This window comes from Oenanthe melanoleuca, unplaced genomic scaffold, assembly GCF_029582105.1.
Source record: "Oenanthe melanoleuca isolate GR-GAL-2019-014 unplaced genomic scaffold, OMel1.0 S001, whole genome shotgun sequence".
NCBI lineage: Eukaryota > Metazoa > Chordata > Aves > Passeriformes > Muscicapidae > Oenanthe > Oenanthe melanoleuca.
The window spans coordinates 7,996,042-8,266,735 of record NW_026612650.1 but is presented as its reverse complement, the minus strand read 5'-3'; the positions used below and the strand labels follow the sequence as shown (position 1 = coordinate 8,266,735).

General features: G+C 50.7%; 13 protein-coding genes and 4 long non-coding RNA genes across 29 annotated transcripts; 11 read left to right on the top strand and 6 right to left on the bottom strand.

The window, feature by feature from the left end:
* Positions 1-82: 82 nt before the first annotated feature.
* On the top strand, positions 83-23,145 carry LOC130266115 (atypical kinase COQ8B, mitochondrial-like). 3 transcript variants are annotated; one of them, XR_008842742.1, is made up of 14 exons: positions 106-703; positions 3,308-3,374; positions 4,835-4,912; positions 5,806-5,910; positions 7,593-7,678; positions 8,939-9,079; positions 11,370-11,451; positions 14,082-14,175; positions 16,867-17,008; positions 17,800-17,907; positions 19,390-19,455; positions 20,704-20,790; positions 22,049-22,631; positions 22,849-23,145. XR_008842742.1 is itself a non-coding variant. In XM_056515443.1 (13 exons), the coding sequence occupies exons 1-13, from the start codon at positions 575-577 to the stop codon at positions 22,400-22,402; spliced, it is 1,539 nt and encodes a 512-aa protein (XP_056371418.1). In that variant the 5' UTR covers positions 83-574; the 3' UTR covers positions 22,403-23,145. The 3 variants fall into 3 exon arrangements, 2 of the variants coding, with proteins under 2 accessions (XP_056371418.1, XP_056371419.1); XM_056515443.1 differs by having other exon boundaries at positions 83-703; positions 22,049-23,145; XM_056515444.1 differs by lacking the exons at positions 7,593-7,678; positions 11,370-11,451 and having other exon boundaries at positions 22,049-23,145.
* A 3,010-nt stretch (positions 23,146-26,155) lies between these two features.
* LOC130266120 (zinc finger protein neuro-d4-like) lies at positions 26,156-52,526 on the top strand. Its single transcript, XM_056515450.1, has 12 exons — positions 26,156-26,442; positions 34,657-34,817; positions 36,139-36,231; positions 37,705-37,841; positions 38,607-38,696; positions 39,275-39,347; positions 42,697-42,822; positions 43,825-43,875; positions 46,168-46,284; positions 47,775-47,887; positions 49,277-49,358; positions 52,045-52,526. Exons 1-12 carry the CDS (start codon positions 26,171-26,173, stop codon positions 52,113-52,115), a joined length of 1,386 nt encoding a protein of 461 aa, XP_056371425.1. The 5' UTR covers positions 26,156-26,170; the 3' UTR covers positions 52,116-52,526.
* Positions 52,527-54,328: 1,802 nt separating this feature from the next.
* On the top strand, positions 54,329-58,038 carry B9D2 (B9 domain containing 2). Its single transcript, XM_056515556.1, has 3 exons — positions 54,329-54,544; positions 56,750-56,875; positions 57,258-58,038. Exons 1-3 carry the CDS (start codon positions 54,457-54,459, stop codon positions 57,566-57,568), a joined length of 525 nt encoding a protein of 174 aa, XP_056371531.1. The 5' UTR covers positions 54,329-54,456; the 3' UTR covers positions 57,569-58,038.
* Positions 58,039-58,400: 362 nt separating this feature from the next.
* TGFB1 (transforming growth factor beta 1) lies at positions 58,401-67,949 on the top strand. Of its 2 annotated transcripts, XM_056515433.1 has the most exons (9): positions 58,410-58,682; positions 59,996-60,017; positions 60,052-60,401; positions 62,018-62,238; positions 62,957-63,074; positions 63,364-63,450; positions 64,279-64,429; positions 65,649-65,810; positions 67,030-67,949. In XM_056515433.1, the coding sequence occupies exons 3-9, from the start codon at positions 60,071-60,073 to the stop codon at positions 67,673-67,675; spliced, it is 1,716 nt and encodes a 571-aa protein (XP_056371408.1). In that variant the 5' UTR covers positions 58,410-58,682; positions 59,996-60,017; positions 60,052-60,070; the 3' UTR covers positions 67,676-67,949. The 2 variants fall into 2 exon arrangements, with proteins under 2 accessions (XP_056371410.1, XP_056371408.1); XM_056515435.1 differs by having other exon boundaries at positions 58,401-58,682; positions 59,996-60,401; positions 65,657-65,810.
* Positions 67,950-72,148: 4,199 nt separating this feature from the next.
* Positions 72,149-76,622, bottom strand: CCDC97 (coiled-coil domain containing 97). 2 transcript variants are annotated; one of them, XM_056515543.1, is made up of 5 exons: positions 76,173-76,554; positions 74,610-74,688; positions 74,470-74,579; positions 73,517-73,682; positions 72,149-72,604 (listed from the first exon to the last, which is right to left on the bottom strand). In XM_056515543.1, the coding sequence occupies exons 1-5, from the start codon at positions 76,345-76,347 to the stop codon at positions 72,496-72,498; spliced, it is 639 nt and encodes a 212-aa protein (XP_056371518.1). In that variant the 5' UTR covers positions 76,348-76,554; the 3' UTR covers positions 72,149-72,495. The 2 variants fall into 2 exon arrangements, with proteins under 2 accessions (XP_056371518.1, XP_056371517.1); XM_056515542.1 differs by having other exon boundaries at positions 74,470-74,688; positions 76,173-76,622.
* Positions 76,623-78,704: 2,082 nt separating this feature from the next.
* Positions 78,705-101,533, bottom strand: HNRNPUL1 (heterogeneous nuclear ribonucleoprotein U like 1). The gene is given in 16 exon segments (XM_056515420.1): positions 78,705-78,842; positions 79,472-79,597; positions 81,673-81,881; positions 83,270-83,545; positions 85,757-85,925; positions 88,876-89,004; positions 90,945-91,067; positions 91,881-92,147; positions 93,267-93,379; positions 94,241-94,340; positions 95,124-95,263; positions 96,097-96,170; positions 97,465-97,801; positions 97,804-97,965; positions 98,745-98,954; positions 101,336-101,533. Coding segments are annotated over 16 exon segments (2,700 nt in total). The 5' UTR covers positions 101,496-101,533; the 3' UTR covers positions 78,705-78,737.
* LOC130266207 (uncharacterized) lies at positions 92,158-93,245 on the top strand. Of its 3 annotated transcripts, none has more exons than XR_008842760.1 (4): positions 92,158-92,438; positions 92,528-92,797; positions 93,089-93,182; positions 93,224-93,245. It is a non-coding gene; the product is annotated as an uncharacterized LOC130266207 (long non-coding RNA). The 3 variants fall into 3 exon arrangements; XR_008842759.1 differs by having other exon boundaries at positions 92,158-92,450; positions 92,519-92,797; positions 93,141-93,182; XR_008842758.1 differs by having other exon boundaries at positions 92,158-92,450; positions 92,519-92,797.
* Positions 101,534-102,465: 932 nt separating the features above from the next.
* AXL (AXL receptor tyrosine kinase) lies at positions 102,466-137,417 on the bottom strand. Its single transcript, XM_056515413.1, has 20 exons — positions 136,027-137,417; positions 130,653-130,881; positions 128,589-128,692; positions 125,389-125,571; positions 124,196-124,276; positions 121,467-121,615; positions 119,370-119,592; positions 118,752-118,894; positions 117,858-117,993; positions 117,361-117,390; positions 116,304-116,430; positions 115,882-115,952; positions 115,160-115,255; positions 114,050-114,127; positions 113,872-113,964; positions 112,517-112,647; positions 110,174-110,283; positions 107,012-107,171; positions 104,296-104,432; positions 102,466-103,529 (listed from the first exon to the last, which is right to left on the bottom strand). The coding sequence occupies exons 1-20, from the start codon at positions 136,127-136,129 to the stop codon at positions 103,196-103,198; spliced, it is 2,718 nt and encodes a 905-aa protein (XP_056371388.1). The 5' UTR covers positions 136,130-137,417; the 3' UTR covers positions 102,466-103,195.
* Positions 105,280-106,950, top strand: LOC130266211 (uncharacterized). Its single transcript, XR_008842765.1, has 3 exons — positions 105,280-105,362; positions 105,434-106,903; positions 106,936-106,950. It is a non-coding gene; the product is annotated as an uncharacterized LOC130266211 (long non-coding RNA).
* A 1,838-nt stretch (positions 137,418-139,255) lies between the features above and the next one.
* LOC130266103 (cytochrome P450 2G1-like) lies at positions 139,256-158,225 on the top strand. 2 transcript variants are annotated; one of them, XM_056515422.1, is made up of 9 exons: positions 139,256-139,947; positions 143,982-144,144; positions 146,607-146,756; positions 148,479-148,639; positions 150,807-150,983; positions 152,449-152,590; positions 153,488-153,675; positions 155,555-155,696; positions 156,738-158,225. In XM_056515422.1, the coding sequence occupies exons 1-9, from the start codon at positions 139,777-139,779 to the stop codon at positions 156,917-156,919; spliced, it is 1,476 nt and encodes a 491-aa protein (XP_056371397.1). In that variant the 5' UTR covers positions 139,256-139,776; the 3' UTR covers positions 156,920-158,225. The 2 variants fall into 2 exon arrangements, with proteins under 2 accessions (XP_056371397.1, XP_056371398.1); XM_056515423.1 differs by having other exon boundaries at positions 139,734-139,947; positions 156,574-158,225.
* Positions 158,053-173,146, bottom strand: RAB4B (RAB4B, member RAS oncogene family). 3 transcript variants are annotated; one of them, XM_056515548.1, is made up of 8 exons: positions 173,061-173,146; positions 170,629-170,709; positions 169,314-169,428; positions 167,674-167,736; positions 164,715-164,869; positions 162,485-162,580; positions 160,723-160,863; positions 158,053-158,812 (listed from the first exon to the last, which is right to left on the bottom strand). In XM_056515548.1, exons 1-7 carry the CDS (start codon positions 173,074-173,076, stop codon positions 160,748-160,750), a joined length of 642 nt encoding a protein of 213 aa, XP_056371523.1. In that variant the 5' UTR covers positions 173,077-173,146; the 3' UTR covers positions 158,053-158,812; positions 160,723-160,747. The 3 variants fall into 3 exon arrangements, with proteins under 3 accessions (XP_056371523.1, XP_056371525.1, XP_056371524.1); XM_056515550.1 differs by lacking the exon at positions 162,485-162,580; XM_056515549.1 differs by lacking the exon at positions 158,053-158,812 and having other exon boundaries at positions 160,781-161,426.
* Positions 173,147-173,794: 648 nt separating this feature from the next.
* On the top strand, positions 173,795-199,144 carry LOC130266100 (zinc finger protein 850-like). The gene is made up of 3 exons (XM_056515419.1): positions 173,795-173,862; positions 186,732-186,813; positions 187,000-199,144. Exons 2-3 carry the CDS (start codon positions 186,759-186,761, stop codon positions 189,684-189,686), a joined length of 2,742 nt encoding a protein of 913 aa, XP_056371394.1. The 5' UTR covers positions 173,795-173,862; positions 186,732-186,758; the 3' UTR covers positions 189,687-199,144.
* A 388-nt stretch (positions 199,145-199,532) lies between these two features.
* On the top strand, positions 199,533-204,810 carry LOC130266193 (U1 small nuclear ribonucleoprotein A-like). Its single transcript, XM_056515561.1, is given in 7 exon segments — positions 199,533-199,576; positions 200,213-200,297; positions 200,761-200,889; positions 203,487-203,575; positions 204,654-204,688; positions 204,691-204,733; positions 204,735-204,810. Coding segments are annotated over 5 exon segments (339 nt in total). The 5' UTR covers positions 199,533-199,576; positions 200,213-200,297; positions 200,761-200,793.
* A 2,204-nt stretch (positions 204,811-207,014) lies between these two features.
* Positions 207,015-209,847, top strand: LOC130266218 (uncharacterized). The gene is made up of 2 exons (XR_008842773.1): positions 207,015-208,622; positions 209,597-209,847. It is a non-coding gene; the product is annotated as an uncharacterized LOC130266218 (long non-coding RNA).
* On the bottom strand, positions 209,690-229,223 carry LOC130266106 (zinc finger protein 345-like). 4 transcript variants are annotated; one of them, XM_056515431.1, is made up of 4 exons: positions 227,761-228,506; positions 225,481-225,723; positions 222,461-222,542; positions 220,031-222,276 (listed from the first exon to the last, which is right to left on the bottom strand). In XM_056515431.1, exons 3-4 carry the CDS (start codon positions 222,513-222,515, stop codon positions 220,514-220,516), a joined length of 1,818 nt encoding a protein of 605 aa, XP_056371406.1. In that variant the 5' UTR covers positions 222,516-222,542; positions 225,481-225,723; positions 227,761-228,506; the 3' UTR covers positions 220,031-220,513. The 4 variants fall into 4 exon arrangements, 3 of the variants coding, with proteins under 3 accessions (XP_056371406.1, XP_056371407.1, XP_056371405.1); XR_008842741.1 differs by lacking the exons at positions 220,031-222,276; positions 227,761-228,506 and adding an exon at positions 209,690-209,766 and having other exon boundaries at positions 222,461-224,504; positions 225,481-226,020; XM_056515432.1 differs by lacking the exons at positions 225,481-225,723; positions 227,761-228,506 and adding an exon at positions 229,144-229,223.
* A 515-nt stretch (positions 229,224-229,738) lies between these two features.
* Positions 229,739-243,647, top strand: LOC130266201 (uncharacterized). The gene is made up of 6 exons (XR_008842752.1): positions 229,739-229,940; positions 232,078-232,143; positions 232,499-232,906; positions 233,759-235,291; positions 236,301-238,947; positions 243,182-243,647. It is a non-coding gene; the product is annotated as an uncharacterized LOC130266201 (long non-coding RNA).
* On the bottom strand, positions 238,909-256,454 carry LOC130266199 (zinc finger protein 501-like). The gene is given in 4 exon segments (XM_056515568.1): positions 238,909-239,552; positions 249,402-250,272; positions 250,457-250,529; positions 254,239-256,454. Coding segments are annotated over 3 exon segments (1,329 nt in total). The 5' UTR covers positions 250,479-250,529; positions 254,239-256,454; the 3' UTR covers positions 238,909-239,116.
* Between the last annotated feature and the right edge of the window lie 14,240 nt (positions 256,455-270,694).

Sequence of the window (270,694 nt, the reverse complement as noted above, 5' to 3'; positions counted from 1 at the left end):
GGGTCCAGCCCCCCCGTTTTGGGAAGGGGTCGCCGCGGTTTCCCCGGATCCGCCAGGGGGGCGCTGCCGGCTCTGGGTGGGCGTGGCCTGCGGCGGTGGGGCTTACAAACCCGGAAGCGGCGCAAGGGCACGCGGGGAGCGCGGGAACGGAGCGGCCAAGGGACCTCGGGACCCCCAAAACCCCTAAAACCCCTCAAGACCCTTCTCGTGACCCCTCCACCCGTCTCCGAGACGCCCTCCCAAAATCTCCTCCCAAATCCCCCTAAAATTCCCCCCAAAATCCCGGTAGCATTCCCCGACCCCCCCCCCCCCCCCCCCCAATTCCTGACCACCCCCAATCCCGACATCCCCAATTTTTCCCCCCTAGTTCCCAACTCCCCAAATTCCAGCCCCCCCCAAAATTCCCACCCCCAAATTCAAGCCCCCCAATTCCCGACCTACCCCTAATTTTAACCCCCAATTCCCGACCCCCACCCCATTCCAGACCCCCCAAATTAATTCCCGACCCCTTCAATCCCTCCCTAAATTCCAGCACCCTCAGATCCCCCCAAATCCCAGCCCCCCCAAATTCCTGATGCTGTTCGGCGCGCTCTCCCGCGGGTCCCTGCGGGGGTTCCACCCGGGGGGGCCCCTGAGGGGGCTCGGCCCTGACCCCACCCGGGACCCCCCCCAAAAAACCGACCGAGACCCCCCCTGGGACCAGGTCAGTGATTTGGGGGGTTCGGGTATGTTTTGGAGGGTCCCGGTGTTTGGGGGGGAGGAGGTCTCGGTATTTTTTTGGAGGGCTCCTGAAGTTTGGGGGGGTCCCGATATTTGGGGGGGTTCCTGGAGTTTGGGGGGTCCCGGGTTTGGGGGGGTTCCGGTATTGGGGGGTCCTGGTATTGGGGGAGGTCCCAGTATTGGGGGGGGGGGGGCCGATATTTGTGGGGGGTCCCGCTATTTTTTGGGCGGGGTCCCGGTATTTGGGGGATCCCGACTGTTTTTGGGGGTTCCGATATTTGAGGGACTCCCAATATTTAGGGGGTCCCGGTATATTTTTGGGGGTCCGGATTTTTGCGGGACTCACAATATTTGGGGTGTCCCGGCTCTTCTTGGGGGACCCTGGTGTTCGGGAGGGGGTCCCGGTATTTCTGGGGGAGGTCCCGGCATTTTTTTGGGGGGGGTCCCAGTATTTTTTCAGGGGTCCTTGTATTGAGGGGGGGAGTCCCAGCAGTTTTGGGGGGGCCGGAATTTGGGGCCTCTCGGCTGTTTTTGGGGGGTCCTGGCCGGTTTTTGGGGGGGGTCCCGGTATTAGGAGGGTTCTCAGATTTGGGGGGGTACCGGTATTTTTGGGGGGGTCCTGGCTGGTTTTGGGGGGTCTCGGTTGTTTTTGGGGGGTCCCGGTACCTTTTTTGGGGGGGTCCCGGCCGTTTTTGGAGGTCCCGGTATTTTGGGGGTCTCGGTATTTTTTTGGGGTTCCCGATATTTTTGGGGGTTCCCGGTGTTTATTTTTGGGGTCCCTGTGTTTTTGGGGTTCGGTATTTTTGGGGTTCCGGGTGTTTTTGGCGTTCCCTCTATTTTTGGTGTTCCGGTATTTTGAGGTTCAGTATTTTTGGACTTTGGTATTTTGGGGTTCCCGGTGTTTTTGGGGTTCCCATTATTTTTGGGGTTCCCAGTATCTTTGGCGTTCCCTCTGTTTTTTGGAGTTCTGGTATTTTGGGGTTCAGTATTTTTGGGGTTCATTATTTTGGAGTCCCAGTATTTATTTTTGGGGTTCGGTTTTTTGGGGGTTCATTATTTTGGGATCCCTGTGTTTTTGGGGTTCCTGTTATTTTTGGGGTTCCCGGTATTTATTTTTGGGGTCCCTGTGTTTTTGGGGCTCCTGGTATTTTGGGGTTCGGTATTTTTGGGGTTCTTGGTGGTTTTGGGGTTCCCATTATTTTTGGGTCTCCCGGTATCTTCGGCGTTCCCTCTGTTTTTGGAGTTCTGGTATTTTGGGGTTCAGTATTTCTGGGGTTCCCAGTATTTTTGGGGTTAATTATTTTGGGGTCCCAGTATTTGTTTTTGGGATCCCTGTGTTTTTGGGTTTCCCTCTATTTTTGGATTCCCGCTATTTTTGGGGTTCCCGTTATTTTTGGCGGGTTCCTGGTATTTTCTGGGCTTCCCGCTGTTTTCTGGGGTTCCCTGTATTTTTTCGGTTCCTGTGTTTTTGCGGTTCTGGTATTTTTGGGGTTCCCGGTGGTTTTTTGGAGTTCCTGATATTTTTGGGAGTTCCCAATATTTTTAGGGTTCCGGTACTTTATGAGGGTTCCCGGTATTTTTGGGGTCCCGGTATTTTTGGGGCTCGGTATTTTGGGTTCTGGTATTTTGGGGTTCCCAGTATTTTTGGGGAGTTCCCTCTATTTTTGGGGGGTTCCCGGTGTTTTTGGAGGTCCTGATATTTGAGGTTCCGGTATTTTTTTTTTTTTTTTTTTTTTTTGATTCCTGCTATTTTTGGGAGGGTTCCTGTATTTTTGGGGTTTTGGCATTTTTGGGGTTCCCAGTATTTTGGGGTTCGGTATTTTGGGGTTCCCAGTATTTATGGGCTTCATTATTTTGGGGTCCCAGTATTTATTTTTGGGGTTCGGTTTTTTGGGAGTTCATTATTTTGGGGTCCCTGTGTTTTTGGGGTTCCCTCTATTTTTGGATTCCCACTATTTTTGGGGTTCCTGCTATTTTCTGGGGTTCCTGCTATTTTCTGGGGTCCCCTGTATTTTTTGGGGGGGTTCCTACTATTTTTGGGGTTTCCGGTATTTTTGGGGGTTCCTGCTATTTTCTGGGGTCCCCTGTATTTTTTGGGTTCCCAGTATTTTTGCGGTTCCGCTATTTTTGGGGTTCCCGGTGGTTTTTGGAGTTCCTAAAATTTTTTGGGGTTCCAAATATTTTTGGGGTTCCGGTATTTTTTGAGGGTTCCCGCTATTTTGGGGTTCCCGGTGTTTTTGGGGAGGTTTGGTATTTTTGGGGTTCCTGGTGTTTTTTGGGTTCCCGGTATTTTTTTGGGGGGGGGGGATTTCCTGTATTTTTGGGGTTTCTGGTATTTCTGGGGTTCCCATTATTTCTGGGGTTCCCACAATTTTTGGGGGCGTTGTCTGTATTTTTGGGGTTCCAGTATTTTGGGGTTTGGTGTTTTTGGGGTGTCCCAGTTTTTGGGGTTGCCGGTGTTTATTTTTGGGTTCCTGGTGGTTTTTGGGGTTCTGGTATTTTGGGGTTTGGTGTTTTTGGGGTGTCCCAGTTTTTGGGGTTCTCAGTGTTTATTTTCGGGGTCCCTCACTCTGCCCCCCTCCCCCAGGCTGGTGGGCGGCGCCAGCAGCGCCCGGTGCCCGTGAGCCGGATCAGCCGGGCTGCGGCCATGGGAGGTACTGGGGGGACTGAGAGGGACTGGGAGAGACTGGGAATGGGAAATGGGGGAACTGGGAGGGACTGGGGGAACTGGAAATGGGAAATGGGGGACTGGGAATGGGAAATGGGGAACTGGGAGGGACTGGGGGAACTGGAAATGGAAAATGGGGGACTGGGAATGGGAAATGGGGGACTGGGAAATGGGGAAACTGGGAGAGACTGGGAATGGGAAATGAGGGAACTGGAAGGGACTGGAATGAACTAGGAATGGGAAATGGGGGAACTGGGAGGGACTAGAAGGGGATTGGGGGGGACTGGGATGGATTGGGAATGGAAAAGGGAAAACTGGGAGTGACTGAGAGGAACTGGGACGGACTGGGAGGGACTGGGAGTGGGGAACTGGGAGGAGCTGGGATTGGGGGGGACTGGGAAAACTGGGAGCAACTGGGAATGGGAAATGGGGGAACTGGAGGGACTGGGAGGGGACAGGAATGAACTGGGTTGACTGGGATTGACTGGGATGGGAAACGGGGGCACTGGGATTTTGGGACCCCCATTGGTGTCTCCCACCTCCCCAGTTTGGAATTGGGGCTGGGGGCTCTGAGGTGTCTCAGGTTGGAATTGGGGCTGGGGGCTCTGGGGTTCCCAGTTTGTAATTGGGTCTGGGGGCTCTGGGGTGTCTCAGTTTGGAATTGGGTCTGGGGGCTCTGGGGTGTCTCCGGTTGGAATTGGGGCTGGGGGCTCTGGAGGTTCCCAGTTTGGAATTGGGGCTGGGGGCTCTGAGGTGTCTGAGTTTGGAATGTGGGCTGGGGGCTCTGGGGTGTCTCCGGATGGAATTGGGGCTGGGGGCTCTGGAGGTTCCCAGTTTGGAATTGGGGCTGGGGGCTCTGAGGTATCTGAGTTTGGAATGTGGGCTGGGGGCTCTGGGGTGTGTCCGGTTGGAATTGGGGCTTGGGGCTCTGGAGGTTCCCAGTTTGGAATTGGGGCTGGGGGCTCTGAGGTGTCTCAGTTTGGAATTGGGGCTGGGGGCTCTGAGGTGTCTCAGTTTGGAATGTGGGCTGAGGGCTTTGGGGTGTCTCAGGTTGGAATTGGGGCTTGGGGCTCTGGAGGTTCCCAGTTTAGAATTGGCGCTGGGGGTTCTGGGGTATCAGTTTGGAATTGGGTCTGGGGGCTCTGGGATCAGTTTTTGGGGTTCCCCCCAGGGCTGGCGCTGGAATTGGGGCTGGGGGCTCTGGGGTGTCTCTGGTTGGAATTGGGGCTGGGGGCTCTGGAGGTTCCCAGTTTGGAATTGGGGCTGGGGGCTCTGAGGTGTCTGAGTTTGGAATGTGGGCTGAGGGCTCTGGGGTGTCTCAGGTTGGAATTGGGGCTGGGGGCTCTGGGGTGTCTCAGTTTGGAATTGGGGCTGGGGGCTCTGGGGTGTCTCAGGTTGGAATTGTGTCTGGGGGCTCTGGGATCAGTTTTTGGGGTTCCCCCCCAGGGCTGGCGCTGGAATTGGGGCTGGGGGCTTTGGCCGGCGCTGCCCAGAAGCGGCTGCAGGGGCAGGAGCAGCGTACGGGTGAGTGTGAGACCCCAGACCCAATTGGGGACCCCCAAATCCCCCCCATATCCCCCTGAGACCCCAGACCCAATTGGAGACCCCCCCAAATCCTCCCCATATCCCCCTGAGACCCCAGACCCAATTTGGGGCCCCCCAAATCCCACCCACTAATCCCCCTGAGAGCCCAGACCCAATCGGGGAAGCCCCCCCAAATCCCCCAAATTCCCTCAAATCTCCCCGAGACCCCTGACCCATTTGGGGACCCCCCCCCCAAATCCCCCAGACCAAATTTGGGGTCTCCCAACCCCATTTTTGGGGTCTTGATCCCCCATTTTCCTCCCCCAGACCCATTTTTGGGATCTCATTTCACCCCCATCCCAAATTCCAGCATCCCCATACCCAAATTTGGGTCCCCATCCCTAATTTCGGGCTCCCCATTCCCATTTTTGGGGTCCCCATCCCCGTTTTTTGGGTCCCCAGCCCCAATTTCAGGATCCCCATCCCCATTTTTTGGTTCCCCAGCCCCAATTTCGGGATCCCCATCCCAAATTCTGGGGTCACCCTCCTATATTTTGGGTCCCCATCCCCAATTTGGGGTGTCTCCCCCCCAGTTTGGGGTCTCTCCCCAATTTTGGGTCCCCATCTGCAATGTTGGGGTCTCTCCCCCCAATTTGGGGTATCTCCCCAGTTCGGGGTCCCCATCCCCAATTTGGGGTCTCTACCCCATTTTTTGAGTCTCTCCCCCTATTTCTGGGGTCTCACTCCGCAATTTTGGGGTCTCTCTCCCCAAATTTGGGGTCTCTCCCCCCAATTTGGGGTCCCTATCCCCAGTGTTGGGGTCTCTCCCCCCAGTGTTGGGGTCCCCATCCTCAATTTGGGGTTCCCCTCCCCAATTCGGGGTCTCTCCCCAGGCTCCCCTCCCCTGCTGTCGGAAGCCACCGCCGAGCGTTTGGTGGCCACGCTGAGCCGGGCGCGGGGGGCGGCGCTGAAACTGGGCCAGCTCCTCAGCATGGCAGGTGGGACCCAAAATATCCCAAAATCACCCCAAAAACCACCCCGAAATATCCCAAACTGGGACAGCTCATCAGCATGGCAGGTGGGACCCAAAATATCCCCAAAAACCACCCCAAAATATCCCAAAATCACCCCAAAACCACCACAAAACCATCCCAAACTGGGCCAGCTCCTCAACATGGCAGGTGGGACCCCAAAAAATACTCAAAATCACCCCAAAAACCACCTCAAAATATCCCAAACTGGGCCAGCTCCTCAGCATGGCAAGTGGGACCCAAAATATCCCAAAATCACCCCAAAATATCCCAAAATATCCCCAAAACCACCCCAAAATATCCCAAAATATCCCAAACTGGGCCAGCTCCTGAGTATGTCAGGTGGGACCCAAAATATCCCAAAATATCCCAAAAACCATCCCAAAATATCTTAAAATAACCCCAAAATATCCCAAAAACACCCCATAAACCCTAAATCCCATAAATCCCAAATCCCATAAATCTCATAATCCCATAAATAAATCCCCCAAACCCCATCAACCCCATAAATAAATCCCATAAACCTCATAAATAAATCCCATAAACCCCAAACCCCATAAACCCCATAAATCCCAAATCCCATCAATCCCATAAATGCTGTGGGATCAACAGCGCTGAATCTTGGGGCTTTGTGGGATTTATGGAGTTTATGGGATTTATTTATGGGGATTGATGGGATTTATGGGATTTATGGATTTTTAGGGTTTATGCAGTTCATGAGATTTAGGGGATTGATGGGATTTATTTATAGGATTATGGAGGATTTGGGGGATTTATGGGATTTCTTTATGGGATTTCTTTGCGGGATTTGTGGGGTTTATGGGATTTGGGGGATGGATGGGGTTTGGGGAATGGATGGGATTTGGGGGATTTGATTATGGGATTATGAGATTTATGGGAACTATTTATGGGATTTGGGGGACTGATGGGATTTCTTTATGGGATTAGTGGGGTTTATTTATGGGATTTGGGGGATGGATGCAATTTGGGGGATTTGATTATGGGATTTATTTATGGGATTTGGGGGATTGATTTATGGGATTTACAGGTTTATGGAATTTGGGGGATTGATGGGGTTTATGGGATTTGGGACATTGATGGGATTTGTGAGATTTACGTGATTTATTTATGGAATTTGGGGAATTTGAGGGATTTATGGGGTTTATGGGGTTCATGGATTTGGGAGATTTATGGGGTTTATGGATTTTATTTATGGGATTTGGGGATTGATGGGATTTCTTTATGGGATTTATTTATGGGATTTGGAGGATTGATGGGACTTGGGGGGATTATGGGATTTATGGATTTTGGGGATTGATGGGATTTAGGGCATTGATGGGGTTTATGACATTTATGTGATTTATTTATGGGATTTATGGGATTTTGGGCATTTATGGGATTTGGGGATGAGAGACCCCCAAACCCCATAACCCCCGAGCCGATTCGTCGGTGCTGACCCCGCAGCTGCAGGGTGGGGTTTGGGCTCTGCCACCCCATAAACCCCACAAACCCCACAAACACCATAACCCTATAACCCCATACCAGACTCATCGGTGCTGACCCCGCAGCTGCAGGGTGGGGTTTGGGCTCTGCCACCCCATAAACCCCACAAACCCCACAAACACCATAACCCCATAACCCCATACCAGACTCGTCGGTGCTGACCCCGCAGCTGCAGCAGATCCTGGCGCAGCTCCGGCAGAGCGCAGAGCCCATGCCCGGCTGGCAGAGCAGGGTGAGACCTCAAAGACTGGGGGTTTTATTGGGGTTTGTTTGGGGTTTTATTGGGGTTTGTTTGGGGTTCCTTGGGGTTTATTGGGTTTTATTTGGGTTCATTGGGGTTTGGCTCCAGCAGAGCACAGAGGCCATGCCCCGCTGGCAGAGCAGGGTGAGACCCCAAGGATTGGGGGTTTTATTGGGGTTTGTTTGGGGTTCCTTGGGGTTTATTGGGTTTTATTTGGGTTCATTGGGGTTTACTGGGGTTTATTAGGATTTTATTTGGTTTATTGGGGTTTATTGAGGTGTATTTGATTTGTTGGGGTTTTATTGGGGTTTATTGAGGTTTATTTGGGTTTATTGGGGTTTATTTGGGTTTATTGGGGTTTTATTGGGGTTTATTGAGGTTTATTGGGGTTTATTGGGATTTTATTGGGGTTTATTGAGGTTTATTGGGTTTTTATAGGGTTTTATTTGGAATTTTTATTGAGTTTTATTGGGATTTAATTGGGGTTTATTGGGATTTATTGGACTTTGGTTTTATTGCGATTTATGGGGTTTATTTGATTTATTTGGGTTTATTTGATTTATTGAAATTTATTTGGGTTTATTGGGACTTGTTGGAGTTTATTTGGGCTTATTTTTAATTTATTTATAATTCCAGCATTTTTTTTGAGTTTTAGGGGATTTAATGTGATTTTATGATATTTTATAGGATATTCACAGGGATTTTTTCGGGATTTCGGGTTATTTTGGTAATTTGGGATATTTTGGGATCCCAGGCGGTGCTGGAGCCGGAGCTGGGCCCGGGCTGGCAGGAACAGCTTCAGGAGTTCCAGGATTTTATGCGATTTTTATAGGATTTAATGTGATTTTATGATATTTTATGGGATTTTCGCTGGGATTTTTTGGGATTTCAGGATATTTTGGTAATTTGGGATATTTTGGGAATCCCCAGGCGGTGCTGGAGCAGGAGCTGGAGAACAGTTGCAGGAATTCCAGGATTTTATGGGATTTTGATGGGATTTTGTGATATTTTCTGTTATTTTATGGGATTTTCACTGGGATTTTTTGGTAATTTTGGGATACTTTTGGGATCCCAGGCGGTGCTGGAGCAGGAGCTGGGCCTGGGCTGGTGGGAGCAGCTCCAGGAATTCCAGGATTTTATGAGATTTTTATAGGATTTAATGTGATTCTATGATATTTTGTGGGATTTTCGCTGGGATTTTTTGGGATTTCGGGATACTTTGGTAATTTTGGATATTTTTGGGATCCCCAGGCGGTGCTGGAGCAGGAGCTGGGCCCAGGCTGGCAGCAGCAACTCCAGGAGTTCCAGGAGGTTCCCGTGGCTGCCGCCTCCCTGGGGCAGGTGCACCGGGCACGGCTGCGCGACGGCCGCGAGGTGGCGCTCAAAGTGCAGGTGGGGAATCATTAATAATGATAATAATAATAATAGTAATGATAATAACGACGGCCGCGAGGTGGCGCTCAAAGTGCAGGTGGAGAATCATTAATAATTATAATAATAGTAATAATAACGACGGCCGCGAGGTGGTGCTCAAAGTGCAGGTGGAGAATCATTAATAATGATACTGATAATAATAATAATAGTAATGATAATAACGACGGCCACAAGGTGGCGCTCAAAGTGCAGGTGGGGAATCATTAATAATGATAATGATAATGATAATGATAATGATAATGATAATGATAATGATAGTAATGATAATAACGACGGCCGCGAGGTGGCAGTCAAAGTGCAGGTGGGGAATCATTAATAATGATAATGATAATAGTAATTATAATAACGACGGCCACGAGGTGGCGCACAAAGTGCAGGTGGAGAATCATTAATAATTATAATGATAATAATAATAATAATAGTAATGATAATAACGGTGGCCACGAGGTGGCGCTCAAAGTGCAGGTGGGGAATCATTAATGGTGATAATAATAAAAATAATTATAATGGTAATAATAGTAGTAATAGTAATAATAGTAATATTAGTAATAGTAATAACGACAGCCCCGAGGTGGCGCTGAAAGTACAGGTGGGAAATAATCTATGATAATGATAATAATAATAATAATAATAATAATAATAATAATAGTATAATGGCGGCACCGAGGTGGTGAAATTCTTAATAATAGTAATAATACTAATAATAATGATGATAATGATTATAACAATAATAGTAATAATACTATTAATAATAGTAATAATAGTAGAAATTATAATAGTAATAATAATGATAATGATAGTAATAATAGTAATAATACTAAAAATAATGATAATGATAATGATAATAATTGTAATAATTGTAATAATTATAGTAATATTAATAATAACAATAATAATCATTATCATCATAACAACAACGTGGATTTGGGGATAATGATATTAATAATTAATAGTTAATAAATAATGATAACATTAAATAATGATTATAACTGTTTAATTATAAATCAGAATTAATAACTAATAGTGATTAATAATTGTGAATCATTTGGGAATTTGGGGGAAAATTTGGGAATTTGGGGGGAAAATGGGAATTTTGGAAAAAAAACCCCAGGAATTTGGGAAATTGGGGGAAATTGGGGGGAAAATGGGAATTTGGGGGAAAGTGGGGATTTGGGGAAGAAAATATGGGAATGAGGGGGGGGAAAATGGGAATTTGTGGGAAGATTGGGAATTTGGGGGAAAAGAAACAGGAATTTGGGGAGGAAGAATGGGAACTTGGTGGGGGGAATGGGAATTTTGGAAAAAAACCCCCGAAATTTGGGAAATTGGGTGAATTGGGGGAGGGAGGGGAATTTGGGGAATGTGGGGGAAAAACCAGGAATTTGAGGGGGAAAATGAGAATTTGGGGGAAAAACAGGAATTTGGGAAATTGGGGAATTTGGGCTGAAATTTCGGAATTTGGGTCAGAATTTTGGGAATTTCAGTGGGAATTTTGGAATTTGGGTGGGAATTTTCGGAATTTTGGGCAAAGATTTTGGGAGTTTGGGATGGGAATTTTAGGAATGTGGGTGGAATTTTTCAAAATTTGGGCTGGAATTGTGGGAATGTGGGTGGGAATTGTGGGAATTTGAGAGGGAATTTTGGAATTTGGGCTGCAATTTTGGGGATTTGGGTGGCATTTTTCAGAATTGGGGCAGAAATTTTGGAATTTGGGTGGGAATTTGGGCGGGAATGTTGGGAATTTGGGCTGGAACTTTAGGAATTTCATCTGCAATTTTGGGAATTTGGGAGGGAATTTTGGGACTTTGGGTGGGAATTTTGGGAATTTGGGCTGGAATTTGGGGTTCAGGTGGGGATTTGGGTGGGAATTTTGGGGATTTGGTTGGAAATTTTGGAATTTGGGTACGATTTTGGGGATTTGGGTGGGAATTCGGGGTTCAGGGGGGACTTTGGGTGGTAATTTTGGGGATTTGGGTGGGAATTTTGGGAATTTGGGCAGAATTTGGGAATTTGTGCTGGAATTTTTGGAATTTGGGCAGGAATTTTGGGGATTTGGTTGGGGATTTGGATGGGAATTTGGGCAGGAATTTTGGAGATTCGGGGATGGAATATTGGGAATCGGGGCAGAATTTTGGGAATTTGTGCTGGAATTTTGGGAATTGGGGCAGAATTTTGGGGATTTGGATGGGAATTGGGGTGGATTTTGGGGATTTGTGTGGTGATTTTGGTTCCATTTGGGTCCCTGCAGTACCCGGGCGTCGCCCGCAGCATCGGCAGCGACATTGAGAATCTCCTGACGCTGCTGAGCCTCAGCCCCGGGCTGCCCAAAGGTCACCCAAAAACACCCAAAATCACCCCAAAAACAACTGAAAATACCCCCAAAACAGCCCAAAATAACCCAAAAACAACCCAAAACAACCCAAAATCCACCAAAAACAACCCAAAATACCCCAAAATCACGCAAAAACTACTCCATAAACGCCCAAAATGACCCTGCTGAGCCTCAGCCCCGGGCTGCCCAAAGGTCACCCAAAACCACCCAAAATCACCCCAAAAACAACTGAAAATACCCCCAAAACACCCAAATTAACCCAAAAACACCCCAAAACAACCCAAAATCCACCAAAAACAACCCAAAATACCCCAAAATCACGCAAAAACTACTCCATAAACGCCCAAAATGACCCTGCTGAGCCTCAGCCCCGGGCTGCCCAAAGGTCACCCAAAAACACCCAAAAAACACCCGAAATCATCTCAAAACAACCCAAAATCACCCAAAATACCCCAAAACCACAAAAAAATTAACCTAAAATCACCCCAAAATTGCCCAAAGCAACTAAAAATCAACACAAAATCACCCCCAAAATACCCCAAAACATCCCAAAATACGCCAAAATCAACCCAAAATACCCCAAAATCACCCAAAAAACACTCCATAAATGCCCAAAATCACTCCAAAATGACCCCGCTGAACCTCAGCCCCGGGCTGCCCAAAGGTCACTGGACACCCAAAAACACCCAAAATCACCTCAAAACCACCCCAAAATCATCCCTAAATACCCCAAAACCCCCTGAAATCACCCCAAGTCACCTCAAAATACCCCAAAATCACCCCAAAACACCAGAAAATGAACCCAAAATGAGTCAAAACCACCCGAAATTATCCAAAATCATCCCAAAACAAAAATCACCTGAAATCACCCCAAAGTGAACTCAAAACAACCCAAAATACCCCAAAACACCCTTAAAAGTCCAAAATAACGCAAAATCATCCAAAATGAACCCAAAACACCCGGAAATCACTCAAAATCTGCCCTAAATCACCTAAAAACAATTGAAATCAGCCCAAAATAGCCCAAAACAACCAAAATCCCCAAATCCCCATTTTTCCCCCAATCCCATTTTCCCCAAAATCCCAGTTTTTCCCCAAGATCTGTTTGTTCCCCGTTTTCCCCAAAATCCCGTTTTCTCCCCCCAAATCTCATTTTTCTTCCCCAGGTTCTGGTTATTTTTCCCAAATTCCCGTTTCTTTTACCCAAAATTCCATTTTTTCCCCCCAAAATCCTAGTTCCCTCCCCCCCGCCTCCCCCCAGTCCCGATGGTTTTCCCAAATCCTGGTTATTAATTTTTCCAAAATTCCCGGTTTTTGTTTTTCCCAAAATCCTATGTTTTCTCCCCATTCCTGATGTTTAATTTTCCTAAAATCCCGGGTTTTTTCCCCAAAATCCCAGTTATTCTTTTCCCAAAATCCTGTTTTTTCCCCCCAGTCCCCTCAGTTTTATTTTTATTTTTCCCAAAATCCCCGTAAGTTCCCCCAAATTCCTGGTTTTTAATTTTTCCCCAAATCCTGTTTTTTTCCCCCCAAATCCGAGTTATTGATTTTCCCAAAATCCCGGTAAATATTATTTCCCCCAATCCTCCCCAGTTATTTTTATTAATTTTCCCGAATTTCCGATTATTAATTTCCCCAACTCCCAGTTTTTCCCCCAAATCCCCTCAGTTATTAATTTTCTTATTTTTTATTAATTTTAATTAATTTTAATTACTTTAATTATTTTATTATTAATTTTCCCAAATTCTGGTTATTATTTCTTTTTCCCAAAATCCTATTTTTCACCCAAACTCCAGATTATTTTTTTCCCAAATTCCTGGTTTTTCTCCTCAATTGCCACAGTTATTTTTATTATTTTCCCCAAAAATCCCGGGTTTTCCCCCCAAATTCCCGGTTTTTAATTTTTCCCAAATTCCCCCTTTCCCCCCAAAATCCTGGTTATTATTTAATTTCCCAAATTCCCGGTAATTATAATTTTTTATCCTTTCCCCAATTCCCGGTAATTATAATTTTTTATAATTTTCCCAGTTCCTGGTTTATAATTATAATTTTTTACCATTTTCCCAAATTCCTGGGTTATAATTATAATTTTTCCCCAATTCCCGGTTTGTAATTTTTTACCATTTTCCCAATTCCCGGTAATTATAATTTTTTATATAATTTCCCCAATTCCCGGTTTATATTTTTTTACCATTTTTCCCCAATTCCCTGTTCATAATTATAATTTTTCCCCATTTTCCCCAATTCCCGGTTCCCGCCCATCCAGGGCTGTTCGCGGTTCGGTTATTTTTGTATTTTTCCCCAGTTCCCGGTTTATAGTTTTTTACCATTTTCCCCGAATTCCCGGTTTATAATTATAATTTTTTACCATTTTCCCCAATTCCCGGGTTATAATTATAATTTTTCCCCAATTCCCGGTTTATAATTTTTTACCATTTTCCCCAATTCCCGGGAATTATAATTTTTCCCGAATTCCCGGTTTATAGTTACAATTTCCCCCCAATTCCTCAATTTCCGGTTTCCCGCCCGTTCCGGCTGTTCGCGGTTCGGTTATTTTTATAGTTTTCCCCGAATTTATTTATTTATAATTAAAATTGTCCCGAATTCCCGGTTTCCCGCCCGTTCCAGGGCTGTTCGCGGTCCCGTCGCTGCGCGCGCTGCAGCGCGAGCTCGAGCTCGAGTGTGACTACGGGCGGGAGGCGGCGAGCGCGCGGCGCTTCCGGTGCGGGAATGCGGGATTTGGGGGGATTTTGGGGGAATTTTTGGGGTGGTTTTGGGGCGGTTTTGGGGTGGGTTTAGGGCATTTTTGGGATGGTCTGAAGGGGTTTTTTGAGGGGTTTTCAGGGTTTTGGGGGAGATTTGGTGTTCTGGGGGTGGATTTTGGGGTGGGATTTAGGGTTTCAGAGATGCAATTTGGGATTGAGGTTTGGGATTAGGGGTGGAATTTGGGGTATCAGGTGTGGATTTTGGGGTTTCAGGGGTGGATTTTAGGGTGGGATTTGGGGTTTCAGAGATGGAATTTGGGGTTTTGGGGTGGGATTTGGGGGTTCATGGGTGGATTTTGGGGTTTCAGGTGGATTTCGGAGTTTGGAGAATTAAATTTGGGGGTTTGGGGAAAAGTTGGGGTATCAGGGATGGATTTTGGGGTTCTTTGGGATTTTGTGGGCAGTTTTAGGGGTTTTTTGGGGTTTTAGGGCATTTTGGGGATGTTTTTAGGGGGTTTTGGGGGAGATTTTGGGTTTGGGGGGTAAATTTTGGGGTGGGTTTTGGGGTTTCAGAGATGGAATTTGGGGTTTAGGTTTGAGATTTGGGGGTTCATGGGTGGATTTTGGGGTTTCAGGGCTGGATTTTGGAGTTTGGGGGATGAAATTTGGGATTTTGGGGATGGATTTGGGGGGTTCAGGGATGAAATTTGGGTTTTCAGGGACGGATTTTGGTGTTTTTAGGGGATTTGGGGGATTTTAGGGGATTGGGGCAGTTTTGGGGTTTTAGGGCATTTTTGGGGATGTTTTAAGGGAGGATTTTAGAAGTTTTCACGGGATTTTGAGGCTTTTGGGGGATTTGGGGGAATTTAAGGGGATTTGGGGATTTTGGGTGTTTTTGTGGGGTTTTAGGGCATTTTTGGGGATGTTTTAAGAGAGGATTTTAGAAGTTTTCACGGGATTTTGAGCCTTTTGGGGGATTTGGGGGAATTTAAGGGGATTTGGGGATTTTTGGGGGGTTTGGGGGATTTTTGGGGCTGTTTTGGGGGAGGTTTGGGGGATTTTGGGGCATGTTTGGATGGTTTTAGGGGTTCTCGGAGGGTATTTGGGGTTTTGGGGATGGGTTTTGGGGTTCTGGGGAAATATTGGGGTTTCAGGGTTGGAATTTGGGGTTTCAGGAGTGGATTTTGGGTTATTAGGTAGTTTTTGGGGGTTTTGGGGGAGTTCTGGGGTGTTTTGGGGTGCTTTTGGGGGTGGTTTGGGGGGTTTTAGGGAGGTTTGACAGCATTTTTGGGATAGTTTTAGGGGGGATTTTAGGCGTTTTTAGGGGATTTGGGGGGATTTTGGGTTTTTTTCAGGGATTTTTGGGGTTTTGGGGGTTTTTTTGCAGCCATTTTGGGGGGTTTGACGGGAGTTTTAGGGCATTTTTGGAATGGTTTTAAGAGTTTGGGGATGGAAATCTGGGGGTTTGGGGATGGATTTTGGGGTTTAAGTTTGGGATTTGGGGTGGAATTTGGGGGTTCAGGGGTGAAATTTGGGGTTCATGGGGGATTTGGGGTTTTCTTCGGATTTTAGGGTTTTTTTTTGAGTCCTTGGGGGTTTCTTTGGGGCGGTTTTGGGGGAGGTTTGGAGATTTTAGGGGGATTTTTTGGGGATGGTTTTAGGGGTTTTCAGAGGGTTTTGGGGGTGGATTTTGGGGTTTCAGGGATGGATTTGGGGTATTTAGGGGATTTTCAGGATTTTTTGGGAGATTTTGGGGCGGTTTTGGGGTTTTAGGGGGGTTTAGGGCATTTTTGGGGATGTTTTTAGGGAGGATTTTACAAGTTTTTAGGGGATTTTGGGCTTTTGGGGGATTTGGGGATTTTGGGGATTTTTTTAAGGGTTTTTGGGATAGGATTGGAGGTTTTGGGGAATGATTTTGGGGTGGGATTTGGGGTTTTGAGGGGATTTTGGGGTTTTTTTTAGGGGTTTTTAGGGCCCTTTCAGGGCAGGTTTGGGGGGCTTTAGGGCATTTTTGGGATGGTTTTAGGGGCTGTTTTAGAGTTTTTCAGACGGATTTGGGGTTTTTGGGATGGAATTTGGGGTTCAGGGATGGATTTTGGGGTTTTTAGGGAGTTTTTGGGGGTTTTAGGGGGATTTTTGGGGATTTTGGGGATGGTTTTAGGGGGTGTTTTGGGGGAGTTTTTGGGGTTTTAGGGGTATTTTTGGGGATTTTGGGGATGGTTTTAGGGGGTGTTTTGGGGGGATTTTAGGGGGTTTTGAGGAGGTTTTGGGGTTTCAGGGGTGCATTTTGAGGTGGATTTTTGGGGATTTTTTGTGATGTGTGTTTTTGGGGTGCCCCCAGGTCGCTGCTGGGGGGTGACCCCTTTTTCCAGGTGCTATTTTTGGGGTCATTTTTGCCATTTTTGGTTGGATTTTTTGCCATTTTTGACGTTTTTGGGTCATTCCTGGGTGGATTTTCCCGGGGATTTCGATGATTTTGGGGTGGATTTTTGGGGATTTTTTTGTGAGTTTGGTTTTTTTGGGGTGCCCAGGTCGCTGCTGAGGGGTGACCCCTTTTTCTGGGTGCGTTTTTTGAGGTCATTTTTGCCGATTTTGGGGTAATTTTTGCCATGTTTGGGGTTTTCTGGTTGATTTTTTAGGGGAGTTCGATGATTTTGCGGTGGATTTTTGGGGATTTTTTTGTGATCTGTTGTTTTTGGGGTGCCCAGGTCGCTGCTGGGGGGTGACCCCTTTTTCCGGGTGCCGCGGGTGCTGCCCCAGCTCAGCTCGCGCCGCGTGCTGTGCACGGAGTGGGGGCGGGGCGCGGCGCTGGAGCGCTGCCGCCGGCTTGGACAGGAGCGGCGCGACCAGGTGGGGGCGGGGGGACCCCGAATGTGGGGGAGGGACCCCGGAATGAAGGGGGGGGACACAAAATATGGGGGGGGAACCCCAAAATTGGGGGGGGAACACAAAATGTGGGGGGGACCCCAAAATTGGGGGGGGGAACCCAAAAATATGGGAGGCGGACACAAAATAGAGGGGGGGACACCCAAAATATGGGGAAGGGGACACAAAATATGGGGGGGGACACAAAGTGTTGGGGGGGATCCCGGAATGTGGGGGGGAACCAAAATATGGGGGGGATCCTGAAATCGTAGGGGACCCCAAAATATGAGAGGGCAAAATATGGGGGGGCAACCTAAAATTGGGGGGGATGGGCGCCGAAATTGGGGGAGGTGCGGAATCTCAAAACTGGGGGGGGTAACTGAAATTTGGTTGAGTTTTGGGCATGGAATTTGGGGTTTGGGGGGAATTTGGGGTTTTGGGGATGGAAATTTGGGGGTTAGGAGTGGATTTTTGGGGTTTGGGGCAGGAATTTGGGGATGAATTTTTGGGGTTTCAGGGATGGATGTTTGGGGTTCCAGGTGTGGCTTTTGGGGTTCCAGGTGTGGACTTTTGGGGTTCCAGGTGTGGCTTTTGGGATTCCAGATGTGGATTTTTGGGGTTCCAGGTGTGGATTTTTTGGATTCCAGTTGTGGATTTTTTGGGTTTCAGGTGTGGATGTTTGGGGTTCCAGGTGAGGGTTTTGTGCTTTGGGGCTGTTTCTGTGCTCTGGGTGTTTTTGGGGTCCCAGCCCCCCCAATTTCCCCCTCTCTCCCCAGATCTGCTCGGAGCTGCTGCGGCTCTGCCTGCTGGAGCTGTTCCAGTTCCGCTTCATGCAGACAGATCCCAACTGGGCCAACTTCCTGTACGAGCCGGAGAGCAACACGGTCAGAACCCCAAAAACATCCCAGAAACATCATCACAAAAACACCCAAAAATATCCCCAAAAATATCCCAAAAACATCCTAAAATATCCCAAAAACATCCCAAATATATCACAAAAATATCCCTGAACTATCAAAAAAACATCGCAGAAATGTCCCATAAACATCCCAAAAATCTCCCAAAAAATCCCAAAATATCCCAAAAATATCACAAAATATCCCCAAAAAAATCCCAGAAATATCCCAAAATTATCACAAAATATCCCAAAATATCCCAAAAATATCCCAAAAATCACAAAATCTCAAATTTGGGGAAATCCAGGGAAAATCTGGGGGGATTTTAGTGGGATTTAAGGGGATTTACTAGGATTTTTATGGGATGTTAATGGGATTTTTATAGGATGTTATTGGTATTTTAAAGGGATTTTAATGAAATTTTAATAGGATTTTTATTGGGGTTTTTTAATGGGATTTTTAAATAGGATTTTAATGGGATTTTTATGGGATTTTAATGGAATTTGGATGGGATTTTAATGGGATTGTTGTGGGATTTTTATGGAATTTTAATTGGATTTTTCTGGGATTTTAATGGGGGTTTAATGGGATTTGAGGCAGATTTTGGGGAGATTTTGGGCTCCCTGCACTGACTCCAACTGGGCCAAGTTCCTGAATGAGCCCAAAACAAACACAGGGAGAGCCAAAAAACATCCCAAAAATATCCCCAAAATCATAACCATCCCAAGAAATTCAGAATTTGGAGAATTCCAGGAATCCCCAAAAATCCCCAAAAATTTCCCCCCCCCACCCCCAAATCCCCCAAAATCTCCAAAAATCCCAAACAAAAATCCCCAAAATTTCCCCCAGAAATCCCAAAAATTTTGGGGGGATTTTTGAGGATTTTTATGTAGATTTTTGGGGATTTTGGGGATTTTTGTTTGGGATTTTTGGGGAGATTTTGGGGATTTGGGGGGGGGGGGGGATATTTTGGGGGATTTTTGGGGGGATTTTGGGGGAATTTTTGAGTATTTTAATGTAGATTTTGGGGGGTATTTTTGTAGATTTTGGGGATTTTTGTTTGGGATTTTGGGGAAATTTTGAGCATTTCTGGGGGATTTTTGGGGGATTTTTTGGGAGATTTTGGGATTTTTGGGGAGATTTTTATGTAGATTTTGGGGGATTTTTTGGGGGATTTTTGGTGATTCCTGGAATTCTCCAAATTCTGGATTTTGGGAATTTTTGTTTGGGATTTTTATTTGAGGGATTTTTGGGGATTTGTGGGGGATCTTTGAGGGGATTTATTCTATATTTTTGATAGAATTTTGTTCTTTTTCTGTTGGGATTTTGAGAGGATTTTGTGGAATTTGGGGCAAATTTTTGTGGGATTTGATGGGAGACCCCAACCCCCCTCCCCACCCCACCCCCCAATTCGGGGATTTGTTTGGATTTTTGGGGATATTGGGGATTTGGGGTTTTTGGCTCCCCCAGGTGACGCTGTTGGATTTCGGGGCGTGCCGGGAATTCGAGCGGGAATTCACCGACCTGTACATCGAGGTGAGAGAGGGAAAATGGGGAAAAATGGGAATTTGGGGAATTTGGGGGGATTTTTTGTGGGGATTTGGGGGCAATTTTTGTGGAGTTTTTGGGATTTTAGGTGAGTTTTTAGTGTTTTGGGGAAAACAAAATTTATTTTGTTGGATTTTTGTGGATTTTGGGGGTATTTTGTGGGATTTGAGGGATAATGGGGGATTTGGGGATTTTTTTTTTTTAATTTGGGGAAGATTTCAAGGGATTTTAGGTGGATTTTTGGGGCTTTGGGGGAATTTTTGGATTTCAGGGATTTGAAGGGGATTTTTGGGGATATCTTGGGATTTCTTGGGACTTTTGGGAGATTTTGAAGGATTTTGGGAGATTTGCGGGTTTTTGGTAATTTTTGGGGGGATTTGAGGAATTTTGAGAAAATTTGAGGAGATTTGAGATTTGAGGATTTTGGATTTTTCTGAAATTTTGCGGAATTTTTGTTGAATTCTGAGAGAACATTTTGGGCGATTCTTGAGCAGATTTTGCTGGAAAAGAAACAGGAAAAAAGAAATTTGTATAAAAAATGCAGAAATTGGGAGGCAGGAATGCGGATTTTGAGGTTTTTTGGGATGAATTTTTTGTGATTGGGGAATTTTTTTAGAAATTTGTTTTTTTGGGGATTTCCCAGGTCCCTGCTGGGCTCTGACCCCTTTTTCTGGGTGGAATTTTTGGAATGATTTTTGCAATTTTTGGGGTATTCCTGGGTGGATTTTTGGGGAGATTTCGGGTTGGATTTTTGGGATTTTTTTGGAATTTGGGATTTTTTTGTGAATTTTGGTTTTTCTGGGGTTCCCAGGTCCCTGTTGGGCTCCGACCCCTTTTTCCAGATGGGGCTTTTGGGCTGATTTTAGCCAATTTTGGGTAAATTTTTGCAGTTTTTGGGGCATTTCTGGGTGGATTTTTTTGGAATGTTGGGGGTTTTGGAGTGGATTTTTTGGGGGATTTCGAGGATTTTGGGGTGGATTTGTTGGGATTTTTTGTGAATTTGGAGTTTTTGGGATTTTCCAGGTCCATGCTGGGCTCTGACCTCTTTATCTGAGTGAGGTTTTTGGGGTGATTTTTGCCATTTTTGGGGCATTTCTGGGTGGATTTTTCCAGGGATTTTGAGGTTTTTGGGGTGGTTTTTTTTGGGGATTTCGAGGATTTTGGGCTGGGTGGAATTTTGGGAATAAGAGCAGGAATTTTTTGGGGTAAGAACTGAGGATTTTGGGGCCGTTGCAGGTGATCAGGGCGGCGGCCGAGCGGGACAAGGAGAAAATCCTGCGGAGATCGGAGGAGCTGAAATTCCTGACGGGCTTCGAGTCCCCGGTGAGGGCAGAGCCCAAATTGTGCCCCTGAACCCCAAAATTGGTATCACAAACTCCAAATTCTGCCCCTGAACCCCAAAATTAGGTCCCAAACCCCAAATTCGGCCCTGCACCCCAAAATTGGGGTACCAAATCCCAAATTCTGCCCTGCACCCCAAAATTTGGTCCCAAACCCCAAATTCTGCCCCTGCACCCCAAATTTTGGGGTCCCAAACCCCAATTTTTGTGGTTCTCATCCTAATTTCTCACCCCAGTTTTTCCCCCGGCCCTCAGTTTTGGGTCCCCCCAGTTCCTGTTCCCCAATTTCAGGTTCCAAACCCCAATTTTGGGGTTTCTCACCCCAATTCCAGCCCCCCAATTTTGAGTCCCCCCCCAGTTCCTTCCCCCCAAATTACTGCCCCCCCAATTTTGGGTCCACCCCAATTCCTTCCCCCCCAATTTTGGGGTCCCCCAATTTCCCTTTTCCCCTCACCTAAATTTTGGGGTTTCTCACCCCAATTTTGGGTCCCCCCCAGTTTCAAGGTCCCAAATCCCAATTCCTGCCCCCCCCAATTTCAGGTTCCCCCAATTCCTGCCCTCCCAATTTCGAGATTTCGAGTCACCCCCCAGTTCCTGCTCCCCCAATTTCTGGGTCCCAAACCCCAATTTCAGGGTCTCACCCCAGTTTCAGTTTTCCCCTCACCCCAATTCCTGCCCCCCAATTTTGGCTTCCCCACAATTCCTGCCCCCCCAATTTCAGGGTCCCAAACCCCAATTCCGGGGTTCCCCCCCAATTTTGGGTTCTGTCCAATTTCAGGTTCCTCCCCAATTCCTCCCTTGAATTTCAGGGTGCTAAACCCCAACTTTGGGGTCTCCCACCCTGGTTTCGGGACGCCCCCAGTTCCTATTCCCCCAATTTCAGGGTCCCAAACCCGAATTTGAGGGTTCCTCCAATTCCTCCCGGACAATTCCTCCCCCAATTCCTTCTCCCCCAATTTCAGTGTCCGAAACCCCAACTTTGGGGTCTCTCACCGCAGTTTTGGGGTCTCTCACCCCAATTTTGGGGTCTCTCACCCCAACTTTGGGGTCCCTCACCTCAGTCTTAGGGTCTCTCACCCCAGTCTCATGGTCTCTCCCCTCAATTTTGGGGGCTCTCACCCCAACTTCGGGGTCTCTCTCCCCAACTTTGGGTCTCTCACCCCAAGTTTGGGTCTCTCACCCCAATTTTGGGTCTCTCACCCCAGTTCCCCCCTAGCTCACCCCCAGTTCTCTCCCCCCAGGCTCTGCGCTCGCTGCACGTCCAGGCCGTGCTGCTGCTGGGGGAGCCCTTCTGGGGTCCCCAGCCCTTCGATTTCGGGGCGCAGGGCACGGCGCAGGGGGTGGGGCGGCTGCTCCCCCAGATGCTGCGGGGGCGCCTGGGGCCCCCCCCCGAGCCCAGCTATGCCCTGCACCGCAAACTGGGGGGGCTGTTCCTGGCCTGCGCCCGCCTGGGGGGCCGCGTGCGCTGCAGGGAGCTCTTCCAGCAGGTCTACGAGGGCTACTGGGACCCCAAAAACAGGGAGGAGACCCCAAAAACCACGGGGAGCACCCCAGAAATGGAACCAGATTCAGGGGTGGAGCCCCCGCCCCAATAAAGGAGATTTCACCCCAAAATTGTGCTGGGTTTGGGTTTGGGTCTGGGGCCTCTTCCAGCAGCTCTATGAGGGGTATTGGGACCCCAAAACTAGGGAGGGGACCCCAAAAACCACGGGGAGCACCCCAAAAATGGAACCAGATTTGGGGGAGGAGCCCCCGCCCCAATAAAAGGGGTTTTACCCCAAAATTTGGCTGGATTTGATTTGGGTCTGGGGGCTCTTCCAGCAGGTCTACGAGGGCTACTGCGACCCCAGGAAAAGGGAGGGGACCCCAGAGCACCCCAAAAACAGAAAGGGGACCCCAAAATCCTCAGAGCACCTCTAGAATACCCAGGGCCCCCCAAAAATGGAATCGGGACTGGGGATGGAGACACCACCCCAATAAAGGAGATTTCACCCCAGAATCGGCCTGGGTTTGGGTTTGGGTCTTGGGGCTCTTCCAGCAGCTCTACGAGGGGCACTGGGACCCCAGGAACAGGGGGAGGGGGAGGACCCCAAAACCAGAACTGGATTCGGGTGTGGAGACCCCTCCCCAATAAAATGGGTTTGAACCCCAAAATGGAGCTGGGTTTGGGTCTGGGGGCTCTTCCAGCAGGTCTATGAGGGGCACTGGGACCCCAGAAACAAAGAGGGGACCCCAAAAACCACGGGGAGCCCCTCAAAAACCCAGGGGAGCGCCCCAAAAATGGAACCAGATTTGGGGGTGGTGCCCCCTCCTCAATAAAGGAGATTTCACCCCGAAATCCGGCTGGGTTTGGTCTGGGTTTGGGGGTTCTGGGATTTTTGGGGGTGTCTGGAGGGAATTTGGGCTCCGGGACACCCCCAAAATTACCGGGATCATTTTTCCCATTTTCCAATATTTTTCCCATATTTTTTCCCATATTTTTCCCATTTTCTCTCATTTTTTCCCCATTTCCTTCATTTTTCCTCCATTTTCGCAGTTTTTTCCAAAATTTTGCCCCATTTTTTCCCGAATTCCCATTTTTCTCCATTTCCCCCCATTTCCCCACCATTTTTTCCCCAAATTCACTGATTTCCCCCTATTTTTCCCGAATTCCCGTTTTCTGATTTTTCCTAAAAATCCCATTTTCCCCATTTTTCCCAAAATCCCAATTTCCCCCCATTTTTTCCCAAATTCCCTTTTTCCCCCCAACATTTTTCCCAAATTCTCGGTTTTTCTCCAAACTTTCCCCCCCATTTTTTCCCAAAATCCCATTTTCCCTCCAATATTGCCCTAATTCATGTTTTCCCCCCAACATTTTTCCCAAATTCCCATTTTCCCCCAAATTCTCGGTTTTTTTCCAAACTTTCCCCCCCATTTTTTCCCAAAATCCCATTTTCCCCCCAATAGTGCCCTAATTCATGTTTTCCCCCCATTTTTCCAAATTCCCAGTTTTTCCCCGGTTTTTTTTCCCCCCAAATTCCCGGTTTCCCCCATTTTCCCCCCATTTTATTCCAAAATTCCCGGGTTTTTCCATCTTTCTCCAAATTCCCATTTTTTTCCCATTTTCCCTCAATTTTTTCCCCCAAATTCCTGGTTTTGCCCCCATTTTCCCCATTTTTTTCCAAAACTTCCTGTTTTCCCTCATTTTCCCAAAATCCCATTTTCCCCATTTATCCCCAAATTCCCGTTTCCTCCCATTTTTTCCCCAATTCCCGGTTTTCTCCCCATTTTTCTCCCCATTTTTCCACATATTCCCATTTTTCCCCCGTTTTCCCCAAATTCCCGATTTTTTCCCCAAATCCCCGCTTTACTCTCCATTTTTAATCCCCATTTCCCCTCATTTTCTTCCAATTCTCCACTTTCCCCTATTTTTCCTCCGTTTTCCCCCAAATTCCTTATTTTTCCCCCGTTTTCCCCAAATTCCCGATTTTTTCCCCAAATTCCCGCTTTACTCTCCATTTTTAATCCCCATTTCCCCTCATTTTCTTCCAATTCCCCACTTTCCCCTATTTTTCCTCCGTTTTCCCCCAAATTCCTTATTTTTCCCCATTTTTTCCCGAATTCCCGCTTTTTTCCCATTTCCTCCATTTTTCCCAAAATCCCATTTTTTCCTATTTTGTCCCAAATTCCCGGTTTTCGCTATTTTCCCAAATTCCTGGCTTTTCCCCCCATTTCCCCCCTCCCCAAATTCCCGATTTTTTTCCCCAAATTCCCGATTTTTTTACAAATTCCCGATTTTTTCCCAAATTCCCGATTTTTTTTGCCCAATTTTCCCCCAAGTTCCCGGTTTTCCCCGAATTCCCGGTTGTTTTCCCCCAAATTCCCGTTTTTTCCCAAATTCTCGGTTTTTCCCGGGCCGGGCGGGGCCGTTCCCCTCCCCCATCGCAGCCCAGCCGTTACCATGGAAACCGCGCCCCTCCCCCCCCCCTTAAAGGGGCCGCGACCGCCGGGGAGGGGCGGCGGAATTTGGGGGATTTGGGAGAATCTGGGGGGGATTTTGTGAAGATTTGGGAGGTTTTTTGGGCGGTTATGGGGGGTGGGGGGTTTGGGGAATTTGGGGAGAATTTTGGGGGGATTTTCAGCAGATTTGGGGGATTTTTGGGGATGTTTCGGGGTATTCTGGGGAAGTTAGAATTTTGAGCAGAATTTGGGGGAATTTTTGGGTTTTGGGGAATTTTGGGGGATTTTGAGCAGCTCTGGAGGGATTTTAGGGGGAAACTGGGGGTTTTGGGGGGACATTTTGAGCAGATTTGGGGGGATTTGGGGAGATTTAGGAGGGATTTGGGGGATTTTGGGGGGAATTTTTGGGGCTTAGGAGGGGTTTTGGGGGAATTTGCAGCAGATTTAGGGGGTTTGGGGGAGTACAGGTGGGATGTTGGGGGATTTTGGGGTTTTGGGGAGTTCTGAGGCATCTGTAAGGGGATTTTGGGGAAAATTTGGGGGGTGGAGGGGGATATGAATGGATTTTGGGGGTCTGGGGGGATCCATGAGGGGATTTTGGGGGTATTTTGGGGATCTAGGAGGGTCTGTGAGTGAATTTGGGGGCTCTGGGGTTGTCTACGGGGAGATTTTGGGGGAAATTTGGGGAGTCAGCGGGGTACATGAGGGGATTTTGGGGGGTCCAAGACGAGAATTTTGGGGATCTGGGAGGGTCTGGGGTGGGGGGTGGGAGGGAATTTTGGGGGTTTGGGGGGGTCTGGGAGGGAATTTTTCGGGGAATTTGGAGGGTCTGGGGGGTCCATGAGGGGATTTTGGGGGGATTTAAAGGATTTGGGGGAGTTTTGGGAGAATTTTTGGAGTCTGGGTGGGTCTATGGGGAGATTTTTGGGGTCTGGGTGGGTCTATGGGGAGATTTTTGGGGTCTGGGGGGGTCTGTGAGGGAATTTAGGGGGAATTTTGGGGGTCTGGGAGAATCTGGTATGGATCTGGGAGAGAATTTTGGGGATTTGGGGGGGATCCATGACGGGATTTTGGGGGAAATTTTGGGGATCTGAGGGGTCCAATAGGAGAATTTTGGGGATCTGGGAGGGTCTAGGGGGGTCTGGGAGGAAATTTTGGGGATTTTGGGGTTCCGGGGTGTTCTGGGGGCCTTTGGGGGGGGTTTTGGGGGGTTTCAGAGGAATTTGGGGCTCTCAGGGGGCTCGGGGCGCGCATCGATGTCCCTCTGGGATCCTGGGAGGATTTGGGGGAATTTTGGGGAATTCTTTGGGATTTTGGGGGGTCCCCATCCCCCCCCAATAGCAATGACAGGAGGGGGCCACGCCCTTTAGCTCCGCCCCGTGAACGATTGACAGCCGCGCGGGCCAATCAGTGGCACGCGGTGCATGCCGGGAGTTGTAGTCCCGCCCCCGTCCCCCGTTTCCCCCCTCCCCTCCCCTCCCCGGTACCGGCGGGGCCCGGGGGGCACCGGGAGTGGGGGGGGAGGGGCGGGCGGGGGTCCCGCGGGGTTCGGGAGCGACCCCCGGGGGGGGGCGGGGGAGGGGAGCGGGGGAGGGGAGCAGGGGAAGGGGGGGCCGAACCCCGCCGCCCCCTCCCCGAGCGCGGAGCGGCCCCGGCGGCGCAAAATGGCCACGGCTCTGCACAAACCCCTCAAATGGTGAGTGGGGGGCTCGGGGCACCGGAACCGGCACCGGCACTGCCGGGGGAGCGGCTCGGTACCGGCACCGGCACGGGCACGGGCACGGGCGGGAGGGCACGGAGACCCCCGGTACCGGCGGGTATGGGGGTCCCGGTACCGGCGGGCATGGACCCGCTGGGGATGGAGGTGCCGGTACTGGCAGGGAGGGACCTATCGGGTACCGGCGGGGATGGAGCCGGTGGGGATGGAGCCCCGGGTATCGGCGGGGCTGGAAGTGCCGGGATGAAACCCCCGGTACTAACGGGATGGAGGTGTCGGTACCGACGTGGAGGGACCGACCGGGAACCGGGCACCCAGTACTGGCGGGGATAGAAGTGCCGGTCCCGGAGGGGATGGAGCCCCTGGTACCGGCGGGGATGGAGCTACCGGGAATCTGGCTCTCGGTACCGGCGGGGATTGGGATCCATTACTGTCGGGGATGGAGCTGTCGGGGATGGGGGTGCCAGTACCGGAGTGGAGGGACCCGGTGAGGGTGGGGACCCGGTACCGAAGAGGAGAGGGGTCCGGTAGCGGTGGGGGTGGACCCGGTACCGGTGGGGATGGACCCGGTGGGGATGGAGGTGCTGGTACCGGTGGGGATGGAGGTGCCGGTTCTGGTACTGGCGGGAATGGGGTCCCGGTGCAGGTACTGGTGGGGATGGAGGTGCCAGTACCGGCGGGGATGAGGCTCCGGTTCGGGTGGGGATGGAGGTGCCGGTACCGGTGAGGATGGAGGTGCAGGTTCCGGTACCGGAGGGGATGGAGGTGTCGGTACCGGTACCAATGGGGATGGAGGTGCCGGTTCGGGCGGGGATGGAGGTGACGGTACCGGTAGCAGTGGGGATGGAGGTGCTGGTGCCGGTACCAATGGGGATGGAGGTGCCGGTACCGGTGGGGATGAGGCTCCGGTTCGGGCGGGGATGGAGGTGTTGGTACCGGCAGAACCGGTACCGTGGCTCTGCTAGGGAGGAACCCACCGGGAGCCAAGCCCCTGGTACTGGTGGGAATGGGGTCCTGGTACTGGCGGGGATGGGGTCCCTGTACCGGCGGGGATGGAGTCCTGACACCAGTGGGGATGGATTCCGGTACCGACGGGGATGGGGTCCCGGTACCAGCGAGGATGGGGTCCCTGTACCGGCGGGGATGGTGTCCTGGTACCGGCAGGGATGGAGTCCCGGTACCGGCGGGGATGGGGTCCCGGTGCAGGTACTGGTGGGGATGGAGGTGCCAGTACCGGCGGGGATGAGGCTCGTGTTCGGGTGGGGATGGAGGTGTTGGTACCGGTACCAATGGGGATGGAGGTGCCGGTACCGGCGGGGATGAGGCTCCGGTTCAGGCGGGGATGGAGGTGTCGGTACCGGCAGAACCGGTACCGTGGCTCTGCTAGGGAGGAACCCACCGGGAGCCAAGCCCCTGGTACCAGCGGGGATGGAGTCCTGGTACTGGCGGGGATGGAGTCCCGGTACCAGCAGGTATGGGGTCCCAGTACCAGTGGGGACGGGGTCCTGGTACCAGTGGGGAAGGAGTCCTGGTACCAGCAGGGATGGAGTCCTGGTACCAGTGGGGATGGAGTCCTGGTACCGGCAGGGATGGGGTCCTGGTACCTGCAGGGATGGGGTCCCGGTACTAGCGGGGATGGAGTCCTGGTACCGTTGGGGATGGGGTCCCGGTACCGGCAGGGATGGGGTCCCTGTACCAGCGGGGACGGGGTCCCGGTACTAGTGGGGACGGGGTCCTGGTACCAGTGGGGATGGAGTCCCGGTACCGGTGAGGATGGAGTCCCTGTACCAGCGGGGATGGAGTCCAGGTACCGGCAGGGATGGGTTCCCGGTATCGGCGGGGATGGAGTCCCCATACCAACGGGGTTGGACCTGGTGGGGTTGGAGGTTCCGGTACCAGTGTGGGTGGGGTCTTACCTTGGGGGACATGCGGTACTGGTGGGGATCAGGCTGAGTCTCGGTCCTGGTCCCAGTCCTGGTTCTGATCCCGGTGCCAATCCTGGTCCTGCTTCTGATCCCAGTCCCAATCCCAGTTCCAGGCCTGCTTCTGATCCCAGTCCCAATTCTGGTCCTGGTTCTGATCCTGGTCCCAATCCCAGTCCCAGTCTTACTTCTGATCTTGGTCCTGATCCAGATCCCAATCCTGGTCCCAATGCTGGTTCTGATCCCGATTCCAGTCCTCATCCTGGTTCTGATCCCAACCCTATCCCAGGCTTGGTTCTAATCCCAGACCCAGTCCTGGTTCTGATCCCAGTCCTAATCCCAGCCCCAGTCCTGGTTCTGATCCCAGTCCTAGTCCTGGTCCCAGTTCTGGTCCTGGTCCCAGTTTTGGTCCCGTTCCCAGTTCTGGTCCTGGTCCTGGTCCTGGTCCTGGTCCTGATTCTGATCCCAGTCCCAATCCCAGTCCTGATCCCGAACCCATCCCGGTCCCAGTCCTGGTTCTGGTCCCCATCCCAATCCCAGTTCCCATCCCAACTGGGTCCATCCCCTCTGGTACTGGAACCTCCATCCCCTCCTGTCCCAGTCCCAGTCCTGGTCCTGATCCCGATCCCAGTGCTGGTCCTCATCCCCATCCTGGTCCCAATCCCAGTCCCTGTTCCAACTGGGTCCCTCCTCTCCAGCACCAGAACCTCCATCCCCTCCTGTCCCAGTCTTCGTTCCAATCCCAATTCCGGTCCCGGTCCCAGTCCCAGTCCTGCTACCGTCCCTAAACCCATCACGGTCCTGATGCCAGTCCCAACCTGACCCCGGTTCTGATCCTGGCCCCAGTCCCGATCCCAATCTCGATCCTGGTACCAGCCCCAAACCCATCCTGGTTCCAGTCCTGGCCCCAACCCAACCACGGTTCTGATCCTGGCCCCCATCCTGGTCCCGGTCCCAATCCCGGTTCTGATCCTGATCCCTGTTCTGATCCCCTTCCCAATCCCAGTTCTGATCCCTGTCCCAATCCCAGTTCTGTTCGCAATCCCATCCCAGTTCTGACCCCGGCACCGGCTCCATCCTGGTCCAATTCCCGGTTCTGATCCAAATCCCAGTCCTGGTACCAGCCCAGAACCCCTACCATCCCAATCCCAGTTCTGATCCCTGCCCCAATCCTGGTTCTGATCCCAGTCCTAGTCCTGGCCCATCCTGTTCCTGTTGCTGGTCCCAGTCCCAATGCCAGTTCTGATCCTGGTCCTGGTTCTAATGCCAGTCCCGTTCCCGGTTCCAATCCCAGTCCCAATACTGTTACAATCCCAGTCCCAGGTCTGATCTTGGTCTCAGTCCCAATCCCGGTTCTGATCATGGTTCCAATCCCAATTCTGGTTCTGATTCTGGTCCTAGTCCCGATCTTGCTTCCAGTCCTGGTCCTGATCCCAATCGTGGTCCCATCCCTTGTTCTGATCCTGGTCCAATCCCAGTCCGGGTCCTGGTTCCAATCTCGGTTCCGGTTCCAATCCCAGTTCTAGTCCTGGTTCCAATCCTGATCCTGGTCCCAATCCCGGTTCTGATCCCAATTCCGGTCCCCATCCCAATTAGGTCCCTCCCCTTCAGCACCTCCATCCCATCCCAATCCTGGTTCTGATCTGGATCCCAGTATTGGCCCATCCTGTTCCTGGTCACGGTCCCAGTCCCAATGCCAGTTCTGATCCTGGTCCTGCTTCTGATGCTGGTCCCATTCCCGGTTCCAGTCCCAGTCCCAATACTGTTACAATCCCAGTCCCAGGTCTGATCGTGGTCCCGGTCCTAATCCCAGTTCTGATCATGGTTCCAATCCCAATTCTGGTTCTGATTCTGGTCCCAGTCCTGATCCTCCTTCCGTTCCCGGTTCTGATCCCAGTCTTGGTCACATTCCCTGTTCTGATCCCAGTCCCATCCCAGTCCTGGTACCAGCCCCAAATCCATCCTGGTTCCAGTCCTGGTCCCAACCCCGCCCTAGTTCTGATCCTGGCCCTAGTCCCAGTCCTGGCACCAGTCGTGGTCCCGGTTCTGATCCCAGTCCCTGTCCCAGTCCTGGCCCATCCTGTTCCTGGTCCCAGTCCCAATCCTGGTTCTGATCCTGGTCCCAGTTCTGATCCCAGTCCCGGTTCTGATGCTGTTTCCACTCCCGGTTCCAATCCCAGGTCCAATACCGGTTACGATCCCAGTCCTAGGTTTGATCCTGGTCCTGATCCCAGTCCCGGTTCTGATCATGGTTCCAATCCCAATCCCAGTTCTGATTCTGGTCCTAGTCCTGACCCTGCTTCCAGTCCCAGTTCTGATCCCAATCCCAGTCCCATCCCAGTCCTCATTCCGATCCTGATCTTAGTTCCAATCCCAGTTCTGATTCTGGTTCCAATCCTGGTTCTGATCCTGATCCCAGTCCCATCCCTAGTTCTGATCCCGGTCCTATCCCAGTCCTGGCTCCGATCCTGGTCCTGGTTCCACCTAGGTCCTGGTCCCAGTACCATTCCCGGTACCAATCCTGGTTCCGGTTCCATTCCTGGTTCTAGTCCTGGTTCTGATCCCGATCCTGATCCCAATCCCGGTTCTGATCCCAATCCCAGTCCCCATCCCAATTGGGTCCCTCCCCTTCAGCACCAGAACCTCCATCCCAATCCCAGTTCTGATCCTGATCCCAGTTCTGATCCCAGTCCTGGTTCTGATCCCAGTCCCGGTTCTGATCCCAGTCCCAATCCCAGTTTTGTTCTCAATCCCATCCCAGTTCTGACCCTGGCACTGGCCCCATCCTGGTCCAATTCCCGGTTCTGATCCAAATCCCAGTCCTGGTACCAGCCCTGAACCCATCCCGGTCCCAATCCCGGTTCTGATCCCGATACTGGTCCCCATCCCAGTTGGGTCCCTCCCCTTCAGCACCACTGCCTCCATCCCCTCCCATCCCAATCCCGGTTCTGATCCCAATCCCTGTCCCATTCCTGTTTCTGATCCCGGTCCCATCCCAGTCCTGGTTCCGATTCTGGTCTTGGTCCCAATCCCGGTCCCCATCCCAATTAGGTCCCTCCCCTTCAGCATCTCCATCCCATCCCAATCCTGGTTCTCATCCCGATCCCGGTTCTGATCCCGGTTCTGGTCCTGGTCCGAATCCCAGTTCCATTCCCAATCCCGTCCCAGTTCTGACCCTGGCACCGGCCCCATCCTGGTCCCAGTCTCAGTTCTGATCCCAATTCCGGTCCCAGTCCCAGTCCTGGTACCAGCCCTGAATCCATCCTGGTTCCAGTCCTGATCCCAACCCCAGCCTGGTTCTGATCCCGATCCCAGTCCTGGCCCATCCTGTTCCTGGTCACGGTCCCAGTCCCAATGCCAGTTCTGATCCCGGTCCCGGTTCTGATGCTGGTCCCATTCCCGGTTCCAGTCCCAGTCCCAATACTGTTACAATCCCAGTCCCAGGTCTGATCGTGGTCCCGGTCCTAATCCCAGTTCTGATCATGGTTCCAATCCCAGTTCTGGTTCAGATTCTGGTCCCTATCCCGATCCTCCTTTTGTTCCCAGTTCTGATCCCAATCCTGGTCCCATTCCCTGTTCTGATCCCAGTCCCATCCCAGTCCTGGTACCAGCCCCAAATCCATCCTGGTTCCAGTCCTGATCCCAACCCCGCCCTGGTTCTGATCCTGGCCCTAGTCCCAGTCCTGGCACCAGTCGTGGTCCCGGTTCTGATCCCAGTCCCCGTCCCAGTCCTGACCCATCCTGTTCCTGGTCCCAGTCCCAATCCTGGTTCTGATCCTGGTCCCAGTTCTGGTCCCAATCTCGGCCCCAGCCCCACTCTTGGTTCTGGTTCCAGTTCCAATCCCAGTCCCGGTTCTGATCCCGGTACTAGTCCGAGTCCCATTCCCGCTTCAATCCCTGTTCCTGTTCTGGTCCCGGTCCAATCCCAGTCCTGGTTCCAATCTCAGTCCTGGTTCCAATCCCAGTCCCAGTTCTGATCTCAGTCCCGGTTCTGATCCCGGTTCCAATTCCTATCCCATTCCCAGTCCTGGTTCTGATCCCAGTTCCAGTCCTGGTCCCATTCCCATTTCAATCCCGCTTCCAGGTCCCATCCCAGTCCTGTTCCGGTCCTGATCCCGGTTCTGATCCTGGTTCCAGTTCTAATTCCAGTTCCATTCCCAGTCCGGGTTCTGGCCCCGGTTCTGATCCCGGTTCCAATCCCGGTCTCAATCCCATGTCAATCCCCGTCCCAGTTCTGATCCCAGTCCCATCCCAGTTCTGGTCTGGTCCCTATCCCGGTTCCGATCTCAATCCCATTCCCGGTCCCAATCCTGGTCCCATTCCCGGTCCCGGCCCGGGCCGGGGGCGGGGCGGACCCGGCAGCGTGGCCCCGCCCCCCCGGCCCCCTCCCTCAGGCCCCTCCCCCGCGGGAATCTGGGGGTGCTTGGGGTCCTGGGGAGGCGATTTTGGGTGATTTTGAGGTGTCCTGGGGGGTTTTGGGGGATCCGGAGGTGATTTTGGGGTGATTTCAGGGTGTCCGGGGGTGTTTGGGGGGATTTTGGGGATTTTGGAAGGTGTTTGGAGGGTCCGAGGGTGATTTGGGGTCCTGCGGAGGGGGCTGGGGGAGATTTGGGGGGGATTTTGGGGTTCCCCGAGGGAGTTTTGGGGGACTGGGGAGGTTTGAAGTTATTTTGGAGGATCTCCAGGGGCATTTTGGGGTGTCCTGGGGGGGGGTTGAGGGTCCCGGGTATTTTTTGGGGGGATTTTTTAGGGGGTCCAGGTGGATTTTTGGGATTTGAGGGGGTCGGACCAGCCACTATCCCACCTCCCCACCATTTTGGGGAGTCCTGCAGTTTTGGGGTTTGGGGTCACCCCAAAAGGGGGCCGTGATATTTTTTGGGGGTGTCTCAAAAGTTTTGGGGGGGTCCCTAAATTGTGGTAGGTCCCACCCTGAACCCCCCAAAGGTACCGTGCTCTCTGAGGGGATTTGGGGGCGAAATTTGGGGTCTGGGGTCCCCAGATTCGGGATGCCCGAATTTGGGAGGGTCGTGCTGCTCTTGGTGGGGGGGGGGGGTGTGGGGATTTTGGGGGTCCTGGGGGAGTTTTAGGGGGCCCCAAAATTTGGGATCAATCCCCGGTGATGTTTTGGACTTTGGAGATGGATTTTGGGGTTCGGGGGGGGGCGGGTTCCAGGATGATTTGGGGGGGGATTTGGGGGTTTGGGGGGTCCTGGGTTTTGGGGGGGGATTTTGGGGTTCGGGGGAGGTTCAGGATGATTTTGGAAGGATTCTGGGGATAGATTTTGGGGTTCAGTGGGGTCCAGGATGGTTTGGGGGGATGGGCTGGGGGATATTGGGATTTGAGGAGGCCCAGGTTTTGGAGAGGATATGGAGACTGGATTTTGGGTCAGATTTGAGTCAGATTTGGGTCAGATTTTGGGTTAGATTTTGGGTCAGATTTGAGTCAGCTTTTGGGTCAGATTTGGATCAGATTTTGGGTCAGATTTGGGTCAGATTTAGTCAGATTTGGGTCAGATTTGGTCAGATTTGGATCACATTTTGGGTCCGATTTGGCCAGATTTGGGGTCAGATTTTGGATCGGATTTTGGTCAGATTTTGCATCGGATTTGGTCAGATTTGGGGTCAGATTTGGTCAGATTTGGGTCGGATTTGGGTCGGATTTGGGTCAGATTTGGGTCAGATTTTGGGTCAGATTTTGGGTCAGATTTGGTCAGATTTTGGGTCAGATTTTGGGTCAGATTTGGATCAGATTTTGGGTCAGATTTGGATCAGATTTTGGGTCAGATTTGGTCAGATTTGGGTCAGATTTTGGGTCAGATTTTGGGATGGATTTTGGTCAGATTTGAGTCAGATCTGGGGCAGATTTTGAGATGGATTTTGGGATGGATTTTGGCCAGTTTTGGATCAGATTTTGGGTCTCTCAGCCTGGGTGAGGAGTTCTACCGCGAGGCGCTGGAGCACCAAACTCGGAGCTGTGTGATGGTGCCGGGGTGGGTTTTGGGTCAGATTTTGGGGCGGATTTTGGGATGGATTTGGGTCAGATTTGGGGCAGATTTTGGGATGGATTTTGGGATGGATTTTGGCAAGTTTTGGATCAGATTTTCACTCCCCCCAGTCTGGGTGCAGAGTTCTACTGCGAGGCGCTGGAGCACTGAGCTTGGGGCTGGGTGATGGTGGAGGGGTGGATTTTGGGGCAGAATTTGGGGCGGATTTTGGGATGGATTTTGGGATGGATTTTGGCCAGTTTTGGATCAGATTTTTGCTTCCCCCAGTCTGGGTGAGGAGTTCTACCGCGAGGCACTGGAGCACTGCCGCAGCTACAACGCACGGCTCTGCGCCGAGCGCAGCCTCCGCCTGCCCTTCTTGGACGCGCAGACCGGCGTGGCGCAGGGCAACTCCTACATCTGGATGGAGCGGGCGCACCGCCGGCCTGGTGAGACCCCCGGGACCCCCGAAATGGGGACAGACCCCTGGGACCCCCCTGGGATAAGGGAGGGACCCCCAAAATGGAGAGGAACCCCCGGGATGGGGAGGGACCCCCAGGACACTCCCAGGACGCTCAGAATGGGGACAAACCAAATGTCCCCCAAAATGGGGAGAGACCCCTGGAACTCCCGGGATGGGGAGGCACCCCCGGAGTGGGGAGAGAGCCCTGGGACCCCTCCAGGACAGGGAGAGACCCCTGAAATGGGGAGAGTCGCTCAGGACTGACCCATGACAGGGCGGCACCCCCAGGATAGGGGAGGGACCCCCGAAATGGTGAGAGATCCCTGGGGTAGGGGAGGGACCCCCCCGGGCTGGGGGCAGAGCCAGTGTGAGGTGAGAGAGCCCCCCCAGTTGTCCCTGCCAGGACCCAAAACCGCCCCAAAATCAGTCCAAAACTGCCCCAAAACTGCTCCAAAATCATCCCAAAACCACCCCAAAGTTACCCCAAAACTGCCCCAAAGTCACCCCAAAACTGCCCCAAAATTGCCACTGGGCAGGCTCAGTCTGGGGTCAGGGTCAGTTTGGGGTCGGGGTCACTCTGGGGGGTCAGGGTCCGTTTGGGGTCAGGGTCAGTCTCAAGGGTGCAGTGGTCACTCCAGGGGTGCAGTGGTCAGTCCCCAGTGGTCACTCAGTCCATCCCTGTCCCCAGGCCTGTCCCCGGGTCAGATCTACTCATACCCTGTGGGGTCAGTTGGGGTCAGGGTCACTCTGGGGGTGCAGTGGTCACTCTGGGGGTGCAGTGGTCAGTCTGTGGGTGCTATAGTCACTCTGGGGTGGTCACTCTGGGGGTGCAGTGGTCACTCTTTGGTGCAGTGGTCAGTGTCCATCCCTGTCCCCAGGCCTGTCCCCAGGTCAGATCTACTCATACCTTGTGGGGTCAGTTGGGGTCAGGGTCACTCTGGGAGTGCAGTGGTCACTCTGTGGGTGCTGTGGTCAGTCCCCAGTGGTCACTCAGTCCATCCAGGCCTGTCCCTGGGTCAGATCTACTCGTACCCTGTGGGGTCAGTTGGGGTCAGGATCACTCTATGGGTGCAGTGGTCAGTCTGTGGATGCTGTGGTCACTCTGTGGGTGCAGTGGTCACTCTATGGGTGCTGTGGTCAGTCTGTGGGTGCTATAGTCACTCTGTGGGTGCAGTGGTCACTGTGGGGGTGCAGTGGTCACTGTGGGGTGCAGTGGTCACTCTGAGGGTGCTGTGGTCAGTCTGTGGGTGCAGTGGTCACTCTGTGGGTGCTGTGGTCAGTCCCCAGTGGTCACTCTCTGTCCCCAGGCCTGTCCCCGGGTCAGATCTACTCATACCCTGCCCGCTGCTGGCGCAAGAAGCGGCGCCTGAACATCCTGGAGGCCCCGAGGCTGCGGCCATGTGAGAGACGGTGGGGACGGAGGGACGGGGGGACAGGGGACAGAGGGACAGAGGGACGGGGGGAAAGGGGGATGGAGGGACAGAGGGACGGAGGGACAGGGGAACAGAGGGGTGGCTGGAAGCGTGATCATAGGGATGTCCAGAGTGGCTGGAGGAGTGACCACAGTGGCCAGAGGGGTGGCAGGAGCGGCTGGAGGGGCGGCTTAAGCAGTGGCCGGAGGGGCCAGAATGTCTGGAGGGATGGCCAGAGCAGTGGCTGGAGTGGTGGCCAGCGGATTGGCTGGAGGGGCGGCTGGAGCAGTGGCCGGAGTGGTCAGAGTGTCCAGAGAGGTGGCCAGAGGAGTGTCCAGAGTAGCCAGAGTGCTGGCCAGGCTGGTGTCTGGAGGGATAGCCAGAAGGGTGGCCGGAGAGGTGACCAGAGTGGCTGGAGGGGTGTCTGGAGGGGTGGCCAGAGCAGTGTCCAAAGGAATGGCTGGAAGGGTGGCTGGAGAGGTGACCAGAGTGGCCAGAGGGATGGTTGGAACGGTCACAGCAGCATCTGGGGCTGTGTCTGGCGTGTCCGGAGCCACACTGACCAGCACTGCCCCGCAGACATGGACACCCCCGCGTCAGTGCGGAAGGAGGGGTCCCTGCCCAAGGGGCAGGTGCAGGAGGCGCCGCTCAGTGCTGCCCGGAGCAGGGTCTGGGGGGATGGCCGGAGCAGTCAGTGCAGTGTCCGGAGCGGTCAGAGCCGTGTCCAGAGTGGTCAGAGCCCTGTCCGTAGCTGCACTGACCGCTCGGTTGCCCCGCAGACATGGACACCCCCGGGTCGGTGCGGAAGGAGGAGTCCCTACCCGAGGGGCTGGTGCTGGAGGCACTGCTCAGTGCTGTCCGGAGCGAGGTGTGGGGGGATGGCCGGAGTGGTCAGTGCAGTGTCCGGAGCGGTCAGTGCAGTGTCCAGGGTGGTCAGTGCAGTGTCCGGAGTGGTCAGAGCCATATCCAGAGCTGTCAGTGCAGTGGCCGGAGCTGTCACTGCCGTGTCTGGGGTGGTCAGTGCAGTGGCTGGAGCGGTCAGAGCCGTGTCCGGAGCGGTCAGTGCAGTGTCCGGAGCGGTTAGAGCCGTGTCCGGAGCGGCCAGTGCAGTGGCTGGAGCGGTCAGAGCCGTGTCCGGAGCGGTCAGTGCAGTGTCCGGAGCGGTTAGAGCCGTGTCCGGAGCGGCCAGTGCAGTGGCTGGAGCAGTCAGAGCCGTGTCCGGAGCGGTCAGTGCAGTGGCTGGAGCGGTTAGAGCCGTGTCCGGAGCGGTCAGTGCAGTGGCTGGAGCAGTCAGTGCAGTGGCTGGAGCGGTCAGAGCCGTGTCCGGAGCGGTCAGTGCAGTGGCTGGAGCGGTCAGTGCAGTGGCCGGAGCGGTCAGTGCCATGTCTGGAGCGGTCAGAGCCGTGTCCGGAGCGGTCAGAGCCGTGTCCGGAGCCGCACTGACCGCTCGGTGTCCCGCAGACATGGACACCCCCGGGTCAGTGCGGAAGGAGGGGTCCCTGCCCGAGGGGCCGGTGCTGGAGGCGCTGCTCAGCGCGGAGCCGCCCGAGCGCAAGGGCGGCGACACCAAGGACGAGGAGGCAGCGCTGGACGGAGCGGTCAGTGCGGAGAGGAGAGGCTGTCCGTGTGTCTGTGTCTGTCCGTGTGTCTGTGCGTCTGTCTGTCCATGTGTTTGTGTGTCTGTCCATGTGTGTGTCCGTGTGTTCATGTGTCTGTCTGTCTGCCCGTTTGTCTGTCCATGTGTCTGTCTGTGTGTCCGCCCGTGTGTCCATCTGTGTGTGTGTCCATGTGTCTGTCTGTCCATGTGTACAGCTGTCCGTGTGTCTGTCCACATGTCTTTGTGTCCGTCTATCTGTGTGTCCATGTGTCCATCTGTCCGTGCACCTGTCCCTGTGTCCAGCTGTCTGTGTGTCTGTCCGTGTGTCCAGCTGTCTGTGTGACTGTCCGTGTGTCCGTGTGTCTCTGTGTGTCCGTCCGTCTGAGTGTCCAGTTGTGTGTCCATCTGTCCATCCATCCACTGTCCATCCCTTGTCCATTTGTCCATTGTCCATCTGTCCATCCATCCCTCCCTCCCCCAAATCCCCGAATTCCCCAAAAATCCTCACATTTCCGCAAAATGCCAGAATTTCACCAAAATCCTCAAATCCCCCAAATCCCCAAATTCCCCAAAATACCCAAATTTCCCAAATTCCCCAAAATACCCAAATCCCCCAAAATTCCCAAATTCCATCAAATCCCCACATTTTCCCCAAATCCCTAAATTCCCCCAAATTCCCCAAATTCCTGAATTCCCTCAAATCCCCAATTTCTCCCCAAAATCCCAAATTTTCCCCCAAATCCCAACTCCCCCCCGCCCTCCCCAGAAGCCGCCCCCCCCCGATTTCCCGCACGATCCTGATGGGGATGAGCTGGACGAGGAAACGCCGCGGAGGAAGAACCGCAACAAGGGCAAGGTGAGACGGACAGACGGACACGGAACAGGGACAGGGGAATACAGGGACAGACAGGGGGACGGAACCACAGCAAGGGCAAGGTGGGACGGACAGACGGGCAGGGGGATGGACAGAGAGAGAGAGGGACAGGGGGACACAGGGACAGGGGGATGGACAGAGGGACAGAGGGAAGGATGGACAGACAGATGGAGAGAGGGAGAAGGGGACAGATGGACACATGGACAGATGGATGGACACACGGATGGACAGATGGACACACAGACAGAAGGACAGATGGACAGAGGGACAGACAGACACATGGACAAATGGACAGATGGACACACGGATGGATGGACAGATGGACATGTGGGCAGAGGGATAGACAGAGGGACACACAGGCAGAGGGACACGCGGACAGACGAACAGATGGACAGAGGAAATGATGGATACACAGAGGGACAGACGGGCACATGGACATGTGAACAGACACATGGACACAGGGACAGACAGCCTCACAGACAGATGGACACAGGGACAGACGGACACAGGGACAGATGGACAGTGCCCGGCTGACCCCTGACAGCTCCCCTCCCCCACAGGCGTACGGGCTGGTGGTGCGGCGCAGGGTGGACGCCGCGCTGGAGGAGAGAGACAAGCCCTACGTGTGCGACAGTGAGCGGGGGAGGGGCGCCGGGGGGGAGGGGGACTGACTGCTCGGACACCGAGGGAACACTCAGACTGAGTGACCACTGAGCCCCCAAGAGGCCACTCAGACACTGAGTGCCCACTCAGACTCTGAACGCCTGCTTGGTCTCTGAGTGACCACTCAGATGCTGAGTGCCCACTCAGCCCTGAGTGTCTACTCAGACATTGAGTGACCACTTGGCCACTGAGTGACCACTCAGATTTTGGGTGACCACTTGGCCCCTGAGTGCCCACTTGGCCCTGCGTGACCGGACACCGAGTGGCTGCTGAGTGCCTGCTCGATCCCTGAGTGACCACTCAGCCACTGAAAGCCTGCTTGCCCCCTGAGTGCCCTCTTGGCCCCTAAGTGACCACTCGGACTTTGCATGCCCACTCGGACACTGAGTGCCCCCTGACTGCCCCTGAGAGACCCTAGAGTGCCCACTCAGTGACCACTCAGACACTCACTGTTGCTGTCCCCAGTGTGGGAAGTGCTACAAGAACTGCCCCAGGCTCAGCTATCACTGAGTGACTCTGAGTGGCCCCTGAGTGACATTGAGTGACCCCTAAGTGACATTGAGTGACCCCTGAGTGACCCTGAGTAACCCGTATGTGACACTGAGTGACCCCTGAGTGACCCTGAGTGACCCTGAGTGGTTTTTTGAGCAGTGTTTGGTTTTTGGGCAGTCTGTGGGAAGTGCTACAAGAACTGCCCCAGGCCCACCTATCACTGAGTGACCCCTGAGTGATCCCTGAGTGACCCCTTAGTGCCCCCCGAGTGACCCTGACACTGAGTGCCCCCTGAGTGACCCCTGAGTGACCCTGTGTGACCCTGGGTGTTTTTGCAGTCTGTGGAAAGCGCTACAAGAACGGCCCCAGGCTCAGCCATCACTGAGTGACCCTGAGTGACACTGACACTGAGTGCCCCCTGAGTGCCCCCCGAGTCACCCTGAGTGACCCCTAACTGACCCTGAGTGATCCTGAGTGACCCTGGGTGTTTTTGCACTCTGTGGGAAGCGCTACAAGAACTGCCACAGGTTCAGCTATCACTGAGTGACCCCTGAGTGCCCCCCGAGTGACCCTGAGTGACCCTGAGTGACCCCTATGTGACACTGAGTGACCCTGAGGGGTTTTTTGAGCAGTGTTTGGTTTTTGGGCAGTCTGTGGGAAGCACTACAAGAACTGCCCCAGGCTCACCTATCACTGAGTGACCCCTGAGTGATCCCTGAGTGACCCCTTAGTGCCCCCCGATTGACCCTGACACTGAGTGACCCCTGAGTGACCTTGAGTGACCCCTGAGTGACCCTGTGTGACCCTGGGTGTTTTTGCAGTCTGTGGGAAGCGCTACAAGAACTACCCCAGGCTCAGCTATCACTGAGTGACCCTGAGTGACCCTGAGTGGACCCTGAGTGAGCCCTGAGTGACGCTGACACTGAGTGCCCCCTGAGTGCCCCCCGAGTGACCCTGAGTGACTCCTAACTGACCCTGAGTGACCCTGGGTGTTTTTGCAGTCTGTGGGAAGCGCTACAAGAACTACCCCAGGCTCAGCTATCACTGAGAGACCCTGAGTGCCCCCTGAGTGACCCTGAGTGACGCTGACACTGAGTGCCCCCTGAGTGCCCCCCGAGTGACCCTGAGTGACTCCTAACTGACCCTGAGTGACCCTGAGTGACCCTGGGTGTTTTTGCAGTCTGTGGGAAGCGCTACAAGAACTGCCACAGGCTCAGCTATCACTGAGTGACCCCTGAGTGACCCCTGAGTGACCCTAAGTGACCCTGAGTGACTCCTAACTGACCCTGAGTGACCCTGGGTGTTTTTGCAGTCTGTGGGAAGCGCTACAAGAACTACCCCAGGCTCAGCTATCACTGAGAGACCCTGAGTGACCCTGAGTGCCCCCTGAGTGACCCTGAGTGACTCCTAACTGACCCTGAGTGACCCTGAGTGACCCTGGGTGTTTTTGCACTCTGTGGGAAGCGCTACAAGAACTGCCACAGGCTCAGCTATCACTGAGTGACCCCTGAGTGACCCTGAGTGATCCTAACTGACCCTGAGTGACCCTGAGTGATCCCTAAGTGACCCTGAGTAACCCCTATGTGACACTAAGTGACCCCTGAGTGACCCTGAGTGACCCTGAGTGGTTTTTTGAGCAGTGTTTGGTTTTTGGGCAGTCTGTGGGAAGCGCTACAAGGACTGCCCAAGGCCCACCTATCACTGAGTGACCCCTGAGTGACCCTGGGTGACACTGGGTGACTCTGAGTGGCTCTGAGTGGCACTGAGTGACCCCTGAGTGACCCTGACTGACCCTGAGTGACCCTGGGTGTTTTTGCAGTCTGTGGGAAGCGCTACAAGAACCGCCCCAGGCTCAGCTATCACTGAGTGACCCTGAGTGACCCTGAGTGGACCCTGAGTGAGCCCTGAGTGACGCTGACACTGAGTGCCCCCTGAGTGCCCCCCGAGTGACCCTGAGTGACTCCTAACTGACCCTGAGTGACCCTGGGTGTTTTTGCAGTCTGTGGGAAGCGCTACAAGAACTACCCCAGGCTCAGCTATCACTGAGAGACCCTGAGTGCCCCCTGAGTGACCCTGAGTGACGCTGACACTGAGTGCCCCCTGAGTGCCCCCCGAGTGACCCTGAGTGACTCCTAACTGACCCTGAGTGACCCTGAGTGACCCTGGGTGTTTTTGCAGTCTGTGGGAAGCGCTACAAGAACTGCCACAGGCTCAGCTATCACTGAGTGACCCCTGAGTGACCCCTGAGTGACCCTAAGTGACCCTGAGTGACTCCTAACTGACCCTGAGTGACCCTGAGTGACCCTGGGTGTTTTTGCAGTCTGTGGGAAGCGCTACAAGAACTACCCCAGGCTCAGCTATCACTGAGAGACCCTGAGTGACCCTGAGTGCCCCCTGAGTGACCCTGAGTGACTCCTAACTGACCCTGAGTGACCCTGAGTGACCCTGGGTGTTTTTGCACTCTGTGGGAAGCGCTACAAGAACTGCCACAGGCTCAGCTATCACTGAGTGACCCCTGAGTGACCCTGAGTGATCCTAACTGACCCTGAGTGACCCTGAGTGATCCCTAAGTGACCCTGAGTAACCCCTATGTGACACTAAGTGACCCCTGAGTGACCCTGAGTGACCCTGAGTGGTTTTTTGAGCAGTGTTTGGTTTTTGGGCAGTCTGTGGGAAGCGCTACAAGGACTGCCCCAGGCCCACCTATCACTGAGTGACCCCTGAGTGACCCTGGGTGACACTGGGTGACTCTGAGTGGCTCTGAGTGGCACTGAGTGACCCCTGAGTGACCCTGACTGACCCTGAGTGACCCTGGGTGTTTTTGCAGTCTGTGGGAAGCGCTACAAGAACCGCCCCGGGCTCAGCTATCACTACACCCACACCCACCTGGCCGAGGAGGAGGGCGAGGAGCCGGGGGGGGGCGCGGGGCCCCCCCGCAGGAATCACCACCGGCGTGAGGGGGAGGAGCACGGGGGGGATGGGTTCTGAGTGGGTCTGGGGGGTCCCCGTTCTGGGTTTGGGAGGTTTGGGTGAGTCCCTGTCCTGGTTTTGGGGTGTTTGGGGGTCCCTGTCCCGGTTTTGGGAGGTTTGAAGGTTCCTGTCCTGGTTTTGGGGGTCCCTGTTCTGGTTTTAGGGGCATCTGGGAGTGTTTGTGGGTCCCTGTCCTGGTTTTGGGGGGGGTTGGGGTGTTTGGGGGGCTTTGTGGGGGGTCCCTGAGCTGGTTTTGGGGTCTCTGTCCCGGTTTTGGGAGGTTTGGGAGGGTCCCTGTCCTGGTTTGGGGGGAACTTGGGTCCCTGTCCCATTTTCTTTGGGTTTTGGGGGTCCCTGTCCCACTTTTAGAGGGGTCTGGGAGTGTTTGAGGTTCCCTGTCCTGTTTTGGGGGTGTTGAGGGATCCCTGTCCCGGTTTTGTGGGGTTCCTGTCCTGGTTTGGGGGTCCCTGTCCCATTTTTGGGGTAGTTTTAGGGGGCTTTGGTCCCTTTTTGGGGGGATTAGGGGTGTCTCTCCTGGTTTTGGGGGGATTTGGGGTTCTCTGTCCCATTGGGGGGTTTGGGGGTCCCTTATCCATTTTTGGGGGGGTTTTGGGGGGCTTTGCCCCGATTTTGGGGGGTCTCTGGGGAGTCCTTGTGCTATTTCTGGGGGGTTTGGGGTCCCTGGGTGATTTCTGGGGGGTCCTGGGGTGATTTTGTGGGGCTCAGAGGGGGTGGGAAGGGGTCTGGGGTCGTTTTTGGGGGTCCTGGGGGGGGCTCAGTCCCATTTTTGGGGGTCCCAGGGCTGGTGGGGAGGGACCCTGGCCCATTTTGAGGGTCCCTGACCCATTTTTTTGGGGGGTTCTAGGGTGTCCCTGCCCCATTTTTGGGGGTTTTGAGGGGGTTTCCTGAAGGCCTGGGACCTCACCCGCAATTTTGGGGGGATTTTGGGGGGCTTCACCCCCTTTTTATGCCTTTGCCCCCCCAGAGTTTTACAAAGAGTTAAACTGGGTCCCCGAAAACCAGCGCAGGAACACAGGTACCCCAAAATATCCCAAAATATCAAAATATCACTCCAAAATATCCCAAAATCATCCCAAAATATCCCAAAAATCACCTCAAAATATCCCAAAATACCCCAAAATATCCCAAAGTATCCCAAAATATCCCAAAATCAACCCAAAACACCCCCAAATACCCCAAAATACCCTAAATACCCCAAAATATCCCAAATCACCCCAAAATAACCCCAAACCCCCCTAAAATGACCCCAAAAATCTCCCAGTCACGTGAAAACTGCTCAAAATTCCCCAAAATCACCCAAAAATCATCCCAGAACCCCAAAACCAGCCCTAAATATCCCAAAATCACCCAAAGTATCCCAAGGCACCCCAATATCAGCCCCAAACCCCCAAAAAAATCACCAAACCACCTCAAGCATCCCCAAAATCCCCCCAAAATCCACCACAGTCGCCCCAAAACTGCACTGAAATTCCTCGAAACGCCCCAAAACCCCCAAAAATCCCAAACCCCAAAAACCCCCTAAATCACCCCAAAACCAACCCCAGATCCCCTGAAAGAACCCCAAAAAATCCCAAACCAGCCCCAAACCACCCCAAGCATCCCCAAAATCCCCAAAATCCACCACAGTCACCCCAAAACTGCCCTGAAATTCCTCAAAACACCCCAAAAACCCCCCAAATCCCAAACCCACCCCTAAATCACCCCAAAACCAGCCCCAAAAATCCACATTTTGGGGGGGAGGTCTCTGGGAGGAGACAGGAGATTTTGGGGTTTTTTGGGAGCTTTTTTTGGCGTGATTTTTTGTGGGTTTTTTTTTTTTTTTTTTTTTTTTTTTTTTTTTTTTTTTTTTTTTTTTTTTTTTTGGGTGAGGGTTTTTTTTAATCCCTCCCCCACATTTAGGGCTTCCCCCACCCCCACATTTTCGGGGTGTCTGGGGGGAGCTCAGGAGATTTTGGGGTTATTTTGGGAGGTTTTTGGGGTGGTTTTCTGTGGTGCTTTTCGGGATTTTTTGTAGGTTTCTTTGTTTTCTTTTGTTATTTTTGGGTGGGGTTTTTTTGGGGTGAGGTTTTTTTTGGGGTGTCCCACCCCAAGATTTTGGGGTTCCCCCCTCCCACATTTTGGGGTCTCTGGGGGTTGTTTCTTTGGGGGAGCTCAGGAGATTTTGGGGTTTTTTTTGGGAAGTTTTTGGGGCAGTTTGGGGCTGGTTTTTGGGGATTTTTTAAATTTTTTTTTTTTTTTCGTTTTTGGATGAGGGTTTTTTGGGGTCCCACATTTTGGGATTCCCCCACCCCCAAATTTTGAGGGTCTCTGGGAGGAGCTCAGGAGATTTTGGGTTTATTTTGGGAGGTTTTTGGGATGGTTTTCTGTTGTACTTTTGGGGATTTGGGGGGGTTTTTTGTTATTTTTGGGTGGAGTTTTTTTGGGTTGGGTTTTTTTGGGGTGAGGTTTTTTTTGGGGTGCCCCTCCCCCAGATTTTGGGGGACTCTGCGGGGAGCTCAGGAGATTTTGGGAGGTTTTTGGTTTGGTTTGGGGTTGTTTTTTGTGGGGTTTTTTTTGTTATTTTGGGTTTTTTTGGGGTGAGGTTTTTTTGGGGTCCCAACCCTACATTTTGGGGTTCCCTCACCCCCAAATTTTGGGGGTCTCTGGGGGAACTCAGGAGATTTTGGGGTTATTTTGGAAGGTTTTTGGAGTGTTTTTGTGGTGTTTTTTCAGGGTTATTTTTTGGGGTTTTGTTTTGGTTTTTGGGTCGGGTTTTTTTGGTAGGGGCTGGTTTTGGGGTGACCCACCCCCACATTTTGGGATTCCCCCCACCTCCAAATTTTGAGAGTCACGGGCGGGGGGGCTCAGGAGATTTTGGATTTTTTTGGGAGGTTTTTGGGTGGTTATGGGGCTGGCTTTTTGTGGAGGTTTTTTTTGTTGTTATTTTTGGATGGGGTTTTTTCGGGGGCAAGGTGGTTTTTTTGGGGTCCAACCCCAAATTCCAGGGGGAGGGGGGGCTCAGGAGAGCTTAGGGCTTTTTTCAGAGGTTTTTTAGGTATTTTTCTGTGGTGTTTTTGGGATTTTTTTGGGGGTGTTTTTGTTATTTTTGGCTGGTAATATTTGGGGTGGAGCTTTTTGGGGGTGAGGCTTTTTTGGGGTGCTCCTCCCCCTCATTTTGGGGGGGTTTCTTTGGGGGAGCTCAGGAGATTTTGGGGTTTTTTTGAGGTGGTTTTTTGCGAATTTTTTGGGGTTTTTTTGGGTGGGGTTTTTCTGGGCTGGGTTTTTTTGGAGGTTCTCCCTCCCCCACATTTCGGGGTGTCCCCCCCAGGCCGCCCCGCCCCCCCCGGGCCCCCCCCCGAGGGTCCCTGTGATTTCTGCGCCGGAGGAGCGAGAGCGAGAGGGAGCGAGGAGCAGCTGATCGCCTGCGCCGACTGCGGGAGGGCAGGTGGGCACAGAGAGGGGACACTGGGGACATCAGTGGGGACATTGGGGACATCAGTGGGGACATTGGGGGCAGAGGAGCAGCTAATCGCCTGTGCCGACTGCGGGAGGGCACAGAGAGGGGACACTGGGGACACTGGGGACATCGGGGACATCAGTGGGGACACTGGGGGCATCAGTGGGGACATCAGTGGGGACACTGGGGGCAGAGGAGCAGCTGATCGCCTGCGCCGACTGCGGGAGGGCAGGTGGGCACAGAGAGGGGACACTGGGGACACTGGGGACATCAGTGGGGACATCAGTGGGGACACGGGGGCAGAGGAGCAGCTGATCGCCTGCGCCGACTGCGGGAGGGCAGGTGGGCACAGAGAGGGGACACTGGGGACATCAGTGGGGACACTGGGGACATCAGTGGGGACATTGGGGGCAGAGGAGCAGCTGATCGCCTGCACGGATTGTGGCAGGGCAGGTGGGGACATGGGGACATCAATGGGGACGTTGGGGACACCCCTGGGGTGGCACTGTGACACTGGGGGCATGGGGACATCAGTGGGGACATTGGGGGGATTGGGGGGATTGGGGGGATTGAGGACTGAGGAGCAGCTGATTGCCTGTGCCGACTGCGGGAGGGCAGGTGGGGACATTGGGGACACCCCTGGGGTGGCACTGTGACACTGGAGACATGGGGACATCAATGGGGATATTGGGGACACCCCTGGGATGGCACTGTGACATTGGGGACACCAGGGGCCATTGGGGGGATTTGGGACATTTGGGGACACTGAGGACATTGGGACATTTGGGGTCCATCCAGGTTTGGTGTTCAGGGATTGGGGTTTTGGGGTTGCTTTGGGGATTTTTGAGATTAGTGTGGGGTTTTCAGGATGGAGTTTTTGGGGTAACTTTGGGGTTTTGTGGGATTTTTTGGGGTAACTTTGGGGGTTTTAGGGGGATTTATTTGAGGGATTTTTGGGTTTTGTGGAATTTTAGGATTTTTGGGGGTAATTTTGGGGCATGGAATTTCTGGGGGTTTTTGGGGGTGGTTTTAGGGTGATTTTGGGGTAATTTTTGCCGTTTTTTGGGATTTATTTTGGCCTTGTGGTGTTTATTTGGGGGATTTGGGGGATTTTGGGGTGTAGGATTTCTGGGGTTTTTTGGGGTTATTTTGGGGTGTTTTTGGGGTGATTTTGTGTGGTTTTGGTGTGATTTTGGTGTGATTTGGGGTTTTTTGGGGGATTTTGTGGTGTGAGATTTCTGGGGTTTTTTGGAGTGGTTTTGGGTTTATTTGGGGAATTTTGGGGGTTTTGGGGTGTGGGATTTCTGGGAGTTTTTGGGGTGATTTTTGGGTGTTTTGGGGTGATTTTGGGTGATTTCAGGTGATTTTGGGGTGATTTTTGGGGTGGCTTTGGGGTGATTTTGGGGTGTGAGATTTCTGGGTTTTTGGGGGTGGCTTTGGGGTGGTTTTGGGGTGATTTGGGGTGTTTTGTTCCCCAGGACACCCCTCGTGCCTGCAGTTCTCCCTGGCCATGGCGGCGGCGGCGCGCTCGTACCGCTGGCAGTGCATCGAGTGCAAATCCTGCAGCCTGTGCGGGACAGCTGAGAACGACGTGAGACCCAAAATACCCCAAAATCACCCCAAAACCATCCCAAAATCATCCTAAAATCACCTCAAAATCCTCCTAAAATCCACCCCAAAAACACAGCCTCAAATCCTGCAGCCCGTGCGGGACGGCCGAGAATGACGTGAGATCCAAAATATCCCAAAATCACCACAAAATCATCCCAAAATCACCCCAAAAATTACCCCAAAATCATCCTAAAATCATCCCAAAAATCATCCTCAAATCCAGCCCAAATCCTGCCTAAAATCCACCCGAAACCACAGCCCCAAATCCACCCCAAATCGCCCTGATTCTGCAGCCTGTGTGGGACGGCTGAGAACAATGTGAGGGACCCAAAATATCCCAAAAATCATCCCAAAATCATCCCCAAAATCAACCCAAAATCATCCTAAAATCATCCTAAAATCATCCCAAAAATCAAAAAATCAAAAACCTCCCAAAAATCATCCTAAAATCCACCCCAAAAAACACAGCCCCAAATCCACCCAAAATCCATTTTATTTTTCCCCAAAATCTATTTTGTCCCCCTCTAAAAATCGGGGTTTTTTCTCCCTAAAATTCAAGTTTTTTCCCCCTAAAATCTGGGGATTTTTTTTCCCAGAATTCCATTTCCTCCCCCAAACTCCATTTTTTCCCAAAAAAAATCTAATTTTCCCCCCAAAATCCGTTTTTTCCCCCCAAAAATCCATTTTTACCCCAAACTTCATTTTCTTCGCCCTAAACTCATCTTTTTCAAAAAAATCCATTTTCTGTCCCAAACCTTTTTTCCCCAGAAAAATCCATTTTTTGGTGCCAAAAATCCATTTTTATCCCAAAACCCAAATTTCCCCCCAAAACCCCAAACTCATCCCAAAATCCATTTTTCCTGCCCAAACCAAATTTCCCCTCCCCCCGCAAAATCCATTTTATTTCTCCCAAAAATCCATTTTGTGCCCCGCTAAAAATTATTTTTTCCCCTAAAATTCAGGTTTTTCCCCCCAAACTCCATTTTTTCCCAAAAAAATCCCAATTTTTCAAAAAAAAATTCAATTTTTTGTCACTACTCTTCTTTTTTTTTTCTCAGAAAAATCATTTTTTTGTCCCAAAACCCCATTTTTCCTCCAAAAATCCCCAAATCCATCCCAAAATCCAGTTTTCTTCCCCAAATCCATTTTCCTCCCCAAAAACCATTTTTTTGCCCCACAATCCATTTTTCCCCCCCCAAGCTCCATATTTTCCTCCCAAGAAAATCCATTTTTTTTCCTCAAAATTCCACTTTTTCCCCTCCAAACCCCATTTTCCCCCCAAAATTCCATTTCTCCCAAAAAATCTCCATTTTTCTCCAAAATATCAATTTTATTTTTTGTCCCAAAATTGTTTTTTTTGTCCCCCCAGGAGCAGCTGCTGTTCTGTGACGACTGCGACCGAGGGTACCACATGTACTGCCTGAGCCCCCCCATGGCCGAGCCCCCTGAGGGTAAACTGGGACTTTTGGGCATTTTGGGGGAATTTGGGGATTTTGAGGGGTTTTTGGGAGAATTTTGGGAGGATTCTGGGGGGATTTTTGGGGTGTTTGGGCGGGATTTTGGGGGGGTTTTGGGGATGATTTTGGGGGATTTTTTAGGATTTTTAGTAGGATTTGGGGGGTTGCGGGGATTTGGAGGGATTTGGGGGGATTTTTGGGGTGTTTGGGGGAATTTTAGGGGGGTTTGGGGGAATTTGGGGGGATTTTTGGCGGGTTTGGGGGGGATTTGGGGGGATTTTTGGGGTATTTTGGAGGGTGTGGGAAGGATTTTGGGGGAATTTTTGGGGGATTTCTGTGGGCTGTGGGAAGGGGTTTGGGGGATTTTAGGGGGATTTTGAAGGATTTTGGGAGGTTTGGGGGATTTAGGGGATTTTGGGGGGAATTGTGGGGGATTTTTGGGCGGTGAGGGAAGGAGTTTTGGGGTATTTTTGGGGTATTTTTGAGAGATATTGGGAGATTTTGGGGGCATTTGGGGTGATTTTGAGGATTTCTGGGGGGTGTGGGAAGAATTTTCGGGGGGAATTTGGGGGAATTTTAGGGATTTTGGAGGGATTTGGGGAATGATTTTAGGGGATTTTGGGGGGATTTGGGGGCATTTTGGGGGATTTTTGGGGGGTGAGGGAAGGGGTTTTGGGGAGACATTTGGGTGCTTCAGCAGGATTTTTGGGGGTTCTGCGGGGATTTTGAGGAGCTTTTGGGAAAGGGAAGGGATTTAGATTTTTGGGGCAATTTGTGGATTTTTGGGGGGAGATTTGGGGAGGATTTGGGACATTTTGGGGCGTTTTGGGGGATTCTGGGGGGGTTTTGTGGGCTATGGGAAGGAATTTGGGGAGAAATTTGGGGAGATTTGGGAGTTCTGGAGGGAAATTTGGGGGATTTTGGGGTGACTTAGGGGGGGATTTGGGGGAATTCGGGCATGTTGGGAGATTTTTTGGGGCATTTTGAGGGACTTTTGGGGGATTTTGAGCGTTTTTGTGGGGTGGGGAAAGGTATTTATGGGGAAATTTGGGAGGATTTTGGAGCATTTTAGAAGGAATTTGGGGGATTTTCAGGGATTTTGGGCATTTTGGGGGGATTTTAGGGGCCTTTTGTGGGATTTCTGAGGGGGGTTTGGGGGATTTTGGGGCATTTTAGGGGGGGTTTAGAAGGATTTTGGGGTGGATTATGGAAGGATTTGTGGGATTTTGGGGCATTTTGGGGGAATTTTGGGGCATTTTGGGGGATTTTGGGGATGTATGGGAAGGGGTTTGGGGGGTTTTGGAGGGATTTTTTGGGGGATTGGGAGTGGATTTGGGGGAATTTTGGGGCAATTTGGGGAGTTTGGGGGGATTTTTGGGGGGTGTGGGAAGGAGTTTGGGGGAAAATTTGAGGCATTTTGCAGGGTTTTTTGGGGCATTTCGGAGAATTTTGGGGGGGATTTTGGGGATTTGGGGGTTTTAGGGATTTTTGGGGTTTTGGAGATTTTGGAGATTTTTGGGGATTTTGGGGATTTTTGGGTTTTGGGGATTTTGGGGATTTTGGGATTTTGGGCGGTGTGGGAAGGGGTTTGTGGAATATTGGGGAGTTTTAGGGGGATGTTGATGGGTTTTAGAGGGATTTTGGGGTTAATTTCGGGGGATTATGTGGGAGGATTTGGGGGATTTGGGACATTTTGGGGATTTTACGGGGATTTTTGGGGAAGATTTTGGGGCATTTTGGGGAATGTTTTTGGGGCTGTGGGAAGGAGTTTGAGGGATTTTGGAGGGAGTTTTGAGGGGATTTCAGGGGAATTTTTGGGCATTTTGGGAATTTTTGGGGGGTGTGGGAAGGAATTTTGGGGGATTTTTGGTGCATTTTGGGCATTTTTGTGGGGTATGGGAAGGGGTTTTGGGGGAAATTTGGGGGGATTTGGTTTTTTTTTCCAGTTAACTCCGCAATTTTTTGGGATAAAAGCCACGATTTTAGGGGGATAAAATCAGCCTTTTTGGGGATTAAATCTACTATTTTTGGGGATAAAGTGAGCTATTTTTGGGGGGTAAAATTTGGATTTTTTGGCATAAAATCCACAATTTTTGGGGATTATTCTGCAATTTTTGGTGATAAAATCTGCGAGTTTTTTGGGATAAAATCCTGGAATTTTTTGGGGTAAAATTTGTGATTTTTTGGGTCACCATCTGCCATTTTTTTGGATAAAATTCTGGATTTTTTGGGTAAAATCAGCAAATTTTGGGGGATAAATTCCACAATATTTTGGGATAAAAGCTGTGATTTTTTGGGGTAAAATCCTGGATTTTTTGGGATAAAAGCTTTGATTTTTGGGGACATAATCCTGGATTTTTTGGGATAAAAGCCACCATTTTTTAGGGTAAAATCTTGATTTTTTTGGCATAAAATCTGCGATTTTTTGAGGATAAAATCCACGATGTTTAGTGATAAAATCTTCTAGTTTTGAGGGATAAAATCTGCCTTTTTTTGCCATAAAATCAGCAATTTTGGGAGGGATAAATCTGCGATGTTTTGGGGATAAAAGCCGTGCTTTTGGGGGATAAAATCCTGGATTTTTTTGGAATAAAATCCTGGGTTTTTTTGGGGCAAAATCCTGGATTTTTTGGTGTAAAATCCTGGATTTTTGGGGTAAAACCCACTCTTTTTGGTGCAGGGAGCTGGAGCTGCCACCTGTGCCTGCGGCAGCTGAAGGAAAAGGCCTCGGCCTTCATCACCCTCACCTAGGGAGGGCTAAACCCCTAAAAAACCCAAACCCCCCCCCAAGACCTCCCCAAAAAACCCCAAACCCCCCAAAAATCCTTCAAAAGCCATAACAGAGCTGGGGGGGGGAGGGGAAATTTGGGGAGGGGGCTGCAAATTTGGGAGGGGGGGCACAAAGTGTTGCATGATGGGAAAAGGGGGGGCTCCTCAGCGCCCCTCCCCCCCCCCCCCCGGGTGAATTTGGGGGGGGGGGGATTTTTTTGGGGGGGTTGGTGTTGTTAAGGGGGGGTTTTTGGGGGAGTCGTTGCCTATCCCCCCCATCCCAGGGGGTTTTTGGGGTCCCCCCAGCCCGATTTTGGGCCCCCCCCGTGGTGTCGTGGTCGGTTCTGTGCTGTGGTGTCCGTGCAGTAAATTTGGGGGTGTCCCCCCCCCCGGATCCCTGTGAGACCCCGAATTTGGGATGGGGGACTGGGGAATTGGGGAGGGGGAGATGAGATTTTGGGGGGAAAAGCTGAAATCTGGGGGAGGAACGTGAAATTTGGGGGGTAGACCTGAAATTTGGGGGAAAATTCAAAATTTTGGGGGAAACTTGAAATTTGAGTGGGGAAGGAAGCCAAAATTTGGGTGGGGGACTCCAAAACTCAACAACTCAACATTTTGGGGGGAAAACGCAAAATTTGAGGAGGAAAACCTGAAATTTGGGGAGGAAAACCTGAAATTATGGGAGGAAACTCAATATATTGGGGGATAAACCTGAAATTTTGCTGGGAAAGTTGAAATTTGGGGGGAGAATTAAAATTTGGGGGGTAAATCTGAAATTTTGGGGTGAAACTTGAAATTTGGGTGGGGGAGGAAGCCAAAATTTGGTTTGAAGACTCCAAAATTTGTGGGTAAACTCAAAATTTTGGGGGAGAACTCAAAATTTGAGGAGGAAAGCTGAAATTTGGGGGGGAACCCAAAATTTGTAGGAAAGAAATGGAAACTGGATGGGAGGGAACCCGAAATTTTTGAGAAATAAAATTTGGGGGGAGGAACCCAAAATTTGGGTGGAGGGGGTCCCGAAATTTTGGTGGGGAACCCCAAAATTTATGGGTAAACTCAAAATTTTGGAGTAGAACTGAAAAATTGGGGGGCAGGAACCTAAAATTTGGGGGCAAAACTCAAAATTTTGGGGGGAATCTCAAAATTTGGGGAGAGAACTAAAAATGTGAGGAAGAACTCAAAATTTGGTGGAAGGAACTCAAAATTTGGGTGGGGAACCCAAAATTTTTGGGGGCAACTCAAAATTTTGGAGGGGAAACTGGAATTGGAGGGGAGGGAACCTGAAATTTTGGAGAACAAAAATTTTGTGGGGGGGGGAACCCAAAATTTGGAGGGGGTAGAACTCAAAATTTTGGAAGAAAACTGAAATTTGGGGGGGAATGCGAAATTTGGGAGGAGGGAACTTGAAATTTGTGGGTAAACTCAAAATTTTGGGGGAGAACTCAGGTTTTTGGGGGAGGAATCCAAAATTTGGGAGAAGAATTAAAATTTGGGGGGGGGGAATCAAAATTTGGGGGAGAATTAAAATTTGGGGTGGGGGGGAACTGGAATTTGGGGGGGAACCTGGAATTTGGGAGGGAAACCCAAAATGGGGAAGGATCCTGAAATTTGGAGAGAGGGGAACTTGAAATTGAGGGGAGCAAAAATTTGGGGAGGAAATGGGAAACAGGGAGGAACCCCAAAATTTCAGGGGGAAATTGGGAATGGGGAAGGGGGGAGCCTGAAATCTGGGAGGGGGAAAAAACTCAAAATTTTGGGGAGGAACTAGAATTTGGGGGAGCTAAAGCAAAAACTTGGGGGGGAAACCTGGAATTGTGGGTGGGGTACCTGGAATTATTGGAGGAACCCAAAATGGAGGAAGGAATCCTGAAATTTGGTTGGTGAGGAGCAAAAATTTGGGGAGAAAATGGGAAATGGGGAGAGCCCCGAAATTTGGGGGGGAAATTTGGGAATGGCGGGGGGGGGAACAACCAAGATGGCGGCAGAGCGCCCAAAAATGGCGACGCACATGAGGCGGAGCACTCAAGATGGCGGCACCCATGTAGAAAAACCAAGAAAGCGGCGCCCACGGACACGAGCTGAGCTAATGCGCATGCGCAGCGGTAACTCACCGGTTTTGGGCGTGGCCTGAGCGCCTCAGCCAATCAGCGGCCGCGTTGGGCGGGAACCGAGCGTTGGCATAGCAACGAGAATGCGGAAGAGGGGGTGCGCATGCGCAGTGGCGGCGCGGGCTGGCGCGGGGTGAGCGCTCCCGGAGATTTTGGGGAATTTTTGGGTGGGGATTTTTGGGGTGATTCCGGTGGATTTGGGGTTCCCCAGCCCCATGGCGGAACTGCACCTCTTCGGGCAGATCGAGGGCGGCTCCGGCTTCTCCCAGCGCCGCCTCTTCTGCAAGTGGGGGCTGCATGCGGGTGAGGATTGGGGGGATTTGGGGGGTCCTGGGGGGAATTGAGAGTCCTGGGAGGGAAATTTGGGGGATCTGGGGGGAATTGAGAGTCCTGGGGAGAAATTGACGAATCCTGGGGGGGATTTTGGGGGGATTAGGGGGTCCTGGGAGGAATTGGGGGATGCTGGGGGGGATTTGGGGGGGATTTAGGATGTCCTGGGAGGGATTTGGGGGTTTCAAGGATCAGGATTTGGAGGTTCCAAGGGAATATGAGGGTATTGGAGGATTTGGGGGGGTCCTGGGGGGGATTTGGGGGTCCTGGAGGGAATTTGGGTGGTCTTGGTGGGGGGAGACTGGGGGAAATTGAGGAAGTCGTGCGGGGATTTTGGGGGATTCTGGGGGAAGGTTGGGGGGTTCTGGAGGGCATTTGGGAGATATTTGGGGGGAATTGAGGGGTCATGAGGGAGATTTGAGGGGTCCTGGGGGGCATCTGGGGGGACCCAAAGGAATTTGTGGGGTCCTGGGGGGATGTGAGGGATCCTGGGGAGGATTTAGGGTTCTGAGGAGAATCGGGGGGTCCAGAGGGGGTTTGAGGGGCCCTGGGAAGGATTTGGGTGGTCTTGAGGGGGGAGATTGGGGGTTCTGGAGGGAGATTTGGGGGCCCTGGGGGGGATTTGGGGGAGCCTGAGGGGATTTGAGGGAGATTTGGGGGGTTCTGGAGGGGATTTGGGGAATGACTGGAGGGAATTTTGGAGATCCTGGGGGGTTGGGGGGTACTGGGGGAGAATTTGGGGCGTGCTAAGGGGGATTTGAGGGGGTTCTGGCAGGATTTGGGGGGTCCGGGGGGATTTGGGGAGCCCTGGAGGGAATTTGGTGGTCCTGGGGATTTCTGGGGGGTCCTAAAGGGAGTCTGGGAGCTCCTGGGGGGGATTTTTGGGGAATTTTACAGGACTTTGGGGGGTCGTGGGGGTCCCAGGTAGTTTTTAGGGTCCCTAGGTGATTTTGAGGGGGATTTTTGGGGTTCCTGGGTGATCTTGGGGGGGGTCTCAAGTGGTTTTTGCAGAGTTTTGGGCAGGGTCCCAGGTGAGATTTGGGGTGTCCCAGATGGTTTTAGGATGATTTTGGGTTCCCTGGGTGTTTTGGGGGAGGATCTTGGGGTCCCAGGTGATTTTTGGGGGGATATTTGGGGTCCCATGTGGTTTTTGGGGTCCCAGGTGATTTTGGGGTCCCTGGGCAGTTTTGGGGAGGATCCCAGGGTGGTTTTGGGGTGATTTGGGGTGATTTTTGGGATGTTTTTGGAATTATTTCGGGGTGGGTTTTGGAATGAGTTTGGGGTCATTTTCGGGGTGATTTCAGGGTGATTTAGGGATGATTTAGGGTGATTCTGGGATGATTTTTGGGGTGATTTTGGGTCCCAGGTGCCGCCTGGACACTGCTGGCCAGGGTGGGGGTTTTAGGGTGTCCCAGGTGATTTGGGGATGATTTTGGGGTGATTTTTTTGGGTGATATTGGGGTGGTTTTTGGGGTGTTTTCAGGGTGATTTTTGGGGTGATTCTTGGGTGATTTTGGGTCCCAGGTGCAGCCTGGACGCTGCTGGCTGGGGTGAGGATTTTGGGGTGTCCCAGGTGATTTTAGGGTGATTTTTGGATTGATGCTGGGATTATTCTGGGATGATTTTAGAGTGATTTTGGGAGGACTTTTGAGTGATTTCGGGAGGATTTTTGGGTGATTTTTGGTCCCAGGTGCGGCCTCAACGCTCCTGGCCGGGACTGGGGTTTTAGGGTGATTTTGGGATGATATTGGGGTGATTTTGGGGTGATTTTGGGGTGGTTTTTGGATTATTTTAGGGGTGTCCCAGGTTATTTTGGGTGATTTTTGGGAGATTTTAGTTGATTTGTGTTCATTTCAGGTCCCAGGGGTGGCCTGGATGCTGCTGGCTGGGGCGCGGGTTTTGGGGTGTCCCGGGTGATTTTGGGGTGATTTGGGCTGATTTTGGGATGATTTTGGGGTATTTCAGGGTGATTTTGGGGTGATTTGGGGTGATTTTGGGGTGATTTGGGGAGATTTTGGGATGATTTTGGGGTGATTTTGGGATTATTTTGGGGTGATTTTGGGATGATTTTGGGGTGATTTTGGTGCTATTTTGGGATTATTTTGTGGTGATTTTGGGATGATTTTTGAGGTGATTTTGGGATTATTTTGGGTGATTTTGGGTGATTTCGGGTGCCAGGTGCCGCCTGGACGCTGCTGGCCGGGGTGGGGGCGGGGCAGACACAGCTGGATGACCCCCAGGTGGATGATGTGGCTCATTGGGGACACCCGCTGGACATGCACCTGGCCACCAGGGGGCTGCAAGGTACGGGGACATTGGGGACACTGGGGACACACCTGGGGACATTTGGGGACACTGTGGACACCCCGACACTCCCAGTGTCCTCCCTGTCCCTGACCCCCCATGACCCCCAACAATATCCCCAAATGTCCCCAGTGTACCCAATGATGTCCCCATGTCCTCACTGTCCCCTGACTGTCCCCTGTGTCCCCATGTCCCCAGTGATGTCCCCTGATTGTCCCCAATGTCCCCAGGGTGGCCCAAGCTCCATCTGGAGCTGTGTCCCCCATGTCCCCTGACTGTCCCCAATGTCCCCTGACTGTCCCCTGTCCCCAGGGTGGCCCAAGCTGCTGCTCGAGGTGTGGCCCCGTGTCCCCAGTGTCCCCTGACTGTCCCCTGTCCCCAGGCTGGCCCAAGCTGCTGCTCGAGGTGTGGCACGTGGACCCGTGGGGCCGCGCGGGGCTGGCCGGGTACGGCGTGTGCCACGTGCCCAGCGCGCCCGGCTGTCACCGCGTCACCTGCGTCACCTGGCGACCGCGGGGCACGCGGGGACAGCGGCTGCTGGGGACAGGGGCGCCCCAGCTGAGGGACCCCCAGGGCGCTGTCACCGGGGCGGGGGACAGGTACCGGCTGCGCACAGAGAGCGCGGGGACAGTGTGGCTGCAGCTGGGCGTGGTGACACGGAACATGGCGCGGTACGGGGTGGCACTGCGGTGACACTGGGGACATTGGGGACTCTGTGACACTTGGGACACTGGGGACATGGGGGACATTGGGGACACTGTGACACTCGGGACACTGGGGACATTTTGGGGACACTGGGGACATTTGGGGGATTGGGGACACTGGAAACATTGGGATGGCATTGTGACACTGGGGACTCTGGGGTGTCACTGTCACACTCGGAGTGGCACTGTCATATTGGGGACACCAAAATGGGGACCTTGGGGACAGTGAAGGACCCCCAGCACAGGGAGGTGACACTTGGGGACATTTGTGGTCACCCTGGGGACATTGAAAGTCCCCCAGGACAGGAGGTGACACTTGGGGACACTGGGGGGGACAGGAGGTGACACTGGGGGGGTTTCCCGAGATTTGGGGGGAGGGGGGTTGGGTGGGGGAGGTGACAACCCTGGTGCCATCGGTGCCACCTCCCCTGTGTCCCCAATAAAACGTTTGTCACCGTGTGCCACTCGTGGGGGGTGGTGACATTGGGGGGGGGGGTGGACGAGGGGACAGTTTTGGGGGGAGGGGACAGTTTGGGGGGGCCCTGAGACCCCTCCCCCATTTTTGGGGTTTTTGAGACCCCTCCCCCATTTTTGCGGTGTCCCTACCCCCCTCCTCGACTTTGGGGTGTCCCTGTTCCTCTCCTCCACTCTGGGGGATCCTGAGCCCCCTCCCTAATTTGGGGGGGATTTTGAGCTCCTCCTCCCCCATTTTTGGGGTGCCCCTGCACCCGCCTGTCCCCCTCCCCTCCCCCCCGGAAATATCCCAGACTCTCCGGGGGGGGTCCCGTCCCTCCCCTCCCCCCCGGCCCGTGACTCAGTTTCCCTTCCCCCTCCCCTCCCCCTCCCCCCCCGCGGCGTTTCCTGGGTGGGGCCAAAAGGGCCAAAATCGGGCAAAAAGCGGCAAAAAGGGACAAAATCGGGCAAAAAAGGACAAAAAAGGGACGAAAAGGATAAACCGGGACCACCCGGACCGGGAAGAGACAAGCGGGACCACCCGGGACGAACCGGGACAAGCAGGAAGGCCCGGGACTACCCAGAGACCACCTAGGACAAACCGGGACAAAGCGGGAAGGATCGGAACCACCCGGGACAAAAGGGAACCGGTAGGGGCCAACCGGGCCCGGGACCACCCGGGACAAACCGGGAAGAATTGGGACAACCACGAGCGGAACTGAGACCGGGAGGGGAAATCCGGGGGGGTTCCCGGCCCCGCGGGGCTATCCCGGGTTAAGTCCCGGTTCCGGGGGGGATAGCGCGGTCTGGAGGAGTTTATCCCGGTTTTGGAGGAGTTTAGCTCGGTTCGGGGGGAGTTTAGCTCGGTTTGGGGGGAGTTTAGCCCGGTTCTGGGGGACGTGTCCCGGTTCTAGGGGAGTTTTTCCCGGTTCTGCGGGAGTTAATCCCGGTTCTAGGAGTTTTATCCCGGTTCTCGGGGGGTTATCCCGTTTCCGGGGGGGGGCGTGTCCCGATCCCGAGGAGTTTATCCCGCTTCTGGGGGGCGTGTCCCGGTTTTAGGGGGGTTATCCCGGTTTTAGGGGCGTGTCCCGGTTTTAGGGGGAGGTTATCGCGGTTCCAGGGAGGTTATCGCGGTTCCGGAGGGTTTATCCCGGTCCGGGGCAGTTTAACCCTTCCCAGTCAGTTTGTCCCGGTCCCGGGGCAGTTTAACCTTTTCCAGTCAGTTTGTCCCGGTCCGGGATGGGTCTGTCCCGGTGGGTTTAACCCATCCCGGGAATTTGTCCTTCTCCCTCCCAGTCTCTCACTGTCCCGGGGGGTTTAACCCATCCCGAGGGGTTTATCCCGGTTTATCTAGGTCTGGCCCTGTCTATTTATCCCGATCTATCCTGGTCCATCCCGAGAGATTTATCCCGGTTTGTCCCACTTCAGCCCGGTTGATCCCAGTCCATCCCACGGGGTTTATCCCAGTCCATTCCAGTCTATTTTCCCCGGTCCATCCCAGTTGATCCTGGTCCATCCCGAGGGATTTCTCCCAGTCTATCCCGGTCCATTCCAGTCTATCTTAGTCCATCCCAGTCTATTTCTCCTGGTCCATCCCGAGGGGTTTATCCCAGTTCCTCCTGGTTTATCCCAGTTCATCCCGGTCTAATTCTTCCTGTCCATCCCGGTTGATCCGAGTCCATCTTGAGGATTTTATCCCAGTTCCTCCTGGTTTATCCTGGTCCATCCCAGTCTGTTTATCCCAGTCCATCCCAGCCCATCCTGAGGATTTCTCCCGATCCATCCCCATTTCTCCCGGTCTTTCCCGAGGGATTTCTCCCGGTGTATCCCAGTTTCTCCTGTTTCATTCCGATGGATTTATCCTGATCCATCCCGGTTTATCCTGGTCTATCCCATTCCATCCCGGTCTCTCCTGGCCCATTGCAGTTTGTTTACCCCGTTTCATCCCGGTCTATTTCTCCAGTTTATCCCGGTTTGTCCCGCTCTGTCCCACTCCCTTCCGGTCCGTTTGTCCCGCTCCGTCCCGCTCCGTCCCGGGATGCCGCTCCCCGCGCCGCTCCCCGCGCTGCTGCTGGCCGCGCTCTGTCCCGCGCTCGCCCTCAACACGTGCCGCACGCTGGACCTGGAGGCGGCGCGGCTGAAGCGCATCGAGGCCGTGCGGGGGCAGATCCTGAGCAAGCTGCGGCTGCCGGCGCCGCCGCCGGACCCCGAGCCCGAGCCGGCCCCGGCGCTGCCCGAGGACGTGCGGGCGCTCTACAACAGCACCCGCGAGCTGCTGCGGCAGCGGGCGATGCACCGGGAGCTGCCCGACCCGCAGGAGTACTGGGCCAAGGAGCTGTTCCGGTTCCCGATGGAGACACCGGGGGACGGTGAGAGACAGGGGACACGGGGACATTGGGGACATGATGGGGACATCAGGGGACATTGTGGAGACACAGGCATATGGGGTGACATGGGGATGTGGGGACATCAGGAGACATCGTGGTGACATCATGGAGACATTGGGGCATGGGACGGACAGGGGGACACGGGGCGGGGACAGATGGACACAGGGACATGGAGACAGTCTGTGGTCATCTGTCCACTCCAAGTGAACTTTTGGGGTCACACTCAGAATTTTGGCCACTGTCCCCCCTGCAATGACCATGACCCCCCCGCCCTTGGTGGCCCTAGCTGCTCTGGTGGCCCTGGAGTGGCCCTGATGACCCCAAGGTGACCCCGATGACCCTGAGGTGACCCCAATGTCTCCAAGGAGACCCTAATGACCCTGAGGTGACCCCGATGACCCCAAGGTGACCTCAGTGTCCCCCAGGTGACCCTGATGACCTTGATGTGACCTCAGTGGCCCCAGTGACCCTGAGGTGACCCCGATGACCCCAAGGTGACCCTGATGTCCCCAAAGGGATGCTGGTGACCCTGAGGTGACCTCAGTGCCCCCCAGGTGACCCTGATGACCTCAAGGTGACCCCAAAATGACCCTGATGACCTTGAGGTGACTCCAATGAGCCCAAGGTGACCCCAGTGTCCTTGAGATGACCATGATGTCCCTGAAGTGGCTGTGGTGGCCCCGATGTGACAGTGGTGGCCCCGAGGTGGTCGCAGTGGCCCTGAGGTGACAGTGGTGGCTATGGTGACCCTGAGGTGACGGAAGTGTCCATGGTGGCCCCGAGGTTACAGCAGTGACCCCGAGGTGATGGCATTGTCCCTGATGGGACAGCAGAGTCTCTGAGGTGGCCGTGGTGACCCTGCAGTGTCCCTGAGATGGCCATAGTGGCCATGGTGTCCCCCAGGTGACAGCAGTGTCCCCAAGGTTACAGCGGTGTCCTTGAGGTGACAGTGGTGGCCATGGTGACCCCGAGGTGACCCCCAGGTGACAGTGGTGTCCTCGAGGTGACAGTGGTGTCCCCGCAGTGTCCCCAGGTGACAGCGGTGTCCCTGCAGGTGACAGTGGTGACACTGCACTGACCCCCAGGTGACAGCAGTGTCCTTGAGGTGACAGCAGTGTCCCCGAGGTGGCCATGGTGACCCTGCAGTGTTCCTGAGGTGACAGTGGTGGCTGTGGTGGCCATGGTGACCCCCAGGTGACAGCGGTGTCCCTGCAGGTGACAGTAGTGACACTGCGCTGACCCCCAGGTGGCAGCAGTGTCCCCCAGGTGACCGTGGTGTCCCCGCAGTGTCCCTGGTGAGAACAGTGTCCCTGAGGGTGTGGCCATGGTTGCACTGCACTGACCCCCAGGTGACAGCAGTGTCCCCAAGGGTCCATGGTGTCCCTGCAGTGACCCCCAGGTGACAGCGGTGTCCCTGAGGTGACAGCAGTGACTCTGAGGTGACAGATGGTGACAGCAGTGTCCCCAGGTGACCGTGGTGTCCCCGCAGTGTACCCAGTGACAGCGGTGTCCCCCAGGTGGCAGCAGTGTCCCCGAGGTGACAGTGGTGACACTGCACTGACCCCCAGGTGACAGCAGTGTACCCGGTGTCCCCGCAGGTGACGCAGAGAGCTGGCGCCCCACCGCCCACAGCCTGTTCTTCGTGTTCAACGCAACGCGGCTGCGGGCGGGGCTGGGCCGGGCCGAGCTGAGCAGGGCCGAGCTGCGCATGCTGCGGCAGGGGACGCAGGGGACAGCACAGGGGACACAAGGGACAGCGACAGCCACGGGGACAGCCACCGGGACACTGGGGACTGAGCAGAGAGTCGAGCTCTACCAGGTGAGGGCAGGGACAGCATCGGGGACAGTGGGGACAGCCCAGGGGACAGTGGGAACAGCCCAGGGGACAGCAGGGACACTAGAGACAGAGCAGAGTTGAGCTCTACCAGGTGAGCACGGGTATAGCAGGGACAGCGGGGACAGCGCAGGGGACAGCAACGGGGACAGCAGGGAGAGCCACTGGGACAGTGGGGACAGCCATGGGGACAGCCATGGGGACAGCCCAGGGGACATTGGGGACAGAGCAGAGAGTCGAGTTGTACTAGGTGAGCACGGGGACAGCAACGGGGACATTGGGGACAGTGGGGACAGCACAGGGGACAGTGGGAACAGCCATAGGGACATTGGGGACATTGGGGACAGCAGGGACAACCCAGGGGCAGCAAACGGGGACAGAAGGGACAACATCGGGGACACTGGGGACAGAGCAGAGTCAAGCTCTACCAGGTGAGCACGGGGACAGCCATGGGGACATTTGAGGACATTGAGGCACTTTGGGGACATTGAGGGACACTGGGGATATTTGGGGGCATTGAAGGGGTGACACCAAATCTGGGAACAGGACTGGGGTGGGTCCCCCTTCCTCCCTGGGGGTGGCTCTGGAGCTGTCCCCAGATATCCCCCAATGTCCCCAATGTCCCCACTGTCCCCAATGTCCCAAATCCCCCCAGTGTCCCAAATCCCCCCAGTGTCCCCAGTGTCCCGTGTGCTGTCCCCAGGGTTTCGGGAACTCCTCCTGGCGCTATCTCCAGGGTCGCTCTGTTCGTGTCACCGCTGAGGACGAGTGGCTCTGGTTCGATGTCACCGACAGTGTCCAGCAGTGGCTGCGCAGCTCTGGTGAGGGACATGGCCCCAAAACCTCCAAAATACCCAAAACTCCCAAAATCACCAAAATACCCAAAATCTACAAAATCCCCCAAAACGCCCCAAAATCCCACAGAATCACCAAAATTACACAAAACTCCCCAAAATGCTTCCAAACCATCACAATTCTCTCAAACCTCAAACCTCCTGAAAACTCCTCGAAAACTCAACCAAATCCCAAAAATTGCCCCCAAATCCCTCAAAACGATCCAAATTCCCTCCCCCAACCCCTCAAAATCCCCCCAAAATCCAATCCCCGCAGAGTCGGTGGCCGTGTTCCGGCTGAGCGCGCACTGCCCCTGCGAGCCCGAGGGGGGCGCTGCGCCCGCACTGCGCATCAGCATCGAAGGTACCAGGAACGAGGGGGATGGGGGAACTGGGAGGCATTTGGGTGGATTGGGGGGGATTTTGGGGACAACTTGTGGCATTTTGGGGGGATTTGAGGGGGAATTTTTGTGGGGATTTGGGAGGTTTAGGGGGATTTTGGGGGATTTTGAAGGCAATTTTGGGGGAATTTTTGGGGGGAATATTTCTGGATTTTTGGGCGGGTTTTGGGGAAAATTTTGGGGGTTTTGAGGGAAGTTTTTGGGTATTTGGGGGATATTTGGGGAATTTTGGGGGTTTGGGGGTGATTTAGGGGAATTTGGGAGAAGTTTGAGATTTTCGGGGAATTTTGTGGTTCTGGGATTTTGAGTTTTGGGGGACACTGGGGTGTGGTCACAGCTGTGACCCAGAGGGGACATTCTGTTGTCACCTGTCCACTCTGGAGTGACCACGGTGGAAGTGACCCCAGGACATGGAGACCCCAAATGTCCCAAATGTCCTGAATTGTCCCCAATGTCCCCAGTGTCCCCAATGTCCTGAATTGTCCGCAATGTCCCCAATGTCCTGAATTGTCCCCAATGTCCCCAATGTTCCCAATGTCCCCACTGCCCCAATCCCCTCAATGTCTCCACTGTCCCCAATCCCCCCAATGTCCCCAATGTCCCCACTTTCCCAATCCCCCCAATGTCCCCAATGTCCCCACTTTCCCAATCCCCTCAATGTCGCCAATGTCCCCTCTGATGTCCCACTGTCCCCAGTGTCCTCAATGTCCCCATGTTGCTCTGGTGTCCCCGTGTCTCTCTGATGTCCCCAATGTCCCTAGTGTCCGTGTGTCGCTCTGGTGTCCCCGCAGGGTTCGAGCAGCAGCGGGGGGACATGCAGAGCATCGCGCGCCGGCACCGCCGCGTGCCACACGTGCTGGCGATGGCGCTGCCGGCGGAGAGAGCGCAGGCCCTGCACGGACAGCGGGCACGGAGAGACCTGGGCACACAGAGCTGCGGGGGGTAGGGACAGCATTGGGGACATTGGGGACATGGGGACATCAACAGGGACCTGGGCACAGAGAGCTGCAGGGGGTAGGGACATGGGGACACTGGGGACATGGGGTCATTGGGGACATGGGGACATTGGGGACAGTGGGGACATTGGGGACACTGGGGACATGGGGACACTGGGGGGGATTGGGGGACATTGGGGACATTGGGACAGTGGGGACATTGGGGACACTGGGGACACTGGGGACATTGGGGGGGATTGGGGGACATTGGGGACATTGGGGACATCAACAGGGACATGAGAACAGAGCACTGTGGGGAAGTGAGGGACAGCACTGGGGACATTGGGGACAGCAGTACGGGTGGTGAGGGGACATTTGGGAATCTGGCTCAAAATTGGGACCCCCAGGGACCCCAAAAATCCACCCAAAATCCCCCAAACACCCCAAAATCCCCCCAACCCCCCCCCCCAAAGACCCCTCAAATCCCCCATTATCTCACTCGGAGACCCACAGGGACCCCCCCAAATCCCCTCTCAGCCCCCAAATTTCTCACTCCTGAGGAGCAGAGCTGCTGCGTGCGCCCCCCTATATCGATTTATGCACAGGGACCCCAAAAATCCCCCAAAACCCCCCAATGCCCCCCCAAAACCCCCCAAAATTCCCAATTATCTCACTCTGGGACACCCAGGGACCCTCCAGATCCCCCGAAAATCCCTTGTTTGTCTTCCAGAGACCCCCAAAATCCCCCATTTCTCAGCCAGGGATCCCCAGAATCCCTCATTACCTCACTCTGGGAAGGCTGTGCATCCCCCAATTCCCCCCAGGGACCCCCCCAAATCCCCCCAAAATCCCACATTTGCCACCCAGGGGCACCCAAAATACCCACAAAAGCCCCCGAATCCCCCATCATCTCGCTCTGGGACCGCCGAAATCTTCTCAATCCTCCAAATTCCCCCAAAACCCTCACTTGTCTCTCAGGGACCCCCAAAATCCCCCATTATCTCACTCTGGAAGGGTTGCACACCCCCCAAATCCCCCCAGGGACCCACCCAAATCCCCCCTAAACCCCCCAAAATCCCAGTCCCAAGGAGCAGAGCTGCTGCGTGCGCCCCCAGTACATCGATTTTTGCACAGAGACCCCAAAATTCCCCCAAAACCCCAAAACCCCCCCGTTATCTCACTCTGGGACCCCCAGGGACCCCCCCAAATCCCCCCTGACCCCCCAGTCTCTCAGTCCCGAGGAGCAGAGCTGCTGCGTGCGCCCCCTGTACATCGATTTCCGCCGGGACCTGCAGTGGAAGTGGATCCACGAGCCCCGGGGCTACATGGCCAATTTCTGCGGTGGGCCCTGCCCCTACATCTGGAGCGCCGACACCCACTACACCAAGGTGGGGGCCGGGGGGGTCCTGGGGGGCGTCTGGGGGATGTTTAGGGGGTCCTCGGGGGCATTTGAGGGTTTTCTGGGAGGTCCTGGGGGGCGTTTTGTGCGTTTTTGGGGTGCTGGGGAGGCTTTAGGGGGTGTTTGAGGGGTCCTGGGGGTGTTTTGGGGGTTTTTGGAGGGTCTTGGGGGGCATTTGGGGGCTTTTGGTGGCTCCTGCGAGGTCCTGGGGGGTGTTTGTGGGGGTGCTGGGGGGCATTTAGGGGATGTTTGAGGGGTCCTGGGGGATGTTTGGGGGGATCCTGAGGGGCCTTGGTGGGCATTTAGGGGCTTTTGAGGGGTCATGGGGGACCTTTGGGGGGTCCTGCGGGGATTCTGAGGGTTTTTGGGAGGATCTGAGGAATCCTGGGGGATATTTAGGGGATGCTGGGGGGGTCTTTGGGGGTCCTGGGGGGGCTTTATGGGGTGTTTGGGGGTGCTGAGCGTCATCTGTGGAGTTTTTAGGGGTCCTGGGGGGCCTTTGGGGGGTGCCTAGGGGGTCCTGGGGGGCATTTAGGGGGTGCTGGGGGGTCCTGGAGGGTCCTGGGGAGTCCTGGGAGACCTTTGGGGGATACTGGAGGGGTCTTGGGGGGTATTTGGGGGAGTTTTGTGGGGTGCTGGGGGGCATTTAGGGGGTGTTTGAGGGGTCCTGTGGGATGTTTGGGGGTGTTTGGGTAATCCTGGGGGGATCCTGGGGGGCGTTTTGAGGACTTTTGGGGGGTCCTGGGGGACCTTGGGGGGTCCTAGGGGGTGTTTGGGGGCTGTTTGAGGGGTCCTTAGTGGCCTTTGGGGGGTCCTTAGGAGGTTCTGGGGGTCTTCTGGGGTGTGTTTTGGGAGTCCTGGGGGGTTTGGGGGGTTAATTTGGGTCCATTTTGGGTTATTTTTTTTCCAGGTGCTGGCCCTGTACAACCTGCACAACCCCAGGGGATTTGGGATTATTTTGAGATTTTTCTGGGTGCCTTTTGGGATATATTTGGGATTTTTTGGGGATTATTCTGGGATATATTTGGGATTATTTTGGGATTATTCTTGGTACATTTAGGGACATATTTTGGGATTATTTTAGGCTATTTTGGGCTATTTTGTTGCAGGTGCTGGCCCTGTACAACCTGCACAACCCTGGGGGAATTTGGGATGAATTTGGGATGGATTTGGGATTGTTTCAGTCCATTTTGGGTTATTTTTTCCAGGTTCTGGCCCTGTACAACCTGCACAACCCTGGGGGCTCAGCGGCGCCATGCTGCGTGCCGCAGAGCCTGGAGCCGCTGCCCATCGTTTACTACGTGGGGCGCAAGGCGCGTGTGGAGCAGCTCTCGGGGATGGTGGTCAGCGCCTGCAAGTGCAGCTGACCCCAAACCGCCCCAAAACATCCCCAAAACATCTCAAAACCTCCCCAAAAACCACCTCAAAACCGCACTGAAACCGCCCCAAAAATACCCCAAAAGCACCTCAAAGTCAGCACCAAAAACACCCCAAAAAACCAGCAAAACCGCACTGAAACTGCCCCAAAAATACCCCAAAACACCCCAAAAACAGCCCAAAAACACACCTCAAAACCGCACTGAAACCGCCCCAAAAAACAGCCCCAAAACACCCCCTGGACTGGCTGGAAAGTGTCCCAGAAACAGCCCAAAACCACCCCCAAAAACACCCCAAAACCGCTTCAAAAAACACCCCAAAACTGCTACAAAATACATCCCAAAACTGCTCCAAAAAACACCCCAAAACTACTCCGAAATACACCCCAAAAACACCCAAAAACCACCCCAAAACCACCTCAAAACTGCACTGGAACAGCCCCAAAAACACCCCAGAAACACCCCAGAGCCGCACTGAAACTGCCCCAAAAATCACCCTAAAACCGCCCCAAAAAACAGCCAAAACCACCCCAAATCTGCTCCCAAAACACCCCAAAATCTCCCCAAAAACAGCCCGAAACTGGTCCAAAAGCACTCCAAAACCACCCCAAAATCATCCCCAGAAACACCCCAAAAACACCCCCAAAAAAACTCCAAAATTACCCCAAAACCCCCAGAAGTCTCCAGATTTGCCCCGGAAAATCCCCAGCTCCATCCTGCAGCTTTGTATAATAAATTTATTTAATTTCTAATTTTTTTCAGTTTTTTTTTAATTTGGCAGATCCAAAGGAAAATTTTGGTGGGGAAATCCTGGAAATTTTGGGAATTCCAAGAATTTCTGCTTCCCCAAAACCCAAAGGCTCTGATTTTCCCCCAGAACTGTCACCACTTTCTGTCACAATCTGCTTAATGCAAGCGGGGTCGTGATGGTTCCTTTGACCTGGGGATGCAAAAGACACAAAGCGAGGAAGTTTTTATTCAACGGCAACAAAAACGCAATTTATTGAGTGCCAACAGCTGAGATTGTGATAGAGGGGAGAGATAAAGGGAACAAAGAAAAAAGAGAGAGAAGGAGGGGATGGGGAATAGCTGCCAACAGACGGGATGAGTCCTCGTGGTCCGGCCAATAGACGTGTCTCCCTTCTGTGGGGAGATCTCAAAAGTCTCTTCATCAAATCATCTTTTATAGTCCTTTTCTAAAGTGACACGAAACACCCAAAAAACTGCCCAAAAACACCCCAAAACCACACTGAAACCGCCTCAAAAATCACCCCAAAACCACAGTGAAACAGTCCTGAAACTGCCCCAAAACCTGCCCCATAGCTGCCCCAAAACCACCCAAAAACTGCCCCAAAACACCCCAAAAACATCCAAAAAATCCCCCAAGCACCCAAAAACCACACTGAAACAGCCCTGAAAATGCCCCAAAAACCACCCCCAAACCACCACAAAAAGCAGCCCAAAAACTGCCCCCAAACCCCCCACAAAGCCACCCCCAAACTGCTCCGGAAACACCACCAAAACTGCTCCAAAAAACAGTCCAAAAGCTGTCCCAAAACCTGCTCCAAAACTGCCCCAAAACCGCTCCAAAACTGCCCCCAAACCAACCCAAAACCAGTCCAAAAACACCCAAAAAACATCCCTCAAACACCCCAAAACCACACTGAAACAGCCCTGAAACCACCCCAAAAACACCTCCAAAACCGCTCCAAAACTGCCCCAAATCTGCCAAAAAAACACCCTGAAAACACTCACAAACTGCCCCAAAACCGCCATGAAACTTCCCCAAATACAGCTCCAAAACAGCCCAAAACCAGCCCGAAACCACTCCAGAAACACCCCAAAATCCCCCCCAAAACTGCCCCAAAACCACCCCAAAATTGCCCCAAAAACACCCCAAAACCACCCCAAAACTGCCCCAAAACCACCCCAAAAACTCTCCCAAACCTCTGCTGCTCTGGCGCCAGCTGTGTTATCTTCTGAAAAGCACATCAGTCAAAAGGCACAGTCACAGACACCAATCCATGCTGAGTTTTGGCTTCCAGGAATTCATCCAGGACTTCCAGAGCATCACCACTGTAATCCTGGAGCAGAAATTCCTGGAATTCAGCCCAAGAATTTCCCCAAATGTACTCATTTTAGCACCAATTTTCTGCAAAATCCCCACTGATTTTAATGGATAGACCTGATGTCCATAAATCCGAATTGATCTCAATGGGATAGACCTAGTGTCCCTAAATCCCAATTGACATCAATAGGGTAGACCTGGTGTCCCTAAATCCCAATTGATCTCAATGGGATAGACCTGGTGTCCCTAAATCCCAACTGATCTCAATGGGGTAGACCTGGTGTCCCTAAATCCCAATTGATCTCAATTGGGTAGATCTGGTGTTCCTCAATCTCCATTGGTTTCAATGGGTTGGCTGGATGTTCAAAAAATCCCCACCAGAAGTTTGTGAGATTAAACCTCCGGTGCTCTCAGCACTAACTTTGTCGGGTTATCTTAAATGAGCAATGCAGCTGATAGCTGCTAAAAGGTTATTTATTGCAGAAGAACATCAGTCTCAAAGGCACGGTCACAGACATCGCAGTCCATGCTATTTTGGCAGAATCCCAAATAAAAGCAGAAGCTGCTCCTGTCAAAGGTCCCTGGAAGCTGATGTTGCTGTGGCAGCTCCTGTTTTCTTCTTGGGTGTTGATGGTGAGAAAGCAAAGCAAAAGCAGAAAGCAAAAGCAGAAAGCAAAGGCAAAAAGCACCAACCCTTCCTAATGCATGCTCTTATATAGAATCTTCCCAAGCCAAGACACAAACTCGGAGCACCACTCCTTAACCCATTAGAATTCCAGTTTCTTAACCCACTGGGTTATGTATAGACTACACATACAACCTATCTTGTTCTAGCTGAAAAATGTCAGCAATATTCTTACTGTAGTTCTATTATGTCTAAGCACTGTCTGCAGCTGTGGGCCTGGAGCCTCCACTGAAAACATCGTGGTGTTTTTAACCTTCACTAGAACTCACACTGTTACTTTGGTATCTAAAGCTTTTATTGACTAAAAGCATTTGAGCTCACGCTAAAACTTACTGACTCACTTACTTATCCTAAAGCTTAAACTTACACCTCTGCCTTATGTGTAAGTGGCTCAATATACTTCAACCTATCCACAGGCTTTAATTCAATCCCTGCACTCTGATTCCTCCCTGAAGGATTCAGAGACCCCCGACTCACACTCCAGCACCATCCCTCCTCAATGCCCTTTGCCACAGCCTGTGCTGCTATGTTTTTGCTTGAGGTCTGTCCTGCGCAGGTTCCATCATCTGCTCAGTGCTGGGATCAGTCCAGGGCTGGAGCCCTTCAGATCGTTTGTGCTCTTGGTCGGTGTTTGCCACAGCAATTTCATTTAATGTCTCTCTGTCCTTTCGAACTTTCAGTTTTCTTTTCAAGTGGAAGCTTTAACCAATTAACAAACTTTATGGAAGACTTGTCTACCCTCTGGTTAATGTTAGCAAAACTTGGAGTCGGGATGGAATCCTCAGGGGTGAGGAGTGGGGCTGTGTCATCGCAGCGCAGCTTCGGGCAATTCCTGGGCTTGGGCTGAAACACTGATCTTAGAAAACTAGGGTTTTAGTTACCTTGCTGAAAATAATTAAAAGTTAGAAGCCAGAAGGGAGTAGTAATGTGAAACTTAAATAATTGATTGTCTGTCATTCCATGTTTGCTCAGCTGTACTTACAATGGGAAAAGACGAAACTAGTAAGCAGATCCAAAGAAACATAGACAATGCAACCTGAAACCCATTCTTTGGGAAATTCGACTATCCCCAGAAATAATTTGTATTGTCAGTGATAGAAAAGGTCAAGAGTATAGGGTGAGGAAGACTCACCTTACTTCCTCCTTTTAAGACCCCTCTCCACAAAAATGACCCCAGACTTAATTTAAGAAGCCAATCAATGCTTAATGGCTATTCAAGCTAATTACCATAGGAAGCAGGGGATGGGAGGAGCTGTTATTATGAATATGTATTTGTTTGAATTCTTTGCTAATAAATAGACTTTGTGATCACCTGTGATTTAGTAGTGTGTATCAGAGGATTACCTGACAATAAACCACACTTTCTAACTTTAAATTGTTAGAAAGTCTTTTGTCCATCACAGCTGAGTATGAGTATTAAACCAATACTCATGTTTTGGTAATTCAGTCTGTGGGCTTTTGGAAGTCTACTCCTCCTGCCATTTGCTCAACTGATACATTTGGTCTGTTGGCACCGTTTGGGTAAACACCAGATTGGGTTTTCAGTTTTTCCATTGCCTGTCCCACAGCTGGGAAGAGCAGGCAGTTGATGACATTTTTGATGCTCAAACCAGAGAAGGTGCCTCTAATAGATTTCTGAAATAATGTGAACCCCACCATGTGAACTGCCTCGCACGGTTCTCTCAGCTCCCCACAGGGGAAAGGCTTTTGAATAATTAAGGTGTTTGAATAATTAATAATTATATCTAATAATGTTTGAATAATTAAGGCTCCATTAATGGAGGTGTTGTTGGCCTCTGCTCCCGGTTATGAATAACCAGGAAAGCTGTGATTTCGTTTGCCAAGATGGCCTCCTTCCTGTCTGTGCCAAGATGGCCTCCTTCAGGTGCAGGCCAAGATGGCCCCCTTCCTGTCCAGGTCAAGATGGCCTCCTTCTGATCTGGGCAAAGATGGCCTCCTTCCTGTCCAGGCCAAGATGGCCTCCTTCAGGTGCAGGCCAAGATGGCCTCCTTCCTGTCCAGGCCAAGATGGTGGCCATTTTGGGGCAGTAGGGCAGGAAGGCAGCCATTTTGGGATGGTAAAGAAAGAAGGCGGCCATTTTGGGGCGGTAGGGAGGGAAGGAAAAAATTTGCAAAGGAAAGATCCTGACTTTTGTGAATGTGAATTTTCTCCCCACATCATCCCAAATCAAACTTAAAGAACAGAATCACGGCTTTTATTAGGAAAATATTTGAAAACCCAACGACGGAGCAACAGGCGAATGAACTGAGCACTGAGGAAAGGAGCAAAGGGGGAAGGACCAATGGGGAGCCAATAATTTGCATAGAGCACTGAGGTATGCTGGGAGGAATTCTTCCTCACCACGATAAAGGAGGTCAATACCCATATCCAAACCCTCCATGGATGGATGCACCAAAATCCCATTTTTTACCCCAAAAACCACAAACCAGGAGTGCATTTTTTGGGATTTTTTTCCCATTTATTTTGGGGATTTTTTGGGGGAATTTTTTGTGTGGAATTTTTGTTTGGAATTTTGGGGTTTTCTCTACTGGAGCACAGGGGCCTGGCTGGGCTCCTCCTCGTCGAAATATCGATCCTCCAGATCTCGGGAGAGCAGCTCCAGGTCGTCCAGATCTGGGTTCTCGTCCACCTGGCTGCGGAATTCCGGGAATTTCAGGAGTTTCAGGAATATTTGAGGAAATTTTAGGGGTTTTATTTTAAGGGTTTTGGGCATTTTTGGTTAATTTTTTGGTTTTTCTTCTTTTTTTTCCTTTTTTTGGAGTGGTTTTGAGAATTTTTGGGAAGATTTTGGACATTTTGGGGAACTTTTTGTGAATTTTTTTTGAACTTTTTTTGAATTTTGGGATTTTTTTGGGTAATCTTTTGGGATTTTTTTGGTGTTGTTAAAAATTTTTGGGGGAATTTTTTTGTATTTTGGATATTTCCGTTGTTTTTTGAGGAATAATTTCCATAAATTTTTGAGGAATCTGGGATTTTTTTTATTTTCCCCTATTTTGGGGTGGGTTTTTTCCGATTTTGGGTATTTTGGGGTATTTTTGTTCTCCCCTGTAATCAAAATCCCCGTACTGCCTGGATTTTGGGTACTTTAGTCGATTTTTTAAGGATTTTTAAATTTTTTTTTTAACTTTGAAAATTTTGGGCTGGGGATTTTTAAGATTTTTAAGATTTTAAGACTTTTGGCTATTTTTGGTCTCACTTGCAGTCAAAGTCCCCGTCCTGCCCCTCCAGGAAGCGCTGGGACATCCTGGAGGGATTTTGGGGAGGAATTTGTATATTCTGATTGTTTTTTGAGGGATTTTTTGGGGTTTTTTTTTAAATTTTCAGTATTTTGGGATGGTTTGTTTTCCTGATTTGGGTTATTTTTGTTCTCACCTGTAATCAAAATCCCGTCCTGCCCCTGCAGGAAGCGCTAGTACATCCAGGGGGATTTTGGGAAGAATTTTGGATATTTTGGTTGTTTTTTGAGGGATTTTTTTTGGTTTTTTCTTTAATTTTGGGTATTTCGGGGTGGGGATTTTTCTGATTTTGGGTATTTTCCGTCTCACCTGTAATCAAAGTCCCCGTCCTGCCCCTCCAGGAAGCTCTGGTACATCCTGGAGGTGAATTCCAGGCGCAACAATTCCTGCTCGGCCGCGTCCGGGATCCGCTCCTCATCCTCACCTTCATCATCCTCATCATCCTCCTCCTCCTCCTCCTCCTGCTCTGCCTCAGCTGGGGGCAGCAATACCAAAACATAAAAATATACCCAAAAACTCAATAAAATACAAAAATACATTTTTAACAATTAAAATATACCAAATAAAATTTTTAAAAATCCCCCAAAAAAATAAAATACAAAAAACCCCCAAAAATAATTTAAAAAATTTAAAAACCCAATAAAACACAAAAGATTTCCTCCAAAGACAATAAAATGCAAAAAAATTTAAAAATTAAAAAAAAAAAAAAAATTAAAAACGAATAAAATAAAAAAAAATAAAAACAAACCAATAAAAAACAAAAAACTCCCCCCAAAATGATAAGAAATCCCAATAAAATCCTCCCAAAATACAATAAAACCCAATAAAATACAAAAAATTTAAAAACCCTCCAATAAAATACAAAAAAATTCCAATAAAATAATAAATACAAAAAAATAAAATACAAAAAATCCCAATAAAAAATTTAAAAAATCACAATAAAAACCAACCACTAACAAAAAAAAAAAAACAAAAAAAAAAAAAACCAAATAAAATACAAAAAAAATCCTAATGAAATAAAAGAATAAAAAAACTGCCAAAAAATAAAAAAAAATTCTTTTTTTTTTTAATTCAAAAAACCAAAAAAATTGCTAATAAGATCCACCCCCCAAATTCCCAATTAAAACACCCAATTAAATTTCCCCAAACTCCTCCCAAAACCCCAAACCTCCCATTCTCAAAATCCCCTAAAAGATCCCAAACCTACCCAGACCGTCCCAAAATCCCCAAAAACCCCCAAACTTCCCGAGCCAGTCTCTCACCCGGGCTCTCCTCCAGCGCCCTCAGCAGCAGCTCCCGCAGGTTCTGGGGCGGCCCCGTGGCTTTTTGGGGCTCCCCTGGGAGGGTTTTGGGGTTCCCGGGGGTTTTGGGGCCTTTCTGGGGGGTCTGGGGGGTTTTGGGGTCGCGGAATCTTCCAATGTAGTGGTGGAAGAGCGCAGGGGCACGGAGCCGCATCTGCTCCTCGCTGAAATATTCACCCCCTGAAACAGGGAAAAAATGGGAAATTTGGGAATTTAGGGTTGGGGGAAGGGGTGGGGGAGGACAAAATTACAATTTAAAAAAATCCCAAATCTGAAAAAAATACCCATTTAAAAATCTCAAAATCTGAGATATCCCCAAATCTGATAAAAATCCCAGAAAAGTCCCATAAAATTCCCCCAAATGCCAGAAAATTCCACTAAAATCCCACAATGAAAATCCCATAAAATCTCAGTAAAACTCAACTAAAATCCTACAAAATCCCCTAAAATTCACAGAATCTGAGCAAAATCCCATAAAATTCCACAAAATCAGATAAAAATTTCATTAAATCCTCTAAAACCCCAGTAAAACCCCAGTAAAACTCCACTAAAAACCAGCCCAAATCCCACAAAATCCCAGTAAAATCCCATTAAAAACACAGTAATATCCCCCATAATCCCATTAAAAACACAGTAAAATCCCCCATAATCCCATTAAAATCCCAGAAAATACCCTAAAATCCAATGAAAATCCCATAAAATCCACAAAACCCACACAGAAATCCAGTAAAATCCCACAAAATAATCCCACAAAATCCCAGTAAAATCCAATTTAAAATCCCCATAAAATCCCCCATAAACCCATTAAAATCCCCTAAAATCCAATAAAATCCCTTAAAATCCAATCCAAATCCCAGAAAATCCCGTAAAATCCCCCTAGAATCAGATCAAAATTCCAGAAAATCAAATCAAAATCCCATAAAATCAGATCAAAATCTCCCCAAATCCCAGGAAAATCCCATAAAACCCCCATTAATTCTGATCAAAATCCCATAAAATCCCCGTAAAATCCGCCGGAATCCAATCCAAATAATATAAAATCACATTTTTAAAAATACTGTAAAATCTGATCAAAACCCCACAAAATTCCATAAATTTCTAATAAAATCCAATAAAATCCCAGTAAAATACCACTAAAATCCCACAAAATCCCAGAAAACCCCACTAAACATTTCATAAATCCCCAGTAAAATCCCACAAAATCCCCTAAAATCTCATAAAATCCAATCTAAATCCCAAAAAATCCCCTAAAATCCGTTCAAAATCCCCTAAAATTCCACTAAAATCCCATGACCCCTTAAAATACCTATAAAATCCTACAAAACCCTATAGTATCCCAATAAAATCCCAATAAAATCCCACAAAGCCAATAAAACCCCAACGAAATCCTAATAAAACCCCAGTAAAACCCCACGAATCCCCAAGAAAACCCCAATAAAATCCCCGTAGTACTCCATAAAACCCCACAAAATCCCCAAAAATCCCACTAAAATCCAAAAGAAACCCCAGTAAAATCCCCTAAAATCCCCCCAATTCCCATAAAATCCCATAAAATCCCATAAAATCCCACAAAACCCCAATAAAACCCCAATAAAACCCCAATAAAAACCCAATAAAACCCCCCAAACCCCCCGGTGTCCCCCCGATCTCCGTCCCCCCGGTACCGCGCAGCAGCTCCTGCAGGGCCGCGAAGCGCCGGTTCCGGAGGCGTGTGCGCGCGCGGCCCCGCGGCCGAATTTGGGGTGAAATCCCGCGATTTTGGGGGTTTTGGGGGAATTCTGGGGGGTTCCCGAGAGGGGGGAGGGGCGGGGAGGGGATTTTGGGGGGGGTGTCGCACATGGTGGGGAGGGGAGACCCCAAAAATGGGGTCTTAAAAAGAGGGGAGGGGACCCTAAAGCCCTAAAAGGGGGGATGGGACCCTTCAGGATTCCTCGAACCCCTCAGGGGACCCCAAAATCCCCTCCGGGACCCCAAAATCCCCCCGGGACCCCAAAAATCCCCGCGAGCCGAAAATCGCCACCCTCGGCCCAAAAAACCCGGCGCTTCCGCCCGGCCTCGTTTCAGTGCGACATCGCCGGCGCCTCAGGAAGCGCGTCCGGTTCGCTTTGACGTCACTTCCGGGAAGGGAAACAAGGGCGTCGCAAGAAGGTTCCGGGAAGCGCCAGAAATCCCCGAATTTGCCCCGAAATTGATTCCAAAATCCGCGGGAAGGGGCGGGAACGGGGCGGGGGGCGCGGCTTGGGGGTTACGTTTGTTTTTCTCCTTTTTCTCCCCTCCCTGTAAAAATCAGAGGCCAAAAAAGCTGAGAAATCCCAAAAAAATTCCTCCCAAAAATTCCCCCCAAAAATTCCCCAAAGTGGGAAAAACAGGGGAAAAATTGAAAAAAGGGATGAAAAAAGTGAAATTCCTGCAAAATGTGGAGGGAGGATGTCAAAGGAAGAAGGAAAATGGGGGAAAGGGAAAAAATGAGGAAAATGGGAATAAAAAGGAAAAAAATGGGGAAAATATTGGGGGAAAAAATTGGGGAAAATGCGGGGAAACTGGGAAAAAATGGGAAAAGAGAAATGGAAATCCAAAGGGGGAACGGGACACAAGAAAGGGGGCGAAGGGAAAGCAAAATGGGGGGAAATTGGGAAAAAATGGGATAAAACTGGGAAAAAAAAAAAAAAAAAAAAAAAAAAAAAAAAAAAAGAAAATGGGGAAAATCTGAATAAAATGGGAAAATTTGAATGAAATGAGAAAAAAATCAGAATAAAACGGGGAAAATCTGAACAAAATGGGAAAAATCTGAATAAAATAGAGAGATTTGGGAAAAAATAGGAAAATAATAGAAAAAATGAGAGGAAGATCAGGGAAAAGGGGAAATGGGGAAAGGAACTGAAAAGGGGAATCAAATATGGGAAAAAGTGGGGAAAATCAGAAGAAAATTGGGAAAAAATTGAAAAGGAAAAAATTGAAAATAATGGGGAACAATCAGAAGAAAATGGGGGAAAAATTAAAATGGGGGAAAATTTGAAAATAATGAGAAGATCAGAAAAAATGGGGAAAAATGAGAGGAAAATTAAGGAGAAAAAAGGAGGGGGAATCAGGAATAAAAGGGGAAAATCTAAAATAATGGGGCAAAAACCAGAAGAAAATGGGGAAAAAAATTTCAAATGAGGACTTTTTTTTTAATGGGGAAAAAAAATCAAAAATAATGGGAAAAATTGAAAAAAATTGGGGAAAAATTGAAAAAAATTGGGGAAAAATTGAAAATAATGGGGGGAAATCAGGAATAAAGGGGGAAAATCGAAAATAATGGGAAAAAGTCAGTAAAAAATGGGGAAAAATTGAATAATGAGAAATTTGGAAAGAATGGGGGGAAAAAAAAATGGGTGAAATCAGAAAGAAATTGAAAAAAATGGGGAAAAATCGAAAATAATGGAGATAAAACCAGAAGAAAATGGGGAGAAATGGGGGGAAAATTTAAAATGGGGATTTTTTTTTAATGGTGGAAAAAAATGAAAATAATGGGGAAAAAAATTGGAAAAATGCAGGGAAAATTGAAACTTACTGGAGAAAAATTCGATAAAAATAGGGAGAAATTGAAAACAATGGGAAAAAATTTAAAAATGGGAGAAAATCGAAAATAATGGGGAAAAATCAGAAGGAAATGGGGAAAATCAAATATAATGGGGGATAAAGCAGAAGAAAATGGGGGAAAATGGGGGAAAATTTAGGGTTTTTTTAAATGGAGAAAAAATTGAAAATAATGGGGAAAATTGAAAAAAATGGGGGGAAAATCAGAAAAAAGATGGGAAAGATGGGGAAAAATCAGAAGGAAATTTGGAAAAAATGGGGGGAAAATTAAAAACGGATTTTTTTAAATGGGGAAAAATCAAAAATAATGGGGGTGAAAATTGAAAAAATTGAGGGGAAAATAAAAAAATGGGGAGAAAAATCAGAAAGAAAATGCGGGGAAAATGGGGAGAAAATGGGAAAAACTTTAAATGGGGATTTTTTTTCTTTTTAGTGGGGGAAAAACTGAAAATACTGAGGAAAAAATAGATAAAAATGGGGGAAAAAAAAAAAAAAAAGAGGAAAGTCAGGGAAAGCAGGAGGAGGGAAGATAAATCCACAGACAACGGAGCCACTGCTGAGGTTAAAAATAGTTCTTTCTTTTTTATCCAAGCCTGGAAGCTCCAGGGAGTTTTGGGGGCTTTTTTGGGGTATTTTTGGGGGGTTTGGGGTCACTGGGCGCTGGTGCCGCCCTGGGAGGCGCCGGAGTCGAAGGAGCCCAGGAAGGGGGGCCAGGGGGGGCCCTGGGGGTAGAACTGCTGCCAGCTCGGGGGGAACTGGGGAGAGAGCCCAAAAACCCGGGTTACATCCCAGAATAATCCAGGGTTACATCCCAAAAACCCCAGAATTCCACACCAAATTCCAGCTTTTTTTCCCACCCAAATTCTGCCTTTTTTTGCCCCAAAATTCCCGTTTTCCCCCCAAAATTCCCATTTTTCTCCCTAAAATCTGGTCCAAAATTTAATTATTAAAAGGGTTCCCCCCCAAATTACTTAGTTACCCCAAAATTCCCATTTTACGCCCCCATTTCCCCCCCAAAATCCCGTTTTTCCCCCAAAATCCCCCCAAATTATTTCCCCCCCTAAAATCCCATTTTCCCCCCAAAATTCCATTTTTTCTCTCATTTTCCCCCCAATCCCATTTCCCTCCCCAAAATCCCATTTCCCCCCAAAATCTTTTTCCCCCTCCAAAACCTCCCCAAAATCCCACTTTTCTCCCCAAATCCCCCAAAATCCCTTTTTCCCCCCCCCAAAATCCCATCTCCCCCCATTTTCCCCCAAATCCTATTTTTCCCCAAAAATCCTATTTTTCCCATTTTCCCCCCCAAATTCCATTTCCCTCCCGGAAAAAATCCCATTTATTCCCCACAAATCCCCCCCCCTCCCCCGTTTTTCCCCTCCCCCACCTGGTACTGCTGGTATCCGAGCCCCTGCCCGGGGTGGGGGAGGGGCTGGGGAGGGGGGAAGCCCCCGGCCCCTCCCCCCGCTCCGAACCACGCGGGGGGGGGAGGGGCGAAGCTCTGCCCGTAGCTCTGGGGGGAGGGGTGAGAGGTCAGCCCGGAACATCCCCAAAAAAAAAAAAAAAAAATTGGGGGGTTGGGGAGGGCTTGGGGGCTTAATCCCGCCCAGAATTCCCCGGTTTTACCCTAAAATTCACTTTTTTACACCCAAAATCCCCGTTTTTCCCTCCCCAAAATTCCTTTTTTTACCCCCAAGAAATTCCCTTTGCTCCCCCACAATCCCTCATTCCTCCCCCCAAAATTCCTTTCTAACACCCAAAATTCCCCATTTTCCCCCCCAAAAATTCCATTTCCCCAAAATCCCTTCCTCCCCCAAAAATCCCTTTTTTATCCCCCAAGTCGTTTTTATCCCCCCAAAAGATTCCCTTTATTCCACCAAAACCCCCCTTTTCACCCCCAAAAATTCCTTTTATTCCCCAAAATCCTCCCATTTTTCCGCCCAAATTCCTTCCCCCAAATTTCTTTTTTCCCCTCAAATTTCCTCCAAAATTCCCCTTTTCACCCCCCAAAATCCTCAATTTTCACTCCAAAATTCCCTCATTCCCCCAAAATCCCTTCCTCCCCAAAAAATCCTTTTTTCATCCCCCAAAATCCTTTCCCCCACAATAAAATCCCCTTTATTTCCCCACTATCCCCCATTTCTGCCCCAAAAAAATCCCCCATGGAGACCTCCCCAAATTCCCCCAACCCCCCCACAAAAATCCCCCCCAACCCCCCCCACACACATCCCAAAAATCCCCCAAAAATTACCCCAATTCCCCCCAAAACTCACCCCCAATACCCAAAACAATCCCCCCCAAATCCGTCAGATATGCCAAAAATCTCCCCAATAATCAACCCAACCCCCGTCAAAATCACCCCAAAAATTGCCCCAAAATCCCCTCAGACACCCCAAAAATCCCCCCCAAATCTCCCCGGCACCCCAAAAATCGCCCCAAAATCCCCCCAGACAGCCCAAAAATCCCCCTCACATCCCCCCAAAATCCACCCTGAACCCGCCAAAAACCCTCCCAAACCCCTCCAGACTCCCCCAAAAATTTGGGGCTTTGGGGACCCTCAAATGTGGGAAGGGGTTTGGGGATTTTGGGGGGGATTTGAGGGGGGTAACTTGGGGAGGTTTTTGGGAATTCTGGGGTGAATTTGTAGGATTTGGGGGATTTTGTTGAATTTGGGTGATTTGGGGGGATTCTGCAGTGAATTGGGGTGATTTGTCAGATTTGGGAGATTTTGGGGTGATTTTTAAGGATTTGGGGTTGCAGTGATTTCGTAGGATTTTGTCAGATTTGGGACTGATTTGAGGGGATTTGGGGTGATTTTGGGCTGACTGGGGGATGATTTTGTAGGATTTTGGGGTGATGTGGGGTCATTCAAAGGTATTTGGGGTCCATTTGAGAAGATTTTGGGGCATTTGGGGATGATTTTGGTTGATTTTGGATGACTTTGGGTTGATTTTTGCGTGATTTTGGATTGATTTGGGACAATTTGGAGTGGTTTGGGGTAATTTGGGATGATTTGGGGGTGATTTGGTGCAGATTTTGGGTGATTTCGGGGCTGATTTGAGCCAATCTGGGTTGATTTTAGGGCGATTTGGGGAGATTTTGGGCAATCTTGGACTGATTTGGGGTGATTTTGGTTTGATTTGGGATGATTTTGCAGTGATTTTGGGGTATATTTGAGTGATTTTGGGCTGATTTTGGTGATTTTGAGTTGATTTGTGTTGATTTTCGGCTGACTTGGCATGATTTTGGGGTGATTCGGGGATAATTTTGGGAGATCTGGACTGATTTCAGGGATGATTTGGGTGATTTTGTGGTGATTTTGGGCTGATTTCAGGGAAGATCTGGGCTGGGTGAATCTGGGGTGATTTGAGGCGATTTAAGGTGATTTTGGGCTGATTTTTGATGATTCAGGCTGATTTCAAGCTGATTTGGGCTGATTTCAGGGCTGGTTTTTTTGGTATTTTGGAGTAGTTTCAGTGATTTTGGGTGCTTTTGGGCTGATTTTGGGTTATTTTGGGGTATTTTAGGCGATTTCAGGGTATATTGGGCTGCTTTCAGGGATGATTTCGGGTGATTTTGGCTCCTCACCTGCTGTCCCTGTCCGTAGGCAGCTGCGGGCGGAGGAGGGGCGGCGCTGGGGGGGCTCCCCCCGGGGGGCTGCGGGGGAGGGGGGGGAAGGGGCAGGGCAGGGGGAGGGGCGGGGGGGCGGCCCCGCCCCGAGGGAGGGGGAGGGGCGTCACGGGGTGGGGGAGGAGCGCCGCCCCAGCGAGGAGGGGGAAAACCCCCCCGGGGGAACCCTGTGGGGAGGGGACACGGGGTCATACGGGGGGCACTGGGGGAGCACCGGAGTGTCCCCTCCCCCCCTTTGTCACCTCCTCATTGTCACCTCCACCTGTGTCCCCTCCCCCACATTGTCACCTTTCCCCCATGTGCCCTCTCCCACATTGTCACCTCCTGTCTCCCCTCCCCCCTTGCCACCCCATTGTCACTCCCCATTGTCACTCCCACTGTCACCCTCATTGTCACCCCATATTTGGGGTGGAACCAGCCCCAGTAAATCCTATGGGATTTCCATGGCATGTCTATGGTATCCTCTGGGAATCCTACAATTGAATCCTGTGGGAATCCTACAGGAATGTTATGGGAGTCCTATGGGAATCCTACACCTGAATCCTATGGAAATCCTATAGGAACCCCACGGGAATCCCACAGCTAAATCACATGAAATCCTATGGGAATCCTACAGTGCAAGCCCGCAGCTGAATTCTGTGGGAATCCCACACCTGAATGCTACAGGAATCCTACAGGAATTCTCTGGGAATTGTATGGGAACCCTATAGGAACCCTTTGGGAATCCCACAGCTGAATCTCATGGGAATCCTTTGGGAATTCTATGGGAATCCCAGAACTGAATCCCATGGGAAACCCATGGGAATCCTATGGGAATCCACAGGAACCTATGGGAATCCCACACCTGAATCCTATGGGAATCTATAGGAATCCTACGGAAAACCTTTGGGAATCCTATGGGAATTCCACACCTGAACCCAATGAAATCCTATGGGAATCCTACAAGAATCCTATGGGAATCCTACACCTGAATCCTATGAAATCCTACAGGCATCCTATGGGAACCCTACAGGAATCCCACCGGAATCTCACCCCTGAATCCTGTGGGAATCCCATGGGAATCCCACAGCTGAAACCTATGGGAATGGTACAGGAATCCTCTGGGAATCCTACACCTGAATCCTATGGGAATCCACAGGAATCCTATGAGAATCCCATGAAATCCTATGGGAATCCCACATCTGAATCCTATGTGAATCCTTTGTGAATTCTATGGGAATCCTATAGGAATCCTATGGGAACCCCAGAACTGAATCCTATGGGAATCCTATGGGTGAATCCGATACGTGAATCCCATGAGAATCCTATTGGAAACCTATGGGAATCAGACAGCTGAATCCTATGGGAATCTACAGGAATCCCATACCCGAATCATATGGGAATTGAACAGGAGAATCCTACAGGAATCCTACCGGAATTCTTTGGGAATCCCACACCTGAATCTTGCTGGAATCCTATGGCAATCCCACCCCTGAATCCTACGGGAATCTTTTGGGAACCTACAGGAATCCTATGGCAATCGTACCCCCTGTCCCCCCGTCGCGCCGTTGCTCACCGGAGCCGCTGCCGGCCCCGCGGAAGGCGCGCTGCCCCTGGAAGCCGCGTCCGGCGCCGCGCCCGGGGAAGGCTCCGGCGGGGCGGCCGCGGAAGGGCTGGGGCCGCGCTCCGGCCGCGTCCGGCCGCCGCTCCGGGGCGCTCAGCGCGGTCACCGCGGCCGCGCTCCGGCCCTCCTCGTTATAGCGGCGCACCAGCGCCGCCGCCTCGTCCCGCTGCAGCTCCACAAACTGCACCGCGTCCAGGAACTCGCCCGCCTCCGGCAGCGTGAAGTTGGCTGTGGGATTTCATGGGATGTGGGGTCACTGGAGGCATCCCAAATATCCCAAAGACCCCAACAATGCCAAAAAATCCCCAAAACAGGGAGAGGCTGCAGCTCCACGAACTGCACGGCGTCCGGGAACTCGCCCAACTCTGGCAGTGTGCAGCTGGCCACAGGGTGTCATAAGGGGATTGAGGGTCACTGCAGGGATCCCCAAAATCCCAACGATCCCCAAATCCTTGGGAGTTGTTGGTCACAAAATGGAGGAACTTCCAACTGGGATGGTCCCAAAATCCTTTGGGGTCCCTGTTCCCAGCCCTGGATGAACGGGGATAACGGGATTTGGGGTCATTGGAGAGATCCTGAAAATCCCAAAGATCCCAAAAATCCCAAAAAATCCCAAAAATGGGGAGAGGCTACAGCTCCACGAACTGCATGGCACCCAGGAACTCACCCAACTCTGGCAGCATGGAGTTGACTGCGGGATTTGATGGGATTTGGGGTTGTTGGAAGGATCCCAAATATCCCAAAAATCCCCAAATCTTTGGGCGCTGTTGGTGCTGAAATGGAGGAACTCCCAACTGGGACAGTCCCAGAATCTTTTTGGATCCCTGTTCCCAATCCTGGACCAATGGGGATAATGGGATCTGGGATTTGGGGTCATTGGAGGGATCCCCAAAATCCCAAAGATCCCAGAAATCCCAAAAATCCCCAAATCCTTGGGAGTTGTTGGTCCTAAAACAGAGGAACTCCCAACTGGGACAGTCCCAAAATCCTTTGGGGTCCCTGTTCCAAATCCGAGAGGAACGGGGAAAACGGGATTTGGGGTCACTGGAGAAATCCCAAAAACCTTGGGAATCAGCAATCCCAAAAATCTCAAAAATCCCAAAAACTTCAAATCCTTCGATAAAACCCTAAAAATCCCCAGTTTCCTCCAATTTTTCACTGTTTTTCCCTGTTTTTTAAATTTTCCCAAAATTCCCATATTTTCTACCAAAACTCCCATTTTTTCTTCCATAATCCCCAAAATTCCTGATTTTCCTCCATCCCAACCCTTCAAACCCCTCCAAGAACCCCTAAAAATCACCATTTTTTTCCCCATTTTTTCACCTACAATCCAAAATTTTTTTTTCTTTTTTCTCAAAATCCCAATTTTTCCCTCCAAACCCCACCCTCCCATCTAGAGCACAGTGTGGTCGGGCACATCCTTGCCCCCCCAAACCCCTAAAAATCCACATTTCCCCCCCATTTTTTTACCATTTTCTCCCATTTTTCCACCGTTTTTCCCGGTTTTTTTTTTTTTCCATTTTTCCCAAAATCCTGTTTTTTTCACCCCAAACCCCACCCTTCATATCAAGCACACCGTGGTCAGGCACGTCCTTGCTCCCCTAAACCCCTAAAAATCCATATTTTTCCCCCATTTTTTCACTGTTTTTCCCCATTTTTCCCCGTTTTTTTTCGTTTTTCCCAAAATCCCAGCCTTTCCATCAAAATTCCCATTTTTTTCTACCAGAATCCCCAAAATTCTTGGTTCTTCTCACAAAATTCCCATTTTTTTCCACCAAAAATCCAGTTTTTCTACAAGAAAAGCAGAATTCCCAAAATTCCACCTTTCCCTCCATCCCTCCTTCAAACACTCACTAAAAATCGCTACAAAAATCCCTTTTTTTCACTTTTGTTCCCATTCTTTCACCCAATATCCCATTTTTTTCCCCCAAAATTCCAATTTTTTCCCTGTTCCCACCTCTCACCTCCTTAAAGGTGTGGTCAGGGACTCCACATCCTCCCAAAATTCCTGACTTTCCCCTTCAACCCCAATGAAAAATCACTAAAAAATCCCATTTCATCCCCATTTTTTCACCTAAAATCCCTTTTTCCCTTTTTTCCCCCAAACCCCGTGTTTCCTTGAAGCCCACCCTTCATCTCGAGCACGGCGTGGTCAGGCACGTCCTTGGCCCCCCTAAACCCTGAAAAATCCACATTTTTCCCCCTTTTTTCCCCCCATTTTTCCCCTGTTTTTTCCCATTTTTTCACCTAAAATCCCCATTTTTTCCACCGTTTTCCTCCCCCATTTTTCCCTGTTTTTTCCCCCCATTTCTTCACCTAAAATCCCCATTTCTTCACCTAAAATCCCCATTTTTTCACCTAAAATCCCGATTTTTTCACAGTTTTCCCCCGTTTTTTCCCCATTTTCCCCCAAACCCAGTGTTTCCCCCCGAAGCCCACCCTTCATCTCGAGCACGGCGTGGTCGGGCACGTCCTTGCCCTCCTCGTCGGTGCGCTTCACCGTGCGCTCGCGCAGCTCCTGGTCCGTGGGGCAGATGACGATGGCTTTGCGCTGGAAGCCCTCGAAGGGCCGCATCTTCCTGCGCTGCGCAGAGCCATACACGTTGGTCTGGGGGGAAAACAAAAATTGGGAAAATCCCAGACAAAAATGGGAAAAAAACAGGAGAAAATTGGATTTTTTAGTGATATTTTACCGAATTTTAGCGATTTTTTAGCGATTTTTGAGCAATTTTTGGGAATTTTTGAGCCCATTTCCATTAAAATGGAGGATCTGGGGAAGAATCTTCCTGCACTGAATGAGCGACAAATGTTGGTCTGGGGGAAAAGACCCAGAAATTGGGAAATTTTGGGACAAAAATGGGAAAAAAGAGGAAAATGTTGTATTTTTTAGTGATTTTTAAGCAATTTTTTTGGAGTTTTTTTAGCCGGATTCCCTGAAATAAGAGGATTTGGGGAGGAATCTTCCTGCACTGGGCTGAACCACAAATATTGGTCTGGGGAGGAAAGCCCAGGAACTGGGAAAATTCGGGGCTAAAATTGGAAAAAATGGGAAAAAAGTGGGGAAAAAATTGGATTTTTTTAGTGATTTTTTTAAGCGATTTTTGGGCATTTTTGAGCCAGTTTCCATTAAAATGGAGAATTTGGGGAAGAATCTTCCTGCACTGAATGAGCCACAAAAGTTGGTCTGGGGGGAAGATCCAGAAATTGGGAAATTTTGGGACAAAAATGGGAAAAAAATGGGAAAAAAATTAGGAAAAAATTGGATTTTTTAGTGATTTTCTGGGGAATATTAAGCCCGTGTCCTTGAAAATGGAGGTTTTGAGGAGGAATGTTCCTGTGCTGGGCTGAGCCATAAATCCTAGTTTGGGGAGAAAAACCCAAAAATTGGCAAAATACAGGAAAATTAGGGAAAAAAACACAGAAAAAATTGGGGTTTTTAGTGATTTTTGGGGGATTTTTGAGCGATTTGTTTAAGTTTTTTTTAGGTTAATTTCCTTGAAAAAGGAAAATTTGAGGAGGAATCTTCCTGCACTGGGCTGAGCCACAGATGTTGGTCTGGGGAGAAAAACCCAAAAATTTGGAAAATTTGGGGAAAAAATGGGAAAAAATTGAATTTTTGAGCGATTTCTGGGGATTTTTGAGCGATTTTTTTAAGTTCGTTTCCTTGAATAGGAAGATCTGGGGAGGAATCTTCCTTCCTGTGCTGGGTTGAGCCACAGATGTTGGTCTGGGGAGAAAAACCCAAAAATTAAGAAAATTTGGGACGAAAATGGGAAAAAATGGGAAAAAACAGGGAAAAAATTGATTTCTTAGTGAGTTTTGGGGTTTTTTGGTCCATTTCCCTGGAAAATGAGGATTTGGGGAGGAATCCTCCTGCACTGCACTGAGCCACAAACGGTCTGGGGAAAAAAACCCAAAAATTGGGAAAATTTGGGGAAAAAAATAGGAAAAAATGGGGAAAAATTGGATTCTTTAGTGATTTTTTAGCTATTTTTGAGCAATTTTGGGGGTTTTTTTGGTTCGTTTCTCTGAAAAAGGAGGATTTGGGGAGGAATCTTCATATGCTGGGCCAAGCCAGAAACGTTGGTCTGGGGGGAAAAACCCAAAAATTGGGAAAATTCAGAGCAAAAATGGGAAAATATGGGAAAAAAAGGGGAGAAAATTGGATTTTTGAGTGATTTTTGATGGATTTATGAGTGATTTTCTTGGGATTTTTCAGGTTTGTTTCCAGGAAAAAGGAGTATTTGGGGAGGAGTCTTCCTGCGCTGGACTGAGCCACCAATGTTGATCTGGGGAGAAAAACCCAAAAATTGAGAAAATTTGGGGAAAAAATGGGAATTATTCAATTTTTTAGTGATTTTTTAGAGACTGGGTGGGGGGGGGATTGAGCAATTTTTTGGGGGGGTTTTGAGCCCTTTTCCCTGAAAAAGGAGAATCTGGGGAGGAGTTTTCCAATGCTGGGCCAAGCAATAGATGGTGGTCTGGGGAGAAAAAGCCAAAAATCTGGGACAAAAACAGCAAAAAAGGGAAAAAATGGGGGAAATTGGATTTTTGAGTTATTTTTTCAGGGTTTTTCAGGTTACTTTCCCTGAAAAAGGAGGATTTGGGAAGGAATCTTTCTGCACTTGGCTGAGCCACAAATGTTGGTCTGGGGAGAAAAACCCAAAAACTGGGAAAATTTGGGGAAAAAATGGGAAAAAAGCAGGAAAAATTGGAGTTTTTTTCAGCCCGTTTCCCTGGAAAAGGAGGATTTGGGGAGAAATCTTCCAGTGCTGGGCTGAGCCACAAATGTTGGCCTGGGGAGAAAAACCCAAAAATTGAGAAAATAATGGGGAAAACCTGGATTTTCAAGCAAATTTTTGGGGAATTTTGCATGGATTTTTTAGATAGTTTTTGGGGGATCTTTTAGCGATTTTTGGGGATTTTGGAGCGATTTTGGGGGGATTTTTTTACTGATTTTTGGGGCATTTTTGAGTGATTTGGGGGGATTTTTGAGCTCATTTCTCTTAAAAAGGAGATCAATGGTCAATGATGTCCCCGTGTCACCTGGTCCAGGGAGGTGACAGTGATACCAGGGAGGTCACAGGGATGTGACAATGTCCCCAGTGTCCCCAATATCTCTGTGTCACCTGGTCCAGGATGGGCACAGTGACACCAGGATGGTGACACTGTCCTCAGTGTCCCCTGTTTCCATGTCACCCGGTCCAGGATGGGCACAGTGTCCCCAGAATGGTGACAGGGAGGTGACAATGTCACAATGTTCCCTGTCCCCTGGTCCAGGATGGTGACACTGTCTCTGCTGTCCCTAGTGTCCCCATGTCCCCAGGATGGTGATACTGTCCCCATGTCCCCAATGTCCCCAGTGTCCTGTGTCACCTGGTCCAGAATGGTAACACCGTCCCCAATGTCCCCATGTCCCTAATGTCCCCAGGATGGTGACAGTGTCCCCAATGCCCACAATGTCCCAGTGTCCCATGTCACCTGGTCCAGGATGGTGACACTGTCCCCAGTATCCCCATGTCCCCAGGATGGTGACAGTGTCCCCTGTCCCGTGTCACCTGGTCCAGGATGTAGTTGCGGCGTTTCCTGGCTGCGATCTGGATCAGGCGGTTCAGGCACTGTGTGGCCTGTTGGATCAGCACGTCCCAGCGCCCAGCATAGTTCCGCTGCCTCCTGAGCCCCATCACCTGGCACAGGTGACACAGGGGCTGTGACGTCCCGAGATACACCTGTGACACCCCCTGAGCCATCCCTGTGTCACCCAGTGTCACTCTGTGTCACCCCTGTTGGATCAGCACATCCCACCTGCTGGCGTAGTTCCGCTGCCTCCTGAGCCCCATCACCTGGGGACAGGTGACATTGGTGTCACCTGGGGGCTGGGACACCCCTGTGACACACCTGTGTCACCCCTGTCACCCCCTGCTGGATCAGCACATCCCACCTGCCAGCATAGTTCTGCTGTCCCCTGAGTCCCATCACCTAGGGACAGCATTGTCACACATCTGCCACACCCCTGTGTCACCCCTGTCCCCACGCCGCTGGATCAGCACATCCCTGCTGCCTCCTGAGCCCCATCACCTGGGCACAGGTGACACTGGCATTGTCACACCCCTGTGTCAGCCCCTGAACCTGTCCCGTGTCACCCAGAGCCAACAGTGTCACCTCACTGTCCTGTGTCACTAGAGCCACCAGTGTCACCTCAGTGTCCCCAGAGTCCCCCAGAGCCACCAGTGTCCCCTGTGTCACTCAGAGCCAGCAGTGTCACCTTAGTATCCTGTGTCACCCAGGGCCATCCCAGTGTCACCTCAGTGTCATCCAGAGCCATCAGTGTCACCTCGGTGTCCCCAGAGTCACCCAGAGCCACCAGTGTCCCCTCACCCTCATCTTGTCCATGATGGCGTTGGTCCCCAGGATGTCCCCAGGATGTCCCTATGTCCCCAGTGTCCCCAGGATGTCCCATACCCTCATCTTGTCCATGATGGCATTGGTCCCCAGGATGTCCCCAGGATGGTCCCATACCCTCATCTTGTCCATGATGGCGTTGGTACCCAGGATGTCCCATACCCTCATCTTGTCCATGATGGTGTTGGTACCCAGGATGTCCCCAGAATGTCCCCATGTCCCCAGTGTGCCCCATACCTTCATCTTGTCCATGATGGCGTTGGTCCCCAGGATGTCCCCAGTGTCCCCATGTCCCCAGGATGTCCCATACCCTCATCTTGTCCATGATGGCGTTGGTCCCCAGGATGTCCCCAGTGTCCCCATATCCCCAGCGTCCCCAGGATGTCCCATACCCTCATCTTGTCCATGATGGCGTTGGTCCCCAGGATGTCCCCAGTGTCCCCATGTCCCCAGTGTCCCCAGGATGTCCCATACCCTCATCTTGTCCATGATGGCGTTGGTCCCCAGGATGTCCCCAGTGTCCCCATGTCCCCAGCGTCCCCAGGATGTCCCATACCCTCATCTTGTCCATGATGGTGTTGGTCCCCACGATGTCCCCAGTGTCCCCATGTCCCCAGCGTCCCCAGGATGTCCCATACCCTCATCTTGTCCATGATGGCATTGGTCCCCAGGATGTCCCCAGGATGGTCCCATACCCTCATCTTGTCCATGATGGCGTTGGTACCCAGGATGTCCCATACCCTCATCTTGTCCATGATGGTGTTGGTACCCAGGATGTCCCCAGAATGTCCCCATGTCCCCAGTGTCCCCAGTATGCCCCATACCTTCATCTTGTCCATGATGGCGTTGGTCCCCAGGATGTCCCCAGTGTCCCCATGTCCCCAGGATGTCCCATACCCTCATCTTGTCCATGATGGCGTTGGTCCCCAGGATGTCCCCAGTGTCCCCATATCCCCAGCGTCCCCAGGATGTCCCATACCCTCATCTTGTCCATGATGGCGTTGGTCCCCAGGATGTCCCCAGTGTCCCCATGTCCCCAGTGTCCCCAGGATGTCCCATACCCTCATCTTGTCCATGATGGCGTTGGTCCCCAGGATGTCCCCAGTGTCCCCATGTCCCCAGCGTCCCCAGGATGTCCCATACCCTCATCTTGTCCATGATGGTGTTGGTCCCCACGATGTCCCCAGTGTCCCCATGTCCCCAGCGTCCCCAGGATGTCCCATACCCTCATCTTGTCCATGATGGCGTTGGTCCCCAGGATGTTGTATCTCTTGCCGGGGTTGGCAGCCGCGTGTTTCACTGCCCACGTCGTCTTTCCTGCCGCCGGCAGCCCCACCATCATCAGGATCTGGGGACATGGGGGTGACAGGGACATCTGGTGTCACCTCAGTGATGGCGACACTGCAGAGCCACCCCTGTGTCCCTGTGACCCAGCCCAGCAGCCCCACCATCATCAGGATCTGGGGACATGAGGGTCACAGGGACATCCTGGTGTCACCTCAGTGATGGGGACACTGCCAGTGCCACCCCAATGTCCCTGTGAACCAGCCCAGCAGCCCCACTATCATCAGGATCTGGGGACAGGGACATGGGGACACTGCCAGGGCCACCCCTGTGACCCAACCTGGCAGCCCCACCATCATCAGGATCTGTGGGATAGTGGTGACATGGACATCCCTTGGTGTCACCGTGGGGTTGGGACACCCCCAAAGCCACCAAGGGACACTCCAGAGCCACCCCAATGTCCCAGTGTTCCTGTGATCTGCCCTGGCAGTGCCACCATCATCAGGATGTAGGTGACAATGGTGACAGGGACACAACAGGGTCACCTTGGGGTTGGGGCACCCCCAGGGCCATGTCCCCATGATGTCCCCATGTCCCACCTCACACTCAGCCTTGCTCTTGGGCCCCAGCATTCACCAGAGATGCTGTCCCCATGTCCCCAAGGTGTCCCCAGTGTCCCCAAGGAGTCCCTGCCTCACACTCAAGCCTCGCTCTTGGGTCCCAGGGTGCACCTGAGGTGCTGTCCCCATGTCCCCATGACGTCCCCAATGTCCCTAAGGTGTCCCCAGCTCGCACTCAGCCTTGCTGTTTGGCCCGTGTCCCAGAGCTGCTGTCCCCATGCTGACCCCAATGCCCCCAAGGTGTCCCCATGTCCCACCTCGCACTCAGCCTTGCTCTTTGGCCCCTGTGTGCCCCTCAGTCTCTGTCCCAGGGGCAGGTGCTGGATGAACGTGAAGCCGGCGGGCAGTGGCCAGAAGGGCTCGGGCCGTTGGCCGAAGTTGAACTCCACGGCGCAGTTCTTGACCAGCACGTGCGGGAAGAGCGGCCGGCCAGCCAGCGCCGCGCGCGGCACGCGGAACGCCACGCCCAGCCAGCGGCCGTTCTTCTGGAACGACAGCTCCACCTCGGCGCCCGCCTCGAAATCCTGCGGGAGCGGGACACGTCAGCAGCGGGGACGGGAGAGACAGAACGGGTGTGCCAGGTGTGTCTGTGGGTGTAACAGCTGTGCCAGGTGTGTCTGTGGGTATAACAGCAGTGTCTGTGGGTGTAACAGCTGTGCCACGTGTGTCTGTGGGTGTAACAGCTGTGCCAGGTGTGTCTGTGGGTATAACAGGTGTGTCTGTGGGTATAACAGCTGTGTCTGTGGGTGTAACAGCTGTGCCAGGTGTGTCTGTGGGTGTAACAGCTGTGCCAGGTGTGTCTGTGGGTATAACAGGTGTGTCTGTGGGTGTAACAGCTGCGCCAGCTGTGTCTGTGGGTATAACAGCAGTGTCTGTGGGTGTAACGGTGTAACAGCTGTGCCAGCTGTGTCTGTGGGTATAACAGCAGTGTCTGTGGGTGTAACAGCTGTGTCTGTGGATATAACAGCTGTGCCCAGGTGTGTCAGTGGGTATAACAGGTGTGTCTGTGGGTATAACAGCAGTGTCTGTGGGTGTAACAGCTGTGCCAGCTGTGTCTGTGGGTATAACAGCAGTGTCTGTGGGTGTAACAGCTGTGTCTGTGGATATAACAGCTGTGCCCAGGTGTGTTTGTGGGTATAACAGGTATCCCCAGGTCTATCCCAGGTATCCCCAGGTATCCTCAGGTGCATCCCAGGTATTCCCAGGTGCGCTCTCACCGCCAGGCAGGCGATGACGTCACTCTGGGTGTATCCCAGGTGTCCCCAGGTGTATTCCAGGTATCCCCAGGTCTATCTCAGGTCTATCCCAGGTGCGCTCTCACCGCCAGGCAGGCGATGACGTCACTCTGGGTGTATCCCAGGTGTCCCCAGGTGTATTCCAGGTATCCCCAGGTCTATCTCAGGTGCGCTCTCACCGCCAGGCAGGTGATGACGTCACTCTGTGTGTGTCCCCAGGTATATCCCAGGTGCATCCCAGGTATCCCCAGGTCTATCCCAGGTATCCCCAGGCATCCCCAGGTGCATCCCAGGTATCCCCAGGTCTATCCCAGGTATCCCCAGGTATCCCCAGGTCTATCCCAGGTATCCCCAGGCATCCCCAGGTGCATCCCAGGTATCCCCAGGTGCCCCCAGGTGCGCTCTCACCGCCAGGCAGGCGATGACGTCGCTCTCCCCGAAGGTCTCTCCGTAGCTCTGGAATTTGGCGTCGGTGGATTTGCGCCCGGTGCCGCCGTAGCCATAGGAGAAGGGCTCCTCCCCTGGGGGAAAATGGGAATTTGGGAAAAGAGGGAATTCCAAACAATTCTCCAAAACATTCCCTCTGGGGGGAAAAAACGAGAATTTGGGAAAAGTATGGGAATTCCAAGAAAACTCCCCAAGAATTCCATTCAAGGATATGCAAATCCCCATGGCTGAGCCAAAGATTTTCAAAAAAATTAAAAAAAAATTCCCCAAAAATTCCCTTTGGTGAAAAAAATGGGAATTCCGGAAAAAGATGGAAATTCCAACAAAATTCCCAAAAATTCCATTCAAGGATCCCCAAATACCCATGGCTGAGCCAAAAATTCCGCAAAAAATTAAAAAAAAACAACTCCCTTTGGGAGCAAAAACTGGAATTTGGGAAAAAGAGGGAAATAAAAAAAAATTCCCAAAAACTTCTCTTTGGGGAAAAACCTGGGAATTCAGGAAAAAGATGGAAATGCCAAAAAAATTCCCAAAAAATTGTATTCAGGGAGAAAGAACAGGATTTCAGGAAGAAGATAGAAAATTCTCCCCAGGGAGAACGAAATTCCGAAAAAATTCCCTTTGGGGGGAAAACCTGGGATTTGGGAAAAAGATGGAAAATGCCAAAAAATTCCCCAAAAATTCTATTCGAGGATCCCCAAGTCCCCACAATTGGGCCAAAAATTCCCCCAAAAAATTTAAAAAAATTATCCTGAAATTCCCTTTACAGACCCGAAATTCCCTTCAGGGATTCCAAAATTCCTGGGGGGAGGAGAGTTGGGGACACTGGGTACACTGGGGAAAGCACTGGGGACACTGGGGACATTGGGGATAGTGGGGACATTGGGACATTGGGGACATTTGGGGACACAGGACAGTGTGGCAGTGTCACTCACCCAGCTGGGTGCTGCACGAATCCAAGGACCAGCCCACCCGCACCACGTGGGGGTCGGGCTCTGAGGACGGCAGGTGTGTCACCGAGATCTCCTCCAGCACCTGGGGACAGGGGACAGTGGGGACAGTGGGGACAGCAGGGTGGCACTGCCACAGGGAGCTGGCAGTGTCACCAGGAGCTGGCACCAGTGCTGCTCCGAGAGCTCCTCCAGCACCTGGGGGACACTGGGGACACTGGGGACAGTGGGGACATGGGAGACGTCAGGGTAGAAATGCTACATGGAGCTGCCATGGTCAACAGAGGCTGGGACTGCCACCAAATTGTGGCATGGTCACCAGGCCCTGTCACTGTCACCTGTCACTGTCACAGCCCTGTCACTGTCACCTGTCTCTGTCACTGTCACCAATCCCTGTCACTGTCACATCCCTGTCACTGTCACAGCTCTGTCACTGTTACCAGCACTATCACTGTCACCAATCTCTGTCACTGTCACTGCCCCTGTCACTGTCATCACCCCCTGTCACTGTCACCAGCACACCCGTGCCTGCTAGAGGTTGTAGGTGATCCTGGCCCCTGACCACAGAATGTGTCCTATGTCCCTGTCCCCATATCCCCATATCCCCAGTCCTGTTCCCAATCCATGTCCCCTCATCTTCATCTCGAAGCACACCTGTCCCTGCCACATGCTGTAGGTGGCTCTGGCCCCTGTCCCCATGTCCCCTGCTGTCCCCTCACCTTCATCTTGAGGCAGACCTGGCCATGCTGTGCCCCGTAGGTGGTCCTGTCCCCTTATGCCCCCATGTCCCTATCCCTATGTCCCCTGATGTCCCCATGTCCCTGTCCCCACATCCCCTGTGTCCCCTGATGTCTCCATGTCCCCTCACCTTCATCTCGAAGCAGACCCGGCCGTGCCGTGCCCCGTAGGTGGCCCTGGCCCCTGACCACAGGTAGGCGAACCCCTCGATGGTCAGGGGGTACCCGCTGTACCTGTCCCGTGCCACCTTGAAGTGCAGGTCACAGTTATCTGTGGGGACAGGGACACGGTGGCACCGGGGACACGGCACCACGGTGACACCACAGAGGTGGCACCAATGACAGGTTACCAGGGTCACACCATAGCGGGGACACTGGGGAGGTGACACTGGGGTTGGTGGCACCAGGCTTGGCGGCACCAGCATGACACCAGAGAGGTGGCACTCAGATGACACGGGGTTGATGACACCAGGGTTGGTGACAGTTGAGTTGGTGGCACTGGGGTTGGTGACACTGGGGAGCTGGCACTGGGGGTGGTGACATTGGGGATGGGGACACTGGGGATGGTGACACTGGGGATGGTGACATTGGGGATGGTGGCACTGGGGAGGTGACACTGGGGTTGGTGTCACTGGGGTTGGTGGCACTCAGGTAACACACAGGTGACACTGGGGTTGGTGAGACTTAGGTGACACTGGCATTGGTGACAAACAGGTGACACCAGGGCTGTTGACACTGGGGTTGGTGTCACACAGGTGACACTGGGGATGCTGACACCAGGGTTGGTGACACACAGGTGACACTGGGGTTGGTGACACTCAGATGACACTGGGGCAGGTGACACTCAAGTGACATCGTGGTTGCTGACACTCAGTGACACTGGTGCTTGTGACACTGGGGTTGGTGACACACAGCTGACACCGGGGATGGTGACGCCAGGGATGGTGACACTCAGCTGACACCGTGGTTGCTGGCACTCAGGTGACACCAGGGCTGTTGTCACTGGGGTTGGTGACACTCAGGTGACACCGTGGATGGAGACACTGGGGATGGTGGCAGTGGGGCTGGTGACACTCAGGTGACACCGGGGCAGGGTACACTCACAGGTGTCCACGGCCACCAGGGAGTCGTCGAAATCCTCCTCCTCCTCCTCGGCTGGTGGCTGCGGGGAGCGAGCCCTGCGAGGGACAGGGGCGGGGTCAGGGACCCAGCAGGGACTGGGGACAGGGACAGGGTTTGGGGACAGGGATTGGGGACAGGGACAGGGACTGGGGACAGGAAACCTAGAAGGGATTGGGGACAGGGACAGGAATTGGGGTCAGGGGACCAAGCAGGGATTGGGGACAGGGATTGGGGACAGGGGACCTAGCAGGGATTGGGGACAGGGGACCAAGAAGGGACTGGGGACAGGGACAGGGGACAGGGGACCTAGCAGGGATTGGGGACAGGGACAGGGATTGGGGACAGGGGACCAAGCAGGGACTGGGGACAGGGACCCACCAGGATTTGGGGTCAGGGACAAGGTTTGGGGTCAGGGACCAGGATTGGGGTCAGGGACAGGGGCAGTGTCAGGGACACAAATTTGGGGTCAGGGACAGGGATTGGGGACAGGGACACGAATTTGGGTCAGGGACAGGGATTGGGGACAGGGACACGAATTTGGGGTCAGGGATGGGAATTTGGGGTCAGGGATGGGAATTTGGGGTCAGGGACAGGGATTGGGGACCAGGATGGGGATTTGGGGACCGGGACAGGGATTGGGGTCAGGGATGCGGATTTCAGGTCAGGGATGGGGATTTGGGGTTAGGGACAGGGATTTGGGGTCAGGGACGGGGATTTGGGGTCAGAGATTAGGATTTGGGGTCAGGGACAGGGATTTGGGGTCAGGGACAGGGACTTGGGATCAGGGATGGGGATTTGGGGTCCCAACCCCAAACTGGGGGTCTCAGATCACCAAATCAGGAGGGTCCTGACCCCAAATCGGGGGGGCTCAGATTCCCAAATCCAGGGGCTTAGAGCTCCTCATCTGGGGGTCCCAACCCCAAATTCTTGGGGTTCCAATCCCAAATCAGACAGGTCCAACCCCAAACTGAGGGGGGGGGGGGGGGGGGGGGGGGGGGGGGGGGGGGGGCAGAGTCCTAAATCTGGGGGGTCCCAGTTCCAAACCTGGTGATTCCAACCCTGAACTGGTGTTTAGGGGGGATTAATTTTGGGGGGGGGGTGTCCAGTCCCCCATTGGTGTCAGGGGGGGTTAATTTGGGGGATGTGTCCAGTCCCCCATTGGTGTCTGGGGGGGTTAATTTGGGGCGATTAATTTGGGGGGGTTAATTAGGCATAGTTAATTTGGGGGGGTTCATTTGGGGTGGTTCATTTAGGGGGGTTAACTGGGGGGGTTAATTTGGGGTGGTTCATTTGGGGGAGTTAAGTGGGAGGAAAATTAGGCGTCATTAATTTGGGGGGGGGTCTCCTCACCTCTTCTCCTGGCGGTGCTCATAGTAGCCCCTCCCCCGCTGCTCCTCGAACGGCCGCTTCCGGCTCGGGGGGGGCGGGGCGGGGTCGGGACCCCCCCCAAACCCGCCCCCACCCCCGGCGGGGGGAGGGGCGGCGTAAGGAGGGGGGGTGGGGAAGGCGGGGGGGGGCGCCGAGTAATTGGGGGGGGCGCTGTAATTAGGTGGGGGAGGGGCGCTGTAATTAGGGGGAGGGGTGTTATAATTGGGGGGAGGGGCGTTGTAATTGGGTGGAGGAGCGCTGTAATTTGGGGGGGGGGCGCTGTAGTTGGGGGCAGGGGGGTAGCCCGAGGGGGGGGGGGAGGGGGCGCCCCGTAGCCCCCCGGAGGGGGGGGGAAGGCGGGGGGAGGGGGCGGCAGGCCGTAGGGGGGGGTGGGGAAGGTGGGGGGAGGGGGCACGGGGTAATTTGGGGGGGGGGCGGGGGGTGGGGGCTGCGAGTCAGGCTGCGAGTCCGGCGGCTTCAGCTCTGCGGGGGAGGGGGAGGGGACACGGCATGGAGACCCCTCACCAAATACTGGCTGGGACCCCAGAGACCCCCCAAATACACACAGAGACCCCTCCCCAAATACACCCAGAGACCCTTACCCAAATACAGGCCCCACAAATATACCCAGAGACCCCCAGATAAAATCTGGGATCCCCAAACATAACCAGAGACCCCCCAATACAACCAGGAATCCCCCCAAATACACCCAGAGACCCCCCCCAGACCTCCCCAAACACACCCAGACACCCCCAATTGCAACCCCAGACCCCCCAAATACACTGAGACCCCCAAAAATGTCGCCACAGAGATCCGCAGCACAACCAGAACCCCCCCAAAAACACCCACCCCCCCCCAAACACATCCAGAAACCCCAAAAATTCCCCTCAGATCCCCCAAATACACCCAGAGACCATAAAAATGCCACCCCAGACCCCCCAAACAGAACCAGAGCCCCCCAAACACACCCAGAGACCCCAAAAATGCCCCCAGACCCCCACAAATACACCCAGAGATGCCAAAAATGCCCCCCAAGCCCCCCCCAAACATACACAGAGACCCCAAAAATTCCCCCCAGACCCTCCCCAAGCACACCTAGAGATGCCAAATGCAACCTCAGACCCCTCAAATGCAACCCTAAATCCCCGCTAACATACCCAGACACCCCCAAATACACCCAGACACCCAAAATGCAACCTCAGACCCCCCAAATGCACACCCAGAGACCCCTTAGACCCCCCCAAACACCCCCCAGCCCCCACCTGGGGGCAGCCCTGGAGGCTCCTGCTCCAGGGCTCTCCTCTCGTAGCCCGGCTCAGCCTCGGGCTCCTGACCCTCATAGGGCTGGTAGCCCTGGGGCTCGTGGCCTTGCTGACCCTGCTGGTTCTGGTAGCCACCCTGGGGCTCCTGGTAGCCACCCTGCGGGTCCTGGTAGCCCCCCTGGGACTCGTGGCTGTGGTTGTCGAGGCCATCTGGAAAATGGGGTGAAAAAAAGGGGGGATTGAGTCAGAGGAAAGCAGCAGAATTCGGGGATGGAACCCCAAAAAAATCAGAGATGGGAGACACTGAGGGGGAATGGGGGTCCCAGGACCCTCAGGGATGGAGGGATGGGGGAATCAGGACCCTCAAGGATGGGGGGATGGGGGGGATCAGGACCCTCAGGGATGGGGGGATGGGGGGATCAGGACCCTCAGGGATGGGGGGATGGGCAGGAATGGGGGTGCCATTCCCTCAGGGATGGGGGGGGTCACAGGGGTGTTCGATTCCCTCAGGGCCGGGGGACTTGGGGGTCCCCGATGCCCTCAGAACTGGGGGGTCCCATTCCCTCAGAGCCAGGGGTTTGGGGGTCCCATTTCCTCAGAACCAGGGGGTCTCAGTCCCCCAGAACCAGGGGTCTTGGGGGTTCCATTCCCCTCAGGGCCAGGGGTTCCAGAGCCCCTCAGAACTGGAGGTTTTTGGAGTCTCATCCCCTCAGAACTGAAGGTTTTGGGGGTCCCACTCTCTCAGAATTGAAGGTTTTGGGGGTCTCACTTCCTCAGATCTGGAGGGATTTCAGTCCCCTCAGGGCCGGAGGTTTCAGGAGTCCCATTCCCTCAGAACCAGGGGGTCTCAGTCCCCTCAGAACTGGGAGGTCCCAGAGCCCCTCAGGGCCAGGGGTCTTGGGGGTACCATTCCCCTCAGGCCCGTGGGGTCCCAGAGCCCCCTCAGAACTGGGGGTTTTGGGGGTCTCCGATCCCCTCAGGCCCAGGGGGTCCCAGAGCCCCCTCATGCCCGGGGTCTTGGAGGTCCCAGTCCCTCAGAACTGGGGGTCTTGGGTGTTCCATTCCCTCAGGGCCAGGGCATGCAGAGCCCCTCAGAACCAGGGGGTCCCACTCCCTCAGAACCGGGGGTTTTGGGGGCCCCACTCCCTCAGAACTGGAGGCATTTCAGTCCCCTCAGAGGTTTGGCCAGAGGTTTGGCCAGAGGTTTGGGAGGTCCCATTCCCCTCAGAATCGGGGGATCCAAGATCCCCTCAGAACTCGGGGGTCCCATTCCCCCAGAAGTGAGGGTTTTCGGGGTCCCATTCCCCCCAGAACTGGGCAGTCCCATTCTCTCAGAGCCGGGGGTCTCAGTCTCCTCAGAACTGGGAGTCCCAATCCCTCATTAACCAGGGGTCCCAGAGTTCTCAGAACCGGGGGTCTTGGAGGTCCCATTCCCTCAAAACTGGTGGATCTCAGTCCCCTCAGGGCCAGGGCTCTTGGAGGTTGCAGTCCCTCAGAACCAGGGGACCAAGATCCCCTCAGAACCGAAAGGACTCAATCCCCTCAGAACTGGAAGTTTTTGGGGTCACATTTTCTCAGAACTGGGGGTTTTGAGGGTCCCAATCCCTCATGAACCTGGGGTCTTGGGGCTACCATTCCCCTCAGTGCCAGGGGGTCCAGAGCCCCTCAGAACTGGGGGTCTCAGTCCCCTCAGAACCAGGGGTTCCCATTCCCTCAAAGCTGGGGGGTCCCATTCCCCTCAGGCCGGGGGTTGTGGGGGGTCCCATTCCCTCAGAACTGAGGATTTTGGGGGTCCCATTCCCTCAGAACTGGGGGATCCCAGAGCCAAATTCCCTCAGAACCGTGGGCCCCACTCTCTCAGAGCCGGGGGTTTGGGGGTCCCACTCCCTCAGAACCGGGGGTTTGGGGGTCCCACTCCCTCAGAGCCGGAGGTTTGGGGGTCCCACTCCCTCAGAGCCGGGGGTTTGGGGGTCTCATTCCCCTCAGAACTGGGGGGTCCCATTCCCTCAGAGCCGGGGGTTTGGGAGTCCCATTCCCTCAGAACTGGGGGTTTGGGAGTCCCATTCCCTCAGAACTGGGGGTTTGGAGTCCCATTCCCTCAGAACTGGGGGTTTGGGGGTCTCATTCCCCTCAGAACTGGGGGGTCCCATTCCCTCAGAGCCGGTGGTTTGGGAGTCCCATTCCCTCAGAACTGGGTGTTTGGGGTCCCATTCCCTCAGAGCCGGGGGTTTCCGGGTCTCATTCCCCTCAGAACCGGGGGGTCCCATTCCCTCAGAGCCGGGGGTTTGGGGATCTCTTTTCCCTCAGAGCCGGGGGTTTGGAGGTCCCATTCCCTCAGAACCGGGGGTTTGGAGGTCCCATTCCCTCAGAACTGAGGGGTTCCATTCCCTCAGAACTGGGGGTTTTGGGGCCTCATTCCTTCAGACCCTGGGGGTCCCAGAGCCTCCCAGCCAGAGGGTTCAGCTCCAGCCGCCCCCCAGAGCCAGCCCCTGCTTCTGAGTGAAGGCTCGCTAAGAGCCGCTCACGGAGAGCGCAGCAAACCTGCCACCCGCCCATGGCACCCCTCACCCCGCGCCCCCTCTCCCGCTTACACCGGCCCTCAGCGCCCGCCGCGTCCCCCAGCCGAGTCCCTTCGCTGTCCAGCACCGCTTGCAGCCGATCGGCCAGCTCGGCCTTGAGCCCGCGCGTGTCCAGCCCGCGGCGGCCCAGCTCGTCCCGCAGCTCCTGCACCCGCAGCCGCCTCGCCTCCATGGCCGCCCCTCACGGCCCCCAACGGGGCCCGATCAAAATGGCCGCCACCTCTCCCCCTTCCCCGGCCCGGCCCGCGCCGCGCCGTAACGCGCGCTGCCATTGGCCAGCCATCGCACTCCACGACGTAACGGCGCTTCTCATTGGTCTGCGCTCTCCCGCCTCCCGCCCGGGCCCCCGCTCTTATGGAGGATTTTTTTAACGCTCGCGCTGATTGGTTGGAAAGGCGGGAGGAGGTTGTAACGCCGCTTGTCATTGGTCAGCGCTGCCTCAGTGGGAAGGAGGCGGGAAAGGGTGGTACGCGCTGCTATTGGTTAAAAGCGATGTCAATCAACTCGTGAGCGGGTCCCCGGGCATATCACACTTCTGATTGGTTGATTTTGCAATGTGGGCGTGGCTGGGTTTGCGCGTGGGGCCGCCCATGTTGCCTGGCAACGGGAGCCGCGCGGTGATTGGCTGCGGTGGGAGAGCGCCGCGCTGCCATTGGCTGCAATCGGCTAGGCGTGGTCTGAGGCCACGCCCATCCCGCTCTGACCACGCCCCCAATACCCCCTCAAAAAGACCACACATAAAAAAAACCCCAAACATCCCCCAACCCTCCCAAAACCCCCCAAAAACGCTAAAGCCCCCAAACCCCCAAAAAACCAAAACCCCCAACCCCCAAAAAACCCCAAATCCCCAAAACCTCCCAATAGCCCCAAACCCCAAAAAATCCCAAAAAACCCCAAATAATCCCAAAACCCCATCCCCCTCCCAAAACCGAGGCCACTGCAGGACAAGAAATTTTATTGGTGGAGGGGGAGGGGCCTTGTGGGGTCCCTGATTTGGGAGGGGGGGGTCCCTCATTTTGGGGGGGGTCCCACGGGGTCCCTGATTTTGGGGGTCCCACGATGCCCCAGTACATCTGAGGGGCTCCCTGATTTTGGGGGGGGGGGTCGTCCCTTTATTTTGGGGCGTCCCTTTATTTTAGTCGGGGGGGGGGGGTCCCACAATGCCCGAGTACCTTTGTGGGGTTTCCTTCATTTTGGAGGGCTCCCTTTATTTTAGGGAGGGGGTCCCACAATGCCCGAGTTCCTTTGGGGGGAAAGGTTCCTGGGGTGCCTCAGTACCTTTAGGGGGGGTCCCTCCTATTGGGGGGGGTCCCTTTATTTTGGGGGGTCCCGTTATTCTGGGGGGGGGTCCCACAACGCCCGTGTACCTTTTGGGGGTTCCCTTAATTTTGGGGGGTCCCTTTATTTCAGGGGGGGTCCCTGGGGTACCCCAGTACCTTTGGGTACCTATCCCCCCCTTTATTTTGGGGATAGTCCCTTTTTTTTTAGGGGGGGGGTCCCTGATTTTGGGGCATCCCACAATGCCCGAGAACCTTTTGCGGGGGTTCCTTCATTTTGGGGGGGTCCCAAGGGGGTCCTTCCCTTTTGCGGGTTCCTTTCATTTTGGGGGGTCCCTTTTTTTTGGGGGGGGTCCCCCAATGCCCGAGTTCCTTTGGGGGGGTCCCTCCTATCCCCCCCATTTAGTCTGGGGGCAGTCCTTTTTTGGGGGGGTTCCTTTATTCTGGGGGGGTCCCAAGGGGGTCCCGTTATTTTGGAGGGGGTCCCACAATGCCCGAGTACCTTTTGAGGGAGGGTCCCTCCTATTTTGGGGGAGGGGATCCCTGGCAGTACCACAGCTTTTTTTTTTTTCTTGGGGGGAGGGCGACCTTCCCATCACGCCCCCTCCTCAGAAGCCCCAAAATCGGGGGGAACACCCCCAAAATCGGGATCGGGGGGTGTCCCAAAATCGGGGGGGGCGGGGCAGAGCACGTAGCGGCCGGGCCCCGCCCCCTCGCTGCCAGGGGGCTCCGGGGAGGTTTTGGAGGGCTCGGGGGGGGTCGCGGCCGCCGCCCCACCCCCTCCCTGGCCCATGTTGACGTAGAGGGGGTCGGGGGTCCCCGGGGTGGGAGGCAGCCCCCGCAGGAGCCCTCCCAGAGCCCCTCCCAGCTCCTCGAAGGTCGGGCGGGCCCGGGGGTCGGCGGCCCAGCAGCGGCGCATGAGGGCGTACCTGGGGGGAAATGGGGCTGGGGGCTTGGGTGGGGCTGGGAATGGGGCTGGGGGGGGAAATGGGGCTGGGGATGTGGGAAATGGGGCTGGAAATGGGGCTGGGGGCTTGGGATGGGGCTGGGAATGGGGCTGGGGGGGAAATGGGGCTGGGGATGTAGGAAATGGGGCTGGGGGTGTGGGAAATGGGGCTGGGGGGGAAATGGGGCTGGGGGCTTGGGATGGGGCTGGGAATGGGGCTGGGGGGGGAAATGGGGCTGGGGCTGGGGGGGGGAAATGGGGCTGGGGGCTTGGGATGGGGCTGGGAATGGGGATGGGGCTGGGAATGGGGCTGGGGGGGGAAATGGGGCTGGAAATGGGGCTGGGGGCTTGGGATGGGGCTGGGAATGGGGCTGGGGGGGAAATGGGGCTGGGGGCTTGGGATGGGGCTGGGAATGGGGCTGGGGGCTTGGGATGGGGCTGGGAATGGGGCTGGGGGGGGAAATGGGGCTGGGGGCTTGGGATGGGGCTGAGAATGGGGCTGGGGGTCACTTTGGGGTCAGTGTGGGGTCAGTGAAAGGTCAGTGAAGGGTCAATGGTCAGTGCGGGGTCAGCGGTCAGTCAGGGTCACTCAGGGTCACTCACAGCCAGGGCAGGCACTGCGGCGGGGTTTGGGCAGTCAGTGAGGGTCAGTGAAGGGTCAGTGGTCAGTGAGGGTCAGTGAAGGGTCAGTGGTCATTGCGGGGTCAGTGGTCACTCAGTGTCAGTCAGGGTCACTCAGGGTCACTCACAGCCGGGGTGGACACTGCGGGGGCGCCCCCAGACGCCGCCCCCCCCGCAGGAACTCGAACACCTCGCTGTTCTCCAGCCCCGGGTACGGCGTCAGCCCGCGGGCAGCGATCTCCCACATGGTCACTCCGAATGACCACTGCAACAGAGAGTGACCACTGAGTGACCAATGGGTGACCACTGACACTGAGTGACCACTGAGTGACCAATGGGTGACCACTGACACTGAGTGACCACTGAGTGACCACTGAGTGACCACTGAGTGACCAATGGGTGACCACTGACACTGAGTGACCACTGAGTGACCACTGACACAGCCTGGGTACGGGGTCAGCCCACGGGCAGCGATCTCCCACATGGTCACTCCGAATGACCACTGCAACAGAGAGTGACCACTGAGTGACCACTGACACTGAGTGACCACTGAGTGACCAATGGGTGACCACTGACACTGAGTGACCACTGAGTGACCTCTGAGTGACCACTTGAGTGACCACTGACACTGAGTGACCACTGCAACAGAGTGATCAATGAGTGACCTCTGAGTGACCACTGCAACAGAAAGAGTGACCACTGAGTGACCACTGAGTGATCACCGACACTGAGTGACCACCGAGTGACCACTGACAGTGACCCCTGAGTGACCACTGGCACAGAGTGACTGCTGAGTGACCACTGACACATGCAAGGTCAGTCAGGGGTCACTCAGGGTCACTCAAAGGTCACTCAGGGTTACTCAGTCACTCAGGGTCACTCATTGGTCACTCATTGGTCACTCATTGGTCACTCAAGGGTCACTCAGGGGTTTCTCAGGGTCACTCAGAGATCACCATTGGTCACTCAGGAGTCACTAAGAGTCACTTAGTGGTCACACAGGATCACTCAGGGATCACTCGGGGTCACTCTGGGGTCACTCTGGGGTCACTCAGTGGTCACTCAAGCGTCACTCAGTGTCACTCAGGGGTCACTCAGTGGTCACTCAAGCGTCACTCAGGGGTCACTCAGGGTCACTCAATGGCCACTAAAGGGTCACTCAGGGTCACTCAGGGTCACTCAGGGGTCACTCAAGGTCACTAAGGGTCACTCAGGGGTCGCTCAGGGGTCACTCAAGGTCACTCGGATCACTCAGGGGTCACTCAGGGTCACTCAGGGTCACTCAGTGTCAGGGGACACTCGGGTCACTCAGGGTCACTCAGGGGTCATTTAGGGGTCACCCAGGGTCACTCAAGGATCACTCAGGGTCACTCAGGGGTCACTCAGGATCAGATTGGGGGTCCTGCGTTTGGTTTTTTTGGGGATTTTTGGGGAAATTTTTGGAATTTTGGGGGAATTTTTTGGAATTTTTTGGGTTTGTTTTTTTTTTTAGTTTTAAATGGAATTTTATGGGAATTGTTTTTTATTTTTGGGGGATTTTAAATGGGATTTTTTGGGGATTTTTTTTGAGATTTGGGGGGGGTTGGGGCTTTGTTTTGGGGTTTTATGGGATTATTAAATGGAATTTTGGTGGGATTTTAAAGTGATTTTTGAGGGATTTTGGGGAGATTTTAAAAGGATTTTCCTGGGATTTTTGTGGAATTTTTTTGGCTATTTTATGGGATTTTTCAGTGGGATTTTTAATGGGATTTTGGGGGAATTTTTATAAGATTTTTTTTTTTTTTTAAATTTTTGGGGGATTTTTAAAGGATTTTTTGGGGATTTTTGGTGTTATTTCATGGGATATTTCAATGGGAATTTTATTGGGATTTCGGGGGGATTTTTAGAAGAGTTTTGTGGAATTTTCTGGAGGGTTTTTCAGGATTTTTAGGAGATTTGGGGGGAGATTTTTTGGGAATTTTTGTGGGACATCTACAAGGATTTTGGGGGAATTTTAATGGGATTTTAATGGGATTTTTGCACTTTTATGGGAATTTGGTGGGACTTTTGAGGGATTTGGGGGGGATTTTTTAAGGATTTTTGGGAGCATTTTGGGGGATTTTTTTGTGGAATTTGGGGGGGATTTTTGGGAATTTTTAATCTGGTTTTTATGGGATTTTAATGGGATTTTTAATGAGATTTTGGAAGGATTTTTAAAGATTTTCAGTAAAATTTGGGAGGAATTTTTCTGGGATTTTTGTGAAAACTCAGGGAGATTTTGGGGGATTTTGGTGAGACTTCTATAAGGATATGGGGGGATTTTAATGGGATTTCTACACTTTTATGGGATTTTATGAGGATTTTAAATTATTTTATGGGATTTTAATGAAATTTTTATGGGATTTTTATGGGATTTTTGGGGGATTCTTTGGGGATTTTTTGGGAATTCTTTGGGATTTGGGGGTTTTGAGTCCCTGACACTGTTTCTGGGGCTGTTTGGGCTTTTGTGGAATTTTCTTGTCGTTCTTTTGAGGGTTTTTAATGGGATTTTTTTGGTGATTTTGGCGTTTTTAATTGGATTTTAATGGGGTATTACAGATGTTTTTTGGGATTTTTTTGTGACTTGGGGTTTTTGGGCTCCCTAAGCCCGTTTTTGGGGTGGATTTTTGGGGATTTTGGGGTCTCACCACGTCACTCTCGGTGGTGTAGACCCGCTCAGCCAGGCTCACAGTGGGGATTTTATGGGGTTTTTATGGGGTTTTTATGGGGTTTTCATGGGGTTTTTATAGGATTTTTTGGGGATTTTTGGTGTTTGGGTTTTTTGGGCTCCCTGAGCCCATTTTTGGGGTGATTTTGGGGTCTCACCACATCGCTCTTGGTGGTGTAGACCCGCTCAGCCAGGCTCTCCAGCGCCACCCACTTGACGGGGACAGGGGCGCCGCGGCCCTGCCGGTAATAGAGCGACCCCCCGACCTGCTTGGAAAGCCCGAAATCCGCCACGCGCACACGGAGCCGCTCGTCCAGCCTGGGGGAAAAGGGAGACCCTGAAATCCTGAGCTCCTGAAATCCCAAACTCCCCAAATCCCAAAATCCTGAAATCCCCAAATTCCAATATACCGAAATTCCAAAATCCCAATATCACAGTGATCCCAAAAACCCAACAATCCCAAATCAGCCGCGGGCACCCAGAGCCGCTCATCCAGCCTGGGGACACAGGAACGGCAAATCCTGAAATCCTGAACTCCTGAAATCTCAAAATCCTGAAATTCCGAAGTTCCTGTGTCCCGAAATGCCAATAGTGCAATAATCCCAATAACCAATAATCCCAAAAATCCCAAATCCCCAAATCGGCCACAGGGACACAGAGCCGCTCGTCCAGCCTGGGGGACAGGGACAGTAAATCCTGAAATCCTGAACTCCTGAAATCCCAAAATCCTGAAATTCTGAAATTCCAGTGTCCTGAAATCCTGAAATTCCCATGTCACAGTGATCCCAAACACCCAAAAACCCAAAATCCCAAATCAGCCACGTGGACATGGAGCTGCTCTTCCAGCCTGGGGGAAAAGGGACACACTGAAATCCCAAAATCCTTAAATCCCAAAATCCTCAAATCCCAATGTCACAGTGATCCCAAAAACCCAAAATCAGAATAACCCAACAATCCCAAATCAGCCACGAACACACGGAGCCGCTCGTCCAGCCTGGGGGAACAGGGACACCTTGAAATCCTGAACTCCTGAATTCCCAAAACCCCTAAATCCTGAAATCCCAAAATTCCTGTGTCCCGAAATCCTAATAGTGCAATAATCCCAATAACCAATAATCCCAAAAATCCCAAATCCCCAGATTTGCCACAGGGACACAGAGCCGCTCGTCCAGCCTGGGGGACAGGGACAGCAAAATCCTGAAATGCTGAAAACCCCAAATCCCAAAATCCCGAAATCCTGAAGTTTCCGTGTCTCGAAATCCCAATAGTGCAATAATCCCAATATGAAATAATCCCAAAAATCACAAATCCCAAATCACAGAGCCGCTCATCCAGCCTGGGGACACAGGGACAGCAAAATCCTGAAATCCTGAAATCCTGAAATCCCAAAATCCTGAACTCCTGAAATCCCAAAATTCCTGTGTCCTGAAATGCCAATAGTGCAATAATCCCAAAAACCAATAACCCCAAAAATCCTGAAATCCCCAAATCGGCCACAGGGACACGGACCCGCTCATCTAGCCTGGGGATACAGGGACAGCAAATCCTGAAATCCTGAAATCCCGAAATCCTGAAATCACTGTGCCCCAAAATCCCAAAATTCCTATGTCACAGTGATCCCAAAAACTCAAAAATCACAAATCGGCCATGGCACCCAGAGCCGCTAGTCCAGCCTGGGGGGACAGGGACACCCTGAAATCCTGAACTCCTGAACTCTTGAAATCCCAAAATCCTGAACTCCTGAAATCCCAGTGTCACAGTGATCCAAAAACCCGAAATCAAAATAACCCCAAATCCCCAAATTGGCCACACGGACACGGAGCCGCTTGTCCAGCCTGGGGGAACAGGGACACCCTGAAATCCTGAACTCCTGAAATTCCAAAATCCTGAAATCCCAAAATTCCAATATCCCAATGTCACAGCGATCCCAAAAACCCAACAATCCCAAATTCCAAAATCCGCCACGCGCACCCAGAGCCGCTTGTCCAGCCTGGGGGCACAGGGACAGCAAAATCCTGAACTCCTGAAATCCCAAAATCCCGAAATCCTGAAACCATGGAATTCCAATGTCACAGTGATCCAAAAAACCCAAATCAAAATAACCCCAAATCCCAAATGGGCCACGAGCACACGGAGCCACTCGTCCAGCCTGGGGGCACAGGGACGCCCTGAAATCCAGAACTCCTGAAATCCCAAAGTCCTGAAATCCTCAAATTCCTGTGTCCCGAAATCCCAATAGTGCAATAATCCCAATAACCAATAATCCCAAATCCCCAAATCGGCCAGAGGGACACGGAGCCGCTCGTCCAGTCTGGGGGACAGGGACAGCAAAATCCTGAAATGCTGAAAACCCCAAATCCTGAAATCCCGAAATCCTGAAGTTCCCATGTCTCGAAATCCCAATAGTGCAATAATCCCAATATGAAATAATCCCAAAAATCACAAATCCCAAATCACCGAGCCGCTCATCCAGCCTGGGGACACAGGGACAGCAAAATCCTGAAATCCCAAAATCCCGAAATCCCAGTGTCACAGTGATCTCAGAAACCCCAAATCAAAATAACCCCAAATCCCAAATCGGCCACGAGCACACGGAGCCACTCGTCCAGCCTGGGGGCACAGGGACCCCCTGAAATCCTGAACTCCTGAAATCCCAAAATCCTGAAATCCCCAAATTCCTGTGTCCCAAAATCCCGAAATTCCCATGTCACAGTGATCCCATAAACCCAAAAATCCCAGGGACAGCGACAGCAAAATCCTGAACTCCTGAAATCCTGAATTCCCAAATCCCGAAATTCCTGTGTCCCAAAATCCCAATAGTGCAATAATCCAAATAACCAACAATCCCAAAAATCCCAAATCCCAAATCACAGAGCCAGCCTGGGGGAAAAGGGACAGCCTGAAAATCCCAAAATCCCCAAATCTCAAAACCCCGAAATCCCAAAATTCCCATAATCCAAATAGTACCGAGAATTCCAAAAGCTACTCCTGCCTCAAATGTCCCCCCTGCTCCAATGTCCTCATTGATGTCCCCGTGTCACCTTTGCTGTCCCCGTGCACCAATGCTGTCCCCATGTCCCCAATATCCCCAATGTCCCCACAGTCCCACAATGTCCTCAATGTCTCCAGTGTCCCCAATGTCCCCACTGTCCCCAGTGTCCCCAATGCCCCCAAATCCCCCCAGTGACCCCACTGATGTCCCCATGTCCCCACTGATGTCCCCAGTGTCCCCAGTGACCCCACTGATGTCCCCATGTCCCCAGTGTCCCCAGTGATGTCCCCAGTGTCCCCAGTGATGTCCCCATGTCTCCATGTCCCACATGCAGTTCCTCGCCGCCAGGTCTCGGTGCACGAAGTTCCTCTGGCTCAGGTAACTCATCCCGGCCGCGATGTCGGCCATGAACCCCAGCAGGGTGCGGGGGGACAGCGCCTGGGGACAGCCACAGCCACAGGGACACTCAGGGGACACTCAGGGAACTGTCCCCAAATCCTAAAAAAAATCCCCACAAAAATCCCCACAAAAATCCTCCAAAATTCCCTCAAATATCCCAAAAAAAATCCCCCCAAAATTCCCATAAAACCCCCAAAAATCCCCCCCCAAAACATCCCCCCAAAAGTCCCCAAAAAAATCCCCCTTAAAAGTCGCCCAAAATTCTCTAAAAATCAAAAAAAAATCCCTCAAAATTCCCCCAAAAATCCCAAAAAAATCCCCAAAAAACCCTAAAAAATAATAAAAAAAAAAATCCTATAAAAATCCCCCCTAAAAAAAAACCAAAAAAAAACCCTAAAAAAATTCCCCAAAACCCCCAAAAAATCCCCGAAAAATCCCCCAAAAATCTCTGAAAAAATCCCCTAAAAATCTCCCTCAAAAAAAAACCCAAAAAATACCCCATTAAAAATTCCCCAAAAATCCCCTAAAAAAATCCCCCAAAAATCTCCAAAACCACCCCACAAAAAATCCCCTAAAAAATCCCTCCAAAATCCCCTAAAAATCCACCCCCTCAAAAAACCCCCAAAAATACCTAAAAAAATTCGTGAAAAATCCCAAAAAAATCCCCCAAAAATCCCCAAAATTTCCCCAAAAATCCTTCCGAAAATCCCAAAAAAATCCTTCCAAAAATCGCCCAAACATCCCCAAAAATCTTCAAAAAATCTCCCCCAAAAAAACCCGACCAAAAAACCTAAAATCCCCCAAAAAAATCCCCTAAAAAATTCCCCAAAAAATCCCCCAATAAGTCCCAAAAAAAAAATCCCCAAAAAATACCCTAAAAATCCCCCAAAAATCCCTAAAAAGCCCCTCAACAATTCCCATGAAACCCCCAAAAACACCCAAAAAATCTCCCCAAAAATCCCCCCCAAAATTCCCCTAAAAATCCCAAAAAATCCCCCCAAAAAGCCAAAAAAATCTCCCAAAAATTGCCCCTAAAAACCCCCCCAAAAATCCCAAAAAAATCTCTCCCAAAAAGAAAAAAAAAAAAAATACCCCAAAAAATCCCCCCAAAAAGTCCCCAAATTTTTGGGAGATTTTTCTGGGATTTTTGAGGGGTCTTGTGGTTTTTATTGGATTTTGGTGGAAATTTTGTGGAATTTTTGGTGCGATTTATGGGATTTAGTAGGAGTTTTTCTCAGATTTTTATGGAATTTTTTGGGCAGATTTTTGTAGGATTTTTGGGGGGATTTTGGGGAATTTTAAAGGGGACTTTTCAGGGATTTTTTAAATTTATTTTTTGGAAATTATTGGGGGGATTTTTTATTGGATTTTATGAGGATTATTGTTGGATTTTGGGGGATTTTTATGAAATTTTGATGAGGATTTTTTAATGGGGACTTTTATGAGGATTTTTTGTGGGATTTCTTTGGAAATTTTTGGCAAATTTTTGTAGGATTTTTTTGGGCAGATTTTTGTGGGATTTTCTGGGATTTTTACAGGATTTTCATGGGGATTTTTTGGTCGGATTTTCTGAGATTTTAGTGGGATTTTTGGGTGGATTTTTGGGGATTTTTATGGAATTTTTGGGCAAGTTTTTGTGGGATTTTTGGCGGATTTTTGTGGGATTTATGGGATTTTCTGCGATTTTTATGGGGAATTTTGGAGGCGATTTTTATGGGATTTGGGGGGATTTTTTGGGGGATTTTTTGGGGGATTTTGGGGAGGGGGTTTCTCACCTTCGGGGCTCCCCAAGGTGGGCACAGAGCAGGAAGCTCCACAGGGCCCAAATTTGGGGTTTTTATGGGATTTTTATGGGGATTTTTGGGATTTCTGATGACAGATTTTCAGAGATTTTTATGGGTTTTTAATCAGATTTCAATGAGGATTTTAATGGGGATTTTACAGGGTTCTTTGTGGAATTTTTTTGGGATTTTCTGAGGATTTTTGTGGGATTTTTAGGGAATTTTTAATGGGGATTTTTTATTGGGGATTTTTATTGGGATTTTTTGTGGGATTTTTGTGAGATTTTCCGAGTTTTTTATTGAATTATTTGGCAGAGCTTTGTGGGATTTTCTGGGAGTTTAATGGGATTTTGGGGGATTTTTTTTGGGTTTTTTTGGGACTTTGATGGGAAATTTTGGGGGATTTTGGGTGGTTTTTTGGGTGTTTTTTTTTCTGGGATTTTTTTGGGGGATCTTTTTGGGGTTTTTTGGGGGGATTTTGGGCTTCTCACCTTAGGGGGGTCCCCGAGGCGGGCGCAGAGCAGGAAGCTGTGCAGGTCCCCGTGGGCCATGAAGGGCAGCAGGACGATGGGGGGAGGGGGCGGCCCCTCCTCGCCACCCCCCCACGGCTGCAGGCAGACCCCTGGGGGGAGGGGCGGGGTCAGCCCCGCCCCCAACTCGGGGGTTGGGACCCAAAGTGGGGGCACAGAAACCCCCAAACTGAGCTCAGATCACCCCAACATTGGGCCACAAACACCCAAAATTGGTACACAGATCCCCCGAAACTGTGGCTCAGATCACCCCAAAATTGGGGTTCAGGACCCCAAAATGGGGAACAGAACCCCCCAAAACTGAGCTCAGATCAGCCTAAAATTGGCACCTAGACCCCCAAAACTGGGGTGTGGAACTCCCAAAATGGGGGAACACAAATCCCCAAAATTTGGGCTCAGATCACCCCAAAATTGGGGCACAGACTCATCCCAAAACTGGGGTGCAGAACCACAAAATTGGGGTTCAGGACTCCCAAAACTGGGGCACAGAACCCCCCAAATTTGAGGCTCAATCACCCCAAATTTGGGGCTCAGATCACCCCAGAATTCAGACAGAGAGCCCCCCAAAATTAGGGCGCAGTTATCCCCAAAATTGGGACCCAGATCCCCCCAGACTTGAGGCTCAGATCACCCCAAATTTGGGGTTCAGGACCCCCAAAGTTGGGCCACAGAGCCCCCAACAATTGGGCTCAGATCACCCCAAAATTAAGACACAGAGCCCCTAAATTGGGGAACACAAATCCCCAAAATTTGGGCTCAGATCACCCCAAGATTGAGACAGAGACTCATCCCAAAACTGGGGTTCAGAGCCACAAAAATGGGGTTCAGGACCCCCAAAACTGGGGAACTGGGGAACCCCAAATGTGAGCTCAGATCACCCCAAAATTGGGGCACAGACATCTGAAATTGGGACCCAGATCCCCCCGAAGTTGTGGCTCAGATCACCCCAAATTTGGGATTTAGGACCCCCAAAACTGGGGTGGGGATCCCCTGGGACCCCCTCAAATTTAGGCATGGACCCCTCCAAAACTGGGGCTCGGATCACCCCAAAATTGGGGCGGATTTGGGAGAAATTGGGGAGATTTGGGGGCATTTTTGGGGTGACTTTGGAGCAATTTTGGGGTATTTTTGGGCCATTTTAGGGTGACTTTTGGGTAATTTTTGGGTGATTTTGGGATGATTTTGCGATGATTTTGGGATGATTTTTGGGTGAATTTGCAGTATTTTTGGGATGATTTTGGGGTGATTTTGGGATGATTTTGGGGCGATTTTGGGATGATTTTGGGGCAATTTTGGGGTATTCTGGGGCTCCTCACCGATCAGCTTCATGACGTTGGGGTGGTCGAACTCCTTCATGCACACGGCCTCGCTCAGGAAATCCTCGAGCTCCCCCCGCGAGCAGATGGCGACTGTGGGGCGAAATTCAGGAAACTGGGGAGATTCGGAGGGTTTCAGGGGGTTTTGGGGGGTTATGGGATGGATTTTGGGGCTCACGTTTCATGGTCTTGACGGCCACGCGCAGCACCCCCGAGTCCTGGTGCAGCGTCCCCTCCACCACCGAGCCGAACTCACCTGCATGGCCACAGGGATTTTGGGGGGTCCAGAGGGATTTTGGGGGGTCCCAGAGGGTTCAGAGGGATTTTGGGGGGTCCTGAAGGGGTTTTGGGGGGTCCCAAAGGGATTTTGGGGGGGTTTCAGGGGGTTCCAAAGAGGTTTTGGGAGGTCCCGAGGAGGTTTGGGGGGGTTCCAAAGGGATTTTGGGGGGGCCCACAGGGATTTTAGGGGATCCAAAGGGGTTTGGGGGGGTTTCAGGGGGTACTGAGGAATTTTTGGGCATTCCGAGGAGGTTTGGGGGGGGTCCCAAAGGAATTTTGGGGGGTCTCAGAGGGATTTTGGGGTGGCTCACAGGGATTTTGAGGGGTCCCAAAGCGATTTTGGGGGTCCCCATGGGATTTGGGGGGGCTGCAAGAAGGTTTGGGTGTGTCCCAAAGTGATTTAGGGGGGTGTCCCACAGAGATTTCGGGGGATCCTGAAGAGGTTTAGGGGGGTCCCAAGGGAATTTCGGGGTGTCCTGAGAGGATTTTCCAAGGTTTGGGGGGGGTCCCAAAGGGATTTTGGGGGCTCCCAAATGGATTTTGGGGGGCCCCATGGGGATTTTGGTGGGTCCTATAGAGATTTTGGGGGTTCCCGAGAAACTCTGAGGATCCCAAGGGATTTTTTGGGGTTCCACAGGGATTTTGGGGGTCCCAAGGGATTTTGGGGGTCCCAAAGGATTTCGGGGGTTCCCAAAAGGATTTGGGGGTTCCCAGTAAGTCCTGAGGAATTCTGGGGGACTTGGGGTGATTTAGGTTTGATTTTGGGAGGATTTCAGGAAGATTTGAGACCTGCAGGGGATTTGGGGGATTTGGGGGGATTTGGGAGAATTTGGGGTGATTTTGGGGGCGGTTGGGGCTGATTCTGGGGGACTTGGGGTGATTTTCGGGCTGATTTCGGGGCATTTTGGGGAGGATTTTGAGATTATTTAAAAAAGATTTTGGGGTGACTCTGGGGGGATTTTTTTGGGGTGATTTTGGTGAGGATTTTGGGGTGATTTTGGGCACCCACCCTCGCCTAGTGTCTTGCCCAGCGCCACCCGGTGCCGCTCGACGAGAACGTCCCGGAGCTTCTCCTTGAGCTCAGGGCTGATCCCCAAACGGTTCACTGGGACAGGGGACAGCAAAGGGGACATGGGGACATCACTGGGGACACTGGGGACACTGGGGACACTGGGGACATTGGGGATACTGGGGACATTGGGGACAGTGGGGGGAGTTTGGGGACATTGGAGATATTGGGGACATTGGGGACAGTTTGGGGACATTTGGGACAGTTGGGGGACATTGGGGGACACTGAGGACATTGGGGACATTGTGGGGACATGGGGACAGTGGGGACATTGGTGATATTGGGGACATGGGGACATTGGGGACATTTGGGGACATTGGGGGACATTGGGGGACACTGAGGACTGTGGGGACATGGGGACAGTGGGGACATTGGAGATATTGGGGACATTGGGGACATTGGGGACATTTGGGACATTGGGGGACATTGGGGACACTGTGACACTGGGGACATTGGGACATCGGGGACATTTGGGGACATTGGGGACACTGGGGACACTGAGGACATTGAGGACATGGGGACATTGGGGACATGGGGACATTGGGGACACTGTGACACTGGGGACATTGGGAACACTGGGGACATCGGGGACATTTGGGGACATTGGGGACATTGGGACATTGGGGACATTGGGGACATGGGGACATGGTGACGTCACTCACGCGTGGCCTGCGCTGAGCGGCGCCCGTATGAGCTGCGCACACGGAAACGAACGGCGGGAGAGAACGCGGCGCTGGGGACAGGGGACACAGGTGCGACATTAGTGACACAGGTGACATAAGTGACACACAGGTGACACAGGTGACATTAATGACAGAGGTGACATTAATCACACAGGTGACACAGGTGACAGTAATTTCACACAGGTGACACATAAGTGACCTTGATCACACAGGTGACACTAATCACACAGGTGACACACAGGTGATGCACAAGTGACACCCACAGGTGACACAGGTGACATTAATCACAGGTGACATTATTCACACAGGTGACACACAGGTGACAATAATTTCACACAGTGACACACACAGGTGACTCAGGTGACTCAGGTGACATTCATTTCGCACATGTGTCCCCTCACCCGTATCTTGTCTCCTTGTGCCGTCTCCGCGCCGCCAGCGCCACCACTGCCACCAGAGCCAGCGTCCCCAAGGCCACCAGGGCCATCAGCGCCGGCCACCAGGCACCGGGGAGCTGCGGGGGCCGCACTGCAGGGGGCGGGAGCATCGTCATCTTCATCGGCATCATCGTCATCGTCATTGTCATTGTCATCATCATCGTCATCTTCATTGGCATTGCCATCATTGTCATCGGCATTGTCATTGTCATCGACATCACTGTCATTGTCATCCACATCATTGTCATTGCCACTATCATTGTCATTGTCATCATCACCGTCATCATCATTGTCATCTTCATCGTCATTGTCATCATTTTCATTGTCACTGTTATCTTCATCGTCATTGTCATCTTCATCGGCATTGACATCATTATTGTCTTCGTCATTGCCATCATCATCGTCATTGTCATCATTGTCATTGTCATCTCCATCATCATTGTCGTCTTCATCTTCATCGGCATTGTCATTGTCCTCGTCATTGTCACTGTCATCATCGTCATTGTCATTGGCATCATCATTGTCACTGTCATTGTCACCTTCATCGTCATCATCATCGTCATCACTGTCATTGTCATCATCATCATCTTCATCCCATCATTGTCATCATCACCTTCCCAGCATCTTCATCATCGTCACTGTTACTGTCATCCCATCCCATCGTCATCATTGTCATTGTCATCATCGTCATCATCTTCATCATCATTGTCAGCCCATCACTATCGTCTTCATCCCACCATCATCATCATCATCCCATCCCATCCCATCATCATTGTCATCATTATTATCATCCCATCCCATCCCATTCCTTCATCATCTTCATCCCATCCCATCCCATCCCATCCCATCCCATCATCATCATCTTCATCCCATTATCCATTACCCACTACCCATTACCCACTACCCATTATCCATTATCCCATTATCCATTATTGATTATCCCATTATCCATTATGTTATTATCCCATCATCATCATCGTCATCCCCTCCCGCTCCATATTCATCCCCTCCCCCTCCTCACCCAGCTGCGTCTCCAGTGGGGCCTCGGCAGCTGTGGGGACATTGGGGACATTGGTGACATAGGGACATTGGGGACATTGGTGACATGGGGGCATTGGGGACATTGGGATGTTGGGGGACATTGGGGACATTTGGGGACACTTGGGGACATTTGGAGACATTGGGGACAGTGGGGACATTTGGAGGACACTGGGGACATTGGGGACATTGGAGAAATTAGGGACACTGGGGACACGGGGCCACTGGGGACACTGGGGACATTGGGGACATTTGGGGCGGATTTGGGGTTTCAGGGTTGGGGACATTCTGGGGATTTTGGGGTTCTTGGGGTCAGGGTGATTTTGGGGTGAATTTGGTTGTTTTGGGGTCACTCACAGGGTGGTGGCAGCAGCAGGGGGGGATTTTGGGGTGCAGATTTGTGGGAATTTCAGGATTTTTGGGGGTTTTGGGGGTCGGGGTGATTTTGGGGTAAATCCAGGGGGTTTTGGGGTCACTCACGGGACGGCAGCAGCAGGGGGGGGCTCCAGGGCCCCTCCCCCCCTCCGGTGTAGGGTGCCACCCTCAGGGTGACGTTGGGGCCCAGGGACCCCAAATCCAGCAGGGCCTCGTGAACCAACCCCACGTCCAGAACCACCTGGGAATTGGGGCAAATTCGGGATTTGGGGGGGATTTGGGGTGAAACGGGGGAAATTTGGGGGCATTTGGGAAAGGAATGGGGGATTTGGGGGGAAGTTGGGGAAAACGAAGGGGATTTGGGGGAGATTTGGGGTGAAATTAGAGGGAATTTTGGGGAATTTTGGGGAAATTGGGGGGAATTTGGGGACGTTTGGTGGGATTTGGGGATTTTGGGAAGAATTTGGGGAAATTGGGGGGATTTGGGGGGATTTGGGGGTATTTGAGGGGGATTTGGGGGAAATTGGGGGAAATTCAGGGGATTTTGGGGGTTTGAAGGGATGTTGGAGGATTTTTTGGGGACTTTTTCGGTGAAAATTCAGGGGATTTTGGGGGGTTGGGGAGGATTTGGGGCGATTTTGGGGGATTTGGGGCAGAGAATGGGTGATGGGGGAGAAACTGGGGGGAAACTGAGGCGAATTTGGGGGAATTTGGGGAAATTTGGTGGTTTTGGGGGAGAATTTTGGGGGGTTTGGGGTGAATTTCGCGTGTTTTGAGGTGAATTTTGGGGTTTTTGGGGTGAATTTGGGTTTTTTTTGGGGGTGAATTTTGGGGATTTTGGGGTGAATTTTGATGCTTTTGAGGTGAATTTTGGGGCTTTTGGGGCGAATTTCGGGGTTTTTGAGGTGAATTTTGGGGCTTTTGGAGCGAATTTCGTGGTTTTTGGGGCGAATTTCGGGTTTTTTTGGGTGAATTTTGCTTTTTTGGGAGGGGTCGCACCTCGGGCTGGGCGGGGGTCCCGTAGCCCACCCGGAAGCCGCCCAGGATCCCGTTCAGGGGGGGGAGGGGCGGCCCCCAGCGCAGCCGGGCGCGCCCCTCCCCCACCCAGTGGGCGCTGACGTTCTGGGGGGGCCCCGCGGGAACTGGGGGGGGAACCCAAAAACGGGGCATGAGACCCCCAAATTGGGAGGGAGAGGGAGGGGAGGGGGGGGGAACCCCCCAGCCCCCTCCCCAGTTTTTTTGGGGTCTCTCCCCACCCCATCCCCCAATTTTTTTGGGGGGGTTTCCCTTTTCCCCCCTCCCCCTCTCCCCTTCCCCCTCCCCAATTTTTGGGGCTTCCCCTCCCCCACCAGAATTTTGGGGTTCCCCCCCTCCCCAATTTTTTGGGGTCCTCCCTCTCCCTTCCCCATAAATTTTGGGCTCTCCCGTCCCCCCTCTCCCCTCCCCCTCCCCAATTTTGGGGTCCCCCTCTCCCATTCCCGCTCCCCAATTTTTGGGTCCCCCTGCCCAGTTGTTGGAGTCCCCTCACCCTCCTCCCCAACTTTTTTGGGCCCCCCTCTCCCCTCCCCCTCCCCTATTTTTGGGGTACTCCTCCCCAATTTTGGGGTGCCCCCTCACCGCCCTCCGCCGTGCTCGCTGTCACCCACTGGCTCCAGGCCGTGGGGCCGCGCCTGTCGCGACAGGCCACGCGCGCGCGGTATCGCGACAGGGGGCGGAGCCCCGGCAGGCGGAGCGCGAAGGGCGGCACCGACACCGAGTGCGATATCGCGACAGGGGCGGCGACAGCGGCGACGTCATCGGCGACAGCGGTGACGTCATCGGCGACATCGGCCGGGAACACCTTGGGAACAGCGGGGGGACAGCCGGGAGTGGCCCAGGACCCACCCAAATTTATCCAAATTCCCCCAAATTCCCCCAAATTTATCCAAATTCACACAAATTACCCCCAAATTCACCCAAATGTCCCCAAATCCATCCAAATCCACCCAATTTCACTGAAAAATCACCCAAATGGCCCAAAATGGCCCAAAATGTCCCCAAATTCACTGAAAACCACTCAAAATATCACAAAATGTCCCCAAATGTCCCCAAAATGTCACCAAATGATCCCAAATTCACCCAAGATCTCCCCAAAATGTCCCCAAATGTCCCCAAAATATCCCCAAATGTCCCCAAATCCACCCAAATTCACACAAAAAGAAAAATCACCCAAAATGTCCCCAGAAATCCCCAAATACACGAGAATTCACACAAATGTCCCAAATGTTCCCAAAATGTCCCCAAAGTCACCCAATTTGACAAAAAAAAAATCACCCAAATCCACCCAAATCCACCCAAATTCACCCAAATTCGTGCAGTGTCCCCAAAATGTCCCAAACCCACCGAAATGTCCCAAAATGTCCCCAAAGGATCAATTTGGGATCGATTTTGGGGTGATTTGGGGTCAGTTTGGGGTCAATTTTGGGATTGATTTGGGGTTGATTTCGGGTCAATTCTGGGTCAGTTTTGGGGTGATTTTGGGATCAACTTGGGATCGATTTTGGGACTGATTTGGGCAAATTTAGAGTCAATTTTGAGGTGATTTTGGGGCTATTTTGGGATTAAGTTTGAGTTGATTTTTGGGATCAATTTTGGGTCAATTTGGGGCTGATTTTAGTATTGATTTTGGGGCCAATTTTGGGTCATTTTTGGGCTGATTCAGGGGCAATTTTGGATCAATTTGGGGCCAATTTTGGACTGATTTTGGGATCAATTTTGGGTCGATTTTGGATCTATTTTGGGTCAATTTTGGGACTGATTTGGGTCAATTTGTGGCCAATTTGGAGGTGATTCTGGGATCAGTTCTGGGGAAATTTGGGGCAAATTTAGGGTGATTTGGGGTCAGTTCTGGAACTTTTTTGGGTCGACTTTGGGACTGATTTGGGTGAATTGGGGCTGATTTTGGGATGATTTTCAAATCAATTTTCGGCTGATTTTAGGATGATTTGGGTCAAGTTTGGGCTGATTCTGGTGTCGATTTTGAATCAATTTTGGATCTATTTTGGGTCAAATTTGGGACTGATTTGGGTCAATTTGGGGCCAATTTTGGGGTGACCTTGGGGTGATTTTGGTGTCAATTTTGGATCAATTTTGAGACTGATTTGGGTCAATTTGATATGAATTTTGGGGTCAATTTGGGGGTGATTTTGGTGTCAATTTGGGGTCCATTTTGGGTCATTTCTGGATCCATTTGGGTTCGATTTTGGGATCGATTTTGGGGCAATTTGGAGCAAATTTTGGGATCAATTTTGTGGCGATTTTAGGATTGATTTAGGCTTGATTAGGGGACTGATTTTGGGACTGATTTGGGTCAATTTCCGACTAATTTTGGGGTGACCTTGGGGTGATTTTGGGGCAATTTTGGGACTGATTTGGGGGTGATTTTGGGATAAGTCTTGAGTAGATTTTTGGGGCAATTTTGGGATCAATTTTCAGGCAATTTGGGCTGATCTTGGTGTTGATTTTAGATTAATTTTGTGTCAATTTTGGGACTAACTTGAGTCAATTTGGGGCCAATTTTGGGGTGATTTTGGATCAATTTTGGGTCAATTTGTGGCCAATTTTGGGGTCATTTTGGGATCAGTTCTGGGGTGATTTTGGGGTGGTTTTGGGATTAATTTTGTGGTGATTTTGGGGAGATTTTTGATGTCCCCAATCCCCCCAGTGTCCCCTCACCTGCACCGTGCACTCCTGGGACCCTCTGTCCCTGGTGTCTCCAGCGCTGTCCCCGATGTCCCCAGTGCTGTCCCCAGGCTCCCAGGCCACCTCCAGCCACCGCGGCCCCGCCCGGACCAACCCCAGATTTTTGGGGGCCGGGCCCAGAACTGGGGGGGACACGGAGGGGACACAGTCAGAGCCACCCCCAGTGTCCCCAAATGCCTCCAAATGCCCCTTTTGACCTTTTTTGGGGTGAATTATTGCAATTTTAGGGAATTTGGATGGATTTTTGGTCGATTTTGGAGCAATTTGGAGCTCATTTGGGGCCAGTTTTAGGATCAATTTTGGACCCATTTTGTGTCAATTCCTGACCAAGTTTGGCCAATTTTATGTCAATTTGATGTAAAAATTTGAGACAATTATGGCTCAATTTTACCCCAAACCAGGCCAATTTTCAGCCACTTTTGTGCTGATTTTTTGAAAAATTTTGACCAATTTTTAACCAATTTTTGACCAATTTCCTGCCAATTCCAGACCGATGTTGGCTCATTTTTACCCCAATTTTTGACCAATTTTGGTAAATTTTGTGTCAATTCCAGACTGATTTTCACTCATTTTTACCCCGATTTGGTGTCAATTTTTGACCAATTCTTGACCAATTTTCAGCCAATTCCAGATCGATTTTCATTCATTTTTACCGCAATTTTCTGCCAATTTTCAGCCAAGTCCAAACCGATTTTTACTCATTTTTTACCCCAATCTAGTGACAATTTTTGTTAATTTTGTGTCAATTTTGTGCCGATTTTGTGTCAATTTTTGACAATTTGGTGCAAATTTTATGTCAGTTTTCTGCCAATTCCAGACCAATTTTTGCTCATTTTAACTCAAATTTTGTGCCAATTTTTGACCAATTCTCAGCCAATTCCAGACCGATTTTCACTCATTTTCCCCCAATTTTGGTCAATTTCGTGTTGATTTTGTGCCAGATTTGAATCAGTTTCTGGCGAATTTTGTGCCAATTCCAGACCAATCTTTGCTCAATTTTACCCCAATTTTGTGCCAATTTTTGACCAAGTTTGGTTGATTTTATGTCAATTTTATATCAATTTTATATCAATTTTATATCAATTTAATGTCAGTTTTATGTCAATTTTATGTCAATTTTGCACCAATTTTGTGTCAAAATTTGTGCCGATTTTTTGCCAATTTCATGTCAGTTTCTGGCCAATTTATGTGAATTTTCTGCCAATTTTCAGCCAATTCCAAAACAATTTTTGCCCCTTTTTACCCCAATTTCGGTCAATTTTGTGTCTATTTTGTGCTGAGTTTGTGTCAATTTCTGGCCAATTTTATATCAAATTTGGACTGATTTTCTGCCAATTCCAGACCAATCTTTCTCTTTTTTACTCCAATTTTGTGCCAGATTTTGACCAATTTTCTGCAAATTTTATGTCAATTTTGTGACAATTTTCTGCTAATTTTCTGCCAATTCCAGACCAATTTTCGTTCATTTTCCCCCCAGTTTGTGACCAATTTTTGCCCGAGTTTTGTCCCCTCCCTGTCCCTGACTGGTGCAGGTGGCGCTGTGGCACAGAGGGGACAATTTTGGGTCCATTTATGTCAAATTTGGCCAATTTATTACCAATTTTATGTGATTTTTCAGCCAATTTCGTGTCAATTTTTATTTCAATTTCAGTCAATTTTGAGCTGTTTTTGCACCAGTTTTATGTCAATTTCTGACAAATTTTTTTGTCAATTTTGGACCAATTTTCTGACAATTTCCTGCCAATTCCAGACCACTTTTTGCTCATTTTACCCCAATTTTGGTCAATTTTGTGTAGATATTTTGCCGATTTTCTGTCAATTTTTTACCAAATCCAGACCATTTTTTCCTCATTTTAACCCAAATTTTGTGCCAATTTTTTCCCAATTTTCAGCCAATTCCAGACCAATTTTTGCTCATTTTTACCTCAATTTGATGCCAATTTTCAGCCAATTTCTCACCAATTTTCTGCCACTTCCAGACCGATTTTCTCTCATTTTTGCACTAATTTTCTGCCAAATTTGTGTGATTTTGTGTCAATTTTATGTCAACTTTGTGACAATTTTCTGCCAATTTTTGGCCAATTTTCTGCCAATTCCAGACCCATTTTTGCTCATTTTCCCCCCAATTTGTGACCAATTTTCACCCCGATTTTTGTCCCCTCCCTGGCCCTGTCCCTGACCGGTGCCGGTGGCGCTGTGGCACAGAGGGGACAAATTTGGGTCCATTTATGTCAATTTTGGGCCAATTTTAACCCAATTTTGTGTCAATTTCTGCCAATTTTGGGTCAATCTTCAGCCAATTTAATGTCGATTTTTGTTTAAATTTCTGTCCAGTTTTATGTCAATTTTATGACAATTTTGTGTCAATTTTGTGCCAATTTTGAACCAATTTTCCTCCAATTTTCTTCTACTTCCAGACCAATTTTTTTTCTCATTTTTACCCCAATTTTGGTCAATTTTGTGTTGATTTTTTTGTCAATTTCTGGCCGATTTTCTGCCAACTTCTGGCCAATTTTGTGCCAATTCAAGACCCATTTTCACCACAATTTTTACCAATTTTGTGCCAATTCCAGACCGATTTCCGCTCATTTTTTCCTCAATTTGTGGCCGATTTTTACCCTGATTTTTGCCCGCTGTCCCTGTCCCCTGTCCCCTGTCCCTGTCCCTGTCCCCTGTCCCTGTCCCTGTCCCCTGTCCCTCACCGGTGACGGTGGCGCTCCGGGACGTGCTGACCCCGCGCTCATTGTGCGCCTCGCACGAGAAGGAGCTGCTGCGGTTCAGACCTGACAAAATTTTGGGGGGGACAAAATTTCGAGGGGTTGGGGACAAGTTTTGTCCCCCACACCCCGCCTTAGTGAGAGCCCAGGGCCCCCCCGATGTCCCCAAATGTCCCCAAAATTCACCCAAATTCACCCAAAATCCCCGATTTTCCCACCCTCCCAAATGTCCCCAAATTCCCCCCAAACCCCGAAGTTCTCTCCAAAACCCCCAAACCCCAGAATCCCCAAATGTCCCAGATGTCTCCAATTGTCCCCAAATGTCCCCACATGTCCCCAAATCCCTCACCAGACACACTGTGGATCGAGGGGCTCTGCCCCAGGGGGTCCCCGAGTCCCCAAATCCCTCCCAAATCCCCCCAAACCCCCCAAAATCCCCGATTTTCCCACCCCCAAAATGCCCCCAGCTGTCCTCAAACCCCTCACCCAACACCCCGAGCGTTGAGGGGCTCTGTCCCACAGGGTCCCAAACTCCCCAAAATCCTCCCCAAAATCACCAAAATCCTCCCCCAAATCAACAAAATCCTCCCAAAACCCCCCAAATCCCCCAAATTCCCCCCATTTCCCAAACCTCCCAAATGTCCCCAACGTCCTCAGATGCCCCCAAATTCCCTAAAACCCTCACTGAAGCGTGGAGGGGCTCCTGCCCAGGAAGTCCTCGAGTCTCCAAAGCCCCCCAAAAATCCCCAAAATCCCCCAAAACCCCCAAATCCCCCCCCATTTCGCACCCTGCAAATGTCCCTAAATGTCCCCGAATGTCCCTGAATGTCCCCAAAATCCCTCACCCGACACCCAGAGCACGGACGGGCTCTGTCCCAGGGGGTCCCCGAATCCCCAAACCCCCCCAAAATCCCCCCAAAACCCCAAAATCCTCCTCAAAACCGCCAAATTCCTCCACTTACCAACCCCCCAAATGTCCCAAGATGTCCCCAATCCCCTCACCTGGACACCCAGAGCGTCGAGGGGCTCTGTCCCCGGGGGTCCCCAAGTCCCCAAAACTCCCCCAAACCCTCCCCAAAACCCAAATTCCCTCCATTTCCCACCCTGCAAATGTCCCCAAATGTCCCCAGCTGTCCCCGAGTGTCACCAAATGTCCCCAAATATCCCCACCCCCTCACCCGACACCCAGAGCACGGAGGGGCTCTGTCCCAGGGGGTCCCCGGGCCGGTTCTGGGGGGTCCCGTCCCGCAGCCAGCGCAGCCGCACGGGCTCGGGGGGGCCGCGGGCGGAGCAGCGCAGCGAGAACGGGGCGAGAGCGGGAACAGCGCGGTCCTGGGGCTCCTCCAGGAACACCGGGAGACCTGCGGGGATTCGGAGAATTTGGGTGAAATTTGGCGAATTTTGGGTGAAATTTAAATGAAATTTGAGTGAAATTTGGGTGAAATTTGGGGGGAATTTGAATGAAATTCGGGTGAAATTTGGGTGAAATCTGGGGAATTTTGGTTAAATTTGGGGGATTTCGGGCGGAGCAGCGCAGCAAGAATGGGGCGAGAGCAGGCACAGAGCTGTCCTTGGGGCTCCTCCAGGAACACCGGGAGACCTGCGGGGATTGGGGGGAATTTGGTTGAAATTTGGGGAAATTTCAGTGAAATTTGGGTGAATTTTGGGTGAAATTTGGGGAAATTTGAGTGAAATTTGGGGAATTTTGTGTGAAATTTGTGGAAATTTAAATTAAATTTGGGTGAAATATGAGCAAAATTTGGGAGAAATTTGGGTGAAATTTGAGTGAAATTTGGGTGAAATTTGAGCGTAATTTGGGTTAAATTTGGGTGAAACTTGGGAACTTTTCGGTGACATTTCGGTGAAATTTGGGTGAAATTTGAGTGAAATTTGAGTGAAATTTGGGGAATTTTGGGTGAAATTTGGAGAAATTTAGGTGAAATTTGGATGAAATTTGAGCGAAATTTAGTTGAAATTTGGATGAAATTTGAGCGAAATTTGTGCGAAATTTGGGTGAAATTTGGGAAATTTGGGAGGAATTTGGGTGAAATTTGGGGGAAATTTGAGTGAAATTTGGGAATTTTTCGGTGAAATTTTGGTGAAATTTGGGGGGAATTTTGATGAAATTTGGGTGGAATTTGAGTGAAATTTGGGGGATTTTGGGTGGAGCAGCACAGCGAGAATGGGGTGAGTGCGGGCACGGAGCGGTCCTGGGGCTCCTCCAGGAACACCGGGAGACCTGCGGGGATTGGGGAAAATTTGAGTGAAATTTGGGGAAATTTCAGTGAAATTTGGGGATTTTTGGGTGAAATTTGAATGAAATTTGGGTGAAATCTGAGTGAAATTTGGGTGACATTTGGGTGACATTTAAGTGAAATTTGAATGAAATTTGGGTGAAATTTGAGAGAAATTTGAGTAAAATTTGGGGAATTTGGGGGGGAATTTGGGAATTTTTGGGTGACATTTTGGCAAAATTTGGGTGAAATCTGAGTGAAATTTGGGTGGAATTTGGGTAAAATTTGAGTGAAATTTGAGTGAAATTTAAGTGAAATGTGAATGAAATTTGGGTAAAATTTGTGTGAAATTTGGGTGAAATTTGGGGGATTTTGGGTGCTGCAGCACAGAATGGGGAGAGCACAGGGACAGCGCGGTCCTGGTGTTGCTCCAGGAAAACTGGGAGACCTGGGAGAGTTTGGGAGCTTTTGGGGGAAATTTGGATGAAATTTGGGAAAAATTGGGTGAAATTCGGGTGAAATTTGGGGGTGGGAACCCCGAAAAACCTGCACAAAATGGCCAGAAAAGAGCGGTTTTAGAGGTTTTCAATGGGGTGAAAAATCCAAATTTCAGATTTTAGGGTCGTCCAGGAAAACCAGGAGTCCTGGGGGTGGTGGAGGAAAACTGGGGAATTTTGGGTGAAATCTGGGGGTAGGAACCCTAAAACCTCCAAAAAATGGGGAGAAATGGGAGATTTTAGGGGTCTTTAATGGGGTGAAAATTCTCGAATCCTGGTCCTAGGGCTGATCTAGGAACATCGGGAGACCTGCAGGAATTTGGATGAAATTTGGGAATTTTTGGGTGAAATTTGGGTGAAATTTGGGTGAAATTTGGATGAAATTTGATGAAATTTTGGGAATTTTTGGGTGAAATTTGGGTGAAATTTGGGTGAAATTTGGGAATTATTGGGTGAAATTTGGGTGAAATTTGTGTGAAATTTGGGGAAATTTGAGTGAAATTTGGGGAATTTTGGGTGAAATTTGGGTGACATTTCGGTGAAATTTGAGTGAAATTTGGGTGAAATTTAGGGAATTTTGGGGAAAATTTGAAATTTGGGGAATTTGAGTGAAATTTGGGAAAAAATTGAGTGAAATTTGGGTGAAATTTGGGTGAAATTTGGATAAAATTTGGGAATTTTTGGGGGAAATTTGGAGGAAATTTGGGGGAAATTTGGGAGAAATTTGGGTGAAATTTGGGAATTTTTGGGGGAAATTTGGAGGAAATTTGGCGGAATTTTGGGTATTGTGGGGGGTCCTGGGTTGGATTTTGGGGGGAATTTGGGGGATCCCAGGTCGGTTTTAGGAAGGAATTTTGGGGTTACAGTGGGGAATTTTGGGAACTCCATGGGGAGGATTTTGGGAATTCTAGGAATTCTGGGAGAATTTTGGGAATTTCAGGTGAATTTTGGAAATTGTGGGAAGTCTCGAGTGGGATTTGGGGAGGCATTTGGGAAATTTTGGGAGGATCTTGGGAATTCCAGGAGGGATTTTGGGAATTTTGGGGGGTCCCGGGTCAGTTTTAGGGAGGGAATTTGGGGTTCCCGTGGGGAAATTTGGGAATTCTGGGGGGCATTTTGGGAATTCCAGGAAGATTTTGGAAATTCTGGACGGATTTGGGAATTTTGTGAGAAATTTTGTGAATTCTGGGGGAACTTCAGGAATTTTGGGGAGTTCAAAGTGGGATTTGGGGGGGATTTTTGATAGGAATTTTGGAGAAAATTTGGGGAATTTGGGGAATTTTGGGGAGTCCCAGTTGGGATTTGGGGTGGATTTTGGAAATTTTGGGGGAAATGCTGGGAATTTTCGGAGGATTTTTGGAGGAATTCTGGGGGGATTTGGGGGGGGGGTCTCAGGTCGGTTTTAGGGAGGGATTTTGGGGTTGCCTTTGAAAATTTTGGGAATTCCCAAATGAATTTTGGGAATTCCCAGAATTCTGAGAGAATTTTGGGAATTTTGGGTGAATTTTGGGGGTTGTGAGGAGTCCCGAGTGTGATTTGGGGGGGAATTTTGAGGGGGTTTTGAGAATTCCAGGAATTCCGGGCGGGTTTTGGGAGTTCCGGGGGGGATTTTTGGGAATAATTTTTTTGGGAATGGCGTTCTCTCACCTGCCAGCTCCAGGTGAGCCTCGCGGGAGAGCAGCCGCGCCCCGCCCCCCGCGCGCGCCCAGCAGCGATAGCGGCCGGAGTCGGAGCCAGAGACGGGAGAGAGGCTGGGGAAAAACGGGAAAACAACGGGAAAAATAACGGGAATAACGGGAATGATTCGGGAATTTGGGGCCAGAGTCGGAAACGCAGAAGGGAGACAGGCTGGGTGGAAAAACCGGGGAAAATAACGGGAATAATGGGAATGATTCGGGAATTTGGGGCTGGAGTAGGAGCCGGAGACAGGAGAGAGGCTGCGAAAAAAACGGGAATTTGGGAATGATTTGGGAATTGGGAATGATTCGGGATATGGGGCTGGAGTTGGAGCCGGAGTCAGGAGAGAGGCTGCGAAAAAAACGGGAATTTGGGAATTTGGGAATGATTTGGGAATTTGGGGCCGGAGTCGGAAACGGAGACGGGAGAGAGGCTGGGGAAAAAACGGGAAAAATAACGGGAATAACGGGAATTGGGGAATGATTTGGGAATTTGGGAATGATTCGGGATTTGGAGCCAGAGTCGGAGATGGAGACAGGAGAGAGGCTGGGGGGAAAATAACAGGAATGATTCGGGAATGATCCAGGAATAATTCGGGATTTGGGGATAATTCGGGAATTTGGGGCCGGAGTCGGACACGGACACGGGTGAGAGGCTGGGGAAAATGGGAATAACGGGAATAATTCGGGAATAATTCGGAAATGATTCGGAATTTGGGGATTTGGGGATTTGGGGATTTGGGGAAAGGAATTCGGGAATTTGGGGCCGGAGTGGGAAACGGAGACGGGAGAGAGGCTGGGGGGAAAATAATGGGAATTTGGGGATTTGGGGATTTTGGAATTTGGGAATTTGGGAATTGATTTGGGACTTTGGATTTTGGGGATTTGGATTTTGGGGATTTGGGATTTTGGGGCCAGAGTCGGACACGGACACAGGGGAAAGACTGAGGGAAAATAACGTGAATTTGGGAATTTGGGAATAATTTGGGATTTGGGGCTGGAGTCGGATACAGACATGGGAGAGAGACTGGAAGGAAATACGGGGAGGATTCGGGAATGATTTGGGAATAATTCTGGATTTTGGGATTTGGGGATTTGGGGCCGGAGTCAGACACGGACACTGGGGAGAGACTGTGGGAATTAACGGGAATGATTCGGGAATAACTCGAGAATAATTTGGGAATGATTCTGGAACGATTCTGGAAAGATTCTGGAAAGATTCGGGAATAATTGGGGATTTGGGGATTTGGGACTGGGAATTGTGTGGACATGGGGACACAGGTGACACTCAGGTGACATCAGTGACACACACAGGTGACACTGAAGTGACACAGGTGACACAATAACACACACAAGTGACACTGAGGTGACACAGGTGATGCCAATGACACACAGGTGACACTGAGGTGACACAGGTGACATTAATGACACTCAGGTGACACAGGTGACAGGTGACACAATAACACACACAGGTGACACTGAGGTGACACAGGTGACATTAATGACACTCAGGTGACACTGGTGACACACAGATGACACAATGACACACACAGGTGACACAGGTGACGCCAATGAGACACAGGTGACACTCAGGTGGCACAATACACAGGTGACACAGGTGACACAATAACACACACAAGTGACACTGAGGTGACACAGGTGACATCATGACACACAGGTGACACTCAGGTGACACAATAACACACACAGGTGACACTGAAGTGACACAGGTGACATTAATGACACTCAAGTGACACAGGTGACACACAGATGACACAATAACACACACAGGTGACATTAATGACACACAGGTGACACAGGTGACACAATAACACACACAGGTGACATTAATGACACACAGGTGACACTGGTGACACACAGATGACACAATAACACACACAGGTGACACAGGTGACGCCAATGAGACACAGGTGACACTCAGGTGGCGCAATACACAGGTGACACAGGTGACACAATAACACACACAGGTGACACTGAGGTGACACAGGTGACACAGGTGACGTCAGTGTCCCACCTGAGCTGGCTGGTGGCCACCCATCCCCCATCCGGCAGCGCCACCTGCGCCAGGTCCGTGTCCCCATCGAGGGCGGCGCCGTCGCGCTCCCAGCCCAGCTCGGGGGGCCCCGCCCCCAGCTCGGGCCCCGCCCCCAGCCCTGGCCCCGCCCCCCGCACGCGGCAGCGCAGGCGCACGGAGCCGCCGGGGGCAGCGACGGTGTCCGAGGGCTCCTCCAGGAACCGCACACCTGGAACGGAGCACAGGTGGGACATCAGGGATCCCGGAATTCCCAGAAAAATCCCAAAATCACAGAGAAATCGCGGGAAAATCCCAAAAAAATCCCGGGAAAATGGATTAAAATAGACAAAATAATGGACAAAAATGGACAAAAATGGAAAAAAACCAAAATTCTACCCCCAAAATGGGACCAGGGCTGCTCCAGGAAGCGCAAATCTGGAACGGGACAGGTGGGACATCAGGGATCCTGGAATTCCCGGAATTCCCCCCGCAAAATAATAATAATAAAAAAAAAAAATCCCGGAAGGTCTTGGGAAAATCCAAGAAAAAAATTGAAAAAATTGGACAAAAATGGACAAAAATGGACAAAAATGGACAAAAATGGACAAAAATGGGAAAAAGCCCAAAACTGGACCCTCAGATCTCACCCAGGAACTCAAACCTTGAACTGGGGACAGGTGGGGACATCAGGAATCCTGGAATTCCCAAAATTCCCGAAATTCCTGAAAAATGCCGGGAAAAATTGGATAAAAATAGGGGGGAAATTGGACTAAAATGGAGTAAAATGACAAAAAAAGCCCAAAATTCGATCCGGAAATTTCGACCAGGAATTGAAACCTGGAACTGGGGACAGGTGGGGACATCGGGAATCCCGAAATTCCCGGAATTCCAAAAAAATCCCGGAAAAAAATTGGGGAAACAATGGAAAAAAAGCTCCAAAAATTGAGAAAATTTTCAATATATGGGGCAAAAAAAAATTCCAAAAAACGGGGAAAAAAAACAAAATTCCGGTTTTTTGGAGTGGTTTTAAGGCAATTTTGGGGAGATTTGGGGGTACCCCAAAATCCTGGGAATCCCCAAAAATTCCCCAAAATCCCAAAAATCTCCAGAATCTTCTTCAAGGATCCCCAAAAATCACCCGGGGACTCCCAAAAATCCCCCCAAAATCTCCCAAAAATCTCCAGAACCCGCAAAAATCTTTCAGGACCCCCCCCCAAGGAGCCCCAAAATCCCCTCTGGACCCCCCAAAATTTTTCAAAGAACCCCAACATTTCTCAAGAGACACCCGGGACCCCCCAAAATCCCCCAAAACTACTCGGGGACCCCCAAAATTTCCCCCAAATTTCTCCAGAACCCCCCAAATATTTCAAGACACCCCCCAAAAAATCACCCGGGACCCCCCAAAAATCCCCCCAAATCTCTTCCAGGGCCCCCCAAATCCATTCCGGACCCCCCAAAATCTTTCAAATCCCCCAAAATCCGCCCCCCCCCTAAAAAAATCGCCCAAAATCCCCCAGGACCCCAAGAAATCCTCCAGGACTTCCCCAAATTCATTAAAATAAAATAAAATAAAATAAAATAAAATAAAATAAAATAAAATAAAATAAAATAAAATAAAATAAAATAAAATAAAATAAAATAAAATAAAATAATAAAATAAAGCAAAATAAAATAATGAAATAAATACATAGTATTTTAGGAGTCGCTGCGGGGGTTTTTTCTGGGGGGGTCCTGGGGAATTTTGGGGGTCCCTGGAAAAAGGGGAGGGGTCAAATTTTGGGGACAATTCCCGGAATTTCGGGGTTTCTTTGCATTTTGGGTTTTTTTCTGCGGGGGTTTCCCAAATTCCCCCAAATGTTCCTCGAGCCCTGCGAGGGTTTCCGGTTGTGGGGCTTTTTGTTTTTTTTGTTTTTTATTGGGGGGGAGGGGGTGGTTGGGGAAGTGTCCTGGTTTTTTTTGTTTTTTTCTTTTTTGGGGGATTTTTTTTTTTTTTTGAGGGGCGTGGGATGGGGAGATTTGGGGTTTTTTTCAGGTTTTGGGGATTTTTTTGGGGTTTTTTGGGGGGTTTAGGGCGTTGGGGATTTGGGTGTTTTTTGTTTTTTTGGGCCATTTGGGGGATGTTTTTTGAGGAAATTTGGAGTTTGGGGGTATTTTGGGGGGGCCTGTTTTTTGGAGGGGGTTGGGGATTTTTTGGGGTTTTTTATATTTTTTATATTTGGGGAGGTTTCTGGAGAGATTTCGGGGGTTTGGGGCATTTTGGGGATTTTTTGGGGGGTTTTGTGGGGGTTTCTTTGGGGCGTCTTGGGATTTGGGGTTTTTTGGGATATTTGAGTTTTTTGGGGGGATTTTGGGGTTTTGGTTTTTGGTTTTTTTTGTTTTTTGTTTTTTGTTTTGTTTTGTTTTTTTGTTTTTTTTGTTTTGTTTGTTTTTTTGTTTTTTTTTGTTTTTTTGTTTTTTTGTTTTTTTGTTTTTTGTTTTTTTTTTTTTGGATATTCGGGGTTTTGAGGGGATATTTTGGGGTTTGGGGGTTTTTGGGGGATTTTTGTATAATTTGGGGGTCCTGGGGAGCGTTTTGGGGTTTTTTGGGGAGGGTTGGGGGTTTTTTGGGGTTTTTGAGAGTCTTTTGGTGGTTTTCGGGGAGGTTCGAGGTTTTTTGTGGGGGTTGGTTTTATTGTTGTTTTTTTAAATTTATTTTGGGGAGATTTTTGGTATCCAGAACTCCCCAAATCCCCCCAAAATCGACACCAACGAGCCCCAAAATCGGCCCTGAAACGGAGCCCGAATTTGGCCCCAAATCGCCCCAAAATCGGCCCCAAAATCGCCCAAAATTTGCGTTTCCTGTTTCCCTTCCCACGCTCCTCCCCTCTCCCACGGGACTCTCCGGAATCCCGGGAATTTCGCAAAATTCCCAAAAATACCCAAAATCGGGTGGGGGAGGGGCCCCAGCTGTGGGGTGGGGGAGGGAGCCCCGCCCATCCCCCCGGGGGGACCGCACCCCGAATTTTGGGTGGGGGAGGGGCACGGGGGGACGCCTCCCAAAAAAAGGGGGGGGAGTGGAAGAGGAGGGGGTCAGATCCTAAAATTTGGGGAGCCCCGAAATTTGGGACACCTCAAAATCGGGAAACTAAAAAATTGGGATTCCCTAAAATTGGGAAACCCCAAAATCCGGGGGACCCCAAAATTTGGAGACCCCTAAAATTATGAAAAAAATTTGGTAAATTTGAGATCCCCCGGAAATTTGGATTCCCTAAAATTGGGGAACCCCAAAATCGGGATCCCCAAAATTTGGGGGACACAAAATTTGGGAACCTCAAAATTTGGGATCCATTAAAATCAAGAAGTCGGGGGAACCCCAAAATTTGGAAACCCCTAATATTAGGAACCCTAAAATTTGGGATCCCCGGAAATTGGGATGCACTAAAATTGGGGAACCCCAAAATCGGGATCCCCAAAATTTGGGATTCCCCAAAATTTAGATTCACTAAAATTGGGAAATCCCAAAATCGGGGGACCCTAAAATTTGGGGGACTCCAAAATTTGGGTTCCTTAAAATTGGAATCCCCCCAAAATTTGGACACCCCAAAAGCTTTAAACCCCTAAAATTAGGAATCCCAAAATTTGGGAACCCCCGAAATTTGGATTCACTAAAATTGGGGAATTCCAAAAGTGGGACAACCCAAAATGAGGATCCCCCAAAAATGGGATTGCTTGAAATTGGGATCCACCCAAAATTTGGAACCCCAAAATCGGGACAACCCAAAATAGGGACACCCCCAAAAATGGGATTCCAAACCCAGGACCCCCCCCCCAAAACAAGAATCCCCCAAATTAGGATCCCCAAAACCCCTCAAAACCCCCCAAAACCCCCCAAAACCGGAACCAGCAAAATCGGCATCCCCAAAACCAGGAAACCCCAAAATCGGGACCCCCCCAAAATCGGGACCCCCCAAAAACGGGATCCCCCAAATTTGGGATCCTCCAAACCGGGATCCCCCCAAAAGCAGGAAACCCCAAAATCGAGATCCCCCAAAATCGAGACCCCCAAAATCTGGACACCCCAAAATCTGGACACCCCCAAATCGGGATCTGCCCAAAACCGAGACATGCCCAAAACCCAGATCCCCAAAATCGGGATCCCCCTAAAACCAGGAAATCCCAAAACCAGGAAACTCCCAAAATCGGGACCCCCCCAAATCAGGACCCTCCTAAGACCCCCCAAAACCGGGATCCCCAACATCGGGACACCTCAAAACCAGGAAACCCCAAAATCTGGACACCCCCACACCGGGAACCTCCTATCCCAGGACATCCCCAGGCTAAAGCCCCTCCCAAAACCGGGACACCCAAAATCGGAACCCCCAAAACCGAGACACCCCAAAACCGGGATCCCCAAAATCTGGACACCCCAAAACCGGGACTCCCCAAATTCGGGACCCGCCTAAAACCGGGACACCCCAAAACCGAGACCCCCAAATATCCCCCAAAAGCAGGACCCCCCAAAACCGGGACCCGCCTAAAAGTGGGATCCGCCTGTCCCGGGACATCCTCCCGCTAAAACCCTCCCAAAACCGGGATCCCCAAAACCGAGACCCCCAAAACCGGGACCTCCCAAATTCGGAGACCCCCAAAACCTGGATTCCCCAAAACCAGGACCTCCCAAATTCGGAGACTCCAAATCCGGGATTCCCCAAAATCGGGACCCGCCCAAAACCGGGACCCCCAAAACCGTGACACCCTCCCCAAACCCCCTCCGAAAACCTTAAGACCTCCCAAATTCGAGACCCGTCTAAAAGCAGGACCAGCCTAAAACCGGGACATCCCCTCCCCGAAAAACCCTTCAAAACCCGGGACATCCCAAACCGGGACATCTCAAAATCGGGACACCCCAAAACCGGGACACCCCAAAACCGGGACACTCCAAAACCGGGACCCCCCCAAAATCGGGACACCCCAAAACCGGAATCCCCAAACCGGGACCCTTAAAACCAAATTCGGGGTCCCCAAAACCGGGATTCCCCAAATCCGGGACCCTCCTAAAATCGGGACCCCTCCTGTTCGGGACATCTCCCCCTCTAAAAACCCCCTCAAAACCGAGACCCCCCAAAATCAAGGCACCCCAAATTCGGCATCCCCAAAACCGGACCCCCAAATCCCCCCCAAAACCAGGACACCACAAGTTCGGAAACCCCAAATTCTAGACCCGCCTAAAAAGGCGACCCTCCTGTCCTGGGACACACCCCCTAAAACCCCCCAAAAACCGCGACACCCCAAAAACGGAACCCCCCAAATTCCGAGTCCCCGAAACCGGACCCCCCACCAAACACCCCAAAAACCGGGGACCCCCCCAAATTCGGGTCCCCCCCCCCGCACTCACCGGGCGGGGCCGGGGTCGCTCCCGGGGCTGCGGCCGCCACCAGCAGCGACAGCGACAGCGACAGCGACAGGAGAGGGGGGGCCCCGCCGAGACCCCCCCCCATGGCCCCGACGAGGAGGAGGAGGAGGAGGAGGGAGGAAGGCCCCGGGTAACGGAAAAGAGGAGGAGGAGCAGGGCGGGGAGGGGATGAAGATCCCGGGATGACGGAGGAGGAAAAGATTCCCCCGGGATGACGAGGAGGAGGAGGAGGAGGAGGAGGAGGAGGAGGAGGAGGGAGCGGGGGAGGGAGGAAGGTCTCGGGATAGCGGGGAGGAGGAGGAGGAGGGAGGGAGGAAGGTCTCGGGAATAACGGAGAAGTTTTTGCCCGGATAGCGGAGGAGGAGGATGAGGGGGGGGGGATGAAGGCTCCGGGATGACGGAGGAGGAAAAGTTTTTCCTGGGATGACGGAGGAGGAGGAGGAGGAGGAGGAGGAGGAGGAGGGGAGGGAGGGGGAGGGAGATCCCGGGATGACGAGGAGGAGGAGGAGGAAGGTCCCGGGGGTGGGATGAAGGTCCCGGGATAACGGAGAAGGAGGAGGAAGCGGGAGGGAGGAAGATCCCGCGAATAATGGAGAAGTTTTTCCTGGGATGACGGAGGAGGAGGAGGGCGGGCGGGGGAGGGATGAAGGCCCTGGGGTGACGAAGAGGAGGAGAATTTTTTCTTGGGATGACGAAGAAGAGGACGAGGAAAGTCCCGGGATAACCGAAAGGAGGAGGAGGAGGAGAAGGAGGAGGAGGGAGGGTGGAAGATCTCAGGAATAACGGTGAAGTTTTTCCCTGGATAACGGAGGAAGGAGGAGGAGGGGGAGGGAGGGAGGGAGGGAGGGAGGGAGATCCCGGGACAGCGGAGGGAGGGCGGGGATGGGATGAAGGCCCCGGGATGACGAAGAGGAGGAGGAGGAGGAGGAAGGTCCAGGGATGACGGAACCGGCAAAACTTTTCCCGGGAGAGCGGAGGAGGAGGAGGAGGAGGAGGGCGGGGGAGGGAGGAAGGCCCCGGGGTGACGAAGAGGAGAAGAATTTTTTCTTGGGATGACGAAGAGGAGAGGAGGAAAGTCCCGGGATAACTCAAAGGAGGAGGAGGAGGAGGAGGAGGAGGGAGGGAGGAAGATTTCAGGAATAACGGAGAAGGTTTTGCCGGGATAACGGAGGAAGGACGAGGAGGAGGAGGAGGAGGAGGAGGATGAAGGTCTCCGGTTAACGGAAAGGAGGAGGAGGAGGGAGCGGGAGGAAGATCCCGGGATGACGAGGAGGAGGAGGAGGAGGAAGGTCCTGGGATAACTGAAAGGAGGAGGAGGAGGGTGGCGGGGAGGGGGATGAAGGCTCCGGGGTGGCGGAGTCTGGAGTTTTTCCTGGGATCACAGAGCAGAAGGAGGAGGAGGAGGAGGGGGGCGGTGGGATAAAGGCTCCGGGATGATGAAGAGGAGGAGGAGGATGGCAGGGATGGGGTGAAGGCTCCAGGATGATGGAGGAGAAGGAGGGAAGAAGACCCCGGGAGAGCGGACGAGGAGGAGGGATGAAGATTCCGGGATGAGGAAGAGGAGGAGGATGATGACAGGGATGGGATGAGGGCTTCGGGATCACGGAGATTTTCCCGCGAAAGTGCAGAGGAGGGTGGGGGTGGGATGAAGATCCCTCGATGAAGAAAAGGAGGAGGAGGATGACGGGGATGGGATGAAGGCTCCGGGCTCAGGAAGGAGGAGAGGTTTTTCCCGGGATAACAGAGGAAGAGGAGGAGGAGGGAATGAAGATCCCGGGAAGAAGAAGGAGAAGGAGGGAGGAAGATCCCGGGATGATGAAGAGGAGGAGGAGGGTGCCGGGGATGGGATGAAGGCTCCGGAGATTTTCCCGGGATTTTCTGAGCAAGCTCGAAGGGGGGAGCGGAGGGACCCGAACTGGGGACTTGGGGACATGAAATGGGGACTTGGGGATACTCCCGAGGTGACACCGAGCCCTTGGGGACACTCCCGGACCTTGGGGACACTCCTGAGCCTTGGGGACAATACCAGACCTTGGGGACACTCCCGAGATTCCGGACACTCCTGAGGTGGCACTGAGCCCTTGGGGACACTCCCGGGCCTTGGGGACATTCCTGAAGTGACACCAAATCCTTGGGGACACTCCTGGACCTTGGGGACACTGCTGAGGTGGCACTGAGGTCTTGGGGACACTCCCGAGCCCTGGGGACACTGCTGAGCCTTGGGGACAATTCCGAGGTGGCACCAAAGCTTTGGGGACAATCCCAAACTTTGGGGACAATTCCTGACTTTGGGAACTCTCCTGAAGTGACACCGAGCCCTTGGGGACACTCCTGTGTTTTGGGAACACTGCTGAGGTGGCACCAAAGCCCTGGGGACACTTCCGGACCCTAGGGACACTGGTGGCCCTTGGGGACACTGCTGAGGTGGCACCAAAGCCCTGGGGACACTTCCTGACCCTGGGGACACTGCTGAGTTGGCACTGACGCCTTGGCGACACTGGTGGCCCTTGGGGACAGCAAGGGCCAATCGCGTGTCCCTTTTGTCCCCGCGGTGTCACCTGCGCGTCCCCGTGCCTGCCCTGCCCCCCGCGTTGTGTAAGCGCTGCCACCTTTGTCCCCTCGCTGTCCCCTCCGTCACCTTTGTCACCTTTGTTCCCTCCCTCCTCCTGCCGGCCTGGGGCACCCGCAGGGGACACGGGACAGCGACGGGACAGAGGGGACAGGGAGGGTACACCTTGGGGACATCGTGGGGACATGGGGACAGGGTGGGGGACGGTTCCCACCGTGTCCCCTCGGTGCCCCCAAGGCTGTGCCACCCTCGGGCTGTCCCTGTCACTGTCCCCACCCCTGTCCCCGTGGTGTCTGTGCCACCCCCGCCCTGTCCCCAGGCTGTCCCCAACCTGTCCCCACGGTGCCTGTGCCACCCCCGGAGTGTCCCCGCCCTGTCCCCAGGCTGTCCCAAACCTATCCCCACGGTGCCTGTGCCAGCCCCGGAGGGCCCCCCCCCCGTCCCCAGGCTGTCACCACGGTGTCCCCAATCCTGTCCCCGTGCTGCCTGCGCCACCCTCGGACTGTCCCTATCAGTGTCCCCAGGCTGTCACCACCTGTCCCCACCTGTCCTCGTGCCCGTGCTATCCTGGGACTGTCCCCGCCCTGTCCCCAGCCTTGTCACCATGGTGTCCCCATGTTGTCCCCAAACCTGTGCCGTTCTGGGACTGTCCCTGTCACTGTCCGCACGCTGTCCCCAGGCTGTTCCCCACGTTGTCCTTGGGCTTATGCTATGCTGGGACTGTCCCAGTCAGCGTCCCCAGCTTTGTCACCACGGTGTCCCCTCGCTGTCCCCGTGCCATCCCCAGCATTGTCCCCTCGTGTCTCCTCCCTGTCCCCTCTCCATCCCCTCTGTCCCCTCATTGTCCCCTCATTGTCCCCTCTCTGTCCCCTCATTGTCCCCTCAGTGTCCCCTCTCTGTCCCCTCCCTGTCCCCTCTCTGTCCCCTCCCTGTCCCCTCATTGTCCCCTCATTGTCCCCTCATTGTCCCCTCCCTGTCCCCTCAGTGTCCCCTCCCTGTCCCCTCCCTGTCCCCTCATTGTCCCCTCAGTGTCCCCTCCCTGTCCCCTCCCTGTCCCCAGACCGGTCCGGTCACAGATTTGGGTTCCACCTCCGCCCTTTGCGCCACCTCCGCCCTGCTTTAAATGTCCCCAGATTGTCCCCAGATTGTCCCCGAGTGCCACCATGGCGGCGGTGCTGCTGGCGCTGCTGGCGCTGCTGGCGCTGGCGCTGCTGTCGCTGATGTCGCGACATCGCTCACTGGCCTCGCGCCTCCCGCCGGGTCCCCCCGCGCTGCCGCTGCTCGGGAACCTGCTGCAGGTGTCCCCGTTCCGCACGCTCCAGTCCCTGCTCAAGGTGGGATTTGGGGCAAATTTGGGAAAATTTGGGGTTTGGGAACCTTTAAGATTTTTTTTTAGATTTTAAAATAAAATTTCTTTGTTTTTTTTTTTTTTTTTTTTTCCATTTTCCCCGATTTTTAGGGGGGATTTGGGGGGTTTGTGATCCTCCGCATATTCCAGTCCTTGTTCAAGGTGGGAATTTGCGGAAATTTGGGAAATTTGGTAAATTTGGCGTTTTGGAAATTTTTGGGATTTTTTTTTGGATTTTTTGGGAATTTTGGGGGGAATATTCCCGAATTTTTAAAGGGATTTTTAGGAGGGATTTAAAGGGGTTTAGGAGGATTTAGGGGGATTTGGGACCCCCCTGCACCTTCCAGTCCCTGTTCAAAGTGGAAATTTGGGGGAAATTTCGGGAATTTGGGGAAATATGGGGTTTTGGGAATTTTTTGAGAATTTTTTGAGAATGTTTTGGAATTTTTTGAGATTTTTTTCCCCCGAGTTTTTAAATAGAGTTTTAGAAGGTTTTAGGGGTTTTGGGGCGATTTTGGGGGATTTGGGACCCCTCTGCACCCTCTAGTCCCTGCTCAAGGTGGGAATTTTGGTGAAAATTTGGGGAATTTTGGCAAATTTGGGGGGTATTGAATTTTTGGGGGATTTTTTTGGGAATATTTTGGGATTTTTTTCCATTTCATTTTTCGGTTTTTAGGCATTTTTAGGGGGGATTTAGGGGGGTTTGGGACCCCCCCCGCACATTCCATTCCCTGCTAGAGGTGGGAATTTGGGGTAAATTTGGGGTTTTGAGGATTTTTCGTTTTGTTTTGTTTTGTTTTTTTTTTGGCATATTTCCAGCGGTTTTTTTTCTTTGTTTGTATATTTGTGGGTTTTTTTTTTTTTTTTGTTTTGTTTTTTGTGGGTTTTTTTTTGTTTTTGTTTTTGTTTTTTTTTTTTTTTGTTTTTTTGTTTTTTTGTTTTTTTTTTGTTTGTTTTTGTTTTTGTTTTTGTTTTTTTTTTGTTGGTTTTTTTTTTTTTTTCCTGTCTCTGGGCTGATTCTTGGGGGTTTTGGGGCGGTTTTAGGGGGATTTGGGATCCCTCCCGCACCTTCCTGTCCCTGCCCAAGGTGGGAATTTGGGGCAAATTTGGGAAAATCTGGGAAATTTGGGCTTTGGGGATTTTTTGAGATTTTTTTGGGAATTTCCCCGGGTTTTTTAGGTTTTATTTTGGTTTTTTTCGGGGGTTTCAAGGGGGTTGGGAGGCTCCAGGTGTCCCCGTTCTGCACCCTCCAGTTCCTGCACAAGGTGGAAATTTGGGGGAAATTTGGGGAATTTTGGGAAATTGGGGGTTTAGGGGGTATTGAATTTTTTTATGATTTTTTGGGAATATTTTGGGATTTTTTTTCCATTTAACTTTTCAGTTTTGAGGCGTTTTTAGGGGGGATTTATGGGGGATTGGACCCTGCTGGACATTCCAGTCCCTTTGCAGGATGGGAATTTGGGGGAAATTTGGGAAATTTTGGGAAATTTGGAGTTTGTGAATTTTTTTGGGTTTTTTTTGGAAATTTTTCCATTTTTCCCCCTTTTTTAGGCGACTTTAGGAGGGATTTAGGGAGGGTTGGGACCCCCCTGCACCTTCCAGTCCCTGCTGAGGGTTGGAATTCGGGGGAAATTTGGGGAAATTTGGGAAATGTGGGTTTGGGGATTTTTGATGAATATTTTGGAAATCTTTTGGAATTTTTGGGTAAATATTTTTGGGGAATTTCCCCGAGTTTTTAAAGGGATTTTTAGGAGGGATTTAAAGGGGTTTAGGAGGATTTAGGGGGATTTGGGACCCCCCTGCACCTTCCAGTCCCTGCTCAAAGTGGAAATTTGGGGGAAATTTGGGGAAATTTGGGAAATTTGGGCTTTGGAGATTTTTTGAGATTTTTTTGGGAATTTCCCCGGGTTTTTTAGGTTTTATTTTGGTTTTTTTCGGGGTTTCAGGGAGGTTGGGAGGCTCCAGGTGTCCCCGTTCTGCACCCTCCAGTTCCTGCAGAAGGTGGGATTTGGGACAAAATCGGGAAAATTTGGGAAATTTGGGATTTGGGGATTTTTAGGAATTATTTTTAGATTTTTTTTTAATTTTGGGGGGATTTTTTTCCCCATTTCTCCCGTTTTGAGGCGTTTTTAGGGGGGATTTATGGGGGATTGGACGCTGCTGGACATTCCAGTCCCTTTGCAGGATGGGAATTTGGGGGAAATTTGGGGAGTTTTGGGAAATTTGGAGTTTGTGAATTTTTTGGGATTTTTTGGGATTTTTTTGGATTTTTTTTCCATTTCCCCCCCTTTTTTAGGTGTTTTTAGGGGGATTTTAGGGGGTTTTGGGACCTCCCTGCACCCTCCAGTCCCTGATGAGGCTGGGAATTCGGGGGAAATTTGGGGAAATTTGGGAAATGTGGGTTTGGGGATTTTGAGGAATTTTTGGAAATTCTTTTGGAATTTTTAGGGCGAATTTTTTGGGGATTTTTCCCGAGTGTTTTAGGGATTTTTAGGGGCGGTTTAAGGGGGTTTAGGGGGATTTGGGGGTTTTTGGATCCCCCTGCAATTTCCAGTCCCTTTACAACATCGCAATATTGGGGAAATTTGGGGGTTGGGGCATTTTGGGGAATTTTTTTGGAATTTTTTTTTTTTAATTTTTCATGTTTTTTAAACGGATTTTGAGGGGCTTTTGGGGTGGCTTTAGGGGTATTTGGGACCCCTCTGCACCTTCCAGTCCTTGCTCAAGGTACAAATTTTGGGGAAATTTGGGGAAATTTGGGAAATTTGGGGGTTTGGGAATTTTTTTGATTTTTTTTTTTTTTTAATTTTAGGGATATTTTTTCCTTTTTTTTTCCAGTTTTTAAACGTTTTTAGCGGGGATTTAGGGGGATTTGGGACCCCCCTGCACCTTCCAGTCCCTGCTTAAGGTGGGAATTTGGGGAAAATTTGGGAATTTTTGGGAATTTGGGGAATTTTGTGGATTTTTGGGGTTTTTTGGAGGAATTTTGGGAGGTTTTGGGTGCGATTTTGGTGGAATTTGGGACCATTTAGGGCTGATTTTGTGGGATTTTGAATGAATTTTTATGGATTTGGGGCGATTTTGGGGGGATTTTAATCGATTTTTGGGTATTTTTATGGATTTGTTTTGTATTTTTATGAGATTTTTTTATTTTTGTGGAATTTTTGGTTTTGGGGGGATTTTCATGGGATTTTCATGGGATTTTTTAATGGGATTTTAATGGGATTTTCATGGGATTTTTTAATGGGATTTTCATGGGATTTTAATGGGATTTTTATGGGATTTATGTGGGATTTTTATGGGATTTTTATGGGAATTTTATGGGAACTTTATGGGAATTTTATGGATTTGGAAGGATCCTAATGGGATTTTTATTGCGATTTTGATGGGATTTTTGTAAGATTTTAATGGGATTTTAATGGGATTTTAATGGAATTCTTTACAGGACTTTACAGGGATTTTAATGGGATTTTAATGTGATTTTTATGGATTTGGGGGGATTTTAATGGGATTTTAATGGGATTTTGAATGGGATTTTAATGGGATTTTGAATGGGATTTTCATGGAATTTTTATGAGATTATTAATGAGATCTTTATGAGATTGTTGTGGGATTTTAATGGGATTTCAATGAGATTTTTAAATGGCACTTTAATGGGGTTTTTATGGGATTTTTGTGGGATTTTAATGAGATTTTCATGAGAATTTTAAGCAATTCGATAGGATTTTTTATGGGATTTTCGTGTGATTTTATGGGATTTTTATGAATTTTCCCATATTTCCATGGATTTTTTTGTTTACTTTCCCAGGATTTTCATTAATTTCATTTGGATATTTGTGTTTCTCTCTGCCCCCAGCTGAGCGAGCGCTCCGGGCCAGTGTTCACGGTGTGGCTGGGCTGGGTTTGGATGGGATTTGCTGTATTCCCATGGGATTTTTGTTGATTTTCACGGGTTTTTTTTTGACTTTCCCAGGATTTTCACTAAGTTCATTTGGATATTTGTGTTTCCTGCCTCCCCAGCTGAGCGAGCGCTACGGGCCGGTGTTCACGGTGTGGCTGGGCCCGCGGCCGGTGCTGGTGCTGCGCGGCTCCAGCGCCGTGCGCGAGGCGCTGGTTGGGAACCCCGAGGTGTTCGCGGGGCGCGGGCGGATGCCGACCGTGGAGAGCACCTTCAGGGGCTACGGTGAGAGCCGGGAACAGCCCCAGTCAGCCCCAAAACCGGGCTGGGACAGCCCCAAAACCACCCAGAAATACCCCTGGGACAGCCCTGAATCACCCCGAAAACAGCCTGGAAATACAGCTGGGACAGCCCCAAAAACATCCTGAATATACACCTGGAACAGCCCCGAATCACCCCAAAAACATCCTGAAAATTCATCTGGGACAGCCTCAAATCACCCTGAAAACACTCAGAAATACACCTGGGACAGCCCCAAAAACACCCGAAAAATACACCAGGAACTGCCCCAAAAACACCCAGAAATACACCTGGTACAGGCCCAAAACCACCCCAAAAACATCCTGAAAATAGAGCTGAGACAGCCCCTAATCACCCCAAAAACACCCCTGGGACTACCCCAAAAACACCCAGAAAATACACCTGGAACAGCCCCAGAAACACCCCAAAAATACACCTGGAACTGCTCCAAAGACACCCAGAAAACACAGCTGGGACAGCCCCAAATCACCCCAAAAATAAATCTAGAACAGCCTCAAATCAACCCCCAAAACATCCCGAAAATATCCCTGAGACAGTCCAAAAAACACCCCAAAAACATTCTAAAAATACATCTGGAACAGCCCCAAATCACCCCGAAAACACCCCAAAAATACCTGGAAGCTATCTCCAAAAATCATCCTGACAAAGCACCCCCAAATACCCCCGAATATCCCACAATAATCCCCCAAGAATCATTTAAAAAACCGCCAAGCCACCCCAAAAACAGCCTGAAAATACACCCAGAACAGCCCCAAATCACCCCAAATCACCCCAAAACTACACCTGGGGCAGCCCCAGATCACCCCAAAAACATCCTGAAAATTCACCTGCAACAGCCCCAAATTCCCCATTTCCCAGGGATTTTTTCCCAGTTTTTTTCCATTTCCAATGGATTTTTCTCCATCTCCCAAATGATTTCCCCCATTTCCCAACACATTTTTCCCATGGATTTTTTCCCATTTCCCATGGATTTCTTTCCCCATTTTCCCCCATTTCCAATGGATTTATCCCCATTTCCCATGGATTTAACCCAAATTTTCCCATTTCCCATGGATTTAATCCAACGTTTCCCATTTCCCATGGATTTTTTTCCCATTTCCCATGGATTTCCCCATTTCCCAATGGATTTTCCCCCAGTTTTTCCCCCCATTTCCCATCGATTTCCAGCCAAATTTCTCATTTCCCACAGATTTCCCCATTTTCCAATGGATTTTCCCCCCATTTTTTTACCATTTCCAATGGATTTTTCTCCATTTTCCATGGATTTTCCCCCATTTCCCATGATTTTTTTTCCCATTTCCCAATGTATTTTCCCCATATTTTCCCAATTTCCCACGGATTTAATCCCAATTTTCCCATTTCCCATGGATTTTCCCCCAGTTTTTCCCATTTCCCATTGAATTTTCCCCAATTTCTGCCCCTCTTCAAAGCAGTTTTTCCACCTTCCCAACTGATTTTTCCCATTTCCAAAGGGATTTTCCCCCATTTTTTCCCCATTTCCCAACAATTTAACCCAGCTTTTCCCATTTCCCATGGATTTTCCCCCCAGTTTCCCCATTTTTCATGGATTTCTCCCCAATTTTCCCATTTCTCATGGAATTTTCCCCCATTTCTCCGAACTCCAGGTGTTGTTTCTTCGCACAGGCAGCGCTGGCAGCAGCTCCGCCTCTTCTCCCTGATGGATTTTCCCATTTCCCATGGATTTAATCCCCAATTTCCCCATTTCCCAATGTATTTCCCCCATTTCCCATGGATTTTTTTTCTCATTTCCCAATGGATTTTTCCGCATTTCCCATGGATTCTCCCATTTCCCATGCATTTAATCCCCATTTTTCCCCATTTCCGATGGATTTTTTCCCCATTTCCCATGGATTTAATCTCCATTTCCCATTGATTTTTTCCCATTTCCCACGGGCTTCCCCATTTCTCACCGATCTCTCCCTGCTCCAGGTGTAGTTTTCGTGGACGGGGAGCGCTGGCGGCAGCTCCGCCACTTCTTGGTGACGGATTCTCCCATTTCCCATTAATTTAATTCTCAATTTCCCCATTTTCCATGGATTTTTCCCCATTTCCCATGGATTTTTTCCCATTTCTCACCGATCTCTCCCTGCTCCAGGTGTAGTTTTCGCGGACGGGGAGCGCTGGCGGCAGCTCCACCGCTTCTCGTTGACGTATTTTCCCATTTTCCATGGATTTAATCTCCATTTTCCCCATTTCCCATGGATTTCTGTCCGATTTTCCCATTTCCCACGGATTTTTCTCCATTTCCCAAGGATTTTCCCATATTCCAATGGATTCTCCCATTTCCCATGGATTTAATCTACATTTTTCCCCATTTCCCAATAGATTTCCCCATTTCCCATGGATTTTTCCCCATTTCCCATGGATTTTTTTCCCCATTCCTCACCGATCTCTCCCCACTCCAGGTGTAGTTTTCGCGGACGGGGAGCGCTGGCGGCAGCTCCGCCGCTTCTCCCTCACGGTGCTCCGGGATTTCGGGATGGGGCGCCGCAGCATTGAGAGCCGGATCCAGGAGGAGGCCCAGGAGCTGCTCAAGGAGTTCCAGAAAACCCAAGGTACCAAATTTTGGGAGGTTTTGGGCTGGAAAAATCATGGAAATCATCCCCAAAAAAAAATCAGCTGGATAAAACAAATCACCGAAATAACCCAAAATGGTCCAAAATTATCCCAAAAAACCCGCAATGAAATCAGCCTAAAACGGCCCCAAAAAACCCAAAACCACACCAGAAATTCCCCTAAATTATCCCAAAATTAATTTTGAGAGACCACACTGAAATGTGCCCGAAATACCCCAAAATCAACACAAAAAGTGCGCTGAAATCAGCCCAAAATACCTCAAAATGATCCCAAAATTCCCCCAAAACTGCCTCAAAACCACCCCAAAACTCCCCAAAATTATCCCTGAAACCCCCCAAAAACCCCTTCAAAAAGAGCAAAGACTTCCAAAAAAATCATCCCAAAAACCCCCAAATCACTCCAAGATTACCCCCAAATTATCCCAAATAAATCCCAAAATACGCAAAAATCATCCCCAAATTAATCCCAAAACAGCCCAAAGCCACCCCACAATATCCAAAAAAATCCCAAAAATATCCCAAAATATCACAAAAATATCACCAAATCATCCCAAAAGATCATCCCAAAACCCAAAATCTACCCCAAAACCTCTTCAGAATTATCCCTAAATCGTTTTATTCGGAAAATCCCAGAAAAATCCCATAAAAATCCCAAAAAATATCCCAGATAATTCCCAGAAAAATCCTGGAAAAATCCTGGGAAAATTCTGGAAAAATCCCAGTAAAATCCCAGAAAAATCTTGGGAAAATCAAAAAAAAACCACAGAAATATCACAGGAAAATCACAGAAAAATCCTAGCAAAATCCCAAAAAATCCAGAAAAAATCCCCAAAAACCCCCAGAAAAGTCCTACAAAAACTCCAAAAAAATCCCTAAAAAATCACGGCAGAATCCTGGGAAAAGCCCAGATAAATCCCAGAAAAATCCTCAAAAAATCCCAGAAAAATCCGGGGAAAATCTGGGGAAAATACAAAAAAAAAATCCAGGAAATATTGCAGAAAAAATCCCATTAAAAAATCTGGGGAAAATCCCAGAAAAATCCTGGAAAAAAAAACCAGAAAAATCCTGTAAAAATCCCCTTAAAATCCTGTGAAAATCCCAGAAAAATCCCCAAAAATCCCAGAAAAATCCTAAAAAATCCTAGAAAAGATCCCAAAACATCCCAAAAAATCCTGGAAAAATCCCAAATTTGTGGAATTTCCCCAAATTCCCAGGAAGCCGTTTGACCCCATGTTCCTGCTAAGCCGTGCCGTGTCCAACATCATCTGCCCCATCCCACAAAATCATCCCAAAACCTCAAACCCAGCCCAAAACCACCTGGAATGACCCCAAAAACTGATTTGTAGGGAAAAATCCCAGAAAAATCCCAGCAAAATGCAAGAAAAGATCCCCAAAAATTCCCCAAAAATTCTAAAAAATCCCGGAAAAATCCCTCCAAAGTCCCAGAAAAATCCCAAGAAACCCGTAAAAATCCTGTAAAAATGCAAGAAAAAAATCCCCAAAATTCCTGAAAAATCCCAGAAAAATCCCCAAAAAACCCCAGGAAAATCCTTAAAAACCCCAGAAAAATCCAAAAAAATCCCTGAAAAATCTCATAAAAATCCCAGAAAATTAATAAAAAATAATAATTTAAAAAATCCCAAAAAATCCCAGAAAAATCCTGGAAAAATCCCAAACTTGTGGAATTTCCCCAAATGCCAGGGAAGCCGTTTGACCCCACGTTCCTGCTGAGCTGTGCCGTGTCCAACATCATCTGCTCCATCGTGTTCGGGGATCGATTCCCCTACGAGGACCCCGAGTTCCTGGAGCTGCTGCAGATGATGAACGACAGTTTCAGGGAGATGAGCACCACCTGGTCCCAGGTAACAAATTTTGGGAATTTTGGGGAAATCTTGGAAAAATTTGGGGAATTTTCAGGAATTTTTGAGGGATTTTTTGGGAATTTTGTCGAGTTTTTTGGAAATTTTTTTTTAATTTTTGAGAATTTTTTTTTTTTTTTTTTTTTTTTTTTTGTGGTTTTTTGTTTTTTGGGAAGTTTATGAGGACATTTTGGGGGATTTTTTTTTTTTTTTTTTTTTTTTGATTTTTTGATTTTTTGAGAAATTTTTGGGAATTTTTGGGGCAATTTGAGTGAGGGATTTTGGGAAGTGACTCCCGAGTTCCTGGAGCTGCTGCAGCTGATGAATGAGAGTTTCAGGGAGATGAGCACCAGCTGGACCCCATTTGGAGAATTTTGGGGAAATTTTGGGATAATTTGGGATATTTTCAGGAATTTTGGGGGGGGTTTTGGGGATTTTTTGGGAAAATTTTTGGGGTTTTTTATAATTTTTTGAGAATTTTTTCTACATTTTTTGGTGGTTTTAAGATTAAAAATAGTGATTTTTTTTGTGGTTGCTGTGAAATTTTGGGGGATTTTTGGGAATTTTTTTGGAATTGTTTGGAATTTTTGAGAAATTTTGGGGGCATTTTTTCTGAATTTAAAAAAAAAATTCAATTTTTTTTAATTTTTAAATTTTTTTTTTAAAGTTTTAAAAATTTTTTGGAGATTTTTTTGAATTATTTTTTCTTAACTTCTTGAGAAATTTTGGGAGATTTTTTTAAACTTTTTTGGATTTTGAGGGGTTTCTGGGGATTTTGTGGGAATTTTGGGGAATTATTTTGGATTTTTTTTTTAAAGTTTGGTAAATTTTTTAGAATTTTTGGAGGGCATTTTGGGGGATTTTTTATTTGATTTTTTGGGATTTATTGGGAATTTTTGGGGCAATTTGAGTAAGGGATTTTGGTAAGTGATTCCCAAATTCCTGGAGCTGGTACAGCTGCTGAATGACAGCTGCAGGGAGATGAGCAGCAGCTGGGCTCAGGTACGGGATTTGGGGAATTTTGGGAAATTTTGGGAAAATTTGGGGAAATTTTGGGATTTTTTGGTGGAATTTTTGGGATTTCGGGGAGATTTTTGCAATGAATTTTCTGATTTTTTGGGTGGTTTTGGGGTGATTTTGGTTCTGGTTTTGGGGTAGTTCTGAAAGGAATTTTCTGGATTTTTGGGATGATTTTGGGATGGTTTTGGGGGTGATTTTGTGGATGACTTTGGGCGTGATTTTGTGGATGACTTTGGGGTGATTTTGTGGATGATTTTGGGGTGGTTTTGGGGGTGATTTTGGGGTGGTTTTGGTGCCATTTTGGGGCAGTTTTGAGAGGAATTTCCTGGAGTTTTTTTCCCTGGATTTCTGGGAGATTTTTGGGAGATGATTTTGGGGTGGCTTTGAGGGTGATTTTGGACTGGTTGTTTGGGTGGTTTTGGTTCCATTTTTGAGGCAGTCTGGGGGTGAATTTTCTGCATTTTTTTGGGTTTTTCTGTAATTTTTTGGAGAGTTTGCTGTGGATTTTAGGTTCCTTTTTGGGCTGATTTTTCAGCCGTTTTTTGTGCAATTTTTGGGGAAATTTCTGCCCATCTGTTGTCGATTTTGGGTGTTTTAGAGACGATTTTGGGGTGATTTCAGAGTGGTTTTGGTGCCATTTTTGGAACTATTTGGGAGGAATTTTCTGGATTTTTTGGATTAATTTTCTGGATTTTTTGGGGATGATTTTGGGGTGGTTTTGGTTCTGGTTTTGGAGCAGTTTAGGGTCGAATTTTCTAGATTTTTTTTGGCTGGTTTTGGGGTGTTCTTGGCGCCATTTTGGGGCAGTTTTGAGAGGAATTTCCTGGATATTTTTTTTTCTGGATTTCTGGGACATTTTGGGGATTTTCTGGATATTTGGGGGATGATTTTGGGGTGGTTCTTAGGGTGATTTTGGCGTGGTTTTGGGGGTTGTTTTGGGGAATTTTTTGGTTCTGTTTGTGGGGCAGTTTGGGGGCAACTTTTCTGCATTTTTTTGTGGTTTCTCTCGAGATTTTTTTGGGAGGGTTTGCTGCGGATTTTGGGTTCATTTCGGGCTGTTTTGGGCCGATTTTTGTGCTATTTTGGGGGCGATTTCCGCTGGGTTTTGGGTATTTTGGGGCCGGCTTTGGGACGCTCGGGCTCTCCCCAGCTGTACGACATGGCCGAGCCGCTGCTGCAGTGGCTGCCGGGGCCGCACCGGCGCATCCCGCACCTCCTGGGCAGGATGCGCAGCTTCATCGCGCGGCGCGTGCGGGACAACGCGCGCAGCCTCGACCCCCGCAGCCCCCGCGACTTCATCGACGCCTTCCTCATCCAGATGGACAAGGTGGGGCGGGGGCGGGTCCTGGGGGGGTCCTGGGGGGTTTGGGGGAGATTTGGGGGAGTCCTGGGCGGGTCTGGGGGGGATTTGGGGGATTTTGGGGGGGTCCTGGGGGGACTGGGGGAATTTTGGTGTTCCTGGAGGGGTTTTTGCAGGCCCTGGGGGTGTTTCGGGGGGTCCTGGGGGGTTTTCGGGGGGGATCCGGGGGGGGGTTGGGGGTTTTCATGGTCCTGGAGGTGTTTGAGGGGGGGGTTTGGGTGGGACTCCCCAGTTCCCATTTTTGGGGTGGGATCCCTCAATTCCCGTTTCTGGATTGGTTTCCCCAATTCCCATTTTTGAATTGGGATCCCTCAGTTCCCATTTCTGGTGTAGGATTCCCAATTTTGGATTTTTTGGGGTGGGGTCCCCCAGATTTGGATTTTGGGGTGGGATTCCCAGTTTTCATTTTTGGGTTGGGTTCCCCAAATCCTGTTCTTGAGGTGGGATCCTCCAGTTCCTAATTTTGGGGCTGGGATCCCTCAGTTCCCATTTTGAGGTGTGATTCCCCCAGTTCCCATTTTTGGGGTGGGATCCCTCAGTTCCTGTTTTTTTGGGATGGGCTCCCCAATGTTGGGTTTTGGGTTTGGATTCCCAGTTCCTATTTTTGGGGTGGGATTCCCAATTTTGGATTTTTTTGGGGTGTGATTTCCCAATTCTGGATTTTGGGGTGGGATCCTCCAGTTCCCGTTTTTGAGTTGAGATTCCCCAATTTTGGATTTTGGGGTGTAATTCCCAATTCCCATTTTTGGGGTGGGATCCCCCAGTCCCCATTTTTGGGTTGGGTTCCCCAGTTCCTATTTTTGGGGTGGGCTCCCCAATTTTGAATTTTTTGGCTTGGGCTCTCCCAGATTTGGATTTTGGGATGAGATCCCCAATTCCTGTTTTTGGGGTGGGGTTCCAATTCTGGATTTTGGGATGAGATTCCCAATTCCCATTTTTGGGTTTAGATTTCCCAATTCCCGTTTTTGGGGTGGGCTCCCCCAATTTTGGGTTTTTGGGGTGGAATTCCCCCAGTTCCCATTTTTGGGGTGGGATTTCCTAATTCTGGATTTAGGAGCAAGATTTCCCAATTCCCGTTTTTGGGGTGGGGTCCTCCAATTTCCCCAATTCTGGGTTTTGGGATGGGATCCCCAATTCCCATTTTTTTGGAGTGGGCTCCCCAGTTCTGGATTTTTTGGGATGAGCTCCCCAGTTTTGGGTTCTGGGGTGGGCTGCCCCAGTTCTCATTTTTGGGGTGGGATTCCCCATTCCTGTTTTTGGGTTGGGATCCCCCAGTTACCATTTTTGGGATGGGCTCCCCAGTTCTGGATTTTTTGGGATGGGCTCCCCAATTTTGAGTTGTGGGGTACCCTCTCCCAGTTCCCATTTTTGGGTTGGGATCCCCAGTTCCCCTTTTTTGGGGTGGGCTCCCCAATGTTGTTGTTTTTGGCAGGAGAAGGACAATCCCAATTCCGAGTTCACCATGGAGAACCTGGAGCTCACCACGCTGAATCTTTTCTTCGCGGGCACCGAGACCGTCAGCTCCACGCTGCGCTTCGGCTTCCTCTACCTCATGAAGCACCCCCAGGTGGAAGGTGCGCCAGGGCAACCCCAAAACCCCAAATTCCCAAATTCCACAAATTCCCAAAACCCCCAAATTTCCAAATCTCAAATCCCCAATTCCTCAAGCCCTCAAATCCCAAATCCCCAAATCCCTGAATCCCCAGATCTCGAATTCCCACATCCCAAATTTCTGCCCCCAAATTCCCAAATCATCAATTTTCAAATCCCCAAATTCCCAATTCCCAAATTTCCACTCCCAAATCCCCAAACCCCTAAATCCCCCAAGTCCCAAATCCCCAATTCTCCAAATTCCAGTCCCCAGATCCCCAAATCCCCAAATTCTTAATTTCCCAAATCCTAAATCCCGAATCAGCAAATTCCCCTAATCCCCAAATCCCAAACCCCCAAATCCCAAACCCCAAATCCTAAATCCCCAAATCCCAAATCCCTGATCCCAAATCCCCAAATCCCCAAATCCCAAATCCCCAAATCCCTGATCCCAAACCGTAAATCCCAAATACCCAAATCCTGATGCCAAATCCCAAATCCTCAAATCCCAAATCCCCAAATCCCCAATCTCAAATCCCCAAATCCCAAATCTCCCAATCCCCCAATCCTAAATCCCCAATCCCAAATCCCCAAATCCCAATTCCCAAATTCCCGATCCCAGATAAGGTTCTTGAGGAGATCTCTTGTGTCGTTGGGTCCAGCCGCACTCCGGCCATCGCTGACCGCTCCCAAACCCCAAATCCCAAATCCCCAAATTCCCAAATCCCAATCCCAAATCCCAGAGAAGGTTTTCGAGGAGATCTCCCGTGTCATTGGGTTTGGCCGCGCTCCGGCCGTTGCTGACCGCTCCCAAACCCCAAATCCCCAAATCCCCAAATCCTAAATTCCCAAATTCCCAAACCCCAAATTCCCCATGCCAGAGAAGGTTTTCGAGGAGATCTCCCGTGTCATTGGGTTTGGCCGCGCTCCGGCCGTTGCTGACCGCGCGCTGATGCCGTTCACGGACGCCACGATCCACGAGATCCAGCGCTGCAGCGACCTCATCCCCATGAACGTCCCGCACCGAGTCACCCAGGACACCAAGTTCCGGGGCTTCCACATCCCAAAGGTGAGAAGGAACCCCTGAAATATCCCAAAAATCCCCAAAATCACCCCAAAATTCCCCCAACTCCACCCCATGAACATCCCGCACCATGTGATGCGGGACACCGAGCTCAGGGGCTTCCGCATCCCCAAGGTGAGGGGGAACTCAAAAAAACCCAAAATACCCCCTGAAATATACCAAAAATTCCTCAAAATTCCCCCAAACTCACCCTGAAATCACCCCAAAATTGTCTTTAAAAATTCCCCTGAAACCGCTCTGAAATCTCCCAAAAATCCTCCTCAATTCCCCTGAAAACCTCTCCTAAAACCTCTCTGAAATTCCCCTAAAATCTCCCTAAAATCTTCAGAAATCCCTCTGAAATCCCTCTAAAACCCCCTATAATATCCCAAAAATCCCAAAAATCCCCCAAATCCCCCCAAACTCCACCCCATGAACGTCCCACACTGTGTCACCCGGGACACTGAGTTCAGGGGGTTCCACATCCCAAAGGTGAGGGGGAACCCAAAAAAACCCAAAATCCCCCCTGAAATATCCCAAAATCCCCCTCAAAATGACCCCAAAGTCATCCTGAAATCATCTCAAAATTCCCTTTTAAAATTCCCATAAAATCCCTCTGAAATCTCCCAAAAATCCTCCTAAAATCTCCTAAAATTACCCTTAAAAACAGCCCTAAAATTCTCCTAAAATCTTCATGAAATTCTCCTAAAAATATTTCCCCAGAAAATCCGTCTGAAATCTCCCAAAAATCACCCTAAAATCTCCCTGAAACTCTCCTAAAAATCCCGCTAAAACTCCCTGAAATATCCCAAAAATCCCCAAAATCCCCCAAAATTCCCTTCATAAAGCTCCTGTGAACATCTTTGAAATCCCCCTAAAAAATCCCCCTAAAAAATCCCCAGAAACCCACCTGAAATATCCCAAAATTCCCCAAAATCCCCCCAAACCCACCTTGAAATCATCCCAAAATTCTCTTTAAAAATTCCCCTGAAACCACTCTGAAATCTCCTGAAAATCCTCCCAAAATCTCCCCTAAAAATCCTCTTGAAAACCTCACTAAAATTCCCCTAAAATCCCCCAAAATTCCCCCCAAATCCTCCTAAAATCTCTTGAAATTCCCCTAAAAATCCCCTTAAAATCCCTCTGAAGTCCCCCTAAAATTCCCCTGAAATTCTCCAAAAATCCCCCAAAAATCCTCCTAAACTTCCCGAAAATCTCCTAAATCCACCAAAATCCTCCTCAAACCCACTCTGAAATCACCCAGAAATTCCTTTTAAAAATTCCCTGAAACTGCTCTAAAATCCACTGAAAATCCTCCAAAATTTCCCCAAAATTCCCCCCAAATCCCTCTCCAATGATCCCAAATGACCCCAAATGACCCCTCTGACCCCACAAATGATCCTTGTGACCTCACAAATTTCTCCCTTGATTCCCCAAATCCCCCCAACCCCAAATCCCCCCTGACCCCACAAATGACCCCAAACCCCACAAATCCCCCCTGACCCCACAACCTCCCCTTGACCCCATAAATGACCCCACCAACCCCCACTGACCCTACAACCCCCCTACCCCAATGACCCCAAATGACCCCAAAACCCCTTCCAATGACCCCCCCAAAACTCCCCTCTGACCACACAAATGACCCCAATGACCCCACAAATGATCCCAATGACCCCACAAATGACCCCAAATCCCCCCTGACCCCACACCAGACCCCAAATCCCCCCTGACCCCACAAATCCCCTCTGACCCAAATGACCCCAAATGGCCCCAAACCCCCCTGACCCAGTACCTGACCCCAAATCCCCCCGACCCCAAATCCCCCCTGACCCCACAAATGACCCCAAATGGCCCCAAACCCCCCTGACCCCGTACCTGACCCCAGGGCACGGACGTGTACCCCCTGCTGAGCTCGGTGCTGCACGACCCCGAATCCTTCCGCAACCCCCACGAGTTCGACCCCAAAAACTTCCTGGATGAGCAGGGGCGCTTCCAGCGCAACGAGGCCTTCGTGCCCTTCTCGGCAGGTGGGACCCCAAAAACATCCCAGAATATCCCAAAATATCCCAAAATATTCCAAAATATCCCAAACTCCAAAGCCCCCCAAACCCATCAATCCCTTTTGGGATTTCCCAGAGCCTTTTTGGGTCCCCTAAATCCCATAAATCCCATAAATCCTTTGGGGTGGGGACCCCAGACCTTTTTGGGATCCCAAAAGCCCCGAAATCCCCAGACCCTTTTGGGATCCTGTGACTCCCAAAGCCCCCAGACCCTTTTAGAACCCCCAGACCCTTTTGGGATCCTGTGACTCCCAAAGCCCCCAGACCCTTTTAGAACCCCCAGACCCTTTTAGGGTCCTGTAACTCCCAAAGCCCCCAGACCCTTTTAGAACCCCCAGACCCTTTTAGGGCCCTGTGACTCCCAAAGCCCCCAGACCCTTTTGGGATCCCCAGACCCCTTAAAAACCCCCAGACCCAATTGGGGTCCCAAAGCCCCCAGACCCTTTAAATACCCTCAGACCCTTTTTGGACTCCCAGCCACATTTGGGACCCCAGATCCATTTGGGACCCCAGACCCATTTGGGATCCCCAGACCCTTTTATGGCCCCAAAACTCCCAGAGTCCCCAGACTCTTTTGGGACCCTGCTAGGATCCCCTAACCTCTAAACCCCCAGACCCTTTAGAATCCCCCAGCCCCTTTTGAGACCCCAGCCCCAAAACCCTCTGACCCTTTTGGGGTTCCCTTGATTCCCAAAACCCCCAGCCCCATTTGGGATCCTGGGACTCCCAGTGCCCCCAGACCCTTTTGGGGCCGCCAAGACCTGAAACTCCCAGACCCTTTAGAGACCCTCAGACCCTTTTAGAACCAACAGCCCCAATTTCTGACGCCCCCTCCCCATTTTAGGGAAGCGGCTGTGCCTGGGGGAGGGCCTGGCGCGCATGCAGCTGTTCCTGTTCCTCACCCTGAAACTCCCAGACCCATTTGGGACCCCAGACTCATTTGGGATCCCAGACCCATTTGGGACCCCAGCCCCATTTGGGGTCCCTGACACCCCCTCCCCATTTTAGGGAAGCGGCTGTGCCTGGGGGAGGGCCTGGCGCGCATGGAGCTGTTCCTGTTCCTCACCTCGATCCTGCAGCGGCTCCGGCCGCAGCCGCTGGGCCCGGCGGGGTCCGTGAGCACCAAGCCCCTGGAGAGCGGCTTCGCCAACATCGCGCCGCGCTACGAGCTGCGCTTCGTGCCGCGATAGAGACCCCTCCCCTAATTACACAGAGACCCCTCCCCTAATTAACACCCTGAGAGACCCCTCCTCTAATTAACACCCTGAGAGACCCCCTCCTCTAATTAACACCCTGAGAGACCCCTCCCCTAATTAACAACAGAGACCCCCTTCTCTAATTACAGAGACCCCTCCCCTAATTACCCTGAGAGAGACCGCTCCTCAAATTACACAGAGACCCCTCCCCACATTAACCATTCCAACATCGCCCCGCGCTACGAGCTGTGCTTCGTGCCAAGATGAGAGACCCCTCCTCTAATTAACCACAGAGACCCCTCCCTACATCACCCCCGAGACCCCTCCCCAAATTAAATTACCCTCGAGACTCCTCCCCAAATTCGGGAATTCCCCCTGAGACCCCTCCCCGGATTACCCAGAGACCTCACCCCAAATTAAATTACTGTCGAGACCCTGCCTCAAATTACCCAGAGACCCTTCCCCAAATTCCGGAACTGCCCCAGGATCGGGACCCATCCCCATCGTTGGAAGTTCCCCCCAAAATTCCTCAAATCCCTCCCCAAAATGGGAACCCCCGCCCCAAGACCCCTCCTCAAATTCAGGACCCTTCCCAAAATTCGGGATCCCTCCCCACATTCCGCCTGCCCATAGCTGGAAAATCTCCCCAAATCCCCCCCAAATTCCCTCTAAATCCCCTCCCCAAAATCAGGAGACCCGTGGGACCCCCAAAATTGTCCCCCCCCCCAAAACCTCAAATCCTCCTAAAACCCCAAATCCTCCCCAAAACCCCCACAAATTCCCCCATAACCCCCAAAATTGTCCCCAAACTCCCAAATTTTTCCCTCAAATTTTCCCAAAAAATCCCAAAATTTCCTCCAAATCCCAAATACTCCCCCAAACCCCAAAATTCCCTCACAAAAATCCCAAATTTCCCCTCCAAAAAAAACCCCAAATCCCCCAAATTTTCCCCCCCAAAAAATCCCCAAATCCCCCCCAAATTCTCCCAAAATTTCCCCAAAACCCCCAAATTCCTCCCACATCTCCCCAAAAAAATCTAATTTTTTTCCCTAAATCTCCCCAAAACCGCAGCCCCCTCCCCAAAAATCACCAAAAAAGCTGAAAACGTAAATTTTTTATTTCACATTTTTCACATTTTTCACACCTTGGGCGGGGGGAAAGCCCCAAAATTCCCGGGATTTTTCCCGGTATTTTTTTTTGTGGGGGAGGGGGAGTTTCCCCAAATTTTCCAGCCCCGCTTTCCCCCCTCAGGCAACCCCTCCCCAAAATTCCCGCTCCTCCCCCCCCCCCCCAAAATTAAGTGCAAATAAATAAAAAGGAGAAAAGGACAAAAAAAACCCAAAAAACCAAAAAAAACAAACAAACAAAAAAAAAAAACAAAAAACAAAACAACCAACTAAAGGGGAAAAAAACCGAGAAAAAAGGGAAAAAAATGGGGGAAAAAATCCCCCCCCAATTTGGGGGGAGGGGGACGGAGGAAAAATTGGGGGGACCACCCCCCAAAAAACTGGGGGGGGATTGAGACGCCCCCCCCGAAAAAAACCGACTTCAAAAAGTGCCAAAACCACCAAAAAATGGCTCAAAAATGGCAAAAAAAAGGCAAAAAAAAAAAATCGAGATGGGGTCCCCAGATTTTGGGGGGATCCCCCCAAAAACCGCATCAAAAAAAGGGGGGACACTCCCAAATAAAGGGGGGGTCCAAGGGAGTTTTGGGGATTTTTTTTTTTTTTTGCCCAAAAGCAGCGGCATTTGACCCAAAATTTGGGGTTTTGGGGGGGTGGGGCTTGGGGGAGGGGAAACCTCCCCAAAAAATTGATTTTGGGGATCCCACCCCCCCCCGCCCCAAATTCCTGGGGGGTCCCCGAGGTCTGGCTGAGGCACCTGGTCCTGGAGGGGGAAAAAAGGAATTTTAGGGGATTTCGGGGGAATTTGGGGAAATCTGGGGGGATTTTGGGGTGACTTTGAGGAATTTGGAGGCATTTTAGAAATTTTTGGGGAGATTTTAGAGAATTTTGGGGGGAGTTTGGGAAATTTTAGGGGATTTTGGGGGGGTTAAATTTTGGGGTGTCTCAATTTTAAGGGGTTTCATCTTTTTTTGGGATTCTCATTTTTGGGGTTTCCATTTTTGGGATTTCCCAATTTTTTTGGAATCCCCATTTTTTAGGATTCTCATTTTTTGGATTATCATTTTTTGGGATTCTTTTTTTAGGAGTCTCGTTTTTTGGGATTCTCATTGTTTTGGAATCCTCATTTTTTGGGGTTCCTATTTTTTTGGATTTTCATTTTTTGGCATCCCCTTTTTGGGGGTTTTTATTTTTTGGGATTTCATTCTTTGGGGTTTCCATTTTTGGGGATCCCCATTTTTAAAGATCTCCCTCTTTTGAGGTTTCCTGTTTTTTGGGGAGTTCCCATTTTTTGGAATTCTCATTTTTTGGGGTTCCTATTTTTGGGGTTTCCACTTTTAATGATCCCCATTTTTTGGGATCCCCATTTTTTGGGATCTCCCTTTTTGGGGGTTTCCCATTTTTTAGGGTTCAAATTTTTTGGGATTTCCCCATTTCTTGGGATTCTCATTTTTTGGGGGATTCTCATTTTTTGGGCGGGATCCCATTTTTTGGGGTTCCCATTTTTATGGGAACCCTATTTTTGGGCTCTCACCTGGATTTTTTAGGATATTTTTTGGAATATTTTTAGGAGCTCTCACCTGAATTTGTAAGGATATTCTGGGACGTCTCACCTGAATTTTTTAGGATATTTTATGGGGTCCCACCAGGATTTTTTGGGATATATTTGGGGGGGCCTCATCAGGACTTTTTGGGATGTTTTTGGGGGGTCTCACCTGCATATTTCGGAGAGGTCTCACTTGGATTTTTGGGGTTCCCACCTGTATTTTTTAGGGGATATTTTTGGGCTCTTGCCTGGATTTTTTCAGATATTTTGGGGTTTCTCATCTGGATTTTTTGGGATATTTTTGGAGTTTCTCACCTGGATTATTTTGGGGTTCTCATTTGGAGTTCTTGGGATATTTTTATAGGTTCCCATTTGGATTTTTTGGGATATTTTTGTGGGGCCCCAACAGGATTTTATAGGATATTTTGGGGGTTCTCACCAGGATATTCTGGGATTTTTGTGGGGTTTGACTGGGATTTTTTGGGAGGGTCTGACCTGGATATTTTGGGGTATTTTTGGGAACCAACCTGGATTTTTTGGGTCTCCCACCTGTGTTTTTGGGTATTTGGGGTCTCTCACCTGTGTTTTTGGGTATTTTGGGCTCTCACCTGTGTTTTTGGGTATTTTGGGGTCTCTCACCTGTGTTTTTGGGATATTTTGGGTCTCTCACCTGTGTTTTTGGGTATTTTGGGGTCTCTCACTTGTGTTTTTGGGATATTTTGGGTCTCTCACCTGTGTTTTTGGGTATTTTGGGTCTCTCACTTGTGTTTTTGGGGTATTTGGGGTCTCTCACCTGTGTTTTTGGGTATTTTGGGTCTCTCACCTGTGTTTTTGGGGTATTTGGGGTCTCTCACCTGTGGTTTTGGGTATTTTGGGTCTCTCACTTGTGTTTTTGGGATATTTTGGGTCTCTCACCTGTGTTTTTGGGTATTTTGGGTCTCTCACCTGTGTTTTTGGGGTATTTGGGGTCTCTCACCTGTGGTTTTGGGTATTTTGGTTTCTCAGCTGTGTTTTTGGGTATTTGGGGGCTCTCACCTGTGTTTTTGGGATATTTTGGGTCTCTCACTTGTGTTTTTGGGATATTTTGGGTCTCTCCCCTGTGTTTTTTGGATATTTCAGGCTCTCACCTGTGTTTTTGGGTATTTTGGGCTCTCAGCAGCCGCAGCTCTGCCGGGTTGGGGCCGGGGCCCCCCGGGGCTGCCGGAGCTGCCGCAGCGACGCATCCCCGTACTGGATCCCTGATCCCATCCGCTCGGGATCCAGCTCCCCTGGGGGGAAAAAACAGGAATTCTGGGATCCCAAAATCCCCTCCAATCACCCCAAACCCATCCCAGACTCCCTGGAAAAAAGTGGAAATTTTTGGATGCCAAGATCCTCCCAAAACCCCTGAAAAAATGGGAATTTTGGGGTCCCAAAATCCCCTAAAATCCTCCAAAACCATCCCAGATCTCCTGGAAAAAAACTGGGAATTTTTGAATCCCAAAATCCCCTAAAATTCCCCCTGGGTCTCTCAAAATCCACTCCAAAAAACTGGGAATTTTTTGATCCCAAAATCCCCCTGAGATTCCCCAAAATCTCCCCCAGACCCCTGTGCTGGATCCTAGATTCCTTGGGGAAAATAGAATTTTAGGATCCCCAAATCCCCCCCCAAACCCTGAAAAAATGGGAATTTCTGGATCCAAATATCCCCTAAAATTCTCCCAAACCCAGCCCTGATCCCCTGGGAAAAATTAGGAATTTTTGCATCCCAAAACCCCTGAAAAATGAGCATTTTGGGACGCCAGATCCCCGTACTGGATCACCGATCCCATCCGCTGGGGATCCAGCTCCCCTGGGAAGGGAAAAATGGGAATTCTGGGATCCTAAAATCCCCTCAAATCACCCCAAACCCATCCCAGATCCCATGAAAAAAATGGGGAATTTTTGGACCCCAAAATCCCTCCGAGAACCCCAAAATCTCCTCCAGATCCCTGCACTGAATCCCAGATTCCTTGAGAAAAAGAAGAATTTTAGGATCCCAAATTCCCCCAAAACCCCTGAATTTCCCCCAACCCTGAATCCCTGTTCCCGATCCCAATTCCAGATCCCAGACCCAAATTCCTGATCCTGATATCAAACTCGATCCTGTTGAGGATGGTCTGGGCGCATTTCAGGAACACCAAAATTCCAACAAATTCCTGATTCCCAGAGTTCCAATCCCTCCACCCCTGAATTCCAGTTCCTGATCCCAGACCCAATTCCTGATTCCCAATTCCCGATCCCCAATCTTGGATCCCAATTCCCAATTCCTGATTCCCAATCCTTATTCCCGATCCCTGTTCCCAATTCCTGATCCTGGACCCCAATTCCCAATCCCAATTCCATTGAGGATGCTGCGGGCACACTCCAGGAGCTCCAAAATTCCCAATTTCCCCAAAATTCCTGATTTCCCCCAAATTCCAGTTCTCCCAACCCCTCCCTGCCTGGATCCCTGTTCCCAATCCCAATTCCCGATCCTGGATCCTAATCCCAATACAGGACTCGATCTTGTTGAGGATGGTCCGGGTGCACTTCAGGAACTACACAATTCCCCAAAATTCCAGTTCTCCCAATACCTCCCTCCCTGTTCCCAATCCCAATCCCAATCCCAATCCCAATTCCCAGTTCCCAAGTTCCCAATTCCCAATCCCAGTTCCCAGTTCCCAATCCCAATCCCCAGTTCCCAAATCCCAATTCCCAGTTCCCAGTTCCCGATCCCTCGGTACCGGACTCGATCTTGTTGAGGATGGTGCGGGCGCATTTCAGGAACGACACAATTCCCCCAAATTCCAGTTCTCCCAACCTCTCCCTGTTCCCAGTTCCCAATTCCCAGTTCCCAATCCCTGTTCCCAGTTCCCGACCCCTCGGTACCGGACTCGATCTTGTTGAGGATGGTGCGGGCGCATTTCAGGAACGCCTCCTCCACGTTCTCGCCCGTCAGCGCGCTCGTCTCCAGGAACATCAGCTCTGCTTCCCGGGAATTCCCTTCATTCCCATTGGGAATCCACCCCTGGATCCCCCATTCCCATCAGGAATCCCCCATTCCCACTGGAATTCACCCCTGGATCCCGTTATTCCCACTGGGAATTCCCCCAGGATTCAGTTATTCCATCCTGGAATTTTCCCAGGAATCTTCCTACAGAATCCCATTATTCCCTCCAGGAGTTTCCCCAGGATCCCATTTTTCCATCCAGAAATCTTTTCAGGAATCTTCCCCCATGATTCCGTTATTCTCACTGGGAATCTTGCCCCAGAATCACATTTTTTCCATCCAGGAATTCCCACAGGATCCTGTTATTCCCACTAGGAATTCCTGCAGAATCCTGTTATTCCCTCCAGGAATTCCCCATACTATCCCGTTTTTCATCTCAGAATCATTCCAGGGATTCCCACAGGATCCCGTTATTCCCTCCAAGAATTTCCCCAGGATCTCATTAATTCCCACTGTCAATCTTTCTTCCTGGATCCCATTTTTCCATCCCAGAATCTCTCCAGGAATTCCCACAGGATCCTGTTATTCCCTCTGGGAATTCCCCCAGGATCCCGTTACTCCATCCCGGAATTTTCCCAGGAATCTTCCCCCAGGAACCCATTATTCCCACTGGGAATTCCTGCAGGATCCCATTATTCCCACATGGAATTTTCCCCGTGATTTTGTTTTTCCATCCCAGAATCTTCCCACTGGGATCCCATTATTCCTACTGGAAATTCCCCCAGGAATTCCCCCAGGATCCCATTATTCCCACTGGGAATTCTACCAGGATCCCATTATTTTCCCCATTTTCTCCCCTTTTTTTGCCATTTTCCTCCCATTTTTTCTCCGTTTTTTCCCATTTTTGCCCATTTCTCCCCTGTTTTCTGAACCATTCTCCCCCCTCCCCCCCCCATTTTTTTCCCTTTTTCCCGTTTTTTCCCATTTTTCTCCCATTTCCCCCCATTTTTCCTCCCATTTTTCCCCATTTCCTCATTTTTCCCATTTCCCCGTTTCCCGATCATTTTCCTGTGTGAATCTCGATGCCTCCAGGAACGTCGCCTCCCTCTCCTGATGATCCCAAAACCCAATTTTATCATTTCCCCCCATATTTTTTCCCTTTCCCCCCATTTTTCTCCCAGTTTTTCCCTGTTTTTACCCATTTTTGCCCATTTCCCACCATTTTCCAGACCATTTTTCTCCCATTTTTTCTGATTTTCTCTCAGATTTTTTCCCTTTTTTCCCCATTTTTTGCCCTTTTCCCCCCGCTTTTCCCATTTTTCTCCAATTTTTCCTCATTCTCCCCTTTTTTCCCCATTTTCTTCCCATTTCCCCCATTTTTCCCATTCTCTCCCCATTTTTACCCTGTTTTCCCTCATTTCCCCCACTTTCTTCCTGTTTTTCTCACATTTTTTTCCGTTCTGTTTCCCATTTTTCCCCATTTTTCCCCATTTTCCCACCATTTTCCTGGGCAAATCTTGACGCCTCCAGGAACGTCACCTCCCTCTCCCAATGATCCCAAACCCCAATTTTTCCATTCCCTCCCATTTTCACCTCATTTTTTCCCATTTCCTTCTTTTTTTTCCTATTTTTTCCCATTTTCCGCCCATTTTTTCCCTGTTTCCCCCCATTTTTTCCCATTTCTACCCATTTTCCCCCATTTCCTGGGGGTTTTGTCTGGACTGGTTTTGTCTGGTTTTCTCCCATTTTCCCTGTTTTTATCCATTTCCCCCCATTTCTAACCAATTTTCTGGACCATTTTCCCTCTGTTTTCTGGAACATTTTTTGACCTTTTCCCCCAGGTTTTTCTCCCATTTTCTCCCAATTTTCTGGACATTTTTTTCTCCCATTTTCCCAAATTTTTCCCTCATGTTTCTCACTTTCCCCTCGCTGTTTTCTCCCATTTTTGCCAATTTTTTGCCCACTTCCCCCCATTTTCCAGACTGTTTTTCTCCTACTTTTCCCCATTTTCCCTCAGTTTTTTACCATTTCCCCCCATTTGTTCCCCCTGTCCTCCCATTTTTTCCCACTTCTCCCCATTTTCCAGACTGTTTTTCTCCTACTTTTTCCCCATTTCCCCCCCATGTTTCCCATTTCCCCCCAGTTTCCCCATTTCTCCCGTTTCCCCACCGTTCTCCTGGGCGAATCTCGACGCCTCCAGGAACGTCACCTCCCTCTCCCCCTCCAGGTCCTTCTTGTTCCCGCACAGGATGATGACGATGTTGGGGCTGGCCAAGGTCCGCGCATCCGTCAGCCACTGCGCCAGCGCGTTGTACGTCTCACGGCTGCAATTCCCGGGATTCCGGGGAGCCAGAGCCGTGGGGAAACCCAAAAGTGGGAAAAGAAAGGGGAAAAAATGGGAAAAACTGGAAAAAAAACCACCCCGAAATGTCATAGATCTACACGATCGTCAATGTACATGGTGATGTCAAACTCAGCCACTGTGCCAGCACATTGTACGTCTCACAGCTGCAATTCCAGGAATTCCGGGGATTTGGGATCCATGGGAAACCCAGGAATTGGAAAAGAAAGGGAAAAAAATGGGAAAAATTGAAAAAAAAAAAGGAAAAAAAAAAGCACTAGCTTTCCCACCAAAAGGCATAAGTCTACACGATGATGTCATCAATGCACACGGTGATGTCACAGTCAGCCCCTGGAGGTTTCCCGGATGGAATTCCCGGAATTCCCAGATCAGGGGATCCGTGGGAAAAACAAAAGGGAGAAAAAATGGGAAAAAACTGGAAAAAAAAGAAAAAAACCCACCCCAAAATGCAAAAAAATCTACACGATGACATCATCAATGCACACGGTGATGTCACACTCAGCCGCTGCACCAGTGCATTGTACGTCTCATAGCTGCAATTCCAGGAATTCTGGGGATTTGGGATCCATAGGAAACCCCGAATTGGAAAAGAAAGGGAAAAAATGGGAAAATTTGAAAAAAAAAAGCAAAAAAATCCACCCCGAAATGTCATAGATCTATACGATGATGTCATCAATGCACACAGTGACGTCACACTCAGCCCCAGAAGGTCTTGTGACTGCAATTCCAGGAATTCTGAGATGTGAGGATCCGTGGGAACCCGAAAAGGGAGAAAAAATCAGGAGAAAATAGGAAAAATTTTTTAAAAAACAACAACAAAAAAGCACTAGTTTTCCGACAAAAGGCATAAGTCTACACGATGACGTCAACAATGCACATGGTGATCCGGGATTTGGGATCTGTGGGAAAGCCAAAAGGCAGAAAAAATGGGAAAAATAAAAAAAAAGCAAAAAAACCCTCCCCAAAATGTCGTAAATCTACATGATGATGTCATCAATGCACACAGTGATATCACACTCAGCCATTGAAGGTCTCATGGCTGCAATTCCCAGAATTCCGGGGAGCCAGAGCCATGGGAAAACCCAAAAGGGAGAAAAAACGGGGAAAATGAAAAAAACAGCAAAAAAACCCACCCCAAAATGCCAAAAAACTCCTAAATTTACATGATGATGTCATTGATTCACACGGTGATGTCACACTCAGCCACTGGAGCTTTCCCGGATGAAATTTTGGGAGTGGGAAATCAGGATTGGCATCCATGGAAATCCCAAGAGTGAAGGAAAAACGGAAAATATAGGAAAAATGCAAAAAAAAGCAAAAAAACCCAACCCCAAAATGCAAAAAAAAAAGGCATAAATCTAAACAATGATGTCATCAATACACACAGTGATGTCACACTCAGGCCCTGGAGGGGAATTCCCTGAATTCCCAGATTTGGGGATGTGTGGGAAAACCCAAAAGGGAGAAAAAAACAGGAAAAAAATTTTAAAAAGAGAAAAAAAACCCAACCCCAAAATGCCAAAAAAGGCGTAAATCTACACAATGATGTCATGGATTCCCACGGTGATGTCACACCCAGCCACTGGAAATCTCCCAGATGGAATTCCTGGAGTTCCGGGATTTGGGGATAGGTGGGAACCCCAAAAGGAAGAAAAAATGGGGAAAAAATGGGAATAATTATTTAAAAAGCAAAAAAACCCCACCAGTTTTCCTACCAAAACTCATAAATCTACACGATGACATCATCAATTCACATGGTGATGTCACACTCGGCCCCTGGAGGTTTCCCAGATGAATTTTTGGCATTGGGAATTTGGGATTGGGACCCTTGGAAACCCCAAAAGTGGAAAAAAATGTGGAAAAAAAGGGAAAAAAATAGAAAAAAAAATGCCCCCAAAACTCATGAATTCCCATGGTGATGTCATCAATTGCCATTGTGACATCATCATTTCACACAGTGATGTCACGCTCATCCCCTGGAGGTTTTCCAGTTGAAATTCTGGGAATTCTGGAATGCTGGGATCCATGGGAAGCACAAAAATGAATAAAAGGGGAAAAAAAGCAAAAAAAAAAAAGCGCAAAAACCGCACAAACCTCTACAATGTCAAAAACGTCATAAATCCTCACAATGATGTCATCAATTCCCATGGTGATGTCACACTCAGCCTCTGAAATTCCGGGACCAGGAATTTGGGAGTGGGATCCACGGAAATCCCAAAAATGCCCCAAAGGATGAAAAACTGACATGGTGACGTCATAAATTGATGTGATGATGTCACTAACCCAGCTGGTGATGTCACATGCCTATCCAGTGATGTCATAGACCCACACAGTGACATCACAGTTACCCCTGGCGATGCCACATGCCCATTGATGACGTCATAGACCCACTCAGTGACATAACACACCCTCTGATGATGTCACAGACACATCGATGACATCACAGACCCACCTGGTGACATCACTGATGCACCTGGTGATGACATCACATACCCACTCAATGACATCACAGAGGCACCCACTGACATCACACACCCTCTGATGACATCACAGACACACTGATGATGTCACAGACCCACACTGTGATGCTACACATCCAATGATGACGTCATAGATGCACACAGGAACAGCACAGACGCATTTGTGGATGATGTCACAGATCAAATGGTGACATCATAGACACACACAGTGACGTCACACACCCATGGGTGATGTCACACAACCACTGATGACGTCACACACCCAACAATTATGTCAGTCCCTCACCTGGTGATGTCATAGACGAGCAGCGCCCCTGCGGCCCCTCTGTAATAACTGCGGGTCACCGACCTGGGAACAAAAATGGGAAATCAGGAACAAATGAGGGAAAGGAGAAAAAACTGGGGGAAAAGGGAAAAACAGGGAGAAAAATCAGGGAAAAATCGGGGGAAAATGAAGAAAAAAAAAAAAAAAAAAGAAAAAATGAGGGAAAAGGAGGAACAAATGAGGGGAAATCAGGAAAAAAGAGAAAATGAGGAAAAGTCAGACATAAAAGGAAAAATCAGGAAAAATCAGGAAAAATGAGGAAAAAAATGATGAAAAGATGCAAATACTATTTGGGAAAAAGAGGAAAAAAAAGGGAAAAAAGTGAGGAATAAAATCGGTGAAAAGTCATGAAAAAACAAGGAAAAAATGGGGAAAAAGGGTGGAAAAATTGGGAAAATAAGGGGAAATTGGGGAAAAAAGGGGGAAAGTGGGAAAAAGCCAGAAAAAGCCAGAAAAAAACAGAAAAAGTGGGAATCCAAGGAAGAAATTGTGAAAAATGCATGAAAAAATGAGGAAAAATGGGTGGGGGGGAAAGGAAAAAAAATCTGGAAAAATAGAAGAGCAAATGAGGGGAAAAGGAGTGAAAAAGGAGGGAAAAATGAGGGGAAAATGAGAAAATTTGAGGGAAAAAAAAGGGGAAGAAATCAGGGAAAAATGAGAAAAAATGGAGAAAAAAAGGAGAAAAATCTGCAAATATCAAGAAAAAATACGGAAAAAATGAGGAAAAGATGTGGAAAATGTCAGAAAAATCGGGAAAATGATGAAGAAGGGGGAAAAAGAGGAAGACATCAGGAAAAATGAGAAAAAAATTTTGGAAAAATGAGAAAAATGAGGAAAAATGGGAACATGAGAAAAAATAAGGAATAAAATAAAAAATAAGGAAAAATCAGGAAAAATGAGGAAAAAAGGGAAAAGTGGGGGGAAAACAGGAAAAAAGAGGAAAATCGGGGAAAAATGAGGGGAAAAATGAGGAAAAAAGGGTGTAAAAAAGAGGGAAAAAATTGGGAAAACTGAGAAAAACAGAGAAAATGGGAAAAATAAGAAAAAATAAGGAATAAATGAAAAAATGAGGAAAAATCAGGAAAATGTGGAAAAAACAATGAAACAATGAGGAAAAATGAGTGAAAAAAACAGAAAAATGAGGAAAAATGAAGAAAAAAGGAGGGGAAAAAAAAGAGGTGAAAAAGAGGGGGAAAGGAGGAAAAAAGAGGAAAAAAGAGGGGGAAAAGGACGGAAAAATTGGGAGAAATGATGAAAAAATGAGGAAAAAAGGGAAAAAATATGGAAAAAGGGGGAAAAAAGGAAAAAATTATGAAAAAGGGGGAAAAATGAGAAAAAAATCGAGAAAATTGAGGAGCAAATGAGGAAAAAAAGGGGAAAAATGAGGAAAAAAATTGGGAAAAATGAGGAAAAAGTCAGGGAAAGAAGAGGTAAAAAATGAGAAAAAAATGAGAAAAAAAAAAGAGAAAAAAATGAGAAAAAAATGGGAAAATTAGGAAAAAATTGGAAAAAAAAGAGGGGGAAAAGGGGGAAAAGTGGGAAAAAGGAGAAAAAAGTGGGAAAAGTGGGAAAAATTGGGAGAAGTTGGGAGCAGGAGGTACCTGAAGCGCTCCTGGCCCGCCGTGTCCCAGATCTGCAGCTTGACGGTTTTGCCACCCACATTGACGACCTTGGAGCCAAATTCCACCCCAATGGTGTGGTTGGAATCCTGTTTGACTGGGAAAAATGGGAAAAAATGGGAAAAAAGGGGAATTCCAGGGGATGGGGAGTGGCAAAATGAAAAAAAAATGGGAAAAATGGGTAAAAAAATGGCCCCAAATGGCCCCAAATTGACAAAAAAAGGCAAAAAATGGCAAAAAAAGGCTCAAAAATATTCCCCCAAAAATGCAAAAAAATGTAAAAAAAATGAACAAATATTCTAAAAATCCCTCCCCAAAAATCCCAAAGAATCTAAAAAAAAAAAAAAATCCCCCCTAAAATCCTCCAAAAATTCCAAAAATAAGCCCTAAAAAAATCCCCCCCCAAAAATTCTCTGATCCCCCAGAATTGCCAAAATATTCCCCAAAGCCCCCAAATCCCAACTGAAAATGCAAAAAATATAACAAAAAAGAATAAAAATTCTACAAAATCCCCAAATAATCTGAACAAAAATCCCCAAAAATTTAAAGAATATTCCCCAAATTTTCCTTATCCCTCAGAATTCCCAAAATATTCGCCAAAGCCCCCAAATCCCAACACAAAATGCAAAAGATGTAACAAAACATGATTTAAAAAGTCTAAAAATTCCCCCAAAACTTCCCAAAAAAACCCGCCACAATAAAAAAAAAAAAAAAAAATTAAAAAAATTTCCCAAGGATCCTTTGATCTCCTAGAATTCCCAAAATTCCCAAAATATCCCCCCAAAGTCCCAACATACCAACAGCAAAAAGCAAAAAATGCAACAAAAAGTGAATTAAAAATTCTAAAATCCCCTAAAAATCTGAAAAAAATCCCCCAAAATTCCAAAAAAATAAAAAAAGCCACAAAAATTTAAAAAAAGTCCCAAAAACCTCTAAATCCCCCAGAATTCCCAAAGGCCCCCAAATCCCAACTGAAAATGTAAAAAATTTAACAAAAAATGATCAAAAATTCTAAAAATTCCCAAAAAAAATCTAAAAAAATGCCAAAAAAATCCCCAAAAATCCTAAAAAATTCCCAAAAATTTCCAAAAATTCCCTGACCCCCCAGAATTTCCAAAATATTCCCCAAGGCCCCCAAATCCACACTGAAAATGCAAAAAAAAAAAAGTAACAACAAATGAGCAAAAATTTCCCCAAAAAATCCACAAAAAACCCTAAAAAAAATCCCCAAAAATTCCCAAGGATCCCTCAAGCTCCCAGAATTCCCAGATTTCCTGCAGTTGCCAGAATTGCTCACACTTGCTCTCGATGAAGTGGTGCAGCAGGCAGGACTTGCCGGTGCCAGCGCTGCCGATCACCAGGAACTTGAAGAGGAAATCTGGGAAAAAAATTCCCAAAATTCTCAAATTTGAAACCAAAATTCCCTCCAGAGACCACAAAATTCCCAAAAATTCCCCTCTTGAAACACAAAAAGTCCCAAAAATCCACTCCAGAGATCTCAAAATTCTCATGTTTGGAAGCAAAATTCCCAAAAATCTCCTTCAGGGATCTCAAAATTCCTCCAAAATCCCCTTTAAAGGCCCCAAAATTCCCAAGTTTGCACCCAAAATTTCCCTTTAAAGATCCCAAAAATCCCTTCCAGAAATCCCAAAATTCCCCCAAAATCCCCGATAAAGATCCCAAAATTCCAAAAAATCCCTTCCAGAGATCTCAAAATTCTCATGTTTGGAAGCAAAATTCCCAAAAATCTCCTTCAGGGATCTCAAAATTCCTCCAAAATCCCCTTTAAAGGCCCCAAAATTCCCAAGTTTGCACCCAAAATTTCCCTTTAAAGATCCCAAAAATCCCTTCCAGAAATCCCAAAATTCCCCCAAAATCCCCGATAAAGATCCCAAAATTCCAAAAAATCCCTTCCAGAGATTCCAAAATTCCCCCAAAATTCTCCAGTTTGGACACAAAATTCCCCCGCAAAAACCCTTTAAAAACCCCAAAATTCCCAAACATCCCAAAATTCAGAAATCTGGACCCAAAATCTCCTCTGGAGACCCCAAAATTCCCAAAAACCTCATGCAGAGACCCCAGAATTCCCCAAATTGGACTCAAATTCTCAAAATTTCCCAAGTTTGGACCCAAAATCCCCTTTAGAGACTCCAAAATTCCTCAAAATCCCCCCTAGAGATCCCAAAATCCCAAAGTGCAGACCCAAACCACCCCCAAATTCCCAACACAGCCACAAAATTCCCAAAATTTCTCCACAGAACCCCAAAATTCCCCCACTCAGTCCCCAAATTCACGAAAAATCCCAAAAGAGACACCAAAATTCCCAAAAAATCCACATGGAAACCCCAAATTTTCCCTATGGGGACCCCAAAAATTCCCTTTAAGGATCCTAAAATTCCCAACAGAACCCCAAAAATCCCAAATTTTCCCTTTAAGGACCCGAAAAGTCCCTCTAAAGTCCCCAAAATTCCCAAATTTGGACCAAAATTCCACCGAATTCCCTATGGGGACGCCAAAATTCCCAAATTTGGACCAAAATTCCACCAAATTCCCTATGGGGACCCCAAAATTCCCCTACAGAGACCCTGAGACACCCCTCCACAGAGCACCCTGGACCCTCTATAGGCTCCCCCAGACCTCCCAAAATCCCCTATAGACCCCCAGACCAACTTTAGGGATCCCCAGATCCCCCCAGACCCCTGTAGATCCCCTATAGACCCCTAAAGCCCCCCACAAATCCCCTGTAGGGACCCCCAGATCTCCCCCATCCCCTATAGACCCCCCCAATGCCCTATAGAGCCTCCCAGAAATCCCCCTATAGAGACCTCCAGACTCCCCAAACTCCTACAGATCCCCTATAACCCCCCAAATCCCCTATAGCCCCCATAAATCCCCTATAGAAAACCCCAGACCTCCCCCTATCCCCTATAGATCCCCCTAAATCCCCTATGGAGCCTCCCAGAAATCTCCTATAGAGAACTCCAGACCCCCCAAATCCCCTGCAGACCCCCCCAGATCCCCTATAGCGCCCCCAAATCCCCTATAGACCCTTCCAATCCCATTAATCCCCTCCCCAAATCCCCTATAGAGATCCCCTATAGCCCCCCATAAATCCCCTGTAGGGACCCCCAGACCCGACCAAACCACTATAAACCCCCCAAACCCCTATAAACCCCTATAAACCCCTCTAGACCCACCAAAAACACCTATAGGCCCCTCCAAATCCCCTCTAGATCCCCTCCAATCCTATACAGAGACATCCAGACCCCCCAGATCCAGTATAGACCACTCCCGATCCCCTACAGACCCCCCCAAATCCCCTATAGCTGCCCCCAAATCCCACACAGATCTACCCTCCAAACCCCTGCAGATCCCCTATAACAACCCCAAACCCCTGCAGATCCCCTATAAAAACCCCAAACCCCTGTAGATCCCCTATAGCCCCTTCTAAACCTCCTATAGGCACCCCCAGACGCCTAACCCCCCCCATACATCTATACATCCCCTATAGATCCCCTAAACATCCCAGATCGCCTCCCCAAAACCCCAAAAGGCACCCCTCAAACACCCCGCAGATCGCCCTAAACCCCCTATAGAGACACCCCAGAACCATCTCAGGCCCGTAACCCTCCCCCAGCCCCCTATAGATCCCCTACAAATCCCCTGTAGATCCCCTACAAGTCCCCTACAAATCCCCTACAGATCCCCTACAGATCCCCCCAGCCCCACCGTAGGTCTCGGACATGCTGAAACCGGGCTGGCAGACAGGCAGCAAAGATGGCGGCGCCCGCTGAGGCTACATCCGGGTGTTCTGCGCATGCGCGGGGTGAACGCGCCATGAGATGGGCGGGGCTTGGAGAAGGAAAGGGGGCGAGACCAATGAATGGAAGGGGCGGGGTCAGAGAAAGGGCGGGAGCTGTGAGGGGAAGGGGCGGGGCCAAAGCGCCGCGCGGTCCTGAAAGGTCCCAGTTTGGTTTAAAATCACCGAAAAGTGCCTCAAATGCAGCCTAAATCTATCAGGTTTGGTCTAAAATCACAGAAAAGCGCCTCGAATGCATCCTAAATCCACCAGGTTTGGTCTAAAATCACAGAAAATCGCCTCGAATGCAGCCTAAATCCAGACGGCACCGACACCGGAACTACGCTAGGACCGGGACAAGGAGCACTCCGGGACTGAGACTGGTACCGGCACCGACACCGGCACTGGCACTGGCACCGCTCCGAGACAGACACTGAGACCGGCAGCGGCATCGGGACTGCTCTAGGACCGGGAGCAGGAGCCCTCCGGGACTGAAACCGGCACCGGCACGGAGAGACACCGAGCGCTGAGACAGCACCGAGACTAAGGCTGGGACTGAAACCGGCACCGACACTGGCACCGCTCCGAGACCGGGACTGAGACCGGCACCGCTCCGGGATCGAGATCCACACCGGGACCGGAATCAGCACCGGGAGCGCTCCAGGACTGCTCCAAACTGAGACCGGGACCGACGCCGGGATCACTCCGGGATCGGAACTAAGAACCTCCGTAGTAAGTCCGGGGAGTTTCGGCCGCGCCGCCGGACGGGACTGGGAGGGACTGGGCGGGTGTCTGCATACCAGGCTGGGTGGTCCTGGATGGCTGACACTGCCAGGGTCTGGAATTCCAGTTCCCAGATATCTGAGAGGTTTTTAGGTGACAGGCAGGGCCATACGGACTGGGATTGTACAAACTGGGATCACACGGCCTGGGATTGTACAAACTGGGATCACACGGACTGGAATTGTACAAACTGGGACCATATGGACCGGGGTGGCTGCACCAGAACGATGCGAACCGAGACGCTCCCGCCCCACCCAGAGTCCCTCCCAGTCCTGCCCAGTCCCGTGTGGGGGCGCAGCCAAAACTCCCCGCAGTGAATGAGGAGGTCCCACAGCGCTCCTGGTGTCGGTCTCCGTCCTGGTCCCGGTCTCAGGCTCAGTTTGGAGGAGTCCGGGTGTGCTCCTGCTGCTGATTCTGGTCCTGGTCTGAATCCCAGTGCCAGAGCTGTGCTGGTCTCGATCTCATTCTCGGTCCTATAGCGGTGCCTGTGCCGGTTCTGGTTTCAGTCTCGGTCTCGGTCTCGTAGTGGTTCCAGTCCCAGTGCTGGTACCGGTGCCGGTGTGGATCCCAGAGTGCTCCCAGTGCCAGTCTCGGTGCTGGTTCCGGTGCCGCTCTCAGTCTCAGTCCCGGAGTTCTCCCGGTGCCGATCCCAGTCCCAGAGCAGTCCTGGAGCTCTCCTGGTGCCCGTCCCAGTGTTGGGTGCTGGTCTCAGTCTTGGTCCCAGTACAAATTCTGGGGCTGGTTTCAGTCGCAGTCGCTGGCCCAGTCTTAGTCCCAGTTCTGGAGCGGTGCTGGTCTCGGTTCTGGTGTCGGTTCTGTTCCTAGTCCCGGTCTCAGTCTCCGTTCTGGTGTCGGTCTCAGTATTGGTGCTGGTCCCGGTCCTGGTGCTCGTCTTGGTCTTGGCTGCAAACATTTTAGGCGCATTTGGCAGATTTTTATATCAAACTGTGATTTTAGACTGGATTTTAGGCTCCTTTTGGACAACGTTAGGCCAATTTGGATGATTTTAGACCCCTTTGTGTGGATTTGAGGTGCGTTTGGCTGATTTTTGGCCAAACCTGCGGCATCTAGGCTGCATTTGAGAGGCTTTTGAGTGATTTGAGGCCTAACCAGGCCCTTTTAGGGCAGTGTGGCCCTCTGGCCACGCTCCGTTCCCCTCACAGTTCCCGCCCTTTTCTGACCCCGCCCCTTTCCCCTCGGTGTGTGTCCATTTATTTCCCCGCCCACTTATCTGATCAGCCCCTGTCAATCATTAACCTCTACCCCCTTCATTCCACCCTAGCCCTTGTGTTCGCTCCACCCCATTCCCCTCTAAGCCCTGCCTATCTCCTGGCCAGTTCCCTCTGAGCATGCTCAGAACACCCGGAAGTGTCTCCTCAGCGCCGCCGTCTTTCCACCTAGTCCCCGGCCCCGCTTCAGCGTGTCCGAGAGCTGCGGTGGGGCTGGGGGGGATCTATAGGGGCTCTGTAGGGGATCTATAGGGGATATATAGGGGACTGGAGGGGGCTTTACCGCCCTGGAGGTTTCTGGGGTTTTGTATAATGAATTTGTGCTTGTGTATAGGGTATTTGGGGGGCACTGGGTAGTCTATAGGGGATCTATAGGGGATCTGTCGGGGACTGGGGGGGGCTGAGGGTCTCTATAGAAGATTTGAGCTTGTCTGTAGGGAATTTAAGGGTGATAGGGGATTTTGGGGCACTGGGTTTTCCCTAAAGGCACTCTGAGAGAATTATGGGGTCTACACCAGGAAGTTTTTTTTTAAATTTTGTGTACAAACATGGGAATTTTTAGGTTTCTTTTGGGAATTTTTGAGATTTTGGGGACCTCAAATGGAATTTTGGAGGAACCTATAAGGAATTTTTGTGGTCTCCATAGGCAAACGTGGGTCCAAACATGGGAAGTTTAGGTTGCCTAGAGGAAATTTTTGGGATCACCTTAGGGAATATTTGGGAATTCAGGGTCCAAATGTGGGCATTTCTGGGTGAGAATTTTGAGTGCAAAAATATGGCAGTGAGCAGCTGGCATGAAGCCTATGAGACCCAGGGCTCTGAATTCAGGGTGATTTTGGCTGTCTTTGGGGGGGGTTCAGGTCAGTTTCTGTTTAGGTCCATTTGGGTGATTTTAGCAGAAATGAGGTGGTTCTAGGGTGATTTTAGGCACATTTTTGTGATTTTTGGCAAAACCAGGCACAGTCAGGGTGATTTTACACACATTTAAAAGATTTAAAGGTGATTTTAGGCACCTTGTGTGGATTTTGTCCTGGGGTGACGTTGCAGGGCTCTGTATCCCCAAATCGTGTGTTGCTCATGCCTGGAGGGTTTGTTTTGTCTAGCCAGGCAGCGTGCCTCCCCCAGGGGCGAGCCGCTGCCCTGTGCCTGCTGGCAAGCCACCCCCTCGCTCTGCCCCCTGCTCGGCTCAGCTTGGCTTGGTAGTTGCTCTGCTGCTTGCGTGCTTCCCCCCCACCTCCCACCCCCCATCCATTTTTGCTTTGCTTTATTTTTCCTGATTGGCTAGGAAAACCACCTGAACATCAAGCAACCCCCGGACGTCTCTTTGTGACAAGAAATACGCATTTTCTGCCCTCCCCAGCACCAGCTGAGGCTGTACATCCACTCGGACGGGTGAAGTTTCTGCATCACCCGTGGCTGTATTTTTCTTGTCTTGGGGAGTGTTTTTCTGTGTGTTTGCTTAATAAACAATTTTTTTCCACTTTTCCTCTGTGCAAATCCTTCCCGAACCCGGTGGGGGAAGGGGGAGGAGTTTTGAGAGTTTGTTTCTTAGGGGGCTCCTCTTGGAGATTCTTCCCCTAATTTGTCATAAACCAGGACAAATTTCATTGGCGCCCTAACGTCAGGGGCATGAGAGAGTGAAAAAAGCTTTATTACTCTGTAACTGTATAGTATTGGTATAGATTTATAATGTCTTTTGGGATGGAGGCTGGAATGTGGTTTTGGTTATTAGGGTTTTTTGAGGTCTTAATACCTCTCTGGTCACTGGGGTTATTTTCCTATCCGGAAATAGCTCCAGTATTGTCTCTTGTTTGTTGCTTTTGTACTAGAGGGACACTGACTAGAATATTTATCGGGTGGGCTTGATTGCAATGGCTTTTAGAAGGTTTATAAAGATGCTGGAATCAGTTCCAGGAATGTCTGGTTCATGGCTGGTTCATGCACTCAGTTTTTTAGAGGAGAAGCAGGGGAGGAGGCTTTCCAGCCTTTGTTTTCCTTTGTCTCCTCTGAATTTTTTACATCTTTATTAGAAAATCTGCAGTTCTCCCTGAATATTAAAGAGATCATCTTTCTGAAGTTTAATTTTGTAAGCTTCCTTTACATGGTTTGCAGTTTATATAAAATCAGGGCTGAGATTTCTAGAGGTGCTGGTGCAACTCCTGACTTAGGAGCAAAGCAAAGTGTGAGGAGTTCTGAGTGGTGTGGGAAATGGCAGGACCTGGGCCAAATTTTAAAGGAATTTTCTGATCCTATAGTTTGGGACTTTCCACAGGAGAAATTCAGAACCCAGCTGAGGTGGTAAAATATTTGAAAGAAAAGTGCCATGATAACCCCAAGGAAAAAAAGATCACTGCAGTGAGCTGGGCCCTGGCGTATGCTTATCGTACCCTGTTAGATACTGTGAGACCACAAACAGAGGAAAGGGAACAGGGAGATAAAGTAGCTACTATCCCAGTCACTCAGGCTGTAGCCAAGACCCCAGGCTCAAGGACAGGGGCGCAATTAGACAGTAAGCCTCAACCAATGGTTGTGGCTACCCGCATGAGGAGTGGAAATCGCACGGCTAAGACTGATCGACCAGTGGAGGATGATGATGATGATGCAGGAGAAGGACCCTCAACACCTCCTGATTAAAACCCGGAGTTAAAGCGACCGGTGCAAGATCAGAGACCAATATTGAGTCCTTTTCCTTGAAGGACCTTCGTGGTCTAAGGAAGGATTATACGAGATGACCTGATGAATCCATAATTAGTTGGCTGGTCCAGCTTTGGGATGCAGCAGGTGAGGCTACCATTCTGGATGGCACGGAAGTGAGACGTGGGATCCCTGTCACATGATCCGGTCATCGAACAAGAATGATGAGGGGGACTAACCCTCACAGCCTCTGGGCACGGGTCCTGGATAGTGTGGCACAAAGATATCTATGTGTAAGATGATTTATATATGCAGCAGACGTGATGGAAGAATATAGAGCAAGGGTTCCAATGCCTGAGGGAAATGGCAGTGGCAGAGATTATTTTCTCAGATGATATAACAACTAAGAATCCGGACCTTGTACCATGTACACCTGTGATGTGGAGGAAATTTGTGCGACTGGAGCCACCTGAATACACTTCTGCCCTAGCAATAATGAAGTGGGATGAGGTATATTAGACTGTGCTTGATATGGCCAAGAAGCTTCGGGTCTATGAGGATCCTGTACATGGCCCAACCCATCCAGAATCGCATTTGTGGAAACACGCTTGCAAAACTTAGAAGATAAGATAGAGGAGAATCATAAGAGGCTCAGGAAGGAGATTAAGGAGGACCTTCTCCAAATCTCAGCTGTACAGATTAGAAACCCTGGTACCCAATGTCGACGTTCCCCCGATGGGGAGAGGAGGTACACTCCCCGAGCTGAGTTGTGGTTTTTCTTGCAGGATTCTGGAGAGAACATGAGGAGGTGGGATGGAAAGCCTACGGCTGCTCTGGCACAACGGGTGAGGGATTTGAGGGAAGGCAAGACTGAAAGAGGAAGTTCCACCAAAAGGAGAGCCGCTCCTGTTTCCCGTATCCAAAGTGCCAAATATGACAGTGATAATGACATGTCTGACCCTTTTGAAGGAACCTCTAAGATGTATGCCCCAGGAAAGAAGGATAAACAGGCTTAGAGGGGCCCTGCCTCTAGCCAGGGTGAGGCGAGGGAGAATCATGTCTTTTGGACTATTTGGATTCGATGGCCTGGCACATTGAAACCACAGAAGTATAAAGCTTTAGTTGACACAGGTGCACAATGTACAATAATTCCATCAAGATGCGTGGGGGTGTAATCTGTTTCTATTGCTGGTGTGACAGGTAGATTGCAGGACTTCACCCTGGTAGAAGCTGAAGTGAGTTTAACTGGAAAGGAATGGAAAAGACACCTTATTGTAACTGGTCCAGAGGCCCCATGCATTTTGGGCATAGATTGCATTCGAAGCTGGTATTTTAAGGACCCAAAGGGACTCAGGTGGGCATTTGGAATAGCAGCTGTGATGGCAGAGCACATCCGGCAATTGAACACCTTGCCTGGACTGTCCAAGAATCCAATTACAGTAGGACTGCGGAAAGGAGAAGAGCAACGAGTACCAATTGCCACTTCAATAGTACATCGCTGGCAATTTAGGACAACTCAAGATGCTGTGATCCCCATCCACAAGATGATCCGAGAGCTGGAGAGCCAAGGGGTGGTCAGCAAAACCCACTCACCCTTCAACAGCCCCATCTGGCCTGTGTGCAAATCTGATGGAGAATGGAGACTGACTGTGGACTATTGTGCATTGAATGAAGTGACTCCACCGCTGAGCGCTGCCGTGCCGGACATGCTGGAGCTGCAGTATGAGTTAGAGTCCAAGGCAGCAAGGTGGTATGCCACCATTGACATTGCCAATGTGTTTTTCTCCATTCCTTTGGCAGCAGAGTATAGGCCTCAATTTGCCTTTACATGGAGGGGTGTACAGTATACCTGGAACCAACTGCCCCAGGGGTGGAAGCACAGTCCCACCATCTGTCATGGACTGATCCAGGCTGCACTGGAAAAGGGTGAGGCTGCAGAACATTTACAATATATTGATGACATCATCGTATGGGGAAACACAGCAGCAGAAGTGTTTGAGAAAGGAGAAAAAATCATTCAAATCCTCCTGGAAGGCAGCTTCGCCATTAAGAAGAGTAAAGTTAAGGGACCTGCTCGTGAGATCCAGTTCCTGGGAGTGAAGTGGCAAGATGGACGGCGTCAGATTCCTTCTGATGTCATTAACAAAATTACAGCTATGTCCCCACCTACTAACAAGAAGGAGACACAAACTTTCCTAGGTGCCATAGGCTTTTGGAGAATGCACATCCCTGAGTACAGCCAGTTTGTGAGTCCTCTCTACCAGGTCGCTCGCAAGAAGAACAATTTCTACTGGGGCCCTGAACAACAGCAAACCTTCGCCCAGATCAAATAGGAGATCGTTCATGCAGTGGCCCTTGGCTCAGTCAGGACGGGTCCAGATGTGAAGAATGTATTTTACTCTGCAGCTGGGAAGCATGGTCTATCCTGGAGCCTGTGGCAGAAGGTGCCTGCTGAGACCCAAGGCCGACCCCTGGGATTCTGGAGCAGAAGTTACAGAGGGTCTGAAGGCAACTACACCCCAACGGAGAAGGAAATCTTGGCCGCCTGCAACTGAGTCAAAGCTGCTTCAGAAGTGATTGGTACGGAAGCACAACTCCTCCTGGCACCCCAACTACCAGGGTGGTATTGTATATACCAGGGTATATACAAGGGTGGATGTTCAGTGGAAAGGTTCCCTCAACCCACCATGCCACCAGTGCCACATGGAGCAAGTGGATAGCCCTCATCACTCAGTGCGCCTGGATTGGAAAACTAAATCGCCCTTGGATTTTGGAAATAATTACAAACTGACCAGAAGGTGAAAGTTTTAGTGTCACAGATGAGGAACAAGAACCAGTGACATGGACTGAGGAAGCTCCGCCATACAACCAGCTAGCAGCAGAGGAAGCACGTTATGCTTTATTCACCGACGGTTCCTGTTGCATTGTACGGATGAATCGGAGGTGGAAAGCAGCTGTATGGAGCCCCACACGATGAGTCGCAGAGGCCACTGAAGGAGAGGGCAGATCAAATCAATTTGTTGAACTTAAAGCTATTCAACTGGCCTCACACATCGCAGAAAGAGAGAAATGGCTGAAATTCTATTTGTACACTGATTCCTGGATGGTAGCCAATGCTCTGTGGGGATGGTTGAAGAGATGGAAAGTGGCGAACTGGCAGCGCAGAGGAAAACCAATTTGGGCTGCTGAAGAGTGGAAGGACATCACTACTCGGCTAGAGAAACTGCCTGTGAAAGTTTGCCATGTAGATGCCCACATCCCCAGAAGTAGAGCCAATGAAGAGTAGCAAAATAATCAGCAGGTAGATCAGGCTGCAATGATAGGGGTGTCAAATATAGACCTTGATTGGGAGTACAAGGGAGAGTTGTTCCTAGCATGATGGGCTAACGATGCCTCAGGTCATCGGGGTAGAGACGCCACCTATAAGTGGGCACGAGACCGAGGACTGGATCTAACCATGGACAGTATTTCCCAGGTTATCCATGACTGTGAGACGTGCTGCTATCAAGCAGGCCAAGCGGGTGAAGCCCCTCTGGTATGGGGGGCGATGGTCCAAGTATAAGTACGAAGAGGCCTGGCAGATTGACTACATCACACTGCCTCAGACCTGCCAAAGCAAGCGCTATGTGCTGACCATGGTGGAAGCCACCATGAGATGGTTGGAAACCTACCCTGTGTCCCATGCTACAGCCCACAACACCATCCTGGGCCTGGAGAAGCAGGTCCTTTGGAGGCATGGTACTCCTGAGAGGATCGAATCAGACAATGGGACTCATTTTAGAACAACATCATTAACACTTGGGCTAGGGAACACAGTACTGAAGGGGTGTACCAGATCCCTTACCATGCACCAGCTGCAGGTAAAGTGGAGAGGTACAATGGATTACTGAAAACCACCTTGAAGGCATTGGGTGGGCGGTCTTTCAAAAACTGGGAACAACATTTAGCAAAGGCTACCTGGTTAGTTAACACAAGAGGTTCCACCAAACGAGCAGGTCCTGCCCTGTCTGACTCCCATAATATAGTGGATGGAGATAAAGTCCCAGTGGCCCATGTTAGAGGTTTGTTAGGGAAGGCAGTATGGGTTAATCCTGCCTCGAGTACAGGCAAACCCATTTGTGGGATTGTCTTTGCCCAAGGACCAGGTTGTACATGGTGGATAATGCAGGAAGATGGAACAACGCAATGTGTACCTCAGGGAGATCTGATTGTGGGGTGAGACAGAAGGAAATATCTAAGTGCTGAAGGACTGAGGAAGTAAAATGAGAGGAAATGTGTAAGTGTTGATGGACTAAGTGAAATGAAAGTTTTTTTGTGTTTTTCAATGAAGTTTTTCATCCTGTTCACGATACAGAGATAAGGGGTGGAATGTCCTGGGGTGACGTTGCAGGGCTCTGTATCCCCAAATCGTGTGTTGCTCATGCCTGGAAGGTTTGTTTTGTCTAGCCAGGCAGCGTGCCTCCCCCAGGGGCGAGCCACTGCCCTGTGCCTGCTGGCAAGCCACCCCCTCGCTCTGCCCCCTGCTCGGCTCAGCTTGGCTTGGTAGTTGCTCTGCTGCTTGCGTGCTTCCCCCCCCCCTCCCACCCCCCATCCATTTTTGCTTTGCTTTATTTTTCCTGATTGGCTAGGAAAACCACCTGAACATCAAGCAACCCCCGGACGTCTCTTTGTGACAAGAAATACGCATTTTCTGCCCTCCCCAGCACCAGCTGAGGCTGTACATCCACTCGGACGGGTGAAGTTTCTGCATCACCCGTGGCTGTATTTTTCTTGTCTTGGGGAGTGTTTTTCTGTGTGTTTGCTTAATAAACAATTTTTTTCCACTTTTCCTCTGTGCAAATCCTTCCCGAACCCGGTGGGGGAAGGGGGAGGAGTTTTGAGAGTTTGTTTCTTAGGGGGCTCCTCTTGGAGATTCTTCCCCTAATTTGTCATAAACCAGGAGAATTTTCAACCAGTTTTGGCAGATTGAGACACTTTGGTTAGATTTCAAACCCATTTGGCTGATTTCAGGCCATCGCCCCCCATCCCGCAGGTGCCCGGGGAGGGGGAGCTCGCCGCAAATATCCCGGGGGAGTCCCTGAGTTTGGGGATTTTTGGGGGGGATGTTTGGATCTTGCCGGGCTCCAGAGCCGCAGATAGCCCTTGGGGGTACATCGGGGGGTCCCCGGGAGGTGTTTTTGGGGGTCCCGGTGGGTGCGGGCAGAGCCCCGTTGGGGGGCGGGGGGATGCGGGTCTCCCCGCGGTGGGGGTTGGGCTTCCCGGGCCGGGCCCTGCGAGCTCTGCCGGGGCCACGTGGGGAGCGCGCGGGAGCGGCGGGATCGGCGGGGGGACAGCGGTTTTGGGGAGCCCCGGGAGAGGCGCGGCTTCCCTGAGCGGGAGCGCAGACACAGGAGAGCCCCAGAAGGGCAAAGCGGGGAGCCCGAGAGGGGGGGACCCCTGGCATTGCCGGGACCCCGGCGGGGGGTGCTGGGGCTGGAGGGGCGGCATGGCCGGGAAAGGGCTTCGGGGCTCCCGGTGCCGCCAGTGGCTGCTCCCAGCATGAGCCCAGTTGCTCCCCGCGTGTGCTTCCAGTTTCCTCGGCACTCCCAGCATGAGCCCGGGCACTCCCAGCCATTCCCTATTATGAAGGAATTTCCCCCAGCACGGTCCTAGTTGCTCCCAGCTCCTCCCAAGGTCACTGAAACTGAGAAAAAAAAAAACCAAAAACCTCCAACCACAATATAAAATTTAGAAAGTCAAGGCATTACTTAATTATCTGTGCAGGATGTTGTGGCCAGGATGTACCACAGAAATCATCTCATCTACACATAACCCACGTGTGCAGAGAGAATCATCCCATGACCCTCCGTTTGTAGTAAATTTTCCAGTTCTTTTATACAGTCATAGAAAAGAATTGGATCAATGTTCTTTGGTCTCCAGTTGCAAATATTCAGTTACTAATATTTGGTCTCCTTTTGCATCGGATTTCTCCCCTTCTGATGTTAATTAGATCTTCATTCCCTCATTTTTTTATTAAGTCTTTTTACAGGAGATGTCTGCAGATGTGCCAGAGGCAGAGTCTGGGGTGCATGTTCCTGGGTGGCCACTGATGTTCTGTTAATGGCCGCTGATGGCCCTTGAGCATTCCAGCTGCTCCCAGTGTGTTGATGTGTTGAGTTCATCTGACCCCACCTAGTGCAGCAATGACCTGGACATAAAATTACAAGTCGTTTAGGACAAAGGCAAACAAAACACCTTGATTAAACTTATAGAAAAGCTTTTAAATGGATACCTTTTCCAACAGCAGTTCAGTCCAGTTTGTTCCCAGTTTTCCCAGCTGCCCTAGCATAGTCTCAGTCACTCCCAGTACTATCCCAGTATGAGTTCAGTATGATACCAGTCTCGGCTAGCAGGGCCCCAGTCACTCACACTCTGCCCGAGTTGCCCCTTAATGGTCCTAGTTTTCCCACCAGTACATTCCCAGTTGCACCCTGTTATGTCCCAGTCACCTTCCCTATGGTCTCAGACACTCCCAGTGTATCCCAGTTGCCCTTAACCATCTCATAGTCATTTCCAGGCACTCCCAGTTACCTCAGCATGGTTCCCTTGCCCCCAGTTTTATCTCAGTTCCTCCCAGTTCCTCCCAGCATGGCCCTGATAGCTCCTAAGGACCCCCAGTTGGGGTCCAATCACACACACTCTAATCCAACTCCCAGTATGATCCCATTATGATCCCAGTCACTTGCAGGCTGATTGTAGTCACTCACAGCCTGATTCCAGTGGCCCCCAGTGTGATCCCAGTTGCTCCCAGTCAATACCAGCATGACCCCAGTAGCCTCCAGTATAATCCCTGTGACTCCCTGTCTCTCCCAGTATATCCCAGTCACCCTCAGCATGCTGCAAGTCCCTCTCACTTCTTCCCACTTGCTTTCAGCATGATTCCAGTAGTTCACAGCCATTCCCAGTCCATCCCAGTATGATTCCAGTCACCCTCACTGTGATCCCAGTCTCACCCAGCATGGACCCAGCTACTCTGCCTGTCATCCCAGGATGATCCCAGTTGCTGCCAGCATCGTTCCAGTTGTTCCCAGTTCCTCCCAGGATGATCTCTAGAATAGTCCCAGTCTCTCTCAGCATTGTCCCACTATCTCCCAGTTGCCCCCAGTGTGATTCCCGTCCCCCCAGTAAGGTTACAGACACTCTCATTATATCCCAGTTTCCCCAGTAAGGTTCCAGTTAGCTCAGAATGATGCCAGTCTTTCCCAGTTATTCCCAGTTGTCTCCAGCCTGATCCCAGTTTCTGTCAGTGTCCCATACTCCCAGTTCTTCCCAGTATGATCCCTGTTATGGCCTCAGTGCTCTTAGCATGATTCCTGTACCTTCCAGTTGATCCCAGTTGCTCCCAATGTGTCCACATTTTCTTCCCAATATGGGCCCAGTTGCTCCCAGGCACTTGCAGAATGGTTCCAGTCATGGCCAGAAGTATTCCTTCACTCCCAGTGATTGCAGTGTGATCCCAGTCATTCTCAGATATTGCCTTTACTATTCCAGTCACTCCCAGCATGATCCCAGCCAGTTCGAGTTGGATCCCGGTATCATTCTGACATGGGCACAGCTGCTCCCATTATCATCCAGTGTGGTTCCAGTTGCTCCCATTTCCTCTCACTGTGGTTTCAATCTGTCCCAGTATATCCCAGTTGTCCTCTGCTGCTTCCAGACTGATCCCATTTGCTCACAGCCTCTCCCAGTCACCCTCAGTGCAGTTCAAGGTTCAAGGCTCTGACAGTATAATGCAGTATGGTTACCGTCCTTCTGAGCCTGGTTCCAGTTCCTCCCAGTTCCTCCCAGTGTGATCCCAGTTGCCCCTAGCATAGTCCCAGTCACACCATGGATGATCCCAGTCCCTCCCAGCATGGTCCCAGTCATGCCCAGTTTCCCCCAGTATATAATTGTATCACCTACTGACTCTCCAGTAGCCCCTGCATGGTCACAACTGTTCCCAGTGTGTTTCCCGTCCCATTATGGTTACAGACACTTTCATTATATCAGTCCTCCCACCTGCCCCTAGCACAGTCCCAGTCACTTCCAGTACTATCTCAGTATGAATCCAGTATGAGTCCTGTCTCTGCCAGCAGGGCCCCAGTCGCAGTCAACCCCAGTTGCACAGCATGGTCCCAGTTTTTTCCGCAGCCGATTTCCACTTGCTCCCAGTTAGGTCCCAGTCACCACCCCTATGGTCTCAGACATTCCAGTATATCCCAGTTGTCCTAAAAATCTCGTAGTCATTCCCAGGCACTCTCATTTAGCTCAGTGTGGTTCACTTGCCCCCAGTTTTATCCCTGTTGCCCCTGGAATAGTCCCATTGCCTCTGCATGGCTTGTTAATTCTTTTTAGGGATGGGGAATGTTTGGAGAATGCAGAACTGCAAAGCTGAGCAGACAATGCCCCTTGGGGGGACACTGGGAGTCCCGGTGGCGGCTGCTGACAGAGGCAGCCTGGAGGAGCAGAGCCCTGTGTCCCCCAGGACCCCAAAGTGGGGAGCCCAGAGAGGGGGGAGTGCCGCCATTGGCGGGACCCTCAACAACCTGGAGAGGGGCAGGGGAGACTCCTTGGACCCCCAGCACCCCAAAGTAGAGAATAAGGGGAGAAGGGACCCCCGGACCCCAAAATCCCCCAGCATCCGTAAATCGGGAGAGGGAAGAGGGAGGAGCTTTTCGGATTGCTGGGAATCCCAGCAGCCTGGGGAGGACGGGCACCAAGTAGATGGGGCGTTACCCCCAGCATGTGGAAGAGGGGGAACCCCCAAACACCAAAGGGGAGGGACCATTCCCAGGAAGTCCTAGGATGCATTTTCAGGGCTGAATGTTGGTGTTTGGGAGGTTTTGATGGACCCCAGCCTGGGGACTTCTAGAGATGGACTTGGGCAGGAGGAACCCCCAACACAACGCACTCATCCCTTGTTTTTCACCAAACCAGAATTTCCCATTGCCAAGCCTTGGCCTGATGGAGGAGGAGGAGGCTGCGAGGAAGAGGAAGATGGCCCAGGAGCCCCAGACAGGTGAGGAGGAAGTCAGTGCCCCTTTTACCCTCTGTCCTGTTCCATCTCCCAGCCCAGCACATCCTCCGGCTGCAGGACAGTCCTGCTGCCAATGCCTTCCTGCTGGGCACACGCTGGGGGGATCTCCTTTCCCTTCCCTCTGGCACGGAGGCAAATCCCATCCTCTCCTTGTCCTTCCTCACCCAGACAAGGAGCTGAGCACGGAGAGCAGGGAGGACAAATCCCCGTGGCAGAACCTGGTGGAAGAGGCCATTTGTAGCGGTTCCACAGTGCAAGAATCCATCCAGGAGGAAAAGCCGCGGAGATCCCACACCAGGAGGGGCTGCAAACAGAGATCGTGGGGATCTGAGGAGGAAAGACCCAGCCTGGGCCGGGCAGGCGGCCGGAGATGGAGCCAGAGCTCGGACCTGGTGGTCCATGAGCAGCTTCTTGATGAGGAGAAGCCCCACAAGTGCTCAGAGTGTGGGATGAACTTCAGATGGAGGTCCAGACTGATCACCCACCAGAGGATCCACACTGGGGAGAGGCCCTATGAGTGTGGGGAGTGTGGGAAGAGGTTTCAGACCAGAGGCAATCTCCTCCAGCACCAGCGCACGCACACAGACGAGAAGCCCTTCCGCTGCCCTGACTGCGGGAAGGGCTTCAGGGAAAATGGCGCCCTCACCAGACACCAGCGCATCCACACTGGGGAAAGGCCATACAAATGTGGGGTCTGTGGGAAGGGCTTCAGTCAGAGTTCCAACCGAATCCTTCACGAAAGAATCCACACAGGGGAGAGGCCATACAAATGTGGGGACTGTGGGAAGGGCTTCAGGCACCGTTCCAACCTAATCCTTCACCAAAGGATGCACACTGGGGAGAGGCCATATGTGTGTGAGGAGTGTGGGAGGAGCTTCAGGAAGAGCTCCAGCCTGATCATCCACCAGAGGATCCACACTGGGGAAAGGCCCTACGAGTGTGGGGAGTGTGGGAAGGGCTTCATTGAACATACTCAATTGATCATCCACCAGAGGATCCACACTGGGGAAAGGCCCTACGAGTGTTCTAAGTGTGGGAAGAGGTTTCTCACCAGCTCCAAGCTCCTCGAACACTACCAGACACACACGGAGGAGAGGCCCTACGAGTGTCCTGACTGCGAGAAGGGCTTCAGGAAAAAGTACAATCTCATCAGCCACCAGCGCATCCATACTGGGGAGAGGCCCTATGAGTGTGGGGAGTGTGGGAAGAGGTTTCAGACCAGAGGCAATCTCCTCCAGCACCAGCGCACGCACACAGATGAGAAGCCCTTCCGCTGCCCCGACTGCGGGAAGGGATTCAGGCAAAATGGCACCCTCACCAGACACCGATGCATCCATACTGGGGAAAAGCCCCACGAGTGTGAGGAGTGTGGGAAGGGCTTCATTGAGCATGTCCAATTGATCCGCCATCAGAGGATCCACACTGGGGAAAGGCCCTACGAGTGTTCTAAGTGTGGGAAGAGGTTTCTCACCAGCTCCAAGCTCCTCGAACACTACCAGACACACACGGAGGAGAGGCCCTACAAGTGTCCTGACTGCGAGAAGGGCTTCAGGAAAAAGTACAATCTCATCAGCCACCAGCGCATCCACACTGGGGAGAGGCCCTATGAGTGTGGGGAGTGTGGGAAGTGGTTTCAGACCAGAGGCAATCTCCTCCAGCACCAGCGCACGCACACAGACGAGAAGCCCTTCCGCTGCCCCGACTGCGGGAAGGGATTCAGGCAAAATGGCACCCTCACCAGACACCGGCACATCCACACCGGGGAAAAGCCCCACGAGTGTGAGGAGTGTGGGATGAGCTTCAGCCAGAGCTCCAGCCTGATCCGCCATCAGAGGATCCACACTGGGGAAAGGCCCTACGTGTGTCCTGACTGTGGGAAGGGCTTCAGGGAAAACTCCCACCTCATCCGCCACCGGCGCATCCATGTCGGGGAAAAGCCCCACGAGTGTGAGGAGTGTGGGAAGGGTTTCATTGAGCATGCCCAATTGATCCGCCATCAGAGGATCCACACTGTGGAAAGGCCATACAGGTGTGGGGTCTGTGGGAAGGGCTTCAGTCAGAGTTCCAACCGAATCCTTCACGAAAGAATCCACACTGGAGAGAGGCCCTACAAGTGTGAGGAGTGTGGGATGAGCTTTCGGCAGAGCTCCAACCTGATCTGCCACCAAAGGATCCACACGGGGGAGAGGCCATACAAATGTGGGGACTGTGGGAAGGGCTTCAGGCACCGTTCCAACCTAATCCTTCACCAAAGGATGCACACTGGGGAGAGGCCATACGTGTGTGAGGAGTGTGGGATGAGCTTCAGGAATAGCTCCAGCCTGATCATCCACCAGAGGATCCACACCGGGGAAAGGCCCTACGAGTGTTCTAAGTGTGGGAAGAGGTTTCTCACCAGCTCCAAGCTCCTCGAACACTACCAGACACACACGGAGGAGAGGCCCTACAAGTGTCCTGACTGTGAGAAGGGCTTCAGGAAAAAGTACAATCTCATCAGCCACCAGCGCATCCATACTGGGGAGAGGCCCTACGAATGTTCTAAGTGTGGGAAGAGGTTTCTCACCAGCTCCAAGCTCATCGAGCATTACCAGACACACACGGAGGAGAGGCCCTACGAGTGTCCTGACTGTGGGAAAGGCTTCAGGAAAAAGTACAATCTCATCAGCCACCAGCGCATCCATACGGGGGAGAGGCCCCACAAGTGTGGGGACTGTGGGATGAACTTCAGCCGGAGCTCCCACCTGATCCGCCATCAGAGGATCCACACTGGGGAGAGGCCCTACGAGTGTGAGGAGTGTGGGAAGAGCTTCTCCCAGAGCTCAACCTTGACCCAACACCAACGGAGGCACCGGTAAGGGAAGCCCTGCAAGTGCCCCGAGTGTGGGAAGAGCTTCATGCGCTGCTCCAACTCCATCCCCAACTGCAGGACCCACTCTGGGCAGAGCCCTGGTGACCCCCATTCCCTGGGATCCATGTTGGGAAGATACCTGTCTTGTTATCCTTTTGTTTTGGCCTTCGTTTCTGTCTCTTCTCCATCTCTTTGTTCTCCAAACGCCAAGATGGATCAATCTGTCATCTCAAAACCACTCAAATCCTACTGAAAAAACCTCAATTTTGACTCAAAAGGGCAGAATCCAACTTCAAAGTACCTTGTTCCCTCCTAAAAAAAACTCAATCCCACACAAACCTTACTGGATTTCTCAGCCACCAGGTGAGAAGGAGTTGGAAGGAGATTGGGAGATGTGGGATCCAAATTTGGAGCGGTGGGATCGAGATTGTGTGGGGCTGCCTGGGGTTGATATATTTGATAGTAAATAAAACTTTGACAATTCCTGATTTCTGTCCCATTCTCTTTCAGTCAGTTCCAGTTCTGTTTTCTGTGGCACCTTCTCAGCTGATTGTGTTTGTGACATCCTTTCTCTCCTGCCTCTCTCTGCCTGCTCTGTTTCTCTCTCAGGGTCTCCCTTGACCCAGGGCAGCTCCCACCAAAGACCCTGCCCTGATTCAATTCCCATTGAAGGAGCTGCAACAGCCATGGGTGAAGTTCTGAAGACTGGCAGTGAAATGTCCCTGTAAGATCTTGCTGCATTTGGCTTTTGGCCCCTTCTGAAGAGCTTTTCCTTGAAGGGCAGGAACATCTTTTCCTGCCTGGGAACAGGAATTCCAGAGCCTGGCAGTGTGAGCCATGCAGGACCATGCAGACTGGGATCATGGGGGCTGGGATGACATGGACTGGGATCCTCCAGACTGGGACTGCACGACTGGGACCAGATGGATCAGGACCATGCAGACTGGGATTGTACAGTCTGGGACCTTATGGACTGGAATGGCTGCACCAGAACGATGCGAACCAGGGGGTCCCGTCCCACGCAGGGGTCCATCTCAGTCCTGCACGGGGGCACAGCCAGAAGTCCCCAGAGTTAATGTGGAGGTCCCAGAGTGCTCGCAGTGTGATCCTCATGCTGATCCCTGTCCTGGTGCCAGCCTAACTCTCACTCTCAGTCTCGGAGCACTCCTGGTGTCAGCCTCGGTTTCGGTTCTGATCCCAGTGTCGATCTCAGTCTTGGAGCAGTCTCCGAGTGCTCCCTCTGCTCATTCTGGTCCTGGTGTTGGTCAGTATCTCGATCCCAGAGCGGTGCTGGTCTCAGTCCCAGTGGGTCTTATAGTTGCGCCAGTCTCGGTGTTGGTTCTGGTGCCACTCTCAGTCTCAGTCCCGGAGTTCTCCCTTGTCCGGCTCTAGTGTCTGTCTTGGTCTCCATCTTGGTCCCAGTGCCAGTTCTGGGGCCAGTTTGGGCTCGGTCTCAGTTCCAGTGCCAGTGCTGGTTTCGGTTCTGGTGTCAGTTCTGTTCCCAGTCTTGGTCTTGGTTCCAGTCCTGGGCCATTTTATCAATGTTAATGAGAGAGAGAGAGAAACTATGGGCTCATGATCAGAATCCAAATTTATTGTGAGCTACATTTGCTTATACACCATTTTTAGGAAGGCAGTAACGTTTACTATATTCTTCAGTTAAACATCATCCGGACAAACTTTCCATTTCTACTTATTTAGTTCAATCTTCTTTCCTGTCGCCAGTCTTGATCCAATCTTCTTGTAATCGTCAAAGCTCTGTTTGTTCTTGCCAGGGCATCCTGCTTATCAAACTGCAAATGTCAATTAAATCCACAGCACTCTCTGTCTCAACTTCCACAGTGCTGGTCTCAGTCTGGGTCCGACAGTGGTGCCAGTCTCGGTGTCGGTACCGGTTCTGTTGTCAGTCTTGGACTCAATGTTGGTCTTGGTCTCGGTTTTAGAGCTGTCCCAGATCCAGTGCTGGTACTGGTTCTGGTCTTGGTCCTGGCATGCTCCCAGTGCCAATCTCACTCTCAGGCCGGTCCCATATTGGTGCCAGTCTCGGTTGTGGTGCCAGTATCAGTCTTGGTGCTGGTTTTGGTGCTGCCCTCAGTCTCAGTCCTGGAGTTCTCCCGATGCTGGTCCCAGTCCCAGAGCAGCTCTGGAGCTTTCCTGGTGCCGGTCCCAGTATTGGTGTTGGTCTCAGTCCCAGTCTTTGTTCCAGTTCTGGAGCGGTGCTGGTCTCAGTTCTGGTTCTGTTGATTTTGTTCCCCGTCTTGGTCTCAGTCTCCATTCTGATTTCAGCCTCAGAAATGGTGCTGTTGCTGGTTTGTGTGCCGGTCTCGGTCTCAGTCCCAAATCCTTTGGGCACATTTTTGTGATTTTATACCAAGTTGAAGTGTTTTAGGCTGGATTTTAGGACCCTTTGGACAATGATAGGCCCATTTGGATGATTTTAGACCTCTTTGTGTGGATTTGAGACTGCTTTGGCTGATTTTAGGCCAACCCTGCTGGAATTAGGCTGAATTTGTGCCTTTTTGAGGTGATTTTAGGCCAAACCAGGCCCCTTTAGGACCATGCAGCCTTTTGGCCCAGTTCTTTCCCCTCACAGTTCCCGCCCTTTTCTGGCCCCGCCCCTTTCCCCTCAGTTTCTGCCCATTTTTTGGCCCCACCCATTTCTATTCCCAGCCCCTGTCAATCATTAACCCCTCACCTTTCATTCGGATGGAGCCCTCGTGTTCGCCCCGCCCCTTTCCCCTCTAAGCCCTGTCCATCTCCTGGCCGGTTCTCTCTGAGCATGCTCAGAACACCCGTTATGCCTCTTGTGTGCCGCCATGTTTGCTCCTGGTCCCCCAGCCCAGCTCCAGAGTGTCCAAGAGCTGCGGTGGGGCTGGGGGGATCTACAGGGGATCTCTAGAGGATCTGTAGGGGATCCATAGGGAATCTATAGGGGATCCGTAGGGGATCTATAGGAGATCTGTAGGGGATCTGTAGGGGACTGCGGGGGTCTTAGGGTCTCTATAGAGGATTTGGGCTTGTGTAGAGGGGATCTCGGGGGTCTGGGGGGTCCCTAAAGGCGATCTGGGAGGTCTAAAGGGGATCCACAGGGGCCTTCCGGAACCTATAGAGGGTCCAGGGGTGTCTCATGGTCTCTATTGGGAAATTTTGAGGTTCTTAAAGGGAATTTCTGGGTATTTTGGGCTCTGTACAGGGAATTCTTGGGGTCTCTAAAAGGGAATTTTACAGTTCCTATTGAGAATTTTGGTGTCCTTAAAGGGAAGTTGGAGTTCTCTTGGGAATTTTGGGGTCCCCATAAGGAACTTGTGGGGTAATTAAAGGGAATTTTGTAGGGTTTGTAGGGAATTTTTGGGCCTATATTGAGAATTTTGAGAATTATGGGGTCTCCACCGGAAATGTTTTTTTTTTTTTTTTTTTTTTTAGTTGAAACATGGGAATTTTTACGTTTGTGTTGAGAATTTTTGCAATATTGGGGTCCTCAAATGGAATTTGTATCCTATAGGGAGTTTTTGGGATCTTTATAGAGAAACATCGGTCCCAACATGGGAAGATTGGGTTCTCTATAGGAAATCTGTGAGACATCCATAGGGAATATTTGGGAATTTTGGTTTGTAAGAGTCGGTCCAAAGTTTTCTCTGATCTGCCTCACGACCATCATCAGAGACTGGGACCTGAGATTGCACCACTTGCCCTGAATCGGAGCTCTGGCCTGGCCGAGGTGGAGGCTTGCAGGCCAAGGAATGTTTGTAGCTGTGCCTGGTGCTTGTCATGGTGCGCTGCAGGGTACTGGTTATTGCACCCTGTCCCCGCACCTGCATCATGGGGCTACGATCTCCACATACAATAGTCCATAAATCTCCCCACCTTTTGGTCAGACGTCACTTGCTTCGGAAAAGGACTATAAAAAGTGACTTTCCTAAAAAGACTTTGAGATCTCTTTCTCCCCAATGCATTGAGGACACGTCTCATCTCGTCAGATGGCCACGAGGATGCATCCCGTCTGTTGGTAGCTATATCCCATCTCTCTCTTTCTCTCTCTCACCCTCTCTCTCCCTTTGGCACTCAATAAACTGCATTATTGCTTTCTGCTAAACAAACCTGAGTCTCTTGCCTTTTGTCTTTTGCACCCTGGGGTCAAATGAACCATCACGACTCCCACTTGGGTTGAGCGGATCATGACATAAATTGGTGTCACGGACAGTCAGAAGGGTTTCTGAGAGACAGAAGGGTTGCTGGTTGTGTGTAGTCTGTAACAGGGGAAGGAGGTCTTGCTCCAGCCGCGCCTAGCTGGCCACCTCGACAGGGGTGAGCCAGACTAGAAAGCAAGGGGGGCATTTCAGATTTCCCGCAAACTGCACACACCTAGGTGAAAAGCATCCCTACACTTGTTTGAGGATTCTGTCTTCAGAAATTCACAAAAGATCTCTTTGTGCATAAGGCAGAACTGCGCTTTTCCTGTTCTTTATTACTGTGTTTGAATGTGTACTGACCTCCCTGAGTTAGGGAGAATACTGCGCAGGCTGAGGAGTGCGTGTGTAACTCTAATCTATTACTGTGTATATATGAACTGACTTTTCGTAAAAATTAGAGGGGGAAAATCCTGTGCAGGTTGTGTGTCTGCCTTTCCTGAAAATATGGGGGGAAACTGCGTAGGGTGTGTGTGCATGTGTACTAACCTTTCCTAAGAAGTTAGGAGGGGGTATCGCGCAGGCTGTGTGTCTACCCTCCCTGAAATAAGGGGCTTGTAGACAGCAGAAGCTGTGTGTGTAATTAAGTGCTGATCTCCCTTGAGTGGCTTTACTTTCCTTCTTTCAAAATGACTGAGAATCATAATACTAAAGATAAAGCTGCATTTTTAGCTTTGCTAGCTAAGTATAATGCCAGACCCTCCCAAGGGGGAGAAGATTGGGTGCACAGTAACTGGTTTAATTTAGAAAATGTGATTGATAGGATACATTCTTTGCAACATGAAACAAAATTCAAACTGGGCAGAAATAAGACAATTTTCTGCTCAGTTTTGGGGGCATGTCTTAGGGCAGCTATAGAAACTCACTTTACGCGAAGAAGTGAAGAAAGAGCAAAGATTGACTCATGTGAGAGTCCATCTAAAAGCCTCTCGTTTCTTCTGCCCAATGACCCTCGCCTGAGGCCTAAAGAACTGCAGTTTAAAGGCGCTGGCCAGGGAAGAGAAGAATGCCAAGAGACTGTTCTCAGGTGGTGCCCATCCCAACTAGGGCCGCTCTGCTCCCTCAGGTGTGAGAACAATGAACTGGTCATGGTGTGGTGTGAGAACAATGAACTGGTCATGGTGCGCTGCTCCTACGCAGGCTACTTGCTGCAGAACTGGTCACAAGGACTGTTGGTGTGCCTGGAGCTTGCCATGATGCACTGCTCCTACGCAGGCCACTTGCGCACCATCCTGTTTCCACCTGCTTCTTGGAGCAACGATCTCCATATACAATAGTCCATAAATCTTCCCACCTTTTGGCCAGTCACCCGATGCCTTGGAAAAGACTATAAAAGACACCCTCAAACTAAAGACCCCCGAGATTTCCCCGGACGGCAACAGACATCTATTGGCTGGTTCCACGAGGATCGTCTGTCTGTCTTGGTAGCTATAATCCCAACCCCTTTTCTCTCTCTCTCTCTCTCTCTCTGTCTCTCTCTCTCTCTGTCCCTCTATCGCATTTGGTTGGCACTAAATAAAAGTGCAGCTTTTGCAAAAGTAAACTGGTTTTGTCCCTTGCTGTGTCTTTTGCGCGTTGAGATCCCTAAAAGAACCTATCAGGACTCCGCATGTGGTGTGGACCCTGACAACTCTCTACAAAATTTAGTGGAAATCTTGCAAAAACAATTAGATGAAGAAAGGAATGACAATCATGCTTTGAGAGATAAGATTCATTCTTTAAGAAATAAGAATCATTCTTTAAGTGCTGCCCTAAGACAAGAACACACCAACACTTTAAAACACGCTGATTTACCAAAAGAAACAGAAGAGAAAGAAACTAATCAAATATATCCTCAAAAGAAAGTAACTCTGATGAAAAATAATGGAGAATATTGCTGCCCTAGCTTGAGATCTTTGGTTAAAACAGAATACAATTTTATCAATGATGAGAATTTTAACCCACAAATAACCACTACAAAAATCCTGTACACTGCTACTAAATTATCAGAAGAAGCAGCTAGTGGGTACTGGGGACATGGGACTTTCTTAACAACAGAAGTCAAATATAACTAATGGTCCCTAACTCAGTGCGCAGTTTATTGGGCAGCAGGGCTTAACCCCTTGAAAATGAGAGACCTTGTAGCTTTAGTTGGTACCCCTGAGCAACTCCTAGAAAACATTCACAAAGCTGCCTGCTTGCAAATTATATTTGAAATAAAACTCACTGCTGGCCATAAATCACCTATGCAATTACCTGTAAATGTAAAACAATACCCTCTTCCCTCTGGTGCCAAAGAAGGGCTTAAACCGGTTATACAGGGCTTGTGAAACTCCCCTGTATGTCCAATCCAAAAACCCAAACCTGACAATGTGGCTTTTTATCAATATATTGATGATACCCTTGTGGGAGGAGATGAAATACATGTAGTGGGGGATACCCAACAAGAAATAATCTCCAATTTGGAAAGCCCTAACTTGTAAATTGCCTCAGGGAAAATTCAAACACCTTCTCAGGAAGTGAAGTTTTTGAAGACAGCCACTACTGGGACTGCCCCCCCGACGGGGTGGCCCAGAAATCCTTAGTAACAAAAGGAACTGTAAAAAATCGGGCAATAACAGAAACCGAGAGCTTGGGTAGCAGTTACGACAAACCTGCCTCAGTAATTCAAGTAGCCTTTGCTTTTTCCCCCAAACAATCTTTGTTCACTAATTCTTTGTTCACTATTGCTTCTGCTGAAAAATTATTGCTGGGGGACGGGGTGGCTCTTGGGTTGGAGCGTTGATGGTTGTTTGGAGTGTTTTCCAGCTTGAAGTGCAGAGTGCCTCCTCTGTTTGCACCTACACTGACTCTTATGCTGTGTTTAAAGGAGGTACAGAGTGGCTCCCTTTTTGGCAGCAAAATGATTGGGAAGTTAACAGAATTCCAGTCTGCATAACATGCTGCATAGTTCCATCATTTTAACCTCCTGCCTCTTTGTGGCAGATTCTGTTGTGTTTACTTTTCACAGAATAATACCACGGAACATGAAGATTAATTGTTGAATCCCTCATCAAAGCTGTATACAGTTATGGCACAGGACCTTACAGCCGTGTTTTATTTTGTGAAGATTCAAAATCAAAATTGAACTGTTGTACAATTTTCCTATGAAATTATGTGTGGTAAAAACAATACAAAATATGGAGGGGAACTTAATGTTATAATACCTACTACCCAACCACAGGTTATACTGAGCCTGAAAATTTTTGAAATTGGACCTTGGGTAATTCGGAAAACCAGCCAACAACAAATATTGTTTAATTCAGCATGGTCTTTTAACAATGTCTCGGTAATTCAGCCAGCTTGTTCACCTTTTCTAGGGGTGGACAACCTGGCTGCAAAAGCAGGATCCTTTCAAGAAACAAACAAGAGACATAACTGGTGTTGTGGGAAGAAGATTGGGAATTTTGAATAGTATTGATTTAGAAGTATTAATGAATAAATTGGCTAACATTCCTTTAGCTCTCTGCTGTATCCAGGCTCAATTGTGGATGCAGTCAGTTGCTGCCTCAATTATACGAGAAGTCGAGGAAACCACTTTTCCTACTAAAATTCGGAGAATAATTTGAGATAATGCCCGTGATTTTGAAAAAGAATTCCAATCCTGGTGAAACTACTACTCCAGCATAAACACAGCCACAGCCTTTACCCTGACCATATGTAATGCTTCAATACATTCAATTTTCCCAATCACTGCATTAGGGCTAAATCATGATGAAGCTATTCTCTGTCCTTTCGAGCATAGAGAATGGGTCTGTCAAATTGGTGAAAAGTAACAAAATATTAATTTGGAAACTTATATTGTCTAGGAACAACAAGGTTTTATCTGTGAAAGTAATGCAATCAGAGCTCAAGATATTTGCTTAGACATAGAACAGTATGACTGTAACTTTGAAAGTTATCCAAAGGAGATTCCTGAAACACTACTGGGGCATATGGGAAATGGGTGTGCATGCTTTAGAACTGCTTGTGATAGTATTTTCATAGAAGATTTAGGTAGTGAGTACTAAAAGCATTTAAATCTTTGTGTCTGTAACTTTACTAAAATTGCTTGTTTTAAAATTGCTTATTTTAGTTGTGTTCCATTTTAAAATGAAATTAATTATTTGATTTGAAAATTACTTGTTTTAAAATTGCTTATCTTTGTTGTATTGCATCATGAATATTGATCCAGATTGATTTCTAGTTATTATCTTAATTATGTTGTATTTTCTTTTAAGTATTGATCCAAATTGCTTATTATGCTTTAACCAAGAAATTGTTATTGTTAAATCAAAAATTGAAATTGAAAATTTATTAACATTGCTTCAAATTGTTTATTTATCCTTTTTGTAATCATAAATTGAACATTGATTTAAATTGTTTATTTATCTTTTTGTAATCAGAAATTGAAATTGAAAATTGTTGTTAAATTCATTATATGTTTTGTTTTCTCTCTCCTTTTTCCTTTCCCTCATCTTTCTCTACTTTCGTATTCTGTCCAACTTTCTGTCTCAGTTTTCTGGGATATGCTATCAACACAGACGAGCCCTGAAGACTTTGCAACACCACGAAGGAAGTGCTCTTGCCAATGACTGTGAGTCACGAGGTGATGTAAGAGTTGGTCCAAAGTTTTCTCTGTTCTGCCTCATGACCATCATCAGAGACTGGGACCTGAGATGGCACCACTTGCCCTGAACCGGAGCTCCGGCCTGGCCGAGGTGGAGGCTTGCGGGCCAAGGACAGTTTGTAGCTGTGCCTGGTGCTTGTCATGGTACACTGCCGGGTACTGGTTATTGCACCCTGTCCCCGCACCTGCGTCATGGAGCTGCGATCTCCGCATACAATAGTCCATAAATCTCCCCACCTTTTGGCCAGAGGCCACTCTTTTCAGGAAAGGACTATAAAAAAGTGACTTTCCTAAAAAGACTTTGAGATCTCTTTCTCCCCAACGGATTGAGGATGCGTCTCATCGGATGACCACGAGGATGCGTCCCGTCTGTTGGTAGCTATATCCCATCCTTTCTCACCCGCTTGCTCTCTCTCTCTCTCTCTCTCTCTCTCTCTCTCTCTCTCTCTTTGGCACTCAATAAACTGCATTATTGCTTTCTGCTAAACAAACCTGAGTCTCTTGCTTTTGTCTTTTGCACCCAGGGGTCGAAAGAACCATCATGACTCCCGGTCGGGTTGAGCCGATCGTGACATGGTTCCAAAGTAGGAATTGGAGGGGGGAATTTTAGGTGCCGAAATATGGCAGTGAAGAGCCTGGCATGAAGCCTGTGAGACCCAGGGGTCATCCCAAAGACCCCCAGACAAACAGCAGAGCAACCTAAAAGAAACAATGCGCAAAGAGGCGTGAAACTAATTTCCATATGGAGCGAGAAGGGGATGGAGTTTGTCTGAATTGTGTATTCCTGGTTTGTAGAGAATAAAAGGAGAGGCGCAGGTGGCCACAGGTGTGCATGTTTTTGGAGGAGCTGTCCCCCACGCACCGCAGCGCTCCGTGCCCGGCCCGGGGTCAGAGGGCGCCACTCCCGCCTGGCCTCTGATTGGCTGCAGCGGCGCGGGGGAGGAGGGTGTTGCTGAGGGGAGCAGAGCGCTGATTGGTTGGTTCGGGGAGAGGCGCGCCGCTATTGGCTGGGAGTTGCCCGCTCGATCGGCTGAGCCGGTGGCAGGAGAGCGTGAGGGGAGAGCGGCTGAGGAGGGGGCTGAGGTTGGCCCGGGGAGAAATGTGGGGAATTTGGGGGTAATCTGAGGGGAATTGAAGGGTCTGAGGTGCATTTGGAGAGGCTTTGTGGGCAATTGGGGCGGTTTGAGGGGTTTTTGCGGGGTCTGAGGTGGATTTGGTGAGAAATGGAGGGAGTTCTGAGATGGATGTGAGGTGGGTCTGGGGGGGTTTGGGGACATTTTGGGGGTCTCTGAGAGGAACTTGGGGGACTTTGGATGGAACTTGGGGGTTGTGAGTTTGGTCTGAGGAGAAATGAGGGATGGAGTTTGGGGGGCTTTGCGGAGGGTTGAAGGGAAATAGGGGGGTCTGCAGTGGTTTGCGGGGAATGGGGGGGTCTGAGGGGGCTTTGGGGAGCTTGAGAGGGTCTGGAGGGTTTTTAGAGGGGTCTGAGGGAAGGTTTTGAGAGAAACTGGGAGGGTCTGGGGGCTTTGGGGGAGTCTGAGGGGCTTTGAGGGGGTCTGAGGGAGTTTGGGGGGGTCTCAGCTGGGTCTGGGTTAAATTTTGGGGGGAACTGGCAGGGGTCCCAGGGTATTTGGGAGGGTTTAGGGTCTGGGGTGGATTTGGAGGTCCCAGGGGGTGAAGAGGTCCTGGTCCCCCCCAAATCCCCCCCTGTCCCCACAGAGGGTCCCGGCCATGGCGGTGCAGGAGCCCCGCCCCAACCGCACCATCAACACCAACAACCTCAACGAGGAGATCAACAAGGACGGTGAGGGAGGGCTGGGGGCTGTCCCCATTGTCACCTGTCCTTGTCCCTGTCCAGACTGTCATCTGTTTGTGTGTCCTCACTGTCACTTGTCCTTGTCACTGTCCCCAGAGCTGTCCCTGGGCCCTCACCTTGTCCCTATCATTTCCTTGTCCGTGCCATTGTCCCATGTGTCCCCAGAGCCAAAGCAGTCCCTCTCCCCATTGTCCTCATGGTCACCTGTCCCCACTGTCACCTGTTCCCATGGTGACCTTGCTGTCCGTGTGTGTCCCCAGAGCTGAACAAGTCCCTTTGTGTTCTCAGTGTTGCCTCTCCCCCTTGTCACCTGTCCCCACTGTCCCTGTGCTGTCCCCACTGTCCCTGTGCTGTCCCCAATGTCACCGTGCTGTCCCCACTGTCCCTGTGCTGTCCCTGTCCCCCAGAGCTGAAGAAGTCCCTCTGTGCCATTTTCTCCCACTTTGGGCAGGTTTTGGACATTTTGGGCTGGCGCAGTCTCCGCATGCGGGGCCAGGCCTTCGTCATGCTCAGGGAGATGAGCAGTGCCAGCAACGGCCTGCGCTCCATGCAGGGCTTCCCCTTCTACGGCAAACCCACGGTGAGACAGAATCTGGGGCAAAGTACCGGGGCTTGGGGAAAAAACCCAAGTCTGGGGAAAACCCCTGAAATTCTGGGAGAAAGCCTGAAATCCTGATTACAAGGAAAAACAAAATCCCCTGGGATTACTCTCAAATTAAACTGGGAATAACCCCAAAGCTTCTCCTTCTAGGCCATGGTGAGACACAAATTTGGGGGAAAATACCGAGATTTGGGGAAAGAATCTGAACCTTTGCAGAAAAATCTTGAAATTCTGGGGAAAATCCTGAATACCTGGGAAAAAAACACAAAAATACAGCCTCAAATATTCCTAAAATCCACCCTGGAACCTCCCAGAGCTTCCCCTTCTATGACAAACCTGTAGTCTGAGCCAAATCCTTTGGAAAAACACCTGAATTTTGGGAAAAATTCTGAAATTCTGGGAAAAAAAACCCAAAGTCTGGAAATTTTTGGGAAAAACCAAAAACCCAGTATCAGATGTCCCCAAAATCCCACAAAAACCCCAAATACAATCAGGAATGCTCCAAAACCCAATCAGGAGCTGCCCCAAAGCTTCCTCTGATACAAGCAATTCATGGTGAGAACTAAATCCTGGGGAAAAATCCCCTGAAATTCTGGGGAAAATCTCCTGAAATTCTGGGGAATATCCCGAAATTCTGGGAAAAAATCTTAACTCCAGCCAGGGATTCCCAAAAGTTTCCTTTCTATGCCAAGCCCAGGATGAAACCTCAAATTCAACCTGGAACTCCCAAAAATCTGTTGGAAACCCACAAATCCCTCTCGGAACTCCTCTAAAATCTCTCAGAATTCCTCACAAATTTGTCAGAAACTCCCAAATCCCCCCCTAAATCTCTCGGAATTCCCTCAAATCCCTCAGAAACCCCAAAATCACCCAGAAATCCTTCAGAAAACCCCCAGATCCCTGCTGGAAATGCCTCAAATCACCTCCAAATCCTTCAGAATCCTCAAAATCCCTCTTGGAACACCTCCCCAAATCCCTCAGAAACCCCCAAATCCATCTGGAACCTCCCAAAATCCTTTGGAACCCCAAAATCCCTCCTGGAAATCCCCCAATCCCTCAGAAATCCCTCAGAAACCCCAAAATCCCTCTTGGAACTCCCACCAAATCCCCCCCAAACCCCTCAGAAACCCCAAAATGTGGGAAGTGCCGTTGGAGAGGATCCAGTTCACCAAGAGGGACTCGGACATGGCGGCCAAGATGAAGGGAACGTTCGTGGGGCTGGAGCGGGACAAGGGGGCATAGGGAACAGTGCCTGTGAGTTATGGGGTTAGTTGTGGGGTTTGGGGTCAGTTGTGGGGTTTGGGGTCAGTTCTGGGATTGGGATCAGGATCAGCAGCACAAACAGGACAAGTGCAAGGCCAAGGGCGGGGACGCACCTGGCCCCAAAAAGGGAACGGGGCACAGGGGGCACAGGGAGCTGTGCCTGGGAGTTATGGGGTCACTTAAGAGATTTGGGGTTATGGGATGTGCGGTCACTTATATGATTTGGGTCATTTATGGGATTTGGGATCAGGTAGTTTGGGGTTCTGTCTATGCCTTTGGTATAACTTGGGGTGTTTTTGGGGTAATTTGGGGTTCTCTCTGTGCTTTGGGGTAAGTTTGGGCTGTTTTTGGGGTAATTTGGGGTTCTCTCTATGCTTTGGGGTAACTTTGGGCTGGTTTTGGGGTAATTTGGAGTTCTCTCTGTGCTTTGGGGTAACTTTGGGCTGGTTTTGGGGTCTCTCCTCAGGGGACGCCGCCGCTGGCGCAGCCGCCCCAGATGCTGCCACACCTGGGGGGGAACTGCCCTACATCCCCCCCAGGCATGATCCCAGCCTGGGAATGGCCCCAAACCCTGGAATGGCTCCCATGCCAACCCCACAGCCTGTGAGTGACCCCATAACCTGAGTTATAGGGGATTTGTGGGGTTAATGGGGCATTGATGGGGTTAAGGGGTCACGTCTCCACCCCCCGCCCCCCCAGGCATGATCCCAGCCTGGGAATGGCCCCAAATCCTGGAATGGCCCCCATGCCAACCCCACAGCCCATGAGTGATCCTATAAACTGAGTTATGGGGGATATATAGGGTTAATGGGGGATTAATGGGGGATCGATGGGGTTAATAGAGTCACATGATCCCACCCCTGGAATGGCCCCAAATCCTGAGATCCCCCCAGGAATGGCCCCATGCCCACGGGATTTGGAGTTTTTGGCAGATTTTTGGGGATTTTTGTGAGATTTTGGGGCGATGTTTTGGTGTGTATCCAGTGTGACTTTGGGCTAGTTTGGGGCTGACTTTGGCTGGTTTTGTGCTGATTTCTGGGTGATTTTCCCTGATTTGGGGCTGATTTTGGCTGCTTTTTTTCTGATTTGGGGCTAATTTTTCTGATTTGGGGATGATTTGGGGCTGATTTTGGCTGATTATGGGGCTGATCTGGGCTGCCTTTTTGCTGATTTTTGGCTGATTCTGGCTGCTTTTTTGCTGATTTGGGGCTGATTTTTGGCTGATTTTGAGCTGATTTTGTCTGTTTTGGGGCTGATCTTTGCTGGTTTTTGCTGATTTTGGCTGATTTTGGGTTGTTTCCCCGTTCCCGCAGCTGTCGGAGAACCCCCCGAACCACATCCTGTTCCTGACCAAGCTCCCCAAGGAGAGCAAGGAGCTGATGCTGTCCATGCTCTTCCAGCAGTGAGAGCCGGGAACCGGGAATTCGGGAATTCCGGGGGCTGTGGGAGCTCAGAGTGGAGAGGGGGAGGAATTTTGGGGGAAATATCAGGATTTTGGGAGAGAATTTCAGGATTTTGGCGTGGTTTCTGGATTTTTGGAGGAATGTTTCTGGATTGGGGGGTGGGGGGGCACGGGGGAATTTCTGGATTTTTGGGCAAAATTTCTGAATTTTTGAGGCAATATTCCTGAATTTTTTGGGGGAACATTCCCAGGTTTTTTGGAGGAATTTCCCCAAACTTTTGGGGGAAACATTGCTGGGTTTTTAGGGGGAATGTTTTGAATTTTTAGGGAACACTTCTGAATTTTTGAGGGGACATTCCCAGGTTTGGGGAACCTTTCCCCAATTTTTGGGAGACATTGCCATGTTTTTGACGGAACATTTCTGAATTTTTGAGGGAACATTCCTGAATTTTTTGGGGGCCATTCCCAGGTGTTTTGGGGACCATTCGCTGAATTTTTTGGGGACCATTCCTGGGGTTTTTGAGGGAACATTTCTGAATTTTGGGGAACATTTCTAAATTTTTTAGGAACATTCCTGACTTTTTTCAGGAATTCCCCAGGTGTTTTGTGGACCATTCACTGGTTTTTATCGGGTCATTCCCGAATTTTTGGGGTACCACTCCCAGGTTTTTGTGGTACCATTCCCAGATATTTTGGGGGCCATTCCCAAATTTTTGTGGTACCATGTCTGGGTTTTTTGGGGTACCATTCTCAGGTTTTTGTGGCACCATTCCTTGGTTTTTGGAGGCTATTCTGGGTTTTTTGGGGTACCATTCCTGAATTTTTGTGGTGCCATACCTGGGGTTTTTATGCAACCATTCCCAAACTTTTGTGGTACCATACCCAGGATTTTTGGGGTACCATTCCCAGATTGTTGTGGCACCATTCCTAGGTTTTTTGGGGTAGCATTCCCAGGTTTTTGGGGTACCATTCCTGGGTTTTTGTGGTACCATTCCCAGGTGTTTTGGGTACCATTCCCAGGTTTTTGGGGACCATTCCCGGTTTTTGGGCTGTCCCTGGCCCCGTTCCCCCGTGCCAGGTTCCCGGGGTTCAAGGAGCTGCGCCTGGTGCCCGGCGCCACGACATCGCCTTGGTGCAGTTGGACACCGAGGTGCAGGTGGTGCACCCGTGAGGCCCTGCAGGGCTCCAAGATCACCCAGAGCAACGCCACAAAGATCTCCTTGGCCAAAAAGTGACCCCAAACTCTGCCCCAGCACCCCCAAACCCAGCAAAAAATTGCCTGGATACCCCAAAACTGCCCTGAAACACCCCAAAATCCCAGAGCAATGCCCCAAAATCCCTGAGAAACCCCTCAAAACTGCCCCTGAATACCCAGAAACATCCCAAAATCCCAGACCAAAGCCTGAAAATCCCAGAGAAATGTCTCAAAACTGCCTCTGGATACCCCAAAACTGCCCCAAATCACTCCAAAATCCCAGAGAAACATCATGAAGATCTCCATTGCCAAAAAGTGATCCCATACCTGCCCAAACACCCCCAAAGTGGAAAAAAACCTGTCTCGTTTTTTTCCAGAGAAATGCCTCAAAGTCCCACAGCAACGCCCCAAAGTCCCAGAGAAATACCTCAAAACAGCCCCTGGATACCCCAAAGCTGCTCCATAGCACCCCAAATCCCTTCAGGCTTCCCCAAAATCAACTAGAAACACCCCAAAGTCCCATAGAAACACCCTAAAATCCCTCCAATCCACCCCAAAAATGACTCAAAGCTGCCCCCACATATTCCAAAATTGCTCAAAACCAGCCCAAACCACCAAAAATCCCAGAAAACTGCCCCAGAAATGGTCCTGACCCTGCCCCAAACCTTCCACTTGCTCCCACTCCCCCAGGTAAGTTCAGCTCTGACCAAATCCTCCTTTCTTTATCCTAAATATTTTTTTTTAATCCCAAATCCTCCTTTTTCCAACTTCAAAATCCTTCTTTGTGCACCCCGAATATCCTTTTCAGACCCCAAATTCTCCTTCTCCCACCTTAAACACTCTTTATTACCCCCCAAATCCTTTTCCCTCCCCCAAATTCTCTTTTTCCCACACCAAATCCCCTTTTCCCCACCCAAATCCTTTTCTGTCTACCCCAAATCTCCTTTTTCCACCCAAAATCTTTTTCAATCCCAAATCTCCTTTTCCCACCAAAATCCTGACCTCAGATCCTCAATCCCCACCCTAAGTCTTATTTTCCTCCCCAAAATATCTTTTTCCTTCTCAAAATCTCATTTTTCCATCCCAAATCCTTCCCCATTTACCCCAAAATCTCCTTTTTCCCACCGCAAATCCCCTTTTTAGGGTTCCCCAGGTGTTTTTGGGGTTCCCCAGGGGTTTTTGGGTTTTTCCCACCCCCAGCATTGTACCCAGGGTGTCTCTGCAGACATTGCACCTGGACCTGCCCCCACCCCAAATCAATCCCAAATCAACCCCAAACCAAGCCCAAATAAACCCCAAATGACCCCTGCTGTGCCCCCCAGGGCTGGAATGGTTTTGGAGGGGAGTTTGGGATCAGGGGGTTTGACCCCAAAGTTTGGGGATCAGGGGGGTTTAACCCCAAATTTAGGGATCAGGGGGGTTGGACACCCCAAATATTTCAAACCCCAAAGTTTGGGTATTGGGGGGGCTTTTTTTGACCCCAAAATTTGGGGTTTGGGGGTGTTTGACCCCAGGATTTGGGGGTTTTGACCCCCCCAGGTTTGGGGTAGAGGTTGAGATCAAAATGATTCCCTGAAAACCGCGGCAGGATCGAGATTGGGAGCAGGATCGGGACTGGGAACAGGACTGGGATTGAGAATTAAATTGGGATTGGGAATGGGAATGGATCAGGATTGGGAAAGGGATCAAGATGGCAAATGAGATCAGGATCAGAAACGGGAATGAGATCAGGAATGGGGACAGAATTGGGAATGGGAACAGGTTCGGCATTGGGAATGGGATCAAGAATGGAATTGGGATTGGGAACGGGAATGAAATACAGATTGGGAATGGGATCAGGATTGGGAACAGGTTCGGGATTGGGAATGGGAACGAGACTGGGAATGAAGGATCAGAATCGGGAATGAGATCGCGATTGGGAATGGGAATGGGATAAGGATTGGGATTGGGAACAGGAACGGGATTGGGAATGGGAACGGGATTGGAATTGGGAAAGGAAATGGGAACGGGATTTGGAATGAGAGCAGGATAAGGATTGGGATTGGGAAGGGGAACAGGATCGGGAATGGGAACGGGAATGGAAACAGGATCAGGAATGGGAACAGGATTGAGACTGGGAATAAAAGAGGGATTGGAAATGTGAAAGGGATTGGAATTGGGAAAGGGATTGAGATTGGGAATGAGATCGGGATCAGAAATGGGAACAGGAACAGGATTGGGAATGGGAAAGAGATAGGGAATGGGCATGAGATAGGGATTTGGAACAGGAATGGGATCAGGATTGGAATGGGATCAAGATCAGGAACAGGATTGGGAACAGCATTGGGAAGGGGAACAGGAAGAAGAATAAGAATGGGAATGGGAATGAGATAAGGGTTGGGAACAGGATTGGGAATGGGAACGGGTTTGGGAACAGGAACCGTAACGAGATAGAGATTGGGAATAGGAATGGGAACCAGAATCGGGATGGTAAAGCTGTGACATAAATGGGTGCCTTGGCCGGGAAATCTGAAATTGGAGAAGCAAAATCAGGATGGGAACTGGAATTCCAGAGGCTGGCAGTGTGAGCCATGCAGGACCATCCAGGCTGGGATCATGGGGCGGGGATCACATGGACTGGGATCCTCCAGACTGGGACTGCACAGACTGGGACCAGGGGGATCAGGGCCATGCAGGCTGGGATTGTACAAACTGGGATCACATGGACTGGGATTGTACAAACCGGGATGACATGGATGGGGATTGTACAAACTGGGACCATATGGACCGGGATGGCTACACCAGAACTACGGAAACCGAGGTGGTCCTGCCCCTCCCAGGGGTCCCTCCCAGTCCTGCCCAGTCTCGAGTTGTGTGCAGCCAAAACCCCGCAGGGAACGCAGAGGTCCCAGAGCACTCCTGGTGTCGATCTCTGTCCTGGTACAAGTCTCAGGCTCAGTTTGGAGCAGTCCTGGAGCGCTCCTGGTGCTGGTTCTGGTCCCGGTCTGAATCTTGATCCTAGAGCAGTGATGGTCTTGGTTTCATTCTCGGTTCTATAGTGGTGCCAGTTTTGGTGCCACTGCCGGTTCTGGTTTCAGTCTCGGTCTTGGTCTCATAGTGGTTCCAGTCCCAGTGCTGGTACCGGTGCCAGTGTTGATCCTGGAGTGCTCCCAGTGCCAGTCTCGGTCTCAGTCCCGGAGCTCTCCTGGTGCCCGTCCCAGTGTTGGGTGCTGGTCTCAGTCTTGGTCTCAGTACAAATTCTGGGGATGGTTTCAGTCTCAGTCTCCGTCCCAGTCTTAGTCCCAGTTCTGGAGCGGTGCTGGTCTCAGTTCTGGTGTCCGTTCTGTTCCCAGTCTTGGTCTCAGTCTCCGTTCTGGTGTTGGTCTCAGTATTGGTGCTGGTCCTGGTCCTGGTGCTTGTCTCAGTCTTGGTTGAAAACACTTTAGGCCTATTTCACTAATTTTATAAAAACTGGGATTTTAGACTGGAGTTTAGGCCCCTTTCGATGATCTTAGGCCAGTTTTGATGATTTTAAGCCCCCTTCATGTGGATTTGAGTTTCCTTTGGCTGATTTTAGGCCAAACCTGGTGGATTTAGGCTACATTTGAGGCCCTTTTTCGGTGATTTTAGGCCGAACCAGGGCCCTTGAGGACCCTGTGGCACTTTGGCCCCGCCCCTTTCTCCTCACAGTTCCCGCCCTTCCCTTGACCCATCCCCTCCCAGTTCGGGGTTCCGAAAGGGGCAGGAGGAGGAGGGAGGGAGGAAGAGGCGGAGCCGCAGCAGAAGCAGGAGGGGACAAGGAACGATTCGAGCGCCATCCCGGAGCTGCCTGAACTCGCAGCGCCCCTGGGACCATCGCCCCCCATCCCGCAGGTGCCCGGGGAGGGGGAGCTCGCCCCAAATATCCCGGGGGGTCCCTGGGTTTGGGGATTTTTTCATGGGGATGTTTGGATGTTGCCGGGGTCCAGAGGCGCAGATGGCCCTCGGGGGGACATCGGGGGGTCCCCGGGAGGTGTTTTTGGGGGTCCCGGTGGGTGCGGGCAGAGCCCCGTTGGGGGGCGGGGGGATGCGGGTCCCCCCGCGGTGGGGGTTGGGCTTCCCGGGCCGGGCCCTGCGAGCTCTGCCGGGGCCACGTGGGGAGCGCGCGGGAGCGGCGGGATCGGCGGGGGGACAGCGGTTTTGGGGAGCCCCGGGAGAGGCGCGGCTTCCCTGAGCGGGAGCGCAGACACAGGAGAGCCCCAGAAGGGCAAAGCGGGGAGCCCGAGAGGGGGGGACCCCTGGCATTGCCGGGACCCCGGCGGGGGGTGCTGGGGCTGGAGGGGCGGCATGGCCGGGAAAGGGCTTCGGGGCTCCCGGTGCCGCCAGTGGCTGCTCCCAGCATGAGCCCAGTTGCTCCCCGCGTGTGCTTCCAGTTTCCTCGGCACTCCCAGCATGAGCCCGGGCACTCCCAGCCATTCCCTATTATAATGGAATTTGCCTCAGCACGGTCCCAGTTGCTCCCAGGGTCACCGAAACTGAGAGAACAAAACAAAAGCACCCAAAAACAAATTTAGAGAGTCATGGCATAAGTTTATTATCTTGGCAGGATGTTGTGGCCAGGATGTAGCACAGAAATCTTCCCATCCACACATAACCCGTGTGTGCAGAGAGAATCATTCCATGACACTCCATTTTTATGAGATTTTTCATATCTTTTATCCAGTCAGTCCCTATAGAAATTAATTGGGGCGGTCTTCACTGGTCTCAAGTTTCAAACACTCAATTCCTAGAATTTGGTCTCCTTTTGAATCCGAATTTCTCCCTTTCTGATGTTAATTAGATCTTCATTCCCTCATTTTTTTATCAAGTCTCTTTACAGGAGATGTCTGCAGATGTGCCAGAGGCAGAGTCTGGGGTGCATGTTCCTGGGTGGCCACTGATGTTCTGTTAATGGCCGCTGATGGCCCTTGAGCATTCCAGCTGCTCCCAGTGTGTTGATGTGTTGAGTTCATCTGACCCCACCTAGTGCAGCAATGACCTGGACATAAAATTACAAGTCGTTTAGGACAAAGGCAAACAAAACCCCTTGATTAAACCGATAGAAAAACTTTTAAAAGGATACATTTTCCAACACCACTTTGCTCCAGTGTGTTCCCAGTTCTCCCAGCTGCACCTAGCACAGTCCCAGTCACTCCCAGTACTATCCCAGTATGAGTCCAGTTTGGGTCCACTCTTTGCCAGCAGGGCCCCAGTCACTCACACTTGCCCCCAGTTGCCCCATAATGGTCCTAGTTTTCCCCCCCAGCACAATCCCTGTCTCTCCCAGTTGGGTCCCAGTCACCTTCCCTATGGTCTCAGACACTCCCAGTGTATCCCAGTTGCACTTAACCATCTCATAGTCATTTTCAGGCACTCCCAGTTACCTCAGCATGGTTCCCTTGCCCCCAGTTTTATCTCAGTTCCTCCCAGTTCCTCCCAGCATGGCCCTGATAGCTCCTAAGGACCCCCAGTTGGGGTCCAATCACACACACTCTAATCCAACTCCCAGTATGATCCCATTATGATCCCAGTCACTTGCAGGCTGATTGTAGTCACTCACAGCCTGATTCCAGTGGCCCCCAGTGTGATCCCAGTTGCTCCCAGTCAATACCAGCATGACCCCAGTAGCCTCCAGTATAATCCCTGTGACTCCCTGTCTCTCCCAGTATATCCCAGTCACCCCCAGCATGTTGCCAGTCACTCTCACTTCTTCCCACTTGCTTTCAGCATGATTCCGTTAGTTCACAGCCATTCCCAGTCCATCCCAGTATGATTCCAGTCACCCTCACTGTGATCCCAGTCTCACCCAGCATGGACCCAGCTACTCTGCCTGTCATCCCAGGATGATCCCAGTTGCTGCCAGCATCGTTCCAGTTGTTCCCAGTTTCTACCAAGATGATCCCTAGAAGAGCCCCAGTCTCTCTCAGCATTGTCCCACTATCTCCCAGTTGCCCCCACTGTGGTTACAGACACTCTCATTATGTCCCCGTTGCCCCAGTAAAGTTCAAGTTAGCTCAGAATGATCTCAGTGTTTCCCAGTTATTCCCAGTTGTCTCCAGCCTGATCCCAGTTTCTGTCAGTGTCCCATACTCCCAGTTGCTCCCAGTATGATCCCCGTTATGGCCTCAGTCCTCTTAGCATGGTTCCAGTACCTTCCAGTTGATCTCATTCGCTCCCAATGTGTCCATATTTTCCTCCTGATATGGGCCCAGTAGCTCCCAGTCACTCACAGAATTGTTGCAGTTGTGGCCAACACTTTTCCTGTCACTCCCAGTGATTGCAGTGTGATCCCAGTAATTTTCGGGTATTCCCAGTACTATTCCAGTCACTCCCAGTACGATCCCAGCCATTTCCAGTAGGATCCCAGTATGAATCTGACATGGGCACAGTTGCTCCCATTATCATCCAGTGTGGTTCCAGTTGCTCCCATTTCCCCTCACTGTGGTTTCACTCTCTCCCAGTGCATCCCAGTTGCCAGCAGCATGTTCCCAGTCACACCCAGTTGCTCCCTTTATGGTCCAGTATGATCCCAGTCCTTCTGAGCATAGTTCCTGTGTCTCCCTGTTCCTACCAGTGTGATCCCAGTTGCCCCAGCATAGTCACGCCATAGATGATCCCAGTCCCTCTCAGCATGGTTCCAGTCATGCCCTGTTGCACCCCGTATAGAGCAGTAGCTCCCACTGACTCCCCAGTTTCCCCCAGCATGGTCCCAGTTATCCCCAGCACAGTCACAACTGTTCCCAGTGTGGTTCCTGTCCCCTCAGTATGGTTACAGACACTCTTACTATATCAGTCCTCCCAGCTCCCCCGAGCACAGTCCCATTTACTCCCAGTACTATCTCAGTATGAGTCTAGTATGATGCCAGTCTCTGCCAGCAGGGCCCCAGTCACTCACACTTGCCTCGTCTTTCCCCAGCATGGCCCCAGTTTTCCCCCCAGCACATTCCCAGCCACTCCCAGTTACATCCCAGTCACCACCTGTATGGTCTCAGAGACTCCCAGTATATCCCAGTTGCCCTGAACAATCTCAGTCATTTCCAGGAACTCCCAGTTACCTCAGTGTGGTTCACTTGCCCCCAGTTTTATCCCTGTTGCCCCTGGAATAGTCCCAGTACCTCTGAGCATTGGGTGGGAAGGGAAATGTCTGGAGCATGCAGAACTCCAAAGTTGATCCCAGTCACTCCCAGTCATTTCCTGTTAGGATGCACCTTGCTCCCAGCACTGTCCCTGTTGCTCCCAGTTCCTTCCATTTTCCGTTCCCAGCTCTCCCAGTTGAGCCAGTATAGTCCCAGTGACTCCTAATATTTGGCCAGTGGCCCCAGTGTGATCCCAGTTGCTCCCTGTCAATGCCAGCATGACCCCAGTAGCCTCCAGTATAAACCCTGTGACTCCCTGTCTCTCCCAGTATATACCAGTCTCTCCCAGCATGCTGCCAGTCACTCTCAGTTCTTCCCAGTTGCTTTCAGCATGATTCCGTTAGTTCACAGCCACTCCCAGTCCATTCCAGTATGATTCCAGTCACCCTCACTGTGATCCCAGTCTCACCCAGCATGGACCCAGCTGCTCTCCATGATCCCAGGATGATCCCAGTTGCTGCCAGCAGTGTTCCAGTTGTTCCCAGTTCCTTCCAGGATGATCCCTAGAATAGCCCCAGTCTCTCTCAGCATTGTCCCACTGTCTCCCACTTGCCCCCAGTGTGGTTCCATTCCCCCCAGTATGGTTACAGACACTCTCATTATATCCCAGTTGCTCCAGTAAGGTTCCAGGTACCTCAGAATGATCTCAGGGTTTCCCAGTTATTCCCAGTTTTCTCTTGCCTGATCCCAGTTTCTGTCAGTGTCCCATACTCCCAGTTTCTCCCACTATGATCCTTCTTCTGGCCTCAGTCCCCTCAGCCTGGTTCTAGTATCTTCCAGTTGATCCCAGCTGCTCCCATTGTGTCCACATTTTCCTCCCATCATGGGCCTAGTAGCTCCCAGTAACCCCCAGCCAGGTTCCATTCTGACCCTCTGTAATTCCAATGGCTCCAAGGATCATCCTAGTAGGATCCATAGTCACTCCCAGTATGGTTCCAGTCATCTCTAGTATGATTCCAGTCACTCCCAGTGTGGGCCCACTTGTTCCCAGTGCATCCCAGTATGGTTCCAGGCGTGACCAGCCCTTCTCCAAACTTCCCAGTCGTATTGCAGTATGATCCCAGTCATTCTCAGATATTCCCAGTACTATTCTAGTCACTCCCAGTACGATCCCAGCCATTTCCAGTAGGATCCCAGTATCACTCTGACATGGGCACAGCTGCTCCCATTATCAACCTGTGTGGTACCAGTTGCTCCCATTTCAGTCTCTCCCAGTGTATCCCAGTTGCCGCCAGCATGTTCCCAGTCACTCCCAGTTGTCCTCAGCTGCTTCCAGACTGATCCCAGTTGCTCACAGACTCTCCCAGTCACCCTCAGTGCAGTCCCAGTATGATCCCAGTATTTCTGAGCATGGTTCCAGTTACTCCCAGTTCCTCCCAGTGAAATCCCTGTTGCCCCCAATTGCCCTTAGCATATGTTGCCCATAGTCCCAGTCACACCACAGGTGAACCCAGTCCCTCCCAGCATGGTATCAGTCATGCCCAGTTTCCCCCAGTACAGAGTAGCAGCTCCCACTGAGTCGCAGCAGCTCCCAACATCGTCACAACTGTTCCCAGTGTGGTTCCAGTCCCCCCAGTACGGTTACTCTTATTATATCAGTTCTCCCAACTGCCCCTAGCACAGTCCCAGTCACTCCCAGTACTATCCCAGTATGAGTTCAGTATGATGCCAGTCTCTGCCAGCACGGCCCCAGTAACTCAAACTCACCTTAAGTTTCTCCAGCATGTTCCCAGTTTTCCCCCAGCACATTCCCAGTTGCTCCCAGTTACATCCCAGTCACCATCCCTATGGTCTCAGACATTCCAGTATATCCCAGTTGCCCTGAACAATCAATCTTACAGTCATTCCCAGGCACTCCCAGTTACCTCAGCGTGGTTCACTTGCCCCCAGTTTTATCCCAGTTGCCCCGGAATAGTGCCAGTGCCTTTCAGCATAGTTTCTTTACTTTCTTTAGTGAAGGGGAATGTTTGGAGAATGCAGAACTCCAGAGCAGAGCAGAAAATGCCCCTTGGGGGGACATTGGGGGGTCCCGGTGGAGGCTGCCGGCAGAGGCTCTCCTGCGTTCTGACCCCGTGCGCTGCAGACGGGGGTCCTCCTCCTCCGAGCTCTCCAGACGCTTGAGTCGCACCCCCGGAAACCAGCCCCCACCTACCCCTTTGTCCAGAGTTCTCAAAAGATCCTGGGTGTAACCCAACAGGCTCCGTTAGCATGATAATGGGAAAAATTCTTTAAACTGGGACAAAAAACCCAATCCCCAACAGGGACATAAAATTCATCCTAAAGTTGATCAGGTTTAGCTTAAACACAGACAAAGGCCCATAAATCCACCGTGTATCCTCACGTGATTTGGCCTAAAATCACCCAAATGGGCTTAAAATCTAACCAAGGGGTCTAAAATTTCCCAAACTGATTAAAAACCCACACAATTGGCCCAAAATCACCCTTCAATCTCCCCGATGGCTGGAAAATCAACCCTGAAAGTGTCCGGTTTTTGCTAAAATCACCCAAAGGGACCTAAACACACCCAAAGTGGCCTGAAACCCCCCACGGGAGCAAAAATCAGCCTAAAATCAGAGCCCTGCGTCCCATAGGCATAATGCCAGCTGTTCATTTCCTGATTTCAGCACCCAAAATCCCTCACCCTCCCCCCAAATTCCTACATTTGAACCCTCAATTCCCAAATATTCCCTTAAGAGGTGCCACAAATTTTCTCTAGAGAAACCAAAATTCCCATGTTTGTACCCAAGTTTGCTTATAGAGACCCCAAAAACCCCAAAAATTCCCTACAGGAACCTTCAAAATTCCATTTGAAAACCCCAACATTGCAAAAATTCTCAAGAGAAACCTAAAAATTCCCATGTGTGGACACAAAGTTAAAAAAAAAAAAAACTTCCCGGTGTAGACCTCCTAATTCTCAAAATTCTCAATATAGTCCCTGAAATTCCCTACAAACACAACAAAATTCCTTTTAATCACCCCGCAATTTCCCTATGAGAAGCACAAAAATCCCAAGAGATGCCAAAATTCCCTTTAAGGACCATTCCCAAAAGTTTTCTATAGGAACGACAAAATACCCTAGTGGGACTCCAAGAATTCCCTGGAACGAGCCAAATTTTCTCAGACATTCCCTTTAAGAACCCCAAAATTCTCCTCTAGAAACCCCGAGACCCCCCTGGTCTCTCTATAGAGTCTGCCAGAATCCTATGGATACCAAATAAACCTCCCAGACTGCCTTTAGGGAACCCCCAGAGCCCCCCAAATCCCCTATAGACAAGCCCAAATCCTCTATAGGGACCCTCAGACCCCCTAATCCCCTATAGAAATCCCAATCCCGTTTAAGGAACCCCCCCAAATCCCCTATAGACAAGCTCATATCCTCTACAGAGACCCTCAGACCCCTTAATCCCCAATAAGAATCCCAATCCCGTTTAAGGGATCCCCCCCAAATCCCCTGCAGACAAGTCCAAATCCTCTGCAGAGACACTGAGCACCACCCCCCAGTCCCCTACAGATCCCCTTTAGACCACCCAGACTCCCTTTATTGACCCCACAGAGCCCCCAAATCCCCTTTTCAGACCCCTAGAAACCCCCCACTGCCTTAACGCCGTGCCAGTCCCCTATAGATCCCCTATAGATCCCCCACAGCCCCACCGCAGCTCTTGGACACGCTGGAGCTGGATGGGGAGACCAGGAGCAAAGATGGCGGCGCGCAGGAGGCACTAACGGGTGTTCTGAGCATGCTCAGAGAGAACGCACCAGAAGATGGGAGGGGAACGGGCGGAGCGAACACAAGGGCTCGGTCTGAAGGAAAGGAGAGGGGATAGTGATTGACAGGGGCTGGGAATAGATAGGGCCGGGGCAAATAAATGGGCAGAAACTGAGGAGAAAGAAGTGGGGCCAAGGAGGAGAGAACTGTGAGGGGAAGAATCGGGGCCAAAGGGCCTTGTAGTCTAAAAAAAAAAAAGCATGGTTAGGCCTAAAATCACCCAAAAGCGTGTCAAATGCAGACTAAATCCACCAGGTTTGGCCTAAAATCACCCTAAGGGACGTCAAATCCATACAAATGTGTGGGAGTCCAGGGTATCTCCCTGGCTTCTTTGGGGATGCAAAAACTGCCATGGCAGACCCCTCTGAGACCCCCAAATGGTGCCAAAGAGCCACAGGGGCTGGATTTAGCTCCTTGGGAGAATTTGCCAACACTGATGGAAGAATCACAAAACAAGAGAACAAGCAGAGTGTAAATTAGAATATTAGAATGTAGAATAAGTAGGTTTTTGGATTGTTTATATTAAGGGCCATGTGGCCAAGATGGAGGAACCTGGTTGTGGTGGGCTCCTTCTTCCTTCTTCTACGTGTCATCCATGTTGGAGTTTCATCCTGGGAACTACAGATTGGATGGGGAAAGAACTGGACATTGTAAAGAGATTGCATGGCATTGGAAAGAATTTGTAAACATTGTATACGTAGTTTTAGAGATAAAAGATTTGGCACAGCCCGCCCGAAGGGAGGTCTGTAATCATCGCCTTGCAGAGTGGACCTGTGTCGGGCTGACTGAAACATTTTGGAAGATAAGGTAAATAAACAGCTTTAAAACAACACAAGGTCGTCTCGAGATTTCTTGCTGGTGACTCCGAGAGAATCTAGACTCTGACCACCTGCACGTCCTCTCTGAGGAGGTCTCACGCCTAAAAAGACCCTCGGGGCGGGACACAAATGGAATCTAAAATCATCTAAATTGGCCTGACATTGTCCAAAAGGCCCTAAAATCCAGCCTAAAACTGCCCAGTCAGGTAGGAAATCACCCAAACGGCCCTAAAATCTTTGGGACCAAGATCAAGACTAGTATCAGAACTGGTAACAGCTCCAAGAATGAGACCGAAATCAGAATGGAGACAGACACTGTGGGGAATAAATCCCCAAATGCAAGTTTTTCCCTACAAGGTGTCTACCCAGCAATTGGTGGTGTTGATGCGTGCCTGCCCAGACTATAATTGATGTTTGTGTTGACTCTTTATTGTTAATGTTTTATGCCTTTGTAAATTGTTAATGCTCCCAGCTGTTTGTCCCTTCCCCCGTCCCAGTATCTACTCTTGGATCCACACCCACCTCCACTGCCCCCTCCAAAATGGCACAACAGCAAGTGCTCATGGGATAGCATTCAGTGCTAAAAACCCCTAAAAACAACCATCCAGTATAACATCTGATACTAAAAAATGGTACTCCCAGGTTAAGAAAACAGTGAAGAAGATGAAATCACCCACCAGAATTTTTCCCCTTGTCACCATGACGTGAACAGCACTCACCCGCCATGACACCCCTAGACCAAGAGCCACCAAATGTCTCCCCAGGGACTCTCCCAAGGATGGAAGCCCCGGCTCTGCTGCACAGCAAAGCTGAACTCCTCCTCCTCCTCCGCATCGTCCATTGGGAGCAGCGGCGCTGTGCGCGACCCCTCGGGCCCCAGCCAGAGCTGATTTTCAATAAAGGCCTTGAAAAAGGAGCTGGTTTCCTGGCCAATTCATTACAGAGACCAAGACTGGGAACAGAACCGACACCAGAACTGAGACCAGCACCACTCCAGAACTGGAATTGAGACTGGGACAGAGACTGAGACTGAAACCAGCCCCAGAATTTGCACGGGACCAAGACTGAGACCAGCACCAACACTGGGATGGGCACGAGGAGAGCTCCAGGACTGCTCTGGGACTGGGACCAGCACCAGAACTCTGGGACTGAGACTGAGAGCGGCACAGGAACAAGCACCAGAACTAAGATTGGCACTGCTCCGGCACCAGAACAGAGACTGAGGTTGGCACCCGGAGCACTCTGGGAACAACAACGGCACCAGCACCAGCACCAGAACTGGGACCGCTCTAAAACCGAGACCAAGACCGACATTGAGTCCAAGACTGAAAACAGAACCGGCACTGAGACTGGCACCGCTATCGAACTCAGACTGAGACAGAGAGTGCTGTGGATTTAACTGGCATTTGTAGTTTGATAACCAATACGCCCTGGCAAGAACAAACAGAGCTTTGATGATTACGAGAAGATTGGATCAAGACTGGCGACAGGAAAGAAGATTGAACTAAATAACAGAAATGTAAAGAAAATAAATAAGGAGAAATGTAAAGTTTGTCTGGGTGATGTTTAACCCAATGAATGTAGTAAAAAATGACTGCCTTCCTAAAAATGGTGTATAAGCAAATGTAGCTTACAATAAATTTGGATTCTGATCATGAGCCGTAGTCTCTGTCTCTCTGTTGTCGATAAAACGGCCCAGGACTGGAACCAAGACCAAGACTGGCAACAGAACTGACACCAAAACCAAGACCGGCACATCTACAAGACCGCCACTGGGACTGGGAATGAGACAAAGCCCAAACCGGCCACAGAAATGGCACTGGAACCAAGACTGAGACCAAGACGGACACTAGAACCAGCAACGGGAGAACTCCGTGACTGTCCCGGGTTGGTGTTATGTCTACTCCTCTCCCTGCACCCCCCGCGCTTTCTGTTCGCAGCTGCCTGCTGCCGTTGCTGCTCCTCCCCTGCCCGGGCTGGCCCCGGGGCTGCTTGCTGGCCGCTTGCTTGCTGCTTGGCTGCTGCTGCTGGCTTCCTGCGTGGCTGCTGCTAGCTTGCTGCTGCTGTTCTTTTTTTTTTCCTCCTTCTTCCCCTCATCTTGAAGATCTGTACCCACTCTGGATGGGAACCTGAACATCAGAGACTGCCTCTGGAGTCTGCCAAAGAAGCTTTTCACCCATCCCAGCAGGGACTGTCTGAGCTTGTCCATCCTTGCTCACTTTGGTGAAAATGTTTTTTGTCATCTGGGGATCATTCTTTCCTGGTGCTGGGAAGTGTTTTTCTTGTGTTTGTTAATAAATAGCTTTTCTCCACTTTTCCCCCTGAGCAAAATTCTTTCCAAGCCCGGTGGGGGGAGGAATCATGGGGGATTTATTCTCTGGGGGCCTCCTTTGGAGGTTTTCCCCCAGTTTTGTCCTAAACTTGGACAGGGACTGAGACTAAGTGCGGCACCAAAACCAACACCGAGACTAGCGCGACTGTAAAACCCACTGGGACTGAGACCAGCACCGCTCTGGAACCGAGACCAACACCAGGACCAGAATGAGCACAGGGAGCACTCAGTGACTGCTCCAAGACTGAGATCGACACTGGAATTAGAACAGAAACCGAGGCTGAAACCAGGAGTGCTCCGAGATTGAGAGTGAGACTGAGGCTGGCACCAGGACAGGGATTAGCACCAGGATCACACTGTGAGCACTCTGGGACATCCACATTAATTCTGGGGCTTCTGGCTGTACTTCCGAGTGGGACTGGGAGAGACTCCTGGGTGAGAACGGGACCGTCTCGGTTCGCATCGTTCTGGTGCAGCAATCCCGGTCCATATGGTCCCAGTTTGTACAATCCCAGTCCATGTGATCCCAGTTTGTACAATCCCCATCCATGTGATCCCAGTTTGTAAAATCCCACGCTGCATGGTCCTGATTCATCTGGTCCCAGTCTGTGCAGTCCTAGTCTGGAGGATCCCAGTCCATATGGTCCCAGTTTGTACAATCCCAGTCTATCTGCTCACAATTTGTACAATCCTAGTCTACGTGATCCCAGTTTGTAAAATCCCTGTCCGTGTGATCCCAGTTTGTACAATCCCAGTCTGCATGGCCCTGATCCATCTGCTCCCAGCCTGTGCAGTCCCAGTCTGGAGGATCCCAGTCCATGTCATACCAGCCCCCATGATCCCAGCCTGCATGGTCCTGCATGGCTCACACTGCCAGGCTCTGGAATTCCAGTTCCCAGCCAGGAAAAGATATTCCTGCCCTTGAAGGCAAAGCTCTACAGAAGGGGCCAAAAGCCAAGTGCAGCAGAATATTACAGGGACATTTCACTGCCTGCCTTCAGAACTTCACCCATGGCTGTTGCAGCTCCTGCACTGGGAATTAAATCAGGGCAGGGTCTTTGGTGTGAGCTGGCCTGGCTCAAGGGAGACCCTGAGAGAGAAACAGAGCAGGCAGAGAGAGGCAGGAGAGAAAGGAGGAAACAAAAACAATCAGCTGAGAAGGTACCACTGAAAATAGACCTAGAAATGACTGAAAGAGAATGAGACAGAAATCAGAAATTGTCAAAGTTTTATTTATTATTATCAAATCCATCCCACCCAGCCAGCCCCACACAATCCCGATCCCACCACTACAAATTTGGATCCCGCTTCTCCCAAACTCCATCCACCCCTTCTCACACTGGCGGCTATGGAATCCAGTAAGGTTCATGTGGGATTCAGCTGTTTTGAGGAGGGAAGAAGGCACGCTGAAGTTGGATTGAGCCCTTTTGAGTCAAAATTGAGGTGTTTTTACTTGGATTTGGAAGGTTTTGAGGTGAGAAATCGCTCCCACTTGTCTTTTGGAGCACAAAGAAATGGAGAAGAGAGAAACGAAAGGCCAAAACAAAATGATAAGCAGACAGGTGTCTACCAAAGAGGGATCCCAGGGAATGTGGGTCACCAGGGCTCTGCCCAACATGGGTCCTACAGTGGGGGATGGAGTTGGAGCAGTGCATGAAGCTCTTCATGCACTCGGGGCATTCGCAGAGCTTCCCTTATCGGTGCCTCCGTTGGTGTCTGGTCAAGTCTGAGCTGTGGGAGAAGCTCTTCCCACAATCCTCACACTTGTAGGGCCTCTCCCCGGTGTGGATGCGCCGGTGGGTGATGAGGTGGGAGTTTTTCCTGAAGCCCTTCCCGCAATCAGGACACTCGTAGGGCCTCTCCTCTGTATGTGTCTGGTAGTGCTCCATGAGATTGGAGCTGGTGAGAAACCTCTTCCCACACTTAGAACACTTGTAAGGCCTCTCCCCCGTGTGGATCCTTTGGTGGTAGATGAGTCTGCAACGCTGTATGAAGCCCTTCCCACAGTCCCCACACGTGTATGGCCTTTCCCCAGTGTGGATGTACTGGTGGCAGGTCAACTGGGTGCGTTGCCTGAATCCCATCCCACACTCCTCACATTCATGGGGCTTTTCCCCAGTATGGATGCGCTGGTGGCGGATGAGGTTGGAGTTTTGCCTGAAGCTCTTCCCGCAGTCAGGACACTTGTAGGGCCTCTCTTCTGTGTGTGTCTGGTAGTGCTTGAGGAGATTGGAGCTGGTGGGAAACCTCTTCCCACACTTAGAACACTTGTAGGGCCTCTCCCCAGTGTGGATCCTCTGGTGGCGGATCAGGTGGGCGGTCTGGCTGAAGCTCATGTCACACTCCCCACACTCGTGGGGCTGTTCCCCAGTGTGGATGCATTGGTGTTTGGTGAGGGCACCATTCTCCCTAAAGCCCTTCCCACAGTCAGGGCAGCAGAAGGGCTTCTTGTCTGTGTGTGTGCGCTGGTGCTGGAGGAGATTGGAGCTGGTCTGAAACCTCTTCCCACACTCCCCACACTCGTAGGGCCTCTCCCCGCTGTGGATGCTCTGGTGGCGGATGAGGTTGGAGTTTTTCCTGAAGCCCTTCCCGCAGTCAGGACACTCATACGGCCTCTCCTCCGTGTGTGTCTGGTAGTGCTGGAGGAGCTTGGAGCTGGTGGGAAACCTCTTCCCACACTTAGAACACTCGTAGGGCCTCTCCCCATTGTGGATACTTTGGTGAAGAATTAGGCTGGAACGGTGCCTGAAGTGCTTCCCACAGTCCCCACACTTGTGTGGCCTTTCCCCACTGTGGATCATCTGGTGGCAGATCAATTTGGCACGCTCAATGAAGCCCTTCCCACACTCCTCACACCTGTAGGGCCTATTTCCAGTGTGGATCCTCTGATGCCTGATCAGGCTGGAGCTGTGGCTGAAGCTCTTCCCACACTCCTCACACTCGTGGGGCTTTTCCCCGGTATGGATGCGTCGGTGGTAGTTGAGGTGGGAGTTCTGCCTGAAGCCCTTCCCGCAGTTGAGGCAGCGGAAGGGCTTCTCATCTGTGTGCGTGCGCTGGTGCTTGAGGAGACTGCTGCTGGTGTGAAACCTCTTCCCACACTCCCCACACTCGTAGGGCCTCTCCCCAGTGTGGATCCTCTGGTGGTGGATCAGTCTGTACCTCCATCTGAAGCTCATCCCACACTCCAAGCACTTGTGGTGCTTCTCCCCATCAAGAAGCTGCTCATGGACCACCAGGTCTGAGCTCTGGCTCCATCTCCGGCCGCCTGCCCGGCCCAGGCTGGGTCCTTCCTCCTCAGATCCCCGCAATCTGCGTTTGCAGCCCCTCCTGGTGCGGGATCTCCACGGCTTTTCCTCCCCGTTGGATTCCTGCGCCGTGGAGCCGCTGCAAACGGCATCTTCCACCAGGTTCTGCCACGGGGATTTGTCCTCCCTGCTCTCCGTGCTCAGCTCCTTGTCTGGGCGAGGAAGGACAAGGAGAGGATGGGATTCGCCTCTGTGCCAGATGGAAGGGGAAGGAGATCCCCCCAGTACATCCCCGGCAGGTCGGTGTCGGCAGCGGGGTGTCCTGCAGCCGGGGTTGTGCTGGGCTGGGAGATGGAGCAGGACAGAGGGGGAAAGGGGCACTGACTTCCTCCTCACCTGCCTGGGGCTCCTGGGCCATCTTCCTCTTCCTCACAGCCTCCTCCTCCTCCATCGGGTCAAGGCTTCGATATGGGAAATCCTGGTTTGGGGAAAAACAAGTAATGTGTGCGTTGTGTTGGGGGTTCCTCCTGCACAAGTCCATCTCTAGAAGGCCCCGGGCATCTGGTGTCCATCAAAACTTCCCAAACACCAACACTCAACCCTGAAAATGCCTTCCAGGAGTTCCTAAGAATGGTCCCTCCCCTTTGGTGTTCAGGGGGCCCCCCATCCCAGCTGCTGGGGGTAACACTTCTATTGGGGGTCCCCCATCTACTCGGTGCACGCCTGCCCCAGGCTGCTGGGAGTCCCAGCAATCCGAAAAGCTCCCCCTTCTTTTGTCTCCCCATTTAGGGATGATGGGGAATTTTGGGGTCCCAGGGTCCCTTCTCCCCTTATGTCCTGGTTGGGGGTGCAGGGGATCCAAGGAGTCCCCCCTGCCCCTCTCCAGGCTGTTGAGGGTCCCACCAATGGTGGCACTCCCCCCTCTCTGGGCTCCCCACTTTGGGGTCCTGGGGGACACAGGGCTGTGCTCCTCCAGGCTGCCTCTGCCGGCAGCTGCCACCAGGACCCCCCAGTGTGCCCCGAAGGGGCATTTTTTGCTCTGCTCTGGAGTTCTGCGTTCTCCAAACAGCCCCCTTCACTTACAAAAAAAAAAAAACCTTGCTAAGAGGCACTGGGAGTATTCCATGGGCAACGGGGATAAAACTGGGGGCGAGTGAACCCCAATCAGGCAACTGGGAGTGCCTGGGAATGACTACAAGATTGTTCAGGGCAACTGGGATATACTGGGAGTGTCTGAGACCATAGGGGTGGTGACTGGGACGTAATTAGGAGTGACTGGGAATGTGCGGGATAAAAACCTGGGACCATGCTGGGGCAACTGGGGACAAGTGTGAGTGCCTGGGGCCCTGCTGGCAGAGACTGGCATCATACTGTACTCATACTGGGATAGTACTGGCAGTTACTGGGACACTGCTAGGGGTAGCTGAAGAACTGGGAACACACTTGTAAGAGTCCATTTAAAAGCCTCTCGTTTCTTCTGCCCAATGACCCTCGACCGAGGCCTAAAGAACTGCAGTTTAAAGGCGCTGGCCAGGGAAGAGAAGAATGCCAAGAGACTGTTCTCAGGTGGTGCCCATCCCAACTAGGGCCGGTGTGCTCCCTCAGGTGTGAGAACAATGAACTGGTCATGGTGTGGTGTGAGAACAATGAACTGGTCATGGTGCGCTGCTCCTATGCAGGCTACTTGCTGCAGAACTGGTCACAAGGACTGTTGGTGTGCCTGGAGCTTGCCATGATGCACTGCTCCTACACAGGCCACTTGCGCAGCATCCTGTTTCCACCTGTTTCTCGGAGCAACAATCTCCACATACAATAGTCCATAAATCTTCCCACCTTTTGGCCAGTCACCCGACGCCTTGGAAAAGACTATAAAAGACACCCTCAAACTAAAGACCCTCGAGATTTCCCCGGACGGCAACGGCCATCTATTGGCTGGTTCCACGAGGATCGTCTGCCCGTCTTGGTAGCTATAATCCCAACCCCTTTTCTCTCTCTCTGTCTCTCTCTCTCTCTCTATCCCTCTATCGCATTTGGTTGGCACTAGATAAAAGTGCATCTTTTGCAAAAGTAAACTGGTTTTGTCCCCTGCTGTGTCTTTTGTGCTTTGAGATCCCTAAAAGAACCTATCAGGACTCCGCATGTGGTGTGGACCCTGAAAACACTGGACCAAAGTGGTGTTAAAAAATGTATCCCTATAAAATTTTTTCTGTAATTTTAATGAAGAGGCTTTGGTTGCCTTTGCCCTAAGAGACTTGTAATTTTCTTTCCAGGGCATTGCTGCACCAGCTGAGGTTGGATGAACTCAACACATCAACACACTGGGAGCTGCTGGAATGCTCAAGGGCCATCAGAGTTCATTAACAGAATATCAGTGGCCACCGAGGAACATGCACCCCAGACTCTGCCTCTGGCACAGCTGCAGACATCTCCTCTGAAAAGACTGATAAAATCAGGGAATGAAGATCCAATTAACATCAGAAGAGGAGAAATAGGAATCCAAAAGGAGACCAAAAACTAGGAATTGAGTGTTTGCAACTTGAGACCAATGAACACTGACCGCCCCAGTTCATTTCTATAGGGACTGACTGGATAAAAGACCTGAAAATTCTCCTAAAACCGGAGTGTCATGGAATGATTCTCTCTGCACAAACGGGTTCTGTGTGGATGAGGTTTCTGTGCTACATCATGGGCTCAACATCCTGCACAGATAATAAAGTAACACTTTGATTTCCTAAATTTAAAATTGTTGTTGGAGGTTTTTGGATTTTTCTCTCAGTTTCAGTGACCTTGGGAGGAACTGAGAGCAACTGGGACCGTGCTGGGTTAAATTCCATCATAACAGGGAACGGCTGGGAGTGCCCGGGCTCATGCTGGGAGTGCCGAGGAAACTGGAAGCACACGCGGGGAGCAACTGGGCTCATGCTGGGAGCAGCCACTGGCGGCACCGGGAGCCCCGAAGCCCTTTCCCGGCCATGCCGCCCCTCCAGCCCCAGCACCCCCCGCCGGGGTCCCGGCAATGCCAGGGGTCCCCCCCTCTCGGGCTCCCCGCTTTGCCCTTCTGGGGCTCTCCTGTGTCTGCGCTCCCGCTCAGGGAAGCCGCGCCTCTCCCGGGGCTCCCCAAAACCGCTGTCCCCCCCGCCGATCCCGCCGCTCCCGCGCGCTCCCCACGTGGCCCCGGCAGAGCTCGCAGGGCCCGGCCCGGGAAGCCCAACCCCCACCGCGGGGGGGACCCGCATCCCCCCGCCCCACAACGGGGCTCTGCCCGCATCCACCGGGACCCCAAAAACACCTCCCGGGGATCCCCCGAGGGCCATCTGCGCATCTGAAGCCCGGCAACATCCAAACATGCCCCCAAAAATCCCCAAAGCCAGGGACACCCCCGGGATATTTGGGGCGAGCTCCCCCTCCCCGGGCACCTGCGGGATGGGGGGCGATGGTCCCGGGGGCGCTGCGAGTTCAGGCAGCTCCGTGCTCAGGGTCGAATCGCTTCTTGTCCCCTCCTGCTTCTGCTGCCGCTCCGCCTCTTCCTCCCTCCTTCCTCCTCCTGCCCAGTTCAGAACCGCGAACTGGGAGGGGATGGGTCAAGGGAAGGGCGGGAATTGTGAGGGAAAAGGGGCGGGGCCAAGGCGCCCCACGGTCCCAAAAGGATCCGGTTTGGCCTAAAATCACCAATAAAAGGCATCAAGTGCATCCTAAATCCACAAGGTTTGGCCTAACATCAACCAAAGGTGCCTCAAATCTACACAAAGGGGTCTAATATCATCTGTATGGCCCTAACATTGTCCAAAGTGGCCTAAAATTCATCCTAAAGTTGATCAGGTTTAGCTTAAACACAGACAAAGGCCCATAAATCCACCGTGTATCCTCACATGGTTTGGTCTAAAATCAGCCAAATAGCCTTAAAATCTAACCAAGGGGTCTAAAATTTCCCAAACTGATTAAAAACCCACACAACTGGCCCACAAATCACCCTTCAATCCCCTGAAAGTGTCCGGTTTTTGCTAAAATCACCCAAATGGACCTAAACTCACCCAAACTGGCCTGAATCCCTGCAAGGGAGCCAAAATCACCCTAAAATCAGAGCCCTGGGTCTCACAGCCTTCATGCCAGCTGCTCTCTGCTATATTTCAGAACCCAAAATTCCCTCTCACCCAAGTCACACATTTGGACTCTGAATTCCCAAATATTCTCTAAGGAGATGTCAAAAATTTCCTGTAGAGAAACCAAACTTCCCATGTTTGGACCCAAGTTTGCCTGTAGAGACCCCAAAAATTCTCTATGGCATCCCCCAAAATTCCATTTGCGGACCCCAACATTGCAAAAATTCCCAATAGAGACCTAAAAGTTCCCATGTCTGGACATAAATTTAAAAAAACTTCCCAGTGTAGACCCCATAATTCTTAAAATTCTCAATATAGGTGCCAAAATCCCATACAAACACTATGAAATTCCCTTTAATTACCCCATAATTTCCTTATGGGGACCACAAAATTCCCAAGAGACCCCCAAATCCCTTTAAGGACCATTCCCAAAAATTTTCTATTGGAACCACAAAATTCCCTAGAGGGAGCATAAGAATTCCCTGGAGAGAGCTCAAAATTCCCAGAAATTCCCTTTAAGAAACATGAAATTCTCCTCTAGAGACTCTGAGATCCACCTGGTCTCTCTATAGAGTCTGCCAGGCCCCTATGGATCCCCTATAGATGTCCCAGACCACATTAGGGACCACCCAGAGCCCCCGAAATCCCCTACAGACAAGCCCAAATGCTCTATAGAGACCCTCAGACCTCCCCAGTCCCCTACAGATCCCCTATCGAGCTCCTAAAGACCTCCCAGACTCCCTTTATGGATCCTGCAGAGCCCCCAGATCCTTTCTGCAGACTCCCAGAAAACTCCCAGGGCCACAAAGCCACACCAGTCTGCTAGAGAATCCCCATAGGCTCCCTTTAGACGTCCCAGAGCCTCCCAGATCCCCTACAGACAAGTCCAAATCCCCTGAAACACCCCCACTGGAGTCAAAATCACCATAAAATCAGAGCCCTGGGTCTCACAGCCTTCATGCCAGCTGCTCACTACCATATTTCAGCTCCCAAAATTCCCTATAGACCCCCCAGACCCCCTTTAGGGACCTTCCAGCACACCCCAAATCACATACAGAGACCCTCAGGCCCCTCAGTCCTTTACAGATCCCCTACAGACATCTCAGACCCCCTTTAGGTACCCCACAGAGCCCCCAAATCCCTTTTGGAGACCCCAAAAACATCCCAATGCCATAAAGCGCCCCCAGGCCCCTATAGATCTCCTACAGATCTCCTACAGCCTTCCCAGAACCCCTTTAGGGATCCCCCAGAGCCCCCAAATCCCCTATAGACAAACCCAAATCCTCTATAGAGATATTCAGCCCCGCCTCGCCCCCAATCCTCTACAGACCTCCCAGACGCACTTTTGGGACCCCCAAATCCCCGAAATCCCCTTTGCAGACGCCCAGAAAGCACCCAGGGCCGTAAAGCCCACCGAGCCCCCAACAGATCCCCTAGAGAGCCCCTAGAGATGCCCCATAGATCCTAAAGAACTCCTATAGATGCCGTACAGATCTCTATAGACCCCCTACAGGCCCCCTACAGGTCCCCGACAGAACCCCTATAGATCCCCTATATATCCCATACAGATCCCCTGTAGATCCCCTCTGGCCGCACCGCAGCTCACGGACACGCTGAGGCCGAAACGGGGAAATGGAGCCTGGGAGGAACTTCTGGGTGTTCTGAGCATGCGCGGGGTGAATGCGCCAGGAGACGGGCGGGGCTTAGACGGGAATGGGGTGGAGCGAACACAAGGGCTCGGTGCGAATGAAGGGGGAGAGGTTAATGATTGACAGGGCTGATCAGATAAGTGGGCGGGGAAATAACCGAGGGGGAAGGAAGCTGTGAGGGGAAAGGAGCGGGGCCAAAGGGCCACACTGCCCTAAAAGGGCCTGGTTAGGCCTCAAATCACCCAAAAGCCTCTCAAATGCAGCCTAGATGCCCCAGGTCTGGCCTAAAATGAGCCAAACACGCCTCAAATCCACACAAAGGGGTCTAAAATCATCCAAATTGGCCTAACGTTGTCCAAGAGGAGCCTAAAATCCAGTCTAAAATCACAGTTTGGTATAAAATCTGCCAAATGCGCCTAAAATGTTTGCAGCCAAGACCAAGACGAGCACCAGGACCGGGACCAGCACCAATACTGAGACCGGCATCAGAACGGAGACTGAGACCAGGACTGGGAACAGAACCAACACCAGAACCGAGACCAGCACCGCTCCAGAACTGGGACTAAGACTGGGCCAGCGACTGAGACTGAAACCAGTCCTAGAATTCGTACTGGGACCAAGACTGAGACCAGCACCCAACACTGGGACGGGCACCAGGAGAGCTCCAGGACTGCTCTGGGACTGGGATCGGCACCGGGAGAACTCCGGGACTGAGACTGAGAGCGGCACTGGAACCAGCACCGAGACTGGAACCATTACGAGACCGAGACGAGACTGAAACCAGAACCGGCACAGGCACCGCTATAGGACCGAGAATGAGATCGAGACCAGCACAGCTCTGGCATTGGGATTCAGACCAGGATCAGAATCAGCAGAAGAAGCGCACCCGGACTCCTCCAAACTGAGCCTGAGACCGGGACCAGGACGGAGACCGACACCAGGAGCGCTCTGGGTCCTCCTCATTCACTGCAGGGAGTTTTGGCTGCGCCCCCACACGGGACTGGGCAGGACTGGGAGGGACTCTGGGTGGGGCGGGACCGTCTCGGTTCGCATCGTTCTGGTGTAGCCACCCCGGTCCATATGGTCCCAGTTTGTACAATTCCAGTCCGTGTGATCTCAGTTTGTACAATCCCAGGCCGTGTGATCCCAGTTTGTACAATCCCAGTCCGTATGGCCCTGCCTGTCACCTAAAACCTCTCAGATATCTGGGAACTGGAATTCCAGACCCTGGCAGTGTCAGCCATCCAGGACCACCCAGCCTGATATGCAGACACCCGCCCAGTCCCTCCCAGTCCCGTCCGGCGGCGCGGCCGAAACTCCCCGGACTTACCACGGAGGTTCTTAGTTCCGATCCCGGAGTGATCCCGGCGTCGGTCCCGGTCTCAGTTTGGAGCAGTCCTGGAGCGCTCCCGGTGCTGATTCCGGTCCCGGTGTGGATCTCGATCCCGGAGCGGTGCCGGTCTCAGTCCCGGTCTCGGAGCGGTGCCAGTGTCGGTGCCGGTTTCAGTCCCAGCCTTAGTCTCGGTGCTGTCTCAGCGCTCGGTGTCTCTCCGTGCCGGTGCCGGTTTCAGTCCCGGAGTGCTCCTGCTCCCGGTCCTAGAGCAGTCCCGATGCCGCTGCCGGTCTCAGTGTCGGTCTCGGAGCGGTGCCAGTGCCGGTGTCGGTGCCGGTACCAGTCTCAGTCCCGGAGTGCTCCTTGTCCCGGTCCTAGCGTAGTTCCGGTGTCGGTGCCGTCTGGGTTTAGGCTGCATTCGAGGCGCTTTTCTGTGATTTTAGACCAAACCTGGTGGACTTAGGCTGCATTTGAGGCGCTTTTCTGTGATTTTAGACCAAACCTGGTGGATTTAGGCTGCATTTGAGGCACTTTTCGGTGATTTTAAACCAAACTGGGACCTTTCAGGACCGCGCGGCGCTTTGGCCCCGCCCCTTCCCCTCACAGTTCCCGCCCTTTCTCTGACCCCGCCCCTTCCATTCATTGGTCTCGCCCCCTTTCCTTCTCCAAGCCCCGCCCATCTCATGGCGCGTTCACCCCCGCGCATGCGCAGAACATTTGGATGTAGCCTCAGCGGGCGCCGCCATCTTTGCTGCCTGTCTGCCAGCCCGGTTTCAGCATGTCCGAGACCTACGGTGGGGCTGGGGGGATCTGTAGGGGATCTGTAGGGGATTTGTAGGGGACTTGTAGGGGATCTATAGGGGGCTGGGGGGGTGGGTTACGGGCCTGAGATGGTTCTGGGGTGTCTCTATAGGGGGTTTAGGGCGGTTTGCGGGGTGTTTGAGGGGTGCCTTTTGGGGTTTTGGGGATGCGATCTGGGATGTTTAGGGGATCTATAGGGGATGTATAGATGTATGGGGGGGGTTAGGCGTCGGGGGTGCCTATAGGAGGTTTAAAAGGGGCTGTAGGGGATCTACAGGGGTTTGGGGTTTTTATAGGGGATCTGCAGGGGTTTGGGGTTGTTATAGGGGATCTGCAGGGGTTTGGAGGGTAGATCTGTGTGGGATTTGGGGGCAGCTATAGGGGATTTGGGGGGGTCTGTAGGGGATCGGGAGTGGTCTATACTGGATCTGGGGGGTCTGGATGTCTCTGTATAGGATTGGGGAGTCTATAGGGGATCTGGGGGGTCTGGAAGTCTCTGTATAGGATTGGAGGGGATCTAGAGGGGATTTGGAGGGGCCTATAGGTGTTTTTGGTGGGTCTAGAGGGGTTTATAGTGGTTTGGTCGGTCTGGGGGGTCCCTATAGGGGATTTATGGGGGGCTATAGGTGATCTCTATAGGGGATTTGGGGAGGGGATTAATGGGATTGGAAGGGTCTATAGGGGATTTGGGGGCGCTATAGGGGATCTGGGGGGGTCTGCAGGGGATTTGGGGGGTCTGGAGTTCTCTATAGGAGATTTCTGGGAGGCTCCATAGGGGATTTGGGGGGGGGTCTGTAGGGGATGGGGGAGGTCTGGGGGTCTCTATAGGGGGTCTGGGGGTCCCTACAGGGGATTTGGGGGGGGCTTTAGGGGTCTATAGGGGTTCTACAGGGGTATGGGGGGATCTGGGGATCCCTAAAGTGGGTCTGGGGGTCTATAGGGGATTTTGGGAGGTCTGGGGGAGCCTATAGAGGGTCCAGGGTGCTCTGGGGGGGGGGGGGGTGGGGGGTCTCAGGGTCTCTGTAGGGGAATTTTGGGGTTCCCATAGGGAATTTGGTGGAATTTTGGTCCAAATTTGGGAATTTTGGGGAATTTAGAGGGACTTTTGGGGTTCTTAAAGGGAAAATTTGGGAATTCTGAGGTTCTGTTGGGAATTTTGGGGTCCTTAAAGGGAATTTTTGGAGTCCCCACAGGGAAATTTTGGGGTATCCATGTGGATTTTTTGGGAATTTTGGTGTCTCTCTTGGGATTTTTCATGAATTTGGGGACTGAGTGGGGGAATTTTGGGATTCTTTGGAGAAATTTTGGGACTGTGTTGGGAATTTGGGGGTGGTTTGGGTCTGAACTTGGGAATTTTGGGATCTCTAGGGGGGATTTTGGGGAATTTTGGAGTCTCTAAAGGGGATTTTGGGGAATTTGGGGTCCAAATTTGGGAAATTTTGGGAATTTGGGTCCAATTTTGGGAATTTTAGGGTCTCTGTGTAAGGTTTTTGGGAATTTTGGGATCTCCAGAGATGTTGTGTCCAGACTTTGGAATTTTGGGATTTTTGGGGTCTCTAAAGGGGATTTTAGGGGGAATTTTGATCCAAATGAGAGAAATTTTGGGTCTAAACTTGAGAATTTTGGGGTCTTTAAAGGGGGAATTTTGGGATTTCTGGAAGGGATTTTTGGGAATTTTGGGTCCAAATGAGGGAAATTTTGGGAATTTTGGGTCCAAACTTGCGAATTTTGAAATCTTTAAAGGGGATTTTGGTGTCTCTGGAGGGGATTTTTGAGACTTTTGGGTCCAAATGAGGGACATTTTGAGAATTTGGGGTCCAAACATGGAAATTTTGGGATCTCTTGGGAGAATTTTTGGGAATTTTGGGTCCAAACTTTCAGATTCTGGGATCTTTAAAGGGAATTTTGGGATCTGTGGCAGGAATTTTTTGGGAATTTTGGATCCAAACTTGAGAATTTAGGGAGTTTTGGTGTCTCTGGAAGGAATTTTTCGGAATTTTGGGATCTCTGGAGGGTATTTTTGGGAATTTTTGTGTCTCAGGAGGGGATTTTTTGGAATTTTGGCGTCTCTGGAAGGAATTTTTGGGAATTTTGGTTCCAAACTTGAGAATTTAGGGAATTTTTTCCCAGATTTCCTCTTCAAGTTCCTGGTGATCGGCAAGTGCTGCCTGCTGCACCACTTCATGGAGAGCAAGTGTGAGCAATTCTGGGAATTGCAGGAAATCTGGGAATTCTGGGAGGTTGAGGGATCCTTGGGAATTTTTTGGGAATTTTTTTTAGGATTTTTTGGAGGAATTTTTAGTATTTCTGCACATTTCTTGTTACATTTTTTGCATTTTCAGTGTGGATTTGGGGGCTTTGGGGAATATTTTGGGAATTTTGGGAATTCTGAAGGATTGAAGGTTTTTTGTGATTTTTTTTTTTTTAATTTTCATCGCTTTTTTGATTTTTTTGGAATTTTGGGAGATTTTTTTCAGATTTTTTAGGGGATTTTAGAATTTTTAATTCACTTTTTGTTGCATTTTTTGCTTTCTTCTGTTGGTATGTGCAGTTAGCCACAACCGTACGGAAGATCTCGGGATGTACGAGGAGGCAGGGCCCCTCCCTCTCCGTTGAGTTGCTAAGTTACGTAACTGTAAAAGAAGTCACGTGGGTACGTCGCAGTTATATAAGCAGGTGCCCACAGGAAATAAACCGCATTTCGCCATTCATCATATTGGTGTGATGTGCGATTTGTCCGGTAAGGTAGTAAGTGCGCCATGGTCCCAATCCTAACCAGGTCGCACTAGCCTGAGCCCTTAGGCAACATAGCGGCACCGAAACCCGGTCTGCTCCCCGGCACACGGGTCTGAGCGGCGGGCGACGGGAAGCACGCTGGCAGACGGGACGACCGAGGCAGCTGGCTCACCCCGGTGGGGAGGACGCTCCCAGTACTGCCGAGATGGAAACGCTCGGGAAGGTAATTGAAGAGATCCACGGACAGTGGGGGATTCGTTGTAAAGTTAGTGATTTTAATACTGCTATTAGGCAGTTGTTAATGTTAAATGCTATCGATCGTCCTGTGGACGTTTTACATTCAGAATGTTGGGGCAGGTGCACGACTGCTCTTGCTGATGACGTTATTGCCACCGGCTCCAGTAAATGTTTAAAAAGTTGGGGCAGAGTTAAACAAGCATTGACAAAGGCTCTAGAAGAGCAAGAAATGTGGAAGGCAGCCCAGCAATGTTTAAGAGCCGTTCCGAAACTGGGCGTGGGAGCCGCGACTCAAACCGTTGCTGGTGACAGTTTTGCAATTGAAGATTCGCGGTCGGACACTAACAACCTTTCCCCATCACGATCCCTATCTCCAACCCTGAGCCCCGCTCCGAGTACTAACCCAAACCCACTTTCCCAGCGCGATAGCTCCCTATTCCCCGATGATGGCGCCATTGATTTCAATAAAGATGAAATAAAAATAAGACCACCACCCTATGCCCCACAAAATGGCGCCGAAGGGGAGCAGGAGGGGCGGGGCCAACGGCCGATTCCCGCCACAGACGTGCGCAGCCCAGACCAAGGGGAGGGGGGTGTGGCCTCTAACTGGGAGGGGGGACCGGAGGCCAATCAGAGAGCGAGCCATCACACGTTTCCTTATATGGCAAAGAACCCCCTAGAAAAAAGGCAGAGTAAGGCAAGCGTTGCCACTGCCCACCGAAAAGCCAGATGGCGGAGCCCCACCAAAAAGCACCCACTAAAATCTATGCCGCTTACAGGTGTTACCCTTGTATTTCTGTTAAACATTTTGATGAAGTTAACAATTTCTGTGTCCAAGTTACTGTCATTCCCAGAATCCTGTACTATACTGATGAAGAAATTCTTCACCAATTCGAGAGGAATCCTCTGCGTCAAAAACGAGAACTAATTACAGCCATCAGCCTCACACTGCTGTTGGGCCTAGGAGCTACGGGTACAGCAACAGGCGCGTCAGCGCTAGTGACACAGAACCAAGGCCTGAGCCAGCTACAGATAACTGTGGAAAAGAACTTGCTTAAAATCCAAAAGTCCATCTCTGACCTCGAATGTTCCCTCAACTCACTTGTGAAAGTCCTGCTACAGAACAGATGCAGACTGGATCTCCTGCTCCTACGACCAGTTGTTACCATTGTTCTTATGCTTATATTTGGTCCCTGCATCCTTAATAAGTTAACCCAGTTTGTTAAAGCTCGTTTTAAGCTGAAATAGCTCAGTTGGAAGAGCATTTGTTCACTAACATGTTTAAAAATTTTTACTTAAATCTAAAATCTAAAGGTCTGTCCTGGGTTGATGTTTTGACTGGCTCCTCACCCTGCCCCCCTTGGCCATGAAGCTGTCTGCTCCCGGGGGAGGGGCCGCCGGGGCTGCTCGCTTGGCTCTGGCTGCTGCTGCTTGTGGCTATCGCTGCTGTGGTAGTAGTTCGTTGCCTGGTTTGTTAGTTAGCTGTTTTTTTGCTTGATTTTTTGGCTTTATATTGCTTGAATTATTTGGTTTAGCTCGCTGCTGTTTAAGGCTTGCTGGCTATTCCGGCTGTTTTTTTTTTCCTTTCTCTCTCTCTCCCTCTCCCTTCCCCCGCCCTCACCTCCCGAGGATCAGCACCAGCTCTGGAGGAACCCTGCGGCCTGCCTCTGGACACCGGCCAGAGAAGTGTCTCGTCCTTCTAGTGAAGATCGAATCGTCCACGTCTCTCTCTCGGTGAAAATTTTTTTTTGTCTTCTGGATCTGTGAAGTGTTTCTCTTGTATGTGTTAATAAATAGGTTTTTTCCACTTTTCCCCCTGAGTGAAATATTTTTTTCTTAAGTCCAGTGGGATAAAGAATTGGGGGTTTATTCCCTGGGGAGCTCTTCTGGGGGTTTTTTCCCCTAAGTTTGTCCAAACTAGGACAAGGTCCCTGGTCAAATTGATATTTTGCTTTTGCAGCAAAGGCAGCTAACTTAAACTAACCACAAAGTTTGTTTCATTTACTAACAATTTAGTTTATTTGCATGTTGTTAACAAGTTGTTTTTTCAAGTTGCAGTTGTTGTGTTTGTATAAGTTAAAGTTAATTGTTCATGGAGAGGGGGGAAATGCAGTTAGCCACAACCGTACGGAAGATCTCGGGATGTACGAGGAGGCAGGGCCCCTCCCTCTCCGTTGAGTTGCTAAGTTACGTAACTGTAAAAGAAGTCACGTGGGTACGTCGCGGTTATATAAGCAGGTGCCCACAGGAAATAAACCGCATTTCGCCATTCATCATATTGGTGTGATGTGCGATTTGTCCGGTAAGGTAGTAAGTGCGCCATGGTCCCGATCCTAACCAGGTCGCACTAGCCTGAGCTTGTAGGCAACAGGTATGTTGGGACTTCGGGGAATATTTTGGGAATTTTGAGAATTCTAGGAGATCAGAGGATCCTTGGGAATTTTTTTTGGGGGGGGGGTTTGGGAAGTTTTGGGAGAATTTTTAGAATTTTTTTTTGTTTTTTGTTAAATTTTTGCAGTTTCAGTAAGGATTTGGGAGCTTTGGGAATATTTTGGGAATTTTGGGAATTCTTGGAGGTTGAGGGATCCCTGGGAATTTTTTTTTTAATTTTTAGGGGGATTTTTTTTAGATTTTTTGGGGGGATTTTTAGGGGGGATTTTTGGAGTTTTTTGCGAATTTTTTGTTACATTTTTTGAATTTTCAGTTGAGATTTGGGGGCCTTGGGGAATACTTTGGGAATTTTGGGAATTGTGGGGGACCAGGGAAATTTTGAAAATATTTTTTTAATTTTTTGGGGGGGATATTTTGGACATTTTTAAAGAAAATTTTTGGATTTTTATTATCCTTTTTTGTTACAGTTTTTGCATTTTCTGTTGGGATTTGGGGGCTTTGGGAAATATTTTGGGAATTCTGGGGGATCAGGGAACTTCTGCAATTTTTTGGGCGATTTTTATGAGATTTTTTGGGGAGAGTTTTGGGGGAATTTTTAAGGACTTTTTAGAATTTTTGTTCCCTTTTTAAACAGTTTTTGTATTTTCTGTTGGGATTTGGGGACTTTGGGGAATATTTTGGGAATTTGGGGAATTCTGGGAGTCAAGGGAGGGGCGTGAACTGTGAGGGGAAAGGGGCGGGGCCAAAGCGCCATGCAGTTCTGAAAAGGGCCTGCTTAGGCCTAAAGTCACCCAAAAGCCCCTCAAATCTAAGAGCCTAAATCTGCCAGATTTAATCTGAAATCAGCTAAAGGGACCTCAAATACACACAATCACAATCTAAAATCATCCTAATTTGCCTAACATTGTCCAAAACGGGCCTAAAATCCAGCCTAAAACTGCCCAGTTTGGTATAAAATCACCCAAACGGGCCTAAAATCTTTGTGACAGAGACAGAGACAGGCACCAGAACCACCACCAGCACCAGAATGGAGACTGAGACCAAGACTGGGAACAGAACCAACACTAGAATTCAGACTAGCACCACTCCAGAACTGGAACAGACTAGGACTGAGACCAAGACTGAGACTGAAACCAGTCCCAGAACTGGCACTAGGACCAAGACTGAGATCAGCACTGGGACGGGCACCAGGAGAGTTCCAGGACTGCTCTGGAACTGGCACTGGGAGAACTCCAGGACTGAGACTGAGAGCAGCACCAGAACCAGGACCAAGATGCACCGGTACAAAAACCCAAACTGGCACCACTCCCAGACTGAGACTGAGATTGGCACTGGGAGCACTCTTGGACCAACACCAGCACCAGTACCAGCACTGGGACTGGGACCGCTCTAAAACCGAGACCAAGACTTCTTGCATCTAAGATGTTACCTGGGGTAAATCAACAGGAAAGACCTTTGCAGGGTTTTACAGAGATATTTACTCCAGACACGCATCGATCCAGGGTTCGGTGAACAAAGGGCGGGACTTTCGTGAGGGTCCAGGTTTAATACATGGGATAATTAGGGTGGGGAGAGCATCAGGGACCAATTATTAGATGACATGGGGGTAGCACAAGGGAGGGGCCAGGCCAGAGGACTGGCACAGGGTTAACTCAGGGAACAGAACATGGGCTGCATTCCTTACTTGGGAAAATCTCTCTGGGTTTCCACAAAGACCGTGAGTCCAAGACTGAAAACAGAACCAGCACCAGCACCAAGACTGGCACTGGATCCAGACTGAGACCAGCACTGTGGAAGCTGAGACAGAGAGTGCTGTGGATTTAATTGGCATTTGCAGTTTGATAACCGGGACGCCCTGGCAAGAACAAACAGAGCTTTGATGATTAAAAGAAGGCAAAAGGAAAGAAGATTGATCTAAATAAGGAGAAATGTAAAGTTTGTCTGGGTGATGTTTAAGCCAATGAATGTAGTAAAAAATGACTGCCTTCCAAAAATTGGTGTATAAGTAAATGTAGCTCACAATAAATTTGGATACTGATCATGAGTCAGTAGTCCCTGTCTCTCAGTCGTTGACAAAATTCCCTGGGACCGGCACCGAGACCAGCATCAGAACCAGGATGGATATCAGGACTGGGACCAGAACCAACAGTGGAACTGAGAGTGGCACCTCTTCAAGACGGGCACAGGGACTCGGACTGAGACAGAAACTGTCCCCAGACTGGCACTGGGACCAAGACTGAGACAACGACGGACACTGGGATCAGCACTGGGAATGCTCCAGGACTGCTCTGGGACTGGCACCGGCACAGGGAGACCTCCGGAACTAAGACTGAGAGCGGCACAGCACCAGAACTGAGACTGGCACCACTCCAGAACCGGGCCTGAGACTGACATTGGCACTGGGAGCACTCTGGGATCAACACTGGCACCAACACCACCACTGGGACTGAAACCATTCCAAAACCAAGACTGAGACTGAAACCAGAAACAGCACTGGCACCGAGACTGGCATCGCTATAAGACCGAGAATGAGACCAAGACCAGAACAACTCAAGGATCAAGATTCAGACCGGGTCTGTAATCAGATCTAGAAGTGCTCCAGGACTGCTCCAAACTGAGCCTGACACCAGGACCAGGATGGAGACCGAAACCAGGAGCGCTTGTTCACTGTGGGGAGTTTTGGCTGCGCCCCCACAGAGGACTGGGCAAGACTGGGAGGAAACCCTGGGTAGGGCGGGACCGCCTCAGGTTTGCATCATTCTGCTGCAGCCATTCCAGTCCATATGGTCCCAGTTTGTACAATTCCAGTCCGTGTGATCCCAGTTGGTACAATCCCAGTCTGCATGGCCCTGATCCATCTGCTCCCAGCCTGTGCAGTCCCAGTCTGGAGGATCCCAGTCCATGTCATACCAACCCCCATGATCCCAGTCTGCACGGTCCTGCATGACTCACACTGCCAGGCTCTGGAATTCCAGTTCCCAGCCAGGAAAAGATGTTCTTGCCCTTCAAGGAAAAGCTCTTCAGAAGGGGCCAAAAGCCAAACGCAGCAAGATCTTACAAGGAAATTTCACTGCCTGCCTTCAGAACTTCACCCATGGTTGTTGCAGCTCCAGCACTGGGAAATGAATCAGGGCAGGGTCTTTGGTGGGAGCTGCCCTGGGTCAAGGGAGACCCTGAGAGAGAAACAGAGCAGGCAGAGAGAGGCAGGAGAGGAAGGAGGCCACAAAGACAACCACTGAGAAGGTGCCACTGAAAATAGAACTGGAACTGACTGAAAGAGAATGGGACAGGAATCAGCAATTGTCAAAGTTTTATTATCAAATCCATCCTACCCAGCCAGCCCCACACAATCCCGATCCCACTGCTCCAAATTTGGATCCCACTTCTCCCAATCTCCTTCCAACCCCTTCTCACCCTGGAGGCTCTGGAATCCGGTAAGGTACGTGTGGTATTGAGTTGTTTTGAGGAGGGAACAAGGAACCTTGAAGTTGGATTGATCCCTTTGAAGTTAAAATTGAGGTGTTTTCAGTGGGATTTGAGAGGTTTTGAGGTGACAGATCGATCCCTCTTGGCGTTTGGAGAACAAAGAGATGGAGAAGAGAGAGAAACGGAAGGCCAACACAAAAGGATAACCAGGTAAGTGCCTACTCAACATGGATCCCAGGGAATGTGGGTCACCAGGCCTCTGCCCAACGTGGCTCCTGCAGTGGGGGATGGAGTTGGACCACTGCATGAAGCTCTTCCCGCACTCGGGGCACTCACAGGGCTTCCCTTACTGGTGCCTCCATTGGTGTCTTCCCAAGGTTCAGTTGTGGGAAGAGCTCTTCCCACATTCGTCACACTCGTAGGACCTCTCCCCTGTGTGAATACTTTGGTGAAGGATGAGCTTGCCTCGCTCCATGAAGCCCTTCCCACACACCTCACACTTGTAGGGCCTCTCCTCAGTGTGGATCATCTGGTGCCTGATCAGGTTGGAGCTCCATCTGAAGCTCATCCCACACTCATCACACTCGTGGGGCTTTTCCCATGTGTGGATGCGCCGGTGGGAGATCAGGTGGGAGTTTTGTCTGAATCCCTTCCCGCAGTCAGGGCAGTGGAAGGGCTTCTCATCTGTATGCATGCACTGGTGCCTGAGGAAACTGGAGCTGGTGTGAAACCTCTTCCCACACTCCCCACACTCGTATGGCCTCTCCCCAGTGTGGATCCTCTGGTGGTAGATCAGGAGGTACCTCCATCTGAAGCTCATCCCACACTCCAAGCACTTCTGGGGCTTCTCCCCATCAAGAAGCTGCTCATGGACCACCAGGTCCGAGCTCTGGCTCCATCTCTGGCCGCCTGCCCGGCCCAGGCTGGGTCTTTCCTCCTCAGATCCCTGCGATCTGCGTTTGCAGCCCCTCCTGGTGCGGGATCTCCGCGGCTTTTCCTCCCCGTTGGATTCCTGCGCCGTGGAGCCGCTGCAAACGGCCTCTTCCACCAGGTTCTGCTGCGGGGATTTGTCCTCCCTGCTCTCTGTGCTCAGCTCCTTGTCTGGGCGAGGAAGGACAAGGAGAGGATGGGATTTGCCTCCGTGCCAGAGGGAAGGGGAAGGAGATCCCCCCAGGGCAACCCCGGCAAGACGGCATCAGCACGGGGGTGTCCTGCAGCCGGGGCCGTGCTGGGCTGGGAGATGGAGCAGGACAGAGGGGGAAAGGGGCACTGACTTCCTCCTCACCTGCCTGGGGCTCCTGGGCCATCTTCCTCTTCCTCGCAGCCTCCTCCTCCTCCATTGAGCCATGGCTTGGGAATGGGAAATCCTGGTTTGGGGAAAAACAAGGGATGAGCGCGTTGTGTTAGGGGTTCCTCCTGCCCAAGTCCATCTCTAGAAGTCTTTGGGGATCTGGGCTCCATCAAAACCTCCCAAACACCAACATTCAGCCCTGAAAATGCCTCCCAGGAGTTCCTAGGAATGGTCCCTCCCCTTTAGTGTTTGGGGTTCCTCCCTGTCCCAGCTGCTGGGGGTCACGCTTCTATTGGGGGTCTCCCATCTACTCGGTGCACGCCCTCCCCAGGCTGCTGGGAGTCCCAGCAATCCAAAAAGCTCCCCCCTCTTCCCTCTCCCCATTTAGAGATGCTGGGGGATTCTGGGACCCGGGATCTCTTCTCCCCTTATTCCCTTCTTTGGGGTGCTGGGGGTCCAAGGAGTCCCCCCTGCCCCTCTCCAGGCTGTTGAGGGTCCCGCCAATGGCGGCGCTCCCCCCTCTCTGGGCTCCCCACTTTGGGCTCCTGGGGGACACAGGGCTCTGCTCCTCCAGGCTGCCTCTGCCGGCATCCGCCAACAAAACCCCCCAGTGTCCCCCCCAAGGGGCATTTTCTTCTCAGATTTGGAGTTCTGCATTCTCCAAACATTGCATGTCCCTTAAGAAAATAAACAAACTATGCTGAGAGGCACTGGGACTGTTGCGGGGGCAATTGGGATTAAACTGGGGGCAGGTGAACCACGCTGACGAAACTGCGAGTACCTGGAAATGACTATGAGATTGTTCAGGGCAACTGGGATATACTGGGAGTGTCTGAGACCATAGGGGTGGTGACTGGGATGTAACTAGGAGTGACTGGGAATGTGCTGGGGGTAAAACTGGGACCATGCTGGGGCAACTGGGGGCAAGTGCGAGTGACTGGGGCCCTGCTGGCAAAGACTGGCATTATACTGGACTCATACTGGGATAGTACTGGGAGTGACTGGGACTGCGCTAGGGGCAGCTGGGAGAAGTAATATAATAAAGTGTCTGTAACCGTACTGAGGGGACTGGAACCGTAGTGGGAACAGTTGTGTCCATGCTGAAGGCTACTGGGGAGTCAGTGGGAGCTACTAGTCTATACTGGGGGAACTGGGCATGACTGGAAGCATGCTGAAAGGGACTGGGATCATCTATGGAGTGACTGGGACTGTGCTAGGGGCAACTGGGGGCAACTGGGATCACACTGGGAGGAATAGGGAGCACCTGAAACCATGCTCAGAAATACTGGGATCATACTGGATCATAATGGCAGCAACTGGGACTGCATTGAGGGTGACTGGGAGAGGCTGTGAGAAACTGGGATCAGTCTGGAAGCAGCTGAGGACAGCTAGGAGGGACTGGGAACATGGTGGTGGCAACTGGGATGCACTGGGAGAGACTGAAATCACATTGAGGGGAAATGGAAGCAACTGGAACCACACTGGATGATAATGGGAGTAGCTGTGCCCATGTCAGAGTCAAACTGGGATCCTACTGGAAATGGCTGGGATTGTACTGGGAGTGACTGGAATAGTACTGGGAATATCTGAGAATGACTGGGATCACACTGCAATCAGTCTGGGAATGATAGAGAAGGGCTGGTCACAACTGGAATCATACTGGGAGTGACTGGGTAAAATTTCAGCACTCTGGGAATGACTGGGGGTCACTCTGGGCATGACTGGAATATTACTGGGAGGATCTGGGAATGACTGGCGTCATACTGGAGATTACTGGAATAATACTGGGAGTGACTATGGGTCCTACTGGGATCATCCTGGGAGCCACTGGGATTACAGTGACTGGGGCTGAGGCTTACTGGGAGCTCCTGAGCCAATGTTGGGAGGAAAATGGGCACATTGGGAGCTACAGGGATCCACTGTAAGGGACTGGAACCATGCTGAGGGTCCTGAGACCATAACAGTTATCATACTGGGAGCAACTGGGAGTATAGGACACTGACAGAAACTGGGATCAGGGTGGAGACAACTGGGAATAACTGGGAAAGACTGGCATCATTCTGAGCTAACTGGAACCTTACTGGGGAAACTGGGATATAATGAGAGTGTCTGTAACCTTACTGGGGGGACTGGAATCACACTGGGGGCAACTGGGAAATAGTTGGACAATGCTGAGAGGGACTGGAGCTGTTCTAGGTATCATCCTGGGAGGAACTGGGAACAACTGGAACGATGCTGGCAGCAACTGGGATCATCCTGGGATCATGGAGAGCAGCTGGGTCCATGCTGGGTGAGACTTGGATCACACTGACACTGACTGGAATCATACTGGAATGGACTGGGAGTGGCTGTGAACAACTGGAATCATGCTGAAAAAATTTGGGAAGAAGTGAGAGTGACTGGCAGCACGCTGGGGGTGACTGGGATATACTGGGAGAGACAGGGAGTCACAGGGATTATACTGGAGGCTACTGGGGTCATACTGGCATTGACAGGGAGCAACTGCGGACAATGAACTCATATTGCGATTTACGGGGACTATACTGGGAAGACTGGGAAAACTGGAAAAATCTTGTATGAACATGGGAGGAACTGGGAGCAAGTGAGAACGTGAAAGGGGGAAGCTACATCATAATAGGGAGACTGGGAGTGACTGGGATCAGATTTGGAGTACTGCATTCTCCAAATCTTTCCTCCCCATCAAAAAAAACCCGCAAAACAATGCAGAGTGGCATGGAATTATTCCAGAGGAAACAGGGATAAAACTGGGGGCAAGGAAACCATGCTGAGGTAATTGGGAGTTCCTGGGAATGACTACGAGATTGTTCAGGGAAACTGGGATATATTGGGAATGTCTGAGACCATAGAGATAGTGACTGGGACCTGACTGGGAGTAACTGGGATGGTACTGGGGGGAAAATGGACCATGCTGGGTCAACTGGAGGAAAGTGTGATTGACCGGGGTCCTGCTGGCAAAGACGGGACTGGGACTGTACTGGGAGTGATTGGACAGTGCTAGGGGCAGCTGGGAGAACTGGGAACACACTGGATCATACTGGGGTTGGAAAATGTATCCCTATAAAATTTTTCTGTAATTTTAATGAAGAGGCTTTGGTAGCCTTTTCCCTAAAAAACTTCTAATTTTCTTTGCAGGGCATTGCTGCACCGGGTGGGATCGGATAAACTCAACACATCAACACACTGGGAGCAGCTGGAATGCTCAAAGGCCATCAACGGCCATTAACAGAACATCAGTGGCCTCCAAGGAACATCCACCTCAGATTCTGCCTCTGGCATGGCTGCAGACATCTCCTCTGAAACGACTGATAAAATCTGGGAAGGAAGATCTAATTAACATCAGAAGGGGAGAAATAGGAATCCAAAAGGAGAGCAAATATTAGGAATTGAATATTTGAAACTTGAGACCAAAGAACACCAACCCAATTCATTTCTATGGGTACTGACTCCATAAAATATCTGGAAAATCTCCTTAAAACGGAGTGTCATGGAATGATTCTCTCTGCACAAACGGGTTCTGTGTGGATGAGGTTTCTGTGCTACATCCTGGCCACAACATCCTGCCCAGATAATAAAACAACGCCTAAACTTTCTAAATTTTATGATGTTGACTGATATTTTTGTTTTTCTCTCAGTTTCGGTGACTTTGGGAGGAAATGGGAGCAACTGGGACCGTGCTGGGCGAAATTCCATCATAACAGGGAATGGCTGGGAGTGCCCGGGCTCATGCTGGGAGTGCCGAGGAAACTGGAAGCACACGCGGGGAGCAACTGGGCTCATGCTGGGAGCAGCCACTGGCGGCACCGGGAGCCCCGAAGCCCTTTCCCGGCCATGCCGCCCCTCCAGCACCAGCACCCCCCCCCCCGCCGGGGTCCCGGCAATGCCAGGGGTCCCCCCCTCTCGGGCTCCCCGCTTTGCCCTTCTGGGGCTCTCCTGTGTCTGCGCTCCCGCTCAGGGAAGCCGCGCCTCTCCCGGGGCTCCCCAAAACCGCTGTCCCCCCGCCGATCCCGCCGCTCCCGCGCGCTCCCCACGTGGCCCCGGCAGAGCTCGCAGGGCCCGGCCCGGGAAGCCCAACCCCCACCGCGGGGGGACCCGCATCCCCCCGCCCCACAACGGGGCTCTGCCCGTACCCACCGGGACCCACAAAAACACCTCCCGGGGACCCCCCGATGTCCCCCGAGGGCCATCTGCGCCTCTGGAGCCCGGCCACATCCAAACATACCCCCAAAAAAATCCCCAAACCCAGGGAACCCCCCGGGATATTTGGGGCGAGCTCCCCCTCCCCGGGCACCTGCGGGATGGGGGGCGATGGTCCCGGGGGGCTGCGAGTTCAGGCAGCTCCGGGATGGCGCTCGAATCCTTCCTTGCCCCCTCCTGCTTCTGCTGCGGCTCCGCCTCTTCCTCCATCCCTCCTCCTCCTGCCCCGTTCGGAACCCCGAACTGGGAGGGGATGGGTCAAGGGAAGGGCGGGAACTGTGAGGGGAAAGGGGCGGGGTCAAAGGTCCTAAAACAATTCGATTTGCCCAAAAATCACCAATAAAAGGCAACAAATGCATCCTAAATCCACAAGGTTTGGCCTATAATCAACCAAAGGTGCCTCAAATCCACACCAAGGGCTGTAAAATCATCCAAATGTGCCTAATATTGTCCAAAAGAGGCCTAAAATCCAGCCTAAAACCCATCAGCTTTGGCCTGAATCAGCCAAACGGGTTTGAAATCTAACCAAAGTGTCTCAAACTGTGAAAAGTGGTTGAAAACCGACACCAAGTTGTCTATAATCACCTTTAAATCTCCCAAATGTGTGTAAAATCCACCCTGAAAGTGCCTGCCTTTGCCAAAAATCACAAAACTGGGCCTAAAATCACATTAGAACCACCTCGTTTTTCCTAAAATCACTGAAATGGACCTAAACACCTCCACAGTGGCCTGAAACCCCCCAAGGGAGCCAAAATCACCATAAAATCAGAGCCCTGGGTCTCATGCGCTTCATGCCAGCTGCTCACTGCCATATTTTGGCACCCAAACTCACCCGCTCTCCCCGGCAATTCTCACATTTGGATCCTGAATTTCTCAATATTCTCTAAGGAGATCTCAAAAATTTCCTCTAGAGAACCTAAACTTCCATGCTTGGACTCAAGTTTGTTTAATGAGACCCCAAAGTCTCAAAAATTCTCTATGGGATCCTCCAAATTTCCATTTGAAGACACCAACACTGCAAAAATTCCCAATAGAGACATAGAAATTCCCATTTTTGGACACAATGTCAAAAAAAAATTCCTGCTGTAGACCTCATAGTTCTCAAAATTCTCGATATAGGCCCCAAAAATCCTTACAAACACTACAAAATACTCTTTATTTACCTCAACATCTCCTTATGGGGCCCTGAAATACCCAAGAGACCTCCAAATTCCCTATAAGGACCCCAAAATTTTCAAAAATTCTGAAAAGGAACCACAGAATTCCCTAGAGAGACTCTTAAGAATTCCCTGGAAAGAGCCCAAAATTCCCAGAAATTCCCTTTAAGAAACACAAAATTCCCCTCTAGAGACCCTGAGACTCCCCCCTGGAATCTCTATAGGATCTGCCAGGCCCCTGTGGATCCCCTATGGACCTCCCAGAGCGCCTTTAGGGACCCCCAGAGCCCCCCAAATCCCCTATGGACAAGCCCAAATCCTCTGCAGAGACACCCCCCCAGTCCCCTGCAGACCTCCTGTAGATCCCCTATAGATCCCCTATAGATCCCTCCCCAGCCCCACCGCAGCTATTGGACACGCTGGAGCCGGACGGAGGGACCAGGAGCAAAGATGGCGGCGCACAGGAGGCACTAACGGTTGTTCTGAGCATGCTCAGAGAGAACTGGCCAGGAGATGGGCGGGGCTTAAAGGGGAATGGGGCGGGGCAAAAACAAGGGCTAGACTGGAATGAAGGGGGAGGAGATAATGATTGACAGGAGCTGTGAATAGAAATGGGCGCAGCTAATAAATGGGAAGAAACCGAGGGGAAAGGGACTGGGTCAGAAAAGGGTGGGAACTGTGAGGGGAAAGGAGCAGGGCCAAAGGGCGTCTTAGTCCAAAAACTAACCTGGTTCGGCTTAAAACCACTCAAAAGCCCCTCAAATGCAGCCTAAATCCACCAGGTTTCACGTAAAATAAACCAAAGCGACACCAAATCTCCACAAAAGGGTCTAAAACCACACAAATTGGCCTAACATTGTCCAAAATTGGCGTAAAATCCAGCCTAAAGCTGCCCAGTTTGGAATAAAACCAGCAAAACACGCCTAAAAACTTTGGGCCAAGACCGAGAGCAGCCCCGGAACAAGAAACAGCTCCAAGAATGAGATCGAAATCAGAATGGAGACAGACACTGTGGGGAATAAATCCCCAAATGCAAGTTTTTCCCTACAAGGTGTCTACCCAGCAATTGGTGCTGTTGATGTATGCCTGCCCAGACTATAATTGATATTTGTGTTGACTCTTTATTGTTAATGTTTTATGCCTTTGTAAATTGTTAATGCTCCCAGCTGTTTGTCCCTTCCCCCGTCCCAGTATCTACTCTTGGATCCACACCCACCTCCACTGCCCCCTCCAAAATGGCACGACAGCAAGTGCTCATGGGATAGCATTCTATGCTAAAAACCCCTAAAAACAACCAGCCAGTATAACATCTGATACTAAAAAATGATACTCCCAGGTTGAGAAAACAGTGAAGAAGTGAAATCACCAACCAGAGCTTTTTCCCCTTGTCACCATGACGTGAACAGCACTCGGCCGCCATGACACCCCTAGACCAAGAGCCACCAAATGTCTCCCCAGGGACTCTCCCAAAGAGGGAAGCCCTGGCTCTGCTGCACAGCAAAGCTGAACTCCTCCTCATCCAGCATTGGGAGCAGCAGCGCTGTGCATGACTCCTCGGGCCCCAGCCAGAGCTGATTTTCAATAAAGGCCTTGAAAAAGGAACTGGTCTCCTGGCCCATTCATTACAGAGACCAAGACTAGGAACAGAATCAACACCAGAACTGAGACCAGCACCACTCCAGAACTGGAACTGAGACTGGGACAGAGACTGAGACTGAAACCAGGCCCAGAATTTGCACTGGGACCAAGACTGAGACCAGCACCAACACTGGGACGGGCACCAGGAGAGCTCCAGGACTGCTCTGGAACCAGCACAAAGACTGGCACCGGCACCAGAACTGAGACTGAGATTGGCACTAGTAACACTCTGGGAACAACACTGGCACCAGTACCAGCGCTGGGACAGGGACCGCTCTAAAACTGAGACCAAGACCAACTTTGAGTCCAAGACTGAAAACAGAACCGGTACCGGCACCAAGACTGGCACTGCTCTCGGACCCAGACTGAGACCAGCACTGTGGAATCTGAGACAGAGAGTGCTGTGGATTTAATTGGCATTTGCAGTTTCATAACCAGGACGTCCTGGCAAGAACAAACAGAGCTTTGACGATTAAAAGAAGATTGGATCAAGACTGGTGACAGGAAGGAAGATTGAACTAAATAAGGAGAAATGTAAAGTTTGTTTGGGTGATGTTTAACTGAATGAATGTAGCCCTTTCTAAAAATGGTGTATAAGCAAATGTAGCTCACAATACATTTGGAGTCTGATCATGAGTCAGTAGTCCCTGTCTCTCTTATTTGTTGATAAAATTCCCTGGGACCGGCACCGAGACCAGCATCAGAACCAGGATGGATATCAGGACTGGGACCAGATCTAACACCAGAACTGAGAGTGGCACCTCTTCAAGACTGGCACTGGGACTCGGACTGAGACCGAAACCATCCCAGGTTAGCACTGGGACCAAGACTGAGACCATGATGGACAGTGGGACCAGCACTGGGAGCGCTCCAGGACTGCTCTGGGACCGGGATCAGCACTGGCACAGGGAGACCTCTAGAATTAAGACTGAGAGCATCAGCAGCAGCAGAATTGAGACTGGCAATATTCCAGGACCGGGCCCGAGACTGACATTGGCACTGGGAGCACACCAGGATCAACACTGGCACAGGCACCCCCACTTGGACTGAAACCAGAACCAGCACTGGCAACGAGGCTGGAACCAGCATATGACCAAGACTGAGAGCAAGGTCAGGGTGGCTCTGTGATTGAAATTCAGACCAGGACAGGAATTGGCACCAGAAGATCTTCAGGACTGCTCCAAACTGAAACGGAGACCAGACCAGGATGGAGTCTGACACCGAGAGTGCTTCGGGACCTCCGCATCCACTGGCTGTGTCCCCACACGGAACTGGGCAAGACTGGGAGGGAAGGCTAGGTGGGGCGGGACCGTCTCGGTTCGCATCATTCCGGTGCAGCCATCCTGTCCATGTGATACCAGTTTGTACAATCCCAGTCCATGTCATCCCAGTTTGTACAATCCTAATCGCTGTGATCCCAGTTTATACAATCCCAATCCATGTGATCCCAGTTTGTACAATCCCAGTCTGCATGGCCCTGATCCATCTGGTCCCAGCCTGTGCAGTCCCAGTCTGGAGGATCCCAGTCCATGTCATCCCAGCCCCCATGATCCCAGCCTGCATGGTCCTGCATGGCTCTGGAATTCCAGTACCCAGGCAGGAAAAGATGTTCCTGCCCTTGAAGGCAAAGCTCTTCAGAAGGGCCAGAAGCCAAGTGCAGCAAGATCTTACAGGGACATTTCACTGCCAGCCCTCAGAACTTCACCCATGGCTGTTGCAGCTCCTGCACTGGGAATTAAATCAGGGCAGGGTCTTTGGTGTGAGCTGCCCTGGGTCAAGGGAGACCCTGAGAGAGAAACAGAGCAGGCAGAGAGAGGCAGGAGAGAAAGGAGGACACAAACACAATCAGCTGAGAAGGTGCCACTGAAAACAGACCTAGAAATGACTGAAAGAGAATGGGACAGAAATCAGGAATTGTCAAAGTTTTATTTACTACTGACTATCAAATTTACTATTTATACCCAGCCAGCCCCCACACAATCCTGACCTCACTGCTCCAAATTTGGATCCCGCATCTCCCAATCTCTTTCCAACACCTTCTCACCCTGGCAGCTCTGGAATCCAGTAAGATTCACGTGGGATTGAGTTGTTTTGAGGAGAGAACAAGGAACCTTGAAGTTCGATTGATCCTTTTGAGTCAAAATTGAGGTGTTTTTATTGGATTTGGGAGGTTTTGAGGTGACAGATCGATCCCTCTTGGCTTTTGGAGCACAAAGAGATGGAGAAGAAAGAAAAAGGAAGGCTAAATAAAAGGAAAGCCAGGCAGGTCTCTAGCCAACAGGGATCCCAGGGAATGTGGGTCAACAGGGCTATGCCCAACGTGGCTTCTGCAGTGGGGGATGGAGTTGGAGCAGCGCACAAACCTCTTCCCGCACTCGGGGCACTCGCAGGGCTTCCCTCAATGGTGCCTCCGTTGGTGTTTGGTCAAGGCTGCTCTGTGGGAGAAGCTCTTCCCACACTCGTCACACTCGTAGGGCCTCTCCCCGGTGTGGATGCGCCGGTGGATGATAAGGTGGCAGTTTTGCCTGAAGCCCTTCCCACAGTCAGGACACTCGTAGGGCCTCTCCCCTGTGTGTGTCTGATAGTGCTGGAGTAGCTTGGAGCTGGTGGTAAAGTTCTTCCCACATTTAGGACACTCGTAGGGCCTCTCCCCACTGTGGATCATTTGATGGCGGATCAGGTTTGAGATCCATTTGAAGCTCTTCCCACACTCTTCACACTCGTGGGGCTTTTCCCCGGTGTGGATGCGCCGGTGGGAGATCAGGTGGGAGTTATCCCTGAATCCCTTCCTGCAGTCAGGGCAGCGGAAGGGCTTCTCGTCTGTGTGCGTGCGCTGGTGCTTGAGGAGATTGCTGCTGGAGTGAAACCTCTTCCCACACTCCCCACACTCGTAGGGCCTCTCCCCAGTGTGGATCCTCAGGTGGCAGATCAGGAGGGACCTCCATCTGAAGCTCATCCCACACTCCAAGCACTTCTGGGGCTTTTCCCCATCACAAAGCTGCTCATGGACCACCAGGTCCGAGCTCTGGCTCCATCTCTGGCCGCCTGCCCGGCCCAGGCTGGGTCTTTCCTCCTCAGATACCCGAGATCTGCGTTTGCAGCCCCTCCTGGTGCGGGATCTCCGCGGCTTTTCCTCCCCGTTGGATTCCTGCGTCGAGCTGCTGCAAACGGCCTCTTCCACCAGGTTGTGCCGTGGGGATTTGTCCTCTCTGGTGTCCGTGCTCAGCTCCTTGTCTGGGCGAGGAAGGACAAGGAGAGGATGGGATTTGCCTCCGTGCCAGAGGGAAGGGGAAGGAGATCCCCCCAGGGCAACCCCGGCAAGACGGCATCAGCACGGGGGTGTCCTGCAGCCGGGGCCGTGCTGGGCTGGGAGATGGAGCAGGACAGAGGGGGAAAGGGGCACTGACTTCCTCCTCACCTGCCTGGGGCTCCTGGGCCATCTTCCTCTTCCTCGCAGCCTCTGCCTCCCGTGGGCCAAGGGCTGGAAAATCCTGGTTTGGGGAAAAACAAGGGATGAGCACATTGTGTTCAGGGTTTCTCATGCCCAAGTCCATCTCTAGAAGTCCCTGAGCATCTGGGAACCATCAAAACCTCCCAAACACCAACATTCAGCCCTGAAAATGCCTCCCAGGAGTTCCTCGGAATGGTCCCACTCCTTTGGCATTCGGGGGCCCCCCCCGTCCCAGCTGCTGGGGATCATCCTTGTATTGGGGGTCCCCCATCTACTCGGTCCCCGCCCTCCCCAGGCTGCTAGGAGTCCCAACAATCCAAAAAGCTCCCTCCTCTTTTGTCTCCCCATTTAGGGATGCTGGGGATTTTGGGGTCCTGGGGTCCCTTCTCCCCTTATTCTCTGCTTTGGGGTGCTGGGGGTCCAAGGAGTCCCCCCTGCCCCTCTCCAGGCTGTTGAGGGTCCCGCCAATGGCGGCGCTCCCCCCTCTCTGGGCTCCCCATTTTGGGGTCCTGGGGGACACAGGGCTCTGCTCCTCCAGGCTGCCTCTGCCGGCAGCTGCCACTGGGACCTCCCAGTGTCCCCCCAAGGGGCATTTTCTACTCTACACTGGAGTTATGTATTCTCCAAACATTACCCTGCGCTACAAAAAAGTAAAGACACCATTGTGAGAGGCACTGGGACTAGTCTGGGGGCAACTGGGATAAAACTGGGGTCAAGTGAACCACGCTGAGCTAAGTGGGAGTGCCTGGAAATGACTATGAGATTGTTCAAGGCAACTGGGATATACTGGGAGTGTCTGAGACCATAGGGGTGGTGACTGGGACGCAACTATGAGTGACTGGGAATGTGCTGGGGGAAAACTGGGACCATGCTGGGGCAACTGGGGGCAAGTGTAATGGGAGCAGCTGTGCCCATGTCACATTCATACCAGGATCCTACTGAAAAAGGCTGGGATCATACTGGGAGGGACCAGAATAATACTGGGAATACCTGAGAATGACTAGGATCACACTGCTACCGGGTTGGAAATAATGGAGAAGGGGTGGTCATGCCTGAAACCATAGTGGGATGCACTGGGAACAAGTGGGCCCACACTGGGAGTGACTGGAATCATACTGGAGATGACTGGAACCATACTGGGGGTGACTGGGTGCAACGGATCATACTGGGAAGGATTGGAACCATACTGGGAGTGACTAAAGGTCCTACTGGGATCATCTTTGGAGCCATTCAAATTACAGAGGGTCAGAATGGAACCTGGCTGGAGGTTACTGGGAGCTAGTAAGCCCATAGTGAGAGTAAAATGTGGATACATTGGGAGTTACTGGGATCAACTGAAAGGTACTGGAACCATGCTGAGGGGACTGAGGCCAGAACAAGGATCATACTGGGAGTGACTGGGAGTATGGGACACTGACGGAAACTGGGATTGGGCTGGAGACAAATGGGAGTAACAGGGAAACACTGAGATCATTTTGAAAAAACTGGAACATTACTGGGGAAACTGGGATATAATGAGAGTGTCTGTAACCATACTGGGGGGAATGGAACCACTCTGGGGCAACTGGGAGATAGTGGGACAATGCTGAGAGAGACTGGGGCTATTCTAGGTATCATCCTGGGAGGAACCGGGAACAACTGGAACAATGCTGGCAGCAACTGGGATCATCCTGGGATCACAGGGAGAGCAGCTGGGTCCATGCTGAGTGAGACTGGGATCACACTGACAGTGACTGGAATCATACTGGGATGGACTGGAAGTGGCAGTCAACAACTGGAATCATGCTGAAAGCAAGTGGGAAGAAATGAGAGTGACTGGCAGCACGCTGGGGGTGACTGGGATATACTGGGAGAGACAGGGAGTCACAGGGATTATACTGGAGGCTACTGGGGTCATACTGGCATTGACAGGGAATACTTGGGGGCCATGGCCTCATACTGGGAGAGATTGGGACTATACTGGGGGCGACTGGGAGAGCTTGTAACACACTGGATGAAAATGGGAGGAACTGGCAGCAACTGTGAATGTGCAAGGCAGAAGTTGCATCATAATAGGGAATGACTGGGAGTGACTGAGATCAGTTTTGGAGTTCTGCATTCTCAAAACATTCCTCTCCCCATCCAAAAAAAAAACCAAAACAATGCTGAGAGGCACTGGGAATATTCCAGGGACAACTGGGATAAAAATGGGGACAAGTGAACCATGCTGAGGCAACTGGGAGTGCCTGGGAATGACTATGAGATTGTTCAGGGCAACTGGGATATACTGGGAGTGTCTGAGACTGTAAAGCTGGTAACTGGGAGCTAACAGTGAGTGACTCGGAATGTGCTGGGAGGAAAACTGGGACCATGCTGGGGCAACTGGGGGCAAGTGTGAGTAACTGGGGCCCTGCTGGCAGACTGGCATCATACTGGACTCATAGTGGGATAGTACTAGGAGTGACTGGGAAAGTGCTAGGGGCAGCTGGGAGAACTGGGAACACACTGGACCAAAGTGATGTTGGAAAACGTATCCGTTTAAAAATTTTTCTGTGATTTTAATCAAGAGATTTTGTTTGCCTTTTCCCTAAAAACCTTTTAATTTTCTTTGCAGGGCATTGCTGCACCAGGTGGGGTCGGATGAACTCAACACATCAACACACTGGGAGCAGCTGGAATGCTCAAGGGCCATCAGCAGCCATTAACAGAATATCAGTGACCACTACATGTACCCCAGACTCTGCCTCTGGCACAGCTGCAGACATCTCCACTGAAAAGACTGATAAAATCAGGGAATGAAGATCCAATTAACATCAGAAGGGGAGAAATCAAATCCAGAAGGAGACCAAAAACTAGGAATTGAGTGTTTGCAACTTGAGACCAATGAACACTGACCGCCCCAGTTCATTTCTATAGGGACTGACTGGATAAAAGACCTGAAAAATCTCCTAAAAACGGAGTGTCATGGAATGATTCTCTCTGCACACACGGGTTATGTGTGGATGGGAAGATTTCTGTGCTACATCATGGGCTCAACATCCTGCACAGATAATAAAGTAACACTTTGATTTCCTAAATTTAAAATTGTTGTTGGAGGTTTTTGGATTTTTCTCTCAGTTTCAGTGACCTTGGGAGGAACTGAGAGCAACTGGGACCGTGCTGGGGTTAAATTCCATCATAACAGGGAACGGCTGGGAGTGCCCGGGCTCATGCTGGGAGTGCCGAGGAAACTGGAAGCACACGCGGGGAGCAACTGGGCTCATGCTGGAAGCAGCCACTGGCGGCACCGGGAGCCCCGAAGCCCTTTCCCGGCCATGCCACCCCTCCAGCCCCAGCACCCCCCCCCGCCGGGGTCCCGGCAATGCCAGGGGTCCCCCCCTCTCGGGCTCCCCGCTTTGCCCTTCTGGGGCTCTCCTGTGTCTGCGCTCCCGCTCAGGGAAGCCGCGCCTCTCCCGGGGCTCCCCAAAACCGCTGTCCCCCCGCCGATCCCGCCGCTCCCGCGCGCTCCCCACGTGGCCCCGGCAGAGCTCGCAGGGCCCGGCCCGGGAAGCCCAACCCCCACCGCGGGGGGACCCGCATCCCCCCGCCCCACAACGGGGCTCTGCCCGCACACACCGGGACCCCCAAAAACACCTCCCGGGGACTCCCCGATGTCCCCCGAGGGCCATCTACGCCTCTGGAGCCCGGCAACATCCAAACATCCCCCCAAAAATCCCCAAAGCCAGGGACACCCCCGGGATATTTGGGGCGAGCTCCCCCTCCCCGGGCACCTGCGGGATGGGGGGCGATGGTCCCGGGGGCGCTGCGAGTTCAGGCAGCTCCGTGCTCAGGGTCGAATCGCTTCTTGTCCCCTCCTGCTTCTGCTGCCGCTCCGCCTCTTCCTCCCTCCCTCCTCCTCCTGCCCCGTTCGGAACCGCGAACTGGGAGGGGATGGGTCAAGGGAAGGGCGGGAATTGTGAGGGAAAAGGGGCGGGGCCAAGGCGCCCCACGGTCCCAAAAGGATCCGGTTTGGCCTAAAATCACCAATAAAAGGCATCAAGTGCATCCTAAATCCACAAGGTTTGGCCTAACATCAACCAAAGGTGCCTCAAATCTACACAAAGGGGTCTAATATCATCTGTATGGCCCTAACATTGTCCAAAGTGGCCTAAAATTCATCCTAAAGTTGATCAGGTTTAGCTTAAACACAGACAAAGGCCCATAAATCCACCGTGTATCCTCACATGGTTTGGTCTAAAATCAGCCAAATAGCCTTAAAATCTAACCAAGGGGTCTAAAATTTCCCAAACTGATTAAAAATCCACACAACTGGCCCAAATCACCCTTCAATCTCCCCGATGGCTGGAAAATCAACCCTGAAAGTGTCCGGTTTTTGCTAAAATCACCCAAATGGACCTAAACTCACCCAAACTGGCCTGAATCCCTGCAAGGGAGCCAAAATCACCCTAAAATCAGAGCCCTGGGTCTCACAGCCTTCATGCCAGCTGCTCTCTGCTATATTTCAGAACCCAAAATTCCCTCTCACCCAAGTCACACATTTGGACTCTGAATTCCCAAATATTCTCTAAGGAGATGTCAAAAATTTCCTGTAGAGAAACCAAACTTCCCATGTTTGGACCCAAGTTTGCCTGTAGAGACCCCAAAAATTCTCTATGGCATCCCCCAAAATTCCATTTGCGGACCCCAACATTGCAAAAATTCCCAATAGAGACCTAAAAGTTCCCATGTCTGGATATAAATTTAAAAAAACTTCCCAGTGTAGACCCCATAATTCTTAAAATTCTCAATATAGGTGCCAAAATCCCATACAAACACTATGAAATTCCCTTTAATTACCCCATAATTTCCTTATGGGGACCACAAAATTCCCAAGAGACCCCCAAATCCCTTTAAGGACCATTCCCAAAAATTTTCTATTGGAACCACAAAATTCCCTAGAGGGAGCATAAGAATTCCCTGGAGAGAGCTCAAAATTCCCAGAAATTCCCTTTAAGAAACACAAAATTCTCCTCTAGAGACTCTGAGATCCACCTGGTCTCTCTATAGAGTCTGCCAGGCCCCTATGGATCCCCTACAAATGTCCCAGACCACATTAGGGACCACCCAGAGCCCCCCAAATCCCCTACAGACAAGCCCAAATGCTCTATAGAGACCCTCAGACCTCCCTAGTCCCCTACAGATCCCCTATCGAGCTCCTAAAGACCTCCCAGACTCCCTTTATGGATCCTGCAGAGCCCTCAGATCCTTTCTGCAGACTCCCAGAAAACTCCCAGGGCCACAAAGCCACACCAGTCTGCTAGAGAATCCCCATAGGCTCCCTTTAGACGTCCCAGAGCCTCCCAGATCCCCTACAGACAAGTCCAAATCCCCTGAAACACCCCCACTGCAGCCAAAATCACCATAAAATCAGAGCCCTGGGTCTCACAGCCTTCATGCCAGCTGCTCATTGCCATATTTCAGCACCCAAAATTCCCTCTTCCCCAAGTCCCACACTGGACCCTGAATTCCCAAATCTTCCCTAAGGAGATCCCAAAAATTTCCTCTAGAGAACCCAAACTTCCCATGTTTGGGCCCAAGCATTTTTATACGGACCCCAAAAATTCCCTATGGCATCCTCCAAAATTGCATTTGAGGCCCCCAACATTGCAAAAGTTCACAATACTAACCAAAAAATTCCAAAGTTTGGACACAAAATTAAAAAAATAATTCCTGGTGGAGACCCCATAATTCTCAAAATTCTCAGTATAGTCCCAAAATCCCCACCAATAGTACAGAATTCCCTTTAATTCCCCCAACATTTCATTATGGGGATCCCAAGATTCCCAAAAATTCTCAAAAGGAACCCCAAAATTCCCTATTGGGACCCCAAGAATTCCCTAGATAAAGCCCAAATTTTCTAGAAATTCCCTTTAAGAACCCCAAATTTCCCCTCTAGAGACCCTGAGACCCCTCCCAGACCCTCCAGGATCTTGTACAGGTTCCACCAGTTCCCTATAGATCTGCTAAGATCACCTACGGACCCCCCAGACCCACTTTAGGGACCTTCCAGCGCCCCCCAAATCACATACAGAGACCCTCAGGCCCCTCAGTCCCTTACAGATCCTCTACAGACATCTCAGACCCCTTTAAGGACCCTGCAAAACCCCCAAATCCCTTTTGCAAACCCCCAAAAACATCCCAATGCCATAAAGCGCCCTCAGGCCCCTATAGATCTCCTACAGATCTCCTACAGCCTTCCCAGAACCCCTTTAGGGATCCCCCAGAGCCCCCAAATCCCCTATAGACAAACCCAAATCCTCTATAGAGACATTCAGCCCCGCCTCGCCCCCAATCCTCTACAGACCTCCCAGACGCACTTTTGGGACCCCCAAATCCCCGAAATCCCCTTTGCAGACGCCCAGAAAGCACCCAGGGCCGTAATGCCCACCGAGTCCCAACAGATCCCCTAGAGAGCCCCTAGAGATGCCCTATAGATCCTAAAGAACCCCTATAGATGCCGTACAGATCTCTATAGACCCCCTACAGGTCCCCGACAGAACCCCTATAGATCCCCTATATATCCCATACAGATCCCCTGTAGATCCCCTCTGGCCGCACCGCAGCTCACGGACACGCTGAGGCCGAAACGGGGAAATGGAGCCTGGGAGGAACTTCTGGGTGTTCTGAGCATGCGCGGGGTGAATGCGCCAGGAGACGGGCGGGGCTTAGACGGGAATGGGGTGGAGCGAACACAAGGGCTCGGAGCGAATGAAGGGGGAGAGGTTAATGATTGACAGGGCTGATCAGATAAGTGGGCGGGGAAATAACCGAGGGGGAAGGAAGCTGTGAGGGGAAAGGAGCGGGGCCAAAGGGCCACACTGCCCTAAAAGGGCCTGGTTAGGCCTCAAATCACCCAAAAGCCTCTCAAATGCAGCCTAGATGCCCCAGGTCTGGCCTAAAATGAGCCAAACACGCCTCAAATCCACACAAAGGGGTCTAAAATCATCCAAATTGGCCTAACGTTGTCCAAGAGGAGCCTAAAATCCAGTCTAAAATCACAGTTTGGTATAAAATCTGCCAAATGCGCCTAAAATGTTTGCAGCCAAGACCAAGACGAGCACCAGGACCGGGACCAGCACCAATACTGAGACCGGCATCAGAACGGAGACTGAGACCAGGACTGGGAACAGAACCAACACCAGAACCGAGACCAGCACCGCTCCAGAACTGGGACTAAGACTGGGCCAGCGACTGAGACTGAAACCAGTCCTAGAATTCGTACTGGGACCAAGACTGAGACCAGCACCCAACACTGGGACGGGCACCAGGAGAGCTCCAGGACTGCTCTGGGACTGGGATCGGCACCGGGAGAACTCCGGGACTGAGACTGAGAGCGGCACTGGAACCAGCACCGAGACTGGCACTGGGAGCACTCTGGGATCCACACCGGCACCGGTACCAGCACTGGGACTGGAACCATTACGAGACCGAGACGAGACTGAAACCAGAACCGGCACAGGCACCGCTATAGGACCGAGAATGAGATCGAGACCAGCACAGCTCTGGCATTGGGATTCAGACCAGGATCAGAATCAGCAGAAGAAGCGCACCCGGACTCCTCCAAACTGAGCCTGAGACCGGGACCAGGACGGAGACCGACACCAGGAGCGCTCTGGGTCCTCCTCATTCACTGCAGGGAGTTTTGGCTGCGCCCCCACACGGGACTGGGCAGGACTGGGAGGGACTCTGGGTGGGGCGGGACCGTCTCGGTTCGCATCGTTCTGGTGTAGCCACCCCGGTCCATATGGTCCCAGTTTGTACAATTCCAGGCCGTGTGATCCCAGTTTGTACAATCCCAGTCTGTATGGCCCTGCCTGTCACCTAAAACCTCTCAGATATCTGGGAACTGGAATTCCAGACCCTGGCAGTGTCAGCCATCCAGGACCACCCAGCCTGGTATGCAGACACCCGCCCAGTCCCTCCCAGTCCCGTCCGGCGGCGCGGCCGAAACTCCCCGGACTTACCACGGAGGTTCTTAGTTCCGATCCCGGAGTGATCCCGGCGTCGGTCCCGGTCTCAGTTTGGAGCAGTCCTGGAGCGCTCCCGGTGCTGATTCCGGTCCCGGTGTGGATCTCGATCCCGGAGCGGTGCCGGTGCCGGTCTCAGTCCCGGTCTCGGTGCGGTGCCAGTGTCGATGCCGGTTTCAGTCCCAGCCTTAGTCTCGGTGCTGTCTCAGCGCTCGGTGTCTCTCCGTGCCGGTGCCGGTTTCAGTCCCGGAGTGCTCCTGCTCCCGGTCCTAGAGCAGTCCCGATGCCGGTGCCGGTCTCAGTGTCGGTCTCGGAGCGGTGCCAGTGCCGGTGTCGGTGCCGGTACCAGTCTCAGTCCCGGAGTGCTCCTTCTCCCGGTCCTAGAGCAGTTCCGGTGTCGGTGCCGTCTGGATTTAGGCTGCATTAGAGGCGATTTTCTGTGATTTTAGACCAAACCTGGTGGATTTAGGATGCATTCGAGGCGCTTTTGTGATTTTAGACCAAACCTGATGGATTTAGGCTGCATTTGAGGCACTTTTCGGTGATTTTAAACCAAACTGGGACCTTTCAGGACCGCGCGGCGCTTTGGCCCCGCCCCTTCCCCTCACAGTTCCCGCCCTTTCTCTGACCCCGCCCCTTCCATTCATTGGTCTCGCCTCCTTTCCTTCTCCAAGCCCCGCCCATCTCATGGCGCGTTCACCCCGCGCATGCGCAGAACACCCGAAAGTCGCCTCAGCGGGCGCCGCCATCTTTGCTGCCTGTCTGCCAGCCCGGTTTCAGCATGTCCGAGACCTACGGTGGGGCTGGGGGGATCTGTAGGGGATCTGTAGGGGATTTGTAGGGGACTTGTAGGGGATCTATAGGGGGCTGGGGGGGTGGGTTACGGGCCTGAGAGGGTTCTGGGGTGTCTCTAAAGGGGGTTTATGGAGGTCTGCGGAGTGTTGGGGGGGTGCCTTTTGGGGAGGCGATCTGGGATGTTTAGGGGATCTATAGGGGATGTATAGATGTATGGGGGGGCTTAGGGGTCTGGGGGTGCCTATAGGGCGTTTAAAAGGGGCTATAGGGGATCTATAGGGGTTTGGGGTGGTTATAGGGGGTCTGTAGGGGTTTGGAGGGGCTTATCGGGGATCTACAGAGGTTTGCATGGGGCATCTGTGTGGGATTTGGGGGCAGCTGTAGGGATTTGGGGGAGTCTGTAGGGGATCGGGAGAGGTCTATAGGGGATCTGGGGGGTCTGGATGTCTCTGTATAGGATTGGAGGGGATCCAGAGGGGATTTGGAGGGGTTTATAGTGGTTTGGGGGGGTTTATAGTGCCTTGGGGGGAACTAGGGGTCCCTACAGGGGATTTATGGGGGGCTATAGGGGATCTCTATAGGGGATTTGGGGAGGGGATTAATGGGATTGGAAGGGTCTGTAGGGGATTGGTGGCGCTATAGGGGATCTGGAGGGTCTGCAGGGGATTTGAGGGGTCTGCAGGGTCTATAGGGGATTTGGGGGGATCTATAGGGGTTTGGGGGGTCTGGAGGTCTCTATAGGGGGTTTTCTGGGAGGCTCTATAGGGCATTTGGGGGGTCTGTACGGGATGGGGGAGTTCTGGGGTTCTCTATAGAGGGTCCCTAGGGATTTGTGGGGGGTTATAGGGGCTATAGGGGTTTTTAGCGGATATCTATAGGGGTTTGGGGGGGATAGGGGTACCCAAAGTTGGTCTGGGGGTCCATAGGGGATTTTGGGAATCTACAGGGGATTTGTGGGGGGCTTTAGGGGTCTATCGGGGATCTTCAGGGGTTTGGGGGGATCTGGGGGTTCCTAAAGTTGGTCTGGGGGTCTATAGGGGATTTTGGGAGGTCTAGGGGAGCCTATAGAGGGTCCAGGGTGGTCTGGGGGGGTCTCACGGTCTCTATAGGGGAATTTTGGGGTCCCCATAGGGAATTTGGTGGAATTTTGGTCCAAATTTGGGAATTTTGGGGACTTTAGAGGGACTTTTGGGGTTCTTAAAGGGAAAATTTGGGAATTTTGATGTCCATAAAGGGAATTTTTGGGGTCCCCATAGGGAAATTTTAGGGTTTCCATGTGGATTTTTTGGGAATTTTGGGGTCTCTTGGGATTTGTCGTGAATTTTGTGTCCAGGTGGGGGAATTTTGAGGTTCTGTGGGGAAATTTTGGGAATTTTGTTGCTGTGTTGGGAATTTAGGGGTGATTTGAGTCCAAATGTGGGGGGTTTGGGATCTCTAGGGGGGATTTTGGGGAATTTTGGGGTCTCTAAAGGGGATTTGGGGGGAATTTTGGGTCCCAAAATGGAATTTTTTGGAATTTTGGGGGTACCTAAAGGGGATTTTTGGCAATATTGGGGTCCCCAGAGAAGATTTTGGATCCAAACTTTGGAATTTTGGGATTTTTAGGGATTTTGTGGTCTCTAAAGGGGATTTTAGGGGGAATTTTGAGTCTAAATGAGGGAAATTTTGGGAATTTTATGTCCAAGCTTGAGAATTTTGGGAATTTTGGGGTCTTTAAAGGGGACTTTGGGGGAATTTTGGGATTTCTGGAAGGGATTTTTGGGACTTTTGGGTCCAAATGAGGGAAATTTTGGGAATTTGGTGTCCAAACATTAAAATTTTGGAATCTCTTGGGGGGATTTTTGGGAATTTTGGGTCCAAACTTGCGAATTTTGGGATCTTTAAAGGGAATTTTGGGAAATTTTGGGATCTCTGGCAGGAATTTTTCGGAATTTTGGATCTAAACTTGAGAATTTTGGGAGTTTTGGTGTCCCTGGAGGAGATTTTTGGGAATGTTGGGATCTTTAAAAGGGATTTGGGGGGAATTTTGGGGTCTCTGGAGGGAAAATTGGGAATTTTGCTTCCAACCATGAGAATTTTGGGAATTTTGGTGTCTCTGGACACCCCAGTAGTCCCCAGCGTGTTCGCAGTTCTCGCCAGCATGGTCACAACTGTTCCCAGTGTGGTTCCGCCTTCCCTGAGCAGTGCCCCCCCTGTGGACACAAGGCAGCATTGCTTTTGAGCAGCCCCTCCTTTCGAGCCGTGCTGCCCTCTTGTGGACATGGTATGGTCTTATAGATTGCCTTCTGAGCAGTGCTGCCCTGTTGTGGATACAGCCTGGTACTGCAGCCCACACTTTAAAACACTGTTGCCCCATTGTGGACACAGGTCGGTACTGCAGCCTTCTACGAGCACTGCTACATCCTTGTGATTGGTACGGCAGTGCCCCCTGTCTTCTGAGCAGTGCTGCCCCCCCTCTGGACACAGCCCAGTACTGCAGCAGTCCCCTCCCCCAAGCAGTTCTGCCCCCTGTGGACACAAGGCAGTATTGCAGCCCTTTCAGACCCTGAGAAATGCTGCTGCCTTCTGAACACAGCCTGGTACTGCAGCCTCCCCTCCCAAGCAGTGGATGTAGCGTGGTAATACAATTTCCCCGCCCCTTCTGGGGAGAGCTGTTGCATGAGGACAGAGCTTTGTACTGCAGCTCCACCCTCCAAGTAGAGCTGCCCCCCATGTAGACATAGCCTGGTACTCCAGTCCTGTAACTCTGAGCAGTTCTTCCCCCTTGTGAAAACAGCATGGTACTGCAGCCTCCCCCCGCCTCCAGTAGTGCTGCCCACTTGTGGACACAAACTGGTTCTGCAGCCCCCCCCTCCCCCCATGACAAGTGCTGCCCCTATTTGGACATAACCCATTTCTGCAGCCCCACCCCCCCCCCCCCCCTTCTCTGGAGTGGTGTTTCCTTGTGGACACTGATGAGTACTGCAGCCCCCCACTCCTCTTCTGAGCAGTGCTGCCCCCCTCTGGACACAGCCCAGTACTGCAGCACCCCCCTCCCCCTAGCAGTGCTTCCCCCTTGTGGGCACAGCTTGGTACTGCAGCCCACCCACCAGGTCCAGTGCTGACCACTTGTGGACAGAGCATGATACTGCAGCCCCTCCCCCCACCTCCCCCCAAAGAGTGCTCCCCTCTTCTGGACGCAACCCAGAACTGCAGGCCCCCCCTTCCCTGAGCAGTGCTGCCCCCTTCTGGACACAACCGAGTACTGCAGCCCCCCCCCCCCCCCCGCCCCAAACAGTGCTGTTCAGTTGTGGAAACAGCACACTACTGCAACCCCCAGCAATGCTGAACCCTTGTGACCACAGCATGATATGGCAACCCCCCTGTCCCGAACGATGCTCTTTCCCTGCCCAGAATGAGACTTGCAGACACTCTATTCTCTCTCCTGAGTGAAAGAAAAGGACCAAGATGATGATACACATAGAAACACCATGAAAACACCAAGGTCAGACAAAGGGAAGAGTCAGGTCCCAGATGAGCAAAGGAGGAGAGTCATGGACTGAAATTCCTGGTTTTTTAAGCTATGAAGAAGAGACTCTTATTTTCCTACAACACATAAAAATATTATCGAGTAAATGTAGCTGTTCTAACTAAAGACTTTGGTGTTAGATTAAGTAGATGTTGAAATAGCTGTGATCCCTTAAGTTTGAATATTAAGAAGATAAAGACCCACGCTGCTCCCCAGCGAAAAAGAAGAAAAACCTCCCTTTTTTCAAAAACAAAGCAAGCTTTTGTTTAAACTGTTATAATCCTGTCCTGGTTTAGGACAAATTTGGGGAAACACCTCCAGAAGGAGGCCCCCAAAAACAAACCCCCACGACTCCTCCCCCAAACACTGGGTTCGGGAAGAATTTATTTACCAAACACAAAAAAAACACTCCCCAACACGAGAAAAAACAGCCACAGATGACAAAAGAAACTCTTTCACCAGTCTGAGAAGATGAACAAACTCAGAAAGTCTCTGCCACTGGGGAGGGCTGAAAGCTTGTCACGAAAATGCAGACTCCGGGGGCTCCTAGATGTTCCTAGGTCCCGGTCCAGAACAGGTTTGGATGGTATTCCTAGCTAAACTAACTGTTGTAACCCAATACCAAAGGTATAAGGAATACTTTAACCCTTCCACCCCACACCCTGTCCCCCACCCCCGTCCCTGTCCCCGTCCCCGTCCCCATCCTACTGGCAGAAAGCCAATTTCCCCTCCCTGACCCTTTCCTAGAAAAGATCGTTATCTGAAATCCTCTCTCTCTTTTTGCCCTGGGACCACCATGAAATAAACTACCAACATTAAGAAAGGCAAGGAGCCTCTTTTGATCCTTTGTTTATCCTATGCAGTGCTTAGCTCCTTCTTAAAGAAGAACACAGTAAAGAGCTAGGAAGGAGTTACAGCTTACTGCAACTAACTAATAAGGAAAAAAGCAAAGCAGTAGCTAGCAGCCAGCAGCAGCTAAGCCCAAACGATGGGGGTGGGGTGCCGGCTAAGTAGACAAAACAAACCTTCACTTTCAGAGTAAATTCTGAAAGCACCGAACATAATTCCAGGCATGAACAGCACACACGATTGGGGATACAAAGCATTGTAACGTCAACCCAGGACATTCCACCCCTTATCTCCGTATCGTGAATATATTAAAAACTTCATTAAGTAAAAACTTCCATCTCACTTGCTCAAACCTTCGACACTTACACATTTCCTTCTGTCTCACCCCACAATCAGATCTCCCTGAGGTACACATCGCGTTGTTCCATCTTTCTGCATTATCCACCATGTACAACCTGGTTGTTGAGCAAAGACAATCCCACAAATGGGTTTGCCTGTACTCGAGGCAGGATTAATCCATACTGCCTTCCCTAACAAACCTCTAACATGGGCCACTGGGAGTTTATCTCCATCTACTATAGTAAGGGACTCAGACTGGGCAGGACCTGCTCGATTCGTGGAACTTCAAGTGTTAACTAACCAGGTAGCCTTTGCTAAATGCTGCTCCCAGTTTTTGAAAGACCGCCCACCCAATGCTTTCAAGGTGGTTTTTAACAATCCATTGTACCTCTCCACTTTACCTGCAGCTGGTGCATGGTAAGGGATGTGGTACACCTACTCAATGCCATGTTACCTAGCCCAAGTGTTAATAAGGTTATTCTTGAAATGAGTCCCATTGTCTGATTCAATCCTCTCAGGAGTACCATGCCTCCAAAGAACCTGCTTCTCCAGGCCCAGGATGGTGTTGTGGGCTGTAGCATGGGACACAGTGTAGGTTTCCAACCATCTCATGGTGGCTTCCACCATGGTCAGCACATAGCGCTTGCTTTGGCAGGTCTGAGGCAGTGTGATGTAGTCAATCTGCCAGGCCTCTTCGTACTTATACTTGGACCATCGCCCCCCATACCAGAGGGGCTTCACCCGCTTGGCCTGCTTGATGGCAGCACATGTCTCACAGTCATGGATAACCTGGGAAACTCTGTCCATGGTTACATCCACTCCTCGGTCTCGTGGCCATTTATAAGTGGCATCTCTACCCTGATGACCTGAGGCATCATGGGCCCATCATGCTAGGAACAACTCTCCCTTGTGTTCCCAATCAAGGTCTATCTTCGACATCCCTATCTTTGCAGCCTGTTCTACTTGCTGATTGTTTTGCTGCTCTTCATTGGCTCTACTTCTGGGGATGTGGGCATCTACATGGCGAACTTTCACAGGCAGTTTCTCTAGCCGAGTAGCGATGTCCTTCCACTCTTCAGCAGCCCAAACTGATTTTCCTCTACGCTGCCAGTTCGTCTCTTTCCATCTCTTCAGCCATCCCCACAGAGCATTGGCTACCATCCAGGAATCAATGTACAAATAAAGCTTTGGCCACTTTTCTCTTTCTGCGATGTCTGAGGCCAGTTGAATGGCTTTAAGTTCAACAAATTGATTTGATCCGCCCTCTCCTTCAGTGGCCTCTGCGACTCATCGTGTGGGGCTCCATACAGCTGCTTTCCACCTCCGATTCATCCGTACAATGCAACAGGAACCGTCGGTGAATAAAGCATAACGTGCTTCCTCTGCTGCTAGCTGGTTGTATGGCGGAGCTTCCTCAGTCCATGTCACTGGTTCTTGTTCCTCATCTGTGACACTAAAACTTTCTCCTTCTGGCCAGTTTGTAATTATTTCCAAAATCCCAGGGCGATTCAGTTTTCCAATTCTGCCACACTGAGTGATGATGGCTATCCACTTGCTCCATGTGGCACTGGTGGCATGGTGGGTTGAGGGAACCTTTCTGCTGAACATCCACCCCAGCACTGGTAGTCGGGGTGCCAGGAGGAGCTGTGCTTCCTTACCAATCACTTCTGAAGCGGCTTGGACTCCCTCGCAGGCGGCGGCCAAAATTTCCTTCTATGTTGGTGTATAGTTGCCTTCAGACCCTCTGTAACTTCTGCTCCAAAATCCCAGGGGTCGGCCTCGGGTCTCAGCAGGCACCTTCTGCCACAGGCTCCAAGACAAACCATGGCTCCTGGCTGCAGAGTAGAGTACGTTCTTCACATCTTGTCCTGTACTAACTGGGCCAAGGGCTACGGCATGAGTATTTTCCTGCTTTATCTGGGCAAAAGCTTGTTGCTGCTCAGGGCCCCACTGGAAATCATTCTTCTTGCGGGTAACCAGGTAAAGAGGGCTCACAATCTGACTGTACTCAGGAATGTGCATCCTCCAGAAACCTATGGCGCCTAAGAAAGCTTGTGTCTCCTTTTTGTTGGTTGGTGGGGACATAGCTGTGATTTTGTTAATGACATCAGTAGGAATTTAGTGAATTGTGCTGGTTTCAAAATCAGCTGTGATTGTTCTGGTTTTTTTTTTCGGTTGGTTGTTTAATTTTTCTTTTTTTTTTTTATTCAAGGAGATTTTGAATGAACTCAAGGAGGTTTTGAATGAACTTAGAAATAAAAAAAAGATGTATCATCTTTTGAAGGAGGGACTGATTTCTCAGGAAATATTTAAGGGAGCTGCTAGGGCATGTAAAAAAAAAATTAGGGAGGCCAAAGTTCAGTTTGAACTTAACTTGGAAACTACTGTTAAAAATAATAAAAAGAGTTTTTGCAAATATATTAAAGGTAAAAGGAAGGGTATAACCAACCTCTGCTCCTTATTGGATGAGGCAGGCAACCTAGTAACTGAAGATGAGGAAAAGGCCGAAATGCTTAATGCCTTGTTCACCTCAATCTTTAGTGGTAAGACAGCTTATCCTCAAGACCACTGTTCTCAGGGGTTGGTAAGTGGTGCCAGGGAGCAGAATGGTCCTCTTGTTATCCAAGAAGAGGCAGTCAGAGAACTGCTGGGATGCTTGGATATTTATAAATCAATGGGACCAGATGGCATCCATGCCAGGGTGATGAGGGAGCTGGCAGATGAGCTTGCGAAGCCGCTCTCCATCATTTATCATGAGTCGTGGCTCACTTGTGAGGTTCCAGATGATTGGAAACCAGCCAATGTGACACCCATTTACAAAAAAGGTAGGAAGAAGGATCCTGGTAACTACAGGCCAGTTAGCCTGACCTCAGTACCAGGTAAGGTAATGGAGCAGTTCATAATGAGTGCTATCACACAGCACTTACAGAATGGCCAGGGTATCAGACCCAGTCAGCATGGGTTTACGAAGGGTAGGTCATGTCTCACCAACCTGGTCTCCTTCTATGACCAGGTGACATGCCTGGTGGATGCAGGAAAGGCTGTGGATGTTGTCTATTTAGACTTCAGCAAGGCCTTTGATACTGTCTCTCACAGCATACTCCTGGAGAAGCTGGCAGCGCACGGCTTGGACAGGAGCACTGTGCTGGGTTAGGAACTGGCTGGATGGCTGGGCCCAGAGAGTGGTGGTGAACGGTGCTGCATCCAGCCAGTGGCCAGTGACCAGTGGTGTCCCTCAGGGCTCTGTGCTGGGGCCAGTTCTGTTTAATATTTTTATAGATGATATGGATGAGGGCATCAAGTCCTTCATTAGCAAATTTGCAGACGACACTAAGCTGGGAGCTTGTGTTGATCTATTGGAAGGAAGAAGGGCTCTGCAGAGAGACTTAGATCGATTAGATAGATGGGCAGAGTCCAACAGCATGAAGTTTAATAAGTCTAAGTGCCGAGTTCTACATTTTGGCCATAACAATCCCCTACAACGTTACAAGCTGGGGACAGTGTGGCTGGATAGTGTACAGGCAGAAAGGGACTTGGGGGTGCTGGCTGACAGCCAGCTGAATATGAGCCAGCAATGTGCCTTGGTGGCCAAGAAGGCAAACGGCATCCTGGCCTGCATTAGGAATTGTGTGGCCAGCAGAAGCAGGGAGGTCATTCTCCCCCTATAATCGGCGCTGGTGAGACCACATCTTGAGTACAGTGTGCAGTTCTGGGACCCTCAGTTTAGGAAGGATGTTGAGATGCTTGAATGAGTCCAGAGGAGTGCAACAAGGCTGGTGAAGGGCTTGGAACACAAGCCTTATTAGGAACATTTGAAGGAGCTGGGGTTGTTTAGCCTGGAGAAGAGGAGGCTTAGAGGTGACCTTATTGCTCTCTACAACTTCCTGAAGGGAGGCTGTAGACAGGTGGGGGTCAGTCTCTTCCACCGGGCAGCAACTGACAGAACCAGAGGACACAGTCTCAAGCTACATCAGGGAAGATATAGGTTGGATGTTAGGAAAAAATTTTTCACCAAAAGAATAATAAAGTACTGGAATGCTCTTCTCAGAGACTTGGTGGAATCATCATCTCTGGATATGTTTAAGAAAAGGCTGGACATGGCACTTGGTGCTATAGTCTAGACTCTGAGTTGAGGTGTTAGGACATAGGTTGGACTTGATGATCTTGGAGGTCTCTTCCAACCTCATTATTCTGTGATTCTGTGATTCTGTGATTCTGTGATTCTGTGATTCTGTAATCTGACGCTGTCCATCTTGCCACTTCACTCCCAGGAACTGGATCTCCCGAGCAGGTCCCTTAACTTTACTCTTCTTGATGGCAAAGCTGGCTTCCAAGAGGATTTGGATAATTTTCTCTCCTTTCTCAAACATTTCTGCTGCTGTGTTACCCCACACAATGATATCATCAATATGTTGTAAATGTTCTGGAGCCTCACCCTTTTCCAGTGCAGCCTGGATCAGTCCATGGCAGATGGTGGGACTGTGCTTCCACCCCTGGGGCAGTCGGTTCCAGGTATACTGCACACCCCTCCATGTAAAGGCAAACTGAGGTCTACACTCTGCTGCCAGAGGAATGGAGAAAAACGCATTGGCAATGTCAATGGTGGCAGACCACCTTGCTGCCTTGGACTCTAACTCATACTGCAGCTCCAGTATGTCCGGCACGGCAGCGCTCAGCGGTGGAGTCACTTCATTCAATGCACAATAGTCCACAGTCAATCTCCATTCTCCATCAGATTTGCGCACAGGCCAGATGGGGCTGTTGAAGGGTGAGTGGGTTTTGCTGACCACCCCTTGGTTCTCCAGCTCACTGATCATCTTATAGATGGGACCCACAGCATCTCGAGTTGTTCTATATTGTCGGCGATGCACTGTTGAAGTGGCAATTGGTAGCCTTTGCTCTTCTCCCTTCAGAAGTCCTACTGTAGTTGGATTCTCGGACAGTCCAGGCAAGGTGTTCAATTGCTGGATGCCCTCTGTCACCATAGCAGCTATCCCAAATGCCCACCTGAGTGCTTCTGGGTCTTTAAAATACCCCCTTTGGAGGTAATCTATTCCTAAAATACATGGGGCCTCTGGGCCAGTCACAATAGGGTGGTTTTTCCAATCCTTTCCAGTCAGACTCACTTCAGCTTCCACCAAGGTAAAGTCCTGTGATCCACCTGTCACGCCAGCAATAGAGACAGTTTCTGACCCCATGTATCTTGATGGGATTATTGTACATTGTGCACCAGTGTCAACCAAAGCTTTATACTTTTGTGGTTTTGATGTGCCAGGCCAATGAATCCACACAGTCCAGAAAACATAATTTTCCCTTGCCTCGCCCTGGCTAGAGGCAGGGCCCCTCTAAGCCTGTTTATCCTTCTTTCCTGGGGCATACATCTTAGAGGTTCCTTCAAGAGGATCGGACATGTCATCATCACCATCATCATACTTGGCACTTTGGCTTACGGGCAACTGAAGCTGCTCTCCTTTTGGTGGAACTTCCTCTTTGAGTCTTGCCTTCCTTCAATTTGCGCACCCCTTATGCCAGAGCAGCAGTAGATTTTCCATCCCATCTCCTCATGTTTTCTCCACAATCACGTAGGAAAAACCACAACTCAGCTCGGGGGGTGTACTTTCTCCCCCATGGGGGGAACGTCTGCGTTGGATACCAGGTTCTCAAATTTGTTCAGCCGAGATTTGGAGGAGGTCGTCCTTAATCTCCTTCCTGAGTCTCTTATGATTCTCCTCTATCTTATCTTCTAATTTCTGCAGACGTGCTTCCACAGCTGCGATTCTGGCATGGGTTGGGCCATGTACAGCATCTGCATATGCTCGGAGCATCTTCGCCATATCGAGCACAGTCTCATATATCTCATCCTGCTTCATTATTGCTAGTGCAGAAGCGTATTCAGGTGGCCTATGTCGCATGAGTTTTCTCCACATCACAGGTGTACATAGTACCAAGTCCGGATTCTTAGTTGTTATATCATCTGAGAAAATAATCTCTGCCACTGCCATTTCTCTCAGGTGTTGGATCCCTTGTTCTATAGTCTTCCATCCTGTCTGCTGCATATAAAGATTGTCAGCACATAGGTAGCTTTGTGCTACACTGTCCAGGACCCATGCTCAGAGGCTGTGAGGTTTAACCCCCCTCATCATTCCTTGGTCAATGACAGGATCATGTGACAGGGATCCCAAATGCCTCGCTTCAGTCCAGAATTGTAGCCTCGCCTGCAGCATCCCAAAGACAGACCAACCAATTAATTATAGACTCATCAGATTGTCGCGTGTAATCCTTTCTTAGACCACGGAGGTCCTTTAGGGAAAAGGACTCAATACTGGCCTCTGATCTTGCACCAGTTGCTTTGACTCCTGGTTTTATTTCAGGAGGCTTGAGGGTCCTTCTCCTGTATCATCATCCTCATCCTCCACTGGTCGATCGGTCTTGGCTGTGTGCTTTCCACTTCTCGTGCTGGTAGCAACAGCCATTGGTTGAGGCTTACTGTCTGGTTTAGCTGCTGGCCTCGAGCCTGGGATGTTGGCTGCAGCCTGAGTGACTGGGATAGTAGCTGATTTATCTCCCTGTTCCCTTTCCTCTGTCTGTGGCCCTACAGTATCTAGCAGGGTGCAATAAGTATATGCCAAGGTCCAGATCACTGCAATGATCTTTTTTTCCTTGGATTATCATGGCACTCCTCTTTCAGGTATTTTACCACCTCAGCTGGATTCTGAATTTGTTCGCATG

Excerpts from the sequence above, each read along its gene's own strand:
- LOC130266115 (XM_056515443.1), top strand. The coding sequence starts at position 575 with ATGCTGTTCGGCGCGCTCTCCCGCGGGTCCCTGCGGGGGTTCCACCCG. Across the intron at positions 4,913-5,805 it reads GGGGCAGGAGCAGCGTACGG|GCTCCCCTCCCCTGCTGTCG; the intron begins GTGAGTGTGAGA and ends GTCTCTCCCCAG. Across the intron at positions 19,456-20,703 it reads TCACCGACCTGTACATCGAG|GTGATCAGGGCGGCGGCCGA; the intron begins GTGAGAGAGGGA and ends GGGCCGTTGCAG.
- LOC130266120 (XM_056515450.1), top strand. The coding sequence starts at position 26,171 with ATGCCGGGAGTTGTAGTCCCGCCCCCGTCCCCCGTTTCCCCCCTCCCC. Across the intron at positions 26,443-34,656 it reads CTGCACAAACCCCTCAAATG|TCTGGGTGAGGAGTTCTACC; the intron begins GTGAGTGGGGGG and ends TGCTTCCCCCAG. Across the intron at positions 42,823-43,824 it reads CCGCAGGAATCACCACCGGC|AGTTTTACAAAGAGTTAAAC; the intron begins GTGAGGGGGAGG and ends TTGCCCCCCCAG.
- B9D2 (XM_056515556.1), top strand. The coding sequence starts at position 54,457 with ATGGCGGAACTGCACCTCTTCGGGCAGATCGAGGGCGGCTCCGGCTTC. Across the intron at positions 54,545-56,749 it reads CAAGTGGGGGCTGCATGCGG|GTGCCGCCTGGACGCTGCTG; the intron begins GTGAGGATTGGG and ends TTCGGGTGCCAG. Across the intron at positions 56,876-57,257 it reads GGCCACCAGGGGGCTGCAAG|GCTGGCCCAAGCTGCTGCTC; the intron begins GTACGGGGACAT and ends CCCTGTCCCCAG.
- TGFB1 (XM_056515433.1), top strand. The coding sequence starts at position 60,071 with ATGCCGCTCCCCGCGCCGCTCCCCGCGCTGCTGCTGGCCGCGCTCTGT. Across the intron at positions 60,402-62,017 it reads GATGGAGACACCGGGGGACG|GTGACGCAGAGAGCTGGCGC; the intron begins GTGAGAGACAGG and ends GTGTCCCCGCAG. Across the intron at positions 63,451-64,278 it reads ACTGCGCATCAGCATCGAAG|GGTTCGAGCAGCAGCGGGGG; the intron begins GTACCAGGAACG and ends GTGTCCCCGCAG.
- CCDC97 (XM_056515542.1), bottom strand. The coding sequence starts at position 76,347 with ATGTGCGACACCCCCCCCAAAATCCCCTCCCCGCCCCTCCCCCCTCTC. Across the intron at positions 74,689-76,172 it reads CCTGCAGGAGCTGCTGCGCG|GGGGTGAATATTTCAGCGAG; the intron begins GTACCGGGGGGA and ends TCCCTGTTTCAG. Across the intron at positions 73,683-74,469 it reads GGCGCTGGAGGAGAGCCCGG|CTGAGGCAGAGCAGGAGGAG; the intron begins GTGAGAGACTGG and ends TGCTGCCCCCAG.
- AXL (XM_056515413.1), bottom strand. The coding sequence starts at position 136,129 with ATGGGGGGGGGTCTCGGCGGGGCCCCCCCTCTCCTGTCGCTGTCGCTG. Across the intron at positions 112,648-113,871 it reads CAACGTCATGAAGCTGATCG|GGGTCTGCCTGCAGCCGTGG; the intron begins GTGAGGAGCCCC and ends CCCTCCCCCCAG. Across the intron at positions 107,172-110,173 it reads CTGGCGGCGAGGAACTGCAT|GCTGGACGAGCGGCTCCGTG; the intron begins GTGGGACATGGA and ends CTTTTCCCCCAG.
- LOC130266103 (XM_056515422.1), top strand. The coding sequence starts at position 139,777 with ATGGCGGCGGTGCTGCTGGCGCTGCTGGCGCTGCTGGCGCTGGCGCTG. Across the intron at positions 139,948-143,981 it reads CGCTCCAGTCCCTGCTCAAG|CTGAGCGAGCGCTACGGGCC; the intron begins GTGGGATTTGGG and ends CTGCCTCCCCAG. Across the intron at positions 150,984-152,448 it reads TCCTCATCCAGATGGACAAG|GAGAAGGACAATCCCAATTC; the intron begins GTGGGGCGGGGG and ends TGTTTTTGGCAG.
- RAB4B (XM_056515548.1), bottom strand. Across the intron at positions 164,870-167,673 it reads CTCGTCTATGACATCACCAG|CCGTGAGACGTACAACGCGC; the intron begins GTGAGGGACTGA and ends CGGGAATTGCAG. Across the intron at positions 160,864-162,484 it reads CCTCAACAAGATCGAGTCCG|GGGAGCTGGATCCCGAGCGG; the intron begins GTACCGAGGGGT and ends TTTTCCCCCCAG.
- LOC130266100 (XM_056515419.1), top strand. The coding sequence starts at position 186,759 with ATGGAGGAGGAGGAGGCTGCGAGGAAGAGGAAGATGGCCCAGGAGCCC. Across the intron at positions 186,814-186,999 it reads GGCCCAGGAGCCCCAGACAG|ACAAGGAGCTGAGCACGGAG; the intron begins GTGAGGAGGAAG and ends TTCCTCACCCAG.
- LOC130266106 (XM_056515430.1), bottom strand. The coding sequence starts at position 222,605 with ATGGACTTGTGCAGGAGGAACCCCCAACACAACGCACACATTACTTGT. Across the intron at positions 222,277-222,460 it reads GGCCCAGGAGCCCCAGGCAG|ACAAGGAGCTGAGCACGGAG; the intron begins GTGAGGAGGAAG and ends TTCCTCGCCCAG.